The sequence below is a fragment of the Stenella coeruleoalba genome, assembly GCF_951394435.1.
Source record: "Stenella coeruleoalba genome assembly, chromosome: 12".
NCBI classification, from domain to species: domain Eukaryota; kingdom Metazoa; phylum Chordata; class Mammalia; order Artiodactyla; family Delphinidae; genus Stenella; species Stenella coeruleoalba.
In genome coordinates this window covers 27,069,604-27,335,142 of record NC_137158.1, presented here as the reverse complement: position 1 = coordinate 27,335,142, position 265,539 = coordinate 27,069,604, and the positions used below count along the sequence as shown (strand labels likewise).

Here is a 265,539-nt window from a genome sequence, read left to right as displayed (position 1 = left end):
GGAGTCTGTGATTGAAGAGGATTTATGGAAGGGACTGTCTTACAAAGGCTTTCACACAGTTAAAGGACAGCAATAAAGAATGGTATCAGATCCAAGGGCTCGTGACAGTGGAAAGAAGGCCAGCCCCAGGCCTGAGTAAGTAAGAAGAGGGAATATTTACAAGAACCCAGGTAAACATGTAACTGTAGGAAAAAAAGGACAGGAGCTTCCAGAGAGCAACGGCTACAGCCAACCTGAATGATGCCTGACAGGAAGGGAGCTGGGGGAATAAATATCTCAAACCCATTGTCCTCCAGATCTCCAATTTCCGGCCATTGTCTCCCATTTTCTAAACCCAGTCAGAACATAAGGGAGACCAGCTGACGTGACCATTAACACCAGCCTTCCCACTAGCAGAGAGAAGAGGAGAGAAGGGGCAAAAAGATCTCTCTAGCATATCCTCCAGAAAGTAAATAGTTTTCCCTCAGGGAGTTGCCTAGACCCTACATTACAGCATTTTCTTCAACCAATGGCGAGTTGGTCCCCTTCTGCAATAATAGTGATGTTTCATTTTCTCATTGTTCGGAAAATTGCCATATAAGGCAGCGTAATGGTTAGCGTAGTGGTTTTTTGTTGTCCGCTTGTTTATTTATAGCATCCAACCCCCTTTCTTATTTCCAGAGAATTTGTCATTGTAGATTGTCTCTGTGGGGAGGTGGGGAAAGGTGCTCCTGCCTTTGACTGGGAAAGCTTGAGGGACAGCCCCTTCCCCTTCCTGCCCTCTGCCCACAAAGGCAAGTCCCTGGACCTAAGAGCACTGAATGAGGTGTGTTCTCCCAAGACCCTAAATTCAGAGGAGGTAAGCAACATTAACTAGAGTTAGGATTTCTTCTAGGCAGAGGAAGCTGTGCTCATTTCCTTAGCAACAGCAGTAGCAGCCTGGCCAGGTTATTCCTGTTAAGAACACTTGTAGTACTTTCTGTACTTTTACTACTGGGAAGCACTTAGTTCAATCCATTCTGCTAACCTAGGCTTCCAGCTTCTGTGCAATTACCTAAGTTCCAAAGACCCTCCCAATAAACGCTCTTGTTGGCTTCTGTTATGTGTACTCAGAAACACCTTAACATGTACGATTACTGTTTGCAGCGCTGAGTGGCCAGTTGGACGACACCACGTTTTCCCCAGGAGCAGGTTTCCTTCACACCTCTGATGTGGACCTATCTGCATTTGTCCTAGCCTCCTTACCCAGCCACTCAGTCCCCATCTCAGTACCTGACCTAGTCATTCCTTTGTCCTGACCCTGTCCTCAACTGGGGTCTTTCTCTCCCTTTATTTTAAAATTAGTACCATTTTTTAATCTTAATCCTCATCTTCAGAAATATTTTATTTCCAAGTCTTTTGATTCCGATATTTGAATTCATTTAGATGTGTATAACTGATAGAAGCTTGACAGGACAAGCAATAGATTTTCAGGTGTCAGAGGTCAGCTGTTAGTTGAGATATCTGAGGAACAGGTAGACTATCCTGGCAGTCTTAAAAAAATCTCAGCAGAGATTAAAAATCTAAATGTAAGAGAAAAAGGGAAAATAACATTTTATATTTGTCTACTAAGTCAACCGCACCGAGCTAGTCACTTTTGGACATTTTCTTTCATTCTCACAATAAGAGAGTTTAGGAAACTTCCCCAAATAACTGCTATTTAGTGACAGAGCTGGGATTTGAACCTGTAACTCCTCCCTCAGCCCCTGCCACACCACCACTCCGCCTAAAAATGACAGCCACCTCTTCAAAGATTCTGACACTCCGAGTGTGAGAAAATAGTGGCAGCAGTCAGTTCAGTGACGAAGGTACAAGAGACTACATGGCATCGTACATTTCAAGATGAATTTTTGACAGCACAGGAAGCGCTTTAGAAGAAGTCATGAATTTGCTTGGGTTAAGCTTAGAACATCTACTAGAAAACCATTTCTTAAATTACTATTTTCTATGGTATTGATGGAAAGGAAACTGTATAATTTGCTCATGTGTCAGAGGTAGTCTGCTTGTTTACTGTTAATGATAATCAAAATATCTGACATGTAATAGTGTTCGGGTAACACTTAAATCAACCTGATTATACTGGAAACCTAATAAATAATAACTACAGAGGTTTTTTTTGTTTAATATGCCTCTGGCTGCTGAAGTACTGCCAATCTGTAAAATAGTTGAATTCCAAACCACAAATGGATGTGTATTCGATTGTATAATCAAAAGAGAGGAAATAAAAAACACAGCTTTGATGGAGTAGCCGTTTAACATGAAATTAAGGGAAAAAACCTGAAAATCATAAAAGTACACTTCAATTTTGAATGTTAATTTTAGGGAATTAATAATATTTTGTGGCCAAGATGAGTTTCTTTAGCATAATTGAATTCTTTTTGGTAATCGGGTTTCATAGGTGTGACCAGAAGCAGCTGCAAAAGCAAACCAGGTTTTCTCAGAAAGAATATTAATGGCGTTCTGAAATTCCTCATTCCCAAGACGAGAGTAAAACTTTAAGCTAAATACTTGAAAGAATACACATTTTACATGTTTCTTTTATTAGTGATGAGAGTTGCTTATTAATCAATGTTTAACAATGTAATTACAGCTGTTTTAGTCTCACCAGATAACACAGATTAATAAATGACCTGCAACTAGTGAAGTGTGCAGAAAGGGTAATGAATTCTTTCCAACAGCACACTAATATATTAGTAATAAACAAAGACCATGATGAATTAGGAGTATTGTAGAGTTTCTGAATATTGAAATCAAATTTCCAGATGAAAGCATTTAATCACTCAGTTTTCCTTCATTTATTTCTCTTCATGTCTGATAATGGGTTGGGATTTGCTTTTCTGGACTGCATTAAATAGTGCATCTAAAGCTCATCTCTTATACTGTTTTTGCAAGTTTACACTGATCCAACTCTTATTATTTTATATTAGTTTTACCTAACACTGAAAGTAGTGTAACTCTGATATCAACGAATCGAATTATTACGTTTAGAAAGCTCCTTGTTCCAGCTCAACAAGGCACTACTGGATGAGCCCTGTTTTTCCAAAACTGGCTTTAACTATGCAGAATTCTATTTGAAAAATTTAGTTAACTCAAAGGAGAAAGACACAAACATATGTGTTTTATGATAAATATCACCAAAATATGATGGGGAAGGAAAGTTATTAGTCATACACACATCCAAAAGTAACACTGTACAATGTTTAAGAGTCATTTCAAAATATTTCTTTGTTTTAACTCTAGCCTTTCTTTGTTTTAACTTCTAGCCCTTGACATTCTGTAGCAGAGAGTTGTTCGAATATGAACTTTACCTGATGGCATACATTATACTACGTGTTCCTTCAATTACATCCAATTACTACCAAATGCACCTTCCATATCATTTCTGGGGGGAAGACATTCTAAATCTGAGTTACTAAATTAGAAATGCAGTACTGTATTAAAAATAATTAGCAGCATAAGATGCCAAGCATTTTCTTAAACTATTTAAGACAAGAAATTATTATGCCTAAAATATATATAGATATTTTTTTTTTTCTGCTGAACTGTATTTTAAGATGTAGATTCTGAAAGAAAGGTATAAATCCCATTAAGACACAGGACAAAGAGTGAGCTACAAGTGGGAAAAGTCAAAGGATAAGAATTTGAAGCAAAGTAAATTTGTGCACTTTCTGCCCATAATGGAAATGAGTTTAGTAAGAAAATTATTCTCTCCTGCTGATAAAGGCTAAATCATAGGATTTTTCAAAAACCCTGAGGGTTGACACTGCTTCCTGTATCCACATATTGTTGGAGATACCCTCTCTTTTTCTATCTTGACTCTAGCCTGGTGGAACAGAAAGCTTTTTCCTTCATGTAAAGGAAGCAAGTAAGCAGAGGGAGAACTACTTATACATGAGCAGGAGGTGACAGTGCTTTTTCTCCATGAAAACCTCTGAAGGAGGGTATTAAAAGCTTCAACTTTAAGGCTGGAAAGTGTAGTGGACAATGGCTGGAGAAACTGGAACCATCCTACATTGCTAGAGGGGATATGAAATGGTTCAGGTACTGTTGAAAAGAGTTTGACAATTCCTCAAAAAAATTAAATATAATGTATACAACTGAGCAAATCCACTAAGTATATACCGAAGAGAAATGAAAACCGGTACTCAAATGAATACATATTCACGAATATTCATAGCAGCACTGTTCACAATAGCTGAACAGTGAAAACAACCCATCAAAGGATGAATGGATAGACAAATTATTACAATGGAATGTTATTCAGTAAGAAAAATAAATGAAGTACTGATACATGGTACAACTTGGATGAACCCTGAAAACATGCCGAGTGAAAGAAGTTAATAACAAAACACCACACACTGTATGACTGCATTTATGTGAAATATATGGGACAGGTAAAATCCATGGAGACAGAGCTGACTGATGTTTGTCAGCAGTAGGATGGGGAGTAGCTGATTGATGGGTTTCCTTTTGAGTGAGAAAAATGTTTTAGAACTAGATAAAGTTCATAGTTGCACACATTGTGAATGTACTAAATACCACTGAATTGACATTTAAAATCATCAATTTTATGTTATGGGAATTTCACGTCCATAAAATTAAAAACAAACCAAGAAATAGATAAAATAATAAACGATGGCTAAATAGTGTTTATTCCAGAAAGAATGACCAAATCAGGATATCCACTTAAGTAAAAAATTCATATGATTATACGAAGACCAATAAAGTTTAATAGCCAATGCTAATAAAAAAACCTCTAAATAGAAATAGAAGGAAATGATATAATGTTGATAAACATTAATAACAGATATGTAACAAAAACTTACCATTATAGTGAATGGTGAAATGTTAAAATCGTAACACAAAAGTCAAGACAAGAATGCCTATGCCAACTATTGTGATTATGAAAATTATTTTGGACAATTCAGTTAATGCAACTGGACTTTAAAAATGGGAATCTTTTTAAATATTGGAGGAATAAAAACATATTTATTTACAAAACAAGTGATACATGCCCAGAAAATCCAAGAGATACCAAACTTCTAGAATTAAAAATAGAATTCAGTAAGTTGGGTGGTATCTGAAAAACATACAAAGTTCCATAAATAATTCCCAATAACAAGTTAGATCATAGGGTTGCAAAATAAATGTCCCTGTTACAACTTTAAAAAAACTACAAAATACAATGCATATTTTTTTTAAGTACAGCACCTACATAAAGGAACACGGGGCATTCTCACCACTCTAGCCACCAACACCATTTAGATAAGTTTGTGGTACCAGGCTCCTAGAATGCTGGGGCAGAATGGCACGGATCAACCCACTGTCCATTCCACAGAAACATTCAGGGATTGGGCTTCTCAAACCTACCACAGACACATAAGGGTTCCAGCATGGCAAAGATCTGTAACTGGTCCCAAGTGAGAAACCAGGGAGACTGGAGAGGATGAGGCTTTCACTGAGATGTTTGAGATGGAATCAGAACCTGGCAGAGGAAGCTGGACCATGTAGCAAATTGTTCTCCATGTCAATTAGGCTGGTAAGTAATCCACAATAATAAGGAATATATATATATATATATATATATATATAATTTGTTAAAAGACTACTGACTTAAGTCTTTTCGCTATAAGACAACTTTTGTAAAATTTGACAAGGCACTGTGGTGAGTTATATTTATAATTTCAAATTGTTACAATTATTCTGGGAGATACATATATTTAATCCTGTTAGACAGATGAGGAAACTGATACTAAACAGCTGGAAGACACCTGCTCTAAATCACAAAACGGAAAAGAATGGGGACTGGGATTTGACCATAGTTGTGCGTGCATATATCATTATGTATCATTCAACAACATAGCCCAGGGTAAGACTGTAGTAATGTCTTTGATGGTGCTTCTTGAACAGTATTTATGTCCAAGATATATGCCTGGCACTAAGAGCTGGACTTACTACAAAGATCACATTCAATTAGTGAAAAGGCACCATCAACTCTTCTCCTTTCATACAATTTTTCTAACAGTGCAGTCTTAGAACTTAGGCCTGAGTTATTGAACCTATACTTATGGAAAACTTTTGAGAAAAATGGATGAAAGCAAATGGTGAGATGTAACAGAAAATTCAATTATCAACTTCTATATGATGGAAACACAGGGAATAGAGCAAGTGCTCAGAAAATTTAATAAGCACGATTTAAGGTTATGTGATGATACAACACATCTGAAAAAGGGACAAAAAGAAAGAGTTATATGGAAGCATCCTTTGAATTGAAAGAACCATCAAACAAACATAGTACTAAGAAATTTACACCAAAAAACCGTAAACCAGGAAAGACCCTCTGCTGGGGAACGTCACCTTAAAACATACTTGCTTCCCCAGATTGTCCAGATAGTACACATGGCAGATCATGAGTTGATTTAATAATTCCTTTTATCACAGGTGAAAGTCTCTTTGTCTTTAATAGACAATGATATATTGACAGCATTTTGAAACTTGCCCAGCTGAGTTCAGACAAGGCTATTACAAATAACTCAGAAGCTGTAGGATCTGCAACGTGTGGAGAGAAGCTGTTTATGGGTGGCTTTTGGGGTATAAAGAAGAGGATAACCTGTTACAGTCATGTGGAGTGTGCTTCTCTGGTCAACTGAAGATAGACTGGGGATGGGGATGGCTTCTGTCAAGGCATAAATCTCTGATAAGCTAAAAGAATCTTGCTCCATCAAGCTGTGACAGGAAACGCTACTGGGAACCTCAGCCTCACATTTGTCCTTCTGAGATATTTTCCTTGCAAGAAACTTCAGCCTTGTCATGGCAGATGCAAAGGAAGTTTGTTAGTGGGATCTGACCATCTTACAACTCAAGAAGGGCTTAATTAGGACCTAGGACTTGAGCTTAATGCAATTTAGAATAACAATGTGTTTTTACTTCTGTACCTACTTTTTTTTTTAGTGGGCTTTTAGCTTCTTTTGTTTTTTGATTTATTCTACTACATGTTGAGAAGAGTGATCAATGAATACATGCATAACACAGTCTATTATGAGAGTAATTGAGCATTAAAGAGTAAAGCCAGATTTACATCACAAAGATATGCAGTCTCCTGAAACAGGTCCCAAATTTGGGCCTTGAACATGTTGCTGTGATTGCTTCATATTAAAAAAAACATTGCCCAGTCCTTTTCAGGGGGAATTCAGGCATGTACTACAACAACCCTGCTATCTGTTTTTCAGAAACACTCAGCATTTCAAACAAAAAAAAAATTAAATGAAACTCCTATTATAAGACATCTAGGGAGACCTTCAAGATGACAGAGGAGTAAGACGTGGAGATCACCTTCCTCCCCACAAATACATCAGAAATTCATTTACATGTGGAACAACTCCTACAGAACACTGGCAGGAGACCTCAGCCTTCCCAAAAGGCAAGAAACTCCCCACGTACCTGGGTAGGGCAAAAGAAAAAAGAAAAAACAGAGACAAAAGAATAGGGATGGGACCTGCACCTCGGTGAGGGAGCTGTGAAGGAGGAAAGGTTTCCACACACTAGGAAGGCCTTTCGCGGGCAGAGATGATGGTGGGGGCGGGGGGGGGGGGGGACAGGCATGGGGAAGCTTTGGAGCCATGGAGGACAGCGCAGCAATAGGGGTGCAGAGGGCAAAGCAGAGAGATTTCCGCACAGAGGATCGGTGCCGACCAGCACTCACCAGCCTGAGAGGCTTATCTGCTCACCTGCTGGGGTGGGTGGGGGCTGGGAGCTGAGGCTCAGGCTTCGGAGGTCAGATCCCAGGTAGAGGACTGGGGTTGGGAGCGTGAACACAGCCTGAAGGGGGCAAGTGTACCACAGCTAGCCGGGAGGGAGTCCGGGAAAATGTCTGGACCTGCCTAAGAGGCAAAAGACCATTGTTTCAGTGTGCACAAGGAAAGGGGATTCAGAGCACCGCCTAAATGAGATACAGAGATGGGCACAAGCCGTGGCAACCAGCACGGACTCCAGAAACAGGCATGAGATGCTAAGGCTGCCACTGAAGCCACCAAGAAACCTGTGTGCGAGCACAGGTCACTCTCCACACCTCCCCTCCCGGGAGCCTGTGCAGCCCGCCACTGCCAGGGTCCCATGACCCAGGGACAGCTTCCCCTAGAGAACACATGGCGCACTTCAGACTGTTGCAACGTCACGCTGGTCTCTGCCGCCACAGGCTCGCCCCGCACTCCATATCCCTCCATTCCCCCCACCTGAGTGAGCAAGAGCCCCCTAATCAGCTGTTCCTTTAACCCCATCCTGTCTGAGCAAAGAATACATGACTTCAGAAGACCTACAAACAGAAACGGTGCCAAATCCAAAGCTGAACCCCAGGAGCTATGTGAACAAGAAAGAAAAAGGGAAATCTCTCCCAGCAGCCTCAGGGAGAGCAGATTAAATCTCCACAATCAACCTGATGTACCCTGTATCTCTGGAATACCTGAATAGAGAACGAATCATCCCAAAATTGAGGTGGTGGACTTAGAGAGCAACTGTAGACTTGGGGTTTGTTTTCTGCATCTAATTTGTTTCTGGTTTTATGTTTATTTTATTTTAATATTTAGAGTTTATTATCACTGGTAGATTTGTTTATTGATTTCGTTGCTCTCTTCCCTTTTTTTATGTATATATATATATATTTTTTTCCTTTTTCTGTGTTTGGGAGTGGTATGTGTATGCTTCTTTGTGTAATTTTGTCTGTATAGCTTCACTTTTACCATTTGTCCTAGGGTCCAGCTTGTCCTTTTTTTTTTTTTGTATACTTTTAAGCGCTTGTTATCATTGCTGGATTTGTTTTTTGGTTTGGTTGCTATCTTCTTTCCTCTTTTTTCTTTTACTTTATTTTTTACTTTTTAATTTTTTTTAATAATTTAAAAAAATTTTATTTTGATTATTTTATTTATTTTTTTCTATCTTTTTTTCTCCCTTTTCTTCTGAGCTGTGTGGCTGACATGGTCTTGCTGATGTACCCAGATGTAAGCCCTGTGCATGTGACGTGGCAAAGCAGAGTTCAGGACATTGGTCCACCAGAGACCTCACAGCTCCATGTAATATAAAAAGGTAAAAGTTCTCACAGAAATCTCCATCTCAACGTTAAGACCCAGCTCCACTCAGCAACCAGCAAGCTACAGTGCTGGACACCCTATGCCAAACAACTAGCGAGACAGGAGCACAACTCCAACCATCAGCAGAGAGGCTGCATAAAATCATAATAAGGTCACAAACACCCCAAAACACACCACCGGACATAGTCCTGCCCACCAGAAAGACAAGATCCAGCCTCATCCACCAGAACACAGGCACCAGTCCCTTACACCAGGGAGCCTACACAACCCACTGAACCAACCTTAGCCACTGGGGGCAGACACCAAAAACAACAGGAACTACGCACCTGAACCCTGCAAAAAGAAGACCCCAAACACAATAAGTTAAGCAAAATAAGTAAACAGAGAAACATACAGCAGATGAAGGAATAAAGTAAAAACCCACCAGACCAAACAAATGAAGAGGAAATAGGCAGTCTACCTGAAAAATAATTCAGAGTAATTTTCGTAAAGATGACCCAAAATCTTGCAAATAAAATGAATACAAAAAATGATTAACAAGGACCTAGAAGAACTAAAGAGGAAACAAACAATGATGAATAAAACACTTAATGAAATTAAAAATTCTCTAGAAGGAATCAAAAGCAGAATAACTGAGGCAGAAGAACAGAGAAGTGACCTGGAAGATAAAATAGTGGAAATCACTACCGCAGAGCAGAATAAAGAAAAAAGAACAAAAAGAATTCACAACAGTCTCAGAGACCTCTGGGACAACATTAAACACACCAACATTCGAATTACAGGGGTCCCAGAAAAAGAGAGAAAGGAAGAGACTGAGAAAATATTTGAAGAGATTATAGCTGAAAACTTCCCTAATAGGGGAAAGGAAAGAGTCGATCAAGTGCAGGAAGCACAGAGTCCCATACACGATAAATCCAAGGAGAAACACGCCAAGACACATATTAATCAAACTATCAAAAATTAAATACAAAGAAAAAATATTAAAAGCAGCAAGGGAAAAACAACAAATAACATACAAGGGAATCCCTGTAAGGTTAATAGCTGGTCTTTCAGCAGAAACTCAGCAAGCCAGAAGGGAGTGGCAGGACATACTTAAAGTGATGAAAGGGAAAAACCTACAAGCAAGAGTACTCTACCCAGCAAGGATCTCATTCAGATTTGACACAGAAACTAAAACCTTTACAGACAAGCAAAAGCTAAGAGAATTCAGCACCACCAAACCAGCTCTACAACAAATGCTAAAGGATCTTCTCTAGGCAGGAAACACAAGAGAAGGAAAAGACCTACAATAACAAACCCAAAACAATTAAGAAAATGGTAATAGGAATATACATATCAATGCCTACCTTAAATGTAAATGGATTAAATGCTTCAACCAAAAGACATAGACTGGCTGAATGGATACAAAAACAAAACCCGTATATATGCTGTCTACAAGAGACCCACTTCAGACCTAGGGACACATACAAACTGAAAGTGAGGGGATGGAAAAAGATATTCCATGCAAATGGAAATCAAAAGAAAGCTGGAGAAGCAATTCTCATATCAGACAAAAGAGACTTAAAAATAAAGACTATTACAAGAGACAAAGAAGGACACTACATAATGATCAGGGTTCAATCCAAGAAGATATAACAATTGAAAATATTTATGCACCCAACACAGGAGCACCTCAATACATAAGGCAAATGCTAACAGCCATAAAAGGGGAAATCGACAGTAACACAATCATAGTATGGGACTTTAACACCCCCACGTTCACCAACGGACTGATCATCCAAAATGAAAATAAATAAAGAACACATGCTTTAAATAATACATTAAACAAGATGGACTTAATTGATATTTATAGGACATTCCATCCAAAAACAACAGAATACACTTTCTTCACAAGTGCAAATGGAACATTCTCCAGGATAGATCATATCTTGGGTCACAAATCAAGCCTTGGTAAACTTAAGATAACTGAAATCATATCAAGTACCTTTTCCAACCACAATGCTACGAGACTAGATATAAATTACAGGAAAAAAATTGTAAAAAATACAAACAAATGGAGGCTAAACAATATGCTACTAAATAACCAAGAGATAACTGAACAAATAAAGGAGGAAATTAAAAAATACCTAGAAACAAATGACAATGAAAAAACGACGACCCAAAACCTATGGAATTCAGCAAAAGCAATTCTAAGAGGAAAGTTTATAGCAATACAATCCTACCTCAAGCAACAAGAAACATCTCATATAAACAACCTAACCTTACACCTAAAGCAATTAGAAAAAGTAGGACAAAAAAGCGCCAAAGTTAGCAGAAGGAGAGAAATCATAACAATCAGATCAGAAATAAGTGAAAAAGAAATGAAGGAAACAATAGCAAAAAAAAAATCAATAAAACTAAAAGCTGGTTCTTTGAGAAGATAAACAAAATTGAAAACCATTAGCCAGATTCATCAAGTAAAAAAGGGAGAAGGCTCACATCAGTTGAATTAGAAATGAAAAAGGAGAAGTAACAACTGACACTGCAGAAATACAAAGGATCATGAGAGATTACAACAAGCAACTATATGCCAATAAAATGGACAACCTGGAAAAAATGGACAAATTCGTAGAAAAGCACAACCTTCTGAGACTGAAGCAAGAAGAAACAGAAAACTATAAACAGACCAATCACAAGCACTGAAATTGAAACTGTGATTAAAAACCTTCCAACAATCAAAAGCCCAGAACAAGATGGCTTCACAGGCGAATTCTATCAAACATTTAGAGAAGAGCTAACACCTATCCTTCTCAAACTCTTACAAAATATAGCAGAGGGAGGAACACTCCCAAACTTATTCTATGAGGCCAACCATCACCCTGATACAAAAACCAGACAAAAAGTCACAAAGAAAGAAAACCACAGGCCAGTATCACTGATGAACATAGATGGAAAAATCTTCAACAAAATACTAGCAAACAGAAACCAACAGCACAATAAAAGGATCATACACTATGATCAAGTGGGGTTTATCCCAGGAATGCAAGGATTCAATATACACAAAATACACAAATCAATATACACAATCAATATACACAATATACACAAATCAATATACACAATATACACAAATCAATGTGATAAACCACATTTACAAATTGAAGGAAGAAAAGCATATGATCATCTCAAAAGATGCAGAAAAATCTTTTGACAAAATTCAACACCCATTTATGATAAAAACCCTCCAGAAAGTAGGCATAGAGGGAATTTACCTCAACATGATAAAGGCCATACAAGACAAACTCACAGCCAACATTGTTCTCAATGGTGAAAAACTGAAACCATTTCCTCTAAGATCAGGAACAAGACACAGTTGCTCACTCTCACCACTATTATTCAACATAGTTTTGGAAGTTTTAGCCACAGCAGTCAGAGAAGAAAAAGAAATAAAAGAAATCCAAATTGTAAAAGAAGAAGTAAAACTGTCACTGTTTGCAGATGACATGATACTATACATAGAGAATCCTAAAGATGCTACCAGAAAACTACTAGAGATAATCAATGAATTTGGTAAAGTTGCAGAATACAAAATTAATGCACAGAAATGTCTTGCATTGCTATACACTAATGATGAAAAGTCTGAAACAGAAATTAAGGAAACACTCCTATTTACCACTGCAACAAAAAGAATGAAATACCTAGGAATAAACCTACCTTAGGAGACAAAAGACCTGTATGCAAAAACTATAAGACACTGATTAAAGAAATTAAAGATGATACAAACAGATGGAGAGATATACCATGTTCTTGGATTGGAAGAATCAACCTTGTGAAAATGACTATACAACCCAAAGCAATCTACAGATTCAATGCAATCCCCATCAAACTACCAATGGCATTTTTCACAAAACTAGAACAAAAAATTTCAAAATTTGTATGGAAACACAAAAGACCCCAAATAGCCAAAGCAATCTTGAGATAGAAAAACGGAGCTGGAGGAATAAGGTTTCCAGACTTCAGACTATACTACAAAGCTACAGTAAACAAGACAGTATGGTACTGGCACCAAAACAGAAATATAGATCAATGGAAGAGGATAGAAAGCCGAGAGATAAAACCATGTACATATGGTCACTTTATTTTTCATAAAGGAGGCAAGAATATACAATGGAGAAAAGACAGCCTCTTCAATAAGTGGTGCTGGGAAAACTGGACAGCTACCTGTAAAAGAATGAAATTAGAACACTCTCTAACACCATACACAAAAATAAACTCAGAATGGATTAAAGACCTAAATGTAAGGCCAGACACTATAAAACTCCTAGAGGAAAACATAGGCAGAACACTCCGTGACATAAATCACAGCAAGATCCTTTTTGACCCACCTCCTAGAGAAATGGAAATAAAAACAAAAATCAACAAATGGGACCTAATGAAACTTAAAAGCTTTTGCACAGCAAAGGAAACCATAAACAAGATGAAATGACAACCCTCAGAATGGGAGAAAGTATTAGCAAATGAAGAAACTGACAAAGGATTAATCTTCAAAATTTACAAGCAGCTCATGCAGCTCAATATCAAAAAAACAAAGAACCCTATCCCAAAATGGGCAGAAGACCTAAATAGACATTTCTCCAAAGAAGATATACAGATTGCCAACAAACACATGAAAGGATGCTCAACATCACTAATCATTAGAGAAATGCAAATCAAAACTACAATGAAGTATCACCTCACACCAGTCAGAATGGCCATGATCAAAAAATCTACAAACAGTAAATGCTGGAAAGGGTATGGAGAAAAGGGAACCCTCTTGCACTGTTGGTGGGAATGTAAATTGATACAGCCCACTGTGGAGAACAGTATGGAGTTTCCTTTAAAAACTAAAAATAGAACTACCATGTGACCCAGCAATCCCACTATTGGGCATATACCATGAGAAAACCATAATTTAAAATGAGTCATGTACCACAATGTTCATTGCCGCACTATTTATAATAGCCAGGACATGGAAGCAACTTAAGTGCCCATCGACAGATGAATGGATAAAGAAGATGTGGCACATATATACAATGGAATATTACTCAGCCATAAAAAGAAACGAAACTAAGTTATTTGCAGTGAGGTGGATGGACTTAGAGTCTGTCATACAGAGTGAAGTAAGTCAGAAAGAGAAAAAACAAATATCATATGCTAACACATATATATATATATATATATATATATATATATATATATAATTTAAAAAACAAAAAATGGTTCTGAAGAACCTAGGGGCCAGACAGGAATAAAGATGCAGATGTAGGGGATGGACTTGAGGATTTGGGGAAGGGGAAGCTGGAACGAAGTGAGAGAGAGGCATGGACATATATACACTACCAAATGTAAAATAGATAGCTAGTGGGAAGCAGCCACATAGCACAGGGAGATCAGCTCGGTGCTCTGTGACCACCTAGAGGGGTGGGATAGGGAGGGTGGGAGGGAGGTGCAAGAGGGAGGAGATATGGGGATATATGTATATGTATCGATGATTGACTTTGTTATAAAGCAGAAACTAACTCACCATTGTAAAGCAATTATACTCTAATAAAGGTGTTAAAAAAAAGACATCTATTGTATGTGCATGCACAAACTTTTTCATATGCCATAAACAATGTCTGAGAGTACATATGAACATTTTTATGTACGTGATGAGGATACAGTCAACTCCCCAGTAATCTTTTCTATGGATGTACGGGGGAATGACAGTTGACCCCTGAACAACACAGGGATTGGGGTGCTGACGTTTCTTATGGTCAAAAATCCGAGCATAACTTTACAGTCATCCCTCTTTATTTGTGGTTCTGCATCCCTGGATTCAACCAACTGCAGATCGTGTAGTACTGTAGTACCTATTTATTGAAAAAAAAATCTGCCTATAAGTGGCAGAACTGCCCATGCAGTTCAAACTTCTGTCCAAGAGTAAACTGTAGTTTATATATGTCAGTCCCGATCTCCCAGTTCATCCCACCCACCCACTTCCCCGCTCAGTAACCATAAGTTTATTCTCTACATCTGTGTCTCTATTTCTATACACACTACTATGTATAAAATAGATAACTAATGAGAACCTACTGAATAGCACAGGGAACTCTACTCAGTGCTCTTGGTGACCTAAATGGGAAGGAAATCCAAAAAACAGTGGATAAATGTATACGCATGACTGATTCACTTTGCTGTACAGCAAGAAGCTAACACAACATTGTAAAGCAACTATACTCCAATAAAAATTAATGTTAAAAAAAAGAGTGAACTGTAGTTGAAAATATACGTTTGTTGAACTAATTAATATTAATTAAAAATTAAAATTAATTAAAATTAAAAATAATTAATTACTTTAATTAATTAAAATAATTAATTATTTTTATTTAATAAAATTTATTTTATTTAATAAAATTTATTTAATAAAATAAATTATTAATAAAATAACAAAATAAAATTATTTTTATTTAATAAAATTTATTTTATTTAATAAAATTTATTTAATAAAATTTTATTTAATAAAATTAATTCATAATAAATAAAATAAATAAAAATTTATTTAATAAAATTAATTAAATAAATTAAAAATAATTAATATTAATTAATATTATCCTGGTTATTATCTCCATCTACTCCTACAGAGCCCCCATCTACTCCAAACTCCCTGTAACCCCCTCTTCCCAGCTACATCCTAGAACCTCCAGAGAATGTGCCACTCTCAGAAATAAGTTCCATCCAACAAACAAGAGGGGTAAAGTAAAGACAGAGGCAGAAAGAAAGCCTTAGGAGTGATTGATTCCCTGGTTCCAGTTAGTCCTAAAACCATTCCCACTCTTCAATTCCTTATATGAGCCATATGTTTTTAGCTATTTAAGTTATGCTGCTGTCACTCCCAACCCTACAGATGCTACAGTATTGCAAAACTTATCCTGGAGTCAACTTCTCATCTTCTGCTTCTACTCTTCCTTCAGATGCTAGGCTAAGAGACAGGAGAAATTTCTGCCCTCATATTTCTACCGGCATAAAGTACCTGTGTGTAAAGCTCAGAGCACTTCTCTGTCTTATGCAAAATCTCATTCTGCTTCACCTCTTGTCAGCATTTGGCACAGCTGACCACTTCTTGAAACACATTGCCCTACTGTATTCTAGGACATCACACTCTCCTTTATGCCTTCTTTCTCACTGGTTCTTCTACTCCTTGACAACCCCTATACATTGGGAACCCTGTATGTCCTCTCCTATACCTATATTCTCTCCCTATGGGATTTCATCAAGTTCTAAGGCTTTAATTACTATATGACAAACGTGTGTTTATACCTGATCTTTCCCTTGATCTCCAGATTTGTATCTCCATTTGACTACTCAGCATTTCAACTTGGATGTATTGTAAGTATCTCGATATTAACAAGTATAAAACAAACACTGGATACTTAACACCTCCCAAATCTATTTTCCCCTAGTTTTACCCATCTCGTACAATTTCTCCTATCAAAAAAGTTGTATTTGATTCCTCCTCTCTGAGCTCACTCTATACATCTACTACATTTATAAGTCCTGTTAGCTCTACTCCAAACTGTAGTTGGAATTCGAGCTCTTCTCTTTATCTCCCCCGCTGTCACCCTCATCACTATCATCTCTCACTGAGGGCTCTCCAAGAATCCTCTAGTTTGCGTCCTTCCCTTTGATTTCCCCACATGTGACTTTTTCCACATATTAGCCAATGTGATCATTTAAAAATGTGAATCACATTACTTCCCTGTTTAGAACCCACCAATGTGATCCCATGGAATGAAAATAAAAGGCAAACTTCTCATCTGAGTCTAGAAGAACCCACATGATCTGGCCTCTGCTGGCCAACCCCAAAATGGTACCAAACTATCCTGCCCAACATGAGCCACACTGACCTTCTATGTCTGATTCAAAAAGGATGTATCTCAATGACAACAAGGCCTTTGCATCACTGTTCCTTCAACATGGAACACTTTTGCCCCAGATTTTAGCTCAACTGCCTCCTTCTATCTCATTAATTCAGTATTCAAATTAAATAACACTTTCTGAAAAAGAACTTTGCTTACGTCTTGATTTAAATTTGTCTTCTCTCCTAATAAACTTGATCATAATACCAGCATTTACTAGTCTCCAAACAGGTATTACTCTCTGAGCCTGTATTATTTTTAGTTGTTTACATTATTTGTCTCCCTCATGCAGAGTGTAAGTTCCGTGAAGGAAAGTATAATTTGCAATTGCTACATCCCCAGGTTCTACAACCAAGTCTTGCTAAAAAGGCGAAAGAACAGGAGAAATATAAGAAGAATGAAAGGAAGATGAGGAGGAAGAAAGAGACGAGGGACAGAGGTGAGGTGGAGAAAGTCAAGAAATGTACTGATAAATCTGAACCTCCACTCAGAATACTCAAATTAGCCAAACTCCAAATGTGTTAGTAAGTCTGGTACCTGAAACTCTTGAAACGAACTTCCTAATGATTTGTAGAATGCACCAGAAGAGAGGTAGATGCAAGGGTATTAATCTGCCAAAGCTTGCAGTGGTTTTTAAACTTGACTGGGAAGGTGTCAGCAATTTTTAAACTTTGCTGCAGAAGTGTTTTGAACAAATGGTGCTGGAGCAAGTGGAGCATAGCCCCCTCGCCCAAAATAAACCTTTACCTAAACCTCATACCTTCTAAGAAAGCATTACTCAGAAGAATCACAGACTTAAATATAAAACTGTTAAACTTTTAGTTAAAAACATATGGAAGTGGGAAGCAGCCACACAGCACAGGGAGATCAGCTCGGTGCTTTGTGAACACCTAGGGGGGTGCGATAGGGAGGGTGGGAGGGAGATGCAGAGGGAGGGGATATGGGGATATATGTATAGCTGACTCACTTTGTTATAAAGCAGAAACTAACACACCATTGTAAAGCAATTATACTCCAATAAAGATGTTAAAAAAAAAGAAAAAAAAGAAAAGATATCAATGTAAAGGGGTCAAATGAGAATATCTTAGGGAAAATAACTAGGTATAGACCCTTCATGAGATCTTTTATTCTCTAATAAGAGCAGAGCATAATCACATAGTTAAAACAACAGTAGGAAAAAATATATATATATGGAAAAGTTTTAAGTCTCCAGAACAAGCAAAGAGATTTTAGGCTTGATAACAACAGCACAATTCATAAAAGAAGAAAAATGAAAATTTGCACCTCACCAAAATTAAAAACTTTTTCCTTGTGGAATACCTTGTGAAAAGGATGAAAAAACAAGCTACAGATTGAGAGATAATATTTGTAAACCACATATCTATAAAAGGTCTTGCATCTAGAATATATAACACTCAAACTTCAACAGTACAAAAACAAAACAGTATAATTGGAAAATAGACAAAAGATACGAAGAGTCATTTCACCAGAGGAGATTTCACCAGTTGGCAAATAAGCCTATGGTAACATATTCAATATTATTAGATATTAGTGAAACGTAAATTAAAACCACAATGAGGTATCACTACATACCTGAATTAGTGGCTAATTTTAAAAAAATGTGATAACATCAAATGCTGGCAAGGATGCAGAAAAATTAGATCACTCATGCATTACTGTTCAGAATGTAAAACGGTACAGCCACTCTGAAAAGGAGTATAGCAGTTTCAGTTTCCCACAAAACTAAACTTGTGCTTACCATATGATCCAATATTTGTACTCTTGGGTATTTATCGCAAAGAAATGGAAACTTATTGTCATATAAAAACCTGTACATGAATGTTCAAAGCTTTATTTGTAATGGTCAAAATCTGGAAATAATCCAAATGTCCTTCAATGGATGAATGGGTAAATAAACTGTGGTATATTCATATAATAAAATGTTACATCAGTAAAAAGCGTGAACTATTGATATACTCAAAAAACTTGGATGAACTTCATGGATATTATGTTGAGTGAAAACAGCCAATCTCAAAAGCTCACATACTGTATGATTCCATTTGTGTAACATTCCTGAAATAACTAGATGATAGAGATGGAGAAGTTATCGGTGGTTGCCAAGGGTTAGGAATGCTGGGGAGAGGGGTTGAGGGTAACTACAAAAGAGGAGCATGTAATATCTTAGTGATAATGTAACAATTCTGTCTCTGGATTATGGTGGTAGCTACATGACTCTACACACAGGATAAAATTGCAGAGAACCACACACACACACACACAGAGACACGAGTGAGTATAAAACTGGTGACATCTCAATATGCTGTGGATCATACCATTGTCAATTTTATGGTTTTAATATTGTACAATAGTTTTGCAAAGATGTTAACATTGAAGGAAACTGGGTGAATGGTATGGAGTCCCTCTGTACACTTTGTATACTCTGATTCTGTGAATCAATAATTCTTTAAAAATGAAAAGTTAGGGCTTCCCTGGTGGCACAGTGGTTGAGAGTCCGCCTGCCGATGCAGGGGACACGGGTTCGTGCCCCGGTCCGGGAAGATCCCACATGCCACGGAGCGTCTGGGCCCGTGAGCCATGGCCGTTGAGCCTGCACGTCCGGAGCCTGTGCTCCACAACAGGAGAGGCCACAACAGTGAGAGGCCCGCATACCTCACAAGAAAAAAAAAAAAAAGAAAAGAAAAGCTAAAAAATCAACTGAGAATCTTTTTAAAAACTCAAGCCCAGATTTCATCTTGAACCAGTTAAGTCAGAATCTCTAATTAAGCCAGGTAGTAGTATGTTAAAAGCCTCCCAGGTAATCCCAATGAACAGCCAACATTAAAAACCGGTGTGATCCCAAAATGAGAAGCAAAAAAATCATCTGGAAATCTGTCATGCACGTTATCAGGCCCCACCCTAGACCTACCAGCTCAGAAACTGAGCAAGCTGTGTTTTAACAAAACTTCTAGTTAATTTTGATGTATACTATCCAATATGGTAGCCACTAGTCACATGAGCTACTGAGCAAGTTGAAATGTGACTAATGCTACATGTTGAATAATAATATTTTTGACGTATTAGCTTAAATAAAATGTATTATTAAAATGAATTTCACTATTTATTTAAAAAAATTTCCAGCTCTATTGAGGTAAAATTGACATATAACATTGTACAAGTTTAAGGTGTACATGGTGATTTGACACACACATATATATTGCAAAATGATTACCACAATCAGGTTAGTTAACACATCCATCATCTCATAAAACTATAATTTGTGTGTGTGTGGTGAGACCATTTAAAATATACTCTCTTAACAACTTTCAAGTATATGATGAAGTATTGTTAACTATGGTCACCATCCTGTGCCTTAGATCCCCAGAACATATTGATCTTATAACTGGAAATTTCTACTCTTTGACCAACATCTTCCCTCACCTATTTCTTTTTAATATTTTTAGGGCGGCTACTATAAATTTTAAGTTACATATGGCTTACTTTATATGTCTATTGATCAGCGGTGCTCTACAGCAATTATTCTCAACTCTGTAAGTATTCAGTAGAATCACTCAAAGAGCTCAAAAAAAAAAAAAAAACCTAGTACCCCATCCCAGATTGATCTATATAAATCAAGTTGCTAATAATGAAAACCTGGGGTCGACCATTTTAGAAAGCTTCTTGGATGACTTTAATGTGTTGCCAGGTATGAGAATCACTGATCTAAAGCTGGGTTCTGAATTTTTGCCGCTTGGATTCCTTCAACAATTGGATTTGGGAAACTTCACCCAGAAAATACACATTCACAGACAATTTACATATATTTTCAAGACACTTCTAGGCATCATATAAAGTCCCCGCTTTAGGACTTTCACACGGTTTACTTTTTTTTTTTTAAGATGTTGGGGGTAGGAGTTTATTAATTAATTTATTTATTTTTGCTGTGTTGGGTCTTCGTTTCTGTGAGAGGGCTTTCTCTAGTTGTGGCAAGCGGGGGCCACTCTTCATCGCGGTGCGCGGGCCTCTCACTATCGCGGCCTCTCTTGTTGCAGAGCACAGGCTCCAGACGCGCAGGCTCAGTAGTTGTGGCTCACGGGCCCAGCTGCTCCGCGGCATGTGGAATCCTCCCAGACCAGCTCGAATCCGTGCCCCCTGCATTAGCAGGCAGATTCTCAACCACCGCGCCACAAGGGAAGCCCCCACACATGGTTTACTTTTAAGAAATGGGTTTTAGAGAGTAACATTTTTTCATGTCCTTAGATCTAGACATTTGTTAGCACATTTTGCTTCTAAGTAGATAAACTGGAGTGAGGGTGAGCTATCCATCTTAATCTCAGAGATGATTTTTTTTTTAATTAACTAAGCATGTGTAATGAGAACGTATCCTGCTTAATTCTGGTTTATTTCCCCAATAATTATCTGCTATATTTTATTATGTATAGCTGTCTTTAAAAATGAATAAACATCCTCCGACATATTGTTCCCTCTTTTGAATTTTATATATTAGCTACTCTAATGCTTTTCAAAGATTTGAATTGTTATCATTAATGGCACTGCCAAAAATCTCACCTCCAGAAACTCTAGACTATAAGAAATATCCTTGTAGAACATTTTTCTAGAAATAACTTTACAGAGCTGATTCTAAAACACATGGTCAAGCTAACTGAAAACTATTCATTCACGTATTCAACTATCAAGTACCTAGTATGTATGTAAGCACTGTTCAAGGCACCATCGAAAGAAAATATCCCCACCTTCAGGGGTCTTACATTCGAGTTTGGAATTCCAAAGATAATAAATAAGGTAAGTAAAGACATGATATATGGAGTGATGATAAGATCTGTAGAAAAAGAAAAATGGGCATAGAGAAGTCCAAGGAAAACCTTTGTGAGAAGAGACATGAGTAAACCTAAAGCAGGTGAAGGAATCATAGATATAAATGTCTAGAGGAATCACATTTCAGGCAGAGGGAATTTGAATGCCTTGATGCAGAAACTTGCCTGGCCTGTTAGAAGAGCAAGAAATCAGTGTGATGGAAAAAAGTAAGAAAGGGGAAAAGAGGCAAGAGAGTGGCAGTCACAGGGGTCATAGTCTGCTGAGATTGCTTGGGTCATTACTGAGCTTGACTCTCATCACAAAGTGCGATGGGAGCCACTAGAGAGTTTCCAGTGGAGGAGTGATGTGTTCTGATACATGTTGTAAAAGGATCACTCTAGCGGAGGGTTGAGAATGAACTGAGGGTATGAGCAATTCAAGTAGAGAGCCCAGGTTAACAGAATCGTCCAAATGCTAGGGGCCAGGTGATATATTTTAAACTTAAATGCTGTATTTTACACCTGAAGTTCTAAGTTCCTATAATGACTTTATTTATAATCACTCTCAGCCTGTGTATGTCCCAGGGGGATAAAGCAGGAAGGGGGAGAACAGGAAGCAGGAGGAATGCATGGCTCCGGGTCCTTTTCTCTCTCTCAGAAAAAAATGGACATGCCTTTAAAAGTTTCTTTATTTTGCCATAATTAATAACATCACTTGTGGCACTGCATGCTACTTCCTGTCCAGTGAAACAGGAAGAATTAAGGCAGATGAAACATCTGTGGGCTTGCCTTAAGTAAGCAATCTATTTTCCAAAGATCAGGGTAAACTTCAAATGGGCAATAACTAGATATTGTCTCAAAGTATAGAGAAAGGTTTTTGAAGTCCTATCAACAAAAATGAGATCTTTGTGAAGCCATGTGATGGCATAGAATTTTAAATAGCACATTTCCCCGCTACTCAGAAATAAATATGTAAATATTTATTCAGATTTCTGACTAACATGGTTTCTTTGACAATAGAATTTCACAAAAACTTAGTAGAATCTTCCACACATATAGTCATCCACCAGATTACGATCAAAGCTCTCTTGTACTACAATGCACAAAAGTAGGTCTTTCCAAGAAATGATGCTAGGCCTATTGTATACTCCATGGGAAAAAAAAGCATCTTGACCTCTACCTGCCACCAAAAACAAAACCCAATTCTAGATGGATTACAGATCCCAATATGAAAGGGAAAACAATACAGACTGTAGAGGAACACATAAGGAAATATCTCTGTGGCCTTGAATTCGGCAAGGAACTCTTGAACAGAATACTAATATTACTAATCTCAGAAGAAAATCATGATAAAATGCACCATACTAAAATCAAGAACTTCTTTTTATCAAAAGATTTCATTAACAGAGTAAAAAGGCAAGCCACAAAGTGTGACAAGACATGTATACCCGACAAAGGATGCATATCTAGATATATGAACTCCTATAATCTATAACAAAAAGACAACTCAGACAAAAAGGACAAGAATATTTAACAAACGCTTAACAAATGATGAGATTCAAATGGCCAGTAAACATACAAAGATGTATTCAAGTTCATTAGTCATCAGATAAATACTAAAACCACAATATGATATCACAGAAGGGCAAAAATAAAAAAATAGGAAAAATATTAAGTATATGGAGCAACTGAACCCTCATACCTCCGTGCTCTGACAGATGTATGAGGAAACATAAACTGGGCACTTTAAACTGAAGAAACTTAATTTGGAAATTAGATGCCCACAAAAATTGGTGAAAGTCCTTGTATTAGTTTTGTACAATTGCATAACAAATTAGCCCCAAAGTCAGCGGCTTAACATAACAACCAACATTTATTATCCCAGTTTCTCTGGGTCGGGATGTAACCCAGGTGGACCCTCTGGGCCAGCGTCTTCCACAGGCAGCAATCAAGGTGCTCATCTGCCCTACAATCATCTCAAGGCTCTACTCAGAGGCTTTGCTTCCTAACTCACGCCTGAGGCTGTCGTTAGGCCTCATTAAGATCTACTTTCAAGATCGTTCAAATGAAATTTCTTCAGTTTAAAATGTCCACGGAGTTTCTGTTTTTCCAGTAAAATATAACATATATGTACCCTGTTATGCCCTTTACATATTATCTCTGCTCTCTGAAATCTCCATCCCTCCATCACCTTCATGTGGCCAGCTATTCCTTACAACTCAAGACCAATATGAAACACCGGTTACCGCTAGGATGTTCTCCCCATTCTGATTTACTGCTCTGAATACATCTATCAAAGCACCTATCTCATTTAAAAAGCTCCATCTGTTAATTACGTTAATTATGTGTATTTCTGTCACATACTAAAATTTTTTGTGTGATATTTTACAATATATAGAAATATTGAATCATGTTGTACATCTGAAACTAACGTAATTTTTTATGTTAACTCTACCTCAAAATCATAAACTATGATATGCTAGGAAAAATACAATATCAAAACTAGTTGTAGCTTCTGAAAACAGTTAAAACTTCGCACCATATTTCAATTCTCTCCTCCACCGTCCCAATTTTTTGTTTGTATCATGCCTACATTCTCAGAACATAAAGCCATCATGAGATAGGCTGGGACCTGGGACCCTTTACCTGAGTGCTTGCACCTGGACAAAGGTCTCCTTGAGCAACAGAATACAAAGGGACTAAAAATAGCCGCACCCCTGGGAAGGCCGGGCAATTACAAACAATAAGATACAAAAAGGCCACAAACCAACTGCCACTTCTGAGGTACTAGGAGCAAAGGAGGGCACTGTGCATGACCCCTACAGACAGCACCACCAAGGGGGTGGGCAGACCACCTAAGGCACCCCTCCAGCCCGACCCACTGACCCACTCACACCCTCAAGCCATTTAAGGAAACAGCCTGCTCTCCTTCAAGAGCGAGCAAGGGCACCTGTTACTTATTTTCACTCCCTCGTGCTACACCAGTCCCAATAAAGCCTTGCCTGAAATCCTCATCAGACTCCAAATGATTCAAGGGTCCAAGAACCCGAATTCGTATCAATTACCTACTATACTCTCTTCTGTTTAACCCTCATTTAATCTTCACACTAATCCTTACTGTAATGTCTCTTTAGTTATTTTGATTTCTGAAGCGGGTTCTTTAGTAGTCCTCAAGGAGGGCTCCTGGAACACTCTCCTGAAAACACTAATAAAGACAGGGTCAGTACTACCGATTTTTCCTTTTGCCTAGGCTCCAGTATGACTCAGCATCAGACTGTTAATGAGTCTACCTTTAAAAGTTTGATATTTTTCTCATCAAGGATTTTTGGCATTAAATTTGCTTTTTGAAAAATTATTACATTAAAATTTCATTTATCTTGATTTCTGAGTTGTTTGGTGCCCCTTAAATTCTGTGCCAGAGACCTGTGCCTGTTTTCTTTTTTTTTTTTGCTTCTCCTGGTTCTAGCCCTCAGTTGGAGCTTCTCTGGCTTTTGTCTTTACTGTTCCCATCCTACTTAATTTTGACTCCACTCCTTAGTGGTGATGTCCATTGTGGGGCCTAGTCCCAAGGGAGCCCTGGCAGCCCAGTGTGAGAATTCAAAGACTTTCATGCCTTACTTTAGACTTCTACCTCACTCGCTGGTGGAGTCAGCCAAGTTCCTCCGCGTCTCAACTGCAGGTGCTCGCCCAGCTCCTCCACCGCTCCGGCTTCTCCACGGCTCCGGCTCCTCCATGGCCCCACCTCACAGCTCTGCGTCTGGTCCTCATTTGGCACCTCCACCCGCGCATGCGTGGGGCTCTACCGCTAAGGGGGCGGGACAGGGGCGGGACAGGGGCGGGGTAAGGGCGGGGGTCGGAATCGGGGCAAGGGCGGGGGCGGGGCAAGGGCGGGCTCACTCTGCTGCTGTACTGAGTGTGCTCAGGGCCCTGGGGCATCCAGTTACACTGTTGCTTCCTTCTACTTTCCCCATACTTCTGACATTGGGCAGCTCTCATGGCTGTTTTCCACCCTTTGTATCTTGGGGTAACACGGGGATACCTTGTCATCTACTCTTGTTCTAAATATTGTCCGTGGGTTTTGGTTTTAATATCTTAATTGCTCTGTGTTATGTGGGAATTGTGGAAGACCCAAATTCTACGACCACTGCCATCTTCCCAGAATTCTTAAACTTAATTTATTTTTAAAAGGATACTTTAAAAGAAAACAATGGAGAACCAAAATTATTTTTTATGTACAGAAAGCGTTAAAAAAAAAAAACTACATTAAAAAAACCCCAAGACGATTTTTAGCTCAAGGCCTAGCTATGTTCTCATTGTTAACAAGGGAGACTACAACTGCTGGGCACGTGACAGCTCCTGGTCCAGGCAGGATGTTGAGTAGACAGTCCAAACACCCTTGTGCTACAAACACCCAGGCATGAGATGGCCTGGCCAAGCTCAGAAGAGAGGACGAGAAAGGCCTGGGGAGTGAAGAGGGAAGGGAAACCCAGGTGCAGGCTGTGATCCAAGGTTTCAGCTGCCAGGGTCAGGGTCCTGCTATTGGCCCATGGAGCCAGGTGAGTGAATGAGTTTCACTGCCTTTTGATGGGAGAGAAGGCAGGGATCAGGGATGGAGACACACACACACACATAGCCAGGTCTGCTGGTGGATTGTGCCCCTAATAGAAGGGAAAACATTCTACTCATTGAGGAGGCTTTGTTGGCTGGGCTCTGGTTGAGGAAGAAAGAGACTCCCCTGAGGGGAAAAATTACTAGGTATCTGCTAGGGACTGAATATTTATGTCCCCCCAAATTCATATCTTGCAATCATAACATCTAAGGTGATGATATTAGGAGGTGGGGCCTTTGGGAGGTGATTAGGTCACGAAAGCAGAACCCTTATGAATGAGATGAGTGCCCCTTGTAAAAGAAGCCTGAGAGAGCCCCCCTGCCCCTTCTGACATGTGAGAACACAGAGAAAAGATGGCCATCTATGAACCAGAAAGTGGGCCTTCACCAGACAACGAATCTGCATGCTCCTTGATCTCAGACATCCCAGCGTCTAAAACTGTGAGAAATAATGTTCTGTTGTTTATATGCCACTCAGTCTACGGTACTTGTTAATAGCAGCCCAAATGGAATAAGACAGCCTGGGATTCAGGCAGCCAGTGTCTGATTATAAGTGCTATGGATATAAGTAAAATAGAGGAAGGGGTGGAGGTGGGGAATGGGAGACATTTTGTTTTAACTAGGGTGATAAGTGAAGTTTTGAGTCAGGACGAACATTAAGGAAATGATGTCTAAGGAGAACACTATTTGTCCATCTCTATAGGGCCTGAAAATGCATTTGAGAAATTCAATAGTTACACTGTTGTGTAACTGATTAAAAACCAAAACAACACTTAAAAAAATGGGACCAAAAAAGCATATATATACATCAAAACCCCAAAGCCAGCGAGTATCCACTATCATCAAAACATGCCCTGATCTCACCATGAACAAGAGTCAGCAGATACTACAAATAGGTGGATTAGAACCTCAAGACCTTCATGAAATAGAATAATTTGATAAAACTAAAAAAGAAATTCCTGTAACTTGGTTAAACACCTAAAAGATCATAATTAACCCTAAGTGAATAAGATACTATGAAAAAATAACAGGAAACTTAGAAAAACAAAACAAGAAAAAAACAATTTCTAAAACCAAAAAAAGAGTTATGGAAATTAGAATTCTATTGAATGGATTAGATAGCAGATTAACCAAAATTGAGGAGAGAATTAGTGAACCAGAATGTTGCAGAGAGGTAAAGAGATGGAAAATAAAAAGGGGGCAAATACAATGAGACATTAAAGGGGTAAATATAGTGCAATTTTTAAAAACATATTTATTGTATTTTGAGATATCTGAATACATAGAACTCTAACATTGATCCTAAGCTTATCACTGCCTTTTTTTTTTCCTTTTCATTCAGTATCCTTCACCATGCTGTTGTGTAGCCTTAGGAACAAGTATAACTGATTGAATCACAGCCGTTATTCTCTAAAATGTACATAACTACCATTTAAAATGTGATGATCTACTGGACAGTTTCCCTGAAGTATCTGAGGACATGCATGTTATTATAGTATACCTTTATTCAAACTTGGAAGGTAGTTGTTCCCTCAAAAGTTTAACTCAAAGGTATATGTAAATATATGATAAATTGTTAAAATAAAGACAGAGATGTGACTGTATAGAAACATTAAATCCAAGTTGAGATCTGAAAGAACTCTAATGAGGAGTCTCGTCCTTCTTTATTGGAATGCAGGATAAATTTCCTTTCCCTGTACTCGTGAGGTAGGTAAAGTAGGTTTTGCCTTTTAGGGTTATCATCTATCCTTAAATGATGCAAATTTCTGTCATGTTTTTCACTTCTTTAGTTTCACACACTTTACCACCAGAGCTTGCTGGATAAAAGACTGCCGAGAGAGTGACTATCAGATATTAAAATACTTAATTAAACTGAGATAGACCTCAGTCATTTCATCAATCTAAAATCAACTAGAGAATGTGCTAGGTTAACTTTGTAGCTTTAGCTAAATCAATGCATCTGTAAAACCAAACAATGACAATAATAACCTCACAGAATCTGAGATGGAGTATAAATTTTCATGAATTTTTTTTATCTGATCTAAGAGCAGAGAGGGGAAAAGAAAACACCCTTGGACAAGCCAGATGATAAAATCCATATTGTACATTGAATCATCTTGCAATTTATGGCCAAAAGTGTGACTATGAAGATATCATTGTTGAAGTGGCCGAAATCAACACTGAGTAAAACTGGCTAGTTATCTATTTCTCTAAACATATGATTTCCCTGTTTCTAAAAGGAAACATGAGTTACAAAGGAATCCTGATGGTGTTAGGTCTTCTGAATATTGGGCTATGCCTTTTATTCCTCTGACTATGCCCCCAGTGCCTTTCTAAATATTTAATAATACTCGAAAATACTATTTTTAATCAAGGTTTCTATCAGTATTCTTTTTCTGAAATATTATGGTATTTAGATTGTGAACCTGTAATCTATTTGATCCACATCATCGAGGAGAAGCATAGTCACTTATCTCTTTCAATTTGACTAGTTTAACTTAAGGGGAAATCTAGCACCTCCTTCTTGAGGTTTTCTTTTCTCCATAATTGTCTAAGAATTCCTAGTGGTACAATCAGTCCAAAGGGATCAGATTTCTTCCCAATGATTCATATGTTTAGTCCACTAGTGACTTCATTTTCCTTACTGTCATACTGTATAACATTTGAAACCTACCTTTACACAGAATTGCTACAGTGAAACCTTGTTCTGTAGTGTCACTCAACATTTGAGCTATAACAGTATAGCTCTTTTAGTTCACACTTAGATAATTAGTACAAACACCATACCTGCGTTGCTGGGTTCAGAGGGCTTCTGAGCCTCAGGCATATGTGTTCACCCAGCAAATTTTAAGCCCAGAATTTTCATTCCCTCACAATAAGTACTGCTCTGAGGTACTTAGGCTTATTTACTTCTCAGAGCCCTTCTAATATTTTAGAGCTTCTAATATTGTTGAAATTCAAATGGGATTGCGTTAGGGACTTAAGATACCTTTCCTCCCAGGAAGGTCCTTGTCTCATATAAATGTGCCAACTTTCCCCACAGAACACACACTGCGGGCCAAGTTAAGGGGTAGTATAAGGCACCACCTTTGGCAGTGTGCAGAATTCCACCCTTAGTCAGTGGAGAAAGTACCCACAGCTATATATTTTACAGCTAGGACACACTATTCATGAATTCTTTTCCCCATAACATAGAAACACTATTTCTAAATTACTTTGATGCATAAAATTACTATTGTTGAGACTTTTCTTAGACCTCCTTGAGAATAGCCAGGCAAATTTTGACAGAATTTCATTTTTAGTATTAACCATGGCAGAAGACCGGGGGAGAAGAGGTCTATAAAATGTTCCTCAAGCTAGAGAGTCCTAGGAACATCACAGGATCCTTAAAAACTCAGAACTGTCAAGTTCAAGGGAATACTCAATCCCAGCCTGGCCCTGTTTCCAGGGTAAAAGACTTTGGGAGTAAAGTGGGTGGAAAGGAAGGAAGAGAATATCTGAGGTCTATCTGGAGACGGAGAGTTGCTCAGATGTTTGGTTTAAAAGAATTGAAGAGAGCTTTTCTGCAATATAATTCACCTTCTAAGGTGCCTTCAGAGCCTCTTCAGTTAAATATGGCCTGAATAGATTGAAATAGGTTATAGAACATCTCACAGATTTTTACAAAGGCCTTTAAGTAAGCTGGCATAGGTACAGAGTATAAGAAACTTAAAAGTGTCAAAGGAACAAATAGGTACCAATTATTATATATAAAGTTATATACAAATATATATATATACATATAATTATATATGTAGATAATTTCATAATTACCTCATTTTTATTCAGTGTGGACTTCGTTGGCTTGGACACCCAGAGGTCCTGATGCCCCCTGGTGGTCACTGAATTATCACAGCTCTCCTTGACACCTGAAAATCCACTGGGTTTGAAGAGCTAAAAAATTGCAAGATGGGAAACCGTGAAAGCATGTAGAAGTAATTTGCATGATTTAAACTAGTTCTTCCTATCAGTGCTGGTGATTTATAGAAAAATGAAGTATAAGTAGTGGAAAAGAAGAGCCTCTCCGGGCAAAATCAAATTTGAAAAAAAAAAAAAAATTCTTAAGCACAATTGGACATGTGTTAAGTGATTTTGAGTACAATGTGTCACATTTCTCTGCTATGTTTAGTAGTTCTCTTAATAATAGTCAAATAATAAAAGTTATTTGATTTAACATCTTTGAATATTTTAAGCGATCAGAAAATTTCAGAGTGACACCTTAGCAATATTCAATTGGACACATAATCTTGATATAAATTGTATTTTTATTTGTTAAGCTCTTTTGAATTAACGCAGCAATTGCAGTTAAAGGATTATAATTTTAATTTTCTAAGCCTCACCAATTTATCTGACCATACAAAAGTGAATGAACTCTTACAGAGGCACAAAATATAGTCTTGACTTATGATTTGATTTCTGAACTCTGACTTCCTATACTGCTAGATAAATCTGAAATTTCGAAGAATAAGTAAAATTATTACTATGTTTTTTATGAGCTTAGTTTATGTACATTTTACATTGGACTGCAAGTACATATTTTATATACACTACATAAATCACGCTAATGTAAATATGTAAGTGATTTTCCTGCACAGCGGAAAGACTATTTACATTTTGACTGAAATCACAAATAGAAAACCTAATTTTCTTTAATATCCATTAACTGAGACATAATGTTTCTTTTCTGTTTATAATCAGTTTCTTCTGTATGGTACCTTTTCTAATTCAGTTTAAATTACCCCCTTTTCTGCGATGAACTTGAATTTTCACATTTACCACTTGTGAATATATTTAGATAGTAAGTTCAAAAGTAGTAGGTTCAGAGACAGCCCTTTGAGTTTGTTGTCGTTGTTAACTACTTAGTTTGGCAGCCTTGGATTTGTAACATATTGAAGTCTCAGGTTCTTCCTTTACCCTCTAAAGGCCTGTTTAACACACACACACAAAGGCTTTTATTTGAAAATGTATGGAGGTAATTCCCTGAAGTCATTAGAATTTACTCCTAAGTGACTATTTCTCTCTTAAAATCAGAAAATATCTCCCAGAGATAAACAGTGAGGTAAATATTAGTGTTGAAGCAAGTTAAATGAAGATAACAGCTATACCCTCATTTGGAATGTGTGTCTTGAATTTGTACATTTATTTTCATATATGTACAGTTATGTGTGATTATTAGTAATTAGATAGATAAAAATAACATGGTTCATAAATATTGGGCATGTCTTCTTTGCATCTGAAAATAGGCATTTTTCATCTTTCTGCTATACAATTATGACAGATGTTTCAAAAGAGGGTCTATAAATGGTAATATTAAAGTTTTGGTCTCTTTTTTCCATTTATTTAAAACTATCTAAATATAAGTTGGGTATTATATCAACTGCATTTCACAATGAATACATAAAACTGAAAAAACAGTTTTTAAAATTTCTGCTTTGGCTTACACATGTTGGTTATATATACACCATTTGGTATTGTTCAGGAAAATGATTTCTAATTCATTTTATATACACACATACATTTACTTTTCTAAAATTTGCCTTAGAGATAATATGCACAAATCATAGATAAGAAGCTAAAATAAACCATTTTAAAAGTGATATAAAGAAATTACCTATTAAAAGTTATTTTAAAATATGAAAGTTTTGTGAACTGATTATTTTTCATTTCAGTGGCTTCATGTACAAAGAGGTTTACATGCTTTGCTGTTAGTCAAATACAGTCTAATGCCAATTTATATATTATATTTATATATTATACTATATAATACAGTATAATAAACATTCTTTTCTTGACTAGGTCATTCACTTTTTATTTAAATTCCATGACTTCTTCATCACTATACCTAGATCCAAAAGAAAGAAGAAAAGGTTGGTAAACCTAAAAATGAGTATCACTGTGCAACTCTGCAGGAAAAACTGTCAGCAGTCTGGCACATGTGCATTTAATGTGAAGCCTCTTGTCTCTAAAAATAAAAGTGAAGCTGAACATGTCCTTATGTCTGATAGAGAGAGGGGACACAGTAAGGGGACTCCTTATACCACCTACACTCATCAGAGTGAAGGATGTTACTTCTTTAGTCTCCTCGTTTCATGGAAAGGTATTTGTATTCACATCACTGAGTATTGGTCATTCAATAGATGAAAGGAATGTTTTAAACTTTAAAGGCTACCTTGGTGTCATTCTAAGAAGTGGGGATGAGACCCTGGGGAAAGTGTTGAAATCCTGGAGAATTATTTTAACTATTAGAAGTGGTTTAATATCTGTGAGTATGTGAGATTAACAGTTTTATTGCCTATGAGTGGGGATCTATATTTTTAATTCTAATGTTTCACCTTACAATTTTTACTCCTTAAAGCATCTGTTTGTGTCAATACTGCTTGATCTCTGTAACAAGTGCACTCTACATCTTTTTGTCTATTTTCAAGGTTAATCTATTAAGCAGTTTACATTTTCTATGAATCCTCTAAAGGGCACTTAAGATGCTTTTAGATATAATTTCTAAAATATTTAATAGGGGTAATGGCTAGGAACAAGTAACGTTTAAGAAATAAACTACAGACCCAAAGAGAGGTTATAGGGGAAGGAAATCTCATTTCTCTCTTCTTCGTAATTGCATTAGGCAAGTAAAAACTACAAGAGACAATTTTCCATAAGATAAAAATTTTAAAATTTGGGGATCTGTCATCTCTTTGCTATAAATACCAGAAACAACTCAATTTACTTTTCCAAATAGAAAAGATAGGGAAAGTTTGGAGTCTTAGGCAAAGTCAAACTTTTTGCCTCTCATAAATAGAGGCAAATCGTGAATGACAGATTTTTTTTTTAACGGAAGAAATATAGGACAGGAAGAAAATAAAGCTCGTCTTTGACATGTGATCAAGATACTCTGCTTGACCTTTGAATTTGATGATTTGGCAATTAAGGTTTTTAAGTTCTTCCTCTTATTGTACTACCCACATCTTGAATTGCAAAGTGTCAGAAACTGCCTAACGATAAAGGGATTCCTCTAGGCAGTCGTCCTCAATATTTAGTTAGACGAAATCAACTGTCGATATTGGTAACATTTTTTATTCTTAGTTTGCCTTTGAAAGATAATTATTGAATACGTATTGAAAAGTACTCAATATTTGCGAAAGAGGTCTTGATTTTAATTTAATTTTAATTAACTTAATGCATGGTAGCATTCTTTAAAATTAAATGTAATTTATGCAGCGAAATGGAAAACGATCAAAGTGTGGCAATTCCAGGAAAATCTCAGAAAATGATAAACATGTAGGAAAAACCATACGGAACCTTCAGAAGTTTCTCTTAATGTGCTACTTCGTCCAACCAACTATCGTTAAATGATAGGGCGGGAGTGAGAGGGCACATAAAACAAAAGACTTCCTTTCTCCACTCCCTTTTCCTCTGGTTCTTTTGCCAAAGCTTGTTTCAAACTCTTGGAAACATTGTTTGAACATAATACATTTGGTTACTTTTATTCTTCCAGGGATTGTGTTGGGTGGTACCTAGAGCTAACTGCCTTTGGAGTTACAGAAAAAGAGAAGTAGTAACCCTTCAAGAAAGAAAAAGAACAAAGTTACCCAACCCGCGGAGGTTGTGACAACAACAAAAAAGTAAAAGGCACTTTACTTAAAGGCACAGCTCATTTCACTGTCCCGGCTCCGTGCTTGGTAGCTGAGAGATGGCTTGCATCCCCTCTGGTTTCTAAAGATCGCGAGGAGCACCGCTATAAACACGACTGTGAATTGGGAGCGTTATTTTAGGATTGATTCTGCTCCACGAAAGCTGCGGTTGCTAAAAGCAAAGCTCCCACAGCAGCACGCACCTCGCTTGCCCTCCACGTCCTCCTTCTCGGAGCATCCAGCGCCAGCCCGGAGCTCAAAACCTGGAGGGAATCCTGGACCCGCAACCTGACTCCGCTGGCCGCCGATTGGCCCACGCCCCGAACCCCGCCCCCAAGGCCGGGGCGGCCGTTTCGCCGGGACCCGCCCCCAAGCCCTGGGAATCGCCGCCTGGGAGGCCGGCTGCGCCTGCCACTCAGCTCGAGTGGCAGAGGCTCTCGGCTCGGAGCCCCGCCCCCCTCCCCCCTAATTGATATTATTGGAGTGTGGAGCAAGCGGCCGGTCTGCAGTCGGAGACTTGCAGGCAGCAAACACTGTGCGGACCAAAGGAGGGAAAAATTTTTTTAAAAAGCTAAATGTGGAGCAGCCGGCCGTAGATCGAGAAAGGGAATCGATGCGTGGAGCGCAATAATTTTTGTTTTTTAAAAAAGCCCCACATACTCCGGAGCAAACAGCATTTAAAAAGCTGCGACTCAACTGAAACCTAAGATAAAACCTGCTCATGCACCATGGTTTTTCAAACTCGGCACCCTTCATGGATTATTTTATGCTACATCTGGCTGCTCCGCTTTGCACACACCGTGGAAGCGCAGGCTGCAAAGGAAGGTAAGGTGATGGGAAAGCAAAGTTTGTTCTGACATTTATTTAGCTGTCTACCTGCAAGAGCCGGCTGGTCCGCGGGGTTGCCGGCCGCGCCTCCGGAGCCGGGCGAACCTCCCCCGCCGGCTCCCCGCCCCCTCAACGTTCGGGCCGCTCCTGGCGGGCGGGTGGCAAGCGGGCTGCTCCGAGAAGCTTGCAGCCCCGCTCCCGGGGCCGTTCGCCCGACGGGAGCGGGATTTCTGGCGCAGACTGTACAGAGGGCGTGAGCAGCAACGGAGGGCAGGGGGCGGAGGTGTGGGAACGGCCGGCAAGCTCATTCTCCGGGACCCCGGGCGGGTCAGATCTCTTCCTCTAGCCCTCTCCTCTTCCTCCTCTCGCCGTTCGTCTCCCTGGGGGTAAGCTGCGGCCGGAGTTGGTCGGAGACTGGGGAGTGCAGCCTCTAGTATCCTGACCAGCCCGCCGGCGAGCGGCTGGAGTCCGGAGCCTTTCTAGAGGCGCCGTGACTTGGGTGAGCTCCGAACGCTCGGGTTACTAATGAAGTGCTCACTGCGTCCGAGGAGCCGGCGCGGGCCTGCGGCTGGCGCTTGGCCGCCTGCACGGAACAATAACGCCGCGGAGGTGAAGCAGCGGGCGGCGCGCGCTCCGCGCCCCGCGGTCGGGAGACATCTCCATTCAGCGCGCGCCGCGCGGGTCCCGGCGGCCACAGGGACAGCGGCAGCCCAGAGGGCTCGGCCGGGCCGGGGAGGCAGGGGACGGGCTGGGTCAATGCAACTGATTACGATGCCTCCCGGGCGACCAGAGGCCCCCAAACCTCTGCCCCACAGTCCGGCAGTTAAGGAGTGCTAGTGGTCTAACCTTGAAAAAGACCTGGACCCCGAGGGCTAGCTCTGGTTGACTAGAGCCAGGATTCATTTGGGCAGCCAGATACGCCTGTATATGGCTATTCCCCCCACCCCCTTCTCCTTTGAACCATTAACAGAAAGTAAAATACCTTTCGGTGCCTGTAGTTGGAGCTGGGGAAAAATAAATCCTGTCAATGGAAAGGTCTTGCTTCTGAGCAGTGTCACCATCTACCCGCCCTCCTCCGTATCTTGCAGGCTGTAAGTCTAAGGTTGATTTCCTGATATTTAAAAGCAGACTACTAATAATTACTTGTTCCTAAAGTGTGGAGGATGGAGAAATCTGTTATCAGATTTAGGTCATGGTGGTCGGGAGTGGATACGTACCGGTACTCGCTCCATCTATCCCTGAAAACTTAGTTATTTAGTGCTGCTTTTTAAAATTCTCTTCGTGGACCCTTCTTCGGTCACTCAAAACACCCTCTCCCACAGCCAAACGCCATAGTCTGCTCCTTGATCCAGCCTGACCTTCTGACCCCAGTTTCCGCATCTGCAACCTGTGTTGATGCTGAACCCATTCAGAGAAAACCTTAACTTCCAGCTGTTGGTTTCGCGTTTGCAGATGAACCCACATCTGCTACAAACACACAGCCATACACACCAAAGCCCACACTTCTACTCGCGTGACATTAGCGATTAGGGACATTGAATCCTGTAAACTTGTATTGATGCCCCTGGAAGAGCGGGACCCGAGGAAAAGTTTGCACCGCCGGGGCGAAACCCCGCGCGCGAGCTCGCACAGACCCGGGCTGGAGTTTGAGCTATAAATAACTGCATCACTAGGGGGAGAGGTTCCTGCAGTCAGAATGGCTTGCTCGCCCGCGTTCCTCTTCTGGGTGCGAAATACGTGGAGAGGATTCTGATTCTAGGAGGCCGAATTCTTTACACGCAGAAGTGAGCTGTTTAAAAGGTGGGCGGGGGTGAGGAATGCGCTCCGCTTCTCGGCGGCAACGCACCCGGCGCGCCACGGTGGCCCAGGGCTGCCGTTCTGGGAACGAGCAAGCCCCGAGACGGCGCCGCGGCACCCAGGGGCAAGCGCCGGGAAGCGCCTGGAACAGGTGCCTGGCTCTCCGGAGCGGATGCGGGGTAGTTACAGGAAGAAGGGGCACCCCCCCTTTCTCCCCTTTTCCCGCACACGTTCTATCGGGGAGGTCAGTTCGGCTACTGGGAGCGCGCGTGTAAGTCAGTCTGACGTTTGGAGGCGAAGTGCAGCCGCCGTTTTTCCTTTCGTTAATACCGTCGCCGCGCTCCCTCTGAGGAGACGCTTCCCGATAGCCCCTCTCCTCCTCCCGGTTCCTTCTGGAGCTAGGGCGCCACCGGCTCCCTGGAGTGCCCAAGTCTGGCGGAGGCGTAATGGATGTTTCGGCCTGCGGGCGCGCCAGTCTGGCATCCCCCTCCCCGCCCCGCCCCGCCCCACCGGCGGCCCCGCCCCGGCTCCAGCCGCTGCCCGCCCGGCTCTGGGCTGGCTCCGCCGGGGGCGACCCGCATCTTGCTCCTCACCCTCGCCCCCACCCCCTGCATCCCCCACCCCGGCCCGCGAGGCAGAGCGCAGAGTCCTCGAACTCCGGCCCGCGTGCCCTGGGTCCTGGTTGGCCGTCAGGCTACGCCTCTGCGGGCGCGAAGGGCCGCTGGCGCTCGGTGCTCTGAGCGGGAAGGCAAAAGCGCGCACTTGCGGGCTGGCACAGAGAGCGGACGGCGGAAGGGAGACACGGTGAATCGTTCGAGCTGGTTAAACGCTCAGGGGCCGGTTTCCCTTTTGTTTTATTTGTTCATTTGTTCTCTCTTAACTTGTTTGCCATCATCACCGCACCGCCGGGGTCCCTGGTTCCCACCCCAGGCTGTGCTGAGGGGTAACGGAAAAGGAGTAAACAAACATCACAGTGTTTTAATTCACCCTCAAAAACGACCCAAGAAAGTTTCCTGGGTTTAAAATTCACTTGTCTCTTGTCACTGCGGAAGACCGAAAAAAAAAAATAATAATAATAAGTAATCTCAAAAGGAAAGTACCTGGAATCCATGTTGTTTGTCCACGTTGAGGACAAAAACAAAATAAACTTTAAAAGTTACTTAATGTAAGTTCAGTAATCTAAACATTTATGACTGTTCCTAGTTCGAAGTACAACTTGGTATTTTAAAAGTGTGGCTTTGAAATTATTATTTGAAAGGGAGTCAAGTGTTTGTAACCAAGGTTTGTGCTGTCATGGTCTCCCTGAGAGTCTTAAGTATAAAACATTTTGGGAAAAATGTGTTTCTATCTCCATTTTCAGTTATAGGGAATAACCTTGACTAGCTTGAAGGAGTTGAACACATAATAAACTGTTTCTTTTCTTAGCGTAACAAATTTTCGTTACCTTTAAAAACACATTTTTTCCCCTCTGTTGGTCACTGAAAAGTTTATTTAAGCATGTATTTAATTTAAGTTCAAATTTTAACATTTTGCTGAGGATGATGGTAAGCGTATTTACATACTTGAAAATGTATTCACCATTATTTCTGGACAAATTGATACATTTGCTAAAATGCTATAGAATCATAGAAATATTTTTAAAGAATACAAACTCATGTAACTCTGCAACCGGTTTGAGCAAAGAGTGAATGCTTTAGGAGGGGAATCGTCCTAAAAAGCAATAAAATATGTTAAATTGGAAGTATGGTATATATTAATGTATGATATTTGCATGCATTATCTTATATTAATACCATCAGGAGCATTAATTACATTTATATAAATATTAAGTTAAGTGTATTATGCTTTATGGTAGCATAAAAGCAGAATACAACTGTTTTTTAAAAGTCAAGTCAAAGTTTAAATATTCCATTTTGAGAATTACGTACTGCTTTGAAATATTAAGAAATTAAAAAAATAGAAATATTGAAAACAAATGTTTGACTAACCCAATAATATATCTTGTAAATGATAGGAAATTTATTTTTCTCATGATAACATTGCTTAATATAGTTGTTAATTGTATTCATTTTGGCTTAAGAGAAGACACTATGTGTGGAAAGTTTAAAAATAAAAAAAGCTCCAATTCTCAAAAGGCACTAGGAAGTACTTTTGGAAGAATAGTACAAATTAATGACTGGCTGAGGAGTAATAGGGAAGTATGCTTTATTATGTTAATGTTATTATAGTTGACAAAGTTTAGAGCAGTCAGTGGTTTACAAAATTCTTTACAATATATTATTACTATAGAATCAGTATACTTCACATATCAATTTTTTACCCTTGCTTTCATGCTACTTTTGAGTTTTTTAGTTAATTTTAATATTTTAATTAAAAACTATAATGCTAGTGTTTTAATATCTTTTTTCCCCTAAGAAAGTGGAATATATTTGTAAGAGGTAGGTATACATTTTGTCATTCATTAATGTAAATAACTTTTTATTTTAAATCATAAAATGGTAATTATTTAAAAAATTAGATCGACTTTAATAACTTTTACAAACATGTTTTCATTTTTCATCTGACATTTAGAAATGCAACTTTCTTTTTCAGTACTACTGCTGGATTCTAAAGCACAACAAACAGAGCTGGAATGGATTTCCTCTCCACCCAATGGGGTAAGGGCTTCTCCTCATAAAATGTCAACCTTTATTTTTTTTAAGTAAGAAATAAAACCTTTTCCTCCTCCCCCAGTGGAATTATTCACATTCTTCATATTTAAACTGTTTTGATCTCCAATATCTTGTTCAATATTTTGTTGTGCTTATAATGAGGCATTGAGTTCTTTGAGTAGACAAGGTATATTTAGAACATTGGAAAATGGATAAAAAATAAGTTCTTACTGTGAGTGGGACCATACCTCAGGTTCCAGGCTATAACTGTTAACTAATTACAGAGAACATGCTTTTCACGAACTCACTTAAACCTCTTTAGTTGCTTTATACTTCCTTGGTATCATCACCAAGTAGGTTGTATGTAGTTCTTTAAAACAGTAGTTCTTTAAAACTGTTTTCCTCTTTTGAAAAACGTTTTAGCATCATTCAAAATATACTTGAAAGATAACTAAAAATGTAATATGCTCAATATTTTAACATAAAATTTGCTCTAAAATATGATTTGGATTTTCTGAAATTTATATGTTGTGCTATCTGTTGTTATTAATCAGAAGTGATGGCACAGTACGCACATATCAGAGTAAAAATCTGTTATCATAAATGAGTGAAAGCTGTCCAATAAAATTCTATGAAAATATAAGTAGATTCTAAAAAAATTCTGACTGTTATGTTTCATATATCTGATATATTACTTACTTAAGATATATTACTAATATATATAAGATATATTACTTATATTACTAATATATATAAGATATATTACTTAAGTTTAGTTCAGTGTCTATGTCTTCAGGTCTTATTTTAATTGTGAGACAGGACACATACTTCATCCTTGACTAAGGAAGGGGGCTCCAAGAAAGGTAAATGTACCCCATTGTTACTTAAGTTAATCTTTGGTACAATAAAAAGTCTGGAGTCAAAGAGCATGAAGTATAAGTGAGGATATAAAAAGTGTAAGAAACTTTGCAAAGACAAGAATGAAAGTCTGAAAGGGATTTTTGAGTATAAGAACATCATAAAATCAATATGTCATAAGCTAGAAGTTAAAGAATACAAAATGTGAACAATGCAAATCTGTTTAAAGTATTTAGGTTTTTTATTAAATTAATATTTGAGAAACGCTTAAGATCATATTGCAGCTATCTGTATTGGTCATACAAAGCTATAAAAAATGACAAATATTTACAGATTAAATATAAAAAGTATGCTAAGTTTGAAGTATGAATGTCATACTTTTCTTGAAAGTGGAGTAGTTTCCATGAGTAAAATAATATACACTATAGGAAGACATTCGCAATAAAAAATGAAGCACCTTTCTTGCCAATGACAGATGTGGCCCATTTTGCACCATCCATCAATTAAAACAAATAGAGATACAGCATGGTTTTTAATCTCTAACGGGAAGTAAACTGATATATTATTGTAATATTTCATCCATGTAATCCATAAAATGATAAATTATGACTGTCTATGTTATCTTGGACTGAAATGGACATTTTATCAGTCCAAAGTATCTTGAGTTAACCGTTAACCCTACATATCTTTAGGAATCAACAGATAATATTAGAAAATGACGACTGACAATATATTCCATATATGAAATGGATTGGCTTACATGTGGTTAAATATCTAACTGGAAATAAAATGTTATTAAGATATAAGTGTCTAGAAATAACTTTATAAGCATACTATAAAAGCATGCTAGCCAAATTAAGACTTCTTTCCCAATGGTGTTGTTTGTAGAAATCACTGCGGTCTCTTAGAAAGTGAGATAATAAAACAAAAGTTACATTAAATGCATTTATTTCGTTTCACTCTTTGTTATTTATGCAACAGTTATCTTGAAATTTTCCCCGCAGGAGTAAATTTTTAATTAAACATTAAAATTAACTGAGTTTCATTGGTAGTAAAGTTGATTTTTCATACATTGAACAAAATAATATAATTGTTCTTGGAACTAGAAAAAAGAATTCTTGAGATATATTCCTTTCTCATAATTAGCCTTCGTTTCTTGTAACTAGGGAATTGTTCAAAAGAGCTCATTTATCCTTGGAGCTTTTCATTTTTTGGTAGATGCTACTACTAGTTTTACTTATTTTAATAATTTCAACCTAATTAAGAGACTAAAATCTGCTTGTCCAAATGGATGAATTTGGTTATATTTGGCTAAGGGCCATTCAAGCAAATTATAAGCAGCTAACTGAAAAAGGAAACTATGTACTCCATCAACTAGTCACAAACTCCAGTTGTGTTGAGTAAAAGCTGAACATGATAATTGGTTGTTTGCTGCATTTGAGGACCTTTGATGATATGTATAATAAAATTGTAGCAAATATATAATATGTCATCATAAGAAATTTCTGAATTACAGTATACTACTAATTTGTCTGTCTTGTTAGTTTTCTAAGAACTGCATTTAAAGTTAGAAATTAATATTTCACAGAGCATTTAAGTAAATTGATTTTTCTGATCGAGTTTTACAAATAAAACTCATTACCACATGCTTATTAGTTTATTTTCCCATCTGCTTTTCTTGAAACGATAGTTTAAATATTTCATGCCATGTGACTTTGGATTAGAATACTAATATAATTTTATATTTGGCATTTCCTGTTTGGGAAATGAATATAAGTAGGTGACAATTTCACTATTAAGGTATCATAAATACAAACTTGGAAATTTTGTAATAATGGTAAGAAAGGACATAAACAACTGTTCTCTTAGGCTTTTAGGTGAAATGAAGTTATTAACTAATGAGCAATATAGATAGATTATACAAGACTTAATCTTTAAATTGTTGCAAATTTGGCTAAGCTTATTGTTTTCCTTTTTTGTGAAAATATATGAGTTTGCTGTAGTTTACATTATATCAGCATATAAATGGACATTTTTAACCATCTGATATTTTTCCTGTCAGAAAGCTTATTACTGAAATATGATCCAGCATGCTGATTTGCCATGTACATTTGATTGTCTGTTGAAAGCAACTTATTTATAAAGATGTATCACACTTTTATAACTACTTATTTATAGTTATATGGCATTATGGATAGTATTGTATATAACACTGCAATAAATAAACAGCTCTGTAAAATGTTCCTCCCTTATATCTCATTTTGCAAAGATCGTAAAAGATTTCTCATTATGAATATCAACATGTTGTGGAATGCTTTTACATTTCAGAGTACTCTTGGCATTTTCTTCCCTGTGTTTTTAGGTACGCTCTAAGTTTAACATCAACACTTAAAATGTCAACGGAGTTATCAAGAATTCTGCCATGTATCTGTATGTATATGCATTAAATGGTAATTTAAGTAATTTTGTTATGTGCTTTAGTCTATAAAAATCCCAAGCTCAGTGGAGACATTGGCATAATCAAACATTTAAAAAGCAACACTAATACACTTGCAAACAGATACTAAGCAAAATGAAAGATTTATTGTATGCATAAACAATACAAGCAACAAAAATGATGTTCTGACACCGGGATGAAGCTGAACTGAGACTCTGTTCTAAAGGTTACAGTGTTCGTCAGGGTAGGAATTCACCTAGCTCTTTGAATGATATGCATTTGTGCTACACTAAAGATTCCTCATGCACTTGCAAAAGCCAAATGTTATTTTTTGCTGAATGACTGATGACCTTTTCTAAATTTTACAGTGGGAAGAAATTAGTGGTTTGGATGAGAACTATACTCCGATCAGAACATACCAGGTGTGCCAGGTCATGGAGCCCAACCAAAACAACTGGCTGCGGACTAACTGGATTTCGAAAGGCAATGCACAAAGGATTTTTGTAGAATTGAAATTCACCCTGAGGGATTGTAACAGTCTTCCTGGAGTCCTGGGAACTTGCAAGGAAACCTTTAATTTGTACTATTATGAAACAGACTACGACACTGGCAGGAATATAAGAGAAAACCTCTATGTAAAAATAGACACCATTGCTGCAGATGAAAGTTTTACCCAAGGTGACCTTGGTGAAAGAAAGATGAAGCTTAACACTGAGGTGAGAGAGATTGGACCTTTGTCCAAAAAGGGATTCTATCTTGCCTTTCAGGATGTAGGGGCTTGCATAGCTTTGGTTTCGGTCAAAGTGTACTACAAGAAGTGCTGGTCCATTATTGAGAACTTAGCTGTCTTTCCAGATACAGTGACTGGTTCAGAATTTTCCTCTTTAGTCGAGGTCCGAGGGACATGTGTCAGCAGTGCAGAGGAAGAGGCGGAAAACTCCCCCAGGATGCACTGCAGTGCAGAAGGAGAATGGTTAGTGCCCATTGGAAAATGTATCTGCAAAGCAGGCTACCAGCAAAAAGGGGACACTTGTGAACGTAAGTAAAGTGTGCTATTAAAATTTCACTTTGCACTTTCTTCTGTATCAGAGATTTTAAGTAATAATGACTATTAAGTAATAATGACTATTTGAACAAGTGAGTCTGCTGTGTACCAGCAGCCCAATTGAGTAGATCTTAAGTAAAGTCACTATTGAACTTATCAATGATTCCCCATAGTGATATCTGCACTAAGGATTCAGTAAATATTGCAATAAATATCGGCGATAATAATATTTGTTACTAAAATTTAATTGGCCCTATGCTTGACATAGAAGACAACAGTTGCACATTGGGCTACGAGCTTTAAGAGAGGAGATTGGGCAGAGTGAGGTGAGATTAATCAGGATTTAATGATGCGTGATTCCTCCTGTCTTGAAACCCGTATTGTCTGGCCTTGTGGATAACAGGAAAAGGATGTTAAGGGGTCTGCTAACAAGAGTTCTACTAATAGGCAAGACACATGCAAATAGATTTACAAACTTATAGAATTATTTTTTATAAGTACTAAAATTTTGATTAAAAAATCATCAAATTTCCCTTGCTAACTTTCTGAGGTTGCTTCTGCCAAAGCCATATTTCTTTCCTGGACTAAATAATTAAAGGAGTATTTCTCTGATAAGTCATAATATAGGTAGACCACATTTTTGTGGAAGTGGGCCAAAGTAAGTTTTAGTTATCGGAATACATCAGCTGGACGTTTTCTGTTTGTTTTGAAACAATAATAACATATGAATTAGTGAACCTTTTCCTTTGTATAGTAAAACTGAATTTTCTCTTACATAGCTTTATGTGGTCATAATAATTGGCCAGTATTTTTCTATTTAAAAGTATGTCACAGGGACCTTCAAAATTAATAGATATTTTTCTGTTTGTGGATATCCTGAAAATATAATAAGGTTATATTACTTATAATATAATAAGGTTATATTACTTATGTCTCTTATAACTTAGAAAACATAATACGTTCCCCAAAATAACTTTCATGTATTCTTTGTACCCCTAAGCCAGCTGCATAATTTTAATATTTGTACATCCTAGTTAATTTAGAGGGAATTGTAGCTAACAATGATAACTAAATGTTTTTGCTAATTTACTATGTGCAGATACTCTTCTGAGTGCTTTACACGTACGAGTTCATTTAATAGATAGATAACATTATCATCTCTATTTTACAGAAAAAAAAATGGGGCTGTCAAGGGTAAGTTGCTGATTGCAGCTACTTTAGTCAGTAGTATTTGTCCTAGCTTAGATTCAAGCTCAGGTTGTTCTGATTCCAGAGCCGGGACTTTCACAACAGTATTGCCCTGGTTTCCATCAGAAAGCAAGGAGAATCCTGGCAAATATTATTGTTTCATTGCTGAACTTAAATGCCTTGGTCCTAGTAGTTTGTTATGTAAATCACATTACTTCCCCATAAAATTCTCATTCTAGTAGAACATTTCAAGAAATAATTTAACAAATATTTAGATCTGTGTTGTCTAATAAGGTAGCCGGTGGCCACATGTGGCTCTGAGGTTCTAAAAAGTGGCGATTCTAAATTGATATGTGCTGCACGTATGAATTACATACTGAATTTCAAAGGCTTAGTACAAAAAAATGTGACAAACATCATTAGTAATTTTCTATGTTACTTAGATATTGAAAGAATCATACATTAGATATATTTGGTTAAATAAAATATTAAAATTATTTCAACTGTTTCTTTTTACTCTTTTTTGATGTGGCTACTAGAAATTTAAGAATTACATATGTGGCTCACATGATATTTCTACTGCACACATTATTTAGGTAGAGTAACTGAGCAAGTATATTTTTTCTGTCCTGGTTGAAGAGTTAAATACTTCATGTGGATGGTTGCTAGCATATAAATGCCTATGACCCAGCACTCAATTATCATTCCTGCCATAGCTGACATTGTAAAGTGAACTCTGAGCTAAACAAATAGAGATGCTATAGGTTCTGGTCCCATTGACCAGTTTAGCAGCCTCCTTTGACACTCCCTGAAGGAATCAGACCTGTCTACCCACTGTCCTCTTCTCCTTTCCTTCACTAGTAGTGTTTCTTAACAAGTAGAACATCCTGCAGGTTCCACATGTGTGGAAATCAAAAACTGATGCAGATTTATCACTACTAATAGGCAGAATGCTATTCCACTTGGTAAGTATAGAAATATTCTTAATGAACTAATTAATTCAATGAAAAGGAATGTTTTTATTGACTGGAAATGTTTTTATTGACAAGTACTTGAAAATGACAGTGGACTTAACAATAACTATTATAAGAACATTTTAACAACACACTATCACACTTCAGCTGTGAAAGCAGCCGGTTTCAGTAGTATGGAGATTTTGATTGTGAAAGTGGAATTTTAGATGTTTGCACAATTAAAAACGGGACACATAAAATTGCATATAAAAGGCCTTATCCACAAGGCCTTTAGACAATTACATTTGTCTAAAAAGAAACTAGGAAATAATATTAAAAGTCCTGTTCTTTTAAGGTTTAAAAAAGTTTAAAGCAAGTTATAGTCTCTTTTCTTTCATTTTGTGGATTTAACTCAATTGATTTCTACATTTACTTGTTAAGAAAAACAAACAGGAACTGAGTTCTACACTTCCTAAGTATAGAATTTAGTAAGAAAAGCAGTCTTTAACTGCAGTAAAGAGATATATTTACCATGACGACTCCAATTTCTTCCAAATGAACAAAATCATCTTATTAAATGTGGTACTATTAAGATTATTCACATTCATTTATTTTGGTTTCGAGAATTGGAACCACATTTGAGTACCAAAATTATTGTCGCCTGCAAACTGCACCAAGGTACTTAAAAATGAAGTAAAATTAGTTCACTGTCATCTACTTTAATCTGCATTGGAACAGGTAGAATTAGGTATTAACAGTGAGAGTTCATTAAAAATATGTGATTAAAGGACTCAAGATGCCTCCTTATGGTTCAGCCGAAAAAGGATGTGTGCACTAATTCAGGTAAATTGTCTATCGTGCAACGTTCTTAATTTTTAACCTTAGTGATGTTGACAAAGGAATTAAATACCTTATGCTTAACTGTGGCACTATGTTCATTTGCAAAAACACTTCCCTCCTGGGCATAATTCCAACGCATTGCTGTGAGAGTACTTGCCTCTGGAATGAGTTCAGGCCTGCCTTTATAAGTATTTCTCCTGTTTCCTTTCAGTGATCCTGTTAAGAGTTTGAAAATAAACTCCAGTCCCATATAGAGGAAAACTAAAGTGTTTGGGAGAGGATGTTAGTGAGCCCCTAGCCAAATGATGGTGGTTAGCCACTTAATGACAAGTTTATCTGGGCACTTTCTAGAATGGCAGCCCATTGTGATGTGTTAAAGTATAGTTTGAAATATGAACAACTGTTAAAACTGAACACAGTTTTGATCAGTTGATGGAAAAGCTTTTACTTCTTTGTGATTTTGGAAAAAATAACTCAATTTTGAAAACCACATGTTTGTCAAATCTAATATATAGAGAACTTCTCTCTAATTTTTTAATATAGTGATTTTAAGAAAACATCTCTTGGGCTTCCCTGGTGGCACAATGGTTGAGAGTCCGCCTGCCGATGCAGGGGACACGGGTTCGTGCCCCGGTCCGGGAAGACCCCACATGCTGCGGAGCAACTAAGCCCGTGAGCCATGGCCGCTGGGCCTGCGCATCCGGAGCCTGTGCTCCGCAAGGGAGAGGCCGCAACAGTGAGAGGCCCGCGTACCGCAAAAAAAAAAAAGAAAAAGAAAACATCTCTTTACAGTCATTTAAAAATATAATTCCAGATAGCATGCTTCGATTGTCAAACAGTCCTTTTGAAAATATTTAGCATATCAGTTACATCACAACTTCTATGCACAGTAACCAATATATTTAGATAAAAAGTGTAGTCATTTTAAAAAAATGAGAGCAGATTTTAGTTTACATATATAAATATTTTTAGACTAATAAATCGTAGTCTGGAATATAATTTGAAATTTTTGGAACTTTTGTACAATTTTATTCCATTTTAAAAGTAGAATAGTATTTCTCAAAATGTGGAACTCGGTATTATAACTTGGATTTGTATAAGTGGTTTGTGGTTTACACTGAAAAACTATGTTCATTTTTTCTCATTTAATCCTTACCACACCGCTATGAGGTAGAAAGTATTATTTTTTCTTTCTTTCAATTTAGGAAGGAACTGAAGCTCAGGGATATTAATAAGTAACAAAATTGGATGAGAATCCAGGATCCTGTTTATCAGTTCAAGTCTTTTTCCCCACTGCACCACACTGCTCCCTAAAATTTGTCCTGAACTTCAACCAGTGGATTTTAGTTACTGAAGAACTGATGAAACCTTATTCTAAGTAGTGTGACCATAAGTCTAGTTTGCTGGGGATAATTGTTTTACTTATTACACTGTGTCTTTTTGCTTTCAAAAGTGTTCTGATTTGGATGATAGAATATATGGTCAACCTAATTGTAAAAAGTCCAAGGATGTAATGCAGTTTACATGCACATACATCAGAACATAGAGATGTGAGCTGCTTACATTATTTATATTGCTTAATTTTAATTTTCTGGGTTAAAGATTTAGTAATTTTTTTGATGATTTCATGTAAAGGGGGACTCAAATAATCATAGATTTCTAGTTTTTATTATAAGGAATTTCCCTAATAGTTTCTTCTTAATATTTTCTATTATCAAGTTAGCAGATATATCATTAATAGTGTAAAACTTAGACATATAACATGTTATATGTTACTTCAATAATTAAAACATTCAACTTAATAGCATTAATAATATTGAAATCTGTGTGTGTTGATTAGATTTTTGAAAACCATGTGTTTTTTTCACAGAAAAGAAGCATGTAATTTGTACCATTACTTTTCATGATAACAAATGAGTTTTTGTGATATATAGTATTTATAATCAAATATATACATAAATGTAAGGTACACTATAGGGTTAATAGCTCAGATGCTGGAGTCACAGAGTTTTTAAATTCTGGCTCAACAACATACCAGGTGCATAAACTAGGACAATCTCTCTAAGCCTTAGTTTCCTTAAGTATAAAATGGGGCTAATAAAAATAGTACCTCCCTCATATAGAGTTCTTGTCAGAAGTGAATGAAATAATGCATGTAGAAACCCTAAGAATAGTATCTGGGACCTAGCAAATAATCAATGAATGCTTGCTATTATCTTAATATTAATGCAACAAGGAGTTGGCTAAGTAAAGAAATTTCATGGCAGTGAGTGAATGAACATAGATCTCAAAGGCCACAGATAGTTAAATATCCTTTAAGTCAGTAATTTCATCCCTGGTAATTTACCAGGGAAGATATTTCAGTGAAAGAGAAGAACTTTCTATATAACCTTTTTTCCCCTCCAGCAATGTATATAATTTGAAATATTGAAAATAACCTAAATATCCAAAGTTAAGTGCGTCATCTTGATTGAACTTAGTCCTTAAAGTATCCACAATGTGATATAGGAATTTTAAAACATCTTATTAATAATTTTGAATGAAAAATAAAGAATAAAATGTATACACTGATATTTAGAATTAAGCAAAGTATGCATAGGGAAAAGAATAGATGGGAACATAAATATCGTCACAATGAATGTGTCAGAATGGTGAAATAGTGGGTGATCTTCTTTCTCTGTGTTTTTAAACTTTCTTGAGCATAACCTTTTTTAGCAATATAAGTATAAGTTTTATGTAACCTGGTAGCTCATACAAAGACAACTTGAACTGTATCTCCAAAATATGGGTTTTTAAATTAAGTTAGCATCTGTATAAAATACAGGGCTCAGGCAATAGAACAGTAGTAAATGGCAGGTATAGTTTAAATGATTTAAAAGTGGGGAGAGTCAAGGCATTCAATAAAAACAGGTCATAGATTTTGTTTGTTTTTAAATTATTAATACATGGCAAGAGCTGTTTTAAGTGTTTCACATGTGTTAATTCATTTAGTCTTACAGAGAGGTAAGCACTGTTATTACCCAGTTTAAAGGAGAAAAACATACTTAAAAGTATGTAAAACATAAAAGTGTTACATTTTACATATTAAATCATATTTACATAAATGATATGTATACACATTTTTATGTAAGAAAACTAAAGCACAGAAAGGGATGGCTTAAGTACCCACAATCACCAAGAGCATAGAGTGGCCGACTGCTGTTTAATCAAGGCAGTCTGGCTCCAGAATCCCTGCCCGTAACCAATACAGTGGACCACATCTTTATAGATGAGCATATATCTATCACAAGGAATTTTTAAAAAATAAAGTTTCTTTCAGGATGTCTTCATGGTGATACAAATCTGAGCACTTTCTTTCATTTATAATAATTTCAAAATACTTATATCTCTGTCTTTCCCAACATTCTAAATATTTCATCTGCTTTGCCATTTTCTTTTCTCTTCCGGTTCTTCTTTCATGGGGCGGTCAGAATGCACTTTGTAAAACACAACATAGACCCTGTTACTGTATTATTCAGAAAGCTTCAGGTTCCTGATGACCAATAAAAATTATCTGTTTCTTAGGGTGGCATTTAAATACCTCCTACTTGACCCTAGTATTCTTTTCTAACTTTGAGTTACGTAATTTATCATCCTTGAGAGCCCTGTTCCCTCTGCTTGGTACTGACTGGTCTCTTGTTCTACCTGAAGCACATCCATAGATGTTTTTATGATGCCCTATCACTTAACCTTTGGTCCCAAATATACAGAAAAACAAATAAACCATCATGACAAATAAACCATCATAAACCATCACAATTACCTATTGTATTTTAATCTCTCACATCCCCAATTTCTTCAGTGACCTCTCTTCCAAATTCTGATGGTAGATACTGGCTGTACCGTTCTCCTAGTTTTTCCCTTGCCTTACCTTCTTCTACCAGCAATGCCACCTACCCTATCTCAGGCTGTTGAAATTTTGCCTTTCCTTACATTTCAAATTAAATGGCACTTATACCTTGTTAAAAGATCTCTGTGGGTTCTTAAAAATACTTTGCCCTTTCTCTCTGGGGATCTTCGTATGCGATCTGATTTTTATCAATGTTTGTAATTTCTTTTTACAGCTTCTAAAGCTTCTTAACAACCAAAACTTACTTATAGTATTCTACCTACCTACCATGGTACCTAGCACAGTTCCTTGCACCACCCAAGTCTTCCAAATAAATGTTTATCAAATTTCTTAAAGACTTTGAGAAATTTGGTTATATACTACCCACTCCCAAGGCAAATATTTTCTTATTTCAAATTCATATCACTAGTTAATTCCTTGTTGTGTAAGTCCAGTCTCTGTGATTAGTCTTAAACTTTGTAAGAGAACCCTATATTGTATTTCATTTTGCTCATAGCATATAGCAAGTTGATATGCTAAGAATTAGCAAACATGAACAGGAGTCTGCTCCAGATATGAGGAATTTATTTCTATGAGAATAATGTAAATATTTATATTTATTCATTATCATATTCCCATTTTCTATTTGTCCATTGTCTTTATGTGTCTTTCCTTTTAACTACTCCATCTGCCTCTTTTAATGAACAGAAAGCCATTTCCCCCTTTACTAATGTAATATTTATGTCTTGAGAAAAAGAGTTGCAAGAGCCTGATACATTTTCTAAAATAAGGTATTAAAGCTTATTTATCTTATATGGGAAAGTAGCTTTTGTTTTAAGAGTATATTGGTCTTCTTCCAAATTATATATTGTAAATATTATCTTGGTTTCCAAAAAAAAAACGAAAAATAAGAGAAAGAAACAAAACTGAGAAATCAGTCCCTAAACTAACATTACACTCTACTCTATAAATTGGAAATTATGTAAATTCAGTATCACATTCAAATATATTTCTGCTATTTCAGTTATAACTACATTACACTGCAATTTTTATACTCTTCTTTAAATTATTCACTTCAGAAGCTTATAATACTTGTTTTTTTAAGACTTTGTGAATAGGTAATGTGCATAGATCTGGAACAAATGCCATCGCTGTGTGCTGCAGTCTCAAATACCTTTTTCCGGGAACAGCTACTGTTAATCAGTTTCTTCTGTCCTTTGCGAGATATTTGCTCATAATTCCTTAAAAAATATGGAGGGCTTCCCTGCTGGCGCAGTGATTGAGAGTCCGCCTGCCGATGCAGGGGACATGGGTTCGTGCCCCGGTCCGGGAAGATCCCACATGCCCCGGAGCGGCGGGGGCCCGTGAGCCATGGCCGCTGAGCCTGCGCATCCGGAGCCTGTGCTCCGCAGCGGGAGAGGCCACAACAGTGAGAGGCCCGCGTACCGCAAAAAAAAAAAAAAAAAAAAAAGGAGAAGGATAATTGTGATAATAAGAATCATAGCAAAATTTCCTTCTAGAACATTGTAGACTTCACTTAAAAATATACTGCTTTTTACTCATCTTCAATCAACATTGTATCTACCCATAGTACATTGAACATGATAACTATTCAAAAAATAAAGGACAGAAAGAAGGAAGACCTGATGAAAGTTAGGAAAAATGAGGAAAGAAGGAAGGCAATATGAAATTAATATGTGCGATTTAACTTCCTATGATTTAGAAACTCAGTACATGACTTCAGAACATTTCTAATTATCCTAACTTTGGCAAGTATATGGTCACCCTTTTATATTTCTAGTGGAAGTTTAAATTGGCATCACTTTCTAGAAGATAATGTTAAAATATAAATCAGTGATACCTTAAAATGTTGCAATTCATTTGATTTTTGTTTTTATTGAGCTTCAAGCCATTTTCTCTAAGGTAATTATCACTAATCTACAAAAGCTTTTATTTATGATAATAGTATGTATAATGTAGTTATTTTGTGCAAATAATGTTATTATTTTAATGGGAGAAATTTAACCCAGCTGTGTATTTGATATTTTTCTCTATGGGCATAAAAATCTGATGCAAGAGTCAGAGAGGAAAATTTCTGACAATCCTTTTATTCTAATTTTCCTCACATTTAAGTTAATTCACGTTATCTCATCCTATGCAAATTATCACAAAAATTTACTTTTATGGAAGCATGTCTTCATTAGGTTATCCACATAGTATTAATTTGTGTTAATTCCTATAGTATTAATACATGGGAAGTAGAAGGGCACATACACACATAAAACAAAAACAACTCAACATTGAGTTTAGGTCAAATTAATGAGCTAAAGACATTCTTTTTTGTTTTCTACCTATAATATCAACTTCATTAAAAAGTTATAATCTGTGTATACACATCAAATATTAATCCCTAATAATAGCATTTCACAGGAACCCAGAATAATACATACATCAGTTGAAATAAATGTACATTATTTTCCTCGAATTTTGTGGTCTTATAAAGAAGTATGGAAGGTTTATTATTTAGTGTATTTTGTTTAGTCTGGGGTCAATGAATGACATAGAAAAGAGGGGAAAATACATTCTGGGGCATAGTAGTTTGAAAAAATTTTAACAGTTTAGGTATTGTGGATTTTGAATTTTTTAGTTTGGTTCTTTCATTTAAATTATTTACTGTTGATAATTATGTTATCTCTTGCTTCCAATATATTAGAAAATTAGGAGGCTTTGAAAGGACACATACTGTGGTTTATTTTTTGTTTCATGTGTCACCCAGTTAGCATCTAGTTTAGCCCCTCACCTACGGTGGTATCAGCCTCAGACCTGCACTGAAGCTATTAACACTGAATACAGAAACCTAGATCCGGGGAAGGGAAGGGAGCACTGTGATGCTTTTATTAATAAAATATGATATTGATCACATGTAATTATTAGCTAGATATCTTGTATTTGTCATTTAGTAAAGTTGATTAACAATCTGTTATGTTAATATTACCTATTGTACTTTTTAAGAAGATCATTCTTTCTAAAAGAGAGAGATCAAGGGTGGGAGCAGAAAGATGTAGAATATATCTAAAGAATCACTAGATATAATAAAAGTTTATTCTGAGAAAAATAAATTGATTATTAGTAAGTTCACTATACTAATCTATGTTTTGCAATGATACATATGTTCTGTGTTTATTTTAATAGTAGTTTATTATTTTAGCTAAACCAGCTCCCATATAGGCAATGACACTTAATGGCATTAACTTACCTATGACATTAATTAATGACATTAATTTAAACTAGTAGATAGGATAAATAAGTAAACTTGATGATTTCAAAAAGTGTTTCTTTATATCTTCTATTTTTAAAACTTGAAATAATTATACCACATAGTGTTCCTGTGTTAGTTGACATTTTCCAGTAAAGTAGTTTTATCCTTGAAAAGAGATGTGAGATATGTATCTTACCCACTCAAATGTATAAATTCATTATAACATAAATGTTCTGTCGACATTCTTATACTCCTTGAGGGTATAATCTCTTCCTAGACAATTAGAATCATAAATTCTTGAAGGTTGAGTGTACCTTAAATTTTGTTGAAGATAAATTAGAAGGTCTTGGGGGGCTTGTAATAAATGGGACAACTAAGGACCTCATTTATAGTTCTAACAGTTTATTTATGACAGATTCCAAAGTAAAATCAGAACTTAACTGTTTCCTGTTCTCTTTCCACTTCAACATCACACACACACAATACATATACACACATGTATGTATATACACATATGCACACATACAGATATAAGTACACACACAGACACACTGCCCACCTCTACTCCCACCAAAAAGAAAACATGCAAGTGAACACAATGGAACAAAAAATTAAGTTTATTGTTCTCCTTGATCCATTTTTAGATTGCTAAATTGCTCTGCACTAATCTCTTAATATATAAGTGCAGAATAGTCAAGGTTTTTTTTCTCTGTGGAAATCTCAGGTGACAATTATAAAGAGGCTGAATACTCATACAGGATATTCTTGGATTATTGCATATTTTAAAAAGAAAAAACAAGACAAAATGAAGCTCAGTAATGTCTTTAAATTTTGCTTCACAAAGCAAACAATTTATAAACAGATTTTTGCTTCCTTATTTTCAAGTAGATTGTTTATATTTCCTCTACTACAAGGGAAGATAAATTTCACTTTTTTTTTTACTTACTTTAAATTCTTGTAGTATTTTACCAAATCCTAAGAAGGTAAATTTTTGCAATTAGCGTGTTTTGGATATCGTGACTATTGTAGGTAAATGTGTTTTAAAATGAGAACAGCGAACACCTCTTACATTATCAGAAACCTAGGATTTGGGAGGGAGCAGAAACTCTGCTGTTTAACTTTGCAGTTTCAGTCTAGATCTCCCTCTGAGAAACCTACAGACTTCAGCTTTTCAGTCTTTTCAAGGACAGAGGGACAGTCAGACTTCAGTAAAATCTGTTTCTCAAACTGACCTCTTAAATTAACACATGCTAAGCTTAGACATTCAGCTGTGATCTGAAACTGGGAGAACGTGTGGCTCAGTATTTTAGTTTGCAAGAAAAACCTGATCAGAACTTTTAAAAAAATTGCTCTTTGGGCCATGCTTCTTGCTGTGTCTAATGTTTATTCTGCACAAACATTATGTACTTGAGCACTGTGTTTTTCAAGGTTGAACATAATGGTTTGATCATTTTACCCCTTTGTATGTCTTTCCAATATGATGACATTGCTACTCACTTCAAATTCAGACAGCCGTCTCATTGATTTTCAAGATTATTCACCAGGCCATCACTGTACGTGTAGTCATCCTTCTTTCTAATATACTTCATTCATCCTTCAACATGGTAAAGTGGATGTTCTTTCCCATCCCAGCTCCCTCTGGTTTCTCCTTTTTTTTCCCCCCTGCATCATTTCCTATAGTGGTATAGACTTGGCAATAGCTTTTCATTTACCTTTCAGAAAATTCTACAGTATTCCCAAGTTTAAAACTCTTTAGAACATACTTTCCCATCTGTTAAGTGGACTAAAATAGTGAAAGTATATTTTCCTTCCCTACTCTGTCTTTATTGATGAAATATAATATCGCTGGCAACGTTTTGCCCTTTTGCCTTTCTGACATGACAGTAATTCTATATAACTCAGTATTATGCATATTAATAGGCAGTTAATAAAAAGTTTGAACCTTATTAATAACACTTTACTTGTTTTCATTGCCAAGTTTTGGTCTAATGATGGTATATCTTTCTGTTTTGAACTATTATCCATCCTTTCACATTGCCGGTAGAATTCTTCTTTTTTTAATATATTTATTTATTTTATTTTATTTTTTGGCTGTGTCAGGTCTTAGTTGCAGCACACGGGATCTTCGTTGTGGCATGCAGGATCTTTCACTGTGGTGTGTGGGCTTCTCTCTAGTTGCGGCGCGTGGGCTCTGTAGTTGCGGCGTGAGGGCTTAGTTGCGCTGTGGCATGTGAGATCTTCCCAGACCAGGGATCAAACCCGTGTCCCCTGCATTGGAAGGTGGCTTCTTAACCACTGGACCACCAGGGAAGTCCCGCTGGTAGAATTCTTAATTAGGTGTAACAGGAAATCTAGTTTTTACCTCTTCTGTCATTGATGATGTTAATTATTTGCAAAAAGTATAAAATTAAGCTTGTACTATTGACCAGAGAAGGAGTTTCATAATGGAAAGGTAAAGTGGTAAATTAAAAATTAAAACCACAAATCATAATATATGGCAAAACGTTCGCAATTTGTATCCTAACTTGTTGAGTTAAGAACATAAACCACACTTTGATCAATGTTGAAGGTTATAGCCCCTCTTGTAATATTTAGACTGTGAGTATCTAATTCTAGAATTACCACTGACAGTACCAAAAAGGAACTCAGTCAAGATGTGTATATGAATGCCTAATCACTTAAAAGTTCTCAATCCTTATTTTTTTCAAAAAGCTGTAACAGTTTCTGTTATGATATGTTTAAATCTGAGAGAGAGAGATGGAGACTTAACAACAGAATGTGTAGTAATAATTTAAATAGTTTTTCCTGCCAGGAAGGCAGATTAAGGGTGAATAACAAAAGAGGAGCAAGGTTAGGATACTGACACAACTTCTTCTGATCTTTGGTTTTTTAAGGATTTTCTGTCCTATAATACTCTATTGTGGAGACAACAAACTACGTGTTAGGTCTGTAAAAGACAGCATAAATATTCAGGAGCCTGTGAATACAGCTCATTTAAGCTCATATGATACAAGCTGAGACAGGGTTGATTTGTCGAAAAGCAAAACAGTAATGTATACCACAGATCACATTTAGCACATCTTTTATTGCAGCCACTTTTTTTTTTTAACCAATTCCTAATATATGAGATGCAAAAACCAAGTCTGCTTTTGCATATAGGCTAATCTACACTGAAAACAGTATACATTTTATTCACATAAATCAAAAGGGCATGGTTATTTATTATTCATTAATGTCAACAGATAACTGACTATCACTTGCTGTCAGAGTGGAGTCTGATAGAATGCTGACATTGATTGATGGACATGGTCCTGAGAATCTGCATAGACAGACTGTTTAAGTCAGTTCAACATAAAACCCAGACTGGGCATGAGGAATCCTGTTAGTATTTTTATTTATTTTTTAAAAAGACATTGCCTAGTATCCAGAGCTCATTTGATTTTTAAAATTAATTTTAGATCTTTAGCACCATCATTATAAAATAAGCGTAATAACTGATTTGATTTTAAAAATAATTCAGGTTCCTGGTGCTTCTGGCTCACATCTTGGAGGAATAATTTTGATTTTGTTCAGTCTGTCTTATAGAAAGAGAAATCAATAAATAAAAATTGATAGTTGCTTTGCATATGCATACCTGAAATTACTGGAATTTGGGGGAGGAGATACTATTTACTTAAGACAATAAAAGTTTAGAGTCATCGATGTACCATGTATATGATATTAAAAATAAAAGGGAATTGTGTTCTTGAATTTCCCCTTGAATACCTGTCAGCTTATACATTTTAAAAGCGATTCCTCACCCTAATAGGTATACTTCCTATAGTGATAGTTGTTAACAATATTTAGAACAAAATGTTTGGCTGCAGAGATTTTAATTGATGGTTATTTTTAAGTATATTTTCTCAACTTGAGTGAAAGCACTAACACTAAAAAATAATATGCAGAATTAATAGTTTTTATTTCAAAGTATGGGAAAATGATTATATTATATTTTGTCTGCAATTTCACAGAAGGGTTAACTTGAGTTTGAATTGGTACATCCTTATCTTCATTGTTGTGAAATTTTCTTTTATTCTAAGTTTTCTCTTTTAGTACTGAGATTGGTATAGTTTATATATACATATATTTATTAGCTAACTGTACAATTCCAGATATGCAAATATGTTAAATTATATTTTGCATGGAATAATGTTGACAGTTATGTATAATAATATTTTAGAGCCTCTGAGTCATAAATCCATACATACTCAAAACAGTTATTTTTCATAAAATGTGTTGCATGTAAATCTGCTTGTAAGAACTTTTCATCATTTATCATATATGTTTTGAACATTTGAATTTGAGGTAAGGTAATTTCTTTCAAATTATTCAAATATCAATAACAAATCTCCAACTTATTAAAATAGCTCACAGGCAGGATCTCAAAGAAACATGTAATTTATTACATCGTATAGCATCTTTGTTAGGTATCAAATATTTTAATGTGTTTTTTAGTCAGGGAAGGACATATTTCACAGTGTCAACCACTGGTAGAAGGCAAAATAGAGTTCTGAAAATTAGGTGGAATATTTTCAGGTACATTTGTTCTAAAATATGGTTGTCAATAACTGCTTATATAAAATGACTGGGAAGCCCTTTTTTCCTACCCACTGAATAGTTCTGTGTAACATATATTACATACTAGTTAGTCATCAAAATGACAGAAGATTTTGATTTTCCTTTTAGAAGTATACTATGAGATTATCTAAGGGTTAATTTCTTCAGACAAACGCCATATCACTTACATTAAAATGACTTTGGGAAACAGAGATAAATAGTTCAGCACTTTCTGTGCTGACATGAAGTTTGCCTGTCTGACTGCATCCTTTCCAATAGACAGCAGAGATGCAATTACAAAAAAAGACATCTGTGCCAAGGTTTAGCTAGCCAAAAAGGGCAAGCTCTTGTGCTTAAAAGGTAGAGAATCTAATCAATGAGAATGTCTGGACCTGTTATCACCAATAAAACTGAAGGCTACTGGGAAGCTCAGAGAGGGCCTTTTGTTGTAGAGCTAGAAAGAGACCCAAACTATGACACTTTAGGGGAGCAAGGTCAGCAAGGAAGATCATCCATCTTCTTCAGTGGCAGCTTTCTGTCAGATTCTAACCCTGTTCAGTGCAGGAACTAAGCCTCTACTGTTGACATCAACCAATTCTCAGCCAAGTGTAAATGAAGCTAATATTCACTGACCCTATGCATAGCAAATGAAGCCCTGTGTGTCACTTAAGAAATAATGTTATCTGACACTTCAAAAAGTGAATGATGGACAGAGTGTGTGTGTGTGTGTGTGTGTGTGTGTGTGTGTGTGCGCGCGCTTGTTGGTCAAGTAAACAAATGTATGTCCCATAACCACTCCGTATTTTTAGTTGATTTTCACAGTAGCCACAGATTTGCCATTTTGACACTGATTTACCTTTGTATTATTTTCACTTACATGTCATGAAATTTTACATGCAGATATTCACTGTGCTGCAGAACAAACTCTTATTTGGCTTACTTTAGTTTCTGATGCAGTACCTAGTCACAGAAAGAGAAGACTCAGTTTTCACTAATAAAAGGTAAAATTTCAAAGAGAATTCTGAGTTACTCGTTCACATTCAAAACATGATGAAGTAGAATATATGTCTTCATGATTGTAAAAAATGGACTGGTCTCATTATAGTACAGCAAGACAAAATGGGTATACTTTGTTTATCATTTCTAAAGCATTGTCTAAAATCTCTTTTCTTTCAAGTTAGCAATATTTGTTACAACCTAATAGTCTTTCTTAGTCTATAAATCAAGACGTTCTTATATTATGCTTACTGAGGATTATATTTAAATTGCATTTTGTGCACTTCTCATTCTGAAAGATTTTTCATGGTACTTAAAAAAAATTCTCACAAAAGTGAGGGCTAAAATGTACCAGTGCTCATAAATATCCATTACATCAACAATATTATGTAGGCAGTGTGCTTTGTAAATAAAACAATACCACTAAAAAACTGAAAAAATAGCTGTGATAAATATAAAACAGTTTTAAAGAATGTGCGGAATTCAAAGATTTAAGGGAAAGATGAGTTAAAGCATGGTGTTGAATTTTCAGAGTTCCATGGAAGGTGATTTATCTGACATGGATTTCATGAGAATCACCAGGACAGATCTGCATCTAATTGACTTCAATCATATTCGAACTGAAAATAAACAGTTGTAAAATATCTGGGATCTGTGTATTGATTTTTGTTCACCTCATCAGTCTTGTTTATTTGTTCTTATTAAAGGAGTGAACATGTTTTTTGTTCTACCAAGCTTAAAAAGGTAGCATCTGATCAGTAAGGTATTTTTTTCTTCTTTTTTGACAAGTAACTAAAATCAGATGACATCATACACAAAGTTTTCTCCTGGCAGTGTTCCTGAATCTAATCACGCAAAGACACTAAACATGTGTTTAGTCAATTCTTATTTCTTTTTCCCCATATTTATCTGAATCTAAGCACCCTTGTAAGTAAAATGAAAGACCAAAGAGAAAATACCCGTGTTGAGAGTAACTTCACTGAGTTAGGACAACTCTTTCTCTGCAATCAGTTGTTTATCCTCTGCAGGATTCAACAATGATGTACATATAAAACACAAGTATTAGAGTTGTAGCTTGTTTATGAATGATATGTGATAGCTGCACATATAGATGGTAAATTTGGTCAGTGACAATTATTTTCAAAGCAGTGCTCTGACAAAGAGTAGCTTCATAAGTTTTGTTGTTAGCTGTGTTGGGGAGTTGGGGGTGGGTTAGGGGTTAGAGTTAGGGTTAGGGAGTGGGCTAAACTGAGCTGATTTTCATATATTTTGAATTGCATGTGTTTGTACAAAGGGTCTTTAAGATAAATCCAGGGGCTGTAAATACATACACACCCCAGAAATGACAGGAGCCTCCTATTCTGGATATGTTTGTCGGAAGCAATCTATAAAAATTTGTGAAAAGCTCTCTGGAGTACAAATATAATTTTGCTTAAACTTTCTACATTAGTTTGTTATAGATTTTCTTGATTTCTTCAGAAATGTCCTTCAAAGAATTTTCATAATAGAAGAAAGCAAGGGCGAACTTGTTAAAAGCCAGTACATTTTGCTTCACGGAATCGCTGTTTAATGGATTTAGCCAGGTGTTTGAATCTACGTTGAAAAGGCCAATTGTACTTTATGATCTGTAGAAGTCAGATTGGATTAGTAACACTGAAGTTTAGAAACCAAAGTGTTATTTCGTGCTGCAAAGTAAGTCTCAGCCCCTTTGCCCTGAGAGTTTACAAAGTTCAATTCAGTTCCATCCTGCTAGCCCAGTAGAGGGTTTTTTATACGCGTATCAGTGTATTATGGTATCATAAAGACTTCTGGTAACTTTCCAAAATGCTTCCTTGTTGAAGCATTTGAACTCGCAGTGTCATCTCACAGAACTGCATGGCTGCTTCTAAGAGGCATTGTTTGAATTGGAAACTGAGACAAAGAAGGTACTAAACATCTTTCCTGTACTGATTTAACAGTCATTGATGGAGCTGCATCACTCAGCATTATACTAGGTAGCATATTAACATACAATACTGATTTGTATTTCAGATTTTTAGGATCCAAACAATGCCTGAAATAGTTGGGATCCCTGGTTTCCTGTCAGAAAGCTGTAATAGTTGAGCGCTGTGGTTTGAGAAAAGATGCCATAGAGGGTTATTAAAGATGCCTAAAAAAAAATCACACTACTTCAGTATGATGTATAATTTGCTAGAGCAGGTCTTAAAATGAGTTTCAAAGATCTTTACATTCACTCAAACTGTAGAATCAAGGCAACCTTTTCCAGAGTTGATTATATTTATTGCCATATATTATTATTAAATGAAATGAGATATTTTATCCAACTAGTATTAATTTCATGATTTTCTCTAAAGTAAGGGTTGCTGTAATTTATTTAAATAAGTATGTTTGCTTAAATGTGAAACAATAATTCCCAATAAAATTTTTGTTTCTATTTATTTTCAAGGAAAAATTGAAATACATTTCAAGTAAATTAGTTCTTAATTTTACATTTTATGCTTTAGGACCTCACCTGGGAAATATATATATATATATGTGTATATATATACACATATATATATATAAATAAATAGGCATTATGTCTATTGTTTTAAAATAATAAATGGTGCTTTACTGTGTAAAGGACAGGCTTGACATGCTTATGTTTTTCAATAAGAAAGAAATTACTCTGGATTCAAAATCCCCCCTCCCCCAAAGTCAGTCTTTTCCATGATATTAATTTTATATGATGTGTTAATATATATTAAATGTTTCTTTTTTTATCTTCAAGGAACAATTTATGGAGAAATCAGGTAAATGGATAGTATTCAGTTTTAAATGCTGTTTGTTTATTCTTCCTGTTTAAAAAGTGAAGGAAAAAAATGGGACGGGTTATTTGTAGTATAACCAGTTGGAGACTCATCACGTGAATAGTGACATCTCTGAGAGCTATGGAAGTTGTTTTTTCCTTTGTGTCAAACTGGAGGGAAAAATAAACAGGGAGTTCCAATACCGGGTCTCATATTTCCCATCTTTTCTTATTGAGGCAGCCGGGCAAAAGCACACACAGCAGCGGAAGAGGTAACTATCCCTTTGAGGGCATGGTTGATTTTTCTTCTGATTCTTATTGTGCTATAGGGGTCAAGGATTTCTGGAGAAGCTTGACCTATGTTTGCTGTCAGGAAAAGTGGGTGATTTTCACTCTCTATACCTGCAGATCTCTGAAGTTATGTGTAGATTGGACTTGCACTGCTTTGTCAGCATAGCTGTGGCTTTTTTTTTTTTTTTTTTTTGACAGTTGTAAGAGAATCCTGAGATGGAAGGAATTGGGTGTAAAAATTGCTTTCTTCTGTAGAGTGGGAGACTCCTATATAATTTATAGAAATTTAGATTGTAACATGTACATTTTTTAAAATTTTAGATTGTGCCATTTTATATTTAAGAAAATTGTGTCTAATGCTGACTGATAATGCTCCCAAGTATAAACATTATAATGAGTGAAATCCAACTACAATTCAGTTCTTAGATTTTTTTGTCTTAGATTTTCTGTCTCCTAAACCATGAAGGGTTTAATTTTTAATTCTGTTTTTAAGTAGCTGGAAGTTTAATGAGGAAGTAATAGGTTAGAAAAGTAGATTATTTTATTCCATTGTCCTTATCTTTTAGCTAGTTAACTAAATAACTAACCATTGTCTTCCTTCATTTCTTCCACCCATCCTTCTTCCTTTCCTTCTGTTATTTATTTATAATCATAAATATAATATGGGTAGTTTATAATGACATAAATATATTCATAAATATATAGATAGGTTTCCCAGGTCAACAGGGTTTGCAGTAAATCCCTTCTCATCTACATCTTTCCTTTGTGACTGAGAAATTATTCCTTGAGTTTTTCCCTATTCATGCTAATTCCCTTAGGCCCTCCTCTGACTTGTTCAACCAAGACATAAACGTTGACATGAGGTGGTCAAGGTGCTATATTTTCTTCTTGGTAACACCATATAATTATTTTGCACCATTTGAATATTCTGAAATGTTTTCTAGTTGTTTTTTTTTTCTCTATTATCAGTTGTCTGTTTTTGTTTATCTCTTGGACAGTGGTATGTTTGTAGCTTACCAAGTGAAGATGATGCTGAAGTTTCCATTCACATTTTTACACCTATAATGACCTTTCTTGCTCTCAAGGTAGAGGTGCATGTTTTGGCATCTGTTTGAACCTCTGGAGGGCTAGTATGTAGCATAAAATTCCAGAGGGATTGCTTTCATTAGAATATACTCATAGTAAGGCTACAAGTACTAGTAGACTAGATTTAAATATGTGTTGACAACTTAAATTATTGCTAAAATTTAATTTTATTGAGGAGAATGAAACTGACAGGAATATAAGGAGGATTAGAGATTCTTCAGTGCTGCCTGGAGAGTAGAAGATCAAACAAAAGAAAAATATTGGCATTAACAGGAATTCAGTACTAAAAGGACGGCTGGGGAAAGGTGTTTGGAATATAAAACCAATTCAGTTTAGTTCAACAAGTATTTCTTTTGTTTTCATTTTTTATTTATTTTTCTTCATTTTTAATTTTCGTTACATCTTTATTGGAGTATAATTGCTTTACAATGTTTTGTTAGTTTCTGCTTTATAACAGAGTGAATCAGCTGTATATATATATATATATATATATATATATATATATATATATATATATATATATATATATATCTCCCCATATCCCCTCCTTCCTGCTTCTCCCTCCCACCCTCCCTATCCCACCCCTCTAGGTGGTCACAAAGCACCAAGCTGATCTCCCTGTGCTATGCAGCTGCTTCCCACTAGCTATCTATTTTACATTTGGTAGTGTATATATGTCCATGCCACTCTCTCACTTTGTCCCAGCTTACCCTTCCTCTTCCCCGTGTCCTCAAGTCCATTCTCTACATGTGCGTCTTTATTCCTGTCCTGCCCCTAGGTGCTTCAGAACCATTTTTTTTTTAGATTCCATATATATATGTGTTAGCACATGGTATTTGTTTTTCTCTTTCTGCCTTACTTCACTCTGTATGACAGGTTCTAGGTCCATCCACCTCACTACAAATAACTCAATTTCTTGAGTGCTTTCTGTTTATAGATAACTGATAACTTTGTTAGGCAGAGATAAACTTACATGAGTTTATAGATTGCCAAAAACACTCAAAATTAATAATGTTAACAATCCAGCAGTGAATATTTATCTCTTTAATTTCTACCTTATAATATTTTTCTTTTGAAAATACCTAACCAATGGTAAAAGAAAGAATAGTATCTAATGGTTTTCAATCTCTCCAATTTTTAAAATACTGCCACATTTGTATTTGTTTTCCCCTCCCCACCCCTATCTGAGTGTGTGTGTGTGTGTGTATGTGTGTGTGTGTGTGTGTGTGTGTGTGTGTGTGTGTAAGTTTTTTTGGGGTCTGAACCATTTGAAAATAAGTTGCTGTCATCATTATACTTAACTTCTAAGTATAAGAAGTTAACATACTTTAACATATTTCTCCAAAACAAAGACATTCTGCTACATAATGCTACATTTCAAACCCCCCAAATTTAACATTTATTTAAAAGTTTATCTGGTAAATAGTACATGTGCCAATTTCCCAGTTGCCTCAAACTGTTCTTTATACCTTAATTTTTTTTAAATCCGTGATTCAGTTAAGGGTCCCATATATGTTTGGTTGTCATATTTCTTTTTTTTTCTCTTTAATCTGGAACTTTCCCTCAACACTTTTTTTTTTTTTCATTTTACTGACAGTTTTTTTTAAGACTCCAGACCTGTTACCTTTAGAATAATGCCACATTCTATATTTGCCTGGCTATCTCATTATTAGATTCAAGTTAAATTTTTTGATAAGGATACAATATAGTTGTTTTGGTTTATTTTCCATTGCATCACATCATGTCACATTGTCCCCTTATTTGTGATGCTGTTTGATGACTTGGTTCAGGTTATGTATACCATATCCTTCTATTGTAGTAGCCTGTTTTCCTTTCATAATTAATCAGCCATCTATGCAGTAATACTTGGAGACACTATAATTTTCTAATTCCTTGACAATCTTTCACCCAGTGTTTTATCATCCATTGATAATGGCAAGTGGAACCATAGTTGCAAAATGTCAGTTTTCTAATTTTCTTATTTCTTTTACATTTGGTCGTTTGTTTTATTCCATAAGAAAGAGTTGTTCCTTCTCTGGCCCCAATTTTATTTTTTGAATAGTGCTATGGACTCATAGAATCTAATAAAATAATACTTGTTTAAAGTGAGTTTTTACTTAAAGAAGAATGATTTCTATTTAATGAAGAAAGAAATTGAATATTAATAGTATTCACTTTAATGTCAGTTCATCATTTTTCAGACTGATATTCTAACCCACATCTTCCAGCCTTTGTTCTATTATTTTTTTACATGTTTTCCCTCTGAAGAGGAGTTTAATGCATGTTTATTGTTGTGCATCCTTTGTAACTGAGTGAATAAGTATTTCATTTTCAGAGACTTTTTGAGACATCTTTCAGAATGGCAGCATAACCCTATTAAAGTAATTAAATAATGGCTTCAAAATATCTCTTCTAGACTAAAGATACATAGAGGTGCCAATCCAGAAACCAACACCAGCTAGTTGTATGAATGGGCAGGCTAGTTAATCTCTTAAGACCTTGGTCTCCTACATTCAGAGAGGGAAATACTAACACTATGTTATTTCAAGAGATTGTGTGTGGACCAAATGATCTAATATACATAAAACGCTTACACAAGGAAAGTGGACAATAAATGTGCATAAAAATGAGGTGACGCTTGTAAACATTTAGCACACTAACACATGGTAAGCAATCCATACATGTTTAGCCACAATTGTTATTATTCTAAGAATTTCTGTCTGTGTTTCTATTTTGGTAAATGGGCCTGGGAATGATCCAGAAGCCTTATTGATTCTACCGCCATAAAATCTCTCTGATCTATCCGATCGATTTTTCCCTATCTTAATGCCACTATCTTAGTTTAAGTCCTTTCCATAGCTACCTCAAAGAATATCAGTAGCCTCTTAATTTATTTGTTCGCATTTGGTCTTACTCCCCGTCAGTATTTTTCTACTTATCCTCCGGAGTTATTTTTTTAAAATACAAATTCAGTCATGCCACAACTTCCTTCAAAAGGTATAATTGCCTCACGTAGTTTCCAAGTTATTCTTTAACATCCTATTCAAAATCCTTTTAACTTGCCTCTGCATATCTTTTTGCCCATTGCTCATCTATACTGAATAATTTGAGGTATCCTAAATATTGAATTTCTCCTTCTGATTTTCATATATTGTAATTTTCTGCCTAGATTGCCATCTCTTTTTGGAAGTCTTTTCTAATCTCATCATTCTCCACTCTCCTCCCTGCCCCCTTCCTCACAAATCCATAGCCATACTGGTCAGGCAGGCTTTCAATTGCATCACCTTTATTGTATGCTCCCCATTAGATTATAGGTTACTACAGAATAATGGCATTTCCTTATATTCTTCACAACTAGCACCCTACCTGAAGGCTTAAACATATAAAGGAAGTTATTTAGTTAATTTCTGTACTGCAGGACACAAAGATTACATATCATATCCAATATTCAGTTGTGCCAACAAGTAATTTTGGTGATAAGAATTATGTTGATAATAGGAATTCTCCTCCAAAGCAAGAAAAAAGACCTTTGACTCTTGAAAAGGAAATACCAACCTAAATGTCCAAGAATAGGAGACCCAGGCTATTATGAAATATCCCCAAGTTGAGATATCATATAGAGTCTCAAATCATGTCATTGAATTATAATGTTTATATGGGAAAGTGTTCACAGTATTAGGTTAAGTAAAAGAGCAGTGAGCAGAGTAGTGTGATATCATTGTTAGGAGAGACTGGAAAAATATACACGAAGTTGCTAACATGGATCGTCTGTGGCCAGTGGAGATATAGGTTATATTTGGTTTTCTTTGGATTATTCTATGTTCTTTACGTTTCCTGCACTGATCATGTGTTACTATGTATGTATATATGTATGTGTGTGTGTATATGAATATATGTGTACATATACTTATATATGTATGCATTTATCAATCTATCTATGTAATCTGTCAATCTGTAATTTTACAAAGAAAAAAGGAGCAAGGAAGTAAAACATGACAAAATTAACCCATCCTTGCCTTGTTTTTCACTGTCATTTACATGTGCGGTGCAAATACGTTTTTTGATTGTTGTTTAAAAATATGGGACACCATTCTAGTTAATAAATATGGGGTCCCTTATTTTCAGAAATATTTTAGTATTAAAAAATACAATCTAGACCAATTTAGTAAATGCACCGCCATTAAATGTAGAAGGAAAACAGACTTTTGGGGGTTTAAAAAGTTATGAAGTGTTTAAGTTTTATGATTCCTTTCTGATTACTGCATGACACAGAGTAGATTATTTAAGCACACTGTATATATAAAATACATAAAACTATCTCTGCCTCCCTATCTCTCTCTCTCACATGTATATATCTGTGTATATATATACACACATACACACACACACATATATATATATATATATATACAATACACACGTATATTTTACTCTTATAGATTACTAGTCCTTGAGCTGTAGCTGTTAATAATAAGCTATTATACATTTACAGTCAATTGCATTGTTGTTGTGGCATTAACTATCACTTATAGAATAAGGTGCAAATGGGTAACATGAGTTCTAGTAGGTTTTATGTATTAATTCCCCAAAAGTAAAGGTGTCTTTTTGTGTAAGGAAGAAATTGATATATAACTGCATATTAATTCCAAAAAGGAAACCAAATTAATTATAAACTTAACTACTAAAAGGAAGTAAATACACTGTAACAATCATTTTCAATAGCAAGTTGAATCTTGCCATATTCTGCATATTACACATACATTTGTATTTGTACTGCAACTAATCTTTTTGCCTCTCACTGTTGTGGCCTCTCTCATCGCGGAGCACAGGCTCCGGACGTGCAGGCTCAGTGGCCATGGCTCACGGGCCCAGCCGCTCCGTGGCATGTGGGATCTTCCCGGCGGGGCATGAAACCGTGTCCCCTGCATCGGCAGGCCAACTCTCAACCACTGTGCACCAGGGAAGCCCACAACTAATTTTTGGTTGTCTGATATCATATCCAAAATTTCTGGGTTTCTTAGTTCAAACGAAAAATACAGTTTTTAATTTTCATGCCATTCAGTAGGTCTATTTTAAGGATGCCTCACTAATTTTCATATTAGACTACAGAAAATATTTTAGGGAGATAAATTATCTGGGACTCATATGATAGAGTATAATTTATAAGAGTTTTTTTAAAGATATATAAACTTGTGGCCTCTAGCTCTGCATAGTCCTATATATTTTTTGGTAGATCAGCCTTCTCCACTCAGATGTTTAGGAGATAGATATCATGTCAGGATCCCAATCTTAGAAGCTTCTGCAGCACCAGGAAACTTGATTTGTAGAGTAGGTGGAAAAGGCTGCCCACAGCTTGTGTTTTCCCATCACAGCAGCTGTTGCCCAGCCTAAGACTTACATCAGGAAAATTTTCGTCCCTGCTGACAGTTTCCTCCCAAATTATCTCCCCATCCATTAGTTGAAAAAGCAAGCCAGAAAAACAAACAAACAAAAATCTATACTGAGTATCTATTCTGTGTACCATAGGTAAACTTTCTATTTTCATCAAAGTATGAAGGTTTAAATAACTAGTTACAATATAAGTCAGAAAATGGTAAATTATATATAAATTCTAATTAAGTGAGAAAATAAAAGCTTTATTAAAATAAAAGCTTTCAGGAGATGGTATGTACATTGAGATTTTTTTTTTTCATCATGAATATGCACAGAAACTTTATTTATTTATTTACATCTTTATTGGAGTATAATTGCTTTACAATGGTGTGTTAGTTTCTGCTTTATAACAAAGTGAATCAGTTATACATATACATATGTTCCCATATCTCTTCCCTCTTGCGTCTCCCTCCCTCCCACCCTCCCTATCCCACCCCTCCAGGTGGTCACAAAGCACCGAGCTGATCTCCCGGTGCCATGCGGCTGCTTCCCACTAGCTATCTATTTTACGTTTGGATTGAGTTTTAATAGACAGATGTGAAATCATATAAAGGCACTTCCAGGAGCCGTGAACATGATGAACAAAGGTGGGGCATGTATGAAATTGCAGGTCATATTTGTTGATCAGATAGCTGGGGTGTGTGTGTAAAGGATTATAGTGATAAAGCTAGGAAAACAGAAGATAAGTTGGATTGAGTCTTGGTGAGGGCTTTCTATGTTGTACTAAGGAATTTGTACTATGTTTGTAGTTACGGAGAAATCATCACAAATTTTTAAGTAGGGTATATAATCAAAGTCGTGCTGTGGTGATAACTTGAAGGGAAGTTGAAGACTGGATTAGAGATGAGAGAAACCAAAAGCAACAGCTTTTGGAGTGACTAGAAAAAAATCTGAACGAAGACCCTGTTACTGAGAATGCGAAGGAAGGGGTGTGTTAGGGACACATTAGGAAATAAAACTAATGCTCAGAAAAGGAACAAGATGTTAAGGGTGACGCATGACATTAGAGTTTTGAGCTTATCTTTTACTACTGTCTTGTTTAAGCCCACTTCACTTCAGTCAAACTAACTTCGTTTGTCAATAGTTTCTAAATGCAGTCCTTAATTTTTGGTTTCAGTGTTTTCTATTGTGCTTGTTTCACTTTCCTGATACTCCTTTCCTCCACATCCACGTAAAATATGTATATATTGTGTATCCTTCAAAACTCAAGTGTTAACTCCTCCAGGTAGCCCTCTCTGATTTTCATGGTCAAAATGAATCTCTTCTCTCCTGAAGTCCCAGAATATCTTATTTGTATATTCTTTATGAAAAATATATTATCGCCTAAGATGCTACATTTCACTGGTAAAGAGCAAGAGCTTTGGAGTCAAATTCTTACTCTACTACTTACTAGTTGTGAACTTGCACATGTTACTTAATCTCACATAATCTGTTTCCTCGTCTTAAATTATGGATTCATGGTAGAATCCATGGAATCTGAATGATAGGTGATATTATTATTAATACTAAATCGTGTAATGCATATGTATTACTGAGTAACATCCCAGGAACAAAATAAGTGCTTAGTAAATTTAGTTTAGCTAAAGATATTATGTGAATTGATGGGAATTACCTAAAAGCTTTAAGGCAGTAGGGAATGAGGCTCTCCCATCAAATGATGGGCCAGTCAGATTGAGTACTCTTAATGCCACGCTCTTAAAATTGGATAAAGACTTTGGGTACAATGGACAAAGCAGGAAAGAATAGTTTTCCAATACCCAATTTTGCTAAAGTCTCATCCTTGGTCAGGTCAGAAAACCAGGTAGTCTGGGCTTCTGCCTTAAAATGAATGTGGCTATGGCTGGGGGCTGCGTGCAGTGTCAGAAGCCTCTTACAAATGACTTGGATAAGCTAGGACCTTGTCAGAGATATTTGTGAAAATAGTAGTAGTAGTACCAAAAGCTGGGAAGACAAGCTAGATTAAATCCGAGTGGGAGAGTTTTTCAGGAAGAACCATATGGGGGTAAGTAACGTCTCATTCCATCATCTAGACAGTTGTGAGGGCAGAAACCAAATTCAAGTGAGCCAAGGAATGAATGGTCAAGTGAGAAAATGGCTGTTGTGCAGAAAAGAAAACCAAGACAAAGTAAGCTTGTTAGCAGAATGGATAAAAGTTTATCTGTTTAGTTACTTGGATGATCCAGGTTAAAAGGGTTCTTATTCTCTGCTGGAGAGTTAATGATATGAGACAAAAAGCTTTAAGAGGTTGGCATTAAAGACTTTTTCTATCCAAAGTTTCCTAAACTTATTTGATCGATCGAATGTGCAAAGCTGACTTTAAGATAAATCCTTATTGTGTAATTCTTAGTAATGTTTGGAACAATGTTTCCAAATGCGGTGGGAAATGATTGTCTAGGGTCCTTGAAGGAGAAGGACATAGAAAGCAGGATTAATGTAGGAAAGGAAGAAGATTCAAGGCTGAGATCAAAGTGGGAAGTATCAGAGTTAGTGACTGGGAAATGAAAAATTCTGATTGATGATGATGGCTTAAGTATGGCTGTGCTTGTTGACAGATGGAGAGATGCTATCAGTTTATCTCTCCAAAAGATGGAGCAGAAGAATTGGGATGAGAGAGTCACAGGGTATAAGGAGAAAGGACAGGGATGGGGAGAGGGGAGGGGGAAGGGGTACAGAGTACCCTGTCTCAGAATTCCAGAATGTAATTATCTTTTCTCCTGACTTATTAGCTCATTAGTTCCAACAACCTTTGATATAAAGTTTCTAAGTTTTTTAATTTGTGATTTAATTTGTGATTAATTCAATTTAATTTGTAATTAATTTGCTAATATTTATTAATTAACCAGTGGTTAGAATTACTAAATACATGTGTTAATAATCACAGTACCCAAAGAAGCAGCTTTATTTGCCCTACAAAATAAATCAGACTGAAAGGTCCTACTTTTTAAGGACATATTTTGAAACAAAAAGGATTTTCTAAAATAAAAATCTTTAGTTTGTTTCAGAGAAGGTAGTAAAACACAATATGATCTTTTAAAGGCATATTATATTAGGTCTTACCTGTGTTCCCCACCATTTACGTTCAGTTCTTGACTTGTGAAAATGAGATATGTATCATTTAACTATCTAATAACTTAAAATAGTAACTTGTTTTATTGCTTATTTTACTTTTAACTTAAAAGTTATCACCTTAGAATTTTCTCAATTTGTAGTTATGTTGTCAAGGACAGTTATGCATGAAACACTGAAAGTAGATGAATTCGTAAGTAATAAATATGATCCTTTGAAATGAATATACCTGTGACTAGAACAGTAAAAATTTTCAGAAAAATCGGCTATGTGTTTTTGCTAAAGAGGATTTCATTATATTTAAGAGGGTGCTCTGAAAATGTTCATGAGGCAATGCTTTAATGTTAACCAAAACACATGAAAAGCAAATGGAAACAAGGCAGTCACCTTCCACAGAGCTTTTAATAGTTACAGTGAAAAATTAAGGACCACCTGCCCCGTTGAATTTTATAAGTATGAATGATGTAGCAGTACTTGCCAATACATTCAGGAATAAGTGAAAAAAGAGGGGTTTTATATAGTAACACAAACCTTCAAATGGAGTTAATAAAAGACAAGGCTTTTCTTTACTGGGTGGAAAGTTATCTGCTATATAGAAAGGCCTACTGAATGAAACATTTGTCCTCAAATTCCTTTTAATCTGCTGTGAGGTTCTGCCTGTTACCTCACTTGGAATAATGTGCCAATTTTGTAAGGATAAAGAGAATTTTATCCTTTTTTCATTCCTTTAGCTTCTTGATGTAACATTTCCTTGAATTTCACAGTACCTACCTGTTTTTAGCAGCTCTAATTTCAGACTATCACTTTCCCGGACTAAAGTGTAAAAACTGATATTCTAATCTCCTTGACGGAGAATATTCAAGAAATGCAATCCCAGTGAGAATGCTGCTTACTAATGGATATTTCTTTCTCCAGCCATCTTTAAAAATTCAGTTTCTGTTTCAACTCTTTAATACCTCCTGTTCTTTGCAGAGATGGATTAAAATGTCTAGTATCTGTGGAGGAATGCTTTTGTGGTAGCATATTGCTTTTGTATTATATATTGTAAGTGGTTATTGTTCATAGCTCACACCTTAAAAGTTCGAGTTAAAGTATTTTTCTTTGCTCCTACCAAAATATTTACTTTGTCCTGTGACAGTTTGGAACTGAAGTGCAAGAATTATGAGAAGGTATAATAGGGTTTGATTAGTTTGGCAACCAAGCTTCGCCTTTCAAAGTTAATTGGGTACTGTTCTTATAGATTGAAAAGACTTAAGTGGAAATGATAATAGATTTTAAAAATGTTATTGAAGATTGAAATCTGTTTGGCAACTGTGGCAAGATATTCAGGTTCTTAGCACTAAACAAGGGTGCTGTAGTTAGTGTGCAGGAAGGTTAAACATGAACAGCAACAAAAACTTCTTACAGTTTTAAACTCAGTTTTGAGCAGGTTGTTATTGTGAAATATATTGATTCTAACTCACTTCTAAAAATATTGGTAAATATAAAATAAAATTTTAAAAAATAAAACATAGAATTTCTTTAAAAAAATATAAAATAAAAAATATTGGTAGAGGAGCTGACGGTTATAATTTCCAGAATCTCCAGGTTTCAGAACCTTGAAGTAAGTCTAGGTTATTTAGTTATTTTAGTTGAATACAAAAGTGAATTTTACTGAGCGTCTCATCATTGTAATTTCAGGAACTCTTAGAAAGGCCATTTCCCTTTGTTGTCATCTCATTCTAGTGATTAAGGTGACACTCATTCTGTTGTTATTAATAGCTCCCTTTTCACTCTTGAAAAGGTCCTGGATTAGATGATAAATAACATAGTCGCCTTCCATATAAAGTGTTTGACTTCCTCCTTTTCACACATTTTATATGTTTCTAAAATAATCACTTTTTAAAATGTATTCTTTTATCTTTTAGATTTTTTAAAATATAAGGCTATTATTGCCTACCATATCCAAAGTAAAATTTATATATGTGTAACTGGTGGTTATATCCACTAAGAAAAGTAATTATTATGCCCTAACATTAAGTTATTAAACTATGACTCAAGTCTTCATATTTCATGATAGAAATTGACTAATTATAGTTTTTGGAGTTAAATTTAGGGCTGAAAATGTAGAGCATCTTATAGCATTACTTGTCAAATGCAACTAAATGGAAAGAAAAATCATGTTTTGGAGAAAGAGGCAATTCAACGTTTTTTGCTTCTCCGGAGTTAATGTGCGTTTATAGAGTGAACTTGCATGAAGGAAAATTTGATTTTTATAATTCATTAAATATTTATGTTCTAATCATGCCAGTCAACCCATGTGAAACATAATTTTAGCCTGGACAATGCTAATAGTTATCGTCTTCCCATATTACTTATATTAATATAGATGTCTATTTATGATTTTATTCATCCAGTTGTGTTCAATATAATAAGAGTTTATGCTCTTATTTTCATTTCTGTTTGTAATGGCTAGTGAATATACATATACACTAATGAAATGATTAGAAAATTATACTTGACAGTAATCATATGCCAGAATGAGTAGTATACACCAAGCAGCACACGACTTTGGCAGAGGTCTAGATCCAGGAAAAACACTCTACTAGAAACAGAACTGGATTCAGAAACTGATGGCTGTGTTCTAAGCCCACTTTTACTCTTTAGTAACATTATAAATTTGCATGTTACTTAATGTCTCTGAGCCTTCACTTTCATCTCCTGTCCAATGAGGGAGATTTGCTTACTTACTTATTTCATACGATGTCGTGAGGACCCTTTTACCTCTTATAAATCAAATTGCATTTTAATTACCAATATTTTAATATTGAATCTGCTGGCATGTGCTAGACAGTTGGAAAGTGTAAGTGTAGAGAACGGGGGCTATCTAGTAAAAATCTCTTGATTCTACCTCCCAGAGATCTACTGAATGTCCAGCTCTCTATAAACAAACTCGTGCATCCTCTTACAGGCCACCATTACCTTTCACCTGTTTTACTGCAGCAGCCTTCTCTCTGTTCTGTTTTTACGCCTCCTGCTAATCCATTGTAGTTAGAGTGATCTTTCTAAGTGCGAGCCTTGACAGAGCACTCTCTTCTTAAAATTCTTCAATGGCTTTCTCTTCCTCTTAGAATAAAATAATAATTCTTAACTTTTACCCCTGCTTCTTTTTTCCAGCTTCATCTCTTGCTTCTCTTCCGCTTGTATTCTACGTTTCAGCCCATTGACATTCTGTCATTGCCTCAAATGCGCCATCATCTTTTCCCTCTCTGCTCTTTCCTTGTGAATAATCTCTTTCCACGCTCCTTTGAATATTTCTTCCTGAGTCTGCAGGTTTCAGTTATACCAGAAGAACTGTCACTTATCTGTGTTCCTACAGTGATCCCCTTTCTGAACACATCATGAGTTGGGAGAACTGCTTCTTTAATTATTGGTCTTCTGCTGGACTGAGAGCTCTGTGAGGGCAGGGATTTGTCTGTCTTTCTTCCCACAATGTCTACTGTTCTTCGCATAAACAGTACATAAGAAGTATTGAAAATATTTGTTGAATGAATGAGTAAGTGAATGGCTACACAGCAAGATAGTGCAGTAAACAAGATGTACCGTGATAAACATTTGACACAGTGTTGCTGTGATCAGAGTGTCGAAAGAACAGCAGACAGGAGTTAACTTGATAAGAGAAGTAGCAGAAAGTAGAAACTCCAAGTTTCCTGCTACTGAAGGAATGACAAGTTCAGGGTTTGTTTTCTTTTATTTTTTTTTCCCTTTTGAATTTTAGGTTTGGGTAGGCTTTATAAGTGGAGACACTTATATGTAGCTGGAAATTTGAAATAGGGGGCACTGATACGATCGAAGAGATAAATAGTGGTAATAACAATAGTTCTGTCAACTGCAATCTATACAGCACTTTTTTTAGTTTTTTAAAAACTTTTTTTAACAGAAGTTTCAAATGAGGTTAATTTCTAAGCAAATCATCTAGAGCTGTAGCTGGAGAACTTTGAAGAAAAATTAAGTTTACGAAAGATAAAACTAACGTTTGTAACAAAATTATGTTCTGTTTTTGTATAAATATGAAAAAAAAATCTAGCCATGATCCTTTCTTTAGTTTGCCTAGTTAGGACAGAGCTTCATTAACACGGAGATGCCTGGGACTCAGAGTGAAACTGACAGATACCTGTTTGTAGAAAAGCAAGGTTTCTCAACAGCAACACTATTGATGTTTTGTGCCAGATAATCCTCTGTTTTGGAGAGCCCTGTAGGAGATATAGCAGCATCTCTGTTGCCTGCCTACTAGATGCCAGTAACATCACCACCCCCTTATAGTTATAATAAAAAAATATCTGCAGACGTTGTGAAATGTTCCCCGGGGGCAAATTCCCCCCACTTGAGACGTAGTGCACTGGAGAATTAAAAATTACATCCCTATGCCATAGATAGGAAAACTTGGTAATATACTGGAGCCTTGTAATTCCCAAGTAAATTATTTCCAGATATTTATTTGGTGATTATTAGCAAAATGCAAAGGACTGATGTCACTACTCTCAGGTGTTGCTAGGAATGTAGAAGTGGTGAGGACTCTGGGCTACTTTTCTCAGAAAGCAAAGACGTCTAAGGAATAAAGGATGGGAACATAAGAAAGGGAAGGATAATTAATTTGTGTTTTGAGGATCTGCCTCAAAGATGGAAGGAGAAAATGTATGAGTCTGCCTGAATCTTTCACTTTATTTTATAATGGAAGGACACGATTTTCCAGAAAATCAGCCACATATGTTCCTACAGGTGAGAAAAACATCTTAGGCCTTCTGTTCTCATACATCATGATAGGTTGTGTTTTCTCAAAGATCTCATGTCAGTTGTTTGGCTGCAGACTACCAGTGTTGTGTTATTATGTGAAAATGAAACCACAGTTTGTTACTTGATTACTGCTCCTGATGGTACGGCCTGCTTTCTGGAGTGTGTCCTCTCTCTCTTTGCCTTGTTGTCATCAGACTTGTTGTTAATTATGAGGAGACCCCACCTCCTTCTCCCCAACTTGCCCTATATCCATAGATCACAAATCTCTTATAATGAAGGTTCTATTGGGCATATGGGCTAAGAGAATGAACAACAGAAGTTCTAAAACACTGTGGTTTTTTTTCGTTTTGTAGTCATGAAGGAAGAGAATGGTAGCTTTCATTTTTCTCAGTTTTAGAAAAACATTGGCAGATGTGGGTGGAAAGCAGACTGATATCAAGTTGTATATCGATAACTTACATCACTGTTAACGGTAGCAAAGAAACCCCTTGAACTGACCTGAAAAATAAGTTGTATGATTATAGCAATCTGTTTTTTCATTACGTTCCCCTTTCCTTCTCTTTCTCTTTTTTTACAATGAATGTTGCTTCTATGATAGCTGCCTATGAGATAGCAGAACCTTTCAAATCTCAGTTTTTATCAGTCTGTCTTATGTTGTTTTCTTTTGGTATTACATGGCAAGTTACACAGATTGAACTATGTGTTTGGTATATTTCCTTTCATTGTAGAGTATAGTGTAGAGTTGTATCTCCACCTAAATAACATACTAAACAAAGTAAGTTTATCTAGACCAAAACAAACAGAAGGGGAAATAGGTTAATTTTCAAATGAAGAATTTTTTAGAATAATGTCATTTTAAAGAATCTAATATACCTGATTTCTTTAGTTGTTGAAACTATTAAAGGAATTGCTAAGTTGAAACTTTCACACATTAAGCTACTGGATTTATATAGTGATGCAGTTAAACAGATAGTTTGCAAAAATGTTGGAGAATATTCCAAAAGTTTTTATATGTTTTAGTGGAAGCAAAATTATCTTAATTAAAAAAAGACAGTTGTCCTTACTATGTTAACATAATGATGATAATTATATTAACTGACATGTATAGAGTACTGAGTATGTACTAGATATTGTTATAAGTTCTTTAATTTAGCCCATACAGCATTCATATTAGGAAAAATCTATTACTGTTCCTAGGCAGTTTTCTATTCAGTGGTCTAGTGGTAGGTCTAGCATTTGAACCTCGGGTTTGAACTCAAGGTGTTTGTCTCCATAGCCTGCATTTTTAAAGACTGCCTTCTACTGTTCTATAAACTTTTCCTTATCCATCAATACACATTCACATATACAAATATTTTCTATTTTGGCAAAGAAAATTACAATCGACATAAATATACATAAAACAGCAACATCCTGGGTGGTATTAGAGACTTGCTTAGTGAGGCATGACGCTCAGAAGGAAAATTTCAAAGGACCAAACTGCTGTGAAATGTAAAGGAAATAAAGTTAACACTGTTTCATTTATCTGGAAGAATATGATAACTATCTTGTAAGATTGTGGTGATGGTATAATAATACCCAGCATGAGATAGGTAGGTAGGTAGATAGATAGATAGATAAAAGATAGAGATTGAATCTACAGTGCTTAATTTTAGGAAGGGTAAGAGAGAGGAGGGGCTCAGTTGTCTAAACCAGAGGTCAAATATGGCTTCACTAACGAGGTGTGGGTTGAAATTTTAGCAAATATATTTGTAATGAATCTCCTTTAGGAGTTCAGCACCACAGAGCTTACTCTGTAGTATAAATATCTCTAAATATGGGCGTGAATCTAAGAAAAAAATAGTGCTCTATTTTAATACCTTTTGTGAGACTCCATGTTATTTTAGTGCTTTCTGTTGGTTGGGAATTCAGTAGTCTACTATTTATTATTTCTTCTGATATTTGATAAAATCTTCTTTATTTCTTGTTATGCTGTTTCTCTCTGAAAGTTAATAATAGGAGTACTTATGAAACACCGAGGTGTGCTGTAAAAAGATTTATTCCTTCATATGTTAGTCTAATATGTAAAATGAGATTTGTAGTAACTTTTTTTATCTTCTGTAAAACCACACACAACAGTATATTAATCCATAGTAAATGATGTGCTTATGTTAAGCTTGTGATTCTTCAGAAGGGACTGCACCAGAAGAAAAGGGAGAATAACAGATATAGCATAACCCTTTGTCATTCTAGAGAAATGACTTTGGAGACGTTGGCGAATACTGAGAGCTAAAAATACCTCTAATTTTGATACTGTCATTCACACTCACTAATTAAATTATCTCCGTAACACTGTGGGATAATGCTATGTGGTGGTAAACAGCTGACAAATCAGTGTTATATCAGATTCCAGAGAATCAAGAATCAAGTATCCTTGATTAATTGTTGGCATGATTGAAAAACTATTCCATAGTATTTCCACAAATTATATTGAATAAAAGAAATATGATTTTAAAGTACTTTACTGCATACAAGGTTTCCTGTCCTACTAAAGCATTGATTGAAGAAATTTAACTGTAGGATTCAGCATTTCCAAAAAGTTAGGGCTTCTGTTTTCTACTTGATACAAATCTGTTTTCCACTTCACCAAATTCTTAAAAATCTAATATGGAGCATCTGGCTTTTAAGAAAAGCTAAGGATTATTGCTTTTAGAATTTTCTGTTAAATTTGTTATTTTTGATTTTTGATATTTAAGCAACAAAGTAGAATTTTTGGATTATATTAATAAAATTAAATATGATATATAGAGAAAATATGTCTGTTGTTTCATTTTGAATATAAATTATTATAAGTACTTATTGACTATGTCAAAATACATAGATATTGTTCATTTTATTATTATGTATCACAACTAAATATTTGAATGGAAACAAATATATAAACCCTAATCTAGACAGCTATTTTGACAACTCTTTTAAGAAACAGCACACTCTAAATTATAAGTCTGTATACTAAAATTTAGAAGAGAGTAGTATATTTTGAGAATTCTCTATTCCCTTTGGAAATATAACTTTATTTCAGAGTAATCAAAGAATTAATTTAATAAAAATTAATAAATTTGTGATACAGATATTAAGACAATGCCAACATATGAACTTACTCAACTATCATAATTACATGTAAAAAAATAGAATGTATAAATAACCATATTAAATAGCACTCAAGTTGTTAGAACTACAAGTATAGTACTTTGCAGTTAGGTATTCAACACTTTTCATGAACAACAGAAAACTATTTAGAAGTTTGGACAAACTGCATTCCATTTGGGGATATAACTTAAATGGAAAATTTGTAAAGCAGAGATACAATAAAGATAACAGGTAAAGAGCAATGTACCTTCTCTTAATAAAAAACTGTTTCCTCCAAATTCTAATTTTGCAAGATATTTTATAGCACTCAATACTGTCTATTTATATGGTAAGAGAAGAATTTCATTTTGGGAAAATCCTAGAACTTTATTGGCACTGTAGCCAGACGTTATCCTTTAACATCTGCAGCTTGAAAAGCTTAACCTTTTAGCCCCTTACTTAAAGGACTACTAATTTAAACTACAAAATAACCATCTTCAAAAATTGCAAAAGGAATAGTCCTATTCTTACAAGGTTTGGACTTCCTCTTATAATTTTTGGCGTTTGGCAAGGATCACCCTTGGTCTAATCATGCCATAGGTTTTATGTTCATTATGGTGACATGAAATAGAAGCACATGAAAATTTTCAACCATCAGATACCTCATTTTTCCATTGGCATACATCTACTCACAAAGATTTTTATGTCATAAATTCTTCTACAGTACTTGATTATCCCTAAATTACATAGGACTGAGTCAATAACACCTTAGCTTTTAGATATTCTGTTTATTTAAACATACATACAACTACTGTTCTTATCAGTCTTTTGTTGAACATTTACCCAAAAGGTAATTCAACTTAAATATTGAAAAAAAAGTCTATTCTAAAAATATTGTCTGATCTATTCCACCTGGTTTCCATCTGTGACAGTGTGTCTTCACAATGTCATGTGCTTTTCTTTTGTATGTTCTTTACCATTTGGCTTGGATGTAATCTTTGAACTGATGTTTTTTCTCCCTTATTTTCTGTATTCTGATTAGCATAAATTGAAACTTCCAAACCTTTATGTAGGTTTTGAGATGATTCGATTCTAATTAATTAGGAAGATTTAATGCATTATAAGCTCTCTGTATAAAATATTATATTATAATGGCATTAGTATAGCAATAGAATCAAGCATTATATTCTTTTTCATTCTTTTCTTTGTAAGAACTTTCAACAGATTTTTCATTTACATTTTTATCCTTTTCTGTGAGAAAGCAGTATTTCACTTCTGAGTTTCTCAGTTATTTCAAATTGACATATGTGGGCGTATATGTGTTGAGTTTGATACTTTGTAGTGTTGACATTACATTTCCTGAGATCACCATTAATGTTAAGGTACTTTATGTTTTTATCCAGTTTTTCTGTTAAATTTAAGTTTTGACTTGAAAACAGAGATATTATATGTGCATATAAACAGGCTTTAACCCTTAGTTTTGTCATGCCCCTCCTCCCATTGGTCATAGGCAAAACAAATTAATTTGAGACATATGAAACTGAATGGAATAATACAAATGTACAGAAGGGTGTGTGGATATATGTGTGTGTTTGTGATCATAATAAAAGAAGACAGAAGATGTAATAGCCCATTGTATTTAAAGTAGTTCTTTTGTTTACTCTACAGTCATTGTTTTTAAAATTTAAAAGAGAGCCAGTTAGAAATAAATTGAAATCATTTTTCATAATGTAAGAAATATCAGTAATATTTCTGTGTTTTCCAATAGAAATGTTAATTACAAGAATTTATTTAAAAGGTGGCCTGTCTAGTTCCAAATTGCTAACAGAAATGAAAGCATTTCTGTACTCTCTAGAATATGGCAATTCTAGATTACCTAAAACTAGAATATTCTTGGTTTTGAGTTTGGATAGCTCATATATTTAAAGAAAAATGGTCTTGTTTAGGAATATGAGGAGGACTATTATTCTTTAGATTTTTGTCTTGGAAAAGAGCCCTACACTGAAAGTTTTGTTATGGTTTATAATTCACTACTTAGTAGTTTCTCTTTCTTGGACCTTCCTTCTCCCATGTTCAAAGAAAATGTTCTCAATTATACTCATAAAATATTTTACATCTCATTCATACACTTATTCATATTACTATGTTAAAGATTCTCATAGAATCATTTTAGAAATCATCTAGAGCATTAATCTAAACATGGCTGTGCAGTTATTTCCCTGTACAGCATAACAGGGAACTCCTTAGGAGTCTGAGCTCCTGAACTGTCTCTCCTTTAACTGTCAGTACTGTACCACATTCTACTAAGAACGTACCACGTCATTTCCATTGATCTGATTACTATGAAAAATTTACTAAGTGGTGTCAGTGAATTAACCTTTGGTAAGTGGGATGGCTATTACCAGGTGCATACTGCTGTAGGATGAATAAATGTTCTTTCATTCAATAAATGTAGGTTAACCTCCTGCTGTATGCTAGACATTGTGCTGTGGTTTTGGGATCCATGGATAATATCATAATCCCTGTCCTTGAGGTGCTCACAGTGGGCTGGAGGAGACACACATGAAGAAATAATTATGGCAGTGTTAATGCCACAATCGTGACCAGTTTGTACTGCCTTCTACGTAGGAGTTAAGCTTCTGATTGATTGATTCACAAAGGATGAGTCAGTTATTCTTAAAAAAAAGGAACTAAACTAGTTAAGATGTCTTTTTACATGTGTAACACAGCTTCTTCTAAAGCTAAAGACTTTATTAAGAAACATATTAAATAATATTCTGTTAGTACCAAGATTGTCTTTTTGCAAAATACTGTGGCTGCAAAGTAGATAGGATATGATAGAACTATATCAGATTATTGGCTTGGTGTGGAGATAAAAATTAACAACTAACTGGTTTTCTATTATTAAGAAGTGGAAAGTATGGGTATCCAGTTAGAGAATTCTTTTGTTTCTCTCTAACCATTCTGTTTATCTAACAATTCTGTTTATCTCACATATATGTATATGTATGTATCTATTCACTTTGTGTGTGTGTGTATGTCTGTTTTGAAAAAAAGATTGAGCTCAACAACATCATTTGTTGTAAGGACTTATTCTGCCTGTTATTTTCTTTTATTTCTGAGAATTAAGGATTGAGTGAATCTCCTCATTGTCCTGATGCATCTTTTTAAGATGTCCTCCTTCCGGGTAAACTGATTTCTTTATGATCTTCAGAAAATTTTCCTCTAACATAACAGAAATGATTATTTATTTCCCCACATGTTCAAAACTGCCTTCAACTGCTTTAGGGTAATTTGCTTCACAAGACTTAGTATTGATCCATATTTTATAACTGACTAAATAAGAAAAAAAGAGTCTCCACAAAATAGCTAGAAAGATTGCCTTCACTGATGATTTCGTTTTAATCATTTTTGAAATGATTGCAGAAAACTGGTGGTGAAAAGCCCATATCTTAGACCGCTTGAAATGAAAGGTCTGCCCTTTATGTTAAGAAATTAAGATGAAATTAATTCTTTTCTTTTGGGCTGTGGATCTTGCAGACTTTTTCTACATATGTGTAGTTTTAAATAGATTGTAGGAGAAAACCAATTATTGATGAGCCACAAAGTAATCTGATTTTTAATTCTTTGAATTTAACTAAAAATGTTCACTTTATTAAATATAACAAAATCTCCAACATTTTTATTTATATACGTATTTCTTGTCCAGCTGAAGTCTTTTGAACTTGAAATAACCTGCCCTTACAGAGTATTCTGATATTGCCAGATCCACTATTAGCCTCATTGAAAAACAAGCCAATAACTGCCACAAATAGCTCTCCAGTTTAAATATAATTGGTCAATAATATGTACCTACACACATTTCCCGCATGTCTACCTACACTGAGTAGTTTTTTCACTTCACATTGATGAAATGCTACAGCTTTGGCAGGAAAGGTGACTTCTGAGTCTATGTTCAACACTGAAATAGGAGATAATTAAGTGCATTGTAAAACATACAAATTAAGGTACAATATTTATAATTTATGTAAGTAATTTCTTATGAAAAATCAAAAATTTAATTAGCTTAAGCACATAATTATCCACACGATTTGATGCTAGGTCGAAAGGTAATATAGTATTGAGAGATCATCATATTTGTCTTTCAGCAGTTATAGCTTTGGTCTATTGCCTGGCACAATGCAAAGAGTAGGCAAACAATAATTACTTAGTCAGAGAATGAATGCATAATATGGCCATATTTGCCTAATAATTAATTTGTGTTTCTTATTTGCATACACCTCTGGTAATGGGGAAGTAGCTCAGTGTTTATCAGGGGTAGAAACCAGAGTGGGATCAAAACTTTGCATGGAAATTGACATTGTGAAATAATCATAATAGTTTACTATTTATTGAGTGCTTATTCTCCACCAGATGTTGTGCTAAGTTCTTCACATGAATCATACACTTTAATTCACAATAATCTTTGGAAGTAGTCTTATTAGGTTTTTCTATTTTAGGTATGGAAAAACTAGGCTCAGAGAACTTAAGCAATTTTACAAAGGTCACACAGCTGGTACATGCTGGAGGGAAGTCAGATTCATAATTTATATAAAGGACAAGTTGTATTGTCTTTTTGAGATTGTTGGAGTGAGACCTTAGATGATGAAATTAACAATGTCTGTAATTCAGAATATGAACTTTATCTTTTAAGAACTATTGTTTTTAATATGATTATGTTAAAACAAGAATCTTCATCTTTCAAAACAGGAATTCTCACTAGTATATTTTACATTATGTTTTGAATATAGAGCTTATATTATCTGACCTTTCTTGCTGTTTTCAAAACTGTGAGGATAATTTAGCATAAGAAGAATGAATAATAAAAACAAATTACAGAAAGTATGTTATTATAATAACTATAAGGGAAATATTTGAAAATACACTTGACAGTGGCCTAAATGCTAGAGTAAATCGTATCCCCCGTCTGAAATCTTCCTAACACCAGTTACTGTTTAAGAACTTACTGCATCCTCTTGTTCATAATGACATGCCCTCAAGGAAATCTTTTAGTAAAATAAAATAATACTCTGTCATAAATGTCACATTTTTTTAGTTGCCACAAATAAATAATATAATATTCGAGTTTGGTTAGCTGGCTTCCCCTAATTTAAATGTTTTTCACCCATGGGAACCCCATAATTATGTTATTTTGCTATAGACATGAATTAAGGTTAAGGTTACTTTAGTTCATTTCCAGTGGGGTTACTAAATTCTGAGACTTCATAGTTAATTTATGTTTTTTATCTGTAGGTTGATCTCAAAGTAGACCTTTGAGGACAATATTGAATGAGATCCAGAAGGGTCTGATTTCATTTTGAATCTTTCCTTTTATGGGAGTTGACTATTAAGTAATTTACATAATTAAAAATTCCATTTCTGGATCCTTACCTGCATGAACCAAAATGGATATGCACATCTCTGAGAACACACACAGGGTTTGGCAACAATGGCACAGGGAGAGATCGAGGTGAATGGCTGAGCAGAGGAATCCTTGACACAGTGCCTGCCACTGCCAGTCAGGGATGCACGCAGAGACAGGATGGCCCTTCCAGAACCTGTCTTTCACACTTTTGCTGAGGCACCACTGAAAGACTAAGTGGGTGTGAGTTAGCATGTACCGTTTTGGGGTGGTGATGGTGATCGAAATATACATGTTTTTACAGATAGCATTTCAACGAAAACAATCGTGCTAGAGTTTAACAGCTAGATAACCAGTTACTGTGTTGTTAAAACAACCTTTTGAAAATTGAAATAAAAAAGAAAACTAGTGTCTCTAGCTCTTAGTAATTAATAACAAGGAAACAAGGACATCGAAGCCGAGAATGTGAAAAGGCTTTGTCCAAATTGCATGCCAGTAAGTGGTGGCGTGGATTTGAACAGAGTTCTTTGAGTTAAAATCCAGTTCTCTTTTGAGAATAAGAGAATAAGAGGAAAAAAGATTTTGAATATTCTAACTTGACATTTTTCTCCTCTTTTAATCATTTTGGTAATGAGGTCAGGCTTATGGTGAGGTTCTGGTACAGTAGAGAGTGTTTAAATGCCAGACTTCAGCAAAATTCCTAGCGTATTTCAAACTGATAATTTAACAAAGAAGAAAAAACTGTTGACACAGTGCTTTGTTTTATTTCCTTTTACAGTCTAAATCCTGAAAATAAAACTTTTAAATCCTTGTTATTTTACATCTGTTTCTTTTCTACTGTATAGTATCATAAAACATGAAGTACTCAATTAAATAACACAAATAAATAACATATATTTATAATGCCCCCAAATTAGTTTTTCTTTTTAGTTTTAAAAATCCCAAAATTATTTTCAGCACTTGAGCACCTGTTATCAAACTTTATATTTCTGCATCATTTCTTTTCTAAACTCTTACAAGTTAGTTATGGGATAACATGGATGGTGCTTCACAAACTGTAATATACTTGTTACATCATGTTGTTTTTATCCTCCTTGCCTGCTGTTCATTCTCAATGTGAACAATCATAACATGTCAATGACAGGAGGTCTGGCTTTCAGGCCGACTTTTTTAATTATTCCCACTGAGGAACTGTCAATAGGATTAAAATACAGATTCTGGATCTGTCCATTCCAGATGAGGTCAGCACTCTGAGCAATGGGAATACTATTTCTGCAATCTGTGTTTTCCCCTTTGCATGCAGAAGCATAGACATTAATATGACACAAATATTTGAAAGCTCCTATGGAAACAGGCTAGCTTTGCCTAAATTAAGTCAGTTGTCCATCTGCAATAAATAAAATAACAGCATTCATTAGAATCCGTAGCTATGTATGTGTGTAGATTCTACAATAATATTAAAGCCCAGAAAGTTTCAATTACAGAACAATCCACTTATAGTTCATAATTAATAAACTCTTTGCAGCTGTGTAACTGTGGCCGGAAACATCTGCAAAGCCTCATATTTTACACACAGACACATACACATAATTCCTTCAGAAAAAGTTTAATTGTGCTTAAAATCACAGGTCTGGAAACAGAGTAAGACCTGAGGAAGCTGAGTCTAGTTGTATTCAGTTAGCTCCTTGGAGGAGGAGTTGGGGGGGGGGGGGAAGGAAACCTGCCCTTGTCTGGCACAGGTGATGTAGGTAAAAAATAAGAATGTTTAAGGTCTATTCATATATTCACTGAAAACTAACTTTGTATATTATCTCCCCTACATATAACTTGGTATTGGTAAGCATCTATTTAAGTTATAAAATTACTCAGTAAAATGCTAGTCCTTGGATAAAAGATAAGTTATTATTTATAAAACTCTAAAATTAGAAATGGGTAAAAAGAATATATTGATTATATGTTTTCCTTTGTTTTGGAATTTATAGTTAATTTTTTACACCTAAATGTAGCTTTATAAAAATAGATGAATATAGAGCATATGTGTTAGAAAGGCAAACTAACATATTTTCGACAGATAAAATTTGGTATTTTTTCTTAATGTTGGCTAACTTAAATGTTCAGTTTGAAGTTGCATCATCAATGGATTTTATTATACATGACAACTTTACTGAGGTAAAATTCACATACCATACAATTCACCCATGACAGTTAACAATCTAGTGTTTTGTTAGTATAGTTATAGAGTTGTACAACCATCACTACCAATCAATTTTTGAACATTTTCATCGCCCCAGAAAAAAACCCTGCACCCATTAACAGTCACTTGCTATTCCTCTCACTGCCCCAGCTCTTAGCAAGCACTAATCTACTTTCTGTCTCTATAGATTTGCCTATTCCGGATATTTCATATAAACAGAAGTATATAGTATGTGATCTTTTGTGACTGGATTCTTTCACGTGGCACAATGTTTTCAGAATGTATCAGAATTTAACTTCTTTTGATTGCTGAATAGTATTCCATCGTGTGTATTCATTTATTAGTTGATGGACATTTTGGTTGTTTCTACACTTTGGGCTATTATGAATAATTCTGTTATAAACATTTAGTTATGTTCAAGTTTTTGTGTCAGTAAGTGTTTTCATTTCTCCTGGGTACATACAGAGGAGTGGAATTGTTGGGTAACATGATAACTATGTTTAAACTTTTGAGGACTTGCCAGTTTTTTTCAAAGTAGCTGCACCATTTTACATTCCCAACAGCAGTGTATGAGAGTTCTAATTCCTCCATATTCTTATCAGACTTCTTTTATCTGTCTTTTTTAATAGTCTTCCTACTGGGTATAAGTGGTTTATCATTGTAGGTTTGAGTTTCATTTCCCTGATGACTAATGATCTTGAGCAACGTTTTGTGTGTTTATTGGCCATTTGTATATGTTCCATATAGAAATATCTATTCAGATTCTTTGCCTGTTTTTTGATTGGCTTATTAAGAAATTTTAATTTGTTGATTATTTTAAAATTCTAACTTATTATAATTCTCAATAATATCTAATCTTATCTCCCTCATCAATTTTATGGTGGACATATCTTTTATCATGCGTTCTTTACAGACTTTGACAGTCCAAGAAAAGACCTAGAACCTCCAGGATGATGATTCTAAACACCTGGAAAGCTTTTAAAATATAGATATATCCGAACCTTAATAATGACTCAGTTATCTTTAATAGGGCCAAGACAGTAGTCTCTTTTCAAAGCATCCTTCATGTGCAGTCATGGGGGACAGCCCACTAAGATATGGAGTTTCAGTGCCTTAATGTTCAGGATGGGTCAGTTATGTCTGAAAGTAAAGATGGAGTTTAAGATTTCTAAAAAAATGTGCCCATTATGGTTGAGGGAATCTTTCTTGGCTGTAGAGAAATTCTAGAAGTATGTGGATTTTCTGGGATAACCAGTTTGTGGGAGAAGGTCCTTAGAAGTATAATCAGATAGGATATCCCCCAAGCTTACCCTTGTAGGTCATAAACCTAAAGCACCAGGGTAAGTGTGGGTATCTACACCCTTGATCAGAAAAAAAGAGGTATTCCACTTCATCCAACTGCTTAGCCTAAAGAGTGGAAATATGTCTGCGGATTTTACAGTGGCCTTTAGGATTGTTCATTGAGAACACAGAGTTGTTACACCAGTACCCTGATTGTTCCACAGACTGCCTCATGCAAGTATATACTCAAAGGCCTGGCACCCCATTGCTTAAACACTTGAAATCCATTGAAGACAGCTATGGAATATGCTAATGTTAGGAGAGTTTGAGAATCAGGATACAAGGCTTTTGTATCAACTCTCTTATGTATTTAAATATCTTTGTGTTCAGAATTTTGTTGCTCTTAAGTAATTTACTTATAAATGGGAAACCCTGTTGCACTTTGTGTGTGTGTGTGTGTTTTAAGAATTTAAATCCCACATATTATTTGAACCAATTTTGTTACATAAGACAATCTTCTTATTTAAAAATAGTTGAAATTAAATATAATATGACAGTTACTTCATTGCAGTAAACAATATAGCAGATCTTGGAATATAGTATATTTTGTAATATAATTTAGTAGGTATATTACAGTAGATAGTCTTGTTACTGTCCAGTAAAAAGAAGTTTCCTGTGCTTCCTAGATTTTCTTTTTCTTTGGTGCTTTTCCATTTAAACAACTGGCTAAGTGAAAACTTGCTCAGTGTATGAAATCTGACAAGATTATGGCTCTTAGCTCTAGGATAATGAACTTATGTTATTTTATTCATTAAGGCCCTGAGGGCTAGAAAAAAAGAGTCCAAAGAATCAGTCCCAGGCCTTTGTGGTAACACTGAAAAATACTGTTACTAAACTCATTGGTGAAATATTATTTTTACAAAAGTAAATATTGAAAACAAATTTTATACATATTCCCGGTCTTCATCAGTCCAGTGAAATATTACCTTAAAACAATGTTCAGTTAAAAAAACAAAGTCATCGAAAGGCAGGAGATTAAAATGGTATGTTTCTTATTGTAACTAATTTTACCATAAGTGCATACAGTATATTAATTAAAGTTTGCTTTAAGTTCAAATGCTGTTGAACAAATTGAGAAATAAAGCAAAGGAAGAAAAAAGTTTTAAAACTGCTATTATTGCACGATTCCTAGAAAGTTATTCTTATATACTTCATCATTATGTATAAAGGGAATTTATCTTTGATTGAGGTTTCAGAAGGCATTTACCATGAAAAAATTTTTTACTAGTACCTTTTTGGAAAACCAGCTGCATTTATAGAGAGAAGAAATTGCCCTTATTTCCATGTAGGCTTTTGGGAGCAGCTGGAGGGCTCATCGAAGTCTTCCTTAAGTGGTTAAATCTCAGGTATATCACTTCATCCCAGTTTCTCTCACTGAGTATTTTACTCAAGCTATTTCATCTAGATATCTCATCTAAAATTTTAATTTTATGAGCATCTGTTACTTCCTTCCTAAACATTTTACTACGCAATTGCTCACTGCTGTCCTGAGAGATACAGGTTACGTCTTCTCGTGTTCTTGGCTTTACTCTTCACACCATAGCTCCCAAGATTTTGCCCTTATTTTTAGTAAATCTAAATTAATAGCTTCCTTAGATGTTAAATGAAAACTCTCTTGTTACAACTTATTATTTTCAATATTAACTGAACTGAAACAGAATAGTACTTCAAAGAAAAAATGTTAAGACTTTTATGACCACATTTTTTCGAGATTGCTTCTCTCATCATTTAATGATGGCCATACATGTACTCCATCATTTTGCAGGCATCTACAATGCCAAAACTCATGGTGAAATTGAGGAGATCTATTTCATATCTCTTCTGTAAGGTGTACTAGGATATCATTTCACCGTTTTCTAAGTTAAAGTAATAGCTTTAAATTAGTCAAAGGGTAGAATAAAAGGCAAGAGGGGCCCATTGAAAATTCATTTTGGGGGTTGCTAAAGCTTCGAGACCCATTGAACAGATGCCAGACTTTGGCTCATTCAGCAGTCAAGGCTGGTGCAATAGCATATGGTTGAGTCTCAGCCGTCCTGTGTTCTAAATCCAGTTTTAGCCTAGACAAACAGAATTATTTGAAGAACTCAGGTTAATTTTGCTTCAAATCTGCTTTCCCATCTGCTAAAATGGTAACAGAATTTAATGAAATTTGAAAGTTGAATGATAAGGGTTTTAAATTTCTCTACATTAGGTACTGTTATACATTCTACAAATCATGTAAGTGGAGCAAAAAATGGACCTACTTATTTGTGGGAAAAGTGGAAGTAAGCCTTTGGTTAGAAGCCCTTATTTGCAACAGGCGGGTGAGAATTGCGAGAGATTCCACTAGGTAGTTTGCTGCCTACAGTTCTGGAAGCCTTACCTAGTGGATGTTAAATCGTGTTGCCATTCCTCCCCCATTTCCTTGCTCTCCAACTCCTCTCCCTGTAAAAAGTGAGTAAATACACATAATATCATCAAAGACTCTCAGCATACACCTCTTCTCTCTGTCTCTCTCTCTCTCTTTTTCTTTGTTAATTCTCTGGGCCTTAATGTTATCAAGCTGCAGGTTGTGAGTAAAGCATTGCCTTCTCTGTGTTACGGATGTTCTATCTGATCACTGAATTACAGATGATACATGGGGCAAGATACAGTGCATACTTAAAGAAAGGAATTTCCAGCCTGAGAAATCCATGCTAAATCCTTTATCCTACTAGTTAACCATTCTTTTATGTGGCAAGATTGTATCTTTAGAAACATTTTAAAGTGTTATTTTGTTTCATATTATTTCAAAATCGAGGTCGTTTTTCTCTCTGTGTCTTAGATTTGTAGTAATTGCTACAAGAACATGTGAAGATGCTTTAAGCTTCGTTGCCTAATATGTTTGTGAGTGCGTCCCTCTTGTATGAATTGAGGAGGCCAACTAAAGGCAGACTGGCTTCTGAGGGCAGCAGTGGATCATAATTTACAAAGAAATGGTAGTAGTTCTGTTCACAAATCTATAACTTATCTATCACAATATGACCTATCTTTAAGTTTCTGACTTATCAAAAATACCTGTCTTGTTCATATAAAACACCCTTATATTCTTGAAGCTTAAAAGATAATTTGGAGTTCTCAGTTGTACCAGATTATGTGTTAAATATTCAGCATGTGAACAAAAGCACAGAATGACTTGACTCTTTTCTGGAGAATATACTATCTTAATAAGATAGGATTGTTTTTCCCACCCAAGAGTGAAAATGTGCTTACACTCCTGAATAATGCTCAAGTTGAGAACATTAAACAAACTTGAATCTAATACATTAAAAGTTATAATTGAATTTATGTTATTCACTTATTTTTCTTTGTAGATATGACTTATTAATTTCTATTAAATTTGAAGGTCACTAAAACTTAAATAGATATTCATTTAATAAAGATGGAGGGTAAATTGAATCTATTTAATATATTCAATGTATAGTACCATCAATTAATTTAAAAATTGTTGAGATAATGAAAATTGAACTTGCTAAATTTTAGTTGAAGATAAATATGTAAAATGTCTGGGGATAGTAAATAGTTCCAGGTTACTTGATTTAATAACAAGTAGTCTCTAAGTGAGTTAGGGCAACTTCACTGGAAGGTGATAGAGATGTTTTTCATGGCTGAGAGCAGTTGCTGTGTTACTGTGACTATCTTAACCTCTCCCAGCAGAGGAGAAACAGTTATCACCTGTTTGTCGTTGATGGCTTTCTCCTTATTTCTGGCAGAATAGGTTTCTTCTATTCATAGGATTTCATTATTTTTAGTAACAAGGAAGTTCGCTTCGTGGAAAGCAGCCTGCCTTGGAGCTTAAACTGGTTGAAATATCTTGAAGTTTTCTGAAAATTGCAGGGTGTGAGGGGGAATACATTTCTATCATTTTCCGATGACAGTTTTTACATCACTATTATTTCTAGTCAGGTAATAAAATTAGTTTAATATTTTTCACTATGAACCAAATTCACACATAAAAACTTAATTTATAGCTATACTAGATTAAGAAAACATAACTTTGAAGTGTGTTAATGCAAATCAACAAGCAAGTTAATTATTACTGAAATCAAGGTTCCCCTGAATTAACTCTCCTGAGATTTTATCTAAATAAATTATGCTTGTGTTTAGTTTTGGGCGCTAGACTTTGGACTGATGCCAACTACAGGTGCAAGTTTGCTGTATCATTTGGTTTTTATTATTTTGTTTTAAAATACAGTATTATACAATTGGGTTATTGATATACACTAAACAGAATTTTACCATAAAGGGCATGTTTTTCCCTTCTTTTTTCATATAATTAGAGACTTATGGTTTATAATTAGTTCCCAGGAAACATGACAACAGATATAAAAAGAATATGTTAGAAATTTCTTATTGGAATCTAGGTTTCTGTTGAGTCTGGTGATAGCAAATTTGGAAACCAAAGTTCACATTTTATTCTTTGCTAAATATGACTAAAATTTAAAGAAGGTCTGTTTGTTCTCATGTTTCTATTTTCACTTTGTTCTGCATTCCCAGCCTGTGGCCGTGGGTTCTACAAATCCTCCTCTCAAGATCTTCAATGCTCTCGTTGTCCAACCCACAGTTTTTCGGATAAAGAGGGCTCCTCCAGGTGTGACTGTGATGATGGGTATTACAGGGCTCCATCTGACCCACCGTATGTGGCATGCACAAGTAAGTTCATAATTGTAAAATAAGGACTTTCAAATCCCTTCCATTTGTTTGTAGTATTGTGACATCATTGAAATAGGCCTGAAATTTATGAGTACATTCCACAAACTGATGAGGCTAAACAATAATATAAAAGAGATACATCTTACATCATCATCAGTGTAAATTTCATGTCTGCCAGATCAAAATGCATTTTAATCATATTTTACACATGTATTCAATAGGAGTAATAAATAAAATGTAAAAGTTATTTGAGTCTTGCATGGCTGTGAAATGTTATTAGAAAGTAATGGTTTCTGAATTAAAATTTTCCATCACTAAATAGGGCAAATCTTATATCTTGGTGCTTCAGTTAATGAATGTTTGAGAGACTCAAATCCAAAGCCAATTCCAGACATTACTATAAATCATTCTTGAGCAGATTAAGAATGAATGGATGTATTCTCTGTTATACGGTTAAAAGGCAAAGTATTTTTAAACAACTGCACAACTGTTTTTTTAAGTGCATTAACTGTTCTTTTTTAATAGCTTGGAAGAAAAATAGCTAAAGACCGTGGCAAAATGACAAAGACAGTTGTTATCCTGTTTTCATTTTGACATATTAAATAGAAAATAAATAAGGCCTCTTGCCAAGTGAATTCAAGAAGGCTTTTATTCAGTTTCTCTAGGAAAGGTAATGAAATGTTTATGTGCAAGAGAGCATTTCAAGTAGTTTTCTGTATGGTGATTGAGCCACTAGCTTAATGCCCCACGTGGATCCTTTAGTTCATTTTTGTTTGTTTTTTGTCTATTTTTGTTTATTTGCTTATTTTTGGTTTCCAAAGGGCCTCCATCTGCCCCACAGAACCTCATTTTCAATATCAACCAAACCACAGTGAGCTTGGAATGGAGTCCACCTGCAGACAATGGGGGAAGAAACGATGTGACCTACAGAATACTGTGTAAGCGGTGCAGCTGGGAGCAGGGCGAATGCGTTCCCTGTGGGAGTAGCATTGGCTACATGCCCCAGCAGACTGGATTAGAGGATAACTACGTCACTGTCATGGACCTGCTGGCCCACGCTAATTATACTTTTGAAGTTGAAGCTGTAAATGGAGTTTCTGACTTAAGTCGATCCCAGAGGCTCTTTGCGGCTGTCAGTGTCACCACGGGTCAAGCAGGTATGTTTCTGTGTTTGTCTTGACTAAGTGAAAAATGTGACTACATAAGTGAGGTCTCTCGCTTAAATATCTCGTTAACTTGGCTCTACAGAACTTGATTATTCCAGCTTGTTGATTATTCACACCTTTAGCTTTTCTTTGCTATTTCTTCTGTTGCCTGTTAAACCATTACTAGACTAATTAACATCTCCTCCAGAGATCTGGCAGGAGAAAGAAAAGGGGATAAATTGTAAACCAATTAAGACTGCTCTAAGAGGACCAACTCTATTAAGATCTAGGGGAGGAGAGGGAAAATATTGGACAAAATAAGATGTAGGATATTTCTTGCATTTTTTATTTACCTTTTTGTGTGCTACGTGCTTATGATTAAAATCTACAGGATAATCAGGAATGAAGGAGTTGGCTTCAGTGTCTCACATGGCGTTAACCAGTTTTTTACCACATAAAATGTTATATTTGTAATAGATGGCAAGTCTGCCTTAAAATTTGCATGAGGGAATTTTACATTCCTCACTAGATTTGTGATCATATGGATGTCTATAGTATTGGAATAAGTACTTGAGAGATCTCATGAGGCTTTCAAAATAAATGAATTAAGAAATATAATAATCATGATGATTATGAACTGGGTAGCTTAGCCTAAAAGCAGTTTTCGCTTATTTTCTTATTGGCATTTAAGATGCCCTGCTGGGTCATTCTTTGCTGTGGTAAGTAGGTTTTGGAAAATATAAATTGGGAAGGAAGCTTCAAAAATTGGAGACTTTCTAAACCTTTAGAGAAATATTATTATTGGGGGAAGTTCCAGAAACGGAGGGCTTTTTCAAACTTTTGAAAGTTCTTGCTGCTGAAGGGTGATGCTATGCAGTCAGAGTAGCCAAGTGCTATGTCATCGTCATTAATAAAATTGGACCTGCACTGGAGTACTGAGTTGTGTAAGCATCGTAATAAGCTTATAACAAGGTCTTCTTGATCTTTGGCTAGCTGTCAACAGTCAATATTATCCCAAATTCCTGGACATAGACTAATCTATTCTTCCTATCTATGCCAATTTTAATAAAATGTTACCTATTTAAATCATATCTGCACAGTGAAGCCTATGCATGTAGTCTCATGCTTACCATTTTGAACAGATTAGTGGGTTCCTATTCCAAAGGTTTTATTTTGATGTTTATTTAAAAGGCTATCGCAAATCAGATTTCTTACGTAAAAGCTGAAGTCTGGAGGTAAAGCCACATAGAAACTTTTAGATCTTCAAACACTGGACAAAAGGAAGCAACTCATAACTGATATTTGGATTGATTCATTTTATTTAGCCTTACACCATTTGCCATTCTTTTATAATGCTGGTGTTAGTAGATGTTTTTACTTGTTTTGCTTTATATTGAAATTTGTCATCGTAACGTTACAGTGAGTGGGTTTGAAACATTTTAGGTTCATGATTATGACACTAGAGCTATCTTTGGAGGCATTAATAAAAACTCTTAGGTCTGCTGAGCTAGAATAACTGCTTTATTCTTGCTGATAAGAAGTAAAAGAAGGGATATTTTTATTTATTTTTTAATACAACCTAAAGATACTGAACTGATACCACAAATAGAGTTTGCCAGGTAGGCCACTTTGGGGATCTGTTTCCATCATCTTTAAATGTCCATTGTTTAATTGTTCAGGTTAATACTACACAGCCTAAATAGGTCATAGATATTCCATAAGTTCCTGAATCAACTATCTTATAGTAGTTGCGTAAAATGGCTTTGTCCCCTTGATTCTCTTCCGGTTAAGAGCAAACCAGGTTTGTTTGGTTTTGGGGGGGAGGTAATTTAAATGTACAAAAATTAGATTGCTATGATTACACAACTATGTAAATATACCAAAAATTATTGAATTGTGTGCTTAAAATGAGTAAATTTTATGGTATGAAAATGATACCTCAGTAAAGCTATTAACATTTTTAAAAGAATAAATATAATAAAGTTAAAAAGCAAACTAGGTTTGTACTTTTATATTAAAATATTAATTCACAATTGCCTGGTCCCAACTACATCTCAAATACTAAAAACCCATGAATTTACACTCAGCTTTTTCTGCTTTCAAAAAGAAAAGCATTAATAAGGCAGCAAACTGTGGTAATTTTTAAAGTTTTAATTTATTTTTTAACAGAGGAAATTTAGGATATGTTAGTGACTATTGTTCAGTTAAATTTGTACCCATTCCCCCCACCCCATCGTCAATATTTTTGCTTTTTCTAAGGGGGGAATGATTTGAAACTTTGTCCATGTTTATGACTATCCGTGGAAACCTGCCATGATCCTTAAAATTCTCATTCTGTGTTAATCAAACAGCATCACCTCCCACCTAGTTTATGCTGCAGTCACTTCAATAATGAATTTAAGGATCTCTGGTCAGTTATCAGTTATCGCTCATCAGCAATCCACTGATGCCTAGTACAAAAAGAATCTGCAGGTGTCTGGGCAAGAAGAGAGGGTAAGGATGGAAAATCATCAGGCAGTGTTTGAAAGGTAGTGTGTACTTTGTAGTTCCTTTTCTATTAAGTTTGGAGTCTGGAGCTCAGGACCACCCCCCCCGTACCAGTGTTTGTGGAAATGGAAGTACATTGAAGACCCCCTTGTCCTTTCCTCAGGGTAGCAGTAGGGTTATTGGTGTTTAAGGACCTGTACCCCAACCCCTGTTGCCACTTATGAGGTATGTGCTGTTGGGTGGACCGCAAAAGTTCTACATGAGTAAGATGGAAATAAGATGGTATCTATCTTCCTGCATTATCCTGTTAAATGAGATATTGGAGAAAACTTAAAAACTTTTTATTGTCATAAAAATGTTATTGCAGTGAGTAGCGTAATGAATGCTGATTAATCCTCTTTTTATGTAACTATGAACCTGTCAAGGCAAAACACACTAAAATCTTTACCTATTGCCATGTGTCCAGGGTGGGGTGTATAATCGAGGCAATTATGTGTTATAACATTGCAGGAGGGAGAAATTCATTTTTTTAATCTAATCACAAGTTATCTTAAGACTGAGGTTCTTATTTAAACCAATAATTAGCTTTAAGATGAGATGTTTATAGAGAAGCCTAATACGTGATATTCATATTTATATAGTTTTCGTATTTACTTATCGGGAACATATTACCTACACAAGCTGGCTGGAATGTATTCTTTTTGTTTTTGTTTTGTTAGGAATGATATTGACCTATTAAAGGTGAAGTCACACAGATCAAACTTAGGTACATTGGAGATATTAAATATATATATATATATATATATATATATATATATATATATATATATATATATATATGTAAGATGGAAAGCACATGCATTTGATTTATGGCATTATGATCCTCATTCTTCCTTACAGTGGAAGGCTCCGGGTAATTACACAAGTGTTCTGAAGAGGTAACTAAATTCTACTTTTCAAAACATTAACCGAGCCAACTGTACTGAGTAGTATATGTTAAGCACTGTGCAGGATGCTGAAGATAGGAAGGCAAAGAATGGTCCTATCCTTATGAGGAGCTGTTACTATAGCAGATATATATTAATTTATACAACTAATGATAGGACACTTGACTATAATGTGATGCATGCTATAGAACAAAATTAGGAACAAAATACAGAACCCCAAAGAAGGAATGATTCATTCCATCTGTGGAAAAAAGGGGAGTCCTCACAGAAAAGATGCCAATCAATCTAGAGCTTTAGAATGGATATGGTTTTGCCAGAAGGAGGACAAGTAAGTCATATTCTAGGCCCTCAGGCGGACCTGTCCCATGAAAACATAATCATTGCCACTGCATTCCTTCCACAGATCAAGTGCATTAACACACCAAAATGGGCTGCAGAAAAGTTAGTAAAAACGAGTCATCCTAAAATTACTGTCTCTGTCTGTAATACCTTCATTCACTGTGGGATCATTTAGACAACTAGATAATTTTTAACTTTTTTAGAAAACATAATATAAAATTATAATATGTGATCTTTCCAACAAACAGACTTAAAAGACTTAGTCATTATTCTTCAGGTCAGTAATCATGTTATGTTTTTGTCTTTACCATCTAACACAGTTCTTTCTCTGTTCCTAATGTCGTGTAATTAATTCCAGTAAGGAAACTAGTCACACACAAGAAAAGTTAAATGATTTTACGGGAGTGAAAACACTCAGACGTGAATGGAAAAGGCATAGGATTTGATATTTGATGACATGATAGCTTCGTGTTAGACAAATTATTTCACCTCTTTAACTTGAATTTTCTCCTGAAATAGGATCATGTTACTTGACTCCTCATATTGTGAAAAAAAAAAAAAAAACTGAGCTTTTAGCTTAATACCTGTTATACTTGTTAGAATAAAAACAAAGTGTTTTTGTAAGTGTGTTATTGTACTACAACAATGATAATAATAGAAGTAATGATAAGGGTTACAAGTGATTGAACACAATACAGTTTTGGTACTTTTTAAATGTACCAGGTACACGGAAAGTGTGTCAAGTTGAGTCACTTAATGTCTGTGGACTCATGTAGTCCTCCTAAATAACGGAGAGGTCTGGGACAGAAGACCTCTAAGAGCCCATCTTATGTCCATAATTAAATGGACAATCATAATACAGTACAAACTATACATTGCACAGTGCAGGGTTGACTGCAAATTATTGATAGCTGAGTAATATGTGTACAGATACTATCATTTTTGATGGGATCCATGACTTACAATGCTGTAGAAAGCACTGGGAAGGAATTAAGGATGAAAACTGGAACCTCTTGAAAGAGGATATGATTTTCCAAATTGGGCTCCCTAGAAAGCAGACACTGATGCAGATTCCTTGCAGGAGTTGTGTTAGGGCATGTACTTGGCATCAGCACCATCTGAAGAGAAAGGAAAGGAGCAGGACTGAGCAGAAGGGAAATTGAGCCATAATGCAGTCTCATTGGGATTCTCGGCCAGCTCCATGACAAGCTCTCCACCCATAAGGGACCTTCAGATTGTCCCAAGTTGAAGAGATAGTGGCAGCCTTTTTTACCTCTTTGTCGTACAGACACTGGCTGCAGACTCCTCTAGCAGGCTCCTCTAGGAAGGTGTCATTTTTCAGACAAGGAAATTCTAAAGGGCAGCGGGGAACTGAGGTTTGCTTTTGCGCAGCTATCTCAGCGGCTAGCAAATATGTTCTTCATTCCTTCACCAAGGGTAATGGGGACCGTCCATCATAACATCCATTACATAGAGTTAAATCATGCCAAAGGATACAAGGGGCAAAGTTCAGAGTGTGTTTAAAGAATAAGTGGTAGCAACTGGATAAATAAAGATTTGTGGGAAGAACTAATGGGAAAGTTTACTTTTAGAAAAGAAGAACTTTCTAATGGAGGGAGGAGATAGTGGGAACTGGATGTTTTTGAACAGAAAAGTTACGTAACTGACCCTGGTTTACATCTTAAACTTTTGTGTATCTTCCACAGAACATTTGATGTATTCCATATAGCAGTTTGTTTTAAAAAAAAAAATTCTCCTGCTTAGCCTTGATTCCTCTGGAAAACAGATATATAGAAAACATTTTCTGAAAATATGAGAAAGTATCAGCAAAGTTGCCATTTTGAGGCAAAATTTCTTAATGTCTCTACAAAGATATCATATAGAATCTCTCTCAAAAAGAACTATTTTCTTTTTCTCATCATCAATTTTGTCGTATTTGGATGAATGGTTTATACAGCACTTATATACATATTATATCATTAAAATTTGAAGTAAATTTATAAAGTTGGTAAAACAAGTATTAATACCATTTACAGGTAAAAAGTTGAAGCTTAAACTTACCAGTGTCACATGGTAAGTTATAAAGTGGCGACCCAAATTATTGTAATCAAGTATACCCCTTACCTCAGAATTATTATGCTCTGTAATCTTCTCATGGACTGCTATCTTAAAGAATTTAGCTCTACAGTCCTTTACATGGGAATTTGCAGATTGATTTAATGGTCTGGTCATAAATTACTCTTCAATGAAAAGGGGACCTCCTAAGAAGTTTTGTTTCCCGAGGATATTAATAACACATATAATCTCTGAGAGGGAGCATTGGTAACTATAGTATTTGCCTCCTGGCTATGATTTTATTACCCTTCTTTAAGAAACTTCAGAAACATCCCTTCATATCTTAATGGACTAATTTCCCTTATGTTTTCAAATCATATTTGAAATCATATTTCAAATCTTATTTCTCTGTCAAAATTAAGATTGGCTTTCAGTATTCCCTTTACTTAGATTTATGATGTTTACATAATGTTCCAAATGAAATATAATCATAGAGTTATATGATATAACATTATACATAAGCAAAATTCTACAAAAAAGAGACAATACCAAAAGTCATTTCCTGTATTTGTCTGAAATATCTTCACCCACATTTATTAATGTGACTCAACTGTGATGATTTTTCTCATAAGTTAACTCAGATCATCTCTTTTCAATGATTTTAAATAGTAGGCCATCAAATTATGTGTCCTTTAAGAAAAACCAATTAATTCCATTTAAGTTTATATATTTTGAGATTTCTTAATTTTTTAAGGGAACATAATGTTAAGAAAATAATATTTTCTTGTTTGAGAGCATTTACTGAGTAATATTAAAAGCAGCTATTGCCATAAGGTGAAACAAGATATAAATGCAAAAAAAAACCAACAATGACAAAAAATGTGTGGAAATAGTGTCAATGTTATTAAAACATGCATACATACATACACACACTTACGCAGTCTGCAGCAGAAAAATCAACTGAATGTGATTCCTTTAACAGTAAACCATTCAAAAATGCATTTCTGTTTCTAGTTATTTTATAAATCTGATGTATCTGAATGGCATAGCAGAATTCAGTCATGCTAATTTATACCAGAGGGCATGACATTTTAGAAATTTTATGCTTTGCTTTGCAAGTAGGAGCTTTAGACTATGTTACTGAAATTTAATTCTTTATAAAATATTTTTGTGACACCACTAATTTAAAAATATACATGTAGATCCATTTACAGTTTTTCTTCAGTGATCAGTAATTAAAATATATATATATAAAAGATTTTTTTGGATACTATTTTAATAAAATTTTCATTATAGGAAATGCAACCATGCGATATAAGTACTGATAACAAGTATTAGTGACTACTTGTTGACTATTTAGTATGTGCTGATCACTTGACGTGTAAAGACCCATATGCCTACACAGTATCTTCACATCCCAAATTCAAAATGAAAATTTGGGAGAAAATTATGTCTTTTTGTGATCTGATCTTACAGTAAGTAACTCATGCATTTCCTTATAATATTTTTCACATATTATGTGTGAAATGTTTGTCTTCCCTGTTAGAATTCACAGTGTAAAGAAACAGTGGCATCTTTGGTCTTATTCTCTAGCCTCTGTAACATATTGGGCCCAGGGTACATGCTTAGTAAACTTGTTGAATTAAATTCATAAATTCATTGCTTATTGTCATGTAAAGAGACTTTCTAAGATTATCAAGATTAATACATAAAGGATTAGTGAAATTCAAATGCATTATAATTTTATTTAAATTATGCAATGAATATATAAGATAATGATTTGAAGTATAAAAATTTTGTGATTTGTTCTTAAAGCTATAGATATACTTAAAATCTTAAACTGAGTTTTTGTCCATAACTTGATATTTAAGTAGAGATTTAGAAAAAAAGCTTAAAATAATCTTATTATGAAATATTAAGATACAAGTCACATTTAATTTTGAAAACTTTTATAATTCTTCATATTTTGAAAACCTGCAGAAGGTCAAATTAATTTTTTTCTTTTTGGACTACTATTTTAAGCACATGACACCAGCTTTTTATAGCTTATTTTAATAGTTTTTTCCTTTGTGTAGTTTTGTAACTGCTTAAGACTATAGCACATCGCTCTTCTATGATTTTTCTTGATTAAAATATATGTAAGGAAATGCCTGTAAGCACCCGTGTTCTCACCCCACACCTTCATCTTCATCCCTCCTTCTTGTTCTTCAGTCTCAGTATCTTTGTAAGTTGTCATATCCACCCTTTTCTGATTTTATAAATATTTGTAGTGAACTATCTATGCTTATGTTGTCAGGGTGACAAGTTGATCTGCATACTATTGAATGGAAAGACTCTGTTAACGTTTGAAAGAAATCTAGTACGTTTTAAGAGTCTCTTGTGTTTTCATTTCAATATATCTTAATCTTTTCTCAAACTCTTTGATCTCAAAATTGCTGTTTTGTGGGTAATGATATTTAAGTGGGAAGAAGGAGTTGATTTGTGCAATAACTCAGTTATAATACTGCTGTGGACTGAACTGTGTCTTTCCCCAAATTTTTATGTTGAAGCTTTAACCTCAGTGTGACTATATTTGAAGATAGGGACTAAAATGAGGTAGTTAAGGTTAAATGAGGTCATAAGTTTGGGGCCCTGATCCTACAGGATTAGTGTCCTTACAGTAAAAGACACCAGAGAACTGGCTCTCTCTCCATGCACATGCAGTGAGGAGAGGTCAGTGAGTACATAGTCAGAAGGTAGCTATCTACAAGCCACAAAGAGAGGCCTCATTAGAACCTGAACCCTACTGGACCTTGATCTGGGACTTTCAGCTTCCAGAACTGTGAGAAAACTAATTTGTTTTTTTTTAAATACCAAACCTATGGTATCTTATTATAGAAGCCTGAGTAGAATAATACAAATACTCATCCCTGAGATAGTTTAGTTCCATCCTATTATTTTGAAGGAAAGTATTTATTTTCCATATGCATGAAGACAGCTAAGGCATGAACACGTTTTTGTGAATAGGTCAAGGAGTGGGAGTTGTAGGCATTTTATGCATTTCTGTGATTTTGCTCCATCAGAAAGTACTAAATTTATTTAGTGCAATGCATTAGTAAGTGCCAGAAAGACCAATAGTAATATTTTGCTTTTGACATTAAAAACATTCTGTTTTTTAAACCAGAGCCAATTCATTATCTCATAAATTGTAGAAGGTGCTACACTGATGGTAGCAGAACATTCAATACAAAATAAGTTATGAGTTTTGTCCCTGAATATTCAAGCTTGAGCAAGTTTGTCGTATTCTTGGCAATTTTAAACTAGCAATTTCTACATGATTAAGAAGTGACTGCAGTTTCAGGATTTTCTAGTGAAAAAAATTTTATAACTCTATGTTTTGGATATTTAAATTTGTAACTTGTTAAATTTAAGCTTCCTCTAAAGAGACTCTTCAAAAAATATGACTACCCATTAGGATCATTATCCTGGAATAGTCCATAGTGATGGAATTATGTAAAGTAATTCTTATTATATATGCATTGTCCTTAATAGGAGATCCTTCATTTTGCTACTGTCAGTTTGTAGAGATTATAGATAATTGAAAATATAGCCACTAGAATATTATTTATAAAGAAATAGCTACTTTACTTTTAAAGTCAAGAAGTTTGTTCAAGTGAGATATAGAAAATCTGTTTTAACTGAAATGTGACTAACCAGACCACCTGCTCTTTACTTTTAGGGAGCAAAAGATACAAAAAACAAGTTAACAGTATGGACTGATGTAAAATATGCAAAATTTTTTCAGGTTACAGTCTTGGGTCAATATATATTGAATCCATTCTCTTTTTCTGGAGGTATTACATAATCATAAATAATAAAACAGCAAAATATATGTAGTATAGTAAGATTACTCTGCTAAGAATACAAACTAACACGTTTGTGAAAGATTTTCAATATGAATTGAATCAAGAAGTGATTTTTGGTTGATCCTTAGTTGACCAAAACTGGTTACCTGATTTACTTGGTGGTGTTCCACAGTACAAAAAGGTTTTGATCTGTGAGTTGCTTGCTTAGTTCTTATAGAGAAAACTGTCATAACCATTGTCCCAAAGGAATAGCATTATGAAGACAGGCACAGTTTCAGAAAAACTTCATTTAAGCGCAAGAAATCAATAAGCTGCATTTCGGAGAATGAAAAGTCAATGGATGGTAATTTCATACATTATTCATGTATAGACGAGTATATATAGTGTGAATTGGTAGTGGTGATGATGATGATGATATTGATGATAAACATTCAGTGAAACTAATATAATGTTGTATGTCAATTATACCTCAATTAAAAAAAAAACGGATTTGAATTACATAAATAGGTCCCACCCAGTCCCATCTCCTACACTGTGCTACACCCAACTATACACATCATTTTAAGCCATGGATGAGCTGAGGGGCATAGCTTTGAGACAGGTAGGAGATAGTTTTTAAATTGACAAGCATTTAGCTCTGTTTTCAGTGCCAGTGTTACGAGAGAGTAAATGTTGATTATTTTATTCCTTGCTTCACTGGTGATGAATTGAAGCAAATTTGATTCAGACAAGCAACCTGGTGGAATGATGCAGAACCATCCACAAAAACATCTGTACTAATCAACCAATGCAGTAAATTAGAGCTACAAGGAAAAGACATTGATCCAAGAGAATCATTAACAGTTTTAACCAACCGGTCTAAGTTATAGGGTAAAGGAGAGAACACTATCAAGATCTTGCTTTTCACCTCTGTCAATTACTACTGCAAAAACCTGATTGCTACTTGTTTCAGTTCAAACTGTTTTATGACTCTGGTTCCCTTTATGCTATTGTAAGCAAGAAACAAGGATTAAGAAGTAAAAACCCCGGAAAAATTATCCAAATCTCCTGCACTCCATTTACAAAGGAGTCAGTCACAAAGGGAGAGATAATTGCTGCAACTTAACAAAATAATCAGGGAGAAGGCAGAATGGATGATATATGTTCTGTGACAAAGCACGGGGCAGAGATGTGCATGCAGTCCTGTGGTTGCTTGCCTTATTTTAAGACACAAGGACTAGAGAAGATCCGTGAAAAACAATTAGCGTAACTTTAACGCACACAGTTCTTAATTATCCACAGCATGCTGACATCAGATAATTATTGTCCCAAATTTTAATAATATTTGATCATAACCTCAGCATATAGAAAAATGAAGAACACTGAGCATAGCATTCATAATGGCAGTCATGTATTATAGGATAACAAATGCGAGGATACTGGTTAAGCCATATCCCTATTGTATAGTTTATTCAAATGTTGCTAATACTCTTAAACACAACACCCTTAGCTCCGGTTACATTAGGCTGTTACATGTGATCTGATGTATCTACAGACATGTATATGGACAATTATAACTATATGTATGTTTTAACTTCATACATTTTATGAGCATATATACATTCCTAAATGAATGGATTTTAGGATGTTGGTGAGACTTAAAAGTTATAGGTTTGGGAATCATAACCATAGATGGCGAGTTAATGAATAGCCTTTTGGGGGAAAGAGGAGGTGGAGCTAGAATTTAAAAGTTTGAGAGAGAACTGGCAGAATATCCAAAGCACATGACAAAAATCAAAAAGGAGTACCCGGACCATTTGGATGGGAGGGCTGTCACAGTAACCAAAGAAGGAAAATTTCCTGAGTCAGCTGAACATAGAATCAAATGTCACAGGAGGTCAATAGAATGGAGACAGAAGAAAGTCCATTGGATTTAACAGTTTCAAGCCATGAGACAATTTTGATAGACAACTTGGGGCAGAGAATGTCATGATCATATTTGTCATGGTTCAAAACAAAGCCTCACAATATGACATATGGGGCGTAAGTGCTCGGTGTTGGCTGAATTGAAATGTAATTACTTTTTATGCTGATTTCATACAACATTTATCAGACTGGTAAAGACTCTAAGATAGGGGTTTCCCTAGTGGCGCAGTGGTTGAGAGTCCGCCTGCCGCTGCAGGGGACACAGGTTCGTGCCCTGGTTCGGGAAGATCCCACATGCCGCGGAGCCTGTGCTCCGCAACGGGAGAGGCCACAGCAGTGAGAGGCTCACGTACCGCAAAAATAAAAAAAAAGACTCTAAGATAGATGATGAGTCTGAATTTTGTTTGAAAAAAAGACTGCCTTTGTTCTTTTCTAATACATTATTGTAACCTTGTTTTCTCCTTGTTTTGACATCTCATCCTGTTTTCACACATCCCTGACATCACTAAGAACCCAGATTTGGCCTCACATAAATTTCATTGTTAAGAACTCGATAATCTCAGAAATAGAGGTCATAAGAGAAAAGATGTTAATTCTGTTAAGATAAACTATGCATTTATCATTCTTAATATAAAATGTTGCTTAATTATTATACTAATATATATTTTCTTCATATAAAATAAAGTATATATAGGTATAGATATAGTTACATTTTATGTTATGCTTTTTGTTTTCTTAGTTCTTTTTCTCCGTAGTTTCTTTGCTTTCCTCAGACATTTTAAATTATGCTCCATATCACGTGTTCATCTATAAAAATGTAGAACTACCTAAAAGTTTGGAAGCTTTATTCTTGCTATTTTTCTGTATGATAATACTAAGCCTTCACCTTTTATTTTGAGTCACATTTCCTTTATCTTTAAAAATTGCATAAACAACAAACAGAAAGCCATGATGCTATTTCACCAAACCTTGGGAATTATTATGATTTGTAAGTCTGCATTAAATACTGGTGTTATGTTTGAAAAGATACTAACTGACCTCCTTTAGACTGCTGTCTGACTACTTTGATGTTTCATTATTTTCTTCAATCCAGAGATGAAATGGATGAATGGATCTTAATTATAGTGTCCTGGTGACTCTTTTTTCAGACAATTTTTCTGGACAAGCATCAGCTAATCTGACAAATCATGAACAGTTTACTTTATAGTTTGGCTGGGATTAAGTTACTAACTGGAACCTGCAGGGAACATAAAGAACAGTGTCTCCTGATAAAATGCATTGGATGTTTACCATGCCTGTCTTCAATTTTAATCAGTAACCTTTAGGAATGGAGAGCTATAAACAGATAATTCTCTGACAGATGTGTTTTTATATGTTCATCTATAGCACTTCAAACAAAAACAGGCCCTGTGTATCAAATTTACATATCTAAAATCTTATTGTGTCTTTGCCTATGAAAGCTACATAATTATTTGCGGGGTTTTAATAGTAAATCAATATTTACATTATTATTTAAAGATTTTCATACACCAAAAATCTTTCAACTTTTATGCTGTTTTTTATTTTTTCTGAGACAGTGATTGGTTGTTTTTGTGAATTTCATATGCAGTCTACTAGATGACATGGTTTTCTTGTTCAGCATTAAGTTTGTTTTTGTAGACAAGAAAACTATTATGCGTTTTCTTTATACAGGTCAGTAAAAGCAAGATGTGTTCATTAGTTAAACAAATGAGTAACATGTAAAACCATATTTTCCAATAACTATCATTTAACTGGACATTTTGCTTCATCTGTCTTCTGTTAGGTGTGTAATAAACATACCTGAAAGAACTCAACATAGAAATTAGATGTAATATCCCTCTAGGTAACTGAAATTACCCTGATGTTGTTATAAAACAGTTTTTAAATTGTTCTTAGATTGTAAATAAATGTATTGACAGTAAAGAATTAACAACACATCCAGGAAGACTTTATATAATGATGATGTAAAATACGTCTTATGCCATTCAGTTTATCTAATTTATAACTCTGTTTGATTACCCCAGCAAGCCTTTCATCTATAGAATTGCACCCTGAGGGCTAGTCAGTTTATTAATTCATCACTTGTTCTTTTATGGTTGCATCCCTATTACAGTATGAACATAGGATGATATTCTCTTCTGAAAGCTGCCAGCCAACTGGTTCCAGTCTAGCTGACCTTTTGTTTGTAACTATGATCCTAATAGTTTTTCTGTTGGCTTCTGTTTCTAATAGGTTGCATTACAATCTACCTTTTTGTCTTATGGTATCATGATGAGGATAGACCAGCAAGAGTGAATTCCACACCTGCAATTACAGAGTTTTATAAAGAGGAAAGACCTGCTTCAAGTTAACCTGTAGTCTTTTTTAAAATGCCTTTTGATTTATCTGTCACCTGATCCATCAGCAATGAATAATTTTCATGGAAGGTGCACTTTAATTACATTCCCATTTGACTTGCATTATCAAGCCCTATCTAGGTAATTAATCTCACCAAGTATCCAATTTCGGCCTTTATTGCTGGCAGGCAGGCCTCTTGAATTATGTGTGCTTGAATGGGTCTTGGGTCATTTTAACCAGGCAGACCCTGAAAGAGATCTGGGGCCTTCCAAATCCTGGAACCGTGACTCAGAAAGTTTTTGGTTTTTTTTCTTAGATATTGTGATTAAATTATATTTGACATCAAAAGTACACTTCCATCTTTAATGAGGCCTATAGATTACTGTAATCATGAAAGCCTTCACTTTTAGGTACAGCCAATCTGTACGTAATTTTGTATGTGGGGAGCTGTGCTCAGTTGTTAACTGTAGCTAACATCTGTATCAACCTGCTGATATAAATTTGCCACAGTTCACCACCTACACTTAAGCGTGTTCCTTTAGTTCAGGATTTAAGATTTATATGAATTTAGGTGAATATTTGAGAGTTAAAAGACGGTTAGATCAAAATTAGAATCACAATTATCCTGCTTTATATCTAGTCATATACTTTTCAAAAGTTTTCTTTGTTCTGAATTAACAAATAACTTACCTTTTATGTTTTCCCTATCTTTTGATGCTTTTCATTAAGGAATTACTGATACCAATTAATGCCAAAGTTCAATGATCTTACCAAGTTAGCTTACACCCATACGTACCATAATTCTGAAATATATAACTTGCCTTTCTGTTATAGTGTTGTTTCAAATCTAGTGGAAAAATTTCAGTGTGCTTTGTGATTTTCTAATTTGGAAATTATGCTTATAAGGAATATAGTTTTTACTTCTCTACTCTGAAGACATTTCAAAAAACACGGGGATCTTCTTGAAAATCAAATTAAAATATAGTGTAAATAGATCAGTTGCCTGTGAAAGTGCTCTTAATATCTGTCAATTTTTTAAGCCTTAGATTGCCTGATTAGTAGAAGAGAAGGCTGTCCAATCTTTTGTAGACTAAATAGGCTATAATGTTTACATAATAAGATATTTTGGAAAATATGGACTGGTGATACTGAAAAAAAAGGATGAGTACTTCTCCACCTTCTACTATCACCCTTGCATGGTTAATCGTGTACATCTCCGCCGCTTACTCTGACCCCTCTCACAAATTCATGCCGTGTATCTCCACAAGGCCATAGGTTATGATTGAATTTATTAGTATTCCGCCATCAAACCAAATGCTACACAGAAAAAAGTCTAACTAGTTTTTTAAAAATCTCTTAATATGTAACTTTAATTTTTGACCCTTTGTTTTTTAGACAAATAGTTTAACACATTTTAATGGGATACATATTATGGATTCCAAAAGCATTTAACACAAGTTTGTAAGAATCACATAGTATTTTTTTGTCCAAGTATTAGTTTCCCTTGTCATTTAGAAATGAGTCTTCTATTTTTTTCACAGTGGTTTAATTGCAAGAATATATAGAAATGTTTTACCATTCATAATATTTCTAGAATAGAGATGCAATAATTCAATTTTATCTATTTTGACTAGATATGTTCATAATTATTGCTTACAAGCTACAAGATAGCTTAACTCAGAATTTAATTTGGCCAGGGATATTTGCTACTGAATGGTTCACTATTGTGAATTCCTCAGTAAAGTGTGTGTGCACACACATCTGTATATATACACACATGCACATCCAGATATGTACATACCATGTTGTATGAATATGTATGAATTCATATTAGACATTTTGAAAGGAATTATTTCCTTTATGAATACACTATTAACATATATGCCCCTGATAATTAGATATATAGTATCTCTTAGTTATACTTCCTCTTAAATGTTAATAGCCAAACAAGGAGCTTATGACTTTTCAACATCTGTCCCTACATTTAGCTTCTTTTTGACATTTCTGATTCATGACAGTTTGTATTTTTCAGTAATTGTTATTGTTCCCTGTAACATCATTTTGAATTGGAATATAACAAATATAATTAATGTTCACAGATAAAGGAATTGAGACTTAAATGAGAAAGACTGCTTATATAGCATCATATAGTAAATCAGTAGAATCTAATTTAGAATTTAGGAATGGTTTGTTAACTAGAAACATTCTATCAGAGTTATTTTGCTTTTCTTCCATATATTCTTTGATGTTGATCCTTTTCAGTGTATTGACTTGCCAAAAATATTTATTCTTAGGCTGTTTACAGAGCCCATAAATATATCAAAATAAAATCAGTTTCTACATAATAGTGCATGGAGAGATAGATAGACTTAAAAGACACATTAGATAAGTTTGACTTAGAATGCTGGATTTGGAATCAGTGTTTGAATCCATGCTATACGAGTTGTTTTTTGACCTTGGGCAATTAATGCAATCTCTATATCTTACTAGTTAAGTAGGTATGACATAAAGCAATACATGAAAAAGTTTTATAAAATAAAAACACTTTGCAGTTGTCATTTGGTGGTATTGATATACTAGAATGGAAATTTGAACAGCTGTGCTATAAATTTGACTGTAGCAAAAGCACTGTCCTGGAAAAATTAACAAAATAATACTGATTATAGCAAAAATTAATATTGACCTCATTCTCCCAATATGTAGTCTTCTCAATAACCAGGCCTATGAAAGTAAAGGCATTTCTAAAAACCTATTTCTGGGTAAAACCATCATAATTCAGAGAATTCCAGGAATTAAGAACAGGTGTATTAGATATAATCGATTTCATAAAATGAACTTTGAATTCTTAAGACCCTATCCCACAATAAATTAAAAACCTATTTTTATTGCCAGTTTTCATATTATTTTACTTTTAGAAAATGATGCTCAGTATCAATGTTAAAATTTAATATTTTTTAGGATTTAATTTAACATAAAGTTTAATTTTCTAGATATATGGAGATATTATAGCTATATACAATTTACTACTCCATCAGAATATAGGGATCTTCCACTTTTAGGCTCAATCTATATTGTATTTTGAGGGTACAATAATATAAATCTAGAAGAAAATGATTTTATAGAAACCAATTGGAAGTATTCTAAAGATCAATAATCTTTAGTTATGCTTTTAAAAGATATCCTAGTATCCATCTCATTAAATAATAAGAGAATTAAAATGACCTATTTTTGTTTTGATTATTATTTAATATCCAGATATAGCTGAAAGCTTTGAAGAAATTTTAAATACCTGGGAACATCTATATTTGTAAGTTAAGCCCATTTATGGCAAACTGGGAGTAGGAGAAATATGGTTTATTGAAATAACGGTTTAGAGAGAAAGTTGAATTTCAGTGGTTCAGATATGATATAGGATCACAAGCAGAGTATTCCATTTTATAACTCCGTACAAGCTTACTTAGTACCTGGAAACTGTTCTCTTGTTTGGTATATTTGATTGGTTTCTACTTTTCCAGTGGTTTTTTTTTCTGTTGGCTAAAACATGAGCCACTGAATACACATTCTTGCACACACACCCTGCTTAGATTACTTCAAACGATTGGGGGAAAAAATGCAGGAATTAGGAAGCCAAAAGATGTAAAAAAAGAAAGAGGGAGGAGAGCATGACTTTGCACATGCATTCTAGTTTTGGATGGAATAATATATGACAGCTGTTCCAGACTGACCTTTACCTCAGAAAGTCCTCATCTGCCTTTTACATTTCTACCCCCAGGGGCTGTTGATGGTGACTTTTGGCAACATGACAATATTCTTGGGCCTCCTGTCCTGGAGTTTTATACTGTTTGACATGTCATCTCTTTCTCTTTTCTTTTCTTTTCTTTTCTTTTCTTTCCTTCCTCCCTCCCTCCTCCCCCCCTCACCTTTTCTCTCTCCTTTCTGCCTTTCCTACCTTCCTGTTTGATTTGGTGGTGAGCAGCAACTAGGTACAGAAAATAAACATGCTACAATATGAAACCACTATTCCAGTGTCACAAGAGTCGTATAAATGGTAAACAAAGAACAGGTTGTTCCCTGAGAATTCATTTCTTTGCCTCCAGTATGCTGCTGCTTTTCCATCCTGTGATATTTACTTCTCTTTCTTAGGTACATCTGACCTGAGAGCCGCAGGTATGAGATCAGTGGTGAGAATAACAACAGACTTGTCTCTGATACTGTCCTGTTTGATATGGAAAAATTTTGGAATATTTTCTTTTCCTGCTAGCTTTCTATGAGAGAAATTTCTCAATTATTGACTGAATGCATTTATACAAATCTGCATGAGTGGTTTTTAAAACTAGGTATTTGAGACCTTTTGAAAACAGGATTTTCTTTCCTTTGGGTGCTTCAAAATTCTCTTCAATAAAAAGCAGCACTATGTCTGGACCGATTTTATATTTGTAAAAGTAGCTTTTTCTAAGGGTAGACTTGGTCAGAGAACTACCCACAGAAAAGTAGGTCTCATTTCTAATCTGTATTCCAAAGAATAAAAATAGAGTCTTTTATTACAGCCTTATTCAAACCAGTGTGTAAATACATTCACTTACTACAAGATCTTGTGATTCTGACCTTTTAGAAATGGTATGTGGTTACTGGAAGCTTGCTTTTGATCACAGGTAGTCTTTGACATTATTGAGCAATCTTATCCTTGAGGATCTTTCTCTAGTGTTCTGGGTCAGTCTCCCATGGGAGAAAAGTGAGGTTTTTGTAGAGTTGAAAACAAAGCAGAAGTACACTCTTCTATTGTTTAAGGTACTTTTCTGTGAAGATTCTCACTGTAGTTAATGTGTCTTCAGCCAAATACAGCAAAACCACACCATCAGTCACTTTTAATTACTTCTTTAAACTTCACTCATGCCTTTTTCTTAACCACTTCTAGCCCCCATCCCTAAGGATGCCGAACAAAAGGAACAAGTTAGCTGATATAAGCTTCTTTGGTTTTTTTCTTCCTTTTCTATAGTGTTTAATAAAGGAGATCCAATTTATATCACTCTAAGCACCATCCAAATTTACGGTAAAATTGTTAAATTGGAAGAAGGATGCCATGCAAACAAAGCAAGAGAGATTACTCTTGGCTGCTTGAGGGGTAGCTGCTGTTGGAGCTGGTTATGGGGAAAACTGCTTCTCCTGTTCTTAGAAGGTGTAAAAGGCGTTGTACACCTGTACATTTGACTCCCCATTAGGCTTTCAAAGTGGTGGGCTCATTATATCAAAACAGTTTGTAATAAACAGCATGTGAGTAGAATCTGAAACTTTATGTATGTTTTGCACTTGCACGGTTTACTGATGCTCTAAACTCATTGAAGAGAGTACAAGGAATATTCCTCTGAGCCATCCTAAGAATCAAGAGCAATGTTGTAAATGAAGTTACACGATAGTTATACGTTATTTCTCTCTCTTATGTTAAAAAGCCTTATAGCAGTTGAAAGGCTTGAAAGTTTTGGTACTCAGTACTCTACATAAACTTTTTAAGTTTTTTCCCTTTTATGATACTATTTTAAGTGTGCTTTTAAAAACGTATAAATTACAAGTAGACCTTATCCAATTTATATTGTGTAACAAGGATAATACCTGTGCCTCTTTTCTAGAGATAAAGCTGCATCATACATCTCTCATATCCTGTATAAATGTTTGGATCTCTATCCTACCAACTCTGTAGACTATCAAGAGATGAATAAGGGAGTTCTTTATTAAATAGCTAAATAACTTCTTTCTCTCTGTTTAAGTTTTCACCAAATACAAAGGAAAATGATGTAATTTACAGTGATTCGTATTTCAGTAAGAAATTATTGTTATAAGAATTCAGAAACTATAACTAAGTTCCAGGTCTCCATTTTACTTCTTATAGATAACATGGGATTTAAAATTAAAAAACAAAAACTGTGGATGATTATCATAATGTCACTAAATTATGGGTTAACTTATGGGTCCAATAGGTTTTTTGCCTTTTGCCCCTTTCTTTATCTTCGTACTCTGTATCTTTTCTGGTGGTCTCCTTCACAAAGCACAGGTGCTTTTTTAATTACAATTATTTCACTGCTTTTTGTTTAAGTAATTCCTTATGTCCCTAATGACAGCCAGAGCTTTAACTAATCCTTTGGAATTATAATGTAAATACCAATGAAATTGTAAAATTTTAAATAGAATTCATGTCCCAGGTTTGGTCAGGCCAAAAAGCTTATATTACAATCCTAGACAGATAATATATCACACATGTAGATGATTATGCTTTACATTGGATGAAAAGTCTCATTTCGTTCTAATACTAAAAACAGAAGTAGAGAGAATTTTTATATTACTTGAGTACCCCCTTATATTTTAAGAAACAGAAAAAGTAAGACTAAAAAGTAGTTAGTGATTCAGTCCTGCCTACTAACATTTTATTGACTCCCTAGTTTTGTGAGGAGTATGTTATTATTAAGAACGCTGGGGAAAGTTAAGCAAATTGCCCCAGGTGATGAGTGTCTGGGTGAGCTGACCAGTGAGGTCAGACTGGCCCATCTGCTTATCTCCTAGGTTATATTACTTCTTCCTGTTCTTGATTTTTGTAGTTGTGTTGTCTTATTTCTGGAGAAAAAGTCCATCCTAATAAACATGTGATGCATACGCAAACTGGAATATTTCTAAATACAGTCTACACCTCACAAATCTATACCACTTTTGGATTAAGTGTAAAAGTATAACATGCAATTATATTCATGGAATTCAGGGGATAAAATGGATTTGCATCACACTTTTAACCTTAATATTTGTGGATTTGATTCAGAATACCTCAGTTATCATGCATGGAAAACCCACAAGGATGTAGATTTCTACCCAGTGTATCAGCCATGGTAACATTTAACATACTTCTTTGGACATTTTTCCAACATTATATGTTAAGTTTGCTCTCTAGTAATGGAAAGTATTTCAAATTGTAGGTGTTGTATATGCAGGTTAGAGAATTATCTCTAGAAATACCAAAGTAATGTAAGTAGAAATATAAAATTAGTTTCTATTATTTTGATAATTTTGAACCAGCATTTTTCATGTTTAAATTAAAACTTTACACAATTTGATTGCTTTAACTCTTTACCAGACCACATTGTTCATCACATCAGTTTCTTTGAAAATTTGAAATTCAAAAACATCCTGAATAATATTTTCTACTTAACTGTATTGAAATTTTAAGACATATTTCTAAAACATCTGTGGCTTTTGCCTTCAGGTGTATTAATAGGATGTGCACATAACCAATAGTAATGTTTATATGAACTTGCTTACTTTTGCCATGAACAAGAATATTATAATGTAGCACAGAAATTTAACTTCATTAAAGTTATAATTGAGTTCCTGTGTAAACACTGCATATAATAAAAATATAAGCCACTTAGCAAAGAAAGAAATGGAATTTGCAATGTTTATAAAAGTTCATATCAGATTAAAGATTACAAATATACAAAGCTCACACTCTATAAATAACTGTTCGTTGTTTATAGTATGTTCTCTTCATAGTCAGAGCCAGTTAGCAGAAGTGAAACTTGCCAATGAAAGTAAGAAGAGTTAAAATATCTGTTGTTGTATATATTTTGTGAACACTGTTATTCATTTATTAATCTTCCAAAAAGGCTTTTTATTAGTTTATTTTAATTTTTTGCTTGATTCAGTTCCACTCCTCAGCCCCCCGCCCCCCAGGTCCATGGAGCTTCACTGTAAACATTCTGTGAATACAGTTTTGTGAGAATATTCTTAAACAGGTGCTCTTATTCAACATGTTTTCTGTGGTCACACACCTAAAAATGTAAGGTGCATAGTTAAGTGCAAAATACATACTTCTTGAGAAAGTAGATTTACTTTCTTCCAGTTTTATTGAGATATGATTGACATACAGCACTGTATAAGTTTAAGGTGTACAGCAGCTTAATGATTTGACTTATAAACATCATGAAATGATTGCCACAGTCAGTTTAGTGAACATTTATCACCTCATATATATTCAAAAGAAAAAGAAAACAGTTTTTCCATGTGAAGAGCTCTTAAGATTTCCTCTCTTTACAACTGTCATATATAACATACAGCTGTGTTAATTATATTTATCATGTTGTACATTACCTCCCTAGTACTTATTTACCTTGTAACCAGAAGTTTGTACCATTGGACAACCTTCATCACCATACAAAGATACCACATTATTATTAACTGTTTTCCCCACACTGTACATTTCATTCCTGTGACTCATTTATTTTGTAACTGGAAGTTTGTACCTCTTAATTTCCCTCGCTATTTCACTAATAAAATATATTTTTCTATTTTATTTATATATTAAAATAGATACTGCTAATTAATTAGATTTTAATACATTATTTCTATTGAATTGAACTATGTGAGTAAATGTGACTTAGAGTTGTCTGTGTTCCCCTTAAGGCAGAGTTGATATAATGGACTCCTTTTCATTCAGTAGTGGCTTGTGGATACTTTGGGACAGACAGAAATACATAGTGGTTTACACTAGCAGCTGAAAAGTGAAAACTACATACCACTGAAGAAATAATTGATAAACTAAACAATGTATAAAGAGTTGTTGATATTTGTCACATATACACAAATCACATTGAGAAATTTATTAGGTGAAAAAGCACTGTTGCCTCAATTGTTTGTATATTTCAAATGAAAAAATTATTTGTCCTCAGTTATATAAATTATTTCTTTAACTTTGTGATCGTTTCTTTGAAAAAGTTTATGTGCGTACATAAACAAATCTAGTGTGCATTCTAGAAGGAATCTCTTTCTTGAAGCAAGTTCTAAAAGAAAAAAAAGAGACCTATGTCGGTATTTGATTTGAGGGAGCTCCAGAGCATGCCCTTTAAATATATTTTTTTGGATAAAGATGTAACTCATATTTCAGGAAGGCATGTATTCAAGAGTTGCAGAATTTGGAAAGGGTTTATGGGTGGAGAAAACTGAGAAAGACATTTGGATTTAGCTAGAAGGATATCAATGGAAACCTTAGAAAACATGGTTTTATTATAGTGGTGTTACTATATGAGAAATGAAACTGGAGGAGAAACTCTGTTTTTAGGCCATCTCTGTTTACTGCTTCTCCTAAAGTACAGTGATATTCCTTATTTATAGTATTCTGATTTATATATTCTTTGCCAAAAGTTATACCTAAAATCTTATAGTTTTACCACATTACCATGTTGCTAGTTTATATTTCAACATTGCAAACTTCTCTTCAAATAGCCATGGTTTATTGAAATGTTTGATCACTCTTAAATGTGAATATGATCAGACAAATCTTCTACTGTAAAGCCATTTAAGAAATCCTCAATATTGTAGTTAAGTGTGTGTGTTCTCCATAAAGAAAAGTCCTAAGATCAGTTCCAGGGTAAGTCAATAAATGCTTGACACCTAATGCCCAAGCTAACAAGGAAGAGAGGGAATAATATTTTGGGTGGGGGGGGGGGCTTTGAAGAAAATGCTGTTGATTGCCTTGGATAAACAGTTTATCCATGATTACCACTTTATGCATTATTTGGAAAAATTTAATTACTGTGTTTACCATTGTATACAAGGACTATTCCAAGCTTCCCTTAGCCATCTCCTCCCCTTATCCCACTGATTGTGACATTTTTCTCCACTCCACCAAAAATGTAGTTTTTATTTTGACCGGTGTAAAATGATGGATCTGGTTATACTTTGGGTGAGAGTTTACATTGCTAATGATTTAATTCAACAAGATCATTGCTCAGTATCTTCTACTCCAAGACTAGGTCTTTGTTTTTGATTTCACTTCAGCTGTTGAGCATAGTAGAAAAAAGATGGAGCCCTCAAGCAAGAGAGACATGGTTTTACTTTCTAGTTCTGCCACATTACTATTGTATGAAGTAAACAATATATAAAGCAAGATTATTTTATATATGACATTATCAAAAGTTCTTGAGAAAATGACAAAAAATATTTGAGAAAATCCAAGAAGTCCTAAATTTATTTAACCTCAGTCATGCTTTCTAAGGTATGGAATGTATACTTTGGGAAATGTCCCCTTATTTTCAATTCTACAGAGAACAACTATATTGGAAAAGTACTTGAAAAATCAAATATATCAGGATTCATAGTTCATGGTACAGCACTCACATTCTTTATCAGGTGTGGAGTAAAATTCTTGGAAGAGCTCTTGGACCAAATGCTGTTGCTGTGTTAGTGTGTCTAAAAATGACAATTTAATTTCATATATGTGTTAATATTGCTTATGGTCTGGCTTGGACGTTAATTGATAAAACCTTTCAAACTTTTTGTCTGAAATAAAAACTGCTGATAATTGGCTATTAAAAATTTCAGTTATTTCTGCTTAGAAGGTAGATGGTAATTGTTTAGTGGCCAATGTCTCCTTTAGAACTTGAGGGACAAGCTCTGTAGTTGTTTATCTTAGGCATATATTACTTATATCATTACAATACAGATCTGGAGAAAGATGATATTTGTTCAGTCTGACACTAAAATATGAAATTTCTAAAGGAGACAAAAGTTGAAAGTTAATGGTAATTTAAAAAACTAAATAACTTCATTAATCTCAGTTTCATGAGGAGTTCGTTATCTGCATGTATTTAAATGATGAGACTTTCACTGTTATGATGTCATCATTACAAGCTGATTTTGATCATGAAAGGTGGTTTCGAACATGGATTTTATAATGCAGTTTTGGTGTTCTTTGTCTACAAAATATTTCCTTTCTTCTTTTCCTTTCTTAATTTTGTTATCTTTAAGAACTTAGAACTTTGCCTATTTTGTTTACTTTATTGTTAACTCAGAGTATTATTTTGTTCATGGTGTGTATGTAGTTTGCTTAAGGAGACCACGCCATCTTTCCCCCCTATATCCCCCAGTGAATCTTTCTCCTATTATTTAAGTTTTGTGCTTTGAGGGGCACATTGATTACATAGAGCTTTCATGGGCGTTCTCTAATGAGAATGTATTATTACCCAGAGTGAATAGTGACCCTATAATCCTTTTCAGTTGCTATAACTCAGGAACCAATGTCCTAGGAGAAATCTTGGTATCCAAAAATAATAAAGTTGGGTAAGACCAGCTTACCTCTATCTTGAGTTAGGAAAAAAAATCAATAAAGTGTGATGTATGGTGCACTTCTAGGAAGGTGAGGATTCCATCACACCAGACCTCTTCTCAGCTGGCTGATTGTTGATAATTCACTGGTGACATGCTTTCCCTTAAAACTTTCATTCATGGAATTCCCTGGCGGTCCAGTATTTAGGACTCTGCGCTTTCACTGCCAGGGCCCGGGTTCAATCCCTGGTCGAGGAACTAAGATCCCACAAGCCGTGCAGCATGGCCAAAAAAAACCCTTTTATTCATTCTTTTATTATGCAAAAATCTTTATTCAGTATATCATAAATTCTATACATATTTCTAGGTGCTGGGAGAAAGAACTAGACAAAAAAAAATCCGCTCTTAAGAAACTGCTAGTAGGAGTGAGATGCAGGGTGGAACAGACAGAAGTCGATTAAATGTGTGACGTATTTAAAAACTAGATGATGTTGTCCAAATAGTGTAGGAGAGGTATGAACAGAGTGTCAGAGGGGTTGCAGTTTTTAAAACATTGTCAGAAAATGTTTCTTGAGAAGATGACATTTGAATAAAAGCCTGAGTGAGATATGAAAGCAAAACCAAGGGTAGGAAGAATGTTCCAGTCAGAAAGAACCCTCTGTGCGAGGTCCTGAAGAAGGAGCATGGTGGGCGTGTTGGGCTGGGAGGAGGGGGTAGCTGGTGTGGGGAGATAGAAGAGAGTAGAGTGGGTGCCAGAGATTTAATGGGATTGGAGGATATTGTGTTGGTCCTTGTAGGTCATTGTAACCACTGGCTTTAGATGGAGATGGAAAGTTCCAACAGAGGAGTGACATCAGTCTACTTCCATTTTAACAATATAATTTGGCTGCTGTGTTAAAAATGGATAAGAAGGGCTCAAGGGTGGAAGTGGGAAATTAGTTCTGGAGGTTATTGCAATAATCTAGAAGGGAGATGAAGTTGGACTGTGTTCGACTACTGGCAATGGAATGGTAAGGAGTGGTGGTCAGAATCTGGATACATTTTGAATATGGAGTCCACAAGATGAGTTGACTGTTGGAATGAGGGCTGTGAGAGAAAGAGCAATATCAAGGGTAATTCTGAGCATTTTAACCTGAGCAACTGAAAAGATGAAATTGCTAGTAACTCAGATGCAGGAGATTATGAGAGGGAAAGGTATGAAGGAGAAAATTAGGAACTCAGTTTTGGATATGCTAAGTTTAAGATGCCTATAGTTGGATATACAAATCTGGAATTCATGTGTGAGGTCTGTGATAGTGATATAAATCTGGAATTATCAGCAAAATATGGAATTTAAAGTAATGAAACTAAATGTGATCATACATGGAGTGAGTATAGCTAAAATCACAAAGAGGTTCAGATCGAAGTGCCAGGGCAATGGGAGATGAGGAACATTCAGAAAAAAATGACAGAGCATGAATGGCCAGTGAGATAGGAGGAAAATTCAGAGTTTAATGCTCTGAAAACAAAGAAAGTGTTTCAAGGAGAAGGCAGTGATCTGTGTCAAATGTTAAAAGCCCTGCAAGGTGAGCAGTGAGAACTGAACTTTGGATGCAGTCAACTCAGCATGAGTCTGCTGGCCATCGGAACATCTCATATGCCTTTGATTGCACTAATCTATCGTCTGAGGATGTCTGACATTCAGCTCTGCTCTACACTTGTCACCTCCAACTGGGAGTATTGTGTCCAGTTATGACGCAACTCACAATCCTGCCACATGAATACCAGTCAAAAGAATGGGTTTGGCTCACTTGGAGAAAACAGAGGACATAATAATCTTCAAAAAACTATGAAGCTTTATATCTAAGAAAACGTTTTTCTTATATTTGGTTATAATTTGTCTCTTTGTGGTTTCAGCCCATTCATTCATTTATTCATTAAATATTAAGTGCCTATGATATGTCAAACACTCTGCTGGCCACTGGAGACCAAGTAGTGTGCAAGGAAGGCAAGATCCCTATGTTCGTGGAGTAGATTGTCTGAAGAATTTTAGTCCAAAACTGTGATATGCCTTGTTGAGATTCCAGCTCTGTGGGTATTCTGCATTAGCAGGAAACTCACTCACTGAAAGTGAAAAGGGAAGAGAAAGTATAATCTCACCTTAAAAATTCAAGGAACAAAATATTTCTGTTTTAAAAATTGCTTTTTTTTTTGCTTGTTTCTGCTTATAATTTCCAGTGAATTACTGAAAATCATCACATATGGTGGATTTAGATCACATGCTAGTCAGCCTTTCTTCTAAGGAAGTTCTAGTTGTACTATTCATTAAACATTTAATACTCATATTAAATTCATTTAAAATCACTTCTTATACATGTTTAAATGACTCAGTGTTTTGTCAGTGCTGTATTCTGATTTGGCTTGTGTTTTTACTCGTTTGTCAAACAAATATTTAGTGAGAGCTTACTGTATGTCAGGTAGTTTGCTGAGGGCTGGGAATTCTGTGGTAAAATGGGCATAGTGTCCCATGGAACCTAGACTATTGGGGGAGATAGGTATCAATCTCTTTTCCTTTTTGCTTCTACTTTCCGCGTAACATTATTCTTGAGTGTTCTTATGAGATTTTCATTAATAAGCTCTAGCCTATTAATAGGATTATCTGCTGTGTGGCTGTTTGGTGAAGACATCAGGCAGTTTATAAGTCTAGAATTATTGTTCTTAAATAGTTGATGGAGCTCACTGATGGCAAAGACAGGACGTTATGTCATTTTTTTCAGTAAGCGTAGGCATCAGCATTACATCTATCTTGAGCCAGCAAAGAAAACAGATAATTATTTAATCTCATGTGTTTGATGATAACCGTTTTTCTTGGCAAATGTTTGAATTAAGCAAGTTTTCTTCATTGGTATTTCTATGATTCAAAGTCCTTTTTTCAGCCAATTAAATATATTCAGAGTCTTCAAAGTGTATCTGAGTATATATAAAATATTAAATGTACACCAGTATGTTCAAAACAATTTTTCTACTGCAAGCAGAATTGGTTCACTGTATACCTATTTTCAATATTAAAAAGGTGGTAGTTCGGGCTTCCCTAGGGGCGCAGTGGTTGAGAGTCCGCCTGCCGATGCAGGGGACACGGGTTCGTGCCCCGGTCCGGGAAGATCCCACATGCCGCGGAGCGGCTGGGCCCGTGAGTCATGGCCACTGAGCCTGCGCGTCTGGAGCCTGTGCTCCGCAGCGGGAGAGGCCACAACAGTGAGAGGCCCGCGTACCGCAAAAAACAAACAAACAAACAAACAAAATTTTAAAAAGGTGGTAGTTCATTTTGTTGGAATATTTTAAAAATTCCTTTTACTTATTTTATCTTTTATTTTTCTCCTGGGTGCCCTAGTACATGTATTTGGCAGGGATAGGAATAGGTGTGAAGGGTAGGAAGCAGTAGTAAATAGTAGGATGTTGTATCTTCACTTTTACCAATTTAACCCAAGCTTGAAATTATAGAAAATTTTAGACAATAGATCCTAACAGATGCTTGGATCTTGTGAGTCAGTTACACATCACTGGTTTGGCCCATGTTATCGTGCAGCTGAATGGGCCTGGCAGTTGCTTTGATGAAGGGGCATACTATCTCTTTTAGAAGAATACGGTGAAGAGTTTTTTTACTTAGAGTTTTGATGATTAAAAGGAGATCGAAGAAGTAAGATAATGTTGACATTTCTATTAAATAAAAACCAGGCAGGACTAATTCTTTCTAAATTCCATTGGTCCTCTGCTTTGAACTGTATTTTATACAAGTATTTCCCAATGTTTATAGATTGCTCTTGGCAATTCTAATTTTTTTTCCTTTCCTTAAAAAACCTTTTGGTCTACACCATAGGTATTCATATGCATTGTGAGTTGGACCTTTTTTTCTTTCCTGCACTTTCTTTTCACTTGGGGAGGTGCAGAGATGGAGGCTAACAGGTGTTTTTCTCATAAAGATATTTAACTGAGGAAAATCTCCCTCTTTATGTGCTCCCTCCCTTTCCATCTCACTGTCCTCCCACCCATTCCCATATTTTTAGCCTACATAAACCCCAGTCCTAGAAAAGGTGTATTTATGGGAAAGAGTGCTTTTTTCAGGATCATTATTAATTAAGTGGAAAATAAGATAGTGAGTTTACATAAGTTTAAGGCGTACAGCATAATGATTTGACTTACTGATACTGAGAAATGATTACCACAATAAGTGTAGTTAACATGGTTCGGTTCTTTCTTTTCTTGGCCCTGTTTCTCAGAGTCTAAGAGTGGGTCTTCCTATTTGCCACAGCATACTTGCAGACATATTTCTAAAGCACGACCATCAATGTTATCTAGAAGTAATGTACACAGTTCGGAGAATACGCAGTTTCTGTTTCCAGACTTTTCCTTTTATTCACTAATATGTTGTATGAATTTTCTGATCCCATTTTTGCCTCAGTGACAATCCTGTTATATTTTTGTACTTCATACCTTTCATTTGCCCTTGGGTCTCCCAAAATCTAATAATGGTTTATAGATATTTCTTCCCCAAACTGAAAAACCTTCTAGCCGCTGAGGTTTATGGAATATTCTTTAACACCACCTGAAGTTAATCTCATTTTCAGGTAGAAACTTTAAAAAGTTACTTGAGGGCTTCCCTGGTGGCGCAGTGGTTGAGAGTCCGCCTGCCAATGCAGGGGACACGGGTTCGTGTCCCGGTCCGGGAGGATCCCACATGCCGCGGAGCGGCTGGGCCCGTGAGCCATGGCCGCTGAGTCTGCGCGTCCGGACCCTGTACTCCGCAGCGCGAGAGGCCGCGGCAGTGAGAGGCCCGCGTACCGGAAAAAAAAAAAAAAAAGTTACTTGAGATTTAATTGACCACTCTACATAACTGAGGCCCAAGAAAAAACATTCTCATAAATATTATAAGGATTCAATCATAAGAATATTTCTTGTTAGTTAATAAATTCATATGCAGGTAAAGAAAGTTATCCCAGGACAAACTTAATGCAGATTTGGAAAAAATCATATTGGTACTATCCATTAACATTAATGTTGTGGCTTTTTTTCTAAGCCAACAGATCAAAAGATAGTAGCAATACTCCTGTGAAAGATCTCCAAAATATTTCCTGTGCTCAAAAAGTCCATCTCCCCCTTCATGGATGGTTTAAGATAACTTTTGGCAACGAAGAGCAGACCACTGATAATACTTGGAGGTAGTTTTGTATTTGTGATTAAATGCATGTGAAATGTATAAGTGGAAGGACTCCTGGAGTTAAGATGTTAATATTTCAGTGATAGATAACTCTCTTTGAAAACATAGCTTTTTATACAGATTTGGTGTGAAAATGTTTAGTCGAGCAGATGGAGATCCAGCTGGTGGAGTATATGTTTGTCAGGGTATCTGGCATTTAGCTACATCCAAAAATGATATCAAACCGAAAGATGCCAACAAGCAGCACTGTATGAAAGCCAGTACGATCAGTTAGGGGTAGCATTCCCTCAGTTTTGATTTTCTAACCTTGTAGGAAGATATTGTAATCCAGATGGAATTTTCCACTTCAAAAATAAAACCTGAGAAAATAGAAATAAAATTGTCAAACAGCTGCCTTTCCAAAATCATGATTATAGTAGGCCAGGAAACACATGCTGCTTCGTGTGTTGAAAGATGGTACCTAGTGAATAGTATGTATCTGTAAGCATACAAAATCATACATATTTCCCGGAACTTTATATTCTATACACTTAAAGTCATTATTTTGGTTTCATGAGCTAAACTGTAAGAAGTGGCAGAGGATAATGAGTAGAATAGTGCAAGAAAGATGGAAAGCATTTGGGGAAGAATGACAGGAGCCCCAAATATATTTGAAAACATTTTACCCTGTGGGATGCCAGTATGTAAACCCACACTAAAGTGGATAAAAGGCCAGCCTAGTAAGGAAGAATAGTATGTTTACTCCTAAGTTTTATAACATGTATATTTGGTTGCTTAATATAGTCAACTTATTCATTTCTTTCCCAAAAAGATGAATTATTAGAAATAAATTATTTTGTCAAAATGTACATGTACATCAAGAAGTCCTATAGTGCACATTTGAAATTGTTTGAATTGAGAGCAATAAACAAAAGTCATAATTGTAGTTAATGAAAAATTTTACGTTGTGTTTTTTGTTTGGTTCCCCTTAGGATACTGTATTAGTAAAATAGAAATTCAAACTTTAAGTTCACTGAAAATGACCAATTTGATTGATGTTTTATATGAGACCTCCATAGCATCAATTAATATATTTATTCATAGAACCGTTAACACACACACAAGCGTGCACATACACAGAGAGGGGGATGGAATGTCCCCTGAATACTCGGAACCGCTTACCACAGTGAGTACAGCTATCTGCAGGTGACTTTTGGAAGGTTTACCGTAGAGATTTAAATGAATCACTGACTCCAAAGAGAATTTTTTATCCTAATTTGATTTAATGAACTCATGAATTTGGGATCCCTGTTTTATAAGTATAAAATCAGAATAAGATAGTCACTAATATGCCTCCCTGATTCTGCCTCTGATATATCAAGAGCTAACTATACTACTTAAAATATCTCCTTACCAAACACTTGGGCAGGGAAAAGCATGTTTCCTACCATGATTGAGTTAGTTCAGATTTAGAAATTGTTTAAGGAAGCATGTGTATCTGCAAAACTCTAGTGTATTTATCAGAAAGCACACCTCTGTGAAATAAAACATTCTTTGGCCTCTCCAGGGAGCTTCATATTTTATAAAAGAAGACCAAAAAAAAAAAAAAAGAATTGCTATGAGTAGACAATAAAAGATATTTGCTTTTTATTTCCATGTAGTTCTTTATTGCAGTATATCTTCCTAAATTTTAAAAAGAATGGTAATGAATACTATATTTCCTCTCTTCAAATATTCCTCTTAAACTTTACTTATTTAAATCACTTCCCTATAGTATAAATTATATATATGTATATAATATATAACTTAGAGTATAAATTATGCATGTGTATATGTGTGTGTATATATATGTATGTATCTATTATATATATAAATAAAATGTGTGAGTGTGTGCATCTGTGTGGTGTAAAAACCTGATTGCTTAATGTACTTTATACTGAGTCCTGTGTTAGGTTCTGTGCATACATCATTTCAGTGAATCCTCATAGTGTCCTATAAGGCAATGTTAATTTCTCCATTTTACAGATGACAAAATACAGGTGTAGAAAGTTTGATAACCTGAAGTTGTACAGAGGCAGGAATCAAACCCCAGTTCATGCTCTTTATCACTATGCCTTAATGCCCTGTCCTAATTTTCTAGTCCTTTTAAGATCCAAAATTAAGTCTTAAAGGGCATAGTTTAGATATTAACCTGACTAACTGACCAATTCCTTTAAACAAATTCCTAAGCAATTAACCTATCAATGTTGAGGCAATTAATGTTGAGGTCCCCATGGAGCCACGTGGACCTTGGTGACCTGGAGAGGGGATGACTCCTTTCAGGTGGCAGTGCCTCCCACCTCTCACTGAAGATGGAGACATTCCCAGGGAGGCCAGGTCTGGCAATTCCAGAAAGCAAGCCAGAAACAGATTTTGTCAGTGAAATCTCAAGATTTTACAGTTCTTGTGGAATAATTCAATTTTAAAACAAACAATACCCACACTGGGTCAACAAAACAGAAAAATAGGAAGGAAAGAAGAAGTGCATTAATTTGTGAGCTCAGCAGGAGAGCCAGGTTGAATTCTAGGAGTAAACAGAGTCTGAGACAGAGATGTGCACACAGGAAGTTTCTTGGGGACTGCTCTTGAGATCAACACCTCTAGGGTGCAAAAGTAGCAGGACTGAGCAGAGAGACTCCCTGAGCTAAGATGCAACTGCAACAGTGGCCTCAGTCAATCCCACAGAGCACTTTGGCACTGGGCAGGTATTACAGAGTTGTCCTGATTGGGGCAAGGAGCCAGGCCTTTATGCTGTCTGTCGTCCCTTTTACCATTAAGTAGTCATTGGATATGTACCCACTTGGGAGTATGAACTTGGGCCATGTGGCTCTTATTAGTCTAGAAAAGTTTTCAGAGGGCCACTCAGCCAGTATCAACACAGTTAGTACTAAAGGGAGGAGCTAGGGAGTCTGGGTGGTACACCACAGCCAGTATGGCAGCCTGTTATCCACAGTCTAGCCCCGGCCACTTTTACCGCCTAAGTCATCTAGCAACTGTTTTCTAACTATTCCCTAATAATCTAGCCATCTCACCAGAAACACCTACCTTCCACCTCTACACATTCAAATTCTATCCATCCTTAAAGAACTTCTCAAACCTCCCTTTTTCTATGACTCTTTATAGATCATATCATATATATATATATATATATATATATATATATATATCTGTGCCACTGTGAGATAGATATATAGATGTATGTAATCAAGAAATAGTATATTGATGTTGCCCATTCTTTGATTCTCAAAATTTTATGTTCCCAAACTTCATGTCAGGTACTTGTTACAAATGCAGACAGTGGTACCTAAGCTCAGGAAGTCCTGATTCTGTAAGTGACTGGGTTGGAGCCCAGTTATGTGCATGTATATGTGTATGCAGGTGATCCTTAATTTAAATGCATATGCCAGATGTTTATATAGCAGTTTGAGATATACTGATTTAAAAGATAAAAACAGAAGTTCATATATCTTCTTCAGGACGTGGGTTGTGTTTTTGTAAGCCTTCCTCATAGCACTTACGGTAAGTAAGTAAAAGTTACTGCTATTTTATTTATCTGTTATTAGATGAGAACAAAATACATAAAATATACAAATTCTTTTGTAAACATGAGACATATTGTGAGTGAAATTATATTTTAACTAATCAAAATTATTCTGGAAAACTTCTGACTTGGTAAGCTCCCTACATTCCCATATTTCAGGATTTTAATGCTGCCTCAGAACTTGGCTAATTGTGTTGGGCCACCTTGTCTCTAAAGCATTAAATACTAGTAAAGCTGTGTAAGCTTTAAATATAATTTGCCAAATTATATTTTCTGACTAGTGCTTATGAAATTTCATTTATTATCAAAAATGCAACACATTTTTTATTGTAAAATGTATGCACTTCCCTCAGTTGTAATTGCACATCTGACCTGTGTCTAATAGCATCTTTTTAAAACCATGGAAGAGAAAAGTAAGCATTATACTTCTACAGAACCTGGTTTTTCTAGCTACATTCTTAAATATATTTACTAACTATGAAAGGGAATTGTTTTTCTCCCAAGTGAAGCAAAATTGCGCTACAAATCATTTTGTGCTCATGATTGTAGTCTTTTAAAATGGCGAAGAATATTCAGTCTCTAATCACTTTACCTATCATGGCAATATAATGTTAATTTTAAAGAATTCTCTTTTGAAATGAAAGAACTAGTATACCGAATCTTTATTCGAATTTTCCTTATGTATCAAAATGTTTCGCTAAGCTTTTGTTAAATCTGCAGAATATTCCAACATGCTGAATCTTCTTAGTATTAAAATACAACATTTATTAAAGCACTTCTGAGTAAAATAAAACCAGGCATGAAAATATAATATCAGATAAAATTTCTACAGTTTCACAAGGAGGTTAATTAATCAATGAAATGGATCAGTGATTTCTCTTCCTTAAATGAGGAACCCATTAATACTAGCACACAAGACATGCCATGGATTTTACCACTAGGTCACATCTTTAATTATCTAACATACTTATTGTAACATATTACCCAATTTAACACACAGTCCATTGTTCAAATATCTAGTAAATATGTACCAGTAAAGAGGGATCCTCAGTATGGAAAATTTATTTTTCAGCTTACCACATAAATTGAAAAAAATTTATAAAATGAACGATTTCATTGCCTTATAGATATTATTTTCTATGTGAATTTAAAATGATCAGTTATTGGTTACTAAATAAAGATTATTATAATACTTGACTGTTAATATAGCCAGTCTCTCAGGAAATCCTGTTGACTTTATCCTCAACATATTTATATATTTACAAAATATCTATGTAGAATCTGACCACTTTTTTCACTTCCACGGCTATTTGGCTGTTTCAGGCCACCAGTATTTCTTACCTGGATGACTGCAAAACTTCCTAACAGGTCTCTTGTTCTACCTTGGGCCCCTTAATTGTCAGTTCTCAACACAGCAACTAGAGTCTTCTTAAAGCATATACGATTTTATTCCTCTGCCCGGAAAGCTGTTATAACACCCTGTCTCACTCAGAGCACGAGTAAAAGTACACTAGGCTTTCTGTGCTTCCTACCTCACCTCCTTAACCTTTCTGGTCTCATCCCCTACCATTACCCCCCTCACTCACTTACTCCAGCCATATCGGTCTCTTTGCTGTTCCTAAAACACACCAGAAATGCTCCCACCTTTGAGCCTTTGTTCTTGGTATTCTCACTATCTTAGTGTTGTCTTCACCTGGATACCAGTTTGGCTAACTCATCTCCCACACATCCTTGTTCAGAGCCTACCTTCTCAATGCGGTCTATCCTGACAACCTACTTAATGTGACAACTTTTAAATTCTCAGTACCCTGACACTCTGACCCTGCTGTATTGTGTCTTTATGTCAGAGCACTTTTCACCTTCCACACTATATAATTTCTTTTTTTTTTTTTTTTTTTTTGCGGGACGCGGGCCTCTCACTGTTGTGGCCTCTCCCGCTGCGGAGCACAGGCTCCAGACGCGCAGGCTCAGCAGCCAGGGCTCACGGGCCCAGCCGCTCCGCAGCATGTGGGATCTTCCCGGACCGGAGCACGAACCCGTGTCCCCTGCATCGGCAGGCGGACCCTCAACCACTGCACCACCAGCAAAGCCCCAGACTATATAATTTTTTTAGTTGTTAAGTTTATTGTCTGTCTTTCTTCTGCAGAATATAAGCTGCAGTGGGGTAGAGATCTTTATTTTCTTTGATTTTATTTCCCTAACAGAAGGGTTGTGTGAACATAGTAAACCCTTAGTAAATATTTGTTAAATTGAGTTGAATTGTGACATTAGTAAGAAGGTGAACTATTAAACACATATTATGTGTTAAATGTGTTACGAGTTATTTGTGTTAAGAATTGAAATCTAAATTTAAATGCCTGCAAAGATTAAGTAGAAACACCAGAAAAATTAGTTATATTGGTCAGAAAAGACCACCATTTTTTTCTGTCAGCCGCAAATAATATTTTCCTGATTCTAGAATTTCAGGAAACTTTAAAATTAAGAAAAAAAAAATGAAAGGCTGACAGACAAGAAAGACTTCAGGAAGCTTTAGCAACTAATCGCATTATGATGTCATCACCATAAGATAATGACATAGACTACAAAGCAAAAAGACAAAAAAATAAAAAGACTGTATAGCTTTATCTCCACTATTTCTTAAAAGCAATTGTGTTTAAAAACTGTATGAGCAAAACATAAAATTGCATGATTAATGGCATCTGTTAAATTAAATACATTTGTCTTTATTTAAAATGCACTGATTTTTAGTATTATCTGTCTTTTTCTCATTTCTAGTGAAAACTGCGTAAGGCATAGCACTAGTCCACAAACCTGCACTTAGATACTGTGAACCAGTGAACTCATTGCCTTCAAAATGCCTGATTCCAAGTAGTTTCTTTCTATCGATACATGTCTCTTTCTCTTTCTCACCAAGCAGATGGTAGCATAGTGGCAAGCTACAGAGACATGCAGGCCAATTTATTCTGCCATGCAGTGAAAACTAGAATTTGTGCTAGAATGTGTAGGCAAAATAAAAGCAAGAGAAAGAAACTAACATTTTTGAGAGCCATATTATATACCAAGCACTATGTTAGTGTTTTTGCATATATATATATATATATATATATATATATATATATATATATATATAAAATTTCATTTAAGAAATCCATGAATTAGCGAGAGAGAGATATTAACACATAGGAAAACAGTATGTCTTATAAGAACAACATTTTTCTTCTGAGAAGAGTAGTGCCATAATTGGATTAGCTCTTCATGCAGTGTAATATTTTGATCCAAAGGAAATGGTAGAGCATTCCAGATATAGAACATGATTATGAAGAAGGTAAGGTGAGAACAAGAGCTGTGGTTATTGGATGGCTGACTTGAAGGAGGATGAAGAGTTCCAACTCATATTGTAACCTCGTTAGATAAAGTATTTCATCTCTTTCTGTAGCTAATGACTCTCCAAGGGGTTCTTAAGCCAGCTGTGATGGCAGCAGGAGCCAGCTTCACATATTGAGGTGCTAGACAGGGTCAAGGATTTCTGCTTTTATAACAGCTGAAGGGATTGGGTGGGAGGTGATGTGAAGGAAGGACATAACTTAGCTCTGTTTTATTCTTGCAAAGTTGGTTCTGCCCAAGCAGTCAATATTTATACTTGTCATTCTGTATAACTCTGTGACAGAGTACAAATGCTGCTTAAAATTAAACCTTCATATGACAAGACCTTATTAAAGAAAGTCCATAGTTGGATTAATCACTTTGCTAGTGTTAAAACAGAATATCCTGAAAAATGTGTCAGGGAATCCACTATGGTCCATAATTCATACATAAAAAGTATCAAAACCAGCACAAAACTGGGTCTTATATAAACATGCCCCCCAGGTTAGCACCTTTCCTTTTTGAACACCTTTGTTTCTAGGCTGGTTCCTATTGCTGTTTATATCATACATTCCTAGGACATGCCTCCAAGTATCATGCATGGAGAAATGTCAATTCATTTTCACATTAGCTTATTTAAAATATAATTAAGAAAGTAAATCGTCTTTAAAATCCCTATAATAAATTCCAAAACCAGAAAGTTATGGGTTTTCTGTGAGACTGTTTTATAGGCTACCCAGGCGAACATACAACTTACACAGTAGAGAATAAAGCCCTCAAGGGCTTCTGCCCTTAAGCTTGCTTTCATCCTAGCAGAAAGAAAAAGAAGGGAAGAGAGGAAATTCAAAGTGTCCAGCATGTTTGGCAAAGAGCAGCTAGGGAGGAATGACCCTAGTAAATGCAGGAGGTAGTGTTACTAAATGTGCAATATGAAATTACGACATTCCATCTTAAGAGTGTGGCTTAGTATTCTATTGTCAAGGCTAATTACTAGTTTCCTTCTGACTTCTAAACCTTTTCAATATTTGTTCTTATAGCTCCATCACTTACACATTTAGAAGCCATACATATAAGGAAATATATCTGAGAACCTTGAAATGAGCACCATCTGTTTACATAATGTAGAAACTCAGTAATCAACAGGAAGTTCCTGAAAATATATAATTCTTCTATTTTAGAAGTGAAGTGAAAATCTATGCCTTAGGTTTACATAGTCATTTTTACCAACTGATCTAGAAAGTAATTATTTATCTCAATTAGTAGTTTATGTGTAAATTATAAATTGCATATCAAAAAAAAAAGCAACTTGGGACCTGATAGGTAGTCATTTAAAAGAGTAGGTATTGCTTTAAAATGTGTAGATGTTTGCAACGAACTTGTATTACACACAACCTAAAAATTCTGTAAATGTAATACATAATCAAATACAAACTATAGCTTTCAAGGTCTCTAAAAATAGCTCCACAGGGAAAAACCCTAAATATTTTCAGGCCGATTCTGTAAGAGTAAATCCTAATGTTATAAGCTACTTGACATGTTCAAGAAATGAAAAACTTACAAGGATTTAGTTTTCACATTATTTAGGAAGCTAGAAAGGGGACGTTACACTCTCAGACTTAAACACAGAAAATCTGCTACATATTCATTATTAAATAGAACAGATTTTTCGAAATCAACTCCTACACCTGCCATACCAATTGCGGTTTGAGAGAGTAGACCCATCTAATTATCTGTTGCCTTCCCTCTATTATTATCATAACTACGACAGTTCAGAACCTTCCTGTGATAGGATAACTCAGTCATATGCTTCCTTTTACATCGTGTCTTCTCACTGTAGCCTCTCAACACGTTCAAAAAAGGTAGGAGCTAGAAAGACAAATATATAATATCGCTTATATGTGGAATCTAAAAACATGGTACAAATGAACTTATTTACAAAACAGGAATAGAATCACAGATGTAGAAAATAAACATGATTATTGGGGGCATAGGAGGGGAGGGATAAATTGGGAGATTGGGATTGACATGTATACACTACTATATATAAAATAGAACCTACTGTATAGCACAGGGGACTCTACTCAGTACTCTGTAATGGCCTACATGGGAAAAGAATCTAAAAAAGCGTTATATATGTATAACTAATTCACTTTGCTGTATACCTGAAACTAACACAACATTGTAAATCAATATACTCCAATAAAATTTTGTTTTTAAATAAATGCAATATGGGATCCTGGAACAGAAAAGGACATTAGTTGAAAAACAAATAAAATTTGAATGAAGCCTAAAACAAGAAAAGTAGGAGCTTAGCCATTTCTTCTTTGACTCAGAGGAAGTTTAGGTCCAATGAAATCAACTTTTTCATAAAGCATTACTGGTATATTTTACGGTACCCATTCCAGGAGGCCTAGTCTTCCAGTGGGGCTCTTATAAGAAAACATAAACTGCTTCTTAGGGAGGATAAAACTGAGTGAATTATCAGCACTTGGTTTATCATAAGTAAAATACACATTGAGAGAAACCTAAATAGCTTCATAGGCCATGAAATTGGTAAGACAAAAGCATGGTGCACTGTAGTAAAAAGTTGAACAAGGGAAGATCAGCAGATACTCAAGGTGTTGCCTTTTAAAAGATTGGCTCATGTATTCTCCTGAGTAATGTTCACTAACGTGGTTTTCAGGTTGTGGTTCTAATTAATGCTTGGTCATTGTTGTGGGTCATGTCCGTAAGGTGGACTTGCTACTCTGTTGGTTGAATGAAGATCTCTAAATGCTCAGTAGATGCATGTTATAACTGATGATTGTGAAGTAGGTTAGGAGATATGATGGAGCTGGGCGGGTCTGGGGAAGTGTCTCTGCCCTTAGCAGTCAGATGTCTTTATGCTACCTTGTTAAATCTTCCTCCAGGCCTAAAATTCTTCATCTTCAACACTGAATCACCATAGCAGTTATTAGGATGGTTACCGTGCCAATTAAATAATAGATAATTAATATTAGACAACATAATAGGAGTAGTGGTAATTGGGTGTATTATATAGGATTTTTTCCCATGTAACACCTCTTAAAAATAAAGCAACTTACTCATTTAACTGAAACTTCTAAACTTTTTTTTTTTTAAGATTTTTTTGATGTGGACTATTTTTAAAGTCTTTATTGAATTTGTTACAATATTGCTTCTGTTTTCTGTTTTGGTTTTTTGGCCACAAGGCATGTGGGATCTCAGCTCCCCCACCAGGGATCAAACCTGCACCCCCTGCATTGGAAGGTGAAATCTTAACCCCTGGACTGCCAGGGAAGTCCCCTCAACATTTATTTTTTCATGTAATTTATTTTTATATATAGTTTTTTAAAAGTTAGATATTTCCCTCAATGAAAAGAAATATTTCCTATGGGATATGCTTGTTTAGCCTCAAGGGGAAAAATGTGAACCCAGTAAGGTTGTCTCAGTATGACTATTTCTCAGGACACTCTAAATAGCCTCTGTCGTGCATGTTGAGACAGCTGTTGTCAAATGAAACTAACATCTTATAGAAACCAGACAATGGAATAAACAGATGAAGACAGGGATGAAGTGGTTGATGGAACAGAAAAATAATGGAGAAAAAAGTATAGACTACAATACAGAAGCAAAAGAATTGAAAAGAGAAGAGAGATAAAAGGACTGGGAATAGAACACAGGACCAATAGAAAAGATGAAGAGAAAGGCCATCCCTAAACTCTTCATTTTCTGTAATGTATTTGCTACCCTCTGTGTCTGGCTGCCAATTAGTGCTAGGTATGGAACTGTTGCCTCAAATTTCCCTCTCTCCCAACCTGAAACCGTCTTCCTTAGTCTGGCCCTCTTCCTTATTACAAGGTGAGGAAATCTCTGCTTGAGTCTTTATACTGCCTGTACCATCTCTTTAAGGAATACTTAACTCTGATGATTAATACATATTTTTAAAAATTTTGTCTCTTTAAAACCAGAAATCATATGAGAAATACCTTGGGTTTAATTTTGCAATCTTAAAATTTTCATATTTGGTAATTATTTAAAAAAGAAAATATGTCTTATTCTGCTTAGGTATGTATATTAAATTTTGTTTGTACCTCTGATTATACCAAATAAGAATGGTTTGCTATATGAGGTTCTCTAATAATAACATTTATTGTCTCTGGCTATAAAAGCAACATGTGTTTGTTATAGAAAATAGGAAGTCCAGATATGTACAATGTTCAAACAGGAAAGAAAATGATCACCAACAGTTAAAATTTTCCCAGATTTTCAGTAGTAGTGTTTATTTGATTCTATATGCTACTTTTTCCTCAATACCACATAGGATCATTTTCTCTTGAAATGAAATATTTCTTGAAAACATTACTTTCAGTGGTTTTATAATATTAACATATGCAGGATATTTAGATTGTTTTCCAGTCTTCACCACAATTGATAATCCCTTCCTATTTCTCTCAAGATATACCTTTTAGCATCTATTTAGGATACGTTTACAGAAATAAGATTGCCCAGTCAAAGATTTTGTGCTTATTGTTAAATTGCTTTTCACAGGGTTTATTTCAGCATACACAGTATCTAACAATATAGGAGAGAACTTGCCTTGAGTTTTGAGTTTTGTTTTGAACTTTTATGAGACTACAAAGTGAAACATTATGTAAAAAAATTGATGTCATCTACCGGGGGGCTTTCCATTGCTGATTTTCATTCAATTTTCAATGACTTCCACAATGAAACTGAAAAGTTACTTGGGGGTTGGAGAGTATAACTTTCTCCATTGAGGCCATAACCAAAATTTATATGAACTTGACTCATGTCATATGCCAAGTAATTTATTCCAAAACTCAGCACCATGAAAATGCAAATTAACTATAATAACTCATCTTTATTGAGAGTATTCAAAAACATAGCCCTTTTTAGTCTTTTTAAATGTACTTGTTAGATGCCTGATAAAGTAATAAAACTGTCAAGGACTCCGAGCCAAGTATAAAGTGACTAAAATGGTTAAAATTCACCTCTAAACTTGCTTTCCATAACCCTGACCTCACTTTCTTTGTTTACCTTTTAAAAAATAAAAACTGAAGAATGTTATTTTCTGATGTAAGTGAGATTAACAGAACATCTATCTACATTGTTTATTTAGTTGTGCAACTACTCATGTTCATTAATATCAGAAGTTATAAAAAAATATATATATATATATCAGAAGTTATGTTAATGCAAATTTTAGTTGCTAGTCTCTACATGAACATTTATTTTGTTCTTTACTTACATGTAACTCAAGAATAAAACATCTTAGTATAAAATATTTTAATAGTATCATGATTCTTGGGTAGGTATGTATTCATTTTCTCATATACTTATGTTTAATTAAACAAATTATATAAGACCATAATTTATGAAATTTGAAAAATGTATTTTATTTGAATAGCATATATAATAAAGACATCTCTGATTAACCTTATTGGGCACCAGGAATTTTTGGCATTGTTTCAATAAAAGTGATAATTTCTTTATAAGCCATTATTTTTTAAATAAATACTAGCTTTTCAATTGATGTAGTAATGTGGTGAATGCTGGAAAAAAGTTTTGACCAGAAAAATTTTATAACTTTGATGACTACAATGATTTCTTATTATCAGCATTTCACATTATAAAGTATTTAATACAGAATATTTTTAAAGTGGCCAACATTTCAAGAGGAATTTCATAAGTTAAGGTTATTCCATTTGTACCCTTCAAGGAAATATCTCTGAAATTAAAAGATAGTTGAATTATTTATAAAAATTGTCATATTAATTGGGTTTTAAAAATCCACATGTAAGTATTCAACTATGAATTTTTAACTATTATCAGAATTAATAGTGCATTGATTGTACTACTTATAACAGCAAAAAAAAAAAGAATAAGAGTATTTTTCCTCTTATGTACTGAAATCTGTTACATGGTAGCCAGAGCAGGTGTTGAAGGGCCTGTGCGCTCAGCTCAGTGAGCCCCAGAGAAAAGATTCTAGTATCCTAAGCAAGAGGAATGGTCAGAGCCTGAGACAGAGTTCTCATGTAGCGTATCACTCATTAGTGATTAAACCTCAAAAGATTAAAAACGGGCGGCATACAAAGAATATGCTTCCTATTTGGACAGTGTCAGGTTTCTGTGACTCTGATGCTGTTTGTCTGATACTGTTAGCTTATTCTGCTCAAACACATCTCTCCCACCCTACACTCTTCACCGGGGAACATTGCCAGTGGGAGAGCTCAGGATAATGTTCTCACTTTATTCTGAGAGTGCTGACATCTGAACAAAAATGCTCACATCCATATTCATCGTAAAGAAATACTGATATTTGAGAACCAGGTAGATATTGTTTACTACTTTCACTATTTTATAGTAACCATAGAAGGTATTTTTGTTACTAGTAAATCTTCCTGGTTTCATCTGGACTCAAAGCCTGGATGAGAGCTTTCCCCAGAAGGAGGAGGACAAGATGTGATCAAATAGTCGTCAGGGGATAAGTTATAAAGATTGGTCTGTATTAATATGTAGTATAAGTGCACACATATTTTACCATAATTGTCCTTATTTTTCCAGGGTCTGCTAACTGCTTGATCTGAATGCCATGAAATTCTATTTGTACTAATCAGCCTAATGGGAGTACAAATAAGCTCGACTCAAAAATTGTATACTTTACAGCATAAAATTTAAAAAGTTTTTTAGCTTTCATTGAACAGATTCAGCTCCTTAAAGAAACTTTTTATTATAGGAAGAAAAAAATGGGTGAGGTTAAAAACTCTTCTTTCCGTAATATCTATTTGCTAAGGTAGTGTGGGAATAATTTAGTCCAGAAAAAGCTGAAAATGGTAGCAAAAAAAAGATTATTTAAAATTTGTTAGCAGAGTCAGAACAACTCAGTTCACTAGCTGAGTTCATTAAAGGTTTATTATCTTCGCTTTAATTCTGCTACATGGTATAGAGAGTGCCTTAACTAGAATTTTATGTTTATATTTGTCATCATGGTGAATTTTTTTCCTATACCACGTATTGTCACACTGGTTCGTTTTCTAACATAGAAAATACAGAGAAATATAACATTTGGTTGATACACTGATAGCATCATTAAGTATTTTCTTTGTAAGGAGATACAATTTAGGTAGGCTTGATAATTTATAGTCTGATTTCATTTTTCTAGCAGTTACATTAAAATCCTATGTTCAAATATAGTATTATTTGTAATTATACTTTTTTATATTAGATTATTCTGTTACAATTAAATTGAGGTATGAACAATTCTAAGTGTATCAATCTACTCTGATATTTTCTGTTAAAATAAATAATAATTGCTATTAAAAGAATTAGGTCATTTGTTTTATTTTTATAGAGAGACTTTTCACTCATTTAAGAGGGAATTTATTTCTCTCACCTGATGAACCAAAACATCAGTGAGAACCTAGCATTCCCACTGTAGGTCATAGAATTCAGTTCAAATCTTATCCTAGCTGGAAATAAACTGAGGGCTGACATTCTCATGCTTTAGAGAATGTAGTTAGATTTTTAGAGGGTCTGTATTATTTACGTATTTCATGAATATATGAAATGATTTGAGCTGCACATGAATTTAGCTTAGAAGTCAAGGAAAGAAAAAGCAACTTATTTACACTGAGTTTTGTTAAACATTGGAATTAATTTCACATAAAAAATGACTATATTCAGTTCAGTATAACATAGGTTACATGAAATACTATCTAGCTTTAGGTGTCTGTTTTGATCTAATGCCTCTGGTTTTATAATTTTTAAGTCCGTAGATCTGTGCCATGCACACATTACTGGGTTGGGTATATCATCAGGAATTACTATTTAATTAAATCCAGTTGAGTAGTTGAAAAATATATCCCTAAAACTTCTTGGTACTTTGTAGGAACCTAATACTTGGCAGACTCCCTGAGGGCATTTTTTATATTTTCATTCCCACAGAAGCAAACATTTACTGTTTCCTTATCCCATTAAATGAGATAAAATATAAAGTTTTCAATCTCTGGCATGTCAGAAAAACAAAGAGTCTTCCAACTGGGATTCCTGGAAGGATTTATGAGAGTAGAGAAGAATTGTAGGCTGCTTCCACAATTCTCCAGTCAAATCATATTTTTAAAAGTTCTTTTAAAGTAAGAGACATGTTTGGACTTGGTTGAGATAAGTATGATTCTAGCATAAATAGTGATGACCACACTAGTTTTTCTTTTGGATATCTGTTAATGAGCATAATGGTGACTATTTTAAATATCATTACTTCTGTGAGAACATTCAGGATATATGGGGTCAATACATTTTTTTAAATCTTTCAACTAGTTTGCAAAGATGGCACTCATGGAGGTGTTGACAATGGGGGGGGGAAAGGATTTACTTAGTTCCCAGTATTTATTCCCATAAGTAATAGAATAAATTAATGACTTTGATTTTCATCTGCTTGGCAGTTTATAGTCTGTATTTTTCACCATAACCTAAATATGTCTAATAAGTCTAAATTAGCATTAAAATTTATGAAGAATTAGAAGGAAAGCCACTTTCAGAATCAGTAGTTATTGGTCACTTAATTGCTTAGTATTATGTATTGTGTTTTGTTTGTGACCAGAGAAGTATTTCTCTCTTACATGGTCATTTTAGGTTGGAATTGCCCATGTGGTTTTTGGTGGTTATAGAAAAATTGCAGGAGAAAATATTCCTTACAAAAATTGATTTGTAAACAACAGAGAGCGTATCAGGGCATTATTAGGAGATTTCAATCCACTAAATTCTGTAGAGCAGAACTGCTTCAACCTCTCATATGATTCCTTGGACATTTACTTGCATAATTTCTCTTTTCACTATCATCACCTCTTACTTTCCTTTTTCTCTGCTTAATCAAATCTTCTCCCATCTTTTAAGGTCCAGTTTATGCTTTTCTTTCACGAACTCTTTCAAGTGTTCAATGATTCCATACATATGTATTTTATATCAGGAAGCAACAGAAATAGTATAGAAATAGAAACTATAGAAATAGTTGTGAAAAAAACACAAAAACTGAAGCCCTCTTTGGAGCTTCAGTTTATGTTCTAAATAACTTTTTAAAATAAAATCGTAGGATTTATTTTCAAATTCTAGAGAAATGAGGGGGATAATCAACAAAATTAATAAGCAATATGGTGATTTAGAAGGTCATAAATAGGAATAGGGAGTAGGAATGTGTAGTAAGGCAGAGGCTGATTGAACAAGTTTAAATAACAGGGTAACATTAATAACATGGAGGAGGAAAGGGAGCAAACCATGTGCATATCTAAGGGAAGAATGTTCCAAACAGATGGAACACCATATGTGAAGCCATGAGGCTAGAGCATGCGTGAGTTCTGGTCACAGCAAGACTATTACTAAAAAGCAAGGGAGAAAGTAGTGGGCAGTGAAGTTACGTAGCTACTCTGAGGACTTGGGCTTTTTCACTGATGTAGTTGGAAAGCCATTGGAGAGTTTCAGGAGAGGAGTGACATAATCTGACTTAGGGTTTTAAAGAATCCTCTTCTAGGGGCTTCCCTGGTGGCGCAGTGGTTGAGAGTCCACCTACCGATGCAGGGGGCGCGGGTTCGTGCCCCGGTGCGGGAAGATCCCACGTTCCGCGGAGCGGGTGGGCCCGTGAGTCATGGCCGCTGAACCTGCGCGTCGGGAACCTGTGCTCCGCAGCGGGAGAGGCCCGCGTACTGCAAAAAAAAAAAAAAAAAGAATCCTTTCTAAATCCACAGCATTTTTTAAGGCATGTATCTTATTTTTTGCACTTGCATCTTACTTTCTTAACATGATTATATTCCCCTTTAAATCAAGGACATAAGGTATAATCAATCATTTTATACCCCCTGGAGCATTGGGGGTGAGGTATATGGTATAGTGGCATTAAGTAAATAATCGTTGATTTGGTTTGGAAGGCTGGAGTAGAATGGATAAAATAAGCATTACAACCAGCATTGGCAGCCCTGGAAATCTCTACACAGATTTGTTAGTTTACCTTTAAATAAAGCAGCCCGGTAGAAACTGTTTTTCTATCTTCAATCTAGAACCAAGAACAAATCACAAACCCTTAGGTTGCCTCCATATTGCCTTTCAAAAGACGTACTTTGAGCAAGTATCCAAAATTTAGGACTTAACGTGTTACAACCCCTCCATCCTAGAATGCCTGTTAGGTCTTTACACTTTTCTTTACTGGATCCTGTGATTTAATCAGAAATTTCTCCTGTGTTCTTTTCATTTGCGGGCAATGAAGGCTGTCTTAAACAGTAAATGCACAACCATCTTCCTCCTATTCATTTCTCAGACATTTATATCTTGCAGCATGTGAGAAGAATATTAAGTGGCTGTTAGGTGAAAGTAGAAAGGTTTCCACAAATAATGCCTGACAATTCAATCAAAGAAAATCAGGAGGAACAATTCATGGAGAAAGGTGACATAGAAGATAGGTGGGGTTCCTGGGGACATTCACAGAATAGAGTGGTCCTTTGCCTTGCTTTTTCATACTCCAAAAATACAACTTCACCTCCCATTTTTACAGAATCAGACATCACCTATCTACTGATAAAATTACAAAATTAAAAATCTCCAGTTCAAGCTTATTTAATTTCATTTTAAAATGCAGAGTGTATACTATGCTGATTCATATGATTATGTGTATGATTTTGTCTCCATTTATTTCCATTTTGTTTCTTAAAAAGGAATGAATGGTAAGGTTTTACTACTCAAGGAGGTGATCTGTATGCTAGATCTAAAATTGCAGCCATCAACAATATTTGCCATCTTTCTACCCTGCCTTAGTTTTTCTTCTTAGCACCTCTCGCTGTTATCATAGTATATATTTTACTTATTCATGTTATTTCCTATATATCTGCTTCCCACCCCCATTAGGATGTAAGCTCCTTGGAAATATACATATATACATATATAATCTATTTTATTCATTGCTTAATACACTTAAGAGAGTGCCTAAAACATATTAAACACTAAAATATTTGTTGATTGAGTGAATGAAATAATTATTATTACAAATTTATATATAATTTGATATGTGTTTTTATATATATGTCTGTATATACACACACCAAATGATTCCAGTTTTTTGTGTTTCAATTTTATATATGCCACTCTTTGACACAGAGAAGTTTACTTTTTTTTTTTTTTGCGGTACGCGGGCCTCTCACTGCTGTGGCCCCTTCGGTCGCGGAACGCAGACTCAGCGGCCATGGCTCACGGGCGCAGCCGCTCCGCGGAATGCGGGATCCTCCCGGACCGGGGCACGAATCCGTGTCCCCTGCATTGGCAGGCGGACTCCCAACCACTGCGCCACCAGGGAAGCCCGAGAAGTTTACATTTTTATAAGTCTATCTTTTGCTTAATGGTTTATATCAGTATTAATTATGCTTTGAAAAACCTTACCCATAACAAATTTACAAAAATACTTATTCAACTATTCTTCTTTTATTAAATGGCTTAGATTTTATATTAAGATTTTAAATTATCAAGAATATATCTCATATGCAATGTGATGTTTTTAACTTTCTCCTTTCACTAATCTTTTCAGTTTCTTTGATACTATTTACTGTAAAATTCATCCTTCTCATCTCATCCTTCTCCTTTAAAATTAGTATTTTAAAACACTAATATTTTATACCAAGGCCATGTAGAGACTAGAGCCTGTTTCTGGACTTTTTAATCTTATTTAATTCTTCATTGTTTATTTTGTTGGCTAATATGACATTATTTTACTTAATACAGATTTAGATTTTTATATTTTGTAATTTGTGCCACCTAATTATAATTACCCTAATTTTATTCATTCTAAAGTATTTACTTGTCCAACCAAATATTAGTTTCTTTGTGTTGAGGTTTTTAAAAAGCCTCTTGGAATTTTCATTGAGTTGTCATTTTATTGAATTTTTGGATTAATTTGAATAAAATAGAGATCTGTCCAACATTGTGTCTTCCCATCTCACAACATATTCTATTCCTTTATTTAATTGCATTATGTGTCTGTGTAGCTGAGTAAAGGATTATTATTTTCTTCATATAAGTCCTGTTGATTTCTTAGGTTTATTCCTAGGTGATTATTCTTAATGAATTTTTATGCCAGAAGGAAAATAAAATCACTGTTGACTTTCAGAGCTGTAAGATTAAATCTACCATAAGAAAGCCAACTTTTCAATTCATAAAATTTACAGATATGTGCTGCATTTTAAAGGTTATGAAATAGTACACTATGAATGATAGACCGTGCACTCTTTCTTAGTCAATTTACTCAACAGAGCATTTCTGGAAGGTGCTTCACACCATGCCCATTGGTCCACCTCTTTAAACTCTGTAGCAAAAGGTACCTAAAAGTGGGAGTTTTTTGTTTGTCTTCTTTGTGGTTCTAATACATGGATCAGAGAAGTACTGTCTTGTGGCTGCCCAGTTAGTAACAATTTGACATACTGGAAAACCTGCTGACCATAATACAAGAAAAACTGAATTCTAATCTACTGATCTGTTAAGTTACCATTTACCCTTGACAAGTCACTTCACTTCTTGGAGTCTCAGTGTCCTCAGCTATAAAATTCAAGATATTGAATTGGAAAAGATATTTTAATTTATTGACTCTGTTCCCACTGTGACCGTACTACTGTTCTGTTTGCTGGCTCTGTGTCAGTGAATAAGGCAAAGTCTGCGTCCCCATGGAAATTAGATTCTAGTGCACCTAGAACCGTTCTCAGTCTAATGTTCTCTGTGTCTGTATTACAAATTGTGATGGAGTCTGGGGGAGAACTAAGCCTTAAGTTATAATCAAGAAAGATATAGCCACTGGAATTCAAGTACAGTTGGCCCTCTGTATCTGCAGATTCCACATCCACCAATTCAACTGGCAAAACTTGAATTTGCCACATGCAGGCAACTATTTACATGGCATTTACATTGTATTTACAACTATTTACATAGCATTTACATTGTATTAGGTTTTTATAGGTAAAGATGATTAAAAGTATGCACACCCACCCACCCAAAGGGCCAAAGAATAGTTCCTGTGACATTCCGCCTCCCTCCATTTGGTCCCTCTTAGAAATCCTTCATCAAGCTTGGGGACTTCACCCCAACAAAATTGTAAGCATTGTTAGGTTTTCGTGTAAGACTCTTGCTGTAGTGTGAATGCTGTGATTGGTGAATCAACTGTCTGTGGCTACCAGTTGCACTGAGATTGAAACAGCATTTTTACTTTCTGCACAACAAAGAAGTTTTGTAAATAAAATCTTAACATTTTGGGTCTGTATAAGAAGAAAAGTATACGATGTATGTAGGTTATATGTAAATACTACCCCATTTTATATAAATAGCATTGAAGATATTGGTATCATTGGGGATCCTGGAACCAGTCCCTCGTGGATACCAAGAAATGACTGTACAGTAAATTCTCTAGTGACTATCACTAAAACCAAGAAGCTCAGGAAATAGCATCAGGTAATATACTAGGCTTTATAACCTGCATATTTTTATATAAATTTAGTTCAACCAGCTCCTGCATGTGTCTGTGGATAAGCTTCCTTACCTTTACCTTTCTAAACTTCAAAATGCTTATTTGTACAAAGGCTACAATAATAGCCTCCTCAATGGTTTATTTTGAGGAGTGAGTGAAATAACATATGTGAACATTTTAGTATAAAGCCTTAGAAAACCTCTGCTTAATAAATCTTAATTTTCGTCCCTGTTCAACATACTCTGAAATTGGAACTTTTCTTCACCTGTGAATTATATTAGGTTGAGGTCAATGTAAAGATCACAGTAGGTCAAAAACAGAGGATGTATAAGTCACAGAAGCAGCTTTTCTGTTTAACAACATGCTGATCTACCAAATGCCTCCTGGAAAGAGAATTTCTGAAATGACACAGATCTAAAAGCTAAAGCTAATTTTGTTCCCACCCAAACTAAGGATAATTCCAACTCTAATAAATGAGGAATTAGATATAAAATATCATCATGGAAATAAGGGTCAGCCAGAGTATTTTTGGCAGAGACGTGCTGAAGTAGAAATTTTAGTGGCTTAAAAAGCATTTAGCTCAAACCTTTGTAGTATGTTTTGGTGCAGACTTGGAGATATAGTATATAGGGGCCTCAATTACTGAGTTTCTGTTTTTAGTAAATAGCTGTCCTGTAGGTCACTAAGTGCTATTGCTGACAAGGTTATATATGAGAAAGCTTTTATTTTAATAACCAGTGACAACTTTACACTTATAAAGAACCTTCCATTTCTCAAAATCCTTTGGTTCAGGATAGCTAAACAGAATTGCAGTCACCTCTAGAATGGGGAACCTAAACCGAGTATTAACACGGTTTAGAATAAATGGGACATCAAAGAAAAGGAGATTTTTGAGTAGAAACAGAGCACCAAAACGAATTCTTATAAAATGTGGCTTGGAGTCTTTATGGCCACGTTGAACAAAATGCTTTTCTCAAGATCCATATGCAGTAACCTGCAAGTAATTAGGCTCACTTTCCTCAGAAAGAAAAAGTAAGTTAAACCTACATCATGTGGACTCTACATTGTAGTCGTCAGCTCTTGGTGTTGTAGGTTTAGTGACCTTGGAAAAGTGACTTAAATTCTCTTATCTACTTCCTATTTGTAAAATGATGAAAATGCCTTTATCCAAGGACTTTTGATGATTAAATTAGGTAATTATATAGCACACCTTTTTCAGTGAACAGCACACAGTAGTTGGAAAATTAATGAATAGTGGCCAATGAAAAAGCCTAATTTTAAAAATGCAATTGGCAGTTGTAAACACAAAAATCTGTAAGGGGCCATGTGTTATGCAAGATTTTATAGAAAAAACTACAAAACATTTTCAAATGACATAAAAACGACCCCAAGGTAGAGAAAGGCTGACAATATTTATTGCTTGGAAGTCTTCATACCATAAATATATCAAGACTTCATAAATGAATTTTTATATTCAATATGATTATAATCAAATTTCCCATATAATGTGGGAACTTTTTAATACATCAGAATGGAGTTTGTTTTCTTACCTATAATTGTCATTTGATTTAAAGTTAGCTTAATTTAGCATGTTGCCCCTGATGCATTGCCCATTTAAGAGGGTAAGGAAAATCTTATTACTACATGGAAAAAAATTTAGTATATTCTATTCAGAGTCCAAAGTTAAAACCCAGGGTATATTGTCATCTCCACATTCAAAATCATAGTGTATTAAGACTTTTTCCACAGCTAACATCCTTGAGGTTGACACCTTCTTGTGACTGAGTAGATAGCAGTAAGAAATTCAATTACAGCAAGTCGGCTCTGTCATTGCACCTGTCTGCTTGCGCAGGAAATGATTTGTAAATTGGGCTTTATCTTTCCCATCCCATAAATCTCCTGTCCATAATTGACACTTGTCACCATAGATGAATAGTGGGAGAAAGGAAACAGAAAGTAAATGAGTAGCCCACCTGGGAAAACAATGTCTTGTTGCCTTTGGGAGTCATTTACAAACAGCAGTACATACGGGCCAGAGTTTTTATCCACAAGCAGGTGGCAAACATTTTGCAACTGAAAAATACAATGCCTGAGCTGAATCACAATGCAGACAAGAACAGAGGAACGATAATTAATATATAACATTTTTCCTGAACATATAAACATGTCTTCCAAGGAAATAGAAGCTTTTCTTTACTATTTGTGATGCTCGCTTATTGCTGCTGCACATTTGTAAGCATTGGGTTGGTGTCGACCTGTCAAAATGCATTCATGAAGCAAGCGTTTCATCTGTCTTGGGAGTTGATATTGTCACTTGTTACACAACTCAACATCAGTTCAAAGTTGTTTGATACCAGTGTCGACAGATTGGTTTAAAAAAGACAAGAATGATGATGTTTTCTTTCAAATGTCAAAGAAAGAAGGGATTTCATAAAGATGATCTTGGGAGCAAGCACTAACCGTAAACATATGACAGATAAACCTTCATATCTAATTTTCCTAAATGACTTATTTAATTTTGTGTTTCTTTCTGAAGCTTATCTCATATTGTGAAACACTCATATATTAAAACAAACGAAAAAGCATTTCAGAAATTATTAATAATCTCTTGATACTAAAATAGCTGAGTATTCTAAAAAAACATTCTTAAGTTGTCACCAAAATTTTGATTAATAAAATATAACCACACGGGCTTCCCTGGTGGCGCAGTGGTTGAGAGTCCGCCTGCCGATGCAGGGGACACGTGTTCGTGCCCCGGCCCGGGAAGATCCCACATGCCGCGGGGCGGCTGGGCCCGTGAGCCATGGCCGCTGAGCCTGCACGTCCGGAGCCTGTGCTCCGCAATGGGAGAGGCCACAACAGTGAGAGTCCCGCGTACCTCAAAAAAAAAAAAAAATATATATATATATATATATATATATATAAAACCACAAGTGCAAATAAATTTAAATAACAAATCAAATATTTTACAAACTAAATTGTGAATTACAAAAATCATTATTTATGAATCATGTATGGCTTGCATAGTCTTTTCTACATATTACCTGATTTTTTAATAATTCTTTAGTGTATAAAATTTTTATCAATAACTTTAGAAATCTACAACTTATTATTAGGAAAACAGAAATTATCATTTCTTTTGAATATTTGCAAGATCCAGAATTATTTCTTTCACTTTATGTTTTAAAAATATATTCTAACTTAAAAGGATAAGAACGTCATCATTCTCTTTGCTCCCACAGATCAGCACGAATATAAAGAGTTATTTCCTCTAAAATAAGAGCAGAAGATTAGAAGTGGAGCAATGGCAGAAGCATAGACTTAACTTGAATACCTCTCCACTATCTGCTCCTATCATCTGTGGTTCAAAGGGTTGTTTGCCTATCTACCTAGCATTTAAAGAAGTTGTCAGCATTCTGTTATTTTTGTACTACAAAATGAAAGTTTGAGTGAGGAAGTTAAGTTGCTTCTCTGTAGGTTATTGTTAGTATAAAATAAATGATTTACTTATGCCGACTTTAGTATGCTGGGCTTGTAAACACAGTGGGGAATTTCTTGGATATTGATCTAAAGCGATAGGTGTTTATAGCGTAATACAGTGGTACCCCACAACTCTTTATCACGGTCAACTTTGTCACTTGGCAACTTAACCTAAGAACAAAGAAAAACCTTTTAACACAAGTTAAGAGTGCTGCCTTTTACCTGCCTTTTCTTAAATCATCAGTTTTCCAATAACAAGTATATGTGCTATTGTTTATCTAATGAGTGTATCAATCTGGCCATAGATATTTAAAATACTAAGGTAATATCAACAATATTAGGCAACATGGAAAACAGAGATGTGGATATTGTTGTAAATTTATTTTAAAGCATCTTTAAGTAGATGCATTGCTTGTCCAAATGTCAAAAAAACCTTTAAATTTGTTCCACAAACACGTATGAAGTACCTGCTTTGTGTTTGGTTCTGTGCAGTGTCTGGGGATGTAACCAGGAACACATACAGTCCCCACCCCAGTGGAGCTCATGTACTGTAAGGGAAGAAGGCATATAAACAGGTAATTCCCCTAGTTGAAATATACACCAAGTACAGAGAAGCTGAGCCTTCAGTTGTCTTGAAGTTGTGGGCCGGAGCTTACCAGCAGGCTAGGACATGGGTTTCCATGTAGAAGAAATTAAGTAGCCATAACTATGGAGTCATAAAATAGCACAAACTGTTAAACAAGAGAGAGATTTCCCTGTTAAACAAATTTGAAGGCATTTTACAATCCTGGCAGATAGGTGTGAGAAGGAAATGACAGGTAAGTGATGCTGGAGAAGTAAACAGAGACCAACCAGGACAGGCCTTGTATGCTGTGCTCATTTTATGACAGCTATCGTTTATTCTATACTTAGTTTGCTAAGCACTTCCTATCTTTTCTCATTTAATACTTTAGTTATCTCCTTAAAACTTGATATTATTACTTTGGAGAGATGAGAAAACTGAGGCACGATGAAACGAAATAATATGCCCAAAGTCACAGAGCTTAAGTACCCAGCACTATGATTCTTAATTGGGAGAGATTAAAAGCGCTTAGAAGCATCAGAATAATAAAATCAGAATATTTTTCAGTGGTTATAATAGGTGTTATCAAGAAGTGTTAAGGCCATCCATTCACATAATTTAAAATAATAACAAATCAGTGTATTAGCAAAGACAATTCCCTCTTATCAGAAAATATTACAGTTTATAATTAATATTCAGAATTTAACATATAATAATTTATTTAGTAAATATCATCCTTACATTAGAATTTGTTTGCATGGATGATGTCACATTTTGTAGAGCATTTACCAAGTCATATCCTTTATTAACACACAAAATTTAAAAAATGAAGATATAATAATCAAATAAGATTGTGCATCTCTGCACCTGAGCTGTGCATCTCTGCACCTGATGCCTGAATAGAGTATATCCCCTTGGATCTAAAATAAAATACTCAAGGTTTCAAATATATTGTATTTAGAATAATTACATTAAATTATAAAATGACAGTTTGCACTAGAAGAAAATAATGTCAGTGAACCGAATAGAAATGTTTTTTGTTGTGCTGTTTTGTAAAGTTGATTTGGCATGCTTATTTCCTCTTTAATTTCTTTCTTTCATAATAATACTAACAGTTATTGAAAGATTGCTAATTGCTAAACGTGATGTATGTGATTCACATTTATTATCCTTTAAAATCTCTGCAGCACCCGTATCATTTCAATTTTGCAGATGAAAAATTATGTAGTTCAGAGCAGTTTAGCAACTTGAGCAAGATGACATAACTAATAAGTGGCAGAGCTGGGATCAAATATTTTCTGTGTGACTTCAAAGCTTGTGAAGTTCAGAGGTGGAGCATTTTTATCAACACATTTTCTTTCCATTTACTCGAATTACTCATATATACATATAAAACGGTGCCCAGTCGTATGTTGTGTTGAGGGTGGAGGTTAATTTCAAGCATGAGAAATCAAATTTAGACTGATTTGAAAATACTTTTCCTTCTAAATCTGGGGCATAATGAAGTTACATGCCATGCATGTGTTTGTGTATGCACACGCGTGTGTGTGTGTGTGTGTGTGTGTGTGTGTGTGTGTGTGTGTGTGTGTCCTCAGTGGCCCAGTGTCCTTTTGCACTGTAGCTAAGGAATAATCTACAGTTCTTTTTAAATGGACCAATGGGCAGCTAACAAATGATTCTTTTTCATTGCACATACAACCTGGTACTCTGGCACCAGAAAATTATTCCTTGTCTGTTATTTAGTGGTAAAATATTAATGTATTCTGAAACTTTTATCAAATACTTTATTTGGGTATGTGGTTAGATGCTTAATGATAATTCTTTTTTGTCTTTGACTAAAAAAACAAACAAACAAAAAAACCCAAACCATAGAACACTAGAACTCTGTTAAACTCAAATGTTCTTATTTTAAAATACTGTAGAAGGAACCTTCCATTCAAAATAAATTCTTAATAAGCACAAACCACACAGAATCTGTCTCTCACTCTTCATTGATATGTAACACAATATATGTTAGACAATTGCTTTTGTTTGTCATCCAAGACAATTTACAGCAGAAATAGGGATGTGTTCAGAAATATGATGGAGAAGTGAAGTGTGCCACTGGACAAATTTTATTACTGGACAGAAGAGAGAATGCACTCATCTTAAAGAGCATTTAAGCATTTATTGGTCAGTGACTTGCACTTCTAAGTGAGCATCAGCAGGTTAATACTTGCAACATAGACAGTTAGAATACATTTCAATGTTACATTCTCTGCCTGCAGTTGTACTTTTTGTTTTCTTTTGTTTTATGATGGTGAAAAGTCAGATTTGTATTAACCATGAAGTAGAATTACCTTAAATGGATTATTCATGCGACTTTCTGCCAGGCTCCTAGTCATAAGATACCAAGTCACTGGGCATACTGAAGAGCCTGGCTCTAGCATTGAGTGAGGAAAGATTGTTATGTGAACATGTAATGGAAGGTGCTCAGAACCCGGCATTGCTTCACTTCTCAGAAAACAGAAGTTGCTGTTGAGCCTTGGTGCTGGTTTGTAGGTAGTCTGTTGATTTAAGACAAAAGAGACCTACAACTGCATAACTAACCTAAAACTAAGAGAGAGAGAGAGTAGGGAGAGAGAAGAGAAGAAAGAAATTCTGTGTCAGAGGAAAATTTTAGATCAGAATTTTCTTTTCTTTTCTTTTTTTTTGTGGTACGCGGCCCTCTCACTGTTGTGGCCTCTCCCGTTGCGGAGCACAGGCTCCAGACGCGCAGGCTCAGCGGCCATGGCTCACGGGCCCAGCCGGTCCGCGGCATGTGGGATCCTCCCGGACCGGGGCACGAACCCGTGTCCCCTGCATCGGCAGGCGGACTCTCAACCACTGCGCCACCAGGGAAGCCCAGATCAGAATTTTGTTATCAGAATTTTGAAAGCAAAATGGACCATGATGACAATAGTCCCTTGAAGTTAGACCCACAGAGTTGAGGAAACGCTTAATGCTATTTCTCATGTACTGGCGAGGGTTTGAATAGAAAGCTGAAGAGTTATCAATTTCATACCTTTATTAAATATAGAGTTTATTTTTAGAGAATATGCACCAATAAAATTTCTGAGACTGCCTTATATCAATGAGAAATATCTTTAATGTACAAGTCATTTATTTCACAATACTTTTCTGTAGTTACCACATTTAGAAATCAGTAGTGATAAAATTACCAAAATATGTTGGTCATAAAGTGCTTTTAATTACAGATATGAAAAGTTTGTATATGAGTATCATTATATATATGTGTATATGTATGCACATGTTCATATATAGGATACATATGTATTTATATTTAGGTACTGTAGATGAAGAACTATAGTATTTTCTTACATGCAAAATTACTTCAAATAAATATTAAGAGGATATATTTTATATATGTATATAAATATAAAGTGTGTATCAATTTTTATAAAAGTAATTTGTTCTTTTATAATTTTCAAATATTTTGCTTTTTTATCCCAAGCAGTTTTAAGGCCAAAAGACTAGGTATTAACTAACTTAATGATGACCATTTAAATAAAAATTCAGGGAATTGAAACTAATATTTTGATGGGCTTTGTTTTATTAACAAGTATATTATATATAACCAATGTTTTTATGTCTGGTGATTTTATATATCTCCAAAATCCTGTGCAGACACACAGAACAAGATGTAATGAGAGAACTTGGTTGCATTTGGAAATTATTTTAATAAAATAAAATAACACCTCAGAATACCATAAGCAAAATTATGCTTATTTGAAAGAATAGTTTGAATTCATTGGTATCAGAATTTATCTTACTGATATTGATATATTGAAAATTACCAAAAATTAATAACTGACTTTTAAGTTACTCTAATATAGGATGGTTTCACTAGTTTGTTTGTCTTTTTTCTTTTTATCATTTGGCATTTTGTGATGGTTCTCCCTTAGAGAATTGCAATAGATATTGCAAGCAGTAGTCAAAAAAAACCCAGTCTGATCTTAAGGTATGTATTCAACTTCACAAAGTTCTGAAAGATACTTTCACACTTTAATTTGAGAGAATAATTATCCTGGAACAACAACAAAAAAATTTGCATCCTAGAGGAAATTTTTAGATAATTGAGAGTTGTACTTTATCTGTTAAACCAGAATTTAATATGTACCTAAAGGCTGGGAACTGTGATAAATAGGACATTTTGTTGTCAAAACCAAGCATATCCCTCCAACCTTATGGAGCATACAGTGGGGGAGACAGACATTCATCAAATGATTATACTAGGGCTTCCCTGGTGGCGCAGTGGTTAAGAGTCCGCCTGCCGATGCAGGGGACGCGGGTTCGTGCCCCGGTCCGGGAAGATCCCACGTGCCGCAGGGCGGCTGGGCCCAGTGAGCCATGGCCACTGAGCCTGCGCGTCCGGAGCCTGCGCTCCGCAACGGGAGAGGTCACAACAGTGAGAGGCCCGCGTACCGCAAAAAAAAAAAAAAAAAATTATTATTATTATTATTATACTAACGCATGTCAATTTCCACCTCTAAACTGCTGTAAATGGAAATTTTCTAATTCCATGAGAACACAAATAGATTGGGTTGTATTCAGTCAGAGAAGTTGGAAAAGATACTCTAAGAGGAAAAGTCAGAATGATGTTTCACCTCAGTGTGAACGGGAGTTTGTCACAGCTGAGGAACAAAAGGAATATAGGTTGCACAGAATGGGGGGATATTTATACATGGTGAGGCCGGAAAGATAGATGGAGGTCAAACAGTAAGTTATGTTAAGGTTTTGGTCCTTATTCTAAAGTCATGGAAAGCCAATTTTTAACAGCTGTCATTAGATATAATTTGCATACTATAAAATTTACCCATTTCAAGTGTATAATTCAATGATTTTTGGTAAATTTAAAGAGTTGCGTAATCATCACCACAATAAAATATTAAAATTTTAGTATTAAAATATTACCATTACCCTAGTAAGATCCCTCCTGCCCATTTTCAGTCACTCCCCATTCCTACCCCCAGACCTAGCCAGCTACTAATCTAATTTTCATCTCTATAGCAGCGGTTCCCAACCTTTTTGGCACCAGGGACCAGCTTCATGGAAGACAATTTTTCCACCGACAGTAGGGGACGGGGATGGTTCTGGCAGTAATGTGAGCAATGGGGAGCAGCAAATGAAGCTTCCATTCACTAGCCTGCTGCTCACCTCCTGCTGTGCGGCCCAGTTCCTAACAGGCCTCTGACCGGTACTGGTCCTCAGCCCAGAGGTTGGGGACCACTGCTCTGTCTTTCTAAACATTTTATATAAATAGAGTCATACAATGTGGGTCTTATGCATCTGACGTCTTTCAGTTAGCACAATGTTTTTTGAGGTTCATTTATGTTGTACCATATAGCAAGTCCATTCATTTTTATGAATTGAATATATACTGAATATATACTGTTCCCTTGTATATATTCCATTTTATTTGTTTACCAGTTGTTGGATCTTTAGGTTGTTTCCACTTTTTGGCTATATGAATAACATTGCTATAAACTTTCATGTTAATGTCTTCGTGTGGACCTATGTTTTCATTTCTCCAGCGTAGACAACTAAGAGTGGAATTACAGGGTCATAGGGTAACTTTATATCTGACTATTAAAAGAATTGTCGAACTGCTTATCGAAAGTGGCTGTCCTATTTTACATTTCCACCAACAGTGTATGAGAGTTCTAGATTTTCCCACATCCTTTCCAACACTTGTTATTATCTGTCTTGTTGACTGTAGCCATTCTAGTTGATATCAAGTATATAGTATCTTAATGTGTTTTTAATTTGCATTTCCTTAATGACTAATGAAAATAAGCATCTTTTTATACAACCTTCAGGAAATTTGACTTTTGAATGAGGAGAAGTGGCTTGCAAAAGGAAAGAAAAGAATTAGCCAGACAGATAGAGAAAAACTAGAAGAATGTGTCATGCGAGCCAAGGATAAAATGAGGAAAAGTTAACAATATGAATGCTGTTGAGAATACAAGAAAGATGAGGATTGAGAAAAGTACTTCACTGTGGTTAGATGAGGGCATCAGTGGCTTATCCAACCAACTGGATGGAATGAGGTGGACTGAAGCCAGACTAGAGAAGGTTGGAGCATGAATGGGTTTTGAAGAAAGGGAGAAAAAGAATCTAGACAAGTTTTCTGGCATATTTGGCTGTAAAGGGAAGAAGAGTGATTCCCTGGCAGATGAAAGGGGATATAGGCTTGAGAAATAATTTTATTTGCACGGGAGAAATCTGTAAAGTCTATTAGGCAGAATCCAGTGGAGAGGAAGAGATTGGTTACGTAAAAGAGAAAGGGTAATTTGTATGTAATAAATGTATCCATTTACTTAGCATGTACTAAGTGGCTAAAATATGCAGGTGGTGTGTTCCTTGCTAGTACTGTCAATCAATTTGAGACTCTCTATTTCACCTAGGAATTCCTCGTGTCAAATGGCTAAATGAAATAATGTCATTAAAAGGTGTTGTTATAAAAAATTCTCTTTAGTTAACATGTTATTCATGCTGTCTAGTAAATGGCTTTTCTCCAGGAAAATCTGTTTAAATCACCTGATATGACCTTTTCAGACCTGACCATTGTACTGTTCAGGTTTTCTACAACTATCTGGTCCTATAAGAAAAAGCCTTACCTGGGCTTCTCTGGTGATGCAGTGGTTGAGAGTCCGCCTGCCGATGCAAGGGACACGGGTTCGTGCCCCGGTCCGGGAGGATCCCACATGCCGTGGAGTGGCTGGGCCCGTGAGCCATGGCTGCTGAGCCTGCGCGTCCAGAGCCTGTGCTCCACAACGGGAGAGGACACAGCAGTGAGAGGCCCGCGTACCAAAAAAAAAAAAAAAAAAAAAAAAAGCCTTACCTGAAATAGCTCCCCGATGTGACTAAAAAAAGAAAAAAATTTTTCTCACTTCACTCTTAAACTTGCCAGATAAAGATTTAGTGATATCATAAATATCTCTCAAGTCCCAGTTTACATAACCTTACTTTTTATCCATGATCTGGTGCCTTCACTTAGGAATCAGAATCACTTTCCTTCATCCTTTCTGTTCTATATTCAGAAGAGAAATTAATCGAGGAGGTTGGAAGTGTAGGAATCAAGTTAAGTCAATGATCTCCCTTTCTCTTGCTATTGGGAAGATGAGGGTGGCAGACACTGCAGGTTTCCTCCCTAATATCAAGTTCTATCTTCTTATTTACTATCGTTTTTTTAGGGCAGCAGTACACCCAGCTTAAATTTTAGAAATCCATGTCCAACCTAGAGAATAAGATGAATGAGACGAAAGCAAAAGACTGCTAGAGCTTGCTGGAATAGTTGGCTTTCCTTATTTAGACCCGGAGCATTCCACACTGCCTTTTCATTGCAAACCTGCAACGAGGATATGATTGCTGTAGCAGCGGCAATCGCAACGCATTGCAACCATGAGGGAAAGGCCAGGAGAATCATCTTTACACCCTTGAGCCACTGGACAAAATAGAGCAACTGCTCACCTTTTATTCCTTTTTGCATGAGAAAAGTAAAAAACAATTAAACCCTTGTTTATTGGGGTTTACTTACTTGCAACAAAACAAACTCTAACTTAGAAGTGAGCAAACTTTTTCTGAAAAGGACAAGATAATAAAAATTTCCTGCTTTATAGGCCATATTTTCTCTGTTATAATTCCTCACCTCTGATATTTTAGCACAAATAGCACCCATAAGCCATATGTAAACAGATGGATGCAGCTGTGTTCTAGTGAAATTTTATTTACAAAAACAGGTAACTAGCCAGATTTGGCCCAAGGCCGTAGACCCCTGCTTTAACTGATAAAAGGTGAAACTAGGGACGTATTGTCCTTGTATTTATGTTCTAGTTAGTTATTGAGATGGTTATTTCCTGGTGGCTGGAGACTATTTAGGAATAAAGTCAAAACTCCCTAAAAGGAAGATGAGGGCAGTGGCAGAAGCCTAGCAAATACTGATCAGTTTCTGTCTCTGGCTAAGAGACATCAGAATTTTGTCAGGATTCTGGAAGATTTGAATTCTTGTATTGAAGCACCTGTATTAAATAGTAATAGCAAAAACATTTTTTTCATCCTATTGGTTTTTCTGTTTTCCGTAGTTACTAGTATGGAAGCAGAATTGTTTTTAACTCATTTTCTGAACAAATGTACAATATTTTAACAACATTCTGGGTCAAAATGTGTTTGTTGGCTAACCTGGCAATCTAAATGCTTTTTTTTGATACTGATTCTATGGAAAATGAAGTCCAAGTTACAAACAACTAAACTACAAATTAACTTTTGAAACCAAACTTATTCATAAATTGGTAACTCTCCCTATATATAACTATTTAATTGTAAGCCAGATTTTCCCAATGTATAAAAGTGACTCTTTGGGTATTAATTGGCTACTTTAGGAAACTGCATTAATTTTCTCTTGGTACTAAAATATTATTTAGTAAATTACTGCCACGTGGCACCATCGGCATTATACAGGTTTAGGAAATTTAAGGCAGTTTTCATTTATGCCTGACTTCCTAGGCAACAGCAACAACTTTCAAATACAAGCTGCAAAGCTAGTTGAAATGTATTTAGGAGACTCTATTAAACTACGTACTTAGTTTGTAGTAGGTTCTTGAAATAAAGTAATAAATCTTGACTGGTGTTGAGAACTTATTATTAAGCAATGTGAATCTCTTAAGTTTATGCACTTCAGAGATGAAATGTATTCAGAGTACCTGGAGCAATTGGGATGATAACATTTTTTAATTGCACATTTTAAGTGAGATAATTTTAGTGAGACTTTTTTTTGTTTGTTTTTTTTGCGGTACTCAAGCCTCTCACTGTTGTGGCCTCTCCTATTGTGGAGCACAGGCTCCGGACGCACAGGGTCCGGACGCACAGGCTCAGCAGCCATGGCTCACGGGCCCAGCCGCTCCGCGGCATGTAGGGATTTTCCCAGACCGGGGCACGAACCCGTGTCCCTTGCATCGGCAGGCGGACTCTCAAGCACTGCGCCACCAGGGAAGCCCTGTTTTAGTGAGCTTTGAGATACTTTAGGTTTCCTTCTTTTTCTGCTCCTCCACCTTCTCCTTCTTCTCCTCTTCCTCCTCGTTACATTCTTCTTCCTCCTTCTTTTCCTTCTTGAATAATCAAACTTATAATAGAACAGAGAATTAAAATCAAATTAGTTGCGAGGAGCACTAGAGTGATGATTTCTGCAAAAAATGTAAAAAAATAAGATAAAACCACTAATGAAGAACAATAGCTGGAAAACAATACTGTTAGATAATATTTAAGAAAATAGATTGATTTGGATACATACAAGTTTTAGGTAGGCCTAGAAAAAATACAGTCGAAAATAATTCATACCAGAGTAGAAGACACAAGCAGGAAAAGTAACATAAAAAGAAACTGTAAAGTGGAAAAGGATGAGATTGATAGCAGCCAGAATATAATGAAATTGGCTGTTCTCTTCAACCGTTATCAAGAACTTGGGATAGAGTAAAAGAATGGTGTAACAGGGAATTGTCACACTTACTTTTGCTGTATTATGTTTTGTATTGTATCACTTTAAACACATTCATCTCTTTGTAAACAGATATACCCTCAATTATATATCATGTAATAAAGTAGCTTTCAAAAAATTTTTAATGTGTTTATTAAAAGTAATTCATAGGGCTTCCCTGGTGGCGCAGTTGTTGAGAGTCCGCCTGCCGATGCAGGGGACACGGGTTTGTACCCCGGTCCGGGAAGATCCCACATGCTGTGGAGCAGCTGGGCCCGTGAGCCATGGCCGCTGAGCCTGCGCGTCCGGAGCCTGTGCTCCGCACAGGGAGAGACCACAACAGTGAGAGGCCCGCGTACCGCAAAAAAAAAAAAAAAAAAAGTAATTCATAGATGCACGTTGTAGATCTGTACTTTGGTATATTTATACACAAACACACATGTGACACCAACATTTTATGAAACCATATCACTATATGCAGTAAACTCAATTTTTATGGTTTCATTCATTTTTTTAAAAACTTTGGTTGTAACACATTATACTCATTTTATGATGATGAGAAATGGTGGTGTACTGGAAAAGGACTTGAGGGTTAAAAATGCAGTGTAGTCACATAGTAAGCACACAGCTGGCATTCAGTAATGTAAGTTTATTCTAATGGGAATTCTGAATATACATTATTAATGTCCTGCTTCAAGGCAAATCTCATGTCTCCTCTTTCTTTAATATTCTTTCTATTAACAATGTTCCTCTTAATAAACAACCTACATGTTATTTAAATAAACGCTATACTGCCTCTGAAAAGTAAATGGAATCTTTGGAATTCCAGAATGTTATACTATACAGAATAATATTTTAAACATTGTGTAGATATTTAGCAAGAGGAGCTAATGAGCTTACTTAGCCACATAGTTATATATGTAAATATTAGTATATGTTATTACATAATTTAAGAATCATTCATATGTGTTCATGATACATATAATAGTATATAAATTAAAATTATTTATCTAAATGAGGGACTACATTCATCTCATACTGTAAGGAAGTATAGTTACAGTATATTGAATTAAAAATTTAGACAGTCCGTGTTTAATATAAATTAATGGAAAGAATATTCATGTTGTAAAGAATGTAAATAGATAACTATGAAAATTATAATTAAATATAGCCATAACACAAGGATTTGGACTAAATCAACATTTCAAAAATTTTCGACTGGTATTACAATATTTTTGTGATTGAAATACAACATGATTCTCTATTTATAATAAAACATGTTCCAAGGTCAAAGAAAATGTTCACAACTGAAAAGCTTATTCTGATGACATGTAAAGGAGGTTTTGGTCATTAACAAATGTGTATACACACACATGTATATCTTATTCTTAATAAAGGTTTATTTTCATTATTGAAAAGGTCTGATTGTGGGCTATAGCTATCCCATACTTCCTTATAAATCACTTCTATAAATAGTTCATCATTAAAGTGAGACTATAGTCACGTCGTTGACCTTATAAATAGGTAGCCTTTAGCTCTAGATTCATGGAAAATTAGACATGGAGTCAGATTACTTGATAGACCACATGTGAAAGTATGCGTTTTTTTTCTAAAGCAATCAAAATATTAATTTCCCCACCACCCAAAATAGAAGAGATTGCTTCATCTGTATTTTTCTCTCAACTTAATACGTAATATTTTTAAAAGAATGTGTGTTGTTGGACCTCTTCCCATTTTGGTAGTTATTTCATTTTTTTACAATGATACGTTCCTTCTAAATTACTTAACCTTAATGTCTTTCTGTTTAGCTGGTGTGTATAAAATAGAGAGTATAAATTATGGAAATTGGTCATTTCTAAATGATAGAAATTGAATAAAACCTGTCAATATTTAAAAGCCTAACGTTTGCCAGCATTTATTATAGACAGCCCTGGAATTCCACATTGAAATGACAATTTATGTTCCTGCCAAAGCTTCAGAGGAATTGATCTCAGGCTAGCTGTACAGCAGCTTCATCTCAGGCCCATTTGAAAAATAATGATGCCTGAATCTGATCTCAGGATCAGAGTATTCTGGAATGAGTCCCAGGCATCAGTAAGTCTAATACAGACAAACTAAGTATAGGATAATAATATACATATATATATATATGTATTTCTTACCATGTCGCAGGAGTGGTTTTAAGTATTTAAATACTGATTTCCAGAACAATTCTATTTATGAAGTATGCACTCTGATTAAAGCTATTTTAAAGTTGAGAAAACTGATGCTCAAGAAGTTTGTTTCCTTGTTCAAGACTGCACAATTTGCAAATAAACGCTGGAACCTAGGTGCACACCCAGTAGACTAGCTCATGAGCCCATGCTCTTCAGTCCTTGGCTCTATTGCTTCTCCAAATGTCCTTCCTTCAAGGAGCATCAGAATAGCTGAGGAGATAAACAACTATGAAATAATTAAACATTACATTGTGTAGTACTGTCAGCAAGGGAAATAGGATTTGGGGGAAAAAATAATAAAATAATTCTGTATTAGCCGAAGCAGAGGAAGAATGATTCAGTGAGTTGTAACTTTTTTGTGGAGGCCACTACAAAATAATGGATCCAATCTTGAACCTGGCTTTCTTATTATTTAAGATAATGGGAGAGGACTATAGTTATTTATAAGCATCTGGTCAAATACATCAGTCGTACATCCACAGAATGGAATACAACAGCTGATTAAAGAGTGATACAGATATGTATATGTTGAATGATACAAGTTATAAAATACAAGACAAATGAAAAAATCAGGGTTTTGAACTATTAGAATAATATCATCCCTGTTTTTAAAATATACATACTTTCATATATAGCTAGACTATTTTTGTGAGGATACCAAAGAAACTACTAAAAGTAGTTGCTTTAAGGAAGGGTAACTTTGTGACATGGGAACCAGGTTCAGAGGAAATCTCCCTTTTCAGTATATTCTCTTTTGTACTGTTTGAATTTTGTTGCATATAATATGCATTTGCCATTTTTAAAAAAGTAATTTTAAAAATCGCTGCTCAGATTGACCTCTTCTGGTATCTGCAGGTTCTAGGACTCCTACCTATTGAATGGATCCCTAAGGGTCTTTTCATCGTTATGGCCCATCATGGATTCTCAACAAATGCTAAGTGTGTGACTTAGCTTTCCTGCTTCTAGTGCCTGCTCTCAAGAAGTGCCAGCACCTAGAATTATTGCAGCGTAGTTGACAAAAGAGAGGGATTAGAATTTGAAAAACGTGATTGAATCCAAAATCTGCCCCTTTCTGAGTGGATGCTACTTAATTTCTGTAACCCTTAGCTTTTCCACCAATGAATAGAACAACACTACCTACGTGCACGGTTGCAGTAGGGAAGAAAGGAGGTATATATATATATATTTTTTTAATTAATTAATTTATTTATAGCAAACTGTAAGTTTCTATAGAAATGCCACCATGCCCTGCATCGAGTAAATGCCAAACAAACATTTGTTGAGTAGAACTGAGCTAGTAAGAGTATTAACTGTTGATTGAAAAGATAGGTGACATGTATGACTCAGTATCAAGGGCTCCTTAACCCTGCTGGATTGTCATGTTCGATTATCATTTAGTTATTCCTCTGTGGGTAGGACTGGTGTGAATAGTACAGCTAGTTCTGGGCAGCTGCCTAATTTATACCTACTGTTTTTACAATATTCTATTCTGTTTACATTGATAGTTACAATTACATTGTAATTCTATGAAAATGCAAATGCACCTGGAGTTACAAATTAACGGCCTCGTCAATTCACATTTTAGTCAGTACTTAAGCAGAGATGAGCAGAAGTCCAGATATGTTTTTAGAACCAATTGCCACAGTGGCTTTCTCCACAACCTTCAGCTCTTTGCTCTTTAAAGCTCTTTACATAGACTTTCCAGGAAGTGCGAACTCCTATTGTAATTAATTAAACATCCAAACAATTGGTTACTAATCATCTGATGATGACAGAGGAAACTTTATTTTCAGAAAGATGTATTAGCAGATCATTTTTGCAAAGATGTTGTGACTGTTGCTTTAAAGAACAGCGCTATCCTTAGTTGATCAAGTAGCAGAGTAGTGACGTTTGTTGTTCTGTGAGGAGTGTTATTACCCTACTGAAACGATATTGACTTTACTCACAATATATACTTGACTTGGCACCCCAATCACGATGCTTTCTTTTTCCTGCTTTGTCAGTTCAATATCATTCATTTTTTGTTACAGAACTTTCAGATCTTATTTTTTAGCTCTTATTCAAGTTGTCTTTTCAGTAATTGTTCTTAAATATATTTAGAAATCCATTCTGTGATATGTCATGTATTATATTGTGTATTTTACATTTTTGAATAAAACATCATCATTCTAATTGGTAGGTCATAGCTGGCAATGCAAAGAGCATAATTTAATTTTGAGAAAGATCAATTCATTTCCCACTGCTTTTTTCAACTATTATAGAATGAGATTTATGTTTGTTTTAGCCACAAATCATCTTTCTCTCCAACCAAAAACAGTTTGACGGGTACGTATTGCAAATGGATTGCTCATAATTCCTGCAGACTCAATTGCCCTTAATCCCTGTGCTTTAATTTTTAGATAAAATTTTATATTTATTGCTCATGATATTATTACTGACCCTTTTTTGTTCACAGCCAGTAAATTGAAGTTTAGTGAAATCACGTTAGAATTTTTTACTTATTCCTAAATACCCTAAAAATTGAATTGATATGTTACATGATACTCCACTGGATCATGTATAGTTTTGGTCTACTCTTTTGTTATTGGAATAAATTTATATGTGTTTTTATACGTTTGTCCTGTAGTGCAAAAATGAAACACCTATGAGGAAGAGTAAGAGAGCTAAAAGTTGTGTATTATAAAATCTTAAACTCCTAATAATACACACATTTGTTATTTCAAAGGATGACAAAAATGAACTCCATACTATAAAGCAGCAAAAGTGTTCAATAGAAGTCTATTATTCTATAATTGTCAGATTTGCATTTGATTGTGTTCTAAAGATTTCTTCATTTTCACTTTTTGTATTTACCTAATGGAAACCTAACAAGTGTCAATAGATGTAACAATTTGAGGTGTGGTAAAAGGTCATTTCATACTTCTTGACCTATCTTTCCTGATTGTATTATTTAGAAATACAAATATTATTTTTCCACTTACCATTCTTTGTTGAAATTTAGTGGGAGAATTTGTGTAGTGAAAATAATGACTAGTATAAATAAATTACTTTTAAAATCCAAAATCAAATTCATGAACTTCATTGAAGTATTACCACCAAAAAAAAAAAAAAAAATTCTTCCAGATGTATGATGAAGAGTTCTTTTTTATAAGGCATTGTGTTTTGAGTCTTAATCAAGATCAAAATTCCTTGATTCCATGTTATTTCAACATAAATTTCAACATATTGCATTATTAAACTATCCTATCACTAACCTTTTTTCATAGACTTTGTTAAAATTCCAGTAAGTCTATTCTTTCTTTACTGTATGTATTAGTTTTCTATTGCTACCATAGTTACCACAAAAACTTCAAAACAACACTAATTTCTTATCTCCCAGTTCTGTGGGTCAGAGGTCTGGGCATGGCGGGGCTCAGCTGGAGCCTCAATTGCCAGCCTCTTGGGCTGAAGTCAAGTTGTCAGATGGGCTGGGCTCTTATCTGGAGCCTCTGGGGAAGATCCACTTCCAACCTCATTGATGTCAGAATTCCAGGCCTTTGTGCTGGTAGCATTGAGGTCTGCATTTCTCTGCCTCTGTCACCTAGGGCATGTCTTTGATCCTTAAAAGCTGCCGCCATACCTTATGTTCCCCAAGTGACTCCTCCAGCAGTGGCGGGTTGATTCCTTCTCATGCTTCAGATCTCTCTGGCTTCACCTTTCGCAAAATCTGTCTAGCCCTGGCTGGAGAAATCTCTCTGCTCATAAGGACTGATGTGATTAGATTGGGCCTGCTTGAAAAAGTCCGAAATAATATCTTTATTGTAAGGTCTATCACCTTAATTACATCTGCAGTGTCCCTTTTGCCTTGTAATGTTGCATATTCATACATTCCAGAGATTAGAGTATGGAGTTTGGAGGGCCATTCGCTTACTATATTATGTTTTAAAATTGTCTTTTCCTCACTTTGTGCTAGGAAATGTTTCCATACATATAGGTAAGCTTAACATTTTGGAGGGCATAGGGTGAGGGGGATGGAGCCCTTATGAGTACATTTCATCTTGTAACTTAAATATAATTTTTGTACTTGGATTTTAATTAAAAATTGATTAAGATCAAAACTCATGCATGAGTGCTTGAAGCTCAAAATCTCGAAAATGTTGACTGGCTCAGGTCTGTACATAAACCCACCATTCTTACTGATTATTTTTTAGTTCAGAGCCTCATACTAAACGATCCTAGCCCCAAATTTACATTTTAGCCTGTTATTTGACTTTTGCTTTTCTGTTGCATCAACTTTGTTTTTATACTGTTGAGATTTACCACTTTAAACCACAGAAACCATTTCTGTATTTCCTAAGATCGTCTTTCACTGTCATTTGTATAGACTCCAGATATGTCCCCAATAATTCTTGAAAATATTTAAGGGCAAAACGTTCCATCTGTTTCTTCAGTTGAAATTAATTTTTATATCGGAATATTTCTAGAAACTTAGGTGAGAAATTAATCTGTTAATTACTTTTTAGAAACCCTACTACAAATTCATGTTTAAAAGCTTGCCTCTCTGAATTTGTTTTCTTACATTTTCCAGTGCAGGGAATTTACTATTGTCGGTTACTATTTATTAGCTTCACATTAATTCCAATTACAAAAGATTTTATTTAACTTTGATAATTATGAAAATTATAAATGTCATAATACCTTATGGGTTGTTAAGTATGTATATGATTTAATTAGTTGTATGCATATTCTTTTCAAAATGAATTCAGATTGTAGCTAATTGAATATTTTGGTGTAAGAGCATATTCTTAGTGAAATTGTTACAGTGGGATTAATTTAGCAGATCAAATATATTAACCATAGAAATCAATGTTTTTTAATATTTCTTTCAATTTTACTTTTATGTATAACTTTATCCGCAAATCATGACTGTTAGAATCTGATTAGCTTTAGAGATATTTTTGTTTATAAACTGTATATCTTATGAGTTATATATTCTCTATGCCTGAGATATTGAAACTCAAGGGAAAATATTATCAATTTTTATGTACCAAAGTGTTGTATTTGAAGGACATAGGTAGGGAAAGATTTTTCCTATCATGCAATTTATCTATTCTCAAGGGCCATGTGCTAGTACTTCTGTTTCTGACTCTTTTAAACGTGTGGCTTGATACAGTATTAGCAAGGGATACATTTTTAAAAATAAGAAATACACAGGAAATCAGGAGTATAGTCACTGACAGATATGGCTCTTTGTACAAAACAGGGAAAATACATTGTAGAGTACTGCACTGCTAGTGCTGTGTTACGGGCTTCAACATACTGTACATTTCAAATGTGTTTTTTGGCATCTTTCCCCCCATTTCCCAATTACCATCATTTTATTGGTAAAAGTTCTTTTTCCAGGATGAGATAATGAGTTTAATGTTAATGTGTAACTTGCAGAAATCATGTCTCATTTTACACTTAGATCTTGCTGCAACATATTAGAACTAAATGAGGTACATTTATACCCCAAGTCTCTGCCATATTTTGGAGAATTCAGTGTCTCGTCTCTCTCATCTTGCTGTTTAGGGATAGGAACTAAGCAAAGTGTTTTATAGTTTGACTTACACTGAAAATCACATTAAGCTATGTGTGTTGTTTAAAGAAGACCTAGAGGTTGGCACCTAATAGTGCTCCCACCTATTTCCATTTAACCTGTTTCCAAATGGCACACCTCATGCCGTAAACCCTGATCGGAGACCCAGCAGCCTTACTGAGTAATTTATGTATTGACTATTGTAGTATTCTCACCTGTGCTGCATTCTGTTTTTTACTAATTAAAATTAAAATACAGATTTTATGAATGGCGTTAAGTAAATTAGACTATTAGAGATTCCTGGCTAAGTAGAATCTCATCTCACCATTAGCTGGGGAATGTGTTTCCCAAGGCTATGGCTTGGGGCTGCAGCTTCTTAAACCACACAGTTGGCTGAGATGCTAAAAATGTTATGGGTGGAGAGATAAATTACTTTAGAAACAAGTTCTTCTTCACTGCACATACCCAGGTTTTAAAAGTCATGGCAAAAATAAGATTCCTTATTAGAAATTGGCTTCATTGGAAACATATCAGAAACGCATTTAGTCTGTAAACACAGTCTGTTGAGTACTTCAGCTGCATGCCCCTAAAGGGAAAGTTGTTCCACTTAATCCGCCCTAGTTATGCTTTTGTTAGTAATCTGAGAGGAAATGGGAGTCCTGCATCTTCCAGGTCATTCCCTCAAAATCGTCAAGCCAGACAGCAGTGACAAATGTTTTTTCTAGATATTGATATAAGAAAATATCAAGAAGTAGAAGAAACAAAATAAAGCCAAAGGGATAAACATCAGAAGCTTGCTTCAACAGCTTTAGACCCATATAATTGCTTTTCTGTCAGCAGGATTATTAACAATTTTGGACATCTGAAAATTAAATTAACAGCCTGAAAACATTTTACAGAATGAGATAGAGCATGATACATGAAACATAATGACCCCACTGAAATGCAGCCAAGCCAGTGCAGCTACTCATTTAGACAGAGAAGACAACTAGTTAATCGTCATTGAACAAATTAGACAGAGCAGATTAGTTTGCTACATTCCACAGTCTTAGCTACCAAAAAGAGTATATGCCACTAATTAGGATGAAAGAACTCTAGCATGTTATTATCTGTATATAGAGAGAAAGCAAAACTGTAGCTTGAATTGCTTCTATCAAAGCTTGAAGCCTAGGTTACGTAGGTATAAATTACATGTGGAAGAGTCTGTGTGTGTATGTGTGATCACGCACATATTTAAGTAACAGAAGCCTTAGCATTTTCTTGCACCTTAACCTAATGAAGTATGAAGCACCCACACGCACACACATGCACAGACACACACGTGAAACATAAAAACATTTTTTTAAAGTTTGATTCCTTTAATTGAAAATGAAAGTAGCCATTTCATATACTTTATCTGGCACAGTATTAAGTTATTTGTTTCTTGTAAAAAGTGTATTGCTGTTGCATGTGAAATAAATATTTGGACTTAGAAATCATATTTTGTAGCCTTAATTAGCATTCCTTTGCTTAATTGTCATTCTCAGCCCCATCATTTCCATTTTTCACTAACTTGAACAATGCTATCTTCTGCTGTTTGCACTTTAATTTAAATTTCTATTAAGGTTTATGAACAGTAATAAGGTCCTGTTTGAATATTCATTAGCTTCTGAATTGTGAGCTATGAAAAGGTGCTTTCTTTTACCTTAATGAAACCGGCACAGCATGGGACTGATCAGTTGTGACATTTGATTTGAGGCATCCAGTGAATTTTCTCATTGTTTATTGACACATCTTGTCCAAACAGCTCCCTCGCAAGTGAGCGGAGTAATGAAGGAGAGAGTGCTGCAGCGGAGTGTGGAGCTTTCCTGGCAGGAACCGGAGCATCCCAATGGAGTCATCACCGAATATGAAATCAAGTATTACGAGAAAGTAAGTGCTAAGAACAGCTGAAATGTACAACCATGTACGACACTCGGTGTGTCTTGTGTCATCCTACTGCACTGTCGACTAAAGCTGGCCATTATAACAGCTATTTGGAGCTACTTCAAAATAGATAGTTAACTTTAGCCACTTTTAATAACCTTCTCCCTGAATCTCTGGTTCATTATTATAATGATAGTTTCTGTGTATTAAGTTTTTGTGTTACACAGATGCAAATATTCCACTAGTAGTATGTTTAGGTATTCAAGTTTTGATGTCCTAATGATTAGTTGTAGGATGTTTAGTACCACAGAAACCACAGAACCCAATGTGGTATTTTTTTTTCCCTCTGTGTTTTTGAAAATGTTTCTTTTAGGGTGTCTGTTTGAGCCCTTGATGATTTATTTTATGTATGTGGTTTCAGTGATAATGACGTGGCCTCAAATAATTTTGTAATTTGAAAAAAATAAGAATATTTCCTGTAATAAATGTGTAGAGTTCTCCAAACTTCAGAGTCAGGTGATAATATTTCACTCCTTTAAATTCCTCCTGAAATTTATATTTATATTTCACTCCTTATATTTATATTTCACTCCTTATATTTATTTATATTTATATAAATAAATATATTTATTTATATTCATTTATATTCACTCCTTATATTTATTTATATTTCACTCCTTATATTTATATTTATATTTCACTCCTTTAAATTCCTCCTGAAATTTATTTCATATATCTTATACTAATTATGTCTACTACTTCTTTATACCCTTCTCTCCATGAAAAAAAATAGCATGGCTAAAACTCAAGTACTGCCCCTTTAATCCCCTATAAGGGCTAAATTTTAGTAAATAATGACATATCTCAGTGTATGAGTGCATTTATTTCTGACCCGTCTAGAGAAAGAGAGACAGACAGACACAACCCTGTTCACAAATTATTTTCTAGGCTCTACCTCTCAGAAAGACCTGATTCAAGGTTTGAAACATGGAAACTATTATTATTACTAATAGTAATAATAATAATGTGTTACTATTATTGACTTAATTAGCTGAAGTACTCTAATATACATAACCATTTTAACCATTTAGACAGAATTTCGAAATGGAAACCTAAAGCTTTGGAAATATTTGGGGACTGAATTGACTTGATTGAATCACTTAAATGCATACAGTGCCTTGGCAATAGACACTTTTTTTTCACTTTGATGGAAAAACAGATAGTTTAAGATTAGTTTCAACGTTCAGATTGAGTTTACAATATTTTTACTTATTATTTCCTTTATGAATGCGGAACTTCCATAGCCAAAGTTACATTGTAAATACCTCATTTTTGTACCAGAGAATACATTTCTTGTCTCATCAAATGTATTTCTAAGGAGATCCTTGTTTTTAGTGTTGGGTTTGTTATGTCTGTTTTCCGGTGAACTCTGACAGTTATAAGTCCCTTCTGAAATTTCATCAGATTTCAAAAGCAATGAAAAATACATTTTAAAAATATAAGTTAGGTGGTAAGTGAGAGTAAAGTTTCTTACGATGCAACACAATATTTTGCAAATCCTTGCTCTGGAATAAATTTGTTCAAATAGTTACTTTTCCATTTTACATGACAGAAACAGTTTATCTACATTCACTGAATTTTACAAATTACAAAAAGTCTTAAAAATAATACTATTGCTTTATAATGTATGTAAGCCTGTGATCTAATGTATATGTCATTATGTCTTCTAATATCAGTTATGCCTAGTTCTTTTATTTGAGATAAATATACATTTATAATATCAACTCTCATTTTTATAAATGATTATAATGAAGACAATTACAATTCAGCTTCACTAAATCCAGTTTAAGTATACATTTATATACGCTTTTGCAAATATCATCGTGAAGGTAAATCAAACAACCAAACCAACATTTTCAGATTTCACTGAATAGTTTTATTTCTAGACACAGTTGATCACAGGTATTTATTATTGAACAAGTAAGAACCCATCTAGAATTGTATATTTTGATGAGTAGTTTCTATAACTTTTTTCATAAACAACACAGTAGAATCATATCAACTAAGCTTTAAATTTTTATTCATTTAACTATTGTTTTGATGGCGTGTTTTATATTCTTGATTTTTTAATTATTCCATTCTTAAGCTTATCATATGTAATATGATAAACACATTTTTAAACTCTACAAGCCTCAGTTTTCATATCTGGAAAATGGGGAAATTGAACTGAGATGTTTAAAATATTGCCAAATCATAAATTATATGACACTTTAAGTTTTATATTTAAGACATTAACTTTTATATTAATAGTTTTAACTTCAAATATTCCATCAAATGCTATTTTGTAAAAGTGGTTTTATTCTGCGAGAAATACATTTTTTTTTTAGCTGCACCGTGCGGCATGCACAACCAGGGATCGAACCCGTGCCCCCTGCAGTGAAAGCACAGAGTCTTAACCACTGGACCGCCAGGGAAGTCCCCTGAAAAATGCAATTTTTAATGAAAACAATTGATATGTCACTATGCTGGTGGTATTAGCTAAGTTTCTTGATTTTATAGATTTCTTCATTTTTAGCCTGTGGCTTTTTGCTTGTTGAATAACATTCAGGAACAGTATTAAGAGAACCACATTATGAAGTGAAGACCTCTACTAAACTGTAGATTTTACAAGTGTACTTATGTTTTGGTCAAAAGAACATTTGATTATATTTATGGCTAAGTAGTTCTTGCCACTGTGCCCTCTACCAACAAAGCAAAGGCTCAAAACATCATAAATGTTTTAAAAAAATTATTTCTCTTTGAAATTTATAGAACAAAGGCATGTGCTCACATTATTTTATATTATCTGAGAAACAACTCAGTGTTCCAATATTCCACAGGGTACAGTGTAGCCTTTATAAAAACAATGCAGCAAATTGAAGTAAATTGCAAGAATTGGCTGTCAAATTGCCTGGTTGCAATCACAATTAAATATTCCCTGTATTGTTTCTAGGATCAAAGGGAACGGACCTACTCGACATTAAAAACCAAGTCCACTTCGGCCTCCATTAACAACCTGAAGCCAGGAACAGTGTATGTTTTCCAGATTCGGGCTTTTACTGCTGCTGGTTATGGAAATTACAGTCCCAGACTTGACGTTGCTACACTAGAGGAAGCTACAGGTAAAATGTTTGAAGGTAATTACCATCTTTGGTTTGGATTCTTACTCTCTATAACTCTGGCATATTTTTTTTCAGTACTGGAGGCGATGATTTAGTTCAAGATGATTTTTACTTTTAAAGGTGAATGTATATGCATATATATATATATTCTTTGTAAAGGTTATTCAGAATAATAATTTAAAATTTGCAGTTTTGTTTTGTGATGTTATACCCTTGTGACTTAAATTAGTTTCTTTAATACAGACTGGGTTTATTTTGAAAAGATAAAGTCAGAAACAGAAGCAGGACTTGTTCAAATGTGTATTGATACAGACTGTTTTGATACACCCCAAAATGATCTTACTCTAGTTGTCAGTCAAAGCTGCCCCCAAAATGAAGCCAAATGAAGCCAGGAAAACCCCCAGATGAAGCCAGGATGTACACCAGGGTGGGCCAGAGAAAGGTGGTTTATAATAATCATGGTTAATTCAAGCTACTTACCTTTTAGCAATGATTTCAAAACTTGCCATTCAAGAAGAAGATCTTAGACCTTGTCATTCTTTTTATTTTTGTCATCTTTTTTCATTTTTATGAAATATTTCCAACATACTAAATGCCATATTTAAAGTATATGTGAAATATTAAGAAGAATAATTAATTGAATATCTCTGTATCTACCACTCAGCTTAAAAATAGAACATTAGCAATATCTCGAATCCCCTTTATCACTTTGTGTTTTATAAGGCAGCATAGGAACATAACAAAAATACATGTGTCTATAGTGTATCACAAATAAGCAGATGTATCTTAGGATGCACGTCCCAGTCTATTGTCAGAGTGCAAGTTTAGAACAGCTTGAGTACCACTGCTGGTTGTTATTTAGCTAGGTTGAAGCCTCAGGGTGTGTTTCTGTGTTTTGGAAGTTTTTGATTTCTTTTGATATTACTCAGACTCAAGGTTCACCCAGCTGTTACCTCCTCCTCTCCTTACCAATCTAGTGTTCCTGTGGAATTCTACACAAATATTAGCTAAAAACTATTATATGATTTTCTTTTCTCCATTTTTAATAGAAAATTATTTTAATAAATTAAATCAATACAATTTTGATCAAAGAGTTATTTTGACTTCAGGAGAATATTTTTCTAGCTCTTTTAAAAGGTAGAATAAATTGGTAAATTCTTTTGCATTAGCTAATGCTTATTAAGTCTGCTAACAGTAGTCTTTTTTCAAAATATTTTGTTATATTTTTAAATTAAGCAGTAACTCTCAGAGCCTCAAATAATAAAACATATGTTGAAATAAATTTGAAATATAAATTGTTTATATAGAATTATAGACACAAAAGTCATCAATTGAAAAAGATTTCACATAATATGATGTGATAAACTTATTATCATTATTCTTTGTCATCTTTTTAAAATGGAGTGTGTAAGATTAAAACTGAGAATATCTAAGTTCTATGGCCCCCCAAAATTACAGTGTTTTACACTAATATTTCAACATTTAAACATTTGAGTGGTCTTCTGTTGAATGTGTTGCAGTAGTTTTTCATTTAGACTGATCTCTTGATATTTTACTTTGTAATTTCTAATATAATAAAACAATTCAAAATATGTTTTTTTCATATTCTAATGAATAGTTCAAACTTAAAGAACCATCAATCAGCTATGCTTACCCAAACATTCATTATCAGTTAAAAGTTTAGGTTTGAAAACTTTCCAAAATGAGTTTGTACATTTTCCTGACTTCGTAAATTAAGAATATTGGGTCAAACTATTATTTATTAGTGCTGAGGTTCATAGACGTTATTTTCATTATTTAAAAATGAAGTAACTAACCCTCAGAGAAATTGAGATGAAGTAGTAGAACATGAATGAGCACATGAAATTCATGTTAAAAATGAATTTTGCATTAGAAAGGATTTGGTGATTTTTTTATCATCAGAATATTCTCTCCACTGGAAGGTAAAGTTGATGAAAGAACAATCCATATTTCTTTTTCTTACTTTAGTCTTGCCAGTGCCTAACATAGTGCTTGATGCATAGAAGGCAGTCAGTAAGTAAGCAAGAAATGAATACCTCACAGTCATCAAAAAAACAGGTTATCAGGATCAGTTGGAGCTAGTAGATGTATTCCTGGTTTCACATTTCAGCTCTGCCATGTCCATTTGTGTGACTTTGGATGAGCTACTTCTCTGTGCAAAAGTTGCTAGGATACCAGTACCCAACTCTCAGAGTAGTTTGAGGATTAAATAAGTTGATGTACACAAAGTGCCAAGTACAGTGCCTAGCACACAGACAGTCTTGAATGTCAGCTTTTCTTATTTAGGACAGCCATTCTCAAGCCTTTAGGTCACAGGAACCCTTACAAGCTATTAAAAACTATTGAAGATCCCCAAATAGATTTTGACTATTTGGGTTATATTTCTTTATGTTCACCACTTTAGAAATTAAAACTGAGAAATTTTAAAAACACAAGTATACACAACACACATTTCATTAGCCATCAGAGTGATATTATCACGTGTCATGTAAGTTCTTGGGAAACTCAACTGTGCACTTGTAAGCATGTGAGAGTGAAAAAGGCAAATAACATTAAATGAAAATAGTGTTGACCTTGCAGATTCCCTGGAATGTTCCTGAGGAACCCTTAGGGTTTCCCAGACACCTTTTAAGAACTACTGATTTAGCACACGTTACTGTGCTAAGAATCTGGGATGTACAGAAACACATGACACATTTGATGCTCTCAGTTAGTGAAAGAGAGAAACTTGTACACAAGTTCTGACCGTACAATTGAGCACTGGTAGAGTGCATGACCCAGTGCTATCAGAGTGTCAGGAAACAGTGATCCTCTGTGCTAGGAAGGAGGGCAAGAAGGAAGATGCCACCGAAGAGAAGTTACCTGAGCACTGTTTGGAAAGAGAACTCAGATTATTCCATTGCACATACATCCAAAAATCCACTTCTGCGCAGAGCCAACGCTACAGTTTTCACAATTTTTAAATCATGGTGTAGTGATTATGACACATATAAATTACTTTTAAAATGTATTATCCATGAATTAGATGAAAATATGAACCATAAATTTTGACTATGTTAAGATAAAAGTGTGACCCTGAATATATATAAAAACATGTAAGGAAATATTCACAAACTCTAATTCATCATTCACCTGAGTTCAGTTTTCTCATTGGAGATCTGTTTCTGAAGCTATGGGCAGAACAGAGCCTAAGACAAGCAAAAAATTAGACCCATGGGACAGAATGAATGAAAACAATTTCTACACATAACGTGTTTAATTTTTTTCTTTCTCATGAACAAAACTACTCCATTCTTTTTCCTCTCTTAATATATATTAAAAGACAGATAAAAACAAAAACAACCAAACCAAGAAAAATACTTGAAGGCATCTTTTCTCTGTTTGATCATAATAGGCTGTAATTCAGAAATTAAAGCTGTAAAGTTGCTTTCTTTTTCTTCTTTTTCTTTTTCCCTTGTTTCATTCCCTCAGGGAGCAAATCAGCAGGTGCTGAATTACGGAGTGTGTATAATACCTCTTTTCAGAAACCAATACACCAGAGCTATTTTTACTGTTTTTCAACTTAAGAACTATCTATAGTTAGCGTAGGTATACAAAATTAAGAGATGAGTTGTCAAAGGAGGGAGACGTAGATAAAGTAGAGAAAGTCCAATCAGAAAAATGTATGCTTCCTGTTGGGGCAAGACACACTCTGCCTACATAAAATTTACTGCTCTGGAGACTGAGTCCCTTGCCACACCAAGAAGGAGTAGTATTTTCCATCCTACCTTAAAGATTACAGCTGTTGATTTTTTCAGAAATAAGCAAACTATATTAGTTTGATATTATATAATTATCAATTTGCAACTGGATCAGCGATTGGAATATATATTTTCATTGTGTTGCATTCTTTTGATTATTTTATGAAGTCTATACTGGTATTGAAAATATAATGCTCTGGGGAAAATGTGACACTTGTGAATTGCCAGATAAGTAAAACTTCACTAATTTGGAAAAATCCAAGTGAGAAGGCCGTGTGACTCGATGAAGAATCAGAATCAGAGGCTGCTTTAAAGGACATGTAAACATATACTGTTCCCAAAGAGACTCTCGGGAAGGTTCAGCTGGGCTTGCCTTAATGAGCGTAGAAGAATCACTTAGCATTGTACAGGAAGCGACTACAATTAGATAATACAAAAATGTTTTTTACAGTGCTTGCAGAAAGTTGGCTCTTTCATAAATAGCCTAGCTCTTAAACTCTCAAATGTGTATATTGCCTACTTTGTCAAATTAATACCAGTAATTCTGTTCGTTTTCCTTAATTAAGGTGGATTATAAATTCATAATGATTTACTATGATTACATGATGATTTTTATTCTATGTTGATGATATGAGAGATAAATCATTTAAGGTGCTTTGAAAAATGCTGAGAGTATGTATTTGGGTTCCTTTTTTACACACCAGGAAAACAGACACAGAGAGATCAAATACCTCACTGAGGGAAAAATAGGGATTTAATAGCAATTGTAGATGAAAGATCATAATTTATCTCTTGATTTATAACTAAGTTTCCAACAATTAAGCAGGGGATAGCCATTCAATAAGGCATTTTGTAGGGATCTTTTCTAGCTGAAGAATATAAAATAGATGAAAGTATTGTCCTTACCACTGATTTAAAATGCAAAAATAAATGGTTATTTAAATTTATGTTACAATAGAATGCATTTAAATTAAAGGTGAATGTAATAGCATACCTGTCTTGTTTATAAGATTTTGTTTAACCTCAAGTTCTTGCAGGATATTGAGTGTTTTATTGAGCCTTTTTTTTTTTTCTGTTTATAGCTACGGCAGTCTCCAGTGAACAGAACCCTGTTATTATAATTGCTGTGGTTGCAGTGGCCGGGACCATCATTTTGGTGTTCATGGTCTTTGGATTCATCATTGGAAGAAGGTAGAAGACAAAATTTGTTCTAATCTCTAACATAAAATGTGTTGATTTTTCAGAATTATGTCAGCCTATTACTTATTGTTTAGTTTAGAATGTTAAATAGTAAATGCAGACATTTGTTGTCTCATATGAAACACTGAAGGTCAATAAATTTCCATTCTCCCAATGTCAGAATGTCGTGTGAACTTGAGCATTGCCTTTAGTTTAAGAGGAATGAGTATTGTAATTTCTATTGGGTGACTTTTTATTAGCTATTTTCAGAGTTAGATTTTTGTAATAAATAGAGAAAACACCTGGGGAAAGATTTACTCTTTTAGTTAATGGTTTGTGGAAACCATTTAAGATCTGTTGTTGTTGTTGTTGTTTCAGGAAAAAATATAAGCATATATTCACTCATTGATAAATCTAATCTATGAAATATGTCCCTTCCACAATGTCTCACACAAAGACTTTATATTCTCTGCTTTTTTTAAATCATGTGAATTGCTATATTACTATTGAGTTCAGAACTATGGACAGAAAGTTTATGTATTTTGTTTATAGCTCTAACTAGCATGTTGTTAAGTAATTAAGGTATATGATACTGAATTTTAAATATGTAAAGTGAGATTATTGGCTGAAAATAATCATCAAATATCTGAATTTTTTCCAGGCACTGTGGTTATAGCAAAGCTGACCAAGAAGGGGATGAAGAGCTTTACTTTCATTGTAAGTGTTTGGCTTTTCTTTATTATTATTTACCCCAATTAACACAGAAACCTGGTTGTTAATATTGGCATGAAAAAATTCCTAATGCATCAGGCTTGAAAATATATCATGAGCTCAAAATGTTACTTTAAAACATTTGAACAAGATATGCAGAATGAAGATCATATGATGTGAATTTTTAAAAAATATATTCAGATATGTAATCTCTCATAAGAAATTTTAATATAACTGCAAGGATATTCAGTAGCTTTTATGTCACAATTGTTCCTATTGCAAACTTTGCCCAAGTGTTTCATATCATTCTAATAATGATTCATTAAATGTTGCATGTACCCATGTTGTAGCTCAGGAATTCGTTTCAAGTTAGAAGGATAGGCCCTTTTTTTTCTACCCAATGAGAGATGATATAATGAAAGACTAAGCTAAGGAGCCTCTTTCTCTCCATCTACTGTAAAATGTCCATCACAGATGATATTTCAAGGGACGTAAATAGTATAATAATAGGATTCAATCCTCTGATGTTTTCCTGTGGATCTGGGCTACCTGATTCTTAAAAGTTCATTTTAGAAATAATATCAGAAGAAAACTCAGGGAACCAAAGAAAATAGATGCCCGACTGCATTAATCTTATCGTTGTTGCATGTGGATGGCAAGTGAAAAACTGAGAGCCATGCAAGTAAATGTTGACTTCTTGCAATCAAAGTAAAATCCTAACAGGGAAATGATTTTAGCTCTGATAATTGATGATGCTCTTATCCAAACCCATTATTCCTATTTTTAATCCTTGAAAATATTGAAAAATAATTTTATTTATTATTTTTCTTAGTAACCATAATCTTTATGAAAATTTCTCATGGGGAGATAAATTTCCTGTAAATGGCATAAGAATTACATCTATTTTTGTGTTATTTATCAAACTCTTATGTCAGTTTCTAAGAAGATATTGTCATATACCCCTTCTAAAGTCACAGGAATATGGAAGCATCAATCAGGGAAATGTGTGGTTGAAAAAACACAAATTGTGAACACCATTATTATCATTCCTAAGTTTCTTCATTGTTATTAATTGTTGAACCAATAGTTCCCTTAACTTTAGTTTCCAAAAGAAAAGTGGCTTTACATATTACATATCCAAATTGATGATGAAACTCCGTAAAATTTCAACCACTGATGGCAGGAAGGGTATTGGGACACTAGAAATTATAGTGAAAGGTATGCCCAAAGGGCGCTTTATCATGAAGTTTAAGTTTCAAGGCCCCTCACTTTCACAGACTCCTTTCAAGGCCCTGGAAGAGCCCTAGCAAGTTAGTGTGTAGAATATTTTTTCTTAAAGAAAGTATCCCAAATCGTAGAAGGTTCAAGCCCCACAAAACTTAAATCTGCCCCTAATTATGACTGAATACATGTGATTCTGCCCCCTCCCCCCGGGATGATTTGATATGCTCCCGGTGTCAGTGCGTCCTCTTGCTAATCTGGAAGCGATTTTGTGACAAGTCCCAGTAATGAGAGTACCATAGGCCGTTTACACCTAGAGGATATACAGAAAAAGTGGAAGTTACATTTTTTTTCTCTTTCATGACATGAGAGAATACTTTTAACACTTCCCCAGACAGAAAGGAGAGAATCAAAACTTGAATGCATTAATTTTTGTATCTAGTTTAAAATGTATATAGAAGAGTGACATAAGACTATTGTTGCTGGAATCCTTGACTCTATCTATATGTGAATAATTGGATGGCAAAATCATTTAATAATACCTTAATGAGTATGTCACTTTTCTTTTCTTTATTGAGGGTATCTGAGACATCCCCAAATGATCAAATGCTGCCTCTTAGTTTTTTTACTTTTAGCGTGAAGGTTAATGCTGAAGGTAAATTAAAACATGGCTTACCTAAAACATGATGTATAGCCTAATGCTTAATTGTCATCACTCAGTTTTGATATTTTGATGCCATTCCCTTTTTTTACATTTGACATCCAGTTTGTAATTAGAAAAAAATAAAGCTGCATGTGTTACCTGCTAACATAGAAAAGATAAACTTGAGGTATATATAAACAGTTTTCATCTCTAGAGCAAAATATCAGTGGTGGTTTTAAGATGTTTAACATTCATGAGAAATGTAAATGAGATATTAAAACACAGAAAAGCTCCTACTCTTAAATCAGGAAAAACAATAGACCAAAATATTCAGAAATTACATCAAAATTTTTCTTATTTTAAAACATCCATTTTGAAACGAATAATGAAAAAAAAATAAAGTACACTTAAGATATCCTATCTTGGTAAATCCTTGATATTTTTGAATTACCCTTTTTACAAGGATATCTTTTCTTGTCATTTGTTGAGAACCAGGCATTTTATTTGATTTTATGACTGTATTTACAATACGTAAAGTACAAAACTGTGGTCACCAGCTATTTCCAAGTTGGTGTCCTTTTATTCCTTTAGTATACAAACAATTTCCTTAGGTGCTGAGACACCAGATTGAATTTTTACAGAAACATGAAAGCAACCATTTTACTAGCTTTTAGAGCACTGAATTTAATAGAATGTCCAGTCATTTGTATCAGGTGCCCTCCATTCTCCATGGCCCCAAGTGTTACATTTAAAGATATAAACACAATGGAGGAGTTTAGTGAAGCAATTCCAATTTACATTTTGTTTCCTCCTACCATTTCTTCTAACAATGTCTTTGAATCCAAGCCGGGCAGTATTTCATGTTTTTATGCCAAAATTGCTCTGGCCTGTCAAAATGTTTTATGACAGCTTGAATAAAGAACCATCAGAGACCCGTTTGAGATGCAGAAGGCTACCTCCAATCCAGCTCCCTTATCACAAAAACAAACCAAAAAGAAAGAAAGAAAAAAAAAAACAATGAAAGAAAGGAAGAGAATAAAAAGGGAGAAGATGGCTCATTCTCCATCTGCCTACCAATCTAGGAGGTTAACCTATTGTTTTCTTCCCTTCTCTCTTTTTCTCTTCCCCCCCTTTCCCTGTACTCCTTTTTCTCTCTTTTCTCTTTCTATCCCCTCTCTCTTTTCTTCTTGTGTTTTTTTTTTCATGTTCAGCTTTAGTAACAAATGAGCATCTGTCAGTTTTATAGACTGCAACAGTAATTGTTTAAGACAATCAATTTTGGATAAACAATCAACTACAGCAGAATAATTCAAGATTTTTAAATCCCATTTTTCCTTTATACATTCTGCTTTTTTTTGTTTGTTATATGCTTATTTTAAAAATATAATTTCAATTTGATGTGATGACATAAGCACAGTTAGGCTGCAGTGTAATACATAAAGAAATATATTGTTCTCCAAATAGTAAGATTTAATGAAAAGATTGTTCAGTGGCTTTGTTAAAAACAATAAAGTTTTTTTGAGGATATAGTGTATCTTTTCATTGCATTAATATAACCAAATATATGCCTATCTATCTTATCTTTGTCTTTAACCAAATGATTAGATTTGGAATACATTATTGTAACTGATTTAAAGTTGACATAGCATTATCTGTTACCTGCATGCTTCTGGGTGCATTTTAAGAAGATTTTAACTTTTAAGATGATTCTATGTTGTTTGAATTTTGACTACCTTTTCTGAGGCATATTGGCTACCTCCTCATAGCAGTTAAGATCTTCCAGAGCCTTATAATTGAAAGTTCATATAAACCATTCCTCTTTCAAATTACTGTCATACATGGTTAGCAGATCCCAGGAATATTGTAAATTTTCTAACTTTACTCTGCACTTTGTACATCTGGCCTCTATTGCCCTTCAAGGTGAAGAAGAAACTGTGTCATAGTAGATTTCTCTCTGGTTCTGTGATAGCAGTCCCTCACATCTTGTATTAATTTATATGTCTATGTCAATGGTGGTTGGTCTTTAAAAAAATAAATCAAAAGAATAAGTAACATGTCTAACTGTTTTTAATATTGCTGTCAGTGTAGTAGGCTACCTGTAAATGAAATGTCTTCTTTTCCCAGTGTATTAATTTGATTGATTGACTGAATGATAGATTTACAAATGTGTTTCCAAGTCCATTACGAACCTCAGTATGGCTTGAACTATGCCATGATAGCAGTGAATTTAATTAAACCTCCAGTCTGATAAGAGTCATGTCAGAGAATTTCGGTGATGTCTTTTGTTGATTTACTGGAAAAGCAATTCAGTTAGTAAACTATGAACTGGATCCTATGTTACCTATAGAAGCTTGCAGATAATACCTATACGCCCGCAGACTGAAGTAGTCTGTTAAAACTGCTGTGAATCAGGTGATGTGGAAGCAAGTTCACTGTTCCAAGGAGCACTCTGCATAATGAAATTCCTGGGCTGACTGCACAATAAGTGCTTTGCTACATCACAGTCATGCTTTCTTACATCATTACAGTTAAATTTCCAGGCACCAAAACCTACATTGACCCTGAAACCTATGAGGACCCAAATAGAGCTGTCCATCAATTCGCGAAGGAGCTAGATGCCTCCTGTATTAAAATTGAGCGTGTGATTGGAGCAGGTAAGGCTGTTGTAGCTTCCTTGTTCAGCTGTTCCATTTAGCCAAGATCGAAAGTCATACATCATAATGACAGGCAAATAATTATAACTCAAGTATAGAACCTTTGCATTTACCTGAACTGTTAGAAGCAATGAGCCTGTACTTGTTTATGAAATCTTAAGAAAAAAGTGAAAAAGAAGTACGTGGTGCAGAGAATCATGTATCTTTTGTCTTCTGTTGGATTTTTAAGATATCGTTCTATTATAAGCTATTTCATAATAGTTCTGGCCTGTCCAAGAAATGACTTCGTATTTAAAATAATTAGAATGTCCCGAATTTTGCTGGAATATACATCTCCTCTGACTTGATTTACCATCTTCCTGCTAAGCTTTAGGTATTAGCTGTTGTGCTGTGTAATTCCATGTAGAAAATTAATATGTATGAATTATTTAAAAGGAGCATTATTTTCTGTGGATACAATGTATCTTCAGAATAATTATACATTTTTAGATCAAGTCCATTCAATCTAGCAGACATAAGTAGATATGAATTCCAGATTTTTAAATCTTTGAGAAGTATTTGCTTCTCAAGCTGTGAAAACAACAGCAATGTTTAGAATTTGCTAATGTGCCCTTATACTCTAGTAAGCAGTGTACGTTATGCAGCGTATTTCAAACCTGAATGTTGTTTCTGAAAGAGTTTTTGTTAACCCAGTTAAAAAAAATAATAGTTTGTGTAACAGATAGTTTAGGAAAGTTTAAAAGTGCTTTTAAAGAATTTAATGCATTTACTTTGAGAGAGGAAATATTTCTGAAATTAAAATACACCTGCCTGTTCTGTTACTTCAGGAGAATTTGGAGAAGTCTGCAGTGGTCGTTTGAAACTTCCAGGGAAAAGAGATGTTGCGGTAGCCATAAAAACCCTGAAAGTTGGTTACACAGAAAAACAAAGGAGAGACTTTTTATGTGAAGCCAGCATCATGGGGCAGTTTGACCACCCAAATGTTGTCCATTTGGAAGGGGTTGTTACAAGAGGTAGATATTGATTCTATATTTCATTTATCCAGCGAACTGTCAGAAATTAGTGTTATTTCATAGATACTAAAAAATCAAATTGTAAATACATTGCATATTCTTAATGAATTTTTTTTCTTGATATGTAACTGACTAAATTTTCTTTTGTGTTACCATCTCAGCAAAAAAATCAGGATAAATGAATGCAGGTTTAGAGCTAAAGAATATATCTGATAGATAGATGGAGTGACAGATATTTTCATTTAGCTTCAAAGCCACAAAAGTAATACAGTTTAGTCTTCACATTTTCTGTAAAGTGTCATTTTCTCTGAGTTTTGTTCACAAGGCAGGAGTCAGAAGAACAGATTGACTTTTACTGTTTAATTTTGTGAATCATGACCACATTCCAAACAGACAGTTAATGACTTTGCATTTAGCAGCACTAAAAGCGTTAGAAATACTCACCACTCACCCAGTCAGTCTTTCAAAAGAGCACCATGTGTTTTATCCGGAGTGAGAAAGAGGATAAATACGAAGTTTAGATTACAGTTTTGGAAGCAACACTGTTTTTTCTTATGTATATATTTTTGTAATTTTAGGGAAACCGGTCATGATTGTAATAGAATTCATGGAAAATGGAGCCCTAGATGCATTTCTCAGGGTAAGTAACAAAGTTATTCTCCCATTCTAAATATACATGCTACCAATGTAATTTTCTGAACTTTTCTTTGCAGTGTAAAATGTGAACAGTGTAAACTTTAACAGGTCACAAAATTGTCTTTGAAAAGCAGATTAGAAGAGTCTTAGACTGGATTGAACTAGAATATTTTTGAGCATTTAAGTGATACAATGTAGTTAAAAAATAGTTTCCATTGACATATTACCACAAGTATGGAGGATACCTGAAGCCCTGTAATTTGAATGCCTGTTGTAGTGTAGCATTTTACTTTTTCAGTACAATTATAAATGAAATACAGACGTAATACAGAGAAGACTGAGAAGTGAGATAGCCATTCAATGTTGGTAGGATGATCCCAGCTCTGCTCTGTGGAACCATTTCTGTTATATTGTTATGTGAACACCAAGCCTAAAATAAAGAATTATGAACCTTTTTAGAGTTACAAGTATGTTATTTTTATAAATAATAAATTCTAAATGTAAAAACATACGTAGTTTTACATTCAGAGACTTTCCACCTAAGAACGTGAACACATGTTAACATTTTTTCAAATGGCTAAGAGAAAATAATGAGAACATACATGATCTAGAATGATAAGTTCAACCCATTTTAATAAGGATTCAGAGGATTTCGAGAGGTCTTTATTGCTGCATCTTGATGATATGCAAGATGCAACTGTCATCTTGCATATGACATGCAAGATGATATGCATAACTGTCAACTCTCTGGAAGAAAGCGTCACCTAGCAAGCTCATCTGCTCAATCCACGGTCCTCATGCGCCATATCTGCAATTCAGTTGGAGAAATCTGTGGGTTAAAAATATATGGTGGCCAGTTGGTTGCAAAGAGTGCTCAATTCTACTTGCTAGTACATGTATTTTAGAGAATCTTGGTTATAAGTAATGTACCTACGGATAGCAATGAAAAGTATAAAGTGAAAACCAAGTCAGCCAGTATAATCCTTTTCTACCTCTTAGTTTCTCTTCATCTTTACTCAAAAGTTTTTTTCATCTTTACATTTTTTACCATTTGGAGAAAGAAAGCTAATTTATGTATCTTTATCCCTTTTATATTTTTAGATTATTTGTGTAATTTTTGGCAAGTGAGGAAAACAGTTAGCTGTCAGGGATCTTTTTTTTTATATTCCATTCCCTAACTTCGATTTAAAAATTAGCATATACTTTTGGATTTGCACAATCTGAAATTATTATTAGTTAATGTTAACAACACATCCATATAAATAACTAAATGATTATCAGAACTCTATTTTATATTACCTGACTATCAAGTTAAATCAGCACCTGTTATGTTTTTCACAAGTGTCTACACTACGTAGAAAATTAACTGGTGATTCCTAGTATACAATAGAAAATGACTAGGGTGCAGACATTTTTCATGGTGATTTTTTTTCCCTTTCAAAGTATAGCTAACTGGACTTTCATTTTTGTCTTCCTGTAGAAACACGATGGGCAATTTACAGTCATTCAGTTAGTAGGAATGCTGAGAGGAATTGCTGCTGGAATGAGATATTTGGCCGATATGGGATACGTTCACAGGGACCTTGCAGCTCGTAATATTCTTGTCAACAGCAATCTTGTTTGTAAAGTGTCAGATTTCGGCCTGTCCCGGGTTATAGAGGACGATCCAGAAGCTGTCTATACAACGACTGTAAGAAAAAGTCTATTACTGCACCTTTTCATATTCCTGCGATTTTCCTACCAAGAAAGCAGGGCCTAATAATACAAAGCTAAATGGGAGAAAAGAGGCAAATTTGATCTCAGCTTTTAGTTGTTGCTATTTTTTTCCTTTTGGAAGAATCTTTGTTGCTTTTACAATCTACATATAGGCTAAGATGAGAAGTAATGATAAAAATGAGAACAGCTCATTTTATATTGGGATGTTCATATAAATAATATACAAATACAACATTTGGTTACTAGCAGTCATAATTGTAGCAGAAAAATATAATCCCATTTTAATAAAGGTTTTAATAAAAGATTAACTATGCTAATTCTTATAACTTTTGTAAGATTAGAAAAAGGGAAAATATGAGGATTTACTTATATACTATTAATATTATTCCAATATTTCATTCCATTTTAGTAACTGTTTTGTCTAATTTGTCATCTTCCTTTTGACTAGACTCTTGCCCTACAACCACATAGGTCCATTATTGATTTGCCTTAAAAATGAAACTTTAACTGTGACATTTTAAAAACCAGATTAGTAACTTTAAATACACTTAGAGAAATTCAAGATGAATAGACCTGATACTGCTGAATTGCCAACCAAATACACAAGTGTTTAACTGTAGCTTAATGGTTCTGCTATAAATGTTTTATACATTATTATACATACTTAAAAGGTATTATACATACTTAAAATGTCATACTTAAAAATACATACTTAAAATACTTATACAGGGTGGAAAAATTCCAGTGAGGTGGACAGCACCTGAAGCCATCCAATACCGGAAATTTACATCAGCCAGTGACGTATGGAGCTATGGAATAGTCATGTGGGAAGTTATGTCTTATGGAGAAAGACCTTACTGGGACATGTCAAATCAAGATGTAGGTATTACACTACTTAAACAAAAAGGATTTATTTAATACATTAATATTCATATTATGGGACGTGTAGGTAATGGCTCATATGAAGAAACTTTTATAGAATCATAAAAAGATGATTGCTGAGTTTTCACAATTATTACCACAAATTACCACAATAATTACCATAAATTAATGGTTCAATTAATTTCATTTTGTCTTCATTTTGAAGAATTGCTTTTTCTTTTTTTATTTAAATTCTCTGGACATAATAGAAGCCTGCAAAGGATATTTCTCCTTATTAAAGGTAATCATGCTGAGCTTGCACACCTGTAGTGGGAGAGTCACATGAATAAAAGAGTTATTTGCAGAGGGGAGGGTGAGGAAGGTTGTGTTTGATTTTGTTGTTACAGCTTGTCTTTCTTTTTTTTAATTTCCTGATAAAATCTGTTTAAATTATCTATTGTTGATTGATTTACTTAAATTTTAATTTCATGAGATAACCTAGATTTTATGATCAATATTGGTGTTTCATAGTGATATTTTAGAATGTAATCACAATGGGACTATCTTTGGAAATTTCTTCTAAAAATACAACTTATTAAATGTGTATCTTGTTACTAAGGCATAAGATACGTTGTTATCCTTTAAGAAGCTGATGATAGTTCTTGAGCGTATACATCTCACACAAAGAAACCATTTATAAAACAATATAGCATAAGTGCAAGTAAATATTTGCTTCTCTAAGCTGAATTTTACGAAATTAACATTTCTGTAAGCCAGAAGCTTTCAAGTACTGGCAGATTCATGTGGCTTAATTTATTGAAAATATGAGTGAAATTTAGATAAAAGTAGAGCAAATATAAAGTCTAGGAAGGTACCCTGGATTTGAAGGTGACTTCCAGGACTTTGAAGGTGACTTCCAGGACTTTGAAGGTGACCCTGGATTAGAAATATGGAGAAGACCTTGGCTCATAGTTGATTAGAGAATTTGCCAAGGGAGCCCTTTGGAAAGTCCAGAAATAAAGGCTTAGTGAAGTGTTTGGGGACCAACCAAATAGACTCCTGTGCATCTCCTATAAGGGAGATGCATACATCGTTAGTGATTTGAAATGAAGGTTAGGTTGAGGCAAATTGATGAAAGCTTTTTTTTGAAGGAATTTGGAAATGGTAAAAATGCATGCTCTTGAAGAATAGAGTAAAAAACTAAGTGCTGCTTGAAGAAATTCTATATTACCGTTGAAAAGAAGGATGTGACAAGCAAACCGGTTTGGAGTAGTCAATTCTCGAGGTACTATCAACATGGACAGCAATAGATGCTGACTAACATTAAAGTTGAGTTATTTTTCAAAAACAGATCATGATCATTGTTATATAAAATTAGTATCCTTTTTTATTTTAGAATTTTCCACATCAAGTTCCTATGGTTCTTAAAATTTATAAATAGCTATTTTTAGACAACTAAAATGAGACTGCTTGTTGGTAAGGTAATTTTCAATACATTTTTTAACAAATTTTTGAATTGGCTGAAAAATTCACAGCCTAAAGAGGGGGAGCTTTGAAATCAGTGAAATCTTTTGCTATTTCGAATTGAATAACGACATAAAATTTTTTTATTTGGGGTTTTTTTTTTTTTGATTTTGGTTTTGGTTTTTCAAAGATAAAAGTCTGAATGATGAGTCTGTTTGGCAGAGGCAAAGTTGTTAATATTTGACAGGTCTCAGTGTCAAAGATTTCATGGACTGTCAAAATGTGGGCAAACAAATCCTTGGGGCAGAGAAAGAGAAATATTTACATTTCCCTAGACACTCGGTAGAGTTTCATTTCTTTTGACACCTTCCTTCTGTACTAGATTCAAACATAAAGGGAATGACAGGAATATAAGATGACCTAAATTCAAAGTTCCCTTAACTTCTAAAAATAAATAATAGAAATGGTTAAGAAGAAAAAAAAAATCTTCAATTTAGTTTTTAGTATTCCCTATTGTTTTTCTTGAAAATTAAATATCATAAATGTATATTTAGTCTATCAAGCATTAATAAATATTTTTACTGATCAAATGAAATTTTTGTAGGCACAATGAAGTTTACTTCTGACCAAGAATATTTTAGCACCATCTTTCTTCTTTTTTTAATCACAAAGGTGGGAATTATTAAATTATTAAATTCAAACACAAGAAATTACCTATGCAGTTCAGTTTTTATAGTGAAATTGATATTAATATTCTTCTTAAAGCATAATATTCATTATTTTATACTTATGTTAAACTGGTATTTGAGCAATTATATGTTTAATCTTCAATATACAAATGGTGGAAAAAACTGGATAATTTAAAATAATGAATTCCATTCTAGCAAAAAAATTCTCTAGAGAAAAGCTTTTTTCTTGGAGTCTCTGGGTAGGAGACCATGGAGAGACTTAAGTGACCTGCCAACTCCCTGATGCATATGGAAATCCTCTGTATATGTGAATATATGTTATTTTTCTGGGAATGTTGCTTTCATCAGATATTCAGAGACACTAATGTTTTAAGAATCAGTCTAGATTGATCGAGAGAATCACCCTTGATTGAATCAACTCACTTTATATTGTTTAAACTTAGTTGCTAGAAATTTGTTAGGGATTTTAGAAAGCCCTCAAATTTCAATACTCGGATTACAAGAGACTTTTCTTAAGTCACCATGAGAACAAGATCTAAGTTGATAGTTAATATTTGTCAGGAACTCCACAGAATTCTAGGCTGAAAGCTAAATAAAGTGAGGTTTCTGTGATCACTCCGAAGAAATAAAAAAGAGGTAAACTAGTCCCTTAGTATCCATGGGACATTGGTTCCAGGACTTTGGCAGATACCAAAATCTGAGGATGCTCAAGTCCCTTATACAAAATGACATTGTATTTGCACTAAACTTGTGCCCATCCTCCTGTATACTTTAAATTACCTCTAGACTACTTATGATACCTAATACAATATAAATACTATGTAAATAGATATGAATACAATGTAAATGCAGTGCAAATAATTACTGGTGTGTGGCAAATTCAAGTTTTGCTTTTTGGAATTTTCTGGTTTTCCTTTTTCTTTTGAAATGTTTTCATCCATGGCTGCCGAATCTGAAGATGTAGAATCCTCCCAGGATATGGAGGGCTGACTGTATTGTAAAATCAATGAGGTAGATAGTGCCAGGAGGCTTTAGTTACACTCTAAAGCAGGGAATAAGCAAGAAAATCTTGGGAAAAGATAATATGCGTATGTATGAAGTTCCCCACACCCAAATAGGTTTATCACAGGATTACTCCTCACTGTTTTTCATGTGCCCATAAATTTCCTGAGTTTTAACTGCAATGGAATCAGTTAGAATCTAGGTATTTGCAGTTAAAACCAAAAGGGTAGGCTTTCCCAATAAATTTCCAACTTTCATTCTTCTGTAAAATCTGTAGGTGTTTAGCCCTTTCCATTAATGACCTTTCAAAGACAGAACTTATATGTATAAATGCAGTCAAATATAATACATAATACACAAATTGGAAATACTTATATTCGGCATTCACAGCAGCTGTCTTTTAATTGAATTTATGTCTTAATTAGTCCGAATATAATTTTCATAGTCAATTTATGAAATTTTAAAATTCTTCATTATATGGATTACTTTTTTTCCTGTTTATAGTACTCAACAAAGTCATTTCTTCTTACCTTAAGGTAGGCCAATAAATCATCCAATTTACTGGCAGGTAGTCACAAGGATGGTAAAAAATTAAGCACCCATAAAGAAAGGAGACATAAAGATAATTCTTTAAAGTGGTCCATGAAAAGACATTTAAGAGCTTTGAAAATAGAATATGCTTGTAACTAAGTTTATCCTCAGCTAAACTGTGAGCCCTCAACTTTTCCTTTTAAAAGTCACCACTGATTTATTACTTTTTTATATTAAAATATAAAAAATTGTGGATTTTTTGGTAAAACTTTGCTGTAATCCTGCAGGTGGGGTCCAAAATATTTAATTGCCTAAAATGTGGGTCATGTTATTGTGAGGTTAATGAGATGAAAATGGGCATAAGTGGAGAACAGAAGCCAATCATGTTATCTCCCATTTTGAGGTATTATAGGCCCATTATCATGGGGTCTGTCTGTGCTCCTTTTTCTCTTAACTACTGTCATACTGTAGTAATACTGAAATACATCTCGGCAAGCAAATGTGTGTTTTCCAAGTATTTCTCTGCAGTCTAAGAAGTGTCCCTTGTTGGATCCCAGTGTTCTTTTAAAACGTCATTTACCCTAGTCACTTCCTATCCCTCTGGGAATGATCTAGAATTAGAAATTGCTATGAATATTTTCCTTTTTTTCTTTGACTTTTATTATAATGCTAAGGCTAGACCTCAACAGGCAAATCCAAGGGGTTTCTAGTAATTTCACAAAAAGATGTTTTAAATGAATTCCATGGATAATTACGTAATGCTTTTAGAAGTGTAGGATCAGTCATCTTACTGTGTGTTTTGTTGTTTCTGAGAACGTGTAACTATTTGCACAGCACACTTTTTGTTTTCCCAGTTGGAAATATAATGCAGCTCTCAACAGCATGGGCTCTGGTCAGACAGCCTCCATCAAATTCTGTCTCTTCTACTGACAGCTGTGTGATGTTTTCCCCGTGCTTAACTTCTCAGCACCTCTGATTCTTTGTCTCTAGAATCAATATAAAAATACCTGCCTAATAAGGTTTTTGTAAAGATTAAATGAGATAATTAAAACAATGCTAATCGTATAGTAAGTATTCAATAAATATTTACTATGATTATTGTATCCTTAAAAGATAACTTGTTTCTCTGGCAGGCTAACCAGATAAAACCTGCAGAACCTCAAGTCTCAGTTGCTGGCTGAATCATCCCTTGAAGGCGGGTTTATCCTCAACAGGCTTGCCTTGAATTATGCCAAACTATTCCCTATAGAGACCAAGGTCACCAGCACGTATCTTTGGTGCCCCTGTAGGTAGGAGCGTGATTGTTAATGGCAGCTTTGGAGTCCCAAAGTCCATTCCCAGTCCAGAGCGTCTCTTATTTTAATTATACTTTGCTGCTGCTCCTTTAAAAATTTGTAAACCTCTGCGTTTTTTGTTTTTTGGTTTTTTTGCGGTACGCGGGCCTCTCACTGTTGTGGCCTCTCCCGTTGCGGGGCACAGGCTCCGGACGCGCAGGCTCAGCGGCCATGGCTCACGGGCCCAGCCGCTCCGCGGCATGTGGGATCTTCCCGGACCGGGGCACGAACCCGTGTCCCCTGCATCGGCAGGCGGACTCTCAACCACTGCGCCACCAGGGAAGCCCAACCACTGTGTTTTTGAGAGCTAGAAGTTTCATTTTGTGTTGATAAATGTTCTCTGTTCTAATACTAGGAATCGTCAAATTTCTGTAGTGCAATAGGATAACTACAGAAGTTTACTAACTCTTTCATTCCTGTAAGAGTTATTTCATGTTACTTTATTCATTGGCACAAAGATTTAAGAATATATTGTGCTCAAAGCCAAAGAATTCTAATTGGAGAGCTGTTGAAGGGTATTTTGTCAAGAGGATCATGATAAGGTTTAGATGTACGTTTCAAAGATTATTTAGAGAGAAATAAAAAAGGAACGATTTCTCTACCTGCATTGTTCCTTTCAGAACTTCTGAGAAAAAGCTACAAGTGGGGAAATAGGAGGTGGTAGAAAATAGTAAGCATTGCCCCAATCTTATGAGCATGGGGGTGGAGTCCCATCAATTCAGAAAAGTACTGCATATGTTCAGATACAAGCAACCTCAAGATAGAGGAAAGCCACTCTTTTCCCCGTAAAAAAAAATGTTTACTATTTGGTCATTTTGAATATATAAAGTTTTACCAGTTATTAATTTACTTATTCACAACTTGAGCCACTGTTTAAATAACTTAATACAGCTTTCCAAAGCACATTATTTTTAGTTTTATCTAACTTGTTTAACATAGAGCACTTTTGAATCCTAAAATAGTGCTGTCCCTGGAGTGTTATACAAAGCCACATGAAATTCTTTGCATTTAAAAGTTTTTTTTTTAATTTAATTCCTCCTGTAGTTATATGTTGATGATCTCTACAGAGGTCCCATTTGTGTATGTTTTCTTGTGTGCTTTTTAAAGGGATATTATTATAGAGGAATGTTTACAATGATATCCAACATTTGTAGTTACAGAGTCATAAACAGGAAAATTTTAAAACTCTCATACGACTTTCACTAGCATTCAATACCAACACTGATTAAAGTCACTTAACGCTAAAGTGTTTTCTCCCTAGCTGTTATTCAAAATAAAGTACTGAAGGAAAGATCCCATAGTGTGAGACTTTGTAAAGACATAACTACATAACTATGGGATAATGGCTCCATTACTGCAAAAATAAATATATATTTATGTGTTGTACTTTAATCTATTATGTTCATGGTATTTTCTACCACACTTCCCCCCACCCCACACCAATTTAATAAAACAAATATAAAGGTAACATTTTAAAAATTGTTGTATTCAAAATTAATAATAAACTTTAGGGTAAATAAGCTTTAAAACAAAAGTACATAAGCAAAAATAAATAATTTTCACCAATCCACTAACCTAATTTTCAGAGTAAAGCCATTTCCAATTACAGCACTGTGTATGTGTATATATACACACACACACACACACACACACACACACACACACACAGAGATAGAGAGATATCCATATACGAAAATATATTTCTACCATTTGAGTATATTGTATTTAGGAAGTAGTATCATCAGAAAGTGGTGACTAATTGTGCATGTAAGAGAGTCTAGATTGTTCTCATTTCAGCTCTCTGGATGGGATGACTGGAAGTGTCATTAAATGAAAGAGTAAGAGCTTTGGGGAAAGGTAAAAAAATTCAATTTTAAATAAAGTATGAAGTTCCTATGGAAAATCCAGGGGAAGATATCTAGTAAACGAATGGACTTACAGCCTAGTGATCAGGGGAGATTTGGGGCTGAAGATTTTATACTTATGAAATTTTTCAAAAATTATTCTATTTAAGTTTATCTCTTTACCTTTTAAACTTTATCAATTTGCATATATAAATTTTCCTTAAAGAAAAGTGGACACGGTTTTTCTTATACAGAGGATTTTGTCTAAAAATTGTTGATGCTAGCTACTTTATTTATTCCATCCTACAACCTTTCACATTTTAATGTGCTATTCTTGAACGTCAGCAAGCATCTTAAGGATATGTTTCCCTACAAATATTAAGTTCATCGACATTTCTTAGAGCCAGCTTTTGTCTGCCTACTTTAGTCCTGTTTTCTTCAAAAACTCAAGGTTACCTCTTTTTTTTTCCAGAGAGCCATTTTTTCCTACATTTCTATTACTATTATGTTAGTATCAAAGGATTTGTTAATCCCTCTTGAATAATATTTTGATGTTTTACAAGTCCTTCTTATTTGTGTTTTTTTGCTTTCCTGTTATTTTCCCTGTGCTGCTCAGATTTGTAACAATGTCTGATTTTAAAATCTTTTTTTGCTTTCCATATAAATAAAAAACCCAAGTCTAAATAAGTAATTTTTGGACTTTCTGATTGCCGTGTACAAATGTTTATGGAGGCCTAGTGTGCATTAACATTCAAAGATTGATACAAATAGCCTCTTAGGCTGTTAATAGATATAAATGGGTAGTGATGTGCTGATAAAAATTTAACAGCCAGCACTCTGAGTGGGAAACTGATTTGTAACCTTTCCCAATTTCCTGGTATAACACTTTCCTCCCTCCATCCCCCAAGGCTGGTTTCAGTCTGCCTGTGTGAGGTCACGGGATTTGGAGTTGGGAAGTGATCCAATCACCTTTATGAACAGTACAAATTGGTTCTAACACAATACTGTATCTTGTAACACTATACACTTCATCAGTATATAAGCTTCATATTGTTTAAAATAATAGTGTGCTTGGTAACATTTTCTGTCATAGTACATTCACATATTTGGATATCTTGCTGAAAAGTATCATTTGAACTCTTCAAAAAGTGAAACTTTGTGGTAGGGGCTAATTCTGGGTAACTCAGACCTTCTTTTTACAACTTGAGGAATTCATACATAAATGTATGGGAAGATATGTACATGCACAGCTATATACAATAAAATGGTTCTGTTAACATCTTCCCTTTTGAAAACCTCTGGGATGACATTAAAAAAGTTTCCATCTGTTGCGCCCTGGGTGAGCTTAATTGCTGCTCCCTATCGCCGAATTAACTAGGAAATGTCATCATACCCTGCGCTTCACGCACCCCTTAACAGCATGCTTAACATCCATGGATGTTTTGGAAAAAATAAGTAAGTCTTTTGCATAGCAGTGTACTTTACTCTTACCTGGATAAATCACTTTGCCTCCTGGGCAATCCGTTTGATTATAATTGAATCTCAGTCAGTAATATTTTAATGTCCTTTTGGCTATTAGGTTATAAAAGCAATAGAAGAAGGTTATCGCTTACCAGCGCCCATGGACTGCCCAGCTGGGCTTCACCAGCTGATGCTGGATTGTTGGCAGAAGGAACGTGCGGAAAGGCCAAAGTTTGAACAGATAGTTGGAATTCTAGACAAAATGATTCGAAACCCAAATAGTCTGAAGACACCCCTGGGAACGTGTAGTAGGTAAGAAATAGCTAAAGAAATGAAATCTGGGAGAAATTCAAACTTCATATGAACCATGTATCTCCTCAGCCCCACCCCAATGGCAAATCGACATTTGTGTTGTTATTAAAGTCCATATTAAATTTCTTATCTTTATAGAAGTTTTTTTTTTCTTTTCAGATGGCTTGCCTTAGTTAAATCAGTGTTTAAAGAGATCTATTCATTGTTATTGCCTTAAATAAAATTTATGATCAATATCACTGGCTGTCATTTTAGAAAAATTTCTCAAGTGGATTTGTGTGATTAGGTGGCATTTCACATTATCAATATTACATGGATTTTTATTGCTGTTGCCCTAGTTTTTTATTATATCCATTTTATCTATTGAATTGTTTTGCTTTGAGTTTCATAGTAAAATGATTCCATGAAGTTAAAGATTATTAAGGTAATTCAATATATGATTTAAGAGGTATACCCATTAAAAAGAACCTAACCGAACCGCCCCATGCATGCTTCATGGTAATGGTAATGTAGATTAGTAGTTATTCGGCTTCATCTGCCAGGTAGACCTGTTGCTCTGTCGTCTGTACTGTAGTCAGGCCCTTGCGGAGGTGTATGAACTCACAAGGTGCACAAGGGGTGCCATTAGTGCAGTGGGTGCATTATGTTCTCAAAAGCACCCTCTGAACAAGTTAGTCCACAGCCAGATGTGCTTTCTGTACTCCCAGTTACTTTCAGAGAAGCAAATGAACAGATATTTACTGATTACAAATATTGTTGGCCATACTCTGAAAAGTACATGGAAGATGCAATCTGCTGGTTATCATATCTAAATAAAATAGAAATTTTGTAGTTAGTAGGGTTTTGGGGTGGTTTTTTTTGTTTGTTTGTTTTTGCGGTATGCGGGCTCTCACTGTTGTGGCCTCTCCCGTTGCGGGGCACAGCCTCCGGACACGCAGGCTCAGCGGCCATGGCTCACGGGCCCAGCCGCTCCGCGGCATGTGGGATCTTCCCGGACCGAGGCACGAACCCGCGTCCCCTGCATCGGCAGGCGGACTCTCAACCACTGCGCCACCAGGGAAACCCTAGGTGTTTTTTTTAAACTTCTTTTATTGAGGTATGGGTGATTTACAATGTGTTAATTTCTGCTGTACAACAAAGTGATTCAGTTATCCGTATATATACATTCTTTTTCATATTCTTTTCCATTATGGTTTATCACAGGATATTGAATATAGTTCTCTGTGCTCTACAGTAGGACCTTGTTGTTTATGCATTTGGAATTTGGAATTATTGGGCAAACTTTACACATTAGATTTTTATTAGCATATCTGTTTGTTATTACAATATCAATTAAATATGTAATTTTATTTTTTATATCCTTATTTTTGTGGGGCTAAGGCATGCTTTCTTTCGTAATTCATGAAAAAATTTGCTTTTCTGTATTATTCTCACCCAGGCCAATAAGCCCTCTTTTGGATCAAAACACTCCTGACTTCACTGCCTTTTGTTCAGTTGGAGAATGGCTACAAGCTATTAAGATGGAAAGATATAAAGATAACTTCACAGCAGCCGGCTACAACTCCCTTGAATCAGTCGCCAGGATGACTATCGAGTAAGCTTAAACCTGCAAAATTATATTGAAGAATGTATCAGGTGCAATCCAAACGTTAGACTTTAGGTCATCTTCCATATATTAAAGAGGTATGAGCCCTAAAATCAGGGAGAAAATTGTCTCTTTAATAAGTGCCTACCATGTCCCAGGCATTTTGCTAAACAGACTTCTGAACATACAATATCTTTTTTAACCTTCATGGCAACAATTTTATTAAGTCAGTAGTTTTATGTATGACAAGGCTAAGGCTCAGAGAATTTAAATATTTGCCCTAAACTGACTCAATCGTAAGTGGTAGCTAATTTGTCTCCATAGCCAGTGTTCAAAACACCACCCAGTGAGACTTCCTCTTTCATTAACCGCTGTATTATCTATCTTTTAAAATTTTTATTTTATACTGGAGTAGAATTGATTAACAATGTTGTGTTAGTTTCAGGTGTACAGCAAAGTAATTCAGTTATACATGTATAACTATTCTTTTTCAAATTCTTTTCACATTTAGGTTATTACAGAGTATTGAGCAGAGTTCCCTGTGCTATACAGTAGGTCCTTGTTGGTTATCTATTTTAAATATAGCAGTATATTCATATCAATCCCAAACTCCTGCTGTATTGTTTAGATTCCTAGTCACTGGGGAAACTTTCTCCATTGCAAAAGAGGATTTCTTTCACCATGTTTGTATCAGACATTAAAAATCTCGAAATTTTAATACCAAAATGCATTATGAAATCCAGTATGAGCACTTTCTGAAGAGGTCAAAGGACGCCTAATTCAATTAAACGTAATAAGAATTTAACTTAAGTTTTGGAAGGTTTGTGATTGATTGATTTTTTTTTTTTTTTAATTGAAGAATGACCTGATAAAACAGTTTTTGAAATTGCTCTGAACTGGAGGTAAAAAGAAGTAAATATTTCTTTCCGGCTCTATAACTGATGATGTGGTCTTAGGAAATACATTTAGTATCTCTGGACCTCAGCTTCCTTGGCTGCTGCATAACTCTTACAGGCAATGCAGTTCCTCTCAGTCAGTGTGTTTGAAAATGGGAAACAATTATCAAGGTTCTATTAGTGGGATGCTATTTATGTACTGTTGGGAGAAGTGTTTCACATTTTTCAGATGAGAAGAAAGCCAGCAATCACGTACTCTTTCCTGGCATGTCAGGAAATGGCATATACACGAATTTCGGCATGTGCATGCTCTCTCGTTTGGTTTTCTGCTAGACACCACGTGGGTAGAGCTGATGTAATTACACCTGTCTCTGCAGAGTAATCTACTCCCCTGAAAAACCGTGCTTCGCAAGGTCTCATTAGACCACGGCTATGAAATATCACAGTACTCTACTGTGGCTATATTTTAGCTACTTGTAAATACCTAAGCTCAGTCTTTTTGGCTAATAGATACAGCTGGCGTATGGCAAATTTAGGCTATTAAACATAGGTATTGCACACTTTAAGGAATTTTTTTTTTCCAAAATGTGGTCAAATGATTGTACTAAACTGAAGTATACAACCAATAATATGCTCAGGATTACCACACGTTGATTAAACTCAGTATAATACTTTGTATGATCCTTGATGATTCTTGATCTACTAGAGCCATGCAATGTTTCCATTCATACTACATCCTATTTAAACAATGAAATATTTTTAACTTTCCTTAGATTCAAGAATACTACATTTCATGTAACGTTTCCTAGCTGTACCTTAAGTTAATAATAATTTTAAGGCTTTGATAATTTCTTAAATAAAATGTCAAATCAAAGAATTCCCTGGCGGTCCAGTGGTTAGGACTCAGTGCCTTCACTGCCTAGGGCCCGGGTTTGATCCCTGGTCTCGGGGAGCAACCCCACAAGTCGCGCATAGCGTCTAAAAAATAAAGTCACATCACCCTGTTAAAGAAAAAAGGTCAAATAGTTTAAAAATAACTGATCACGACAAATTGAGATCCTGAGTAGCAGGGTTTTACAAAGGATAATGTTGATGCAGGTTGCCAATCCGACCCACTGTGGGAATAGGATCTTAATGTCCAAGAACACCAAGATAAGATCTGTGTGCCTAAGAGAAACAGATTAATTAAAGAGTTGATGACAGTTTAGTACCAAATAAAATGTTTGCAAGGTAACTAATAAAAACTGCATTTGTCTTTTTCAGGGATGTGATGAGTTTAGGGATCACACTGGTGGGCCATCAAAAGAAAATCATGAGCAGCATTCAGACTATGAGAGCACAAATGCTCCATTTACATGGAACCGGCATTCAAGTGTGATAAGCGTTTCTCCCTTATGAGGGAGACTATGGACCACGAGAGAACAGTACTGGCCTTCAGTATATGCGTAGAATGCTGCTAGCAGACAGTTGATATCCTGGGTCCTTCCTACAGTGAAGAGAAGATTTAAGAAGCACCTATAGACTTGAACTCCTAAGTGCCACCAGAATCTATAAAAAGGGAATTTAGGATCCACCACTGGTGGCCAGGAAAACAGCAGTGACAATAAACAAAGTACTACCTGAAAAAACATCCAAACACCTTGAGCTCTCTAACCTCCTTTTTATCTGATAGACTTTTTAAAATGTACATAAAGAATTTAAGAAAGAATATATTTGTCAAATAAAATCATGATCTTATTGTTAAAATCAATGAAATATTTTCCTTAAATACGTGATTTCAGACTATTCCTTTTTAAAATCATTTGTGTTTATTCTTCATAAGGACTTTGTTTTAGAAAGTTGTTTATAGCTTTGGACCTTTGTAGTGTTAATCTATGACACATTACTACACTGGGTACCTTTGAAAGAATCTCCAATTAAAAAAAAAAAGCATAGCATGATTGAAGATATATCTCTGTCAGAACATTGGTATCCCTTTTGTGCTATTTAATTTTGTTTAATCAGTGCTGTTTTGATTGTTTGCTAATTGGCAGGTAGTCAAGAAAATGCAAGTTGCCAAGCGCTCTGATATTTTTTAAAAAGAAAGTTTTTTTGTAAAGATCTGACAACACACTATCTTTTCAATGAAAAAAGCAATAATGATCCATAAATACTATAAGGCACTTTTAACAGATTGTTTATAGAGTGATTTTACTAGACAGAACTTAATAAAAACTCAAATTGTAGGTTTATGATTATAAAAAGAAAGATGAGTCACTTCATCTAAAGAATGTTGGTGGAGGCAAGTCTCTGAAAGCAAGACTATCCAGTGTTATCTAAAATTTAATCTGAGCACATCACGATTTTTTCAATATCGAGACATTAGGAAATTTAGGAGAAATAGTTGACATATGTTTTATATCCTATTCTGTTTAATGCAGTCCAAACACGAAAGGAAAGAATTAAGTTTTATATTAGAACTCTGAAGCATGATAAAAGGGGCAGTTCACAATTTTCACCTTTCAAAAACAAATTTGCTGCACAGAATATCACCACTGCAGTTTTTTAAAAAAAAAGTCTTTTTATACGTGAACGCTGATGGGAGAAGCTTTTTAAATGAAAGAACGCATTTTACCATGTAAGGAAGAGGTGAAGGGTCTGGCTTTTTCTTTAAGCTTTATTAAACAAGATTATTTGATTACTGTGTTAGAATTTCATAAGCAATAATTAAATGTGTCTTTATAGCTATTTCAGGAATGTATACATATTGTGAGTAATGCTTTCAAAAGTAACGAAAATCATGAACTACCCCAGAATTGAACTGTTGTATTTCCAAAGAGAATTGGGCTGTTTATAATGATTTTAATAGAGAAAGATCCCAGGGATCGGTCCTAATTGGTCTTGTTTGATAATGTGGGCACCCACAAACAAACGATCAAATAACAGAAACAAAACCTGTAAATGTTCCTTTGTAAAACTTGTAAATTTTATTTATACTGTCTTGTTTTGTACACACATTTCTCTGTAGTGGGCTCTGAATACATTGAAAATGCACTATATTTTTCTATTTCACTTGCAGAGCATCACAAAAGAACAGGTATTTTCAGTGCTACACAATGTGTTTTCCCACATTTAGGACCAAAGATGGCTATAGAAAAACTCAAAAGGATTGCGTCCCAACCCCTCCCCACCCCTTTTTTTTCTTTTAAATCACTGTACAGTGTTGTTTGATATTTTAATTTATTTTTTGATTGACTAGAAACATCATTTTAATTTCACTAAAATGTTTTTTGTCCCTAAGGAGAAATAATCTGTAAAATAATTTTAGTTAGCATAATATAGTCACCTAGACACTTCCATTTGTAATCTTTGTAATAGACTGTAAATATATTTTTGGAACTATAACACAATGTGCTTGAGGGTTATTTTTCAGTGTCTGCAGTGTATACAAGTGTTTATACTAAGTACAGCACTTTACAATTCTAATCAGTAGCATTGGCCTTTGTGAGAATGAGTGAAAGAGTTTGAGTGAGTGTTCTTAATTCCGTTTGGATTCTAGACTCACTAAGAATGAAGTTCTTTTCTTGTTCATAGCTTAAGGTGCTTATTTTTTCTATTAAAATTAAATTAACAAAAAGCCATTCTAGAAATAGAAGACATAGTAGGGTACATGCAAACGGTGTCTTTCCTGCTTTTTTCTAGCACTAGATTTATAGTTGAGTAGTCTTTCTTGAGTAGAAGGGCAGAATAAAAGTTTTTTTGAGTTTTTTTTCAAAAATAACTTTTTCCTTCAGCAATATACCTCATCTGCCTTAAATTTTTTACAGCTCTTTACAGGGAAAGGGAGAAGGGATGGGAAAGACACAGCACAATAGGAAGGGTATGACGCATCACTCTCTCGTCGGTAGGTTTCTTTTCCCAATCAACATTATGATTTTGAAATACATGTATGTGAAACAGATATTCAGAGAAAAGTAATTAACCTTGTAATGCTGATTGTAATACTGTCTTCCAGAAAGAGATGAAACGGTATAACGATGAGAATGTACAACTTGCACCTTGAAATCCTTTTTTGTTTTGTTTTGTTTTGTTTTTTTTGATAAATTAGTGCTCAGGGGAGGAAGGATAGAGAAAGCAAATGTCAGAAAGAGAATTCAAACGTAATAAAAATGCAAAAGGAATCGGCCTCCTTGCTTAAACAGAGCCACCTTTTTTAGAATGCTGTCTTCACACGTGACTTGTGTTTTGCATTCGGGACTGAAATAAAAGTAACTTTTGTTAAATCTGAATCTAACATTTTCTCGGCAGTTGATCTGGGCCTTGTTTACTAGGACTGGTGGTTTATGCTTGTCAGAGCACTCTGAGTTGAATCATATTGTATACTTATGTAATCTACATTAGCTAGTACTATTTAGGATGCTATTTTAATTGCTCCTCTTATCCGTGTTTTTAAGACAATTAAAATGGTGTAAGTCACCTCTCTTTTTTATTTAGGTAATGCTGATATTCTCCCTTTTGTTTCCTGAGTAGCCTGGAACTGTGCTACTCACTGATGTGCATGTTCAAATAAATTACTGATGTGTATTTTTTTGCTATATGTGGAGAAATCATGGGGAACTCGGGGCGAGATGTGCTTTTTGTTGGTTGAATTTGTCCCTCCTTGCCTAAGAATTACTACAGGGGTCATCCTTTTATAAGGACAAAATGCTTTTGAACAGTGTCTTCAATGTATCAAGCACAAATAACTCTTTCTTCAACACGAAGCATAAGTCTCTTTTTACCAGCTTACAATAATAAACGAGTCTATTAGACAATGTAAAGAAAATCCTGTCTCCAATCATTGGCGGATTCCTTTATGTCCCTTACTCGTTCTTTATTTTCTTACACAATATCATGAAAGGAGATGTTTAGAGTCAAGGTTTTATTTAAATATTTCAGGGAGCCAATCAGAATATGAAGAAAATTATTATCCTTTTCATCCCCTCCTTCTGCACACAGACTTAATTCCACTCTAATTATTACAGAATAACAAGTTAAGACTATGTCTTCAAAGAGCTGAACTGTCAAATATTTTAATTAAAACCTCTTTTGTTCTTTTTTGAATCTACAACTACATGGTACTAACAAGAATATTTGCATGGGAAAGGTAATACTTTGTCATGAAACCCTGACAAGTATTTCTTACATTTAGTATAATACAGCAACTTGGAGAGTCTCTGTGTTTAAGATGCTGCAGGATGCAAACAGAGTCCAGAGAAAATGGGAAAAGTGATAAATCTGGTTATCTGATTGTTTATCAATGACACTGACTTAGATCAGACCAACTTGCACCTGAAATAAACTAAACACTCCCTTTTCTCCAGCATCACCATTGTAAGCTCTACAAACTCTGAACAAATATCCAAACATGTTTCAAAAAATGAGACTAGGCAGATACCAGGTGACATGCTATCACTAGTTATCACACTCCTGATGCTGAGGCTCGGGGTAGGCTGAACTGAAGTTGAAAGATAATCTTGAAGTCTTGGCTGTCCCTGACTCTTCCACAAGCAATGCCCTTCCGAAGTTCACACAGTGATTATTACACAGCCCGAAACACTGACGCACAGTCAAATGGTCTCTTAAAGTACTGGATTTATAAGTGGTACAAAAATACACTATTCTACCAGCACTTGTTTTCCTCCAAAAGTATGAAGCTGTTATGAAGGATATACAAGTTCTATCACTAAGTAAAAATTAGATTTTAATACTTTCAGTGATCATCAGTAACAAGTTTTTGCTGAAGTATTTTTATCTTCTACCGTTACCCTTTGTTTTATGTTGTTAGCTACAGTAAAAACTATCAATTTTGAGAGAAGCCTCTGAGAGGATCAAAGAGGTGATCAAATTCCTAAATTCAATTCAAAAGATTGTAACTACTGATATTAACAAATGATAAAAGATAGTGCATGGTGACTGGCAAACCTGCAGTCTGCTCTGAAGGGAAAAGCATGCTCTTGGCTTTGTGGCAGTGGCCCTTCAATAGCCCCTACCCAGCTGCTCTACTGTTCTGTCTAATGCATCTCAGCGTAGCTTGAAGAATACGAACAAGAGAATAAAATATTTCAATAGGATGCTTCTGTGAACCTCATTAGAGTTAAGTGCTGTAGGGGGGTATTTTTTTCAAGTTCAGTGATTGAATGTAATTAAATCTATTATTAAACAATAAAAGACCTCTTCTGATTGACCTTGAGGTTAAAATAAATGTAATTAATTGATTTAATTTAATTGGACCTCTCTCCCAAAGTTTGGTAAGTAGCAATAAGTAGATCTAGTCTAGTGTTCCATGGGTCTGTGACAGCACTAGAAATCCCTTAGGTATGTAACGGTAGCAGGGATTCTCAAATTGCTGGCGTTTGATGATTTGGGCACAGTAACAAGTGAGGTGTTGTCTATGCTAAACCTCCATGAATAACAAGCAAAGCTCCATAAGAAATAACCTGCAACATGTATTTCATTATTTCAGATATCCCAGGTTTCCACTACTGAAGGTTATCTTTGTTTCCCTTTTGAAATTCATAGACTTTAATTAAGTATATTTGTAGTTTTATATATAACTTAAGAATGCACAGGGGCTTCCCTGGTGGCACAGTGGTTGAGAGTCCGCCTGCCGATGCAGGGGACCCAGGTTCATGCCCCGGTCCGGGAGGATCCCACATGCTGCGGAGCGGCTAGGCCCGTGAGCCATGGTCGCTGAGCCTGCGCGTCCAGAGCCTGTGCTCCGCAATGGAAGAGGCCACAGCAGTGAGAGGCCCGCGTACCGCAAAAAAAAAAAAAAAGAAAGAAAGAATGCACAGTATATTTTTAATGAATGATTAATCATAGATCTTAAAGATGCTCAGAGGAAGAAACAACAGGCACATTTGTTTTGGGTAATGCTGGTTCTAGTTTAGCAGAAGACAAACACATACTGTTCAAGTCTCACCATTTCATTATGGAACCAAAATTAAATAAAATGAATGACTGGACAGCTAACTCCAGAAAAACAAATAGAGAAAATTAAGCTACATATGCAGAACTGTGTTCATATAAATCACATTTCTAAAATATTTCACAATTCACAGAAAGGAGGCAAAAAACTCACACGTACTTTTTTAAAGTGACATGAATTTGCAGACACTTATTAAACAGATCGTTAGACCTATAGTAAAATACAAGAGAAAGTTCTAAATTTAACCTGGTGTCCCTCTGTCAGTTAGCTAGAGAGAAGCACTGTTAAGATTGAAAATCAGACAGAATATGTGGCTAAAATGTTCTCTTTCTAAATGAAAGAGACCCACAGCTTTCTTCAGCTCTGACATGTGCACGAGTGTTTTAGGGATCTACTGGGCAGGGGGTCTGCTGGTCATATGTTATTGTAATTCCATGTTTCCACTTAGATCGTCACCCCTTGCACGCTGAGCTCCAAGTGTACTCACCGGAACCCAACTTAACAGAAACCACACGAATCTGACTTTACAAACATACGTGCTTAGCTTGACCTGAGAAATAGACAGGAGTTAATGCATGGGCTCCTGCTGCTATTTCGATGGCTCTGCTTCTCATAAAGGAATACCTGTTAGCTTAGTTGTGGTGCAGGGCCAGCAGACACGGAGCAATTAAACCTCTTCTGATCTACCTGAAAAACAAAACCAGCAAACACCAAAGAATGCCATCCTTCAGATTTGCAAAGGAGCAAGTAATACTGTTTATTAAAGTGTATACAAAAGCGTATATAAAAGGAGCAAGTAATATTATATATTAAAGTGTATATAAAAGGCAGGGATGAATTGCAGGAAATCTGGAGAGTCCGCTAGGAGAAGCTGAGTGTAATGGAAGAGGCCATAAGGAGCCACTGGCAATTCTGACCAGAAAAAAAAGGATGTGGTGGGAATAGAGTTTACAGAACCAAGGTCTGGCCCTGATGCTTGAAGAATGAATTAATTACTCTCCATTTCTGGATCAGAGCAATAGAATCACCTTCTGCGCTTCCACAGCATCGCTCTCTGTTCTCACATTCTCTCTCACTTTTCTACACGAGGGAAATCCCTGTCTTCAATACACAACTCACAGTTGTTTCCTCCAAGCCTTCACTGACACTCAGGAGGTAGACTTCTCTCTTCTGTGCTTTGCTTCTGCTGCTGGTGCTGTGATTCCCCTATTGTGTTCTGTCAGATTATGTGTGTGTGTGTGTCTCTCCCACTAGATCAAGGGCTCTTGGAGGGCAGAAGCCAAATGGAAATCTTTGCTTTATGTCCTTTGGGATTTAGCTGTTTCTGGCATTCGGTTAGACACTCTATAAATATTTTAGAATGCTTGAAGTGCAAATTAATTCATATTGGTTTTTTTTTTCTTAAAGGATAATGTAGATCAGGTGCTCTGAAGGATAAATGGGGTACAGTGAAGGTGGTAGTAAAACGGGTGTTGAGGGAGAAACTAATTGCAGAGAAAGGATGGATGCTTCTGTGATAGGCTGGGGCAGCTGGAAAGCCCGGGAGACTGAGCCAATGAACACAGTGATGGGGCCCCCGGGGTAAAAGGGAGGTGGGGAGGAGATAATTCGTAAACAAGACCAAATAGCAACATCTTCCTGATGTTGAAAAAAATAGGAGGTATCACTGGTTGTAAATAACAGAGCAAGATTAAAGAAGAACTTGAAATCAAGTAGAAGAAATTGGACTTGATGAGAGAGACAACGAAGAGCTATTTACCAATATCTTGTCTGACAAGGCAAAGACATGGGGAGAATGTTTTGGGTTTTTTTGCGGTACACGGGCCTCTCACTGCTGTAGCCTCTCCCGTTGTGGAGCACAGGCTCCGGACGCGCTAGGCTCAGCGGCCATGGCTCATGGGCCCAGCCGCTCCGCGGCATGCGGGATCCTCCCGGACCGGGGCACGAACCCGTGTCCCCTGCATCGGCAGGCGGACCCTCAACCACTACGCCACCAGGGAAGCCCGAGAATGTTTTTTAAGGAACAGTAATCTGCAGAAAGATGTGAGCTGTGATTGTGAATATTTTAAAATTACACCTAGGCAAGGGAAAAGAATATTTTTCTTCTTCTGGAATGAAAAAGTCTCTCACTCCAGCTCTCAATCTCAGGATTCTATCAGTAATTCTATAGTTAAGTAAGAATAGAATAAAGTAGAATTTTGTGGGCTTACTTGTGAGTCTAGTTACCATTTACATCTTGAAGAGGCAGCAGAGTGTGGTGGGTGATGGCAGAGGGTTTGCATACAGACCATGTGGGACTAATTCCTGTCACCACATGGGTAATACAGAGGAGACAACTTAATTTCCCTGTATCCTTTCTCCTATCTTACCTGTAAAATGGGACTAAATAGTATCCGCTTCAAGAGTTGTTAAATTTGTTAATTGATGCTTAGAAAGTACTCAAAACAGTAGTAAGTGCCCAGTACAAGTTAGCTCTTATTATTTCCCTGGGAAATATTTTTGTCTACATTTCTTTCTAACTTTCTATTTGACAAACACCTATAAACACACCTTTGTGAATTCTGAAATAACTCACTTACAAATACATTTTAGAATATTCATTATACATTTTCCTCCTAAATTTCAACCTTATTTTTTCTCAGTTTTTAAAAAATCACTACTGATCCTATCTCTCAAAAACGATGGTTCACTATGTCCAACTGATTTTAGCTTTTCGTTATCACTGGAATCGAGCACATTTTTCACAGCCACTGCCCTAAACTACGTTTTCATCATCTCTCACCTAGACTAATGTTACATCCTCCAGTGTGTTTGTCTTTCTCTAATCCTTTTTAATTACGACCTTCAGAGTCATTTCTCTAACACGTATCTGATCTGGGTTTCCCCCAGTTTAAAGGACTTTAATGGCCTCTCACTGATCAGAGAACTGCACTCAACATAGCAACAACAGTTGGGATCCTGCCTCTCTGATATTCACCATTATCCCCACCTGCTGGACTAAACCACTTGTGATTTTGGAATACAAAGTTCTTTCATGCTCCCTGTCGTTATGAGTTTTCTGAGAGAAGCAAGTGAGTCTATTTTATTCCTCCTGGTATCTATGGAGCCCAGCACAGATTTAAAGGTTAGTGGTAGCTTCTATGCCTATACCATGAAGCAAGAATATGGAATTATCTTTAAAACAAATACTGGATAAAAATTTAAATTTGAGGAAAAATACACAATCCCCCTCAATTCATAACTGGTATCACAATGTCATTTTTTCACTTTCTAAGCATCTTCTTTACTGACTTGGACACACCTCTAGGAACTATACAACAAAACAGATCATTTGTTAATAAGCATAGCATTCTGAGTTATAATAGAAAATTATATCTATGTGCTTATGTGCAAATTTACATTTTCTCTCGTCTAAATATATGTTTTAAATTTTATCTTTCATTGCTACTTATTGGAGAAGTGGTGGAGAGAATTCTGCATGACTTTATTCTGCCATCCAATCAAGGAATCAGAAAATCTCTAATTTTCTATTACCCAGTAATGTTATATAATAGTTTATATTATTTCTTTATCAGTCAATTACTTCACCTCACAGATAGGAAGCAGAATTTTTGTGCAACTCACATTTCTATTCCAAAGCATGGCACAGTTCCTAGCACCCTGCAGATTCCTAATTGGTGTGTGTTGAGTGATTGAGAGTCATGTGACCCCCAAGCTCTTCACTGCCTCAAAGACTCTGATACAGCAGCAGTAGGTCCTAACCTAATGCATGAAGACCATTCTCCAAAACTGAGCCTCTTAACCACTCTTCTTCTATTGAAGTGTCTCTTTTCAATGTCACAGAAGTTTCCCAGATGCTGCACTATGCCATGCTTCACATGGTCCTCATCTTCATTGACCTGAGAGATATGCATAAACCCATCTGAAGCCTCCAGACCACAGCATCACAAAGATCTACACATCTTTTTTTTTTTTTTTTTTTTTTGCGGTACGCGGGCCTCTCACTGTTGTGGCCTCTCCCGCTGCAGAGCACAGGCTCCGGACGCGTAGGCTCAGCGGCCATGGCTCACGAGCCCTGCCGCTCCGCGGCATGTGGGATCTTCCCGGACCGGGGCACGAACCCGTGTTCCCTGCATCGGCAGGCCGACTCTCAACCACTGCGCCACCAGGGAAGCCCAAGATCTACACATCTTGTCCAAACATATACTCCAAATGACATCAGCAACTTATGATCACATCTTAATTTCTGATTGGATAAAATCATCATATTTATATTCAATTAGCTGCTCACAAACTCTTTTGAATGAAAAACAAACATGGAATTATAACTTCATCCTTCCAAAATACCATTCTGACTAGTTAAAATATCACCACTGCCATGACATATATTCTTCTCCCCATCTTTTTCCAAATAATCAAGCTAACAACTTTACGTATTTTCCTAACCTTATAGCTACTCCTCTCCTTTAGTAAGAGGTCTATATGACCTTAGCACAGGTGATGTCACATTTAGTATTTAGCCTGTTATCTTGACTTTAACATTCTTAAAATGCATACCTTCATGCTTTATCATGTGGGTATGCCCGGTTAAATAAGCAAAACACCTGCTTCTGTAATTCTCACTCTACCTCTATTCTCTGCTCCCAAAGCAGCAGCAGACCCTGCTCCCTGCCTGTGTAACATGTTTGGGAAGAGGGCTGAAGAGGTTTCCCATCTACTGCTGCAACAGAGCAGCACCCTGTGGTCCTTGTCCCCCGCCACCACGTCTTCCACCTGCCTCGTGTCTGTGGAAAAACTTTAGCCAAAGAATAAGTTTAATCAGAGAAGTGAGAAAATGCAGAAACAAAGGAAAACAGTCAAAGGAGACCAAATAATAATAGTTTAGTATTAAGCATAGTCCAGGACCTTTAGTTCCTTCTCAAGGGCTATAGATAATATTCTGAGCCATATCCTGTGAGCTGTCTTATAGATACTGAAACCCCAGCATGTGGAAGAAGTTAACTACATGATGACCCAACTGTAGCCATGACAAAAGCTGCCACAACTCCGAGAACTGGCCTCAAGGAAATGGGACAAAACCAGCCCTGGAACTGAAGATTAACTGTACTCAATACAATCAAGATGACGCTGGTCAGACCACCACATGACCAATTTCAAGAGGACGGTCAGAGCTGACTGTGCTCTTTCTGCATGGAGCCCCTCCCTTCACCTATAAAAGCTCTTGCCCACTGGTTGTCAGCTGGGTTGGGGTCGGGGGGAGTGAGACTTTGGACAGAAGTCCACCCTCCCCTCCTCCCTGCCTAGTTGCCAGCACTGAAATAAAGCAAACTTTCCTTTCCACCAACCTGGCCTCTTTATTGGCTTTTGAGCCGTGAGCAGCCAGACCCCACTTTCGGTTACACTGCCATCACCCATTCAATGTGTTAATGATAAGAGCCAACATCTGCTGTTAGAGATATGCATTTTGCCATCTTTCAGGAGTAAATATATCATCATGGCTTTTACTTTCTTTCCTTTTATAAATAAAGATTTCATTTTCCATTATAGTAGTACAAATGTCCTCTATGCATGAGCTGTGGCCATGGAGTTATTGCAAGGAATTTTTCTTTCCATATATTCACCTAGCACTGCATTTGGGCTGTCTTGCACATGGTAGGTTCATAATCTATCATTTTGACTGAACAACTGTGTCACCACAACTGAAGCTAAATAAATACATTTCACATATAAATAAAATACAATCTTTCGCTTACAAGGTAGACTCTCAATTTTGAGTGCTAAGTTTTAACAACCATCATGGGTATCTCCATATACATTTACTATCATAGAAAAGTCTTTACACTTAGAGAGAATACAAATAACTAAGGTAGAGGAAAAAGTTAGAAGCTCTCAGTATTAGAAGTTCCCAGCTATAGAGGTATTAGTCCTGGTTCCACCATTTACTAATTCCTTGACATTGGGAGAACAATTTAACTCTATAAAACTCAGTTTTCTGGTCTATCATATTGGAGATATCTGCCTTGCTTTTTTTAAACAGTAACTTTATGAAGAACACATGAAATTAAACAGACAAATGAACTTTAAAAAATATAGAGCAAATTGATGACTATTTTTCTTTGAAATGGAATTTCAGATGTTATCTTCTTGCCAATTGCTTTTCCATAGTTTCAGTTGAACCTGGTAAAATTCAAATATATTGTAGGGAAGGATTTGATGCTTTCTTATTTTCAGTGATTATGGTATATGTGCTTCTGATCTGGGTTGGTATTTCCCAACTTCCTTGTGGCCTTTCAAGCTTCATGGCTTGGATGGCCCCCAGTCCAAGAATTTCCCTACTTTCCTTTCTTTCACTTTGGTGGTCTCCAGTCAAGCACAGTCTCAAATTCAAGGTTTTTCTTTGTAGATGCTAAAGCTTCCTACAATCTTTCAGCATGTAACCTGCAAGGTCTCTTAATCCCATAAACTCTAAATCACATCCCGTATTCTTCAAACTACATACGATTTATCTGCTCTTGCAGCCCCACCTGGAAAGAGCCCCACCTGGAGTTTCGTGGCCGTTGTGAATTCTCTGTGTTGGCCCCTAGGTTACAAGTGGTGGGTGTTGCTCAGCACATGAGTAAGCTGCCTGAATTAAAGACCTGAAACTTCTGCATGAATAAATGCTGTTTGCTCTCTCTGTAGTGCTCCAGGGTATAGTAAATTTTGATTTCTTTATTTTAATCTTGTTTGTACGCATATCTAATTATGCTTGTTGGTTTAGCGCTGTGTTGAGAGTGTTGTGTAATATTACTGTCCATCTTGAAATGCCAGCCATAGGACTAGAATTGAAACAACATGACTAAGGTTGGGTCAGCATTGCTGTTAGGGTCTGTATAATTTTAGAGATTTATACGTTGGATGTAAATATTCACATCGGACTCAAGAAGGACAGACATTTTCTCACCAGGTTTCAGATGATTTGAAAATCAGATAAGAAGATGTCTGGCATTTCTGAAGCTTTTTTTTTTTTATTCTTAGGATTTTTTAAATTTTAGTGAAGTATAATTGATTTACAATGTTGGGTTAATTTCAGCTGTGCAAAAATTCTTTGGATTTTTAAATGACTCACCCCCTTTAAAATAAAATAGATTGCATTAGTATTTTTTGATTTTAATATATTTCAGACAGGTAGAAATATGTATGCAGATGTAGAAATAGCAATGCTTTAAAGCTAACCACTTCAAAATTATTATGACTGAATAAATTAATACATAAATGTTATTGAGACTAAAGAAATACATTTCAAAGAGTTACTGAAATAAACTCTGACTTGCTTGGTAGTTTCTCCACCTTTGACTATAAAATGATAGCTATTATCATGTGTAAATGCATATAATTTTTGATAATATATGGCACATTGTATCTTGATTTGCATTTTACTGTTTCCCAAATCTCCCGCAATTCTGGTTCTCCAAACTCACTCTTTTTGTTATCAAGTTTGCAGCATCTTTTCTCAATTTAATTTTCAAAATCTGATGGCAAAAGGTGAGAGTAGTCCCTGTTTCCATTTCAGAAGTAGATGTGTAAAATTGTAAATGTACACAATTTACAATTGTGTAAAATTGTTACCTTCGTGGGATTCCGAGGTATGACAATTAAGACTCTTCTGTCCTCAGGAAAACTACAAGTGTGAGCAAGGTAGGCATCTACAAATACTTGAACTTGGCTGGAGGAGAAGGTGAGTAATGTTTGTTTCTTCCTTCAAATCCCAGTTCTACCAATTACAGGCGGCGTGACCTTGGGCAAGTTACATAAATGCATTTTGCCTCATTTTCTCCTTTGTTAAATGGGAATGATAAATACTACCTGTTTTATAAGGTTGCTCTTAGAATTAAATAAATAAATATATATAAAGATCTTAGAAGAGCCCCGGCTATTAGTATTTCAATCATTAAGCTCTGTGACGAAGAACCCCTCAGTGTAAGTTAAGTGGCAGTAACCCATTAGAGGATGGTATGCCTCATTTTAAACATCCAAAAAGATTTGCTGAAAGCAACTTAAACATCAAGCGTTTTGCTAGACCTCTGAGCCCTATGATTATTCAAGAGTAAATGATAAAAAATGTAGAGAACTCAGAAAATAGCTTTAGAGAAGTTTTGAAAGAAAGATCTATACCTGAACATGCAGATTCAGAGCAAAGCAAGGAATCCAGAAAGAATGGAAGAAAACCTGCTTAGGCTCTGCCTTAGGGCACAAATGTGAACTGTGGATTTCTTAAATCTCTTTCTAATCAGCTGCAGATGAGACAATTGCACAGATATGGAAGAAAGACAGACTTTGCTTATAGTACTGATTGGGCCCCTCACTAATTATGACATTGAGGAAAACACTCAACTTTTTTAACCTGTTTCATCACCAGTCAAATGAGGCTAAAATAATTCCTTCATATCTGTGAGTCTGTTTCTGTTTTGTTATATTTATTCATTTTTTGTATTTTTTAGATTCCACTCATAAGTGATATCATGCAGTATTTGTCATTCTCTGACTTATTTCACTTAGCATAATACTCTCTAGGTCTAATGGTTATCAGTGGGGAGAATGGAGGGAGGAGGGGCAAGATAGGGGTATGGGATTAAGAGACAAAAACTACTATGTATAAAATAAGTAAGCAACAGGATATATTGTACAGCACAGGAAAACATAGCCATTACTTTGTAACACCTTAAGTGGAGTATAATCTATAAAAATATTGAATCACTATGTTGTACACCTGAAACTAATATAATATTGTAAATCACCTATACTTCAAGAAAAAATAAAATAGAATACTTGCTTCAAAGTGCTGTTTTGAGAAAAAAGAGAGAGAGAGAGAAAACACAGGACGCTATCTGCTCATATAAGACAATGTTTACTTCCCTCCCCTTGACCACGCCAAGGGCGCACCAGGACACACTGAGATAGTGTGCCTTTCCCTTGGTCTTCCAGGATCTGTCCCCAAGGACAGAAACGCTAGCAGCCCAGGCAAGCGTAGTAGTGACTTATCTCCACAGTGCATATAGAAACCCTGGCTACTCTCTTTTTCCCAAGAAAATTGAGGGATCAAATTTTTTCAATCTGTCTCCACCCAAATTAGCCTTCCTAGTAAGGAGCAGACAAGGTGTGACACAGGCAAACTCTCTTACCATTATTACCATGTCTAACTTTCGCTCTGGTTAACAGAAATCTTTACGGAGAGAAGTGGAAACAAAACATCCAGTCTCCACCAATAGCCCCCAAACCCAAGGTATAATCAGGCTACCAAAATTTTAAAGACGTAGCAAAAATATTTGAATTAGCCAGACTTAACACTTAGTATATTTTAAAACTCAGCTGACACCACAAACCACAGATGTATGGAATCTATGTAGAAAAAGAGAAAAAAAGTCAAGGTGAAAGAGATTAAAGAGCTAATTGGTTGTTGAAGCAGAGGTATACACACACACACACACTCACAAGAAATACCCTCATTGAATGGAGCATTTATGAGTACATATGATAGCCCGATGCTTATAATCATAAGCCAATCTGCTATCACAGGTAGGGTAGATAAGATAGTTTAACTCTCAAAACTTGATGGTATTTAATAGTGAAGAAATGCAAGCCAAAGAAAGAGAAATACCTAATTAGTATTTTTATAACTTAATTTCCTCTTTTGCCCACATTCCCTTTCCTTCCACTACCACAACCTACTGAAAGTTAATTTTTTTAAGAAAGTAGACCAGCAGCCTACCTTTCTAAAACTGCATAGGTTTACAAAACCCATTTCTTTCCTATTTTCTAAATAGCTGTAGGCAGAATCATAAAAATTACAGAAAAACACAGTCTTCTTCTACTTTATCTTGATATGCATTTTATACTGTGTCACCAGTGGGAGAAATAATATCTCACCTTCATGCACAGTTCAGCATATAAAAGGCAATCTATTTGAATAACTATGCAAAGAGCCTCAGCTAAGCAACAAAATGCAAGTCAAGAAAGTTATCTTACACCCCATCCTTTTACGAATGTTTTAAAATGGGAACATGTAGACTTCTAGTTTGATCGCAGGCCATCATTAAAGTTACAGTCCTAGCCAGGCTCATGTTGTGCTGGGCAAAATGCACATTTGAAATATTGGGAAAAAGCTTAAAAGTTGTCTTTCAACTTCCAATAGGTGACCTTCTCAGCTGTACTAAGTAATATGATACAAAGTGTTGTCATGACTTCTATATTGCAGAATTCCAAAGGTGAGTTCCTATTTATTTGGAAGCATTTCCACCTACTTATCAAACTTTCATTACTGCGTGTTATCTAACACCTTTCTTTCATTTGTAGGGTAGGGGCTGAGGTTGGCTTGAAACGTTTTTATAAAGCTGTTAGTGTCTTAAATAATTCTCAGGGAATATCCATTTCCATGCTAATTTAGCTGTCGGGATCTTAAAGATGAAAAATAAAGAAAAGCCAGTCTTGTGTTTTTAATAAACAAAAATAGTCACACAAAACGAAGAAATTACATAGTATTAGATAACCTAAGATTATCTTGAGAGAAGTACAAAACTTTCATGGCACTCTCAAGAAGCATTTACAAATTGCTTATCAGTCTTTAGAAATAAATAGAAACCTGATTGGTCCAAACTCCTCTGATAAGTAGCACTTTCTCCCACCATCATCAGATTAGGAATCATTTGTCAAAAGCCTTGAGGCACCGTGGAATGTAAAACACGAAACAATTTCACTTCAAAAGAAATCTAAGTAGAATAGCTTTTTGGGTATATGTGGAAACAGAGTTCCCATTGCTTAATAAGCTGTAAGTTAGAAATATTTTATAAGACTATCAATGTAAGGCCTACTTTTCCCAGGCACAATCTGAACCCACTCATTCTAATTCTCTTTTTATTTGTTATTATTTATTTATTTTTTTAGGCTGCGCCCTGTGGCATATGGGATCTTAGTTCCCTGACCAGGGATCAAACCCATGCCCCCTGCATTGGGAGCACAGTCTTAACCACTGGACCGCCAGGGAAGTCTCTAATTCTCTTTTTAGTCCCATAACCGCTGACATCCCAACCCCTCTGTAGCAGCACTGCTTGTCTTACCCGCAAAGTTTGAAATCTTGCCAGATATACTGGTATCTTTTTTTTTTTAATTTCCCACTTTACTTAAGTATTACTTCATAGAAAAGCCAAAATTCATGGACCTGAGCCAACCCCAAATCGTTTTGCCTAAGTATTTGCTTTAGTATAAAACTCTTTAGTTAGCAAAATGATGTTCTACGTAAGAAAAGGGAGCAGAGTCTACGGCAGAGGTCTCCAAGCTCACACTTAAATCACTGATTGGTTTAAACTCGGACACACAAAGGAATGCATTGGGAGTCTTTTAGAAATACTGATGCTTTGCTCCCACCTGCAGCATTTTGATATATTTAGTCTGGGGTGCAATCTGTACATCAGAACTTTTCTTAATCCAGGTGATGTAATTGTGCAGCAACTTTGGGGAACCACTAACTTGGCCCATGGATTTACAGGCTTTGGGATCGACCCAAATAACACTCTTCTAGCTCTTTCCTCACTTAAAGAAATTTTATAAAAGAGGATTCCTTGCAAGTCTGCTTTCCACCCCCAGCCCTCATAACCTCAGGAAAAATGAACTACAATAGGGAAATGTACAGGGAAGGATATTCATCTTAATTATGTTAATCCTCCTTAGCCAAGAAATGGGAAGTTGAGATCATCCCTCTGGATCAACAGAGATATGTTTATCATTGCCTTAAAATTGTTTGGGGGTAATTTGAATACATCCTTCGGGTTTGTAAAAGATTCATGAAATAGCACTATATTTCCCTGTGGGTCACTCTATACCATCTAGAATACCAAAGGCTATGACTTTGTTATTTATTTTTCCAAATGCTATTATTTCAGAGTTCTCAGTGTTTCAGTATGAGTGCACCAATTTAACTCTATAATAATCATCATGGTTTTTTGCCTCCTCCTGGAAAATGTTTTTGGCTGTATCTCTTCAGCAAGACTTTGAAATAAATGGTAATTTTCAAACACGTAATAATAGTGCTTTGTAACATCTTCCCAAGAAAAACTTAGAAAATGCTTATGAAGTTTGATTGATTTTTATTGGACACCTGTGACGTAAATAAATATGTTCGGGGCCATTTTGCATGGGCTAAAATGAGGCAAGAGGTATTTCCAGAGATTTCATATATCTTTTGATGAGAGAATAAAAAAGCATATAAGTCTGATACCGAAACTTTGATGCGTGTTTACTGCTGTCAGTGCATTATAGCCATTGATATGAATGACACTGTTAGAATCAATATGTGGTATCTTCTTATTCATCATGATAATTCTGTGGAGTGGATATTATTATCATTCTCCATCCACAAATGGGAAAGCCAAGTTCAAGGGCAGTTGAGCAATATATCCAATGTTTTACAGCCTTGATGGCTATTTTTGACTCTGAAACACCAGATGCTTCCCTACATACCACATTAACTAAAATTAGTTGCCTTTTTTTTTTCTTTCCTGGTTTTAAATGTTCTCCTGCCTGAACAGTGGAGAAATACAGGTATATATCTCTAGACTCTTGTCATAAAAGCTTTCCAGAACCATAGAAAATGACTATCTTACATTCGCTGTTATATGGTTAAAAAAATGGTAAGTTAAGAAATTATCTTATTCAAAATGACCTTTATTTCAGGTTTGTTTAGTGATAGGTATATTTTTTTTCAATGACTTCCAATTATAAATAAAGGTAAGTAGCTTGCAGTTCTCAAATTAGAAGTATAGCTTTAAAATACTGAAAGAAAACGTCAATAAAATTCAATAAGAGGCATAAAAATATTTTGAAAAGTGAATAATCGATAAAAATGACTCTATCTTCTCAGTATATGTTGCAAAAACCTTCGAGACAGTCTTTCAGGTGCTGGGAGGCAAGATGCTTTATTACATTTGGGGAAAAAAAGCATAAGTGGCATAAAATATGAGAAAAATTACAAGCAACTTAAAAGTTTAGAGAGTAGAAAAGACGATAACAATTTTATAATCATGAATTACAAACAGCAAACGTTAATTTTATTGTTGCCCTAATGCTGTAACACAATGCTGGGTCTGTAAGATCCTCATAATGATTCCAGGCTGAAACCCTAAAGAAAAACACGATCCTGAGACTGTGGTTCTGCCTCTCTGCTTCCGCCCTGAAGCCTTGTCATGCCCCTTTTTTTAAAAAAAATATATTTATTTTATTTATTTTTATTTTGGGCTGTGTTGGGTCTTCGTTGCTGCACGCAGGCTTTCTCTAGTTGTGGCGAGCGGGGTCTACTCTTCGTTTCTGTGTGAGGGCTTCTCATTGTGGTGGCTTCTCTTGTTGCAGAGCACAGGCTCTAGAGCACAGGCTCAGTAGTTGTGGCGTATGGGCTCAGTAGTTGTGGCTCATGGGCTCTAGAGTGCAGGCTCAGTAGTTGTGGCGCACGGGCTTAGTTGCTCCGCGGCATGTGGGATCTTCCTGGGCCAGGGATCGAACCTGTGTCCCCTGTATTGGCAGGTGGATTCTTAACCACTGCACCCCCAGGGAAGCCCCTTGTCACACCTCTTTACGTTTTCACTGCTTTTCCTTAAAGAAAATGATTGCTTAATTCATAGTTTAGGTTCAGATTTTAAGTAAATGCTTAGAGATGAAAGGGATAGATAGCACTAGCAAAAGAAACTTGGTTTCTAATCCCACCTTGTGACCAGTAATGACTCTGGTAACTCTCTGAGCCTTAGTTTCCTCATTGGCCAAGTCAAGACCTTGAATGAGATCAGTGGGTCTCAAACTCTAGTGGGTGTCACAATCACCAGGCGGGCTTGTCAATCACACACGGCTAGACTCCACCCTGTGCTTCTGATTCTCTGAGTTTGAGGTCAGGTGGGGACATTTACATGTCTCCCAAGTTCCCAAAGGAGCCTGATGCTGCTGGTCTAGGACCCACACTGTGGGAACTACTGAATTGGATGACCTCTAAGGTCCCTATTATGTCTAACATTTTGATTTTTCTATGTGAAGATTTCAAAATATTTTCCCCAAATTTCCTGCAACAATATTGTAATACTGACCTCTTCACATTTCTATACACAAATAATAGAATAAACATATCCTTACACTGGACACTCATAGCTAGGCTTCAGCATTTTCTAAGATTTTTTTAAGGAGAATGAAACCTACACTGTACCTAACCTATTGTCTTTTGTCTATCGTTCTTATTATTGACATTTTAACAGATACGAAGACAGAGAAGTTAACTTTCTCAAAAGATCGCTAGTGAGGAAAACCTCAAGTTTAACTCAAGTTCTTTTCTCCTGGGTCACTAAATTATGCTTTAGTTCAATCTTGCTTTAGAGATGTGCCTGATATTATATCTTCTACTGAGGAAGGATATTGAAATTATTTTGGTATCTCTCTATGCTCTAGATATGAATAGATTAAAATCTGAATCGACACAACAATCGCAAGGTGCAATGTTTCTGGGTAATAGTGTGAACACAATGATACCAACAGTTAGAATAATTATTATCACAGCCCAGCATAGTAGTTTGAATGTGTATCTGATATGTCAGCTTTGATATGAGTTCTGGGTATACACATCAGTTCCATAATGCTTTTGTTTTTTTCTTTCAGAAAGACAAGTTCAACAAGAGCTCTTTAGCAGTCATGAGCCTGGGACAAGGTTATATAGTTGCCTGATATTTCAGCCGCTCTCCTGTCACCCGGCCCTTGCTGCAATACTTAGCAAATAATTGTCAGCAAGGAGCCAGAGGGGGAATCCAAGGGCAGACCTATATACCAGGAGTGTTATTCTCTCACCACAGCTACAGAGCTCAGGATGCTCTGGTCACAGCAGATCCAAATTAGTTTTTCCACATAGGTCAGTATGAAAAGATTGCAATACATTTTGCCCCTTTTATAATCAATCCACACAAATTATTGATGTCTAAATTTAGACCATGTCTTTTCTACATGGGGAACACAGGTGTAATTTAAGACACCTTCTCATCAGGGCAAGAGTCTTTCTTATCTCCTAGTTTCCCGAAGCAGCTGTGAGACTTAGATTGTCCGGCCCTACATCCTGGGCTGGCCTCACATTCTGAGTTGGCCCTGCCGACAGGGCTGAGTGGTGAGGGGTGACACCCTCCCAGGAAGTCAGAAAGTAAGAAAGCCTTGTTCTCTCAACCAGTCTTCATGTTGCCCTTGTACTTGATTTGACATTGCTGAGTACTCCTGAGTACTGGCTTGCACCTTTATTCTTATAGTTTGGTGTCCATGGTTTTCCATCTGGTCTTTGCCATAATTATCTGCTTCTGGGCAATTTGGTAGAATTCCTTATTATAAATAATGTTCTAATGAATAATGAAACCTGAAAAGTAAGAAGTGTCTGATTGCTGGCAATTTCAGACACACTAGAATAGAGTTTAGGAGGGGGGACATGTAGGTCTCTAAATGTCTCTCAGTAACCAATAAACAGGTTCTGACCTCAGAATGGTGGCACAAATTGCAAAGAGCCAAGGGTAATGACAGTTCCACTCATGTTGCTCAGTGTCAGGATATACTCCTATTAGATTATCATCACATGAGTAAAAACACACTAATTGTCTGGCATGGAGCAAATGTTTAATAAGTGAGGCCAAGTACCATGCTCTCCAATTAGGTATATAAACTTATTTGTGATGAAAGTCCTCTATAATCAGGCTAAATATCACCTCAGGGCACAGCCCATGCTTCAGCCAATCATGCTTCCTGCAAAGAGCCCCTAGACTGGAATGCTCCCTTTCCCTTCGTGGTTGTCATATGCATCCTGCACACTCCGGTCCTGCAAAAATGCTTCCTACTTCTTAACTGGACAGCTCTCTTCCTCCTGTCATACCCCCACGACATTTTGTTCTTCTCTTACAGGCATTTAAATAGGGTTTTTTGGAGCTGACTAGTTCAAATCTCAACTCTACCACAAACTAGCTACGTGACTTTGAGAAATTCATTTAGCGCTTCTGAGTCGAAGTTTTCTTATCTAAAAAATGGGATAGTAATACCTGCCTCACAAAGTGGTTGAGAGGAATTAAGGTTTATAAAGGCAGATAGCACAATAAATAGATGTCTTTTATTATTAAGAAAAACACAGTAAGGCTTGATTATAAAGGTTATCATAGAGAATGTTAATACTAAATAGAGTACAGAATTGGTTGAGTGAATCTCCTAATTTAAAACACTTTGCAGATTCTCCTTCATGTCTGGACTGCACTAGTTAGAGAATTATCATTGTAGTCAGTATATCAAAGGTAAATCTAGTCACATGTGCATGTGTATGTGTACATACATATGTTTTTATGATTTTTATTGTACTAGGGAAAAATTCATATCTGAAAAGTTCTCCCACCTACATTTTCATGAATATTCTAACAGTTACTTTAAGAGGGGTAGACATTCAGTCTACAACTTCAAATAAGGTTTACAATTCCAAGCACTTTGGGGAGGTAACACTGAGCTAACAAGCACATACGTACCTGTGGTCCATCGTTAGAGCCTTTCCCTGAGCAGCTTTTCACAGAGAGATGGCTGAGGGAGAAAGCATGATGACAGAGTACATGTAGGCTTGGGACAAAGGAGGCAATGGTCCAACATTAACACACTTCAAATTTTGTCCTTAAATGCTCCAATTTCCCTTGTGAGGATAATATCCTGCCATGTTGAGTATTTGCCAATTGCTTCATCCTCCTGGCACTCAGTTTCCAAGAGGAAAGCCCTATTTTCTTAAACTTTTCAATTTTATTTTATTATTTGAACTTTAGGTACACAGGTTTGGCTTAATGGTCCTTGACTTTTGATGCACTAGTTTCATCAGTCTAAGCATGGTCCACATTTATATATTTAGTTAGTTAAATAGCCTAGTACTGTAATAAGAACCCATGAACCCCAAATCTCAAAAGTCTAATTACGAATCTGTTATAATGTTGGTCGTTATCACTTATATTGATTTTGCCAAAGGTTAAACAAATATAGGTATTACACCATGATCACCTGATAAAATAGGTGACAGTGGACAAAATGGCTTATGTTTTCCTACTGCCCACAGCCCTCCTTTGGGGAACTGACCCCTGTCTCCTTCCTGTGATTCTGTGGTCTGCCAATCCGAAGACCCCACCTTGGTTCTCAGTGACCTCAAACCATGCACTGATATTTTCCCTTGTTGTCTCTTATCCACCTTTTGACTTTGGCTGCACTCCGACCACCTACTGAAACATGTATCCAGGAGTGGGATGATGGTGGCTTGGAGCAGGTTGCAGTGGTGGAGCTGGTAAGTAGAATTAGATTATAGATATATTTTGAAGGTAGAGACAACACAGTTTACACTGACTGGAGGAAGGAAGTGAGCTAAAGAGGCAGAAAGGTAAAGGGTGATTTGAAGCACTGAGCAATTAAAAAAGAGGAATGCCCTATTAACAGAGGGAGATAATAATACTGGAAGAGGAGCCTGTTTGGGGTAGGTGGAAATCAGTTGGTTTTTGGAGATGTTAACTTTGGGGGCTATTGATATCCAAATGGAGGTGGCAAGTAGTTGATCAATGGGTCTGTGGTTTAGAGCACACAGAGGCTGGGATATAAGTTCAGAGGTGTCAGCATGTAGATGGCAGGCTGAGCCAGGAAGCTGGATGAGGTCATCAGGAACATATGGAGTTAGAGAAGTGGACCAAGGACAAACGTGGGGCACTCCTGAGTCCAGAGACAGAAAGAGGAGCCACTGAAGGAGATCAGAGTAGGAAGAAGAGGGTGTTGTCCTAGGGGACAGGGGAAGAAAGGGCTTCATGCAGGAAGGAGCAAACAACTGTCCAATGTCACTGATGAGTCAAATAACATGAGAACTGGGAATCGACCAAGGGTGACCTTGACAGTAGCTGTCTGACAAAATCAACATAAGTAATAATGACCAACATTGTACATAGTTAGATTGTACATTGTTTCATACTTAGATCTTTGAGAGTTGGGGTTCATGGGTGATGGGGTGAAATATTTACTGGCGTAGATTCAAGGGAGAATGAGAGAAGAGAAATTGATGATAGCGAGTATTGATGTTAGCTTTCCCCCTTGAAATGTACATCTTAATCTTTTGCAAAGATTTACTTGCTGTGAGACATTTTACTAAATGTAAAACTTACATAGCAATTAATTTAATAAATTCCTTCTTAACATCTAATAAAACATCTGTGCCTTTTTGTCCACTGTGATGACTGAGATGTACGGCATGCAATAAAATTATTAATAATGTTATCCTTTCAAGTGAGAATCTAATCCTTGATTCACACCATTAAATAACTTTCTAATCTTTGAGCCAAAATGTCAACCAATACCTTGGACTGGGTCCTAAGGATATTGGTGGGTAAAGAAGAACACTTCTTATCTGGTTTATTTTTCTTTAGTATTAGTGCTAGCTTGACTCATTTCAACGTCTGTAGTAAATTGCTGTTTACCGAGGAATTTGAAAATAATTTAGCCGGAGCATTTCTAACCAGATGTATATATATATTTCTTATTAAATTCTGGTTTGAATCCATCAGCTCTGGAGCTGTATTGTTTTATAGATTTCGTGACTGTTTTGTCACAGAGAGTAGGACAAAATCCAATCTTTTTCTTTGTTTCTGGGTATCCGTTTCTCTTGGCAATGCTAGTATTTCACTAGCATCTACAAGATGCCTGATGCCGGGTCATGGCTGAGGCTGAGGCCTTGTGATAACACACATTCATGAGCCTGAACCCAGTGTATCACCAGACAACCAGAAAAGGTCAGCTTTTCTGAGCAATATGTCCCTAGCAATCTACTTTGTGTCAACGTCCATACAAACAGATAGATTTCAATAACATACACAAAACAAACCTACAACTTGGGGATGAATATTTACTTTTTTCCCTAAACTGTTCTGGTTGAGCATTAATTTTTTCCACTTAAAATGATTAGTAAGGATAGACAAATTTATAATTACATAGGTTGTAAGAATTTTAACACAGCTATTTTAAATATGTGTATCTGGTGATGTCAAACTATATGATAACTCCATTATTTATTTCTAGGGATTTCTAGATGCAGGCATAGATAATTTAAATAGAAGTAACATTCATATGGTATATAATTTTTAAAATATCAGATTTTAGGTATTTATAACTTATAAGTATAGTTATAAAAAAAGGAAATCAATGACTATTAAAAATTAAGGACACATTTATGTAGAATTGTACAGAAATCTGTATAATCTTCTATATTAGTTTGCTAGGGTTGCCATAACAAATGCCACAGACTAAGCGGCTTAAACAACAGAAATTTATTTCCTCACACTCCTGGAGGCCAGAAGTCTGAGATCAAGGTGTTGGCAGGGTTGGTTTCTTCTGTGGTCTTTCTCCTCAGCTTGTAGATAATCATCTTCTCCCTATGTCTTCACACAGTCTTCCCTCTATGTTTTAGTTTTCTCTTCTTTAAGAACACCAGTCATATTATTTTAACTTAATTACCTCTTTAAAAACCATATTGCTGAATACAGTCATATTCTGAGGTACTGGAGGTTAATAATTCAACATATCAATAGGGTAGGGGGGAGATTCAATTTAGCACTTAACATTTTCTATCATATTAAACAATTTAAAATTTATTTCTAGAGCAGTGGTCACCAACAGGGGTTCCCAACACATACCCCCTGCGTATATGTGTACACACACACACATACACGTTTTTTATATATATATATATATATATTTTTTTTTTTTTTTGCGGTACGCGGGCCTCTCACTGTTGTGGCCTCTCCCGTTGCGGAGCACAGGCTCCGGACGCGCAGGCTCAGCAGCCATGGCTCACGGGCCTAGCCGCTCTGCGGCATGTGGGATCCTCCCGGACCGGGGCACGAACCCGTGTCCCCTGCATCGGCAGGCGGACTCCCAACCACTGCGCCACCAGGGAAGCCCAGCGTTATATATTTATATACATATTATGTATTTTATACATATTATATAATATGTTTATTTATTTATAAATTGAGACATCCAAACATAACAAATATGGACAGTTTTTAAAAGTATCTGACGTTGCAATTTATTAAATGTTTTCTCTTTTTCATAGCTTCATACTATCATTATCTAATTTCTCAAAGAGTAATATGCATTTAGGAGGAGGTCTATCATGTCAATAATGAATATAATTTTATATTTCAAATAACCTTGTTTCTTTAATTCTAGGGGAGAGAAACAAATTGTCATTGTTTTCCCATCATAATGTGGCTGGAGACGATCCCAGCTCTAGGGGAAATTCACTGCTCTAGTAACTGGCAATTCAGACAAAATCTCTGGCTTCATGAATCCTACCTTCTAGCAGGAATACAGACAAAACAATAAACAAATCCATATACAGTCGACCCTTGAACAGTGTGAGGGTTAGGGGCGCTGACCCTCAGCAGAGTCGAAAATCCGAGTATAACTTGTAGTCAGTGGGCCCCATGCATTCGCGATTTCTCAGTATCCGCGGTTCTGCATCTGCGGATTTAACCAACCCCAGGGTGTGTGGTACTGTAGTATTTACTACTGAAATAAATCCGTGTATAAGTAGACCCATGCAGTTCAAACCTGTGTTGTTCAAGGATCAATTGTAATTTTTTAAGCAATACGTATAACGAAGAGAGACTCAGCGAGATCAAGCGAAAGAGCTGTTTGCCTTGGGATATGCTTGGAGGGCCTCTATAAGATGACGTTAGACCAGAGTAGAAAAAGTGAAGGACAAAGCTTGGGGAAGGTTCGAGCAGTGCTCCAGGATGGCAGTTGGTTTGCTTGTTGTCTGTCTCCCTCAGGAAAATGTAAGCATCACAAATGCAGGACATCTTGGCTGTCAGGCTCAATGCAGATACCTCAGTACCTTAGCAGTGCCTGGTACAGAGTAAAAGTTCAATACATAGTTGATTAAATAACTCCACTTTATTTATCTTTTGAAAAATAGTTTAGCTTGATAGTAAGTTAGGGAAGAATTGTAAAAATGCAGTGGACAAATGTGTTTCAATAATAAACCTGCCAAGATTCTATGTGAGCAATGATGTGAAAACAAGTCCAATATAAGCCACGAGAAATATGCAGAAAATGGTATGTGGAATGTTGATGATTAAAGGTACAAGGAAACAAAAAGTAGGCAACTAAATAAGCAAAAAAAAAAAAAAAAAAAAGGGGGGGAACAGATACCCTATTCATTCAGTTTCTATGGAAACCTAATTTCCACGTCCCAGGTTGCAGTTTTTAATCATTTTCCAGAGATACCCTCTATGTCATTTGAGTTCTCCAGGAAGCAGAAGCTGAGCTGGAGTTAGGGGTTCACAAGCTTTATTGGGAGGTAAGTCCTGTGAAAGGTAAAGAAGAATGAAGCAAGACAGTGAAGAAAGCCTTCAGACCTCAGTGCCAGGCTGACTTCTAGGACAGGGAAGGCAGAGGTGGGGGGACAGAGGTGGGGAGAAGCAGGATTGTGCAGGAGTGCCTCTGGCTGAGTTGCACATCTGGAGGTGTCTCCACCACCCCACAGGGTGCTCCAGAGCAAAGATCACCCTCGGAGGGGTCCTATATTGGGCAGAAATGGCCAGGCCCTCTCCTCCGGCTGTGCTCGGTCATTGCTGGGGGCCCCAGGGGAGAGCAGAGGCAGACAGCTCGTTGCAGCCCCGCTGCAAGCTCTTCCTTGAGGGGAGATCAGAGATGTGCCCCATGCCTGCCACTCTGACAGAAGTAGCAGCAGCCACACTGGCGCATTGGGTGGCCTTCCAGGGGACTCACATTAGGGGTCATCATCATCCCCATCATTTTTGTTGTTCTCTTGCGCTGGCCTTATTAATTTTATTAAAAGTTAGACTTCTTTGTCAGACATCTTTTTTTTTTTTTTTGGTCAGGCATCTTTTTAAGCTCTCTATTTTGTGAGTGTTATTTTGTTAAATTCAAAAATTCGTGCAGTTGTTCACAGGTAAGCTGCAAATACTACAAGCGGCTAAAAGCAAGAGGACTAGTGGCTAGTGACGGTGTCACATCCCACCTCACTCTTTTCTCAAATTCCTCATAGAATCTGCATTACGTGTGCTCCTCCTATTACTGAAACAAACTTGGGTCCACTTGCCCACGTGCAGTAAAACCAATCTACTGACACCAGGTTGTGGTGAAAGAAAGTGCAGCACTTACTGCTGGGCGCCAAGCAAGGAGTCCAGGGAACTAGTGCTTAAAAGGCCCAAATTCCCCAAAGGATTTCAGGGAAAGGTTTTTAAAGACAGGGTGAAGGGGAGGGTTGTGGGGTGTGTGATCAGCTTGTGACATTCTTCTGATTGGTTGGTGGTGAGGTAATCAGGAGTCAACATCACCAAACTTCTGGTTCCAACTGGTCTGGGGTCTACAAGCTTGTGGGCAGCATACCGTTGATTTCTTCCACTTGGTAAGGTTTTGGTATCTGCAAAACAGCTCAAAGGATATGTCTCAGAATATTATCTATAGCCCTTGAGGACGAATTAAAAGTCCATGACTTTGTTTAATGGCTAAACTATTATTATTTTGTCTTGCTTGACTGTTTTCCTTTCTTTCTGCATTTTCTTGCTTCTCTAATTAAATATACTCTGTGGAAATCAGAGAAGGCCTAGGAGGCTAAAGTTTTTCTATAGAAAAGAGGCAGGAGGAGGACGTGGGATGCGGGGTCGTTTCAGGAAGGCCCCATAGGGTCCTGCTAGGTTACACTTTCAAATTAGTGAGGGGGCCAGTTCAAGACTGTATGGATATTAGCAGAGCCTACTTTCTTTTGTTTTTTCTTTTCTTTCTTTTTATTATACATCTTTATTGGAGTATAATTGCTTCACAATGCTGTGTTAGTTTGTTGTACAACAAAATGAATCAGCCGTATACATACATGTATCCCCATGTCCCCTCTCTCTTCAGCCTCCCTCCCACCCTCCCTATCCCACCCCTCTAGGTGGTCACAAATCACCGAGCTGATCTCCCTGTGCTATGCAGCTGCTTCCCATTAGCTATCTATTTTACATTTGGTAGTGTATATATGTCCGTGCCACTCTCTCACTTTGCCCCAGCTTCCCCTCCCCCCACCCCATGTCCTCAAGATCATTCTCTATGTCTGCGTCTTTATTCCTGCCCTGCCACTAAGTACATCAGTACCATTTTTTTTTTTAGATTCCATATATATGTGTTAGCATACAGTATTTGTTTTTCTCTTTCTGACTTACTTCACTCTGTATGATAGACTCTAGGTCCATCCACCTCACTACAAATAACTCAATTTTGTTTGTTTTCATGGCTGAGTACTATTCCATTGTATATATGTGCCACACCTTCTTTATTCCTCCTCCCAGGCACCCCTCAGGGGCACCGGTCCTGTCTGGCCTCCACTTCTCCTCCCCTCTCAATACCCCCATATCCTACCAGTTTGCTTGGGAGTTCCTCCTATCTCCTTGGGCGTTGAGGTCCCCCACCAGCATCCAGCAGGCACCCTAGTTGTGGGGAGACGCGAACTCCATGTCTTCCCATGCCACCGTCTTCTTGCAGAGATCCTGCTTCCTTTGTCTTTGTCTTATTCATTAAGATGTACACACATGCAACTGGAAATTTTATTTCCTCTCGGTGCCCATTTGGAGAGTGGGAACTATCTATGACATGTAATGAGGAGATGCAGGAGATACAGAAGAGAGTGAACAGGTCTTCCAAAGACAGGATTCTGTGAGGGGTTTTGTTTCCTGCACCCACCGACTGCTGATATCAAGGGGAATCCACACAGTTCAGAAGCTACCCTTACCACTGGCTCAGGTAACTCTTTATATGGCAACTTAACTACCAGTTTTTCAGGGCTTAGTGTATGTCGGAAGCTTCTTATGTATTCTTTTTTTGGCCTGAAGTATAGTAATAACATTTCTTCCATTTTGTAGATGGTAAAATTGAGATAGAGAAAGTGATTAAATGTCTCCTGCAAATTCATGCAGCTAGCACGTGACAGAGGTGAGACACAAATCAAGGGTGGATTCCAAATTTCAAATGCTACCCACTAATTATTTCTCAGATGAGAAATTACATGGCTTACTAAACTATTATGTTAAAAAAAATGGAAAGAAGAGTATTACTTTTTGTGCATAGACAGCATATGAGGAAATATGCATGTATTTTTCTTTGCTTGGAGTTTTTTTCTACCTCATTACTTCAGTTCTTGCTTGCTATGGGCAGCTCCCCTCTCTAGGTCCTATTTATATTTCAAAACCTCTCAATTGCTGTGATACTGAGAACAGGTTTCTCATTAGTATTCAGGTGACAACGAGAGGAAGCTACCAAACAATGCACATGATGGAGGCAAAGCTCTCATTATAAACTGAGCTTATGAGAAATGGCAGTCAGTGCTGGTTGCTTGTAGGTTTTTCATTCTTTCTTTCTTTTTTTTAAACAAGGGCATCATTTGGAAGCAGCCTCTGCCCACATGGCAACATGCTGTGAGCAATGGTAGTATCTGGGTGGGTTGAAACCAGAGTAGAGAGCTTAAAAGAGATTCAGGGAGCGTGCCAGGTCCACAGAGCCAGCCTCTGAATCAGGTGGGGGTACAGTTGACCTTCCATGGAGGGCAACAAGTTCTGGTCTCTTTGTTCTTGGCAAAATTACTCAGCATGCCAGGTTCATGTCAAAAATTTGTGGAGAAAGTTCTGCTTTGACACCCTAATAAGAGCAGGCATCTCTAACCAGCTCAGCATTCACTGAGGGGGCAGGACCCAGAGCAGCAGTAGCTCTCCGCTGGGTGGTGGGGATCCTCGTGTGTTGAGGTGTGTGATTTCCCGACGCTGTGCAGTGAGCACTCTCCCGGAGCAGGCATCTTGTGTTGGCTTCCACCGGCTCCTTGGTGTGCTCCTATAGTGGGCGAGGATTCCTTTGCCATCCATTTAGAAACTATTGAGTGGCCATCTCGAGATGAGACAAAGGCAGGTGGAATGGCCCCCTGAATTGGGGGCAACTGTCACAGCCCCAGAAGAACTCTCTTTGCCCACCCTCGAGCATCTGTGTAACCCTGCATGGCTGGTGATAGGCGCACAACTCAGTACTTCTGCCCTAGAATGTAAGTTCTGTGAAGGGAATAACTGGGTCAGTCTAGGTATGTCTATATCCCCAACACCCTGGCACTGAGTTCATCATAGGCAGGTGATAGATACTTCTTTTTATGAATAGATGGACCGAGGGAAGAGCTTTCTATCTGTGTTGGCTGATGAACTGGCATTACCCACATGACAGACTACTTCCAGACCTGCCCAGGAACTCCTGCAGATCCATCTCCACCGCTAGCTTGGCTTTCAGTTTCCTGTCCACATATTACTGGTTCTCTGTCACTATTTAAGTCTCCTCTGGCTCTGCCTGACCCTCCAGGCTCTGTGTTCCTGCTTCCTCTAAACTGTCAGTCCTGCACGTTTCTCAACAATCTGACCTCTGCTTCCATGATCTTCGCTTTCTAGGGCCTCCCAGGCCTTTCCATGACATCTTGTGACCTTAAAGCTGAGTGACCAAACCCATCTTTCCCTTGAACAACGACCTTCCTGTCACTTCTCCTTCCCTAACCTTCATTCGTGTCCTTTAGGTGGAATGATGTCACGGACACCGGGGATTTTCTTTGAAAGCAGGGATGCTTGCTAAAGTGCCATGCTTCTCCAGGAACAGAGACTAACAGGTAAGCACACGTAAAGAACCCTTGCCCAAGGCAGAGATAAAATGCAGCGTGGCTCTCCATTCTCTGTACTTTGAAGATATGCTCTTGTTCAGCTGACATCGGAACGGCTATTTTGAGTGCATCACTAGGCCAAGTTCTGGGAGGAATACAAAGAAGCAGGTTCCTCGTCGTTCAGTGGCTTGCAGGAAGAGCTGTGTAGTTGGGCATACACGACTAATGCTGGGAAAAATAACAGGATGTGGCGTGCATGTGAGCACTACCAGTGTAGCAGGAGTTTTAGGAGCAAGAGGATTGCTAAGAATCCCAAAGACCACCAATAAATGCTTTACCACGGGCTGGTCTGGTTTCACTCCTAAAGAACTGCAATCATCCTGGGAGAGTTTTCATAAGCTGGAAACCTCCAGTGGGACAAATCCTAAAACGTTTTATCTATCGTATTTCAAAAGGAGATAATGGAAAGCGTTTCTTTTAAAATGTGTGCATCGCTGCGTAGCACAGGGAGATCAGCTTGGTGCTTTGTGACCACCTGGAGGGGTGGGATAGGGAGGGTGGGAGGGAGGGAGACGCAAGAGGGAAGAGATATGGGGATATATGTATATGTATAGCTGATTCACTTTGTTGTAGAGCAGAGGCTAACACACCATTGTAAAGCAATTATACTCCAATAAAGATGCTAAAAAAACCACAAAGTGTTATCCATCAGTAACGAAAATTCAAAATTTTTATTAAAACTGGTAAACAGGTCTGTTAAAATGTTAAAAATACAATTTGTAAATTTTGTAACTATTGTATAATGAGCTGGTTTGCTGGCAGATGAATCATTTGGTGATTTTGCTTGCTTCCGTGGAAAGGAAGATAAAGAGAAATACAAGATCTGAGCCATATTTAGAAGATACATTGGATAGGAATCTGTGATTGACTAAATGTGAAGGTTAAGGGATAAGAGATGTTATAGATTACACCTAAGTTTCTGTTTTAGACAACTGAATGAACTGGTAATGCCATTCATTTCATTAAAGCAGGAGGAGGTGGGTGCATGCAATAGGACAGGACCTCAGGGTTTAGGCAGAGGACTGTCAGGGAAAATGATAAGTTTATGGAATCTGAGAAGTCTGAGATGTTTTGTAGGCATTTGCATAAATGGGGCTAAACTTCATGTAGAAGATCTGGGTTGAAGACATTGATTTTGGGGTGCTATGCTTGACATTATTTATTAACCACCCACCAACCATACCCTCCCATCTTCCTTGCTAACAGAACTCCAATTTTATTCAGGCAGTGATGTACCCAGTTCAAAAAAGAATGAATAAAAATTGGTTAAGTCAAAAAAATAGATAAAATAAAATTTTTTAAGTAAATAAAAAATAAAATGTGTGCATTCAAATATTTGCCTTTCCAACAACTTATCCCGAAAATATTTTCCCCATGTGTTTTCCATACGTATCTCACTTTAAAATAAAAACTGAGGAAAGTGACCTTCAAATATATTATTGTTATTTTTAGGAATATTGAATATGCAAATATTTGCCCAACCCAGACCACAAGTCATGTGAATTATTCACAATTTTTCTTCTTCTTCTTTTTTTTTTTGCATCCCGAGAGAGTGTTGTCTTCCACACTCTAAGTAGCAAAGGATTTGGCTCCTTAGTCAATGATGTTATGCAAAGGGAATGGAGGAACATGGGGTGATCTCCAGGGTCTATTACAATTTGAGAGGTGGACATCTCTGCCACATCTCTGAAGTAACAATTCCTGTCTTCTGACAAAACAAAAACCTTTTTGTATAGGCTACCTACTGTTGTGTGAGAAACTATCCCAAACCTCAGTGACTTAAAACAACGTATTCTTATCTCTCACTCAGAGTCTCTCATGTCGCAGGCAGATGGGGACTGAAGCTACAGTCATCTGAAGTCCCAACTGGGTTGCATATCCAAGATGGCTCCCTCACATCTCCCAGGACTGGCGGTTTAGGCTGGCTGTCAGCAGAGGGCTCCTCCAGGGTCTTGACGGGAACACATACACGTGGATTTTGGATGTGGCTTTGGGGCTCCCAATAGCATGGCTCCTAGGTTCTGGGAGGGATTATAGCCATTACATATATGATTGTTATATATATATGATATATATTATATGTATTATATTATATAGTATATTGTAACCACCATTGTCCTTTGCTCCCAACTTCGTACATCAGGAACTTAGGAAGAGCTTGGGCGGGAGGTTTGTCTCTGATCCATGCGATGCCATGTGGGGCTGATTCCAAGAGGCTCCAGTAGCACTGAAAAGCTTCTTCTGTTCTAGCCTCAGGAGCCCCAGAATGTCATTTCCATGATCCTCTATTAGTCAGTTAAGCCACTGGGATTAGGCTACCATATTCAAAGAGTGGGGCGTTAGACTCCACCTCTTGATATGAGAAGCAGCCTGCATTTAGGGAGAGAGACTACCTACCAGTCTGCCCCTGGCCGTTACACTTCATGCTTCTGCCACATGCAAAATACACCCCTGCCCATCTCAAGGCCCATATGTTCTCATTCTAGCATGACAGTAGCTCAGAGTCCAGGAGCTCCCCATCTAAATCAGGTCCAGGTGTGGCAGAGGTTTCTCAAGTGTAGTTACTCTCAATTTGAGACCTGTGAACCGAGGAGCAAGTTATCTGCCTTCCTCACACCCAACATACAATGCCGATGTAAGAGTAGGATAAAGTAATGAATGGTCCAGCGCCCGAAGTGGGGGAGTGTGAGATGACATGTGTGTAGCATCATTGCCCTAAAGCATTTCTGAGATCTAGCCAGGCACATGTTGGCTTTTCCCTGACACAGGCTCTGATTCCGCTCCCTGGGAGACATTCTCTGTGTATCTAGACTCTGCTCTCTGGGCTTTTGCTCTACGTTTGCAGTTGTGTTGTTTTCTCAGCCTGCTTCCAGCCCTGGAAGACTGGGGACCCAGAGGTCTTTTTTTATACTGAACTGTCCTTTTCAATCCAAGCTAACAAGTACACTTCTCTTACAAACTATGAGTTGCCTATAAACTACATCAGCGTTTACTCTGTTAGACAAAAGCCAGATCTGTCCACCTCTTAGATGCAGGTTCCTTTATCTCGAGAGTCAGGGTGCCGTTGGACAACACACTTAGGATCCATAACAATCCTTTCAGCTAGCTGAGTACCTAAAAGCCTTATCCTCAAGATTCTTAGAAGCCTCATTGTTTATTTCCTAGAGAATCGTTGAGGAGACTCTTAAATCTTCCTGAATTCTCAACAAAGGCTTACTGTGGTACCTTTTTTTCAAGGCCTAAGCATTTTATTTTTGATTTTATTTTTGTTTTTTTAATTGACGTATAGTTGATCTACAATGTTGTGTTAGTTTCAGGTGTACAGCAAACTGATTCAGTCATACATATACCTGTATCTATTCTTTTTCAAATTCTTCTCCCATTTAGGTTATTACAGAACATTGAGCAGAGTTCCCAGTGCTATACAGTAGGTCCTTGTTGGTATCTATTTTAAATATAGTAGGAGTACATGTCAATCCCAAACTCCCAATCTGTCTCTCCCCTCAACGCTTCCCCCCGGTAACTATGTTTGTTCTCTTAAGTCTGTGACTCTGTTTCTGTTTCGTAAATAAGTTCATTTGTATCATTTTTTTTAAGATTTCGCATGTAAGTGATACCATGATATTCATCTTTCTCTGTCTGACTTACTTCACTTAGTATAATAATCTCTAGGTCCATCCATGTTGCTGCAAATGACATTATTTCATTCTTTTTAACGGCTGAGTAATATTCCATCATATATATGTACCACAACTTCTTTCTCCATTCATCTGTTGATGGACATTTAGGTTGCTTCTATGTCTTGGCTATTTTAAATAGTGCTGCAATGGACACTGGGGTGCGTGAATCCTTGGGAACCATGTTTTTCTCTGGACGTGTGCCCAGTAGTGGGATTGCTGGATCATATGGTAGCTCTATTTTTAGTTTTTTAAGGAACCTCCCTACTGTTCTCCATAGTGGCTGTACCAATTTACATTCCCATCAACAGTGTAGGAGGGTTCCCTTCTTTCCACACCCTCACCAAACAGCATTTACTGTTTGTAGATTTTTTGGTGATGGCCATTTTGACTGGTGTGAGGTGATACCTCATTGTAGTTTTGATTTGCATTTCTCTAATAATTAGCGCTATTGAACATCTTTTCATGTGCCTCTTGGCCATCTGTATGTCTTCTTTGGAGAAATGTCTATTTAGGTCTTCTGCCCATTTTTTGATTGAGTTTTTGGTTTTTTGATATTGAGCCGCATGAACTGTTTATAAATTTTGGAGACTAATCCCTTTTTGGTCTAATCATCTGCAAATATTTTCTCCCATTCTGTGGGTTGTCTGACTTGGGCTTTTTATAGCATGGTGCTCTTTGGTAGTGCCACTTGTCACATGGCACATGGCTTCCAAGAGAAAGGAAACAGAAGCTCCCAGGCCAGATAAGGTCAAAGCCTGGAACTGGCACGTCATTATTTCTACAATTATTTCTATCTGTCAAAGAAGTCACAGGACCCACCATGTTCTATGAAGTGGAGAAATAGACTCTACTCTTTGATGGGCAGTGTCAAGGTGGCATTGCCTGAGAGCATGCGGGTTGGGAAATAGAGCTGTGAGCATACCTAAAAGTACAGTCTGCCACTTTCTTTGGTGTTCCTGCCAAAACTTCACTCCATAGCACCTCATGGCCATATTCTTCCACTGTCTACCCCTCTCGATGCCATACAGAAAAATTGATGTTATCTTACCCCTATTTGCATGAAAGCTAGCCTTTAATGTCAAATTGACACTTTATTGTACTTAAAATCGTATTTTTAAGAATAAAATTTAGATGTTAAAAGTAGGTTCTGTGCTCCATCAAATACTTGCTCATCTGTAATTCTTCCCAAATGTGATGAAACATCAAGAAAGCACAAGGATTTTCAGGTTAAATGAGATGAGATCAGGTTCTTCCTTGACCTTAGATGTATGCAGTGTTATTGTGAGATGTAAAACAGTATTTACAGACTTTTGTATGAAAGAGAAATGCACAAATTCTTTGATAAAATTTGGTCATCTACATTTATTTCTGAAGAAATTTTAACAGCAGAAGTTTGCCAAGGAATCTGTGAAATGCACAGTATTCAGCATATATCTACATATTTTATTGTAACTTCACATCATGGTTTTTAATTTTTCTCAACTTGTGATCTTAAGAATAATTTCTTTAAACAATGATACAAACTTGCCATAGAAACAAAATACAATTTTGGGTTTGAAGAGGATGTTACTATGAAGCGGACACAAATAAACTAACTTCCCTCTGTTTAAACTATAATATTTTGATAACATCTCACAGCAACCAAAGAATGAAAGAAAATGTGTTTAAGCTTTTGTCTTTTGTCCATTGATCAGGATTCATTTACACTTGCACCAATGTCTAAATAGTATATATGGTTTTCCTTATTTTATATTTGCTATTCCCATAACTCAATATTCTTCTGGGCCACTTTCTTCTGAGAACTGCATTTTTGATGTTATCTAAAGAAAATCAGAATGTGTAAGGTATGTTGATTGGAATTTGCTTCTTTAACATAGCCCCCATTTGTAAGAATAATTTATATACAAAAATGCTAGAATAATGTGCACCATCTAGACCAGGCTGTTATAATTAGAAGACCAGGCTATTATAATTTTAGGGAGTAAAACTTCATAGAGGATTTAGTAGATTGCAGGACCCACTAACAGTATGGGAGTGAGGGATCAGATAGCTCTGTGTGTAGCAAAAGTGAAGACCATCTGGGATTTGGAAAACATAATGCCAGACATTCTACCCTTTATCTTACTGAGTTAGGAGTATTTTTTAAGATCTTTTCTCCTCCTCTCTTCTTCTTCCTCCTTCTTCTTTTAAAATTTAAAAAATTTTGTTTAAAAGCAGTTGAATTAGTGCATAATTTGCATACAATAATTTGTACCTATAGAAATAATAAACATTGCATTACTCCAAACTTTTCCCCATGTACCTTCGTAATCCCTCCAAAACCCCACCTATCCTCCTATCCCAGGCAACTACTGATCTGATGTTGCTATGATTAATTTGTATTTTCTAGAATTTCATTAAAATGGAAACACATAAAGGTGGCCAAGATGTTACAATAGGAAGACCCTGAGCTCACCTCATCCCAGGGCACACCAAAATTGTAACTACTTACAGAGCAACTATCAATGAGAACAATGTGAAGACTAGCAGAAAAGATCTTCTATAACTAAAGATATAAAGAAGGAACCACAATGGGATGGGTATGAGGGGGGGAGACGTGGTATAGTCAAAATCCATACTGTTAGGTAGATGGCCCCCAAAGAGGAGGATAATTACAATCGTGGATGTTCTCCGCAAGGAGTGAAGGGTCTGAGCCCCACGTTGGGCTCCCCAGCCCAGGAGTCCTGCACCAGGAAGGTGAAAGCCTAGAACGCTTGGTTCTGAAGGCCAGTGGTGCTTACTTTGGGGGAGACAGAGAGCTGTGGGAAATAGAGGCTCCACTCCTAAAGGGCTCACACAAAATCTCACACTTTCCAGGACCCAGGGCAGAAGCAGTAATCTAAGCAAAGCCTGGGTCAGACACACTTGCTGATCTTGGAATGTTTCCCTGAGAAGCGGGAGGCAGTTAGGGCTCACCCTGAGGACATAGACACTGGAAGCAGCCATTTCAGGGAGTTCATCCTACCATGGGGACACTGGTGCTAGCGAGTGCCATTTTGGAATCCTCCCTCTAGGTTATTAATGCCTGGACCCTGCCCTGTTCGCCAGCCAGTCTACACCAGTCCTGGGACATCCCAGGTCAAGTGGCCACCTGGGCAGGCACACAGGCCCATCCACCAGCGGGCTGGAGGTCACAGAATCCCCTGACCCCCAGCCACCCTGAGACGCAGCCCCACCCACCAGAGGGTCCAGGACCTGGCCCCAGCACCCAGTGTGCAAATACTAGCCCCAAGACCTCTGGAGTCTTGCAGCCGGTCATCAGACTCGGCCGTCAAGTGTACAAATATTTACATTATAGGCTCCCAGAAAGAGAAGAGAGAAAGGGTCAGAGAACAAATTTAAATACATAACAGCTGAAAACTTCCCTAACTTGGGAAAGGAAACAGACATCCAGGTCCAGGCAGCACAGAGAGTTCAGGAAAGGCTCAATCGAAAGAGTACCACCCCAAAACACACTGTCATTAAAATGGCAAACATTAAAAATAAAGAGCGAGTATTAAAAGCAGCAAAGGAAAAGCAACAAGCTACGCACAAGGAAACTCCCATAAGATTGTCAGGTGACTTCTCAGCAGAAACTTTGCAGGCCAGAAGTGAGTGGCGTGATTATTTTAAAGTGATGAACGGGAAAAACCTACAACCAAGAATACTCTACCTGGCAAGGCTCTCATTCAGATTTGAAGGAGAGATCAAAAGTTTTACAGACAAGCAAAAGCTCAAAGCATTCAGCACCGCTAAACCAGCTTTACAAGAAATGTTAAAGGGACTTCTCTAAGTGGAAAAGAAAACTCTACAACTAGAAATATGAAAATTGCAAAAGGAAAGATCTCCTAGGTAAAGGCAAATATACAGTAAAGGTAGTAGATCAACCGCTTATAAAGCTAGTAGGAAGATTAAAAGACAAAACCAAGTTTGTATGAGCATCGGGTACTGTGCTCTCTAATCTTTTTGTGTGTTTCTTTCTCTGGTATTGGGGCGTTTCCTTACTCAGGTGTATTAATACTGTGTTGGGTAATCAAGAATGCCCCTGTTTAGATCTCCAGAATTCTCTTCTGTGCAGCACTCTCTTATCCACCAACTCTGTCTGGCTCCATGGTCTCCAGGCTCTCAGCTTGGTCTCTTCAACTCAGGGAGTCTGCCAGGGTCTGCCTGCATTCCCCTCCCTGAACGGCAACCTGGAACTTTCTAAAGCAGAAAACTGGGGTAATTGTAGGGTTCACCTCACTTATTTCCATCTCTCAGAGATCACTGTTCCTTTGTAGCCTGATGTCCAGTGTCTCGAGATCCATTGTTTCATATATTTTCCATTTTTCCATTTGGGGTTTGCTTCAGTAGAAATATAAATCTGTTCCTTGCTGTTCTATTTCGGCTGGAGTGGAAGTCTTCGCTTTTTCTTTTATAAGTTAGACAACAACACCCACCTCTATCCAGCCCAGGCAGATTGTCATGTGTTGTTTTAGATTAAGAAAACAAATTTATATAAACCTTAATATCATCTCATGTTTAAAGGAGTTTGGAAACATTCTGAGCATTTTGCAGAGAGATGTAGGAGGTACCAGACAAGAATTCCATTCATGACCGACTTATCTCCTTGAAGTCTCCCTTCGGCTGGACCCCAACCCCCCCCCAGCACTGGTTCTGCCCTGGAACCATCTGCAGACCCAGCCTGAGCAGGATCTTCTCTTTCTCTCCCCACCTAGCTGTTTGATGTATCTGTCTTTCTAATGTAAAATCAATGAAGACTTTCCAGTCTTCTTTCAAAATTCTCTCTACCACCTCATTGATATAGATTAAAAAGACCTGCCTCCAGAAGAGGTAAAAACAGAAATCTCCTGATAAAGTGCTGTGTGTCTATGTCTGTATGTTCATGAGTTTGTGAGAGAAATGTTATTAGTATATCTTCTCTAATTTTTTTTAATATATCACATAACTTAAGCTTGGAAGAGTAATAGGCTTAATTAATCACTCTTGTAATTAAACAAATAAAAGGTCTGTCTGGTCCTAGTTTCCTGACTGCTAAGATTCTCCCAGATTTAAACTTTTTTTCCCCCCATTGGATGTCTTCCAATCCTTCTGTGTGGTTCTGAAGGCATTTTTCAAGGACTGGAAATCTGGAGTGACAGGAAGTATTTCTGTGGGGCATGACAGGAAGGCAGGAGTCCTGAAAGACCACTGCATATTTTCCCCTAGAATCACCTTACCTGGGAGAGGTACACCTGTGTTCATGGCCGCAAGAGCTCTCTAGTTTAAAGGTAAGGCAAGAGTCAGCAGGGGAAGTGTAACTTTGCACTTTCCTGACAGTCTGTGAAATAAATGGCCCTGGCCTGTTCTCTGACACTGAACTCAGCAGGGAGAAAAACCTACTTGGAATAAACAGTCACATGCAGTTATGAAGTCAAGAAACCTTTCCTGGGAGGAACACCTAAGAAGGCAAACAGGGTTGTCATCCTGAAAGCTCTCACATGATTTCATTTTTGTCTTAATGTCTGTGTCACGTCTTTTCTACAAAAGAGAATCTTCAAACGTGAAAGAGTAAAACAGACAGTGTTAAGAGTAAATTTAAATTCAGAACGGGAAAGAAAACTATTATGCATGATAGTAAGACAGCACTTAAATATTTTAAATTCATGTCTTCAGGCAGAAACAAATTAAATTCCAGTTTAGTTGTAACAATTCATTCATTGATTCAGGAAACAGTTATTGAGTGCCAACCAAGTACCAGCCCTGTTCTGTGCATATGTTCATGCAGCTGGGAGAAAAAGAGATAAAGATCCTGCCCTCTAAGTGCTTTTATTTGTAACTGTGATTGCAAAAACCTTACCTCCACTCTTTGAAATGTCATAGGGAACAAGAAACTGCCAGTTGAGAGGAGATGCCAAATTCCTTCTTAATTTTCAAAGAAACGGCAGAAGCAGAATTCAGAAACTGTGCCACTGATAACCTTAGGTCAAATTAGAAAATAAATTTGAGTCCCTAAGACAAGAAAAAGGAACTACCACATGCCCAGTTATACAAAGTCATGTGAAAGAGCCTTGCTTCACTTTGTCATTGAGTTTTTAGACGGGTAAGTCAGGAGAATTCTATGTGCAAAGTATACCTTGATTTCCATAAGACATTTCTTAGCTGTTTCATATCACTTTGCAGATTGGTTAGAAGGGTCTGGACTGGCAGAGTAAACACTCTCTAAGAATCTAGATTTAATGGATTGATATAAAGTTGGAAGGAGATTTAAAATTTCAGCTGATATAAATATACTTACTTTCCTGTAATACAACAGGGACTATTGACATTAAAAAAATAAAAAGAATATTAGAATATTTAATTGTGAACCATGGGCACAGGTATGAAGTGAAATAAAAACATCTACTTCAAAAGTTTATATGAAGATTAAGAATTCATGGTCTTGCCACATAATAGGAACTCCATAAATATCACTCTGATCCCTCACTCCCTGACTCAAAACGTAGTGTTTACTTTTCATCCTGTTCCTGAAGATACGCTTAGATATCACCATTTCTAAAACAAAATATATGCATGCTATGATTCGAACTTTGTTAATATCTGGTGTTCTGTTACCTTAAAAATGACCTAAAACCACTCTCCATATATTATACTATATAATATTATTTACATTTTGAATGTTGGATATAAACTTATTTTGAAACACAAATAACTTAATAGCTTTTAATAATTAATATTTAGGCTTTTTGATGAGTTAAAATACATAAACTACTCACTCTTTTAAGTACCTACATTTTCTCATAAAATGAAAATAGAAAGCATACTTGACCATGTTCTCATCAAAATCTATGTCCTTGGTTTCTTTTCCTGGTAATGTTAACAGCAGAATGATGGCCCCATAACGATAAATGTACAAGAATGCTTTTTACAGCACTATTTGAAATTGGAAAAATAAAATAAAATTGTCCTTTTAGGGGAGTGGTTATATAAGTTATAACACATCTATACCATCGCGTTAATTATATGCAATGATAAACAATAAGGAGGTGGACCTATAAAAATTGACTTGGAGAGATCTCAAGACAACTAAGAAAATAAATAAAGCCTTAGTACAGTATACTTCCAACAATGTAAGCAAAAGGACAATGGATGTGTGTGAGTGTGTGTGTGAGTGTGAGTGCATAGGAATAAGGGTTAGAAGATGGTACTTAATCTTTGTAAAATTTTATTTTACTTTTTAAAATTTTTACTGAAGTATAGTTGATTTACAATGTTGTGTTAGCTTCTGGTGTACAGCAAAGTGATTCCATTATATATATATTCTTTTCCATTATGGTTTATTACAGGATATTGAATATAGTTCCCTGTGCTATACAGAAGTACCCTGTTGTTTATTTTATATACAGTAGTTTGTATCTGCTAATCACAAACTCTTAATTTATCCGTCTCCCCACTTTCCCCTTTGGTAACCATAAATTTATCTTCTATGTCTGTGAGTCTGTTTCTGTTTTGTAAATTAGTTCATTCAGTACTTAATCTTTTGATAGCAGCGATCTCTGATGAGGGAATAGAGAATCAGTACAAATGAAATGAATGGGACATTTATATTTTATTCTCGTTATTCCTGTATTGATCAAGACTTTTAAACAAAAATGCATGAATATGTTTCTAGTATAAAAATAATAAATAATGAAAAATAACACTGATATTATTTATGGGGAGTTAAAGTAAAAGATTGCCAAACACTCAGTCATTGGTCAAGAGAAGAATTTTTCTCTAAGCCAGGTCTCAAAGAGCACAATAATAACCAGAAGAAAAATTAAGGACTCAAATCCAATTTGCAATTTGTTTGTTTAAAGAGAATAATGAAATAATATTCTGATGATTAAAATTTTCTTTAAAAGTGTAATTTGCCTGTACAGAAAAGCAATTTTACCATTTGCAATTAGTCTTCTTTACACACTAAGAGCAAATATAATTACCATACTTTCTTTTTTTGCAACTATTCACATGAAAAGATCTAAACCTACAATATAAAAGAGGGAGATTCATTAGCTTGATTTTATTCTATATTATCATTTTAATCAATTTGTCTAGATTGACCCCCAAAACAGTAAGAGCTCATCTCCTACTTTTGATATTCACAAGAGGGATTCAGATGCTCTAACACTGATTGTGATCAAGATGCTCTCCTCCTCCACCTCCAGTCCCTCTTCTGCTTTTTCCCTTTGTCCTCCTCCTTCTCTTCCTCCCCCTCCACTTCCTCCTGCTTCTCTTTCTTCCCCTTCCTCCTTTTCAAATAGCACTTCTTTCGTTCATTTAGTTACCAAATCAGAACGTGTAGAATGGATTTGCCTGTTACCTGTATTAAATGAATCAGCATCAATGAAAACATTTCTAAACATTCTTTCAGAGAAGTCTTTGGAGAGACCATCCTCAAGCCCAGTGTCCCCAGCAATACCTCAACCACATATTCCAACATTTACTTTTTTCCATTTTTGACCCATACAATTTCAGAGATGTAAAATAAGATGTAAAATAAGAGGTCTGGTGCCAATCAGTCATTGTGCTTGTATTTAGGTATGTTCCAGAGAACTAAAACTAATCGGTCTTTTTTTAGGGCAATGCCTTTCTTTGATGTTGTTTGTGTCAAAAACGTCATCCCCTCCTGCTAGAGACCTGTATGCTTCTGAACAGGTCGTAACTTTTCTGTCTATCTTGGCAAGTTATATCTGCTTTTAAAGAGGCTGTCAGTTTGGTCATAGGTCACTTAAAGCACTTATTTTGTAAATTGTGGGTGTTTGATTCTCTCAGAGGTGTCAGAGCACTTTGTTCTTATTCCTTTCTAAATTTTGCCATGAAGAAAAAGAGCTGTCATAAATCACCTTCTTTGACTTTCACTGGGCAAGAACTGTGTCCTTCAACTTCAAGAAACAGTTACTGCTACATAGATTTCTTTGTCCTGCCTATTATAAAGAAATAGACAAATATTTGTAAAATCATATGTAAACATCTGTGTGATAAGCGCATAGTACAGTAATTGTGTAGCCATCCATGCCAGCCCACATGGAGAAGGCCACCCCGCCCCATTCAATACGGGTGGGAACAAGGCTTCTCCATTTTCAACATGCCATCCGTGAAGACTCCACCAAGGTTCTTAATCTGTTTGCAACACTTTTCCCATGAATCCAAAAGTAGAGTGGAGGGAGAGAGATTCTAGATTTGAACTTGACATGTATTCATCTTTAGTTGAGTTCCACGGTAAACACGTGCATGTCTAAAAATTGTTCTTACGTTAGTTCAGCCAAAAACCCATACCTTGGCTCAGCATAGATCTTTATGCCTTGAATTTGTCTGAATTCCAGCCCCTTGACACAAACGCAGTGAAAGAGAAGTGCTAAGCATGATGGAGGCTAAATTTTCAGCCATCTCATTTGAAATCAGATTTAGTGAAGTTAGAGAAGATAAACTGATGCTTTATGCACTCAGCAAATATTTATTGAGTGTCTCCTCTGTTGCAAGCACTTTTCAAAGCTTTTGAGAAACCAGATAGAACTTTTTTGCAGGGTTCCTGAGAACTGGCTGCCATAGCAAAGGAATGCCAGTATCCTAGGCAGTGGGTGTGCTCCTTCATGTGCCATGTATGTGTTGGCCAAAGGCCAGGATAAGATTAGGCTGAACATTAGCCCATAACCAAGAATCATCAACCTCACAAAGAAGATCAATATCATGAAAAAGACATTAAAAATTCCATGGAATGCCCCATGAAGCAGAGTTAATATGCTAAGCACCTCATTAAACAGACCTAATTGACCAAATATTGAATAAAAAGGAGAAATAACCTTAGGTAAAACACAAAAATATTATGTAGAATTACATGTCAATAAAATTGAAAATATGGGTAAATTTGGGAGAAATAATAAAATGTTCAAGTTGGTGCAAGGAAAAATAATAAACGTGAATAGATTGCTAACCGATAAAGAAATTTGAATGTAATAGAAAGGCATCCTCCTCAAATAGTTCTAGGCCTAGAGAGTATTACAGGTAAATATTGTCAAAATATCAATGAGCAGGGACTTCCCTGGTGGTCCAGTGGTTAAGACTCCACGCTTCCAATGCAGGAGACCCGGGTTGGATCCCTGGTCAGGGAACTAGATCTCGCATGCTGCAACTAAGACCTAGTGCAGCCAAAAAAATAAATATTTGAAAAATGTCAATGAGCAGATTCTATCTCAACATGCTCCTGTAAATTAAATCCATATATTAAGTTGCGCAAAGTGTCCAATTCATTTAGTTATGTATGTATAACCTTGATACTAAACTATCTATGAAAACAAAATTATAGACAAATTTCAAAATATAGATACAAAAGTTCTAAATTAACATTAGCTGATCTACATTATAATTGAGTATATTTTTTCTTGGAAATGCAAGGGTAATTAAATAGCTGAGTATTTCCCAATATTTTTCACCACATTAATGGGAAAAAAATCACATACTTTTTCATACATGCAGAAAAGTCATTTGAAACATTTCTGCACTTGTTTATGCTTATAGAAATTGGGCTTATAGAAAGCAGGAATAGACAAGAAATTCTTTAACTTAATAAATGTTGTCTCCACAAAACCCAAAGCAAATGACAAGGAATTTTAGAAATATTATCTAAGGTTTGGAAGAAGGCATGGATTCTTGGTATTGCCACTATTGTACAATGTATTATGGAAGGTCTGGCAAAGGTAGTATGAAAACCAGTATGGAATAGAAAAGATTGTATTGTCATTATTTCCAGAAAATTTGGTAGTTTACCGAGAAACCAAAGGCGATAAACAGAAAAGCTATTAAAACCAATAAAATACGTCAGCAAGATTGTTGGATTCAAAAAAGTAGCCCAAAGTCAGCAGTATCCCCCTACACCAGCAATAATCAAAGATAATATAATAGAAAAGGTACAATAAACATGTGGCAATTAATCAAACAAAATTCTATTAAAACACACCATATAAGGCCTGAATAAATGGAGAATTACATTATGTTCATAAACTGGCCAATTTAACATCATGAAGAAGTGAATTTTTTTGGAAGTAGGGAAGTTTTTTAAAACAAGTCCCAAGAGTACAAGCAATGAAAAATCTACATTTATCCTACAATACCAAACAAAATGCCCCACTTAAAGAAAAAAATCTAAAGATAAGTGACAGCTAGAAAATATCTGTAACATAGATGACACAGAGTCAATATCAATAAAATATAAAACTTCTAATAAATAAGTAAAAGAAAGCAACCCATTAGAAATCTGGTCATGTGATACAAAGAGGCAACTGCAGAAGTCATTATAATGCCAATAAACATGAAACTATGGTAAACCTCACTAATAATTAGAGATACTAATTTTAAAAACACCTATGATTTTTTCACCTATCAGATCACTAAAACTTGTAAATTCTGACATTATTAATGTGTTGGCAAAGCTATAGGGCACTAATTCTCAAACATTGCTGTACATTGTAATCACCTGTGGATCTTTGAAACATTCTAATGCCTGGCTCCCACCCCAGTATTCTGATTTAATTTGAACAGACTTTCAAAATCGTGCCTATGATTTTAGAAAAATATCATGTGGGATGTGCTGTAAAATTTCAAATATTCAAAGGGATGTTAAAAGATTGGATTGCCTAATGTGAGTCTAATAGGAAGAACAATTATTCATAAATGGTGTTTGCAGAAATACATTAGGAAAAACTTTTAGCAATAGTGTCCAAAGAATGAAGGATCTGCCTCATGAAATAGAAAGCTATACGTCAGTGGAAGTATTAAGGCACACGTTGGACAATAACTTGGTAGGGTTTGTAGAGAAAAATTCAGGTTATTAGATTGGTAGATAGAATAGGTGACCTTAAAATGACCTATAAAATGTGATAGTAGAAAAGCTGGTAAGAGTCCAACCTGAATCTTCCTTTTTACCTTTTTTTTTTTTCTTTTTACCTCCAAGAATTCCTGACTCAAGGCTTTCTCCTGGGGAAAAAAAAAAAAAAAAAGCATAACCCAGAACGTGGCTGTGATTTCAATTCTTGTTCCTCCATGGTTTTATTGGTCTCTCCAAGTATGGAGTTAGGTGGAGAATAGGAATATCACACCGTTCAGGGTACATTTAACAAAATACTTCCCATCTTGGAAGTGAGTGAAGATTTTCCTCCACTTTGTAGATTATGCTTTAGAGCTTCTGCTTTAGAACTCAGGCATTTAGTGATTCCTCTGCTGTTCAGATGCTTTGGAACACTGAGGCACGTCCTCATACAAGACATGAGGTTTGGCAATATGAAGCTAAAAAAGCCCCGCATTTCTGATGCTTCAATTGTTTACTAAGAACAAAGGTGACTAAATCCTCTGATGCTATATGCTGAAACTTTTACTTAGGGTCTGGCAAGAACAGAGGTTTCAAGGTAAATAAGCATATACCACCATTCAAACAACCCCTTGTATTATATATATAATATATTGTATGTATATATATATTTCAATGATTATATAAATAATGATTTTCTTGCTAAGGACATGGAAAATTCCTTATAATATTTAGTGAAAAAAAAGACTACATTTGGTCCACATATGTGCATGTATATTAACATATGTATAATACTCTGTACACATACCTTTCCTTCTGATAATTTACTCCAGGTGGTTATAAATATAATTACAGGCAGCAGAAAGAAAATACGATATCTGTGACTACCAAAAGAAAAGTACTCAGGCTTCTGAAATAGGTTATGAATCGGTACACAGTGAAGTTGAGTTGATTTGTGACTTTTGACTATCATCTTGACTTCTTCATCTATTTGATCATTTTTAATACCTAGTTTTACTAAACTTCCCAGTGTCCTTGTTTTTAAAGAAATTAACCTCAAGTTCTTGGCTAGATGAAGAAGTGAAGCAGGCAGAAGAAGAGAAGGACTAATTGGAGAGTTAGCATTCAGTGTGAATTATGGCGTGGTGGGCATTTGCAAAAAACTTCCCACCAATATTTTATTGGAGCCTCACAACTCCTCCGTCAAGTGTTACTATTATCTTCCTTTTACATGAGGAAAATGAAGCTTAGGGAGATTAAATAATTTGCCCAAGATCACATGGGGTGTGACGGAACTGTGGCTTGAATCCAAAAGATCTGACTTTGCCGTGAATCTATTAGTCTGCAGGAACTTGTTAAATACTGGTAGGAGAGAACTTCCAAAAAACTCCATATTACATATAAAAAGAGATAGAACCAGGTATTTTTCAAATCAATTCAGTTTTCTGTGAAAATATTTTATAAAGGAACTTTTATTGAATTTTATAAAATACTCAGCAGTGACATAAACCTGAACTCAAATGCTGAAAGATATCACAGATTTTTAATACCTTAATTCAGAATTTGTAATTAATTATACCTAAGCTAGATAAAATTTACCTGTGCACATTGTTAACAAAAGAGCACTGTATGTAAAATAACCATAAGTGATATTTTAAACAAAGTTAAAGAATAAATTCTTCCTGTGTGTTTTAACATATTCATTTGCCACTAAACGGCACTGCTAAATTTAACGCATCTTATTAAATTTAAGCCTGATATGATCTTCTTTTAGAAATATATAACAACTAGTTCAAATTAGGCTACTTACTTTAAAGTAAAAAAATATATAATTCATTCAAAAATATTTAATAGTTCAGACCTTTTTCAAAATCAAACGAAAGTTCCATTCAGTAATTTCAGATTAATGAGGTTTTATTGTCTATTTGAATGAATGCCTATAATGTCTATAACTTTTGAAGAGATACTGGAGTTGTTAGGATGTTTCAATTGTAGGATACAGTAAATGTTCATTTTCCTTTTAATAAGCATTTGCTTTTATTAGTTAAAGATAATGTTACAGTATTTCTTCATTTTCCGTTTTATATTCAAATTGGTTTTAAGTCCAAACACCTGAGACCAAAGTTACCTAGTATTCTTGAACTCCAAATTATACAGAAGTTTCTAAATTTAGAAGGTGTTGTTCTCCCTCCCATTTGGGGGATTCTGTTTTATAGATAAGTAATAACTGGTCACAGCACTTGAACAAAATTACTGATGCCATACCCAGTGATGTTCTTATTATGTTATACCCCTGACACCAAAAGTAAGGGCTAAAGCGCAGCATAGGTGCTTGTTCTCAGCCTGATCAAACAAGCTTAATTATGACCTCCAGATAAAGGTACTGCCATTAAGCCATTGAATTATCACAGATAAGGCTGAGTCTCTGTTACTGTCTGATGATAAATCACAGCTCACAACGGTGAAGGAGTCAGAGCTCACACAGCTAATCGTTCGAGGGCTTGGATGGACCGGTTCTCCTACTGTTTTGCATCTATTTATATTGTACTCAGATCCCCCAAATGGCCTCTGCTTATCTGCAGCTTTAGATAATTTATGTTTTTTGGTGTGTCACCTCACTGCTGAAGCTGTTATCAGGAATGAGGAGGTTTAGGAAATCGGATCCAGTAAAATACTAATCCTCCTGCCAATTGCTACACAAAAACAAGTTTTCTTTGCTGATTTGCTTTTGTTTATTTGATACTGCAAGTGTGGATTTTATGATTACAGTTTAGGACAATTGTTTAGCTCCAAAACAAGCGTTTAATTTGTCTAGCTTCCTCTTTTCACAAGAGTGGTTGGGCAATTTACACTGATTCAAATGGCCAGATGGTTTCCTCTCTGTTTGTCACTGACTAAAGAGATGTGTAAATATTTTTATTTTCATAGAGGGTTGGTCTTGAGAAGAGAATTTTTTGAAGCCCCTCTCGATGGTGGGCTTCCGGTCCAAGATGCACTCACCCTAATTTAGATTCTTCCATGTAAAGTGTCTTCTATGTGAAACTATTTCATATAGAAATATGATGCCTGTCTTGGAATTGCAGTAAGATGAAATTTTTTCATCCCTTACTGCTGTCCACGTTTTATGAAATCTTATCTCTGAGAATTTTATGAGGTTGTTTGACTAGTAGTTAAATGTATTACTTTCAGTGATATGAAACATTCCTAAATGAGTAACTACCAAGCCCATAAAATTATCATGTGCTTATTAGCATAGTATAATGAAAATGTGAAATGCAAGGTTAGGCCTGTACTTTCAAACAGGCGAATTAAATTCATACCTAACATAGCTATGTTTTTCTATTTACTCTTTTCTAAACAAGCTCTCTAAGGTTTTAAGATTTGGGAAGGACGAGGTCACCCAGTTGTCCTGATTGATCACCAATTATTCAAGTCTTCTTGTGTTGACTATTGATACCAGTTATTGAGATAGTAATCTTTGGAGTGATAAGGGAAGCTACAAAATTAATTCAACCTTGAGATTCCATTACACTTAATGTCGCCTAATAGAACATTTGATATTTTTAATCCTAGTTAAAGGCTTTCTCCCTAAGCTATTGCCGACGGCAGAAATGATGGAAAAGAAAAATATCTGACTTTATAACTTCTGTAATTCTTTTTCCTCTGGGTAGATTTCAGTGTAGAGCATGTATGTAGGTGGCTTCTCAAATGGCTCCTTGATTCTTCTATAGAAATGTGAGGTGGGTGTCTGTCTTTTAAGTTAAAAATGAAATGTTCATATTCTCTCATATATGAAAGTTACTTCTCTTAAAGGACTTGTTTCTGCAAGGTATTCTAAATGTTAATTTAGAAACTTTCTTACCTTTTTCTTCTAAATGATCAGAATTAAAAAAAAAAATCTGGGGCTTCCCTCGTGGTGCAGTGGTTGAGAGTCCGCCTGCCAATGCAGGGGACGCGGGTTCGTGCCCCGGTCCGGGAAGATCCCACATGCCGCGGAGCGGCTGGTCCCGTGAGCCATGGCCGCTGAGCCTGCGCGTCCGGAGCCTGTGCTCCGCAACGGGAGAGGCCACAGCGGTGAGAGGCCCGCGTACTGCAAAAAAAAAAAAAAAAAAATCTGGGCTATTAGATCCATGCCATTCCAGAAACTTAGTAGTTTTGACTTTAATAAATCAAATTTTAGGTGAGATTTAATTTATTAGCATATAGCTTGAAGATAAAGTCACCAGCCAAACAATACACTTCATTGCTTGTTTTATATTTATCAGCTGTCACATTCCTTTTGAAATAGTCATTTTTTGTGTTTTATTTTGTTTATTTCTCTCCTATTTAACCATGTTTTTGGATATCAAGTTCAAATTCCTCAGGTACCAACATACTCCACTATGAACTTTCATACACATTTTACTGGAATCTATGGTCCTGTAACTCATTGCTCATTATGGAAACACATAACAATAGTTAAACAGAGCTGCCACACCGTTTGCTTCTCTATACTTGAAATTAAGTTCAAGGACAAGAGCAAAAGCCCTCTCCATTTTGTGGCACAAGTAATGATGCTGTGAGTGGAAAGTTGGTATTACTTTGATTTTAGAAATAACAATATCTTTTGCCTTATCTGGCTGTGATGCAAAAAATAGAAATTAGGTAGCATGAAGGAATGTATGTGTGTGTTTATTCATCTCACTCCATTCAACTCTTCTCTAACATTACAACACAAAGTTAGCAAGCTCACGTGTCACAGGGTCCTGAAAGATAGGATTTCTCACTGATTATAAAAGCACAACACAAACAAAATACAAAACACGTGAAAACAGAATAATTTGCTTTCTAGCTGGTGATAATGATTATTTTTACAAAAATGGAGAGCAAATGTGATATCATAAAATAAGCATGAAGGAGCTATAAAGTTCCATTTTGCACAACGTAGGAGACCGTTCTGAGTTTTTTACTGGTCTGTTTGTTTTTAAAGGATCGCTTGCCTATATCACCTCTACTCCCAATCACCACCTTTTCTCTCCTCTGTCTCTTTTCTCTAAGAAAAGCTCAGCTTTTTTTGGCATAAACTTTCTTAACTCTGCTACGGGAGGAGCTCATCTTTTAAGATACACATTTTCTTCTTATCTCAAACATTTTTTTTCTCTCTCTCTGATACCTTTTCCCTGCCTTTCTATTCCCAGCCATTTAGCTTTTCAAATAGCCCTGCTTGGCTCACATGTCACACGTGGACCTCACAGTAGTGATGCCTCAAGTGGTTTTACTATGAAAGTTGTCCTCTATGTGACTGTAAAGCCTTAAGCAAATGAAAGAAAAATTCTGACCTTAATATGAAAAGAGTTAAGCATTCAAGTTTTTAAAATTATGTTTCTGAAAAGATGTACTATCCTTATGACCCAACCTAGCACACATCATTTAAATATCCCTAGGCAAATCTCTGTAAACTGAGAGTGACAGAGAGAAAGAGAGAGACAGGGAGAGAGAGGAGAAGGGCTGGGAGGAAAAGAGAGGTGAGATTGATGTGAAGAGGAAAGCATGGAATTTGAATATTCTATTTCACATGACCTAGATAGTAAGTCAGACAGGGATGTACCCTTAAATAATACATATAACTACCAACATTGCAACTTTTCTCTACCTCAGTCTTGGCTCCCTTGGGATCAAGGAAAAGATTATTAAAGGCTCTTTATTGATCTCTCACAATTTCAAATTTTTAGCATATTTATTGTCTGAACTACCTGATTTAGTATTGGTTATAAGCTGTCTTGTAGCAGTCCTTAGTTGTTCCATATATGTGAATTTTTTTCTTCCCCCAAAGCTTCTGCTATCCTTGAGAGTAGGAATGCATCTTCTTATTCTTCTATACCTTCCTAGCACTTAGAATAGCGCTTGGCCCATAGACATGGGCTATCAATATATACATGGGGATGGATTGAGATGGAGAGATCAGAGCTGAAGATCAGTGGACAGCTGCTCAAAGGTGATGTTCTCAGGGTATTCTGAGGTCTTGGGCTCAAGAATGATGCATGTCTTTGCAAGAGGAGTTTAAAGGAGATGGCAATAAAAAGCATACATCTTGATGTTTCTGATAGACCAAGTGACTAGACAGCAGAGAGTTGGAAAGCCACTGGAGGATTGTTTAGGATTCATGATTCCCTTTGTAGCCTGCACAATTTAAACTCACAGCCGCAGGTACCTGAGATAATACCAAGAATTCTACTTGGGCACTTCCTTAGTATTTCCCCCTAGATATTTTTGGCCATTCAAAATAGAGCTGTTCTGTGTTATGCAAAATATACATAACTATGCGAGTAGAGACCTTGAAAACTATATTTAAACCAAGAGTAATGGGAGCACAAATTTTGGCACGGGCCACAGGGGGTGAGGATTCTTGTCATACATGTTTGTTCCCAGGTCTATAGAGTTGCAAAGATCATAAAGTCAAACAAAACCAAATGACCACATGTTGTGGTTTGAGTTAAGCAAACAAGTAAGGAAAACATGGAAATCACCAGATATCTGTGTCCGCTTGCAGTTTGTTCTCTGTTTTATGTACGTGCATTCATGTGAGGTGTTGACTCTGTTTTATGAAAGACTGCTGAGAAAAAAATATTGGCTTTAGGATTTTATGAGATTATTTTTTCAGAGGAAAGAAGTCCAAACCTTTTATAAATCCTACCAGCCTCTCTAAATCTGTGAAAAATATTAGAATACTCTAGAGCAAAGGTGAAAGTACTTGCGTTTCTTTTTTTCCCCTGTTTTTCAACAGGGAAATCTCAAAGGCAAAGACATTTCTGTGCCTCTCACGTTAGTGTTTGGTACATTGGTATGGAGACAGGGCTGTTTCTCTGGAGACTGTGTTTCCCTTTTCCAATCTCTCCCACGTTTATTTCCGGGAGATATCAATTTAAAGAACAACCTTGAGTGGAGGAAAGGACAAAAAAAAAATAGACACCAAAGCTCAAAAGGCAAGCAGAGAGAAATGGGGACAGGAAGAGGCAGCCAGCTTGATGGAAGGCTGGAGTTGGAAGAGACTTTAGCAATCTGATACCATGGCTCTACAATGAAAGAATCTGAGGTCCAGAGTCTGTAAGTAAATTAAACATGCTCACACGCACAGTCATTTAGTGGCCAATATGAAACTGGATCTCCTTTTCCTAGCTCGTACTTCTAAGCTTTTCCCCCTCAATCAGATTATCTTTCTGGTTGTAACTGATGTTACACAGTTTAGAGCATCTTCTAGGTTTTTAAACTGTTTGTTCTCAGAAACCGGAGCTTTGCCTCCTCTTGTCACTGCTGAGAACAAATTTCCAGCCCAATGGTCAAGCTCCATAACTGACTCTAACCTGAAGAAAGTTTGGACCACAGGCTAAATAAGGAATATTTGTAACCGATGGAGCGACTACGGATGGGTTTGGAAAGTAAACTTATGTTTGCTCAGCCCATGTGAAATAGGAAACAGACTGTGATGTGTTGTGTAAACAGTTCAGGACCTGTGAGCAGGTGTTTAGATATGTTTTGAGGCAGCTGAGAGAAGGCAGTGTCGGGAGGGGAGGGTGGTGCTTGCAGCCAAGCCTGACTGACATCAAGGCACAGGGAGTTGAATGAGCTGGTTCCTCATGCTTTTGTATTCCGAAAAATGGCAGTGAACAGGAAAGATGAAAGTTTTTGAGATAAACAGTGAGGAGAACGTGTAAAACATTGCACTGACAAGGTTGTGTGATAGCTTGGAAAGAGACATAGAGTCAAATCTTTGCACAGCGTGGCTAGTCAGTTTCTGAAGAGGTGGGATGCTATAATGAGCGTTCATCCCCTTGTGAACTGAGTGAGGGATAGCTGACCGAGTCACTAATATTTTAAACATTTACTATCTTGGGTGCGTGGTCTCAAAAGCAATAGAAAGCCCAAAGCTCATAATCACTTATCTTTGTGCCATTAACGCGTGATACGCTGCATGCGTCTTTTTGGTCTGTAAAGCAAGTGAAGAGGAATGTTCTGCCTTTCCTAGCCTCGTGAGCACTCCGGAGCGAGCCCCTGGGTCCTGCTGCACCTGATGTTAGCTGTGTGCCTGCAAGCGCCGCTGGGATGTAACCAGATCGAACTACCCACAGGAGAAAGAAACGCCAGTGCTCTTAACGTGCTGCTTTACTTTGGTGGCTGTGTTATTGTTGTTCATGGTTATTTGTTTTACTATTTTTTATAGTTTTTATTTCAAACATTGTGAAATGTACGTAACAAATCATGAACGCTTTTTCTAATCCTGCCCCAAACATCACTGTTTGATATATACACATTTAGCCTTTTAACTACTATATAGTTAGCAAAAAGTGAGACGTAAACTTTTGTTTGTAACATGTTTTCCCTTGCAATATTATGGATATCTTTCTAGATCCATACATACCAATTTGCTTTACTGTTTTTTATTCTCTTCTCTTTTTATTGGTTGAAATACTACTGAGAACCAAAAGAAAAAAGTTACTCATAATCCCACCACTCTTTAAAAAAAAAAAAGTTAAAAAAAAAACAGGTAAACATCACGTGAAAGTCTGCTCTCCACTCATCTGATCACCCACACTTATGCTGTGATAGTAAATACTATTACAGTTGGGAGAATATTCTTCCAGATTTTGATCATACTGATACTGAAATATCTATATACACATCTGCATATATTGTATTTTTAAATAAAAATAAAACAGTGCTAAAATAGTGTTTTACTTTGGTTTTAAGTTTGCAAAAGAATTCGGTTAACTGTCAACACGAAGGAAACCTAAACATACCCCAAACAAAAGAACAGCATGTAAAAAAGGAAGTTCCCTTTTAGCGTCTGCCTAAAAAAATTTTCAGACTGATGGAAATTAAACATAGAAGCTACATGGGACCAACAGGAAAGTATTTCCTCAGTCACTCATTCATTTATTCATCTGTGTTACTATCTATTTGATGAGCCACACGTTAGATCTCATTCTAAAATGAGACCTGATAGGTGTCTCACATCAGTATTAATAAATATGTAAAATGAGTTCCTGTGTTTTCCGTTCCTTGCAAAAAACACAAATGTAAAATAATGGGGACATAGGTTATGTTTCCTCTCAAAAGCACATGTCCTCTCTCTCTCTTAAAAGAACCCCTAATCATTGTTTCATCATGGGTCACTGAAAATGACACTGGGGGCCGCTGATAGCTTTCAAAATCCTGTCTTTTTCTTTCTTGCCTCACTTCTGGGAAAATCAATAAGAAGGCTCTAGAGCTGCTGTCTTGTACCAGTGGGAATCTCAAACTAGCAAACTACCTGCCTGTGCCTGGGACCCCTCAACCAAGACCCACCCACCAAGTCAATTGCCTCTCTTTGCTCCCTAGGTCCTTTTCAAACTTGCTTGGGAGCACCAGTCCTCCCTGGAAGCCCTCATTACGTGACCAATAAACTTTGGCAGACCCCTCTCGGTGCATGCATGGTGTCATCTGTTTCAATAACTGAACAAAATTTGGGGTGAGAGGTTGAGCCGCTCACCCCATGGGGCAACAACAAAGGTAACATTTAATGCATGCAGGCCTCCATGGGGTTTTATATAAACTATCAAATGTAACCTTTGTCACAAACCAATGAAGTAGACGAAAGAGCAGACAGTGTGATCAAGTAAGTTGAAGAGATTCCATTTAAATTTAGATCTGATCCAGTGTCCATATTCTTCTTTACAACATGTGTTAGAGAGATTGTTTTTAGCTGCAAGGGTTGGAAGAGCCATACCCATGTTCAAATAATAAAGAGATAGTTCACAAAAGAAGAAGGGAACCAAAACTGGTAAATTCAGGAAGTAGTTGCAGGAGGCATAATGATATCTAACGAATAAGATGGGACATTTCTCATCCTGTATGTACTTTTATCAATGAGGAAGACTTTTCCAGAAGCCATTCAACAAATTTTGTCTCCCAGGACCGGAGTCACATTTGCAAACCTCAACCAGACACTGGCAAACCTTGACTAGCCCATACAGGTCATGGTCACCCTGGGAGGAGAAGGGGTTCTCTACACCGAGCATATGCCAGGGTGGCCATCTGAGAAAAATTGGGGCTTTGGCACCGAGAAGGAAAAAGAAATGCCCGTTAAGCAAGCAACCAACTGTACCCACTGTTCTGTTTTATTCTGCCATGTATGTGTCATGCTCATGTGAAATCTGTTAGTCTAGTTTATTATATATTTAATATATTTTTGGTTTCTTTTACATGGTAGTTTTTACTAGCTCATATGTCCCTAAGTTAAACAATAATAACAGCAAGGAAGCAGCCTAAAGATCCCCCCTTTCCTCATGCTCTCAGTTGTGAGCCGTTTATCATTTTGAGCCTGGTAACTCCTGAGGTTTGTAGGCGACCAGGGCTGAATGGACCCCTGGCTCTGTGTGGGTCCGTCTCCTGTGCGCTACTGCGTTAACTGAAGAATGGCAGCAAAGCCCAGAGGATGGGCAGGTGAGTGGGGGGCCCTAAGAAGACCTTGGTGTGTGGGAATGTGTGGAAGTGACGTGATTACTCCTTTTAAGTGACCCTGGTCACCTTGACCCCTAAAGGCCAGAAGTAGAGTTTTGGTTGATTCTTTCCTGATCCAGCCCCTGTGAGAATGCAGGGAAAACAGAAAACAGAGGGACCACTTTGTGCATTTCAGGAAGAGGCTGATAGCCTGACATTAAAGGTATGACGAGATAAAAATAAAAAAGATAACCCTTTGGCCTTTTGTCCTTTGAGAATCCCTGTCGTAAATAAGTTCCAGCCACCAGAACTGAGCTCCGGTGAGCTGCTTGAGAAAATAACTACCCATTTAAAGGGCCAGAGCAGCCAGAGAGAAGAGTGTCAGGTTGAAATTCAGAATACACGCCCAGTGACATATGAGCAAATGAGCAACTGAATTTCTTTTAAAAAGGAAAGGAAGGAAGGAAGGGAGGGAGGGAAGGAAGGAGGGAGAGAAGAAGGTAGGGGAAAATGCATTGAAAGACATACAGATGCAACACACACACACACACACACACACACACAGAAACTAAATTCCTGATTTTGGAACTAATAAATCAAGTGTATTAAAGAAGAGAATAGCTACTATTGAGACTGGATGATTTAAGTACAAGAAATATCTCAAAACATGGAAAAGAAAGATAAAGAAAAAAAAATACGTGAGAATTGCTTTAAGAACAAGAACAGCCAGAAATGATTTAGAGGAGGAAAAAGGAGTGGATGGGAGTGAGGTAATTATGAAACAACTTCTAGAAATAAATTTTCCTGAACTGAGAATAAATTCTAGTCTAGAAATTAAAAGGGCTGAGAAAGTTACAGGCTGATTTAATAAGACACACAAAACCAAGTAAATCCTTGCGAAACGTGTGAACTCCAGGGATAAAGGGGGAAAAAAAATGTATGTTTTCAACTTAAGAGAACAAGTTACCAAAAAGGAAAAATAACCACATTGGCATAGGCCTTATTATTTGACATTGGAAGATAATAAGCAGTAGGGTTTCTATTTCAAGAGAAATAAAACCCAGCATGCCAAGAATCCTATACTCAGTCAGCCATTTTCTTGTAATGACTGAAATATCCATTATTTACTGATATTTGGTTCAGGCCACTGGGAAAGATTGCAGTTTGAAGTTAGGCATGGCAACTGGCTCTTTTGGCCAGTGAAACATGACAACTGGTAACACGCGTCACCGTGGAGAAAGCATTTATCGCTAGTGTGTGTGAATTTCTATCTCTTTCTTCTCTGCCGTGGCAATTGTGGAAACGTGTTTAAATGTCACCATCGTAAGACGATGGAGCCTGGGGGCAAGGTCAGTGGTAAGACACCTGGGCAAACCCATCTTATTTTTTTTTTTTTTTTTTTTTTGCGGTACGCAGGCCTCTCACTGCTGTGGCCCCTCCCGTTGCGAAGCACAGGCTCGGGACGCGCAGGCTCAGCGGCCATGGCTCACGGGCCCAGCCGCTCCGTGGTACGCGGGATTTTCCCGGACCGGGGCACGAACCCGTATCCCCTGAATCGGCAGGCGGACGCTCAACCACTGTGCCACCAGGGAAGTCCTGAGGTCAGCTATCTTTATTGTCCATTTCAGTGCTACTCAAATTGTGGTCTATGAACTGTTGTGCCTAATTGCTGGTAACATATTTACAAAAATTGAGAGTGTTTAGAAACTTTCATGTTTGGCATTGCTCATGACATACAAACACAAGATCAGTGGACTCGTTTCACTGAACAAGGAATAAATTAGTTTCTGTTATGTTTAACCTCTGTGAGAGTCCCAGGTTAGCTCAGTCCAAGACAGACTGGGGAAAAAAATAAAATAAAAACTGATTCTTTCCCATGAATAATTTGAGAAGCACTGGTGCTCATCCCATAAGGTGTATGGTAATCTGAGGTCGAGACAGTTTACTTTTTATTTTTTGTTATTAGCATTTGTTTAAGTGATTTTCTCAACTAAACTGCAGCTGACTATCAATGAGTAAGTAGGTATACAAAATGCTGCCTATTTTCCTTGTAAATAATTGGTGTATACTTGAATGTAGTTATCAGTGAATTTATGAAGTTACACATGGATGGTTTTAATGACTAATAATAATAATAAATATAACAAAATAGCTAGCAATTATACAGCACTTATGACATGCCAGGTTAAACACTTAAAATCATTATGTTCTTTAACTGTCACAATAACCTTAGAAGTTAAGTACTATATGATCCTCTAATTATTTAGGAAGCCAAAGCACAGAACAGTTAAGTAAATTACCCAAGGTTACCGTATCTAAGAGGTGGTATTCCAGGGATTTGAATTTTAGCTCAATAATATGTAGGCTCTGTACCTCCTAACAGTGTTTCTGTATTTTAGCAGACATTGTTAAAGAGATCCTTAGTCCAGTACGTCTGGGAAGGCTCAAGAATTTGCATTTCTAGCAAGCTCTCAGGAGATGCTTGATGATCACACACTGGGAAGAATTCCATCGTTCAGTCAGAGAGCATTACAGGATATTCTGCTAGAAAGAAACTGAGCAGCCAGGGATGCCTTTCTCTTCTTACCAGGTACGCTATCCATTGTCAGGGGCAATGAGACCATCACACAATACCTCGAATAAAAAGCACAAAACAATATATTGCAAGAGAGCTTTGCTGGTCAGGCACAGTCTCTCTGAGCAGAGCAGAAGACTGATCTCATATGACTTTTGGAGAAGGATGGAGTACAGGCATTGACAAACATTCACAAATGCAAGTGGGCTGACGTCATCTTAGATGCTTAGTTAGTGGTTACTTGTAACCATGGCTACAGAATAATCAGTCTTTTCCCAAATCTGTGGCAACTTTTTTATTTTCACCACCAAACCTATATTTGTGTGTCAAAAATATACTGTCACCAAATTCAACCATGATCTTCTTCATGCCAGTGTGTCCGGGTTTTGCAAATGTAGTTGATAACCAAGTCTAGGGGAGCACAGCCAATTGTATGACAAAGTATTTATCCGTCTGTTTTTAGAGAGTTCCTCATGGATTCTTAGGAGACGCTCAGTGCATGCTTTTTGAAATCGTAAATGTGATAGAATTTCTGAAGCAAAGTAGGATTCCTGAGAATCAAATAGCAGGAATGAAAGAAACACCCATGGCCATATTTAGTAGATGTGAGAAGAGGAAGGCTCTTCCGGAAGCTTTTACTTATATATTTCATAATTCCATATCTGGAATGCATAATTTTAAACATTTTTATTCTTCTGTGCATTACCAACATAATCACCAATGTACTTAACAGAAGATGCTGTGTCTGTATGTATATAAACATATGTATATTTATACGTGTGTATATGTGTATATATTTTATATATATATAAAATGATGGAGAACAATTTATCTTTTTTAGCCTATGTTATTTTTATTCTTCTTGAAGTTAGACACTGAGACTTATGAATGAACTAGCTCATTACTGAATACTTAAATACTAACTGATATATCAACAATGCCATAGAAATTCTGTGTACCATGTAGTTAAGGTCAATAAATGGCATCACTGATTTGTTCTAGCTTTTCTTATGGGTTTAACTGTGTACTGGGATTTACTTTTAGAAATGTAAGACCAATGTTTAAAGGTGACAAATATGTTAACTCATAATTTCTGTAACTACATGTTTTGCTGTAGAGCTAATCATTTTCTCTATGAAGTGTAATTTTGCAATTATTTTCTTATTTAGTGCTCTGCGGCTGATTAAATGTTTTTATGTGTTTTCTCCAGGGATTACCCTGGAAATAGATATCCAGAGAAAAAGATTACTCTAACTAAAATACTGACTTATTCATGGCTACTTAATGTAATACTGCCATTTCACCCATTCTGAACAGGCAAAGAGCAAAAATTTAATGTAATAGGTAGACCATCAAGCAATTATTGGCTGCAAGGCTACTCTATTTGTTTAAATTATGCTGCTTCACCAAAGAATTAACAAAGATAATATATCAAACTTTTCTGTAGAAATAATATGCTTTATTTGTTTATAGACACTAGGGGTTAAGCCCAACAGCTCCACTAAAGCAAAGATTTTTGTCTGTATTGAGAGGAGCCTTGAAGAGTGTCTGGCATATAGTAAGTACTCATGTCTTGATTGAGTTAATAAATGCACTTAGAAGTAGTCACCAATGAGAATCTAAGCCACAGAACCCATGAACACAAAGGCAGGCCCATTATGGAGAAATCAGCACGGGGTTGTTTAGTCATGATTTATAAATAACTGGGTGGTCTTGTTATAATGCAGATTCTGACTTAGTAGGTCTGGGGCCAGGCCTGAGATTCTGCATTTCTAACAAGTTCTTAGGTGATGCCAGTGTTCCTGAACTTGGGCTGTAATTTAAATTGTGAAGGTTTAGCCACTTTTGCTTGAAACTGGTCCTCACCCTATTCTTCCAAAGCAGCTCTCATTATAAAAAATGGCAAATAAATTCTATGCTGGGGATATGAAAGAAAATCAAGTACAATACCGTGTGACCGTTTATAGTTCTCTTTGTAAATTTGCTTGGTTGAACTGGTAGTCTTGAAGATTAGAAAGTCATGGAGAAAGTGTACGCTTTCTTCCAACAAAGGAGTCTAAGTCCTAACTGGGAAACAGATTGGAGCAGCTGTCAATTGAGTTAATTGATGGTTCCTACTGGAAACTGCAAATTTCCTCCATGAGCTCTGTGGAAAAATCACTCTTTTAATAAATATAGTTGGTTTACATTTTTGGTTCTCACTTTTTCTTCCCACAAATTAAAAAGTTTGTGTTTCATGTGCCTTATTTCCATTATCCCTTTGAATAAGGCTTGCCTCTTTAGGAAGTTTTTTTTGTTTTGTTTTGTTTTTGCGGTACGCGGGCCTCTCACTGCTGTGGCCTCTCCTGTTGCGGAGCACAGGCTCCGGACGGGCAGGCTCAGCGGCCATGGCTCACGGGCCCAGCCGCTCTGCGGCATGTGGGATCCTCCCAGACCGGGGCACGAACCCATGTCCCCTGCATCGGCAGGCGGACCCCCAACCACTGTGCCACCAGGGAAGCCCGTAGGAAGTTTTTAGAGAGTATAGACAGTTGGCAGAGCTGGCCAAATTTCTTTTGTATGCGTGTAGAGAAAGTAAATGTTTTGTGTTGGCAGAACTGCAACCTATTCCAAACTTATGGAACAGACAAGAGCTATAAAATATGGTCGTCTGGAATGAAGTAATCATTCTCGGGATGTAATATGCAGAAGAGGAATCTCTGAGCAGGCTCTGTGAAATGTTTGATCACCCTAAAAACAGGATTTGAAAACAACACCATAACATCCTGCTGCTTTTCAAGTCTGGGTGGCTTGATGATGCAGAGTTTATTGAACAATACACCAGATAATCCTCAAGCTGCCTCTTCTTCAAGGTCAAGTCCACACTAGCAATTACAGTAATGTTTGTTGAAGTCACTTGAATGGCAGGTATAAAGGCTGCCATTTAACCAAACTGGTTGATCGGGTGACTTTGTGAGTTTCGCTCCTCACTTTTGCTTTAAAAGAATCACTTGTGTGGAAAGGAAAACAAGTTATTGGCCTAGCCCAATTAACCGTAAAGCTAACAGTTACCTGCAGATAAACCCATCAAGCATTCTCACAGAATTAAACAAAATCCATTCACATTTAATTGAACACAATCTCTAGATTCTTACCATATTGACAGCCCAAGATTTAGAAATAAAAATAGTCACTGGTGTTCTTCTTGTGATCATATCAACTAAAATAGAAACCAATGAGGACTTAATCTCAATATATGTGATTATATTTTTAAATTTGGGAACTGGCAGGGTTTTCTTTTGTTTGGGCCTCTAAGTCCTGACATCTTATTTCTTCCTCCTGTTAACTCTTGGATGCTCGTATCTATTAGATGATCTGGGAACAAAACTCACACTGACTAGCACCTGGCATAAACAGAAAAAATAATTTTTGGAAACTTCTACTTTTTCTGCATAAAACAAGTATGTGAGGAAGAATGATATTTTAATGGTGATCTTAAATGAGGAAAACGAATCTTTGAAATAAACTTGAAATTTATTGTGAGTTACAGTGTTTATTTTCATATAAGTTATTATAGAATTTATAAAATAAGCCTGGATTATCAATATTATCACAGATCATCATTTGATTGAATGGGTTTTATAGGATAGTTATAAATATCTATCCATTACTAAAGTAAACATTTGTTCTGAGTGTCAGCTGCTCATTACATGCCTTGTTAACATGAAAGATGTAAAATCCTTCTTGGGATAACCATAAGATATTGTTGCTTGTGAAAGCAAGTTGTAAATTAGTATTCATACTATCATCCCAATTTTGAAGAAACAAAAATAAAAGTATTTTTATATAGTCTTTGTCTTTATATGTATGTAATAGACATAGGTATATTAGTCAAGATAGGAAAGATTTTTCTGTGGTAATATGCAATCTTTAAATCTCAGTGATTTAAAGCAACAAGAATGTAGGGTTTAATGTTGTGAGTTTATTATGGTTGTGGCCAAATCTACAGGGTAGCTGTCCTCCCCAGTGACTTGGTGATCCTGACCATTTAATCTTCTCTGCTATCGGAACGATAGGCTTGATTGGTTGATCTAAGCAGGAGAAAAGCAAGTACTAGAGAATTGAAAGGGCTTTCAATTCTTCCAATTCACTGTCTTTGCTTGAAAGGGACACATTATTTCTACTCGAATTTTATAGACATAATTAGTCAAAAAGACTTGTCTAAGTACAAGGAGGCTGAGAAAGGTAGGGGAGTCCATGAGACGCTCGGTACCCCATATTTCCACAATGGGAGAGGGTTAAAAGGAGACAAGCCTAATTGTTGAGAATAGATAAGTTTAGGGAGTGGAAGAGAAGTAGCAAAGGATGGTTACTTTTTATTTTTTCAAATCTAAATACCTTGTTTTTTCAACAATACTATGTTTTGTTTGATTAAAATAAATTTTAATTCATGAATTCTTACAGTCACTACTGAGGGAGCAGGGGAATCCTCTGGCTTAATTTTTGTAGAAAGGCTGTGACTAGTTCAGCATCTGGTATGACATTTAGACCTCTCTTCACTCATCATTCTCCTTTTAGTTTTCTTTCCTACTTAACATTTTTGTAATGTTGTCAATTCTCTTTCTATAACTAAAATGTTCTGAACTTTGTTATCGTAGGTCAACGATTTTCAATATCCAATTTGCTCCTAAGTCCTTAATATAATCAGAAGGTGGACCGACTCATCTAGTGAGGCCTCCATGGATTCCAGCGCAGTTCCATCAGATAAAGAGTGACCTGTAACCATGGGGCTATGTTTCCAATGATAAAAACTTCAGATACATTTTAGATTTAGTGTGATTTAAAAACTCAGAATCTAAAATTGTATAAGTTGGGTAAAGTCCTGGGAAGCCTTTTACCCCAGGCTTTCAGTGCTCACAGTAGGAAAGAGAAAGCTATTTGGTGAATTTGCTTAGAAAACGGGCTTCAGGGAAATCCCAGTTTGTCTTTGCTTAGCTAATTTAGGAGTGTGTGACCTTATCTGGGCTTTTATGTTTCCCTAGCTCACTTTGAAGGTATATAATTTGTTATTCTTTTTAACATTTTCTTTAGATGTGAATAGTGTCATATGAATGTAATTCTTTACAAGTGCTACATAACCACAGCTATATTAGGTATAATATAATTATTAAACAATTGCTACTCCCAAGCTTTAAAAAATATGTATAAAGTCAGGCAAGATAGGACAGCTGAAGGTAAAAAATCATGGGGGAAATTTGAGAACTCAGTATTCTTCAAAGGATTATTTGCATGAACAAAAGGAATATTAAGCTGAGGTAACCATAGGAGGAAGTGTAGGATTCATTCAAAAGCAAACTGAGAGCTAAGAGTGCAAGCAAAATGCACGCTGAAGTCTGCATTTAAAATAATAGTGTGACCGAAAGTCTGATGAATCCCTGACCACTGGATAATATTATCAGGAACACATTTTCATGTAATGTAAGAACTGTATTCACAGACTTCATTGTAGCTACTATAAGAAAAAAGGGCTGTGTAGTTCACAGAATCTTCAGAAGACTCAAAGAATCAAGTTTAGACACTCGAAGTTACACAGAAAAAACACAAGTAGAGAAAATGCCCAATAACCCAGGGTAGTGCTCCTCAAGGTGTGGCCTGTGGACCAGCCTCCGATCCACATAACTGTTACTAGTCTGGGGTGAGGAAAAGTGCTTGCACCAGATTGCAAATGGACCATGTCACTAGGCATACTATTTAGTTTAGTTGATAATTTTTTTGACAGTAAGATTTCCTCAATAGAGAAGTAACATGTCAATTTACATTTGGGTGTAAGCTCTTGTTGTCTGAGATGGGAACATTAAGCAACACTGTTTTACGGGTGCACCACTGCCTTTACCATTAGCTGCGTGACACCTATGCTCCTGCAAAGTGGAGACCAAAGCACTCCACCGCGGCAACCCCAAGAAGAACCAAATGACTCCATCACCGTACTCGCCAGAAGATTCAATCCTCTTTTGAGCTATAGAAGCCCCCCAGGCTTCCTTCTGCTTCCAGGTCTGATGGCAAATAAATAGTAGTAAAAAATAAAGTGTACTGGTTTAATCAAATATTTTGAGAAATGAAAAATGATCATCTAGAACATTGTTTCATAACCTTTTTCAGGTCGTAAATCATTTTGAGACTACGATAAGAGCCATGGATGCTATTCCCAGCAAATTGTACATTCATGCAATTGTACATGGACTCGTAGAAGGTTTACAGACCCTGCAAAGGCTATCTTCAGACTGTAGGTTAAAAAATCCTGATCCAGAGTAAAGCAGAAATTACTAATTTTACCAATAATTTGATTTTAATATATAACTATATTTTTCACAAAATGATACTTCAATTTGGAGCTGAAAATTGCAATTTGATTTATAACTCTTACTGGCAATATAATCTAGGCATATAAACTCTTTGGATCTCAATTATCTCACTTGTAAATTGGAGATGATAATAATTATCTCATGAGATTACTGCATTTCCTTTAGGTATATGTCTAGCATAACACCTGTCACAAAAATATTTAATGAATTGTTCATTTACTCATTCATTCATTTACTTATTCATTTTTGATATATTAATAAGATTGCTTAGAATCTCTTGATTATTTTCTGGTTTTACAATTACGTTTAACAAATATTTATTAAATGCTCACTTTGTACCAGGAGCTGTGCTAAGTGTGTGCATAGTTGATTAAGCAGAAATCTCTGCTCCAGAGTAATTTATGGTACAGTGGCATGTGAAGAGAAAATTTCAATATATTGTAGTAAGTGATATAAGAAATGGGCATAAGGTTGTATGGGAGCCCATAATAGGAGCAGTGTAACAGATATTGAGGATTTATTGAACAATCTATGATGGAGATGAGAGCAAGTTGTGCCAATAATATTAATTAAATAAACTTTCTGACTGCTTTCTGTATGTTGATTATTTTGCTAAATATTCTATGTACTATATTTGATCCTCATAAAAATTCCATGAAAACTTCTATTTCCTCTTTTT

At 35.9% G+C, this 265,539-nt stretch overlaps 1 protein-coding gene across 5 annotated transcripts; it reads left to right on the top strand.

Moving 5' to 3' along the window:
- The first annotated feature begins 34,611 nt into the window (after positions 1-34,611).
- Positions 34,612-198,986, top strand: EPHA7 (EPH receptor A7). Of its 5 annotated transcripts, none has more exons than XM_079939997.1 (17): positions 34,612-34,925; positions 39,318-39,382; positions 43,040-43,709; positions 93,413-93,568; positions 94,390-94,725; positions 168,458-168,582; positions 171,569-171,737; positions 176,581-176,689; positions 177,339-177,394; positions 181,793-181,906; positions 182,734-182,919; positions 183,498-183,559; positions 185,036-185,245; positions 186,001-186,150; positions 194,576-194,769; positions 196,208-196,363; positions 198,514-198,986. In XM_079939997.1, the coding sequence occupies exons 1-17, from the start codon at positions 34,829-34,831 to the stop codon at positions 198,626-198,628; spliced, it is 2,970 nt and encodes a 989-aa protein (XP_079796123.1). In that variant the 5' UTR covers positions 34,612-34,828; the 3' UTR covers positions 198,629-198,986. The 5 variants fall into 5 exon arrangements, with proteins under 5 accessions (XP_079796123.1, XP_079796122.1, XP_079796121.1 ...); XM_079939996.1 differs by having other exon boundaries at positions 181,781-181,906; XM_079939995.1 differs by having other exon boundaries at positions 171,569-171,752.
- Positions 198,987-265,539: the final 66,553 nt, after the last annotated feature.

Coding starts and splice junctions, on each gene's coding strand:
- EPHA7 (XM_079939994.1), top strand. CDS start 34,829: ATGGTTTTTCAAACTCGGCACCCTTCATGGATTATTTTATGCTACATC. Junction 94,726..168,457: donor TGTCACCACGGGTCAAGCAG/GTATGTTTCTGT, acceptor TTGTCCAAACAG/CTCCCTCGCAAGTGAGCGGA. Junction 182,920..183,497: donor GGAAGGGGTTGTTACAAGAG/GTAGATATTGAT, acceptor TTGTAATTTTAG/GGAAACCGGTCATGATTGTA.